A 245,957-nucleotide genomic window follows, 5' to 3' on the forward strand; every position below is an offset into this window, starting at 1 on the left:
ATTAGGTGGTATAATGGATAAAGCACCAAGCCTGGTCAGAAAAACCAGTCAAAATACTGCCTCAGACACTTAAAAAGCTTAGTGATCCTGGGCAAGTCACTTAACTCAGTTTGTTTCATTTTCTTAATTTGTAAAATGAACTGGAGAAGAAAACGGCAAACCACTCCAAGTATCTTTGCTAAGAAAACCCTGAATGAAGAATCTGAAACAACTGAAAAACATATCTCTGAGACTTTTTGGGAGGTGAACTAGATGTTTCTGAGGGAATGAAAGATTAAATCCTCATCTCAAATGTTGCCAGAAATACTTTTTGACAAGTCTGGTTCACTTTTATGACATATTACTCTTAAAAGGACTTTACTGAGCCAGTCTCTAACCTGAGAATGACAAAACAGCAGGATAGACAGTGCCAGTAATCAAGTATTGGTTTCATTCACTAGCTTCATTATGAGAAACAGATTTGCACACTGGGAATTGTGATAGGAATTCCCCCTTGCCACAGTGAAGGGAGTGGGGGGAGGGGGGCTACTTGGTGAGTCAAGGACCAGACCTGTGCCATGGGAGCAGGTTCTGCCATCTTTGATTGGACTGGCATTTCCAGCTGCATGGTAAGTTTCTAACTTGCAAGCTGGAAGCTGCAATTCCGAAAAATCTAAGTAATAAAAATAGTGTAAAAATCTAAATCTATCATATAGATTAATATGAAAATCCCAATTCCCTTTCACATTACTGAGTGGGATAGGTTTAGTGAAGACTTCTCAGATTGTAGTTCTTCTCCCAGGGGTGAGGTAAGACTGAGAGGCTCAAGGTTACTATATTTTTAGAACAGAATAATTCCATATAAGGATATAAAACTGTGTAGTACATTAGGGTCTCAATGATTGGATAAAGTTTACCTAATTCTTCAATGTCTTCATTTCAAAAGGGATTGGTTAGATTTCGTGTCTAGAAGGTAAGATCATATTCTCAGCTAATGAGAATAATGGTCAGTGGGGGGGGAGGGACTTGCGTTAGAGTCTATATAAATCACTGCCCTTTCTTTGTCTTCGGCTTTCCTACTCCAGGTGAACTGCTCTAGGACTGTCCAGATTCTCGAGAATCGAATAAATCTCTTTTCTGTCATCACTTTGAGAGGCCTCTGAGTCATTGATTTTTGTAGGGACCTGAGCCATCCCACATGTTACCAAACGCCCAGGAAAGAAGGCCGGCCTCTGAAAGATGCCAAGGAAACCTGCCGTGCCCCAATCCCTGCCGGGCTCCCCTGTCTTTGTTTGCCCTTTGCCGTATTTACTATCGGACTCCTGCTGGTCATCTCCTTTTCCTTTCACCCACTGGTGACCCTGTTTCTGACCCTGGCAGCGGCGTGGCCAAGTTTTCCTTTCAATCTACACCTAAGGGAAGTGTGTCCGCCTCCCTCCACTTTCGGGGTCCGGACAAAGGCGGCTCCGGGGCCCCAGAGGCTACGACGCCACCAGCGGCTCGAGGTCTTCGCGCCCCTTCTCCCAGACTCGTGAGAAACGCTTCCCCCGTCCCCTCCCCCATCTTCTTTAGGACCCTCGTACGCATCTCTCGGTGTTTTTCCAACGCAAAGGGTCCATCCTTTTCATTCCAGGGCAGGTGCCAAGGCCAAGCGGAGGAGCATGGGAGGCAGGGCCCCGTGCGAGGCTTGGGAGCGGCAGTGCGCCTGCTCGGCACCCTGAAGGGGGCGGGGGAGCAAGGCGGCGCCCGGGTGGTTGTGGGAGGAAGGACGCAGGCTCCTGGGCGCTCTCGCGCTGAGAGGTTGGGCAAACAAGGGAGAGCCAGGGGGCCTGGGTTCAGGGCGGGAGCACGGAGGTGTAGGAATGAGGAAGGCACGAGGCGGAGGAGAGCCAGCCTGTTCCCTCCGCCGCTCTTGCGCAGTATCGGGGTGGGCGTGCCCCGAGGCGGGGCGGGGGGGGGAGGGCAGAGGCACACTTCCGCCGGGGTTGGGGTGAAGGTGTCTGGAGGCTGGACGCGGTTCCCAGGCTCTCGCGCCAGGGGTGGGGGTGGAGCAGCCTCACTCGGAGGGGGTGCGCAGGCGCGGCACGAGGCAGGCCAGGCCGCTCCGCGGGGAGGGCGGGGCCCGGAGGCCCAGCGGTTCAAAAGGCACCGGAAACCACCCCACCGCCACCAGATGCTGCCATGGCCAGGGTGAAATCCTTTAAAGCCAAGAGGCGGCATTTCGAAGTCACCGGTGAGAAAGGGACTCTCCGAAGTTTGGGCCCCGCGTCCCCGTGACCATGGGGGCTTTGGGCTCCTTAGTTTGTTCAAGCCCTTGGTAGACCCCGCTGTGAGGTGGGGCCGCGCGCCTCCCTCGGCACTCCTCCCGTAGGATTTAAGTAATAAACGTAACATTAGGCCAGCATGTGGACCGTTAGCTAACAAGCGTTTATGAAGGCGTTATGGTAAGCGCGGGGCCCTGCCCTCTAGGAGCTGTGTCTGTGCCGGCCACCGTGGCCAGACTAGACAGAAACGGGATAAAGTGGAGATGATCGCGGAGGGAAGAAGGTGGGATCAGGGGCGGGACAGGAAGGGAGCCGGGAGCTCCCCCTCCAGCGCCTTCCCCTTGGATCTCCCTCCCTGCCGGAAGTTTAATGTTCCTTTGGGGATTAGGGTCGAAGCCTTGCCTTGCTTGGCTTCCCCGAGAGGTTGCTAAAATAAAAAAGCAGCAGTTGGTTTGGGTAACACCTTAACAAGCCAAGAGAGTCATCAACACTGTTCCCCAAAATTAGAATTTGGCTCCCCTCTCCCAGGAACACCAGCCCCCTCCAATCTTTTCTAGCCCTCCACGGTCATCTATTTACCACTCTTAAGTGGCCCCAGAAGAGAGAAAAGAAAGAAGCGTTTTCCAGGGGCACCCTGACCGCATGATTCTTTATAGAAAGGCACCCAGCTGCCACACATCCTATCCTTAAACTGATTCAGCTTCCCTTCACCCATTAAAACAGCTAGTTGACCAAAAAAAGCAGATGTGAAAACCCTTGCCCAATTTCCAGTCGTGACCAGGCTCAATCCAGCGATTAGTGTAAGATCGCCATCAGTTTGCTGAAAGGCCTTAGACAGCTTTGCATTTGCCACATCTGTAAAATGAAACAATAAACCCTCAGAGATATGAGGAATAAAATATCACAACTTATGCCTCATGGACATAAGAAATAAAATACCAAAATGCAGCTGAATTTTTTGGTTAGTAGTGGAATAAGTTGTAATGTTTGTTAATGCTTCTTATTAAATTATTTAAATAGAGAAAAACCTGTTTTATGCTTTATAGTGTCAACGAAATCTAAACTGACCTATAAAAAAGAACTAGAAATTAGATCTACTCTTCAGGAGCTGCTTATCTACATTATTTTTCTAATAGACCTATGTATATGTAAGTACACAGGTAGTGGGATTAATTATGACTGGGTTAATATTGTAAATTTGGAGGTGAGTTAAAATTGTGTCATCTAACTCATATGTTTACTACTTAGTACAAGTATTCATAGTGCTGAGCACATGGGTTTAACCTGCTTGTTAGCTTTGCTTTGTTTTATGGTATGCAGAAAATTGCTGCTCTTGGCTACCAAGAAGGATGAGACAACAGAAGATGAAAGGGTACACATTCACCACCATTAATGTCTTGAAAGTGTATATTCTACTGATGGTGGGCCAACTGACTTTTTAGATAGTGTTGGCTTTGTGCATAGTATTTAAATTCTTAAAGGGACTAATAGGCTATGTGAAGTATCTGGACTGATGGTTGGGCATTGCTTGCTAGAATTTATGGATCACCAACAATGTGTTAGTCACTACGATTACCCTAGGAGGCTTGTATCTCCTGGCAAGATTTGCCACATAGGTATAAACATAGGCAGCATTCCTATAAGGAACTCAAAGAATACATAACTGTCAACTGAACAGGTTTTATTCAAGCTGAATTGAGGGGGGTAGGGTGGGGGAGTGGGAGGAACCTGTATTCAAAATATATGGCATTTTGCCCAATTTAAAGGAAGTTAAATGGCCGTGTATAAGTAGGTATAATTGAACCTGGATTAAACATAAAATGTTGAAATTGGCTAACCACATAAAGCTGAGGTATCATTTCACAGGAAGCTGGATTTTAATTTTTTTAAAAAACAAAATTCTTTCTCTCTAGTGACTTTTGGGATGGTAAGCTCAAATATGTATTACTTGAACAAGATTATAGCAACTCTCTTTTTGGAAATTTCTATACCAGGGGAAGACAGAACCAACTTTAAGTCTATTAGCACCATAACTCAGTTTTGGAAGGTAAGAGTTCATTTGACCACTAGCAGGGAAGGGGAAATGGTAGAAGCATTTATATAGCAAATATTATGTGCCAAGCACTATGCTAAACACTTAATAAATATTATTTGATCCTCACAACAACTGTGATGTAAGTTATCCCTATTTTACAGTTGAGGAAACTGAGGCAAACAGATGTCAAATAATTTGCCCAGGGTCATACAGCTAGTGTCTGAAGCTAGATTTGAACTCAGGTCTTCTTGACTCCAGGCCCAGCAACTGCCCCAACCACTGCAACACCTGGTATCATGGAATATGAATATATATATGAAACTTCCCTATCTTCTTTTAAACTACTAGTTTCCTAACCTCATCAGGTTCCTTTAAAATGAAGCTATTTTTTTTTTATTCTCATTTTATCTGGAAAAGAAGGATGTTTTGACTGCATGCAGGGATGTATATGGTATACCTGGAACCTGGAAAGTATTTCTCTATGGAGATCATTAATGAAACTAGCTACCAATCTGGGTCAAGTAAATAGTTATGGAAGAAACTTCTCTCTGAGTTCATGTGGTATATAACTGCTGCCAAAAATATATTTACCACAACGCAAAAATTATAGTGGTTTTATTATTATTATTTTATTATTATTATGCTCAAGCATAGGTATGGGTCTCAGAGAAAACCTATGCAATCATTAGGATTCTAAGAAGACCTCTTATAGGCAAAATTAAGTCAGAGTGACAGGGAATAGTTGTCTTCCATATTGCAATCTTATACATTCCTCTTAGGCCATAAAAGTTTAAAAAAAAGATAAATTCATAATCCCAATGCTTTCTTCAGTGTCACAAAAGTTGAACAAACTCAGTTAAACAGTCAGAATCTCATACATTCCCTAAGGAAACAATATTCATCAAACAAACTCTGTGGGTAAACTAAATCAGGTTACATTTAGAGTGTTTACAAATAGGCTGATTGAGTGGGAAGATTTACTCAAAACAAAGCAGTGAGACAGTTGAGATTCTTCTTCAGACTTCTTATCTAAAAGTATGTTTAAAGTTTTAAAGAAATTTTCACATCCCATGGGAAAGGTTTTGGTCAGTGAAGTCAATATTAACAGAAAGCAGACTTTTAATTAACCAAAATTTTCAGGAGGAATGGCCCTGAGTCCCAGATAATAAAAAGAAATAAAAGATCAAAAATTCTCATTACAATAGGAAAGAATTATGTGAATCTTAGGAGTCTTAGTTACAGTAAGCCAGAAATTACTGCCTTTGCTGACTCAAAGTACTTAAAATTTAGAGATGTCTTCAGCAGCCATCTAGTGCAATCCCTTTGTTGCCCCGCCCTACAACATGTACCAATCAGTTGATGAAGAAAGTGACATACCTACTGTAGTCAGCACTAATGCATGTGTATTCAGGACCAAATGGTATTGTGACCCACCATACAAACAGTGATGAGATGAATAGTGGCTTGATCAGCAGTCATAATTTCATTTTGGCTAATGACAAATGACATTTCTATAGCAGTTTTGAGGTTTACATAGTGTTTTCATAATGTTAGGAGAACAGACAGTGTTATTAAGTTGACAGTAAAACTATTTACATTTCTTTTACTGTGCATAGTTTATGGAGGGACCTCTTTTGGAAGGTCTGTACTGTGATTCATGGTATAATGCAGAGGTTTTGTATCAACTGAAAAACAGCAGCCGCATCTACTATGAGAACGTACTTCTAGGAGTCCCTCGAATTCGACAGCTTAAAGTCCGAAACAACTCATGTATTGTCTATCCAAAATTTCAGTCTTTGATGGATGAATGTTTTGACAGATATACTATAGGAAATGAAGATCGATTTGATTTTGGCCCTAGACAGGTACCTGAGTAAGTGTTATAAAATCACACAGTGGATATTATTATCCTGCGTAAATTCTCTAAAGAAATTTATGTTGTTTCTAGAGTAAACATGACTTAATACCAAAAAAAAACAGCTGCTTTTCAATACTCGCTAAAAAAAAAAACTTTGAGGGTGGTAGGCTCTCTAAATTAATGTAACATAATTGCTATATTAACAAATCAAGCACCATACTTAGTACAATCAATGCTGAATAAATAATAACTGCCATAAATCTGAAAATCAATTTGGAAGAGAGATTAGAGCCAAAGGACACACACACACACACACACACACACACACACACACACACACACACATATATATATATATATATATATATATATATATATATGTATGTATGTATGTATGTATGTATGTATGTATGTATGTATGTAGGTAATCTTCAAAAGCTATAAACATTAATCACTCAGTGACCCAGGCTATTTTCTTAACACTTAGGTCTAGAACAATTACTGATTTACTTCCTCAGTTGGGGTAAAGAAATGCTTTTTTAATAAAAGCCTACTGTGTGCTAAGATATCTTGGTGGTACAGTAGACAGAGCACCAGGCCTGAAATCAGGAAGACTCCTCTTCTTGAATTGAAATCCAGTCTCAGAATTAGCTGCGTGACCCTGGGCAAGTCACTTAACCCTGTCTGCCTCAGTTTCTTCATCTGCAAAATGAGCTGGAGAAGGAAATGGCAAACCCTTTCAGTATCGTTGCTAAGAAAACTCTAAGTGGAGTCACCAAGAATTGGACACAACTGAAACACAACTAAACAACAAAAACCACATGCTAAGCACTGTGAGAAAGCAGCTTACATATGTTATCTCATTTGATCCTTACAACAGCCTGTCATGTAAGTGATATTATTATCACCATTTTACAGTTGAGAGAACTGAGAGGCAAAGGTTAAGCAACTTGCCTAAAGTCAAGGTAGTAAGGTGCCTGAGGCTGGATTTTGAACTCAGGTCATCCTAACTTCAAGCCCAGCAATCTATCTGCTTCACCACTTAGCTGAGAGTTCCTTTTTACTAGAATTAAACATCTAGACCAAACTCCTCCCCTAAAAAAAATAACGGTAAAGATAATCTATGTTAAAGTTATTGACAAGGTTTCAGGGAAAACTAAAGGATTTGAGTACTGTACTTTAAGCAAATTATTTTACTTTTGGGGGTTATCTTAATGCTAGGCTGTGTACCAAAATTTTAATGATAAAATATTTTTAAATGCATGTTTAGGTTATCTTTTGAGTTAGTAATTTGAGGTTGAAGGGATACTCAAGCTCTTTTTCCTTTCCTGACTTCACACACAAACACAAAATCAGCATTCAGCAAAATAGTAAGAACAAATTAGCCCTTAAGGAATACTATTTTTAAAAGTTATACAGAAAGTTAGGTGCTATAAAAACTTTGTTAAATTTTATTTTTATTATTATTTATTACGAAAGCTCTAATTGTAAATGATGTAGTCACTCGTTATTCATTCTACTCTTCCCTATTAAAAATTATTTCAAAGTAAATATTACATGACCATTAGCAGGGTAGCTGTGAAATTTTTGTTTTTCTCTAACTGCTTAAGGAGGTCACTGACAAATATGAAGGCTCAATGTACACCAAAGTAGTTAGAGTAACAATTTTTGTGACAGTCAAGAACTGGAAACAAAGTAGATGTCCATCTGTTGGGAAATGGCTAAACAAATTGTGGTGTATGAAAGTCATGGAATATTGTTGGTGTTGTGTTCGTCCTTCGTTGCCGAAGAAGACCATGCTATCTGTAAAAATACATGGATATTATGAGTATATCGAAGCATGGAAAGATGTGAACTGAGATAGAGTAAAAATAGGAAGAACCAAAAAACAATATATACAATGACTAAAACTATGCAAGTGGAAAGAATAGTCATAAAGCAATCAAAAATGAATTTTGTGAAATTATAAAGAATAAACTTAGCCCCAAAGAAGACATATGAGAAGGTACCTTGCCTCACTCCTTTGCAGAGATCAGGAGTCAGGTGTTTTTTCTCTTTTCCTTTATTAAAAATACCCCTTATTATAAAGAAATATATCAATGAAATATTTTTAAAAGAAATATTTTTCAATCAGACTTTCTAAACTATGTAATATTATATTCTTCTAATAGATGGAAATATTCTCCTTCTACATCATTGTCTCTTCAGCACTGGGGAGTTTTTGGTGTTTATGATAACGGAGGCTATATGTTCACTTTACCCATATCAAAGACTGAGGCCAAAGAGAAGTTTACTTTCCTTAAATTGAACAGCTGGATCACTAGAGGGACCAGAGTTGTTTTTATTGATTTTTCAATATACAATGCTAATGTAAACCTTTTTTGCATCATCAGGTAAGTAAATCCAGTTCCCTTTATTAATATTATTTGCCTTTTAATATTGTTCATACCCTTCTTTAGAGTTGCTTTTAGAGTTGTACTGTATTAAAACCTATAAATCTTAGTTTTAAAAGACAAAATATAAACCAGAAGAACCAATTCTGGAAAAGCAAGTAAAATAACGTTATTGCTCATGAGATTTGTTTTTATATTAGTCTATATCCTCAAACAATTCCCAAGAACACTGAGGATTACACAAGTCATGAATTTTTCCTGTCATATATATGAGCATCTTGTCTTGCATTTTGGATCAACCCTGTGTTAACACAAATTAAACACTGTATCTTCATGGTTCCTTCCTTTAATCCATATCATTCGCATCTACAGGTTTCCACTGACCAGAAGCATTTACTTTTATGAAGTGGATCTCTTTTGAGAATAAACAACTATTATCCATCTAGATAGTAAATTGCAGCAAGGACATCCAGCAACAGCCACCTCTGAAATGCTGAAGGGATTAGTTTGGGTCTTAAATCTTGATCTCATGGGATTGTTGTAGATGTAGAGAGGATCTTAAAGACCACTAAGTCCAACATAGTTTACAGATGAGGAAAGTGACACCTAAAGAGGTTAAGTGACCATACTAAGGTTACACAACAATGTGTCTGGGGCTTGATTTTAACTCAGCATTTCCTGATTCCAAATCCAGTGCCTTATGCATGATACTGTGGTGCCTCTCAACTCAGTTTTCTTCTTTTTTTCTCCTAATGGCCATGTTACCTGTGTACTCCAAATGGAATATGAAACTGAAATCTACTTTGAGTACAGGCTTCTAACCTTGGATGGTGTGATTTGACTCTAAAGATATTATTATGGCTGTAAGGTTTTAAATCTAGTAAGAATGGCTATCAGAGATGACCCTTCCCAATCAAGATTGTAAATGGTATTTGTGTATTACTTTTCCATAAAGATTAGCATTTCTCACAGATCTAGACTAAATAACCATTACAATATGCCTTTCAGGGATAGGGATACAGGGTATATATCCAATATTTGTGTCACAGATGGGGAAATTAAGTCTATTTGGAGATTTAAAAGGAAGTTATGCTCCTAGGAATTAAAATTTATTGAGTGCATGTACTATTTATTGAGCCATGGTCCCATGTACCATATATAGCTACCCTTGTCCCTTTTGTCCTGATTCAAGTCATACCACACAATATTTGAAGGCTACCCAAGAGAAAAATCAGCTATTCTAGAACAGTAGACTGACCCAAATAGCATCAAAACCTTAAAGCTGACACTTTTATACTCAGAGGCTGCAGTTCCCAAAGTGTGATCTTTGGACCATACTTAGATAATGGACCATAGGGATCTGTAGTCCCTGAGTCCTTTTGAGGGGTTCAAGACTATTTAATAATATTAAGAAGTTGTTTATATAATCCACATAAACAAAAGTTCTTTGGAGCCTTCAATAATTTTTAAGAATGTAAAGGGGTTCTAAGACCAAAAAGTTTGAGAACCACCCCTCTGAAATAAATATTGCATTAACTATTAGACTCAGTTGATGTGTTGGTTAGTTTGTTGAACTGCTTTTTTCCCCTTTATATTTATTTTTTTTTCATTACAAAGCATAGCCCACTAAGGAGGGAAATTGGAGTATATATTCAGAAATACAGATAATACAAAAACAAAAGATAGAAATAAAAATTTCTAAAAGAACAAATGCACCAATCTAGGGTAAGCAAACACCAAAAGAATTTATGAATGCCCCAAGCAAAGACACACATAGAGATTGTGCTTAGTGGTTACATTAGAGCAGGCCCACACAACTTGGTGGGCCCTTACCACATGCCAGATGATTTCTGTGCCCAGGGAAAAATGTAGGGGAAAACATCCTTTGTATGTAGAGGAAATCCTTTGGCCTGCCATAAGCAGAACATGGGCCAAAGGCCTAAGGCGCCCACAGATCACAGGTTGTGCAGGCCTGCCCTAGAGGATTCAGAGTTACTCTGGTTATTTCTGCTGATATGGCTGGTCATCTCCACTGCTGCCCATGGGGATTAGCTTGACCAAAGTGACTCATGGATGTCCTGAGGTATATGGCCAAAGGTCACTTAGCTCATTTCTAAGTTTTTAGAAATACTATTCTAGTTATTTTTTAAAAGAAATTTTAACTTTTGATATTTAGTTAGAATATTAAATCAGTGGCTACTTAGAAGAACAGACAAACATTGTGCATCATTCTGTAATATGCCAAGTACTTACATGAAAACAGTATTCTCAGCACATTCATCATATGTTGTCTATTCCATGCCTCAAGTCCTAAAATAGTTTCATTCATTAAGTCATTCACTCTGAAGAGACTGATTGACTATCTGCTGTCTTCAAAGTTTTATGTTATTCAACTGTGTGGTAGGAGCATTTGTTCCACAACACTCCATTCCAGCACAATATGTCAGTACTTTCAAGTAGAGTGTAAGCAATTTAATATGCCTAAGAAATAGAGATGCTGATTCTTCAAATCAATGTCATCCACAGGGATAGAAAGGACTAGTAATCCTGAATATCTAAAATAAGGAAAAGAGCCACAATCTTTACATTTAGTTTTGTAATGAGTTTTTGTACTTCTATTTGCATATAGGTTTTCATATATCAGTATTTGCTGAGCTAGTGCGGTAGCTAGATGGTACAATAGTTAGACTGCTGGACTTGAGAGTCAGAAGACCTGAATTCTAATCCTACCTCAGATATTTACCAGGCTTGTGACGTTAGACAATTTATTTACTATTTACCTTAGTTTCCTCATCTGTAAAATAGGTATAATCATAGCACCTACCTCACTGGATCAAATGAGATAACACATCATAAAGCACTTTGCAAATTTTAAAGGACTATATAAATACTAGTTATTGTTATTACTCCTATTATTGTAAAGTAAACAGAAACCATATTTAAGCTAACTCTTAAACAGAGCAGGTTATGTTATGTTATGTTATGTTATGTTATGTTATGTTATGTTATGTTATGTTATGTTATGTTATGTTATGTTATGAAAAGCAAGAATGACACCCAGATAGGCCACAAAATGAGTACATCTCAGTCTTTTACAAAGAGTCTAAAGGTGACTATATAATTGGGGGAATCTTGATTAGTAGAGACAAAAATGGGGTTAAGGATAGTTTTGTTTGTCCTTAATGCATAACTTGTTCATATTACATCTGGCTAAAAACTACAATTAATCCATCACATCTGGAATCACAATGTTTACCTTCTTTGCCCTGCTTTTTGTTTAATATTTATGACATGACTTTCTTAAAACAAGAAAGAAGTTATATTATATACAACCATACTGGATCATGACCAAGTACAGCAGTCATCTATCAGGAAATGTGCTTGCCAGCTAATGGTAGTTCACATTCAAATAGCACTTTGAGATTTTTTTAAAGCCCTTTCCTCCTAACAATGAAGTATTATCATTCCCATTTTTGAGGAGGAAATGGGCTTGAAGAGATAAAGCAAATTGCCTAAGGTCAAACAGCTAATAAGTATTGGAGTCAGGATCTGAACCCAAGTCTCAACTCAACATTTAGTACTTTTTTCATTATACCATGCTGCTATGAGTGAGAGCAAATTTTTCCTGTTAGAGTCAATATAATTAATCATCTAGGCATATCCAAACACTGATCATCTTGGAGTTACTATTATAAATAAACCACACCAAAAATTTTGTACTTCTCTTATTTCACTAGTTATTTGTATCCCTGTCTTATACCTCATGCTAGACAGTACAATAACACAATGTAATAAATGTTAAACGCCTACTATGTGCCAGACATTGCTAAATTTTGAGGGCTGGGAAGGGGGATAGGTTGGGTGAAATGCTAAAATCCCCCAAAGAATGGAATACAGGGGCAGGAATACAGGGCCATTTGTTATGAATCAGTGGACTCAAGCATTCTTGAAGTCAAGGTAAAGATTTATTATGCTTTTCAGTGGGCAAGAGTTCTTAGGGAACCTGCAACCTTAGAGGGGTACAGTTAAAGTTTATATAGGATATTCTTTAGTAAGACATGTGCCAAACATGCTACCTAGATGATTCAGGGCAGGATTAGGGAGTGTTTAAGGAGTGGTTAGTTCTTAAAGGAACATGCACTTTTGGTAGCTACTGTGCAGGTATTTTACCCAGAATTTATCAAGAAATAGACCAAGAGGGAGGTTATGTGGAGGTGTGGTTTTAGGCCTGAAAAATCATTAAGTCAACTAACGGTCAGGACTGACTAAGTAATACCCAGGCTGCTGTCATCAATGTCTTGTTAGACAAGATAAATGTAAGGGAGTATACGTATGTCTAAGTCTAGGATACATATGATTGGTCAGTGAGTAGTAAATGTTGTTATGACCCAGTGCACAGCCAGTTCAGCCAGTACACAACTGGTTCAAACAAATAAATTCTACAGGTGCAGATAAAGGTTTTTGCTAGGGCAGGCTAGCTTGGACTGGGGAGAAACTGCCTGCAGTGATGCTTCCAGGTTAGGGAGAAATATGATTTTTAAAGAGAAATGAGATTTAGAATTAGGGTCCAAGCACTCCATCACTAAATACTGGGAATACAAAAAGAGGCAAAAATAATCTGTGCCCTCAAGAAGCTTAAATCTAATGGAAGCATTTTGAAGAAAGGGATATAGTCTTGGTCTTTGAATACTAAAGACAGTGTTTCATACATACTACATAGTATTTACTGACTCAAATTAGAAAAAATATATATATAAAGAAATTGCATGCAAAATTTAAAACTCAACCCTTAAGTATGTCCAGAGATAAGTATTTACAAAAATCACAGATTTGGAGTAGAAAGGAATTTTGAGTCATCTAGATCAGCCCCCTCATTTTAAAGATTAAGAAGCTAAGGCTCAGAGAGGCAAGGTGACTTGCTGGTAGTAATACTGGTAGTAACTGGAAATAACCCAGATATTCTGGTTCCAAATCCAGCACTCTTTTAACTAATCTAGTTTATTATTAAAATAAGTTATCTTTACTCATTGGATATTTCACTAACAATGATTTAAAGCCTGAAACTGATATACAATGCTTTGAACACACAGTTACTATTCCAAAACACAATTTTGCAGACTAGTGGCAGAGTTCCCTGCAACTGGAGGTGTGTTCACTTCGTGGAATTTTTACTCTGTGAAGCTACTCAGATATGTTACTTACTTTGACTACTTTATTGCTTCCTGTGAAATCATATTTTGTATTTTTATTATTAACTTCATTGTTCAAGAAATTAAAAAAATGAAAGAATATAAAAATGCCTATTTCAAGAGTTTTTGGAATTTACTAGAGTTGCTGCTTTTGTTGGTGAGTACTGAAACTGCCTATGAAATGGGTCATTTGCATCCAAGTAATGGGAAAGGTTGGAAATGAGCTTTTGTCTCTTCTACCCTTATTTAAGTGGGAAGGAAAGATTTTTAGATTCATCAATGTAAACAAACATAAAATGGTTACTGTGTATATAAAACAACTTCATGTATTGCCATCTAAAAAGAAGTCTATCCTTCCCATTGGTAACTGGTAGAGCAGACTTTGTAGTAAAAGGAATCACTATGGAGATCTGCCTTTGAAAGCAAAAGAGGGGCCCCCTTGTCAAAAACATTTCCTCCTTATATAATGAAATTCCAGCAGTGAGACTAAATTCATACTAAGATACTGCATCATGACATAGAAGTGACCCTGATTTCTTGAAAGCTATGTCAGAGGAGTCCAAGCTCTGGCAAGTCCTACATATGAAGTTTTTGCTAGGTTGTATGTGTGTGTGTGTGTGTGTGTGTGTGTGTGTGTGTGTGTGTGTGTGTGTGTGTGTGTGTGTGTGTGTATGCGCGCGCCAAAGACTGGACTAGATACATCAAAGAGGCTGGTCACTGGTTTGCCCACTGGGTGATGAATTTCTAGCCACAGCAACTCTATAAGATCATTCACTAATACTAGCTGAGTTGCAGTCCATAGTGGTGGAATCTACCTTAGAAAAGATATACGGAGATTAACAAAGTCTTCTTAAAATGTAGGTAGGAATGGATTTGTTTAATTACTTTTCTCCTAACACAGCAGTAGAGCAGGATACTGAAAGGCTGAGAAGAGATAATTTGGGGACTTATGAATTTGAAGGGTAGGGCAAGCTTGAGTGGGGCACTGAAGTGTGGGATAGCATGGAGGCACTGGGTGCCTGAACAATGAGAGGGGAGAGAAAGGACAAAGACAAATAGGAAAGGTTAAAAGAAATGGGAGAAGGGCACTGAAGACAGCTTTTCCTACAACCAGTGCTGGTCATCAGTGCTTACTGGAATGGAGGGGTAAAGAAGAGGAGAGAAAGTCTTTAATGGTTGTTGTTGGTCAGTTGTTTCAGTTGTGTCTGACTCCTCATGACCCCATTTGGGGGTTTTCTTGGTAAAAACACTGGAGTGGTTTGCCATTTCCTTTTCCAGCATTTTACAGATGGAGAACTGAGGCAAACAGTGACTTGCCCAGGGTCACACAGCTAGTATTTTAATTCTTCACAACATATGTATTCTACTGAATTAGACATAGACCAATTACAAATAGAGTTGGGCTAAGTCTAAATGCTATTTAACAGTGAAGAATTTAGTTTTAATCATTGACCCTCAGAAAGCAAGAGATTGGAGAGATGAAACATTCTGCTGGAGAAGATGGGAAGGACTGAGATCACTTATGTATGTAGAGGGGTTTCCCTTGGTAAGGAGAAGGGTCACTTCTTGTGAAGCAGGTTCAGGAGATGGTGACAGAAGCTATCTGAGTGGTGTGCAATAAAGAGGAGAAAAGACCAGTGAATGGTCTGTTTTTTTCATTGAAATAGGAGGCAAGGTTCTCAGCTGACAGGGTAGGAGAGGGGGCTATAAGTGTATGAGGAGAAATGAAAAGGTTTAGAAAAGCCACTATGGTGTGAATGTGATAATAACTCACTTAGTGGGGTGTAAAATGATTGCCTCGTCACAGTGAGGGCCCAGTTGAGATTAGGTAATATGAATTTTTAGTAGACCCAGTCAACACAATGTCATGATTTTCTTTAGTTTCATTCAGCATTATGTGAGTAAGAGTAAAGGCAGCAGATGATGGGAGTTATCCAAGACAGGTTTGGCAGAGGAAGATCTGGTGATGGGATATGAGAGCAAGGGACTTGAGAGAAAAGGACAGGGTAGAGTTGAACTGGTTCACCAAGGAGTCAAGATGGGAAAAGAATATAGCCAGTGCAGGGGTAATAATTTAGGAAAGAACTGAGGAGTCAAAGGATTGGAGCTCAGGGTGAGTACAAAGAATAGGCTTTGGAGTTGCAAGACAGAGGGAAAGGTAGAATAACAACAGATTGTGTCTTCCTTACTTCATCTATTCTTCCCCATTAACCATCGTTCTATATTCCTCTACAGTCTGACTTCTGCCCTCATCATTCAGTTGAAATTGCTCTCTCCAAAGTTACCAATTATTAATCACCAAATGTTAGTGGCCTTTTCCCAATCCTCATTCTTCTTGACCTCTGTAGCCTTTGATGCTATCAATCACCATCTTTTCTTTGATACTCCCTTCTAGGTTTTCATGACACTGCTCTCGACTCTTCCTATCTCTCTCTGCAGTCAGTCTCCACTTGGCTGTCAAATTGGTTTTCCTAAATCACAGATCCGACCATATACCCTCCCCCTTTCTCATTCAGTAACTTTAGCGACTCCTTATCACCTCCATTATCAAATATAAAATCTTATGTATGACTTTTGAAGACCTCCGTAAATTGGCCCCCTTATATGACTTTTGAACCACCCTTACCTTATGTGTACATTTCTGTGTGTATACACAAGTATATATGTATATATATAAAGCTTTAATAACAAAACTTTTTATATGATACATACATGTACATGTTTATGTTTATCGTGTGTATATGCATATGAGTATATGAGAACAGTTAAAGGGTCAAGAGAGAGAATGATGGACTTAAGTAGAGAGGAGTTAGCCTTACTAAAAAGAGGAGCCATCTCCTCTTCTACAGAAGAGAATGAGAGGACAATGTAGAAGAATTTTGAGACGAGGACTTGGGGACATAAGGGAGTTTATGACTGATGGTTCTCTTCTCAGTAATTAATTAGGAGGCAAAGGGATGAGGAATGATAATGGGAGCTGAAACATGGTGAGTAGAATGTAATAATTAAGAAAGGACTTCCATATAGCAATGAAGGACAGGTTTAGATAAATTTCTAGTAGATCCATAATACAGTTATGTCACTTTCTCCAGCAGCTTGAGTTTGGCAGTAGAAATTGAAAAAAAATGAATAGTGTAAGTAACTTAAAGATTAGCAAGGTGTGCACAGTAACAGGAGGGTAAGGAATTCAAAGGCACAGGACAGTGAATAGTTGAACTGGTTACAGCTAAAGGCACAGTATTGTGAAAGGAAGAAGATAAGGCCAGGGCAGAGGTAAGAAGCTGGTAGAATGAAGAGGGATAAAAGACCTGGAAGTCTTTGTGAGGACAAGAATAGATTTGGAAGTAATAAAGCAGAAAGATGGGAGATTATGATCAGAAGAGAATTTTCGTTTAGGTAATGGCGAAGCCTAGGGTATTGCTACTACTCCTATGGGTAGGTATGGGTTTTTATTTTCCTTCTTAGATTACCTTATTTAAACAATTGCTCCCTCTCATTCCTTCCCTTCCCTTTTAACGTTATTGAGCCATTCAGTTGTTTTTTATAGACACTTACAGAATTCATACTTAAAATGTGCACTGTTATGGATTTGAAGTTGGAGATTCTTATCTAATTATTTTTATCTTCCTATTTAGCTGTCCCTTTTGGCCATTTCAATCAATATATTCCGTACATCACAAGCATACCATTTACTTGGACAGCTACTAGAAAAAACTCAGGAATATCCAGACTTCTATTTTCTTGCATATTGGCAAATTCGTTACAATGATATGGTTGCTGTTAATATCTTCTTTGCGTGGATTAAGGTATCCTTATTTTATTCCACTAAAGTTTTTAAAGCATCATTAAATAACACAACTATAGTTTTATTGCCAAACAAGTCCTGAAGAAAACAAAATTTTCTTATGTTATACAATAAGTTTGAAGCAGGTTGGCCTCCAATTTAGCTTCAGTACAGTTTGGAAAAATTAGATCCTCATAACTAGCTTCTATCCAAAATTACAGAGCAAATTTCTCTTTTTTTCACCTAAAAAATTAAGATTGCCTCCCTTCTTTCTGGGACAATTTCAAGCATTAAAAGTTAGTGTTAGTAGAATGTTTGAAGCTCCCTCGTGTGGTGTAGTGGAAAGTTCATTGTATTAGAAATCAGGAACCTGGAGGTCTGGCATAGGTTCTGCCACTAGCTCTTTGTGTGAATGTCACTGGGTAAGTCACTTTTCCTACATGGATTTAAGTTTCCTCCTTGGTAAAATAGGAAGATTGAATCAGATGATCTCTAAGATCCCTTTCAGCTCTAACTATTGTCTAAACGTATCAGATGGTAACTGAGTACGGTTACTTTTTAGAGGCAACTCACTTAAGTAAAAGCATTTATATTCTACTGTCTTCCCTCTTCCTGTGTCAGTCATTTATTTCTTGAAATCTTTCTGTCTTCAAATAAAAAAAAATACCACCAAAGTAGCCCCTGCTTGCCTTGCCAGAGAGATAGGGAAGGAAGAAATGAAATAAACATGTTTCTTGTATGTGGAACTTGAGGTTAAGCATCACAGAAAAATAATGTCATGCCAAATAGAACTAGAAGAGAAAAACATGTAGACAATGTGTATTAATGGAAGAAAAATCCTGCTTTAAAGACAAATACCTTTGAAAACCAGGCATCATCTTTGAAAGAACGTGAAGATTCTAGGCCAGTTGTTTTCCTTGAGCTAAAGAGTTGTTTGACAGTATTTTGGGGGGTTTTTTAAAGGGTAAGAATCAGGAAGAAGCAGGAAAATTAACCCTTTCAGGAATAGCCTCTTATGCAGAAATTAAATACTTAAGGAGTACCTGTTTAAAATTATCTAAGTCACCTACTCCAGCACATAATGTACAGCAGCCTACCCTTCCTTGAAGCCACCACTTCTTTTAGCACTGTTTCTAATACAATACTGACAGCTCATTTTCAAATTGTTTTTCACAAAGAAATACTTTTGGCCAAACTCTGTAAACCTTTTCATACCAAGCTTCATTCCTGTAAGGTTCTCTTTATCTTACCAAAGACCTTGATGTTTGTTGCCAGGATAAGCACAGTTTGTCAAAAGAAAATGTATTGCTGAGTTGTAGACAAAGTATCATGAGCAGATATAAATGAAACAAAATATAGCCCAGTATTCACAAGGAATTTATAGACCTAGTGGGTAACACAACATAGAAGTATGAAATGTCACCAAAACATCCATTGTCTGCATCCTGATACTAGCAAGCCCTTGAGTCTCCTCTAGTTTCCTTTAAGCTCATCTCTTGATTTAAATATAAATTTCTTATAGAACTGAATAAACTTTTTTGTTAGGAGTTATATTCCTTGGTGCTCTCTCTCCCATTCCAAACTATTCTCTTCTCTTTCAGATATTCAAATTCATAAGCTTTAATAAGACAATGTCGCAGCTGTCAACAACTCTCTCCCGCTGTATCAAAGATATTATAGGATTTGCCATCATGTTTTTTATAATATTCTTTGCTTATGCCCAGTTAGGGTATCTTGTTTTCGGATCACAGGTTGACGACTTTTCCACTTTTCAAAATTCTATGTAAGCTCTTTTTAACAGAGTAAATATAATTCTAAATTTATTAATAATTTCTGGGAGGGTGGAAAGGCCTAAAAACTTTTGAGGGGTTTTTGTGGGAGGTGGTTGTATTTAACTTCAGTTTTATAACATTCAATGTCTTGCTAAATAGTCACTCAACTCAGAAACAGCAGGATCCGAGGACATAGTACTATTTCCAAAATTATTTTTAGATCAGGAATGTCAAATTATGTTTTCAAAAGTGACAGCTAGGTTTACTGGTATACCTATGTCTATAACAGTAAAATTTACCTCATACTTTTTCTCACAACTGGCCTTTGAGATAATATATTAGAAGAGACTGATCCTCAGAGCAAAAGCTGAAGCCCAGGTCTTATGACTTTAGTTCTTCTTATTTTAGGATTAAGTTAGGAACAATTCCAGGAGGGAAGGGATTATCTTATTTAAATTTTCTTTTCCAGTGCCTAGCCCAGTATTTTTATACAAAATGAATAAATTGTCAGAAGTAGTTTCTATGGCAACTTTCCCTAGGAAGCAGAACTAAATGAGATGTTTTCCTTGAAGTCCCCATTTTTGGAATCCTTACCCCCTGCTCATCTTGAGTTCAATTTTAAGAAACCAAATCAGTCAAGATCAGGTAATAGCTAGATAATGCCCAGAACTTTAAAGGCAATGAAATAGACTCTTTTGTATTCTAGGCAAACTAATCTGTTGGCTGTTGCCTCAACTCCACAATTTTCAGTCTCTCTGAATTTGCACAAATAAAATCGTTCCCCAAGCCTAGAAACATAACCCCTTCTCCCTGCTGCTTCTCATAATGCTGAGCTTCCTTACAAGCTCAGCTCATCTGCCACTTCCTATGTCAAATCTGCCATGATTCTGGTAGTCCTTAAGGATCTTAACTCTATTTTGTATTTGTGTAAATATTGCATGCCCCCTAGCAGAATTTTGTCTTGCACTTCCCACCACCTAAGTAATGTCTTCCTTAGTTAAGTATTCAATTAATTGAAATCCTTACAAAAGTATTAAATCCAGGGTTTTGTTAGATTCCTTAAAATGGGACCCAGTATATTTTTTTAAAAACTAATTCGCACACAATTTTTTTCCAGAAAATTGTTTATTGTTCAAAGTCTAACAGGTTAAGAAAATTCAGATAATATTGAAGGTCTTGGGACTATACTACTACCATACTCCTATTCCCCTACCCCATATCTTAAAAGTTACTGGGTAGCATAGAAATGGGTTCCTTATAGAAATCTTGAATAACTTTGTTCCTTTTTCTTTTATTGAATTACAGGCATACTTAACAGTGCCCCTAAACAATACTCTGACAATAATGTCATTAGGACGCAGCTGCATTCCTACTTAACTCTGTCCCTAGGCTACTCTGACTCTCTATATAAATATGGTTTTGCTTAAAGTAATAGTTTCATGAAACCAATTAACAATGTCAGGCAGAGTGTGCCTGTAGTAGCATGATGTAGTAGCAAAGGCACTAGACTGAGAGCCAGGCAACTGGGATTCAAGATTCATCTCAGCACTTGCTAGGAAGGTGTCCTTGGGCATTGCCTATACTCTGGGGTTCCATATTGGATTAGAATCTATCCATGGTCATTTCCATTATAATCAGTCATGTTGTATTTTTACTAGTCTTCTCTAGGGAGAGATGCTGTAATGGTCTGGATAAACCAGAGACCCAGAGAAGAGGAAGAGTTGCTGTTTTGATTCCCCAGATGCAATTCCTATGCAATTCCCTCATGGATTATCAATCAAACCCTCATTCTATTTGGTTTGGCTTTCTTCTGCATACAATTAGATTCTCACTTGAGGGGAGAGTAGTACTAGATAGTAGTTTCAGTTGAGAATAATTGGGGAAAGAATGAAGCCATGACTATCCCTCTTGTCCAAAAACCTGTATCCCAAAGGCAGGCGGAAACAGTAAGTCTTTTGCCTCCCTCGCCAAAGATCCTTTATTTGGAGGTTATTTCTCTGATTCTCTGATTCATCAAGCTCAGCATTTCTCTCCATTTTATATAGATGTATTAGTCAACAGTCTTAAAAATAGAATAAATCCCTCTGTCAAGGATAATTCATACCTAGAACATAGTAGATGTGTAATAAATGCTTATTGATTGATTCAAGACAAATCCAACTTAGAGACACAGGAAATTAAACTTCTATAAGCTCCAGGGAACTAGTGTTCTGTAACTTCAAATTTTCTAATGAGGTAGTAGTTTATTTCCTTTGTGTATATATTTTGTTCTTCCAGTGTTGTTCACCCTCAACTGTCTTACGTTCGACAAGAGAGAAAAACTTTTCCTCTTTGTTAACTGACAATATATCAAAATACCACTGAAAAACTTCTTCCTGCATTTCTTTCTAAAATTAAATATATATGCAATACACGTAACACAAATATATTGCATTCCTGATAGCATTAGGAAATTTGGCAACCACAAATGCAGATCCTCATCAATAAGTTCTTTACATAAACTGTAAGAAAAAAAGGGAACTGTGAGATCATCTAGTAGTCCAATTCTCTTGTCTTACAGGATTACAACATATATTTGGAGTAAATAGAAAATCGGATTAGTTCAGCTAGTCTTGTTAAGTAAAAATGAAGCAATGAAAAATGAAAAAGCATCTATTAAGTGTTATGTGCCAAGTGCTAGTGCTACAAATAGAAAAACCTCTCTGTACCTTTTCTGCCTATAGAATGGTCAGTTTAAATCCTTTTATAAAAGAAGTAGCTTCTGTAGTTTCTGGCCTTGTGTCCACACAAAGCATTTACTGCAAGGCAAATAGTTATAAATAGGTTATCAGTAGATGGTAAATATCTGTGATGCTCATTTTAACTAAGTTCTAGAAAAGGCAAAGAAACAAATGCAAGCACATACCAAGGAGACAAACAAACAAAAGGTTTAGCGCTCAGGAGCCCAAGAACACAGCAGGACTACTTGATGTAGAACATGGAGTGTTAGAAAACCTCACCACTGTCACAAGATTCAATCTTTTTAAGTCTTAAGAAGGGATTAGTGAGGAACGGGGTCACTGAGGCCTTGACTATAAATCAAATTCCTCCGAGTCCAAGGCTTCTAAGTTCCAGCACCATATTTCTACAGCAAATCGGTTGGATTTTCTTATGACTACCCTTTCAGGCATGCACTATTCCTTCCTGTTCTCTTCCCTACCCCTCCAGATCAATGATTGAGAGTTAACAGGTCATAAGTTCCAATTCCTTAAAACACTCCCCTTGAACACATTATCTTGTGCAACTAGAAAATTTTGAGATAGCAGTAGTCCCCACTCCCCGCCCCCCTCCTGCGAGATGCTTTGGATTCCTTTTTTTTCCTAACGTTTTTCTTTTTAAGATTTACACAGTTTCGAATTGTTCTGGGAGATTTTAATTTCGCCAACATCGAGAAGGCCAATTGGGTGCTGGGACCTATTTACTTCATCACTTTCATCTTCTTTGTATTCTTTGTCCTGCTGGTAAGAGTGCTAACTGTGCAGTCTGTCCTTGGCCCCAATAGCTTGCACTGAGAGAAAAATTATGAAATCTTTAATTTAAAAAAAATGTAGCAAACCTCTCATAATGAAAGCCTACTGGAGTCCACTGTCATTAAACTGTAGAATTTTCTCACAGCATTGTGGAATAGTAGGAATCCAGATTCCTTAATTCAAAGTCTACATTTATCAAGCCATGTGACCTGAGAAAATCAGATAACCTACCTAAGCCTGATACTTTGCCTAAAAAGGAAAGGAACAAGTGAAAATCTGTAAGCATCACTTGAGCTTTGGAGAAGAAAAGCAACGTTAGTTAATCTTACAGAATCTTTAGGTATTCTTTCTGGCTTTTGTGAAAGACTCTAGAACTTCTAAGTTAGCGGATACAATAATGACATAAGCTGAGCTCATCACATTTCAAATAATCAAGGACCTAAAGGACCATTATGAAAGAGCAAAGGTCTTACAAATGTCCAAGACCACAAAAACCTCCAGAGAGGGAAGCATTTCCTTAACTGTGCCAGAAATCATTCATTTCAGTGAGGCTTGTACCATGCATATTTATGGCATAGCTATGGAAAACCCTCTCTCCTTTGATAGCTACAGGCTTCTCTTTTCACCACTGTTCCCTCTAAAATTAAGATGCTAAGAAAATTTTGGGTTGTTCTTTCAACTTACTAAAATTAGCACCTGTCAAGTTCACTCAGATAAAAATTTATCAAAATAATTTCTTGGAATGCTTCTCCACAGAATATGTTCCTGGCAATTATTAACGACACCTATTCTGAAGTGAAAGCAGACTATTCCATTGGTGGGGGCCCAGAATCTGAGTTAGCAAACCAAATCAAAGCAGTGAGTAAAATTAACTTCTTTAATAAAGTAAGGAGCTTATCCTGTGGTCTTATTTAAATTTTGTTCCTTAAACAGCAGTTTGGTTTTTTATTTTTCCTTTGTAATGTTGTTTGTGCTATTTCACTAAACAGTGAAATCTGCTTAATTCTCACAGGGACACAAAGTTCATAGCAATCAATAACAGGCAAGCAGTTAGGGTCAATGAAAGAAGAAATCTTAACTCCTTGTATTTTTCTTGCATCAGATGTGCTTTATCAGTTGTAACATGTGGTCTAAATGTACCCATTGGTACAGTTACTAACTACAAAACTGCTGGTGTTGGATTATGGACTGGAGAAGACCCTACCCAGAAGACTCCTGGCCCCAATTTCCCTGCATTAGAAAATAGTGAGATGTCCATAAGGAGATAATATGGTAGGGTGGAAAATGTGCTAGGTTGTCATTAAATGCTGGGTATTATTTGTTATTAGATACCACATTTGGACAGTTCAATATTGAAATAGAATTTTCTTTTTTTTGCTTCTGATCATGATAGGGACACTATCATGTGATAGGGTCACTATCATCAGATTCCACGGTACAATCTTAATAATGTGACTTTTTAAAATAATTTAAAGGTTTTTTTTTTAAATAAAAAATGTTCCTGTCCATTTATGCCCTTAATCCTTAACCACCACTCTTAGTATTTCATTGTGTGAGGCAAAAAAGAAAAAAACAACAGAAGGGAAGATTACTAGATAAAAGATAAGGATAGACAATGGTAGATGGCTATCCATTTTCCCCCATGAGGAGCCTTAACAGTAAAGCATTCTATATTTTTATTTAATTCTGTTACAACTGTCACTAGGCTTGTTTTTTTTTTTTTTTTAAACATCAAATTCTCTTATGTTCAGAGCTATTCCAGGACCATGGAGAAATTAAAACTAAAGAAACCCCAAACAGAAGGCCAAAATGAAGTGTAAGACTCTTCATATTGTTATCTTTTAGATGTTATTTTAACGTTTACCTTTTAAGTGCTATTATTGTTTAGTCAGTCACGTGACTGTGACACACCCCCATTTGATTTTTTTTTTTTTTTTTTTGGTAAAGAACTCGAGTGGTTTACCATTTCCTTCCCCAGCACATTTTACAGATGAGAAAACTGAGGCAAAGAGGGTTATTTGTTCAGGGTCACACAGCTAATAAGTGTCTGAGGACAGACTTGAATTCTGGTCTCAACCCACTATGCCACCTGTCTGCCTCAACTTTTAAGTGGTATGTAATAAGGATAAGCTTTTGACTGCTAGGATAAAGGACCTAAAAGCTTAGGATCAAGGACTCCAAATTACAGGCCTACATCTCCAGGTGTCTACTTCAAGGAGGGTCCTAAAATTCTCAAATTTAATTTACACATGTATATACATAAAATACATGTTGTACAAGTAACACATACACACACACAAGAAGGTATGTTAAGCTATAATCTCACCCACTGCAATGCAAGCTTCTTACAGGTAGGGAATTTTTTCTCTTTCTCTTTCAGCACAGTGTCTTGTAGGTAAGCACTTAATATATCCATGAGAGTACCTTAGTCCCTTAATTTCTAAATATTTAATTGAAAAGCTTAAATGCAAACACTTGAGGACTGGGGACAAGAGGTAGGTAGAAGTGGAACACACCACTGTAAAAACAACAAATTGTTTTCTAACTCTCAATCCTTTATTTTAGCAACCTATCCATTAACATATAAAAATGTTTCCTTCCCCTCCCCACCAAGCTCAAGGCCTCTGGCGTTATGTGTATGTACTAAATTGCTTGTAATGATATTTGCAGTGCTATTACCCCACGAACCATCCTATGCCTCATTTCCTAAAGAATTCATATTTATATACATCAGGACAAGTGAACATTCTCACTGTAAAACAATGTCTTTCTACCTAAGTGGTTGTGTGATTTGGCATTATTTGACCCTCTGTTTTCCATTTTGTATTAATTGTAGGAAAGAGAGAGATACGACTTCCCAGCCCAGAAGAGACTTTGATGAAAAAGTAGGAGTCATTTTTCATAAACAGTCTATCGTAGTTGTAATATAATTGAGTAGAAAAATAATTCTGCTTGAAAAGTTTCTGGAGCTAATGTTAACAAAAAAACATACTGCATTATCAATGTTTACATCCTATCATAAAATTTGTTTTCTAGATGCCTTCTAAGTACTATTACCTCTCAAACTTACATTCATGCCACACATATGAAAAAACTGGTTTTATGTACAAAAGTTTCAGCACGTATACTTTCCTTCTTTAACTTGACAAGGAAATTGAAAGTGCAAACCAGATGAAAAAGTGGAAAGAGAGGCTTGAGGAAAAGTATTATTCTTCAGAAATTCCAGATGCTTATTTGCCTGTCACACAACAAGAATTTCGAGAGTAAGTGAGCTCTTATACTTTGTAAAATTTCAGAAAACTAACAGATTTATCACATTGTGGCATAAAGATATGTTGGCAGTGAGTAGGGACCCCTAAATAGTTTTTTCTCTTCTTAAACTAATAATTAAGTTTTAATGGAATCCTAAATCTTTTGATATGTTTTTACCACAATCTCTAACCTCTCATTTTATAATTAGCTAAAGCAAAAATTACCCATGATTATATAAAGCAGCAAGGACTTGGCCATACCGTATTTTTAACTGAAGTCCCTAAGGATGCCATTCATTTTACATTACCTTTACAATAAAATTTTACACTCTACATTCTCCTCTCCACCAATTATCTTCCACAGGACTTGGCCAGTTATTTCTATTGAAAAGAGAACATATACCACCCTTCTACAGACTAACCTACAGTGAAAGTTTAGGCTCAAACCCCTAATCCTTTAGCATTATTAGGGTTGTAATCATCTCAGGAGGTGTCATTATGGTGATGCTGCCTGAGATACCAGGAAACCTGATTTCCTCATCCTAGCTTTGCCCCCTCTAACAATAGAGTGTAATTCTTAAACAGGATGCTTTTTCCTTTTTCTTGGCCTGTTCATATGTTAATGATTGGTCTTCGATGATCTCTTAAGCTTTCTTCCAGCTCTCAAAATGCTTTGGGTAATTTAGGAACTTTCAGAACCCAGTTGTCCTGCTTCCATTTTGGGTGGAGAAACTGTGAAGGCTATTTAGGGGAGCAGTATTCTTTTCTTCCAGAGAGGTTGTATCAGGTGTGGGCTTTCTTTCAGTAATGATTCAAGTCGCCTCACTTTAAAATTCTCTCTTTAAAATTCTATTTTAGACTCTTTTTATTTGCAGTAGAGCTAGAGAAGGAATTGCACTATGTCAGTACAAAATTAAACAGAGTGATGAAAAGGATTTCTGCTACAAAAACATGACAGATGTGCAAACAAAGGTGAGATCATACTATGCCATTACATCAGCTTTCTTCTACACCACTTTTATTTTATTCTTTTTACTGCATTCCCACCTTTAATCCCCTTCAATCTAAATTGTTTAAAGAATTCTATTAAAAATCTGATAGTCTGGCTGTTTCTGAAGTCCTTGTGCAATAACCAGGTCTTTCAGTAACACAACTGGGTAGGAACACCATTTGCCAAATCCTAGGGACAAGTAATCTTATGGCAAAGCTCTTAGAAATAGCTTGGGTTGAATTCTGCTTCATGTACAAGCTTTATGACTCTGGGCAAATCACTTAACGCCTCTCAGACTGAAGTTTCCTCATCTATAAGAAGGGATACCAACACCTACCTCACAGAGTTATTCTTAGGATCAAAAGTTATTGTTATTTTCCTATGAACAAAGTATTTTATTATCTTTAAAGGGATTGGTGTGAAAAAGAAGAGAAAGCAGAGTCCAGCTGATGAGACAGGAAGGACCAGCTGAATAAATGAGACCAGAAAGTTTAAGTTTTTCCCCCCCAGGCATAGCCACTAAGAGCCAATTCAATTCTCTTTTATATCATGGATTAATTTTTCTTATGCCACTAATCTCATATGTTTACTTCTTAATGCTCAGGACTCTAGAAAGCAACCAGATACTTCATATACAAGTGTCTCAGCCACATTTCAGTTTGATGATGCTCCAGGCAAATACAAGTGTAAAGCAGCATATCCTACATGGCAGTATAAATAGTTTGATAACACTTCAGTGCTCTTTCTCCAAAAAATATTAAATTGTATATATTTAATATATATATATCATATATATAAGACACTTGTGTGTGACAATGTTTAAAAAGCAGGTTTGATTACTCCAAAATTGTTCTGCTTTCCCACCCCCACCCCCAGTTTGTTACATAGTCCATATATTGCTCCATCTCCCATCAATCAGTATTTTTCGGTACTGACAGTATATTCCACAAACTCCCCTTCCCCTCTGGATCCAATGGCCAAATTAATTTGTAAAACATTAGTATTAAAATTCTCCCAAACCCAGAAACTCACTTGGCCAATTTATAAAAGATGATTTCTCAAAGTTCTTGGTTTGTCTGATACATGTTTGGTAAACTGTTTTCAAAGTTAAACACATACTGATTTTGTGGATAATGGTGATAAGAGTCTCAGGTCGTGGGTCACATTGGGACTGAATAGTTCTGTACCTTGTGGTGAGCAATCACAACTTTGCTAGGTGCAAAGTAGCAGTATAGTATTTCTACTCATAAGGAAACTTCTATTCCTACCCTGGAATTTTGTGACAAACCATAATATACAGCACATATGGGTAGGGCCCTCCCAAAACAATCACCAGCAAATGCTACAACCTGATTATACTGTAGTTATTTTTTTCCCCCAAAAGTAAATCTAACTTCTGAATTTCTACATACTAAAACTACTCACCACTTTCAAGTTATCATTTTTATAGCTGTTAAGTAACACTAGTCTAAAGCCTCCAATGAAAGTCAATTCTGTAACTACCATCAAACCTTCCTTTTTTGGCTAATTAAAGGGAGTTCTTTTGATCTTCCAAGTCAAAAATCTGTTTCTAAATTCTAACCTTCCAAAAAATTCACAGAGTAGAATTTTTTCTTTCCATACCTGTTGCCATCAACCTCATATTGCTTAAGACAACAATCCTACTATCACAGGGTTATAGGTCTGACTTACTCAACTAAGAATAAACTGAGCCAGAGCTTCATGAATGAGGACATTAAATGGCAAAGGAATTCCAGGGGCTGCCATTTTTTTTAAACACCTGTTGGAAAAATAGGAAGCCATTACAATGACTTGGGACAATAAAGATTAAGGTACTTTTATTACAAAAATCTACACAGTGAAGTGCCAGATATAGCAGTGTAATTATATCTAGTGGACATATCAATATATCTATATATTGCTGATATATAGATATATAGTTCTTACTTGTACCAAAGTAAAACTCTTAATTTATCACAAAATGCCTAATTCTACCATGTACTGCCCAAGAAGGATGGCACACAACACCTAAGAGCACAACCGCTGCCATGCTTATCTACTAAACTGAACAGCCAAATTCTCTGTACAACAAACAATACGAAGCAGCTGTTAATTCTAAAATGAAACCAGTCAGATCACTCACTTATAAAAATATTGGAATCATATAGTTTTAAGTATTATAAAGGAGGAATATATTATTTAAAACATTTAAATAGTGCATATTGACATTTTGCATGTGGCATATAAAACACAAACATTCATGTACAACAATATACAGTACATATAGTTTCAATGTTTGGATACACCCGTGTCTGCAGACTGATAGAAAAAAAAATAACTGAAATGTACATTGCACAATGGATCCAAATCAAATTGATAAATGGTCCTGGTTTTAGTTTTTAAAATGCCATTTCTCTAGATACTTTATGAATAGTTTCGCTATAGAAAGGGAAACCATCAGAACATAGCTAGTTTTAGTGCTTTTTTTGTTAAAATTCCCAAACTACAAGTTCACTATTCAATTACAAAAACAAAAGAGGCAATGCACACACAGATGATCTCTGAAGTACTATAAATGCTATTCATTGTCAACTGTGCGTTTAGTAAGTCCCCCAAGTCTATGAAGTTCATGCTTTCCACAGCTTCTAATGATGTTACTGCCCCCCCCCCCAAAGTATCTTTTGGTCTTTGATGACAAAGTGTGTTAATATTAGCTTGTCAGAAAACATGCATGTAAACTCACTGCATGCAAAACATAGCACTAGTCAAACTGATATACTTACCCATACAGAAAAGCACCAGTTAAAAATTAATACTTAAGTTTTGCCTGACCTGAATCTTTTTAATGACTGCTGTATCATATAGCCCAAGCAAGTGAATAATCATCTAACACAGTGAAAATGATCACCAGAATGACACCAAGAGGACATTTTTTTTTAAAGCTGAACCATGCACAGGAAAAAAAAAATCTGCTTACACTACAAGAGTACACTACTGCTTTCTGTTTCCTAGCTGCATCACACATATACAATGTGGTAACACAAAGTAATTTTTGGAAGGGGTGGGGGAGGGAGAGATATTGGCTTTTTGTAGTAGTTTTTTCCTTGTAATTTTTAAGACTTACACAACCCACCAATCCACCCTAAGGTGCATGTAAAATACAGTAATATTAGCCCTTGTTTAAACAGCTATAACAATCATTTTTACCGATTTAGGCCAGTTGGGATCTGCTGGCACTATTCAAGTCTAAGCACCATCAGATTTCCCACATGCTGACATGGGTAATAAGGTTCTCACATTATCACTTGGGGAAGGCAAATCATGTCATCACCAGTTGTTAAACAATAACCAAGAAAATGAATAGTAACTCAAGTCCTGTAGGCAGCATGTGATAATGAATCAGTTTTCCAAGTTGTTTTCTGTGTTTTTAAAATTACGTTAAGGAAGGTCACTTTCTGGTCTGTCCACTGCTTTCTTTGTCCAGGAGCTGTGACCACTGACTTGGGGATTAAAAAAAAAAAAATCCATGGATTGATAACATACTACCTGTGTGACACGTCTTTGTGGGATTTCAACAGAAAGTTGTTCCACAGCAGGACTCAGAAAGGAATTTCAGTTTGGTTTTGGTTTTCCAGGAAAACACAGAATACAGTTGCATATGTATGCGTTGTCATGTTTTACTCTCAATTTTTCTGTAAGAAAAAGGCAACTAGAGTAGTTCAGTGTGGTGTGAAGATCTACATCTTAATTTTCTTCAGTAATGCAAAAAGAAGTTGGTAATAACAAAAAGCTTGTAAATTTCTGAAGTTCTTTAAAGTTGAAAAGATAAAATTCTACAGTCTTTTGGGAAAAGGATGTATCTGTAATACAAAACACTGAATGAAACTGCATGTTTGCTAAAGGTAGAGAGAATAGTTTCCTGTTAATTTGGAACATTTTATTTGCTCCCTAAAAGGGGCCTAACTTGCCCTTCAATCATATTTTTGTAGTGGCACCACAATAAAGTTCACAAGAAATTCTTTGAATAGCACATGACAAAAAATGAACTCAAGCATCAGCCAGTACACACGATGGTAGCTTCAGGGAATACAACTGGTTTTTATGATGTTTTGAAGAAGCATTTTTATATGGATTTTGAAGAATCTTGTTTGCTGATAAGAACTTCAAGAAGCCTAAGTTTGGCTTTAATTTTCTTATACTCCCTGTACTCCTCAAGCATTGGAGTCCGATCCTCTTTCTGAGCATTCCTTTAAAAAAAGAAAAAGAAAAAAAGCATAATATTCAAGAAAACAACTATATTCCTTCCAACCTATAAATACACTGGCCAGAAAAGGAACATACTATTTCTAGCAAATGAAATACCCTGCGCAGTTATCACATATAAGTTCAAGTAAAGGGTGGCTTGGGGAGTGTGAAAAGAGTCAAGATGAAAGAAAGCATCAGAAAAAGACTATCAGAAAGGTAAATCTCAACCCCTACCAGAGGTAAATCATTATGATTTCAATCCATCTTTTTGCAGATAAATATATTGTAAAGAGAGCTGCACTTGTATAAATGTAAACCAATAAGCAATTCCCAGAATGTGTATCAAGAGGATATTTTTTAATGAATTACAACATCATCATTTGGGAGTGCTAGTAAAAAAGGATGAAGCTAATAAAAAGTTTCACATACAGCTAAAGTTACAACTTTACCTTGTAAAATTTGGCCCAAAATAACCACTCTAATCTGCAAGGAATCATGATAGCTTAAGGCAGGCCTGCACAACCTGCAGCTTGCTAAAGGCTTTTGGGCAGCCTATGAAAAACATAGAGGAAAACATCCTCTACATTTTTCTCAGGCCACCCAAAATCTTTTGGCATGCCTGTGGGCCACTTACAGCAAGCCTGGTTTAAGGGCATGACAATTTATTCATGTGTGAAAGAATATTCATTATGAGATGCTTTGAAAATCTGCTACATCACAGAAGACCTCTTCACCTGAACAGGGAGGTTTAATTGAAAGGCAATATTCCTTAAGCCAATACTCTCTTAATAATCATTAGCTGTCAAGACATCCCAATTCCTCATTTTTTTCAGGAGTCTGAAACAATGCATTTAAAGACCATTTAAGATTCATCATCTGAATTTCCAATCAATTAGCAGCAAGTTTTTTCTTAAGCAATCTAAAACACACCTGGAATTCAAATTCTGATTCATTTAGCTGGGAGACCCTGGGCAAGTCACTTCACTTCTCTCAACCTGTAAAACTTCACTTCATCTGTAAAATAAGGGAGTTGGACTCAATGGCCTCCCAAGGCCCTCCATTCTATGATTCTTTGATCCTAAGATGTCTGAAGCCACACACCTGATGGCTCCTGGCTCTAAGGTTTACTTCAAAGGGCCAATAATGTAAATGTAATACAGGCATAGCCAGCTTGACTTGATATGCTTTCTAAGCGCTTTCTGGACTAACAGAAGAAGGTCAATCCAAACTTGCAATGTACACAGACAGATACACACACTTTCTCTTTCTCTGACCAGACCTGTAACGTCAAGGATATAGGAAACTCCCTCTCCCAATGCAGACTCAGTCTCAGAGTTGCCTTGGGCACTTAGGACTGAAGTGACTTGGCCCATGGTTACATAATTATGTGTCAGAAATAGGATTTGAACCCATGTCCCCTGACTCCCTTACAGGAAAAGCAGGCTCTTTTAGGAACCTGCTCAAACAGAGACACCTAAAATTACTTTATCCTTTGGCTTCTTTCCTCCTCTTTGCTCTCAGGTGAATGAATTACCCCAGCCATGAAGCTGTTTTAAAAGGGGCAAAATCCACCTCTCCATAATCCTGTGGATATCTTATCAGATGTTCACCTACATATATACAGCACCTAACTGATATTTCCTCATTTTGTCAGAGTGGTTTTTAAACTATATTTCAAAGTCTGTAATAAGTTAAAATGTAGCATGACTGAGTGTAGAATTAGACCAATTTCTAATCACAAAAAATCACTTCATATATAACAGCAACCCTGAAAGTTTGTTAGAAAAGAGGAGGGACTAGCTCACTGTTTTAAAGGTTATTCTGGCAATAACAAACCTTCCATTTTGTTGATAAAATGCTTCTTCAAATTCCCGTAATGTTTTGCGTAGCTTCTTTTTTTCAGCTCTGGCTTTCCAAAGTTGCTCTAGTAATTCAGGCCTAACAGTAAAAATAAGGGGAAAAAAACATTTATCCAGTGAAGATATTCCTTATGAAAAAATTGGTTATTCAGTATGTTTCATTTCAAGCACTATTTCCTTGTATACAGCACTTTAAACTTTATGAAGTGTTTTCATATAGGTATATATGCACATTCATCAATCAACATTTATTAAACACTTACTTATATATGTGTATAAATAAACATATGTTCTATATTAATAGGTAATATGCACAACACATAGTTATATATGCATAGATGTGACAAAAAGTATTATTTCTTTTAGAAACTCAATCTGGTCATCTGTTCCTTTAAAGTAGTATATTTTACTTTTCCATCCATACTGGAAGAATAGCAAAGAATTTTTTTGGTACAGACTTGTGACTTCATTGGTATAGGGAAAAGCAAAGTCCTTCTACCAATGCAAATTGTGAATTTCAACTATGAGGCCAGCTCGCTATCTACTGTGCAACAACTGGCTCTCTAGTAAAGAATAACACTTCAGAAAACCTTTTCTTTGGGAAACAACATATATTGTGTACTATACATATGAATGTTTCCCCAATGTAATTAAACAGTGAATCTCTTGATCCAATATTTTATTATTTTCTACAACATGCGGAAATAATAGGCCAGAATACATACATGGAGGCTGCTCGAGTACTTGACAGACGGAGGTCCAGAGCCAGTTTTTCTTGACTTTCTTCAACATCAGATTCTGAATTTTCCAATGAGCTTGAAAAGGTCTGTGTTTGTGTAGCAGTTTTCAAGATATCATTTAACTCAGAAGACAAATTAACACCATCTTCTTCTTCTTCCTAAACAAATGCAAAGACGTAAGACAATGAAGCAAACAGACCATGAACTTCAGCTTTACTGAAGGTAAGGGACAGATAAAAGAATATTCTTTAAAGGAATACCTTAATTTCTTCAAAAAAATGGGCCGTTTCTCCTTCTATGATAGGCTGTAACATTTGACCTCGTCTCTTGGTAGATGGGGATCCCTAAAATAAATACCACACATGGTTTTGGATACTAAATCACTGGATATTCAGTACTACAAGCAAGACAAAGTTTAATAACTCTTTGGTATGATACAGAAAAAAATTTCCATTTTTAAGATATTATATTCAAGTCTTTTTATCTTTAAAATTCTGGAAAACAAACTCTTCATAACTCAGTGCCCAAAAGTAAAACTAGGGAGTTTTAAAAATAGTAATTTTAATGGTGCTTATCAATAATGGGCCATTAAGAAATGCTTGTTGTACATACAAGAATAGGAGTGATGCTTGCCCTCGTCAGCATCTGCTTCACAAGCCGGTATCTATCGTAGAGAGGTTTAACAATATGTCTCTCTTCTCTGGTTACCTGCAACAAAAGGAGATGATAAGGAGGCTAGCAAAATCACTAAGAAATCCAAATGTCTACAGATTTAAACAAGCCCCTCACAGGTGAATGCAAATTGTAATCTGAAGAATTTAAGAGATCATTACCAAGAGAGGGTGGGCAGCTAGTTAGCACAGTGAATAGAGTGCCAAGCCTAGAGTCAGGAAGACTGATATTCCTGAGTATAAATCTGGTTTCAGACACTTACCAGCTCTTTGGCCCTAGGCAAGTCATTTACTAACATAAAGTTTACCTCAGCTTCCTCATCTCTAAAATGAGATGGAGAAGGAATTAGCAAACCACTTCAGTATCTTTACCAAGAAAACCCCAAACAGGGTCACAAAGAGTTGGATACAACTGAAAAATGACTGAAATTCCCAAGAGAGGAATAAAAAAGAGACCTTAAAAAAAAAACTACTATATCCAGAGGGCAACCTGTATCAACATATGAAAGTATGGTCCAAATAATTATTAACAGAAATGTCTGGTGTTATGATGTTTTTAATCATAATCATCAGACTGACAAGATGGCCCTCAAAATGACCAACTATTAGAGCAACTGTCATAAGACAGACAACCTAATGCATTACTGGTAGAACTATGGCTTGATTCATATGATCTAGAAAGCACTTTGGGAATAAACTCATCCATATCACTAAATGATACATACTCTTGATCTAGCAATACCAGTAGTAGGCATACATCCCAGAGATTAAAAAAAAAAGCTCTATACAAAAATAGATATCGCAGCACTTTCTGGTATATCTTAAAACTAGAAATGAAGAAGGCGCTCATCAACTGGAGAATGGCTGTAACAATTATAAAAAAGATGTTTTGAGAGAAACTTGAAGATTTGTATGAACTGACAAAGTAAAATGAGCAGAACCACAGGAACAACTGATGTCCACAATACTGAAAAAAAAACTTTGAAAGACTTAACAATTTTGATCTATACGATGATTAACCATAATACTAGAAGACTGATGGAACATAATAATCCTCACCTCTTGAAAGAAGTGAGATGGACTAGAGGTAAAGAATGACACATTTTCAGACATGGACAAATAATGGATGTTCTGACTATACTTTTTGTTACAAAGGAAGTTTGAAAAGGGAGTTTGGGGGTGGGGGGAGTGGAGGTAAAGTATGTAACCCATCCCAAAAACTAAAGAAGTCAATTTTTTCTTTTTTAAAATGCACAAAAAAGGACAGAGAAGGTTCCAAGGGAGAAACAGGACAGGAAACACAGCTTTGGAACTAATACTGAGTTTTCTATACTTTGTATATAGAAAATATTCGTATTTCTTGGTTTGTCAAGTGCTGAATGACAAAAAAAATAAAATAAAAATTTGAATGTATTGGTAACTAAATGACTTATATTCAACACTACATTTCTTCTCCCCCTAGTAATAAATAACTAGGCCTTGTCCAATCTACAAAGTCCCTTCATCACTATTTCTCCCCTTTTTCTCTCATAACAGAAAAAGAGGTTATCTCAGCTCCTTGCTAAAGCTAATCCCATTTACCTAAACCCATCTGATCGTCTAAGGATCTTGTTTTATAGCCGTCATCCTATGTTACTATTATAACTGCCACTTTTACTAACATGTTCACGTGTTTCTTTGCACCGTGCCTAGTACAAAGTAATTAATAAATGCTTGTTCGCTGACAACATACAGGGCCATTAATAGAATTTTGGATTAAGAACTAGAAAATATGTTATAAGCCATCAAGTTCACTCCCTTTCCTTTTACAGATGAAAAACAATGTCCAAAGAGGAGTAAAGTAATATTTATATAGCACTTTTAAGATTTTTAAAGTAATTTATCCTTCCCATCATTTGACCCTAGAACCAACTCTGTGACAGGTCATCATTACCTCACGTTTACAAATGAAGAAACTAAAATACACAGTCCTAGACTTGGTATTCAAGGTAGTTGCTGAGCCCAGGTCTCTCTTGACTCCTGGTCCCACATACACGCTGCATGAGGCTGCTTCTCTCAACCACCCTGAAACCTTCTCTCCACTGGCTCTTTCCCATCTGCCAAATATATATTCAGCACCTACTATGTGTCAGGCCCTATACTGAGTGCTGGGCCCTGTAATGTAGGTGGTATACACCAAGATTCTATTCTTAACCTTTTCCTCTTTTCTCTATACTCTCTCCCCTTTGGCAATCTCATTCAGTCAACATATGATTCCAATTATAATTTTTATAAAGATGGCTCCCAAATCACTATTTCTATTGTTACCACTTCTGGGCTCCAGACCCTCTTCTCCAACTAGGTGTTCAACTTGCAGCTTAAACCCAGTATGTTACAAAGATTACCTCAACGTAGTGGAAAAAGAATGAGACTTGGAGTGAGATGACCTGGGTTTGAAATCCAGTTCTGCTACTTAATGTAACCTAAGTGACTACAGTGAGTCAAAACCACCCTGAGACTCTGTTTTGTTGTCTATAAAATAATTAGTTGAGATCTTTTTTGAAAAAGTTTTGGCTGACATTTTCCATTTCTTGCATTATCAAAGCATCCTATGTATGCCTTCCCCTCCTATTCCACCTGACAAATAGTCAAGGGATAGATTGGGGATCTCATCTCATATCTCTTCATTTGAGTGTCACTTGATCTTCACAATTTTGTTCTTTTTACTTCTAATTTTTGGCATGTCATTATTCTTTCCATTTATATTGTTATAATTATTGTGTTTATTTTTTTCTTGGCTGTGCTTACTTCACTCTGCATCAGTTCATATAGATTCTTCTAGGCTTCTCTGTATTCAACATACACATCATCTCTTACAATACAGAAAGTTCCAGGGGAGACAAAGGATAGGAGGGACAACTTTAAAACTAACTTATTGAATTTTCTATACCATTACATTCATGTACCACACAATGTGTTTATCCATTTCTCAAGTGACAGGAATTCTTAGCTTTCAAAAAAAATGGATTAGGTGAAATCTAATATCCTTTCTGTTTTTACATCCTATGACCTTTTCCACTAAGCCCCACTCTTCATTCTAACTTCACTATTTCTGTAAGTTGCAACAATCAATTTCAAACAATATTTACTAAGTATCTAAAATACGTTTGTGTGCACACACAGAATAAATACAAAGTAGTTAATGAAGTGTCCAGAACGACTTCATTTAGAAAGTTAGGCTCAAGTGCCTTTTTGAAGGAAGAAAGGCATACTATGAGGCAGAGATGAAGAGGAAGTGCATTCCAGGCAAGTGGGAACAGCCATTCCCCAAATGATAAATGGTCAAAGAATATCAACAGGCAGTTTTCAGAAGAAGAAAACAAAGCTATCTATAGTTAATTGAAAAAATACTCTAAATCATTATTGATTAGAGGCCTGCAAATTAAAACAACTCTCAGGTACCACCTCAGACCTATCAGAAAGGACAAATGCTAGAGGGAAATGAGTGAAAATAGGCACATTAATGAACTATTGGTACAATAGTGAACTGGTCCAACTATTGTGGAGAACAATCTGGAACTATGGCCAAAGGGATATAAAAATTGTACATACCCTTTGACCTACATTGTACCCAAAGACATCAAAGAAAAAGGAAAAGAATCTATTCATACAAAAATATTTATAGCAGCTCTTTTTGTGGTATCAAAGAATTGGAAATTGAGAGGATGCTCATCAATTGGGCAATGGCTGAACAAGTTGTGATACAAGATTGTGATAAAAGAAATGAGGAGGGTGGTTTCAGAAAAACATGGCAAGACTTATATGAACTAATGCAAAGGAGAATGACCAGAGATCCTTGAACACAGTAACAGCAAGAGAGAGGGGAAAGACATGGCAAAGATACAGCTACTCTGATCAATACAAAGATTTGAGACAATTCCAAAGCACTCATGATGAAAAAAGAACAACAACCTCTAGAGAAAGAACTGATCAACTTTGAGAGCATAATGAAGGATAATTTTCTCACTTATTTTGGCAATATGGCTAATTATGGTTTACATGATTTCACATGTATAATGGGTATTGTTTGCCTTCTCAGTGGGTAAGGAACAGGTGGGAAGAAGGGAAAGCATAAAAAATTTTAAACATGGGGGAGAAAAAGTTTGGGTTTGGAAAGAAAAATAACGAATTCAGTTTTGTATGTGGGGAGCTGCCATTGGGACATCTAGTTTGAAATGTCCAACAGATAATTGGTGATGAGAGACTGAAAGTCGGGAAAAGGTCTGGAGCTGGATATATAGATCTGTGTGTCATTTAAAAAGAGAAGATAGTTAAACCCTGGTAGATGATGAATATACCAGATAAAAATCTTAGAGCACACCTAAAGTTAGGGGGTATGATATGGATAATGAGCCTGCAAAGGGAGCTTGAGGAATAGTTAGACAAATTAGGAGAAGCAGGAGAGAATACTCCTAAAAACTCAGACTATCCATACAAATACAGCTGAGAGGTTGGGAAGAATTAAGACTAAAAAAAAAAACCATGAGCTTTTTAAGAGATGTTGTTATCCCTGGAAAAAGGATTTCAGTTGAGTGATGAGGGTCAAATGCCAGATTACTTGTATCCCAAAATTTGGTTAACTGACTTCATTCTGCCCTATTTGTAACCCATAGTTCATCAATTACTAAGCCCTGTTGTTTCTATTCAACAAACATTCATTAAGGACTTTCTATGTGCAAAGGGCTATAACAGATGCCTATACAAAAGGAATATGCAAATACAAAAAGGGAACATGTTCTCAGAGAGTTGTTCCCTCTATATTCCTAATATTACTACTCTACTATGGTATGTGTGCGTAGTTATTTTTTTTCTCAACACCACCTATGTGAACTTTTATAATAGTAAACTTAACTCCCTTATTTCCCTCCCCCTAGTCCAGCCTTAATACTGCTTCCAAATTTAATATTCCTTATGCCTAGATCTGGTCATGTCACTCTTCTGCTCAAAAATATTTAGTGGTTACCTACAGCCTCATGAGTAAGTTTCAGGTTCTTGCCTGGTACTCAAATTCACAATCTGCTTCCAGACTCACTTTGCAGTCATACGTATTACTGCTTGTCATATATGCTCTAACCCAAGTGGATTACAAGCATATCCTCTGTTCTTCAGCTCATGGTGTTCCCTTATGTTTGAAATCAATCAACAAGTATTTATTAAAAGCTACTCTCTCTTCTAAGTTCTAGGAACATAAAGAAAAAAATAAAAATATTCAAGTAGCATATATTCTACAGTGGAATACTACATTCATACTTATGGATCCATTCATGTACTTCAGTATATAAAGAAGACACAATAAATACAAAGTAATTTGGAGAAGAAGGATATTAGCAATTACAAAGATGGGCTGGGTTGCTATAAATGAGGAAAGAAGGTAGTACTTGAGGTTGGGTGACTCTTGAGGGAAGTAAGGAAATCTATGAGATAGAAAAAAGGAGGGTGTGTGCACTACAGGCTTGGCAAAGGGCCAGTGAAAAGGCATGGATTGCCATGCTTGAAAAACAGCAAGAAGACTAGTTTGGGGGGAGACCATGTCATCAAGGAAAGAGGAGTATGAAGAATAAGGCTCCAAAGGGCTTTGAAAGTCAAACAGGTATGTTTATAATTTATCCTAGCCCAGAGGTGATAAGGGCTTGAAATAAGGTGGCCATGTGAGCAGTGAAAACAGAGTAGATACGAGGAGATGTGGAGGTAGAAGCAACAGGATTTGGCCACTCATTTGGACATGTGCTAAAGAACAGTGAGGAGCTGCTCAAGCTGTGAAACTGAGCAATTCAAAGGACGGACGTGCCCTCAAAAGAAATGAGGAAGTTCAAAAGAAGAGTAAGTTTGAGGAGAAAGAAAATAAAATCTGTTTTGGACGTGCTGAATTTGAAATCCCCATGGATCATTCATTTCAAAATGTCCAACAGGTAGTTGTGATGCAGAATTGGAGCTCCAAAGGGAATGAACTGAAAAATATAAAGTTGGGAATTATCTGCACAGAAATAATAATTAAACCCATGGGAACGAGGAGATCACCAAGTGAGAAGAGGACCAGCTAGGGAATACGATATAATGATCAAGCAAAACAGACTGAGAAGAAGCTGAGTCGGGAAGATGATAAAATTAGGAAAGAGTAGTGTAACAAAAATCAAAGACTATCCAGGAGGAGAGAGAGTGGTGAAGAGTCAAATGCTACTATAGAGAGGTCAATGATGAAGAATGAGAAAATACCACCAGATTTGGCAACTGAGAGATTACTGGCAGACTACCAGTCCTTTTAAGTCCAAATCAAAAAAAAAGCTTTCCTAGCTCTACTCCCTACCTACTGATAAGAACTTTTCTCCACCTGATCTCAACACAGCAAGTGTACTTTTGGGATGCACTTAAGTATGCTACATTATCAGCATATGTTTCATTTCATTTGCATGTAAGCTCCTCAAGAGTGAGATGGTCACAATCTTTACATTTCTATCTCCACAATCTAGCACAGTGCCTGGCATATAAAAATAGATGCTACATAAATGTCTGTTGATTGACATCCTGTACTAGAATAGCCAACTATCTGGCTCAATTGATAAAGCAATGGGCCTGGAGTCATTAAGACCTCATTTCAAATTCAGCCTCACACACTTACTACCTATGTGACCCTGGAGAAGTCACCAGTTCAGTATCTCTGCAAAGAAAACCTCACGGACAATATGGCCCACAAACTCATGAAGAGTCAGACACAACTGAATGACAGAAAAACAGCAGCTAGAATAGAGGTGTCCAACTCACAGCCTGATGGAACCAGATTAAAATGTAACTAGGAAATAAAATAAAACAGAATGCAGATAATGTAATTATGTGGTTTTCTAAGTCAATATCTAGCATGCAGGGATCTTCATATACAGTTGAATGGTTCCCCATTTCTATTTGAATTTGGTATCAATGGACTAGATCATTAAGCATACATAAGAATTGAGACCACAGCTGAACTAAACTTTATTATATGTATTATATATTACACTTATGTAATATAAACATGATCCTCATTTTTATCGTATTATGCATATTATATACACATGCTTAAAAGTCCATCAAGGGAAATAGAACACACACATAAAAGTCAATACAGAATATATTCAAAGTAAAGCCATGGTAATTTTTTGTTTAAGGCAGATAAGTGGCGCAGTGGATAGAGTGCAGGGCCTGGAGTCAGGAAGACTCATCTTTCTGAGTTCAAATCTAGCCTCAGACACTTACTGGGTAACCCTGGGCAAGTAACTTAACCCTATTTGCCTCTGTTTCCTCAACTATAAAATGAGCTAGAGAAGGAAATGGCAAATCATTCCAGTATCATTGCCAAGAAAAACCTGAAATGGGGTGACAAAAAGTTAGATACAAGTGAACAATATTTTTTGTTTGAGGGAAGAGGAGATATTAAAAAAGGTCTCATGTAAGAGATGGCACTTGAGCTAAGCTTTGAATGAAGCAACTTCATTCAAAGTAAAGAAGGAAGGAGTGCATTGCAGGTATGGGAGACACCAGCTTGTGCAAAGGCACACACACACAAAAAAAAGGAGATGGAATTATTGTGTCTGAAAAATAGCAAGCAGGCCACTTTGGCTGGAACATAGACTAAAAGAAAGGGAGTAATGTGTAATAAGCCTGCAGAAGTAGGAGCCAGACTGTGAGGGGCTTTAGTCTATTTTTTCCTGGTAGCAATAAGGAAATTACAGCTTTTGGAATAGGAGAATGATACAGTCCGACGTGTGCAAATTTTTGTATATCACTTTGGTAACTGTATGAATATAACAGAGAAAGAAAGAATGGATAGAGGGAAAGCAGTTAGGAAACTATTCCAATAAGCCCAGGAAAAACTGAATTATGATGACAGCTACACGTGTTGAGAAAAGGAGATCTGTGTCATGCTGGAAAAGTAGCATCAACAAGGTTAGCACCTGACTGGAAATGGGTGCTGAAAGAGAATAACAAGTACCCAGTGACTCCCAGGTTCAGAACCTACATGACCAACATGATTGGAAGAAACAAGAAAGTGAGAAAGAGGAATGAGTTTTGGGAAAAATATAATGAACTTCACGTACTTTCCATTTGTTGAAAAGCTAAAATGCTACTGACTTTTTTACCTGGTAAAAGTTATGTGGTCTACTAGTTTTACTTCATACTATTTGGCTAAGGTATTATTTGAGCGAACTTAACCTTAATCTTTAATAGAAATCATCTCAAAGTGTAGGAAATAATGCTCTATGCCAGAGGTACCAAACATGCAGCTCATTACATATAGCCACAACACTCCCCAGGACAGTGAACCAAATTAAAATGTAATCAGGGAATAGCTAAAATAAATGTTAAAAAACACAATAAAGTATAGATAATATTATACTTTAAAACCAAGTCAGTAGGTGACCCACAGGGATCCTTATGTACAGATTAGTGTTCCTGTTTCTATTTGAGTTTGGCATCACTGCCCTAGGCAACAATTCAGAACAGAAGATAAACCATCATCACTGCAAGAATTACCTTTTTACAGTAAAACCAAACAAAAGAAAGACATTACCGGTCTTCCATGTTGACTTTCATAGTACAGAAGACTTTTCTGGAGAGAAGTTTTCTCTTCGGCCAAATGATCTTTTGTCATTTTCTATGAGAAAGAAACAATATTGTTATATTCATTCGTTTCTAAAGTTGAAGGGACTCTATCTCTAGCACATAACCAACCCAGTTCAGGTCGATAAGAATAGATCCTATACTTAAAAATATTTAGGGAACTGAATTCCAAAGCTTACTTGAATTTATTCTTCCAGTAAAGGAATTCTATTTTATGATTCACCTTAGTCTCTCCTGTTCTTTCTCTTTAAATAGGAGCTCAAAAGGCCTAAGCTATATATGATCTATATAAACTCAGGGGTTTTTTAAACTTTTTTTTGACATGGATCCCTTTGGCATTCTAGTGTGGTGAAAACCTATGAACCCATTCTCAGAATAACATTTTTAAATGCATAAAATAAAGGACATAAAATTACAAAAGAAATCAATTATACTGAAATGGTTATCAAAATATTTTTAAAACATTCTTAAGAAGCCCTGATCTGAACTGATGATTGTCCTTTCCTTATTTAAATGGCAAACAACTATGGAGAATAGCTATTACAATCATCACTGATAAACCATTCTAAATAAAAGATTGTCTAAGCCAACAACTTTTCACAATGTCATTATTAATGTATTTTAACTAAATCCCACTATAAACAACTATTTATAGCCAAGAGTCCACTTATTACACTATTGCTCTGAAACTATCCCCCATAATACTCTACAAAAATGTTTTCATAGTAACAATTAACAATAACAGGCAGAACATTTTCCTATTATCTCAGGTTATATTAGTTGGTGATTATAAAAATGACAATACCAAATGTGGTATTTTTAAATCTATCTGAATCTCTTGTTATCTTCAAGATTTATATCTACACATACACATTAATGTCTTATATATCACTACAATTTACATATAAAATATATTTTATTATATATGCACCTGCACATTCTATCAATAGTACATGTACATATAGGCGTACATGCACACACATACACATATGCATGTAGACGATATAGGTAAAATTACAGGTAAAGGTATAGGTATAGATCTATCAGGAGTCTTGATTCCTACTCCTGACTGCCCACTATGTAAGATCTTCCTCGTCATCTCTCTAACTTCTCAGTCTGTGAAGAAAGTTGAGTTAGGTTAAAGGTTCTCAAAACTTCTTTCCAGTTCTAAAGCTAAATTATAAATGTGATTCTATGACTCTGAAGCAACCAGCACAGGGACTAAAAACAAGCTAAGGTCCAAAACATAAATAATTAACAGTGAACTTTCAGCAAAGGTAAGTTTTTAGTACTTTGTACATTTGGGAGGTTTTATCAGGGTGGGGGAGGTAGGGAGAAGACAAGGTATGGCATCCCCCTTAAACAAATGTGAAAGGAAGGGATATGAAGATCACCTAGATTTAAAAAGCTTAGAAAAGCAAGTCTACACAGACAAATGATTCTATGAGATCTAAAACAACAAAGAGCAAATAGCTTAGAACTGGAAAGGACCCTTTATTTTACAGAAAAAGAAACAAGTTTCAGAAAAGTAAAGTTCTTTGACCAAGGCCAAAAGCCGGAATTCAATCCAGAGTGTGTGGCTCCACGTTCAGTGCCCCTTTCATTAGACCAGGCATTCTTAGTCAAATTCATCTTTATGGAGCTAGTACTATGCAGTGGACAGAATTACAAGAAAGGAAGGCTGCACCTTAACCCCACTTCTGCCTAACTAGTGCTTCACACTTACATTACTTCCCCTCTCTAGAGCCTCGGTTTCCTCTCCTGGATGCAGAGGTTTGAACGTGTACCTCCCAGTTCTACTATTCCACGACACAGCAAAACAAGGAGAGAACTGGTACCAATGGAATGACACTGAGCAGAATTAGGTAAGGCTGGTTTAGGAAGGCTTCCTCAGACAAGGAAAATATTCTTGTTTTGGGAAAGGAGAATATGAAAGACAGGAAGGAAAAAAAGGCAAAAAAGGTCAGGGTTTGCATTTTGAAGGAGAGGGACAGTGAGGATAAAAATAAAGGAGAGTGTGGGAGGCTAAAAGGAATAAAGTTGTATGTATGTTTGGGCAGGAGAAAGTACAAATAGGACGGGAGGGAAAAACTGAAAGGCCAACCTTAATTGAAAAGTACAAAATAAAGAACACTAAATACAGAGTCAGAAGGCCTGGATTCAAATCCCAATCCCAACTTGAAGCAAATCACTTAATCCCTCTAGGCCTCAATTTTCTCATGTGGAAAGAGAGAGTATCAGCCTAGATGATTTTTAAGGTTCCTTTCCAGTCTAAATCTATGGCCCTGTGAATAACACTATCACTCAAGGTTGACTTTTATTAAAGATTCCACATGTCATTTTGATTTAAAAATCACATTTTAGCTAGAGTGTAAGAAATGAAATCATGATTACTTTAATGTCTTCTGGAAGGCTTCTTTCCACGCGTTTCTCTTTCAATCTTTTCAGAATAAGTTCAAGTGTTGCCTCCTTGGTTGGCTTTTTCTCCTTCTGTATGACCCTGGATTCATCTTCGTTCTCTTCAACCTCATGGTCTAGAGAAGAACCAAAGCTTTTTGGAAGAGTGTTACTGCGTGGACGTGTTTGAGGTACAAATTCCCCATCAGAGCTTTTGTGCTTTGCATCTACAATTCAGAATTCAACAGGACAAATGATTGTCTATATATAAGAATGAGACAAGGAAGAGAACTGATGTACCAAAAGAACACTAATACATGAGCACATGATCTCCAGATGTTTATATCACACCAACAATACATAATAACCGGATTAGCCAGTTTAATTAGTGAAATGCCAAAAACATCCAGATAATCGATCTGCCATCAAGGAGTTGACATTCGTTATGTGTGATAAAATCCTGGAGTTCTGAGAACTGGTTTTGGAAAATTAAATAAAAAAGTTCTTTAAAAAATGAATATTTGGAGGATTCTTCCAGTAAACAGGTCACACTATACTTAGCACTATTTTCAGTGCAGTTATCAAATGATTAAAAACTCACATTCTTCCACCTCTTCCCCTTCTCCTTGCCCAGAAATTTTTACTTAGATACTACTAGTCAATAAGTATTTATTAAACATTTACATTTTGCTAGGCACTACTAAGTTCTAAGAATACAAAAACAGGCAAAATCATGGTTCCTTCTCTCAAGGAGTTCACATTCTAATGGAGGTGACAACACGCAAATGACTATGTATATATGATATATATGCAGTGTAAATGAAAGGTATTCTTAGAGGGAAAGGACTAGGAGTGGAAAGGGAAGGAAAGATTCCTACAGAAGGTTAAGGTGTGATCAATTGTAAAGGAAGCTAAGGGAGGTGAGGAGTTGGAGACTGCTACAGAGAAGAATTAAGTAGTCTGAAAAATCAAACTGATGCGTCAGCTTTTCATTTGGTATTTTCTATAAAGGTCAATTTAATCTACCAAAATTTTATTCTCTGAAACTCAGACCAAATGTACATCAAGAATTGCTTTGGAAATCCTGAAAGTGAACAGAAGTGAACTTCAAATAAAGCTTTTGCGTAGGTGCTTTTATCATGCTGAATACTACCAAAGAAAACAGAAAAGACTAAATTTTCATGTGTACTCTTCAGTGAGAAGAAAGCTGTCCATAAATTCTTAAGTTGCTATGTGCTATTTTACAAGTTCCAAATACTTGAAACTCAGGGAAAACCATAATTGCCCTGTTACTACCAAAGTCTTCTCAAATAGTATTCTTAAACTTCTGCAATGGGAATTGGAAAAACAGCAAATTTTCTTTTTCATAACCATTATCAAGATTAAAAAGGAACAAATTTCAAAGTATCAATTCCTTGGATGATGTTATGTAACACAAATGTTTATGTCTGAGTGGATATCAGTTTAAAACAAAGAAAGAGCACATTATATACCTTTAATTTGCTTCCTTAGTTTAGTAAGCTCTGTCATCCACTTTAAAACTTTGGGATTGGCTGCAATATCACTGTAGGAGGGCTGTAAATAAAAGGAGAAATTTTCAAATGAATCCTTTAAAAAGACTAACTTAAGACTTTAATATGTTCTCTTCCTATATAATATATATACATATATTCTCTTTACATGATAACAATACCACAAACTGTCAATGATAAACATCTGCCTCAAAAATGCAAAACTTGGTTCAATTCAATTATGCATTGTATGACAGGCATTAGTGGAATACTGGCTAAAGAGCTGGCCTAAGAGCCAGGAGGTTCAGGGTTCGAATCCCAATTCTGATATTTAATGGGCAAGTAAATTAACCTCTCTCAGTACTCAAGGCCAGTGTTATTAAACTCAAATACAATGGGTGACCATTAAACCACACATAAAGATCCCTGCTTCATTTTGCTAAATATTTCCCCATTACATTTCCCAATAACATCTTATTAAATTTAGACCTAATGAGACAAGCAGACCATGTTTTTTAAACTTCTGCTCTAGGCAATTCTCTAAGGATAGAGAAGTTGCAGAGAAGGTGACAACCTGAATTGATAGCAGAAAGCTTCCTCATCCAGAAGAAGTTCTTTATAACAATGAAATCATAGGTCGAGTCCTAATTCCATTTACTGTCTAATAAATAGTGCCTTGTAGACACTAGGGAAGACCCCCCAAAAAATTTAGGTATTTATCATTTCTATTTTCTTACAGCTTCCAATCACGTAGGGAGATACAGAGGTACAGATAATTGGCATACAATAATAAAGCAGTATAATGCAACATTAAGGACCAAGAATTCTTGGGAAAAGGTTGTCATCCACTAGGCAATCATGGAAGGATTTGAGAAGGAAATCAGCATTTGAGTTAGAATTCAAAACTGGGTCAGTAGAAAATTCAGTAAATGAAGAAAGAAGGAAAAGGAGATATTCCAAGCATAGGGTAAAACACGAACAGGCAAAGAGGCAAAATTGAGTAGAACTTATCTGGAGGAAAAAGGGCAATCAAGTTTGGCTGTACCACAGAATACTTGGATGTAAGCTAGAAAGTAGAGTGATAGCAGGTTTCTTGGCATTAGAGGTTTTCCTCAAAGGAGGTTTGCTTTGCTGCAGAAGTAATAGGGAAGCCACTGAAGATCTGTCAGCATAGGATTAATGTGAGAAGAGGGATGTAATGCAAACAAATCTATACATAAAAAAAGATTAGTTTGGCAACAGTCTCAAGGACATTGTAGCAGAGAGAGAAAACACATCTCTGATGAGGTGACTGCAACACAGTCCAGGTTGATGATGATGAGGATGACGAGGAGGAGGATGATAATCTACACAGAGTGAGCAGTGAGAACAGAAAGACTGAGAGATACTTCGGCTGGAGTTAGAGTTACTTTAGTTGAAATAGCAATGAACTGAGTCCTAGTCTAAGTTCAGCCACTAAAAGCCTGTATTACCTTAGGCAAGTCACTTCATTTCCCTGAGCCTCAGAGGTTGTCCATCTAATGCATAATAAAAGCTGACATTTTAGACAGTGCTTTAAGGTCAGCAGAGCACTTTATATGAACCATCTGAGTTTCAAAAACATTCTGTATGACAGATAAATGCCATTATCTTATTCTACAAATTAGGAAAGTAAGACAGAGAGAGGGCTAGTGTGTGATTACTTAGTAGGATTAGAACCCTTCCTAAATTCAGTGCTCTACTCAATATGGAAGCAACCTACCCCAATCTAAATGGTTTGTGACATCAAGAGTTTTTAGTTCTAAAATTCTTTTATTCTATTTGGATATTTGGCAAGCTACTAACTTACCTTACTGTTTTTCTCTTTTTCAAATTGCTCTTCAAATTGTCTGATTTTCTTCTGTAGTTTCTTTACCAACTGATACGGTGTTTTATCTTCCCTTTTGTCATCTTTTGAACTAAAGGATGCTCTTCGAGTCCTGATTTTAAAAGAGATACCCAAGGTATACATTTACAAAGACTTAAGAAACACCATTTAGCGTTATCAGCAAAGATCAAATAAACTAATCTACATTTTGAGGAATGCGGAAATCATTTTTAAGATGCTCCTTCCCCATAAAATACAAAAAAAATTGATGCTTCTCAAAGATACTAAGACCATGAAGCTGGTCTATAGTGTCAATCAGGTTTGCTAAAACCAAAAAGAGTAGAGGTTCATGTGCTATAGATTGTAAAGTAAGCTAACACAACTTGTACTTTTGTTTGAAATTGTTTAAAACTGGCTTAAATATTATTTTTCCAAACTGTTCTGACTAAATAAGGGATACTGATCCCTAAGAATATTTCAGGGAGAAAAAAATCTACCAAAGAAAATCAATTTGGGAGGAGAGAAGGAAGTAGAGTTAAGGTACAGAGAAGCAACTAAAAAGAGTAAAGAACAACAGACAACCTACAGAGGTTTTCTGCTCTTATCAGCATCACACCCATACACAGTCTCATCACTTAATCCTTCTGTACAGCTGCCACTGTACAGAACCTGAGGAACCTATGGGGATGACTTCAAGAGAGTTTTTTTAAAAAAACAAATGATTGTTTCAATTAAAGAAAACATCCACCCAGTATAAATTTCCTTTCACAGTTATCAGTTCTAGCATATTACAAAACTGTAAATGCATACCTGGCAAAAGAAAGTGCTTTAGATGAAGAATCCAAAGTTTCTGGATCATGCAGGAATCGCTGGCTTTGTCCAAAATCTAAACTACGATGTGACAATACTGGTGGACAATCTTCTTCAAGAGGATGATGAGTCATTCTCCCAGCTTGTGGGGAAAGTTGAGCTTCTCCAGATTCAGAATCCTCCTGCCAAGACTTAAAAGCAGGAAATGGCTCTGCAAAACAGAACACACAGAAATGGTACCATGGGTTTCTTATTTCCAAAAAGGATACAAGTTCTTCGTGTTAAAAGCAGTTACATATTCAGGGTTGAATATGTGTAATTTATGATCAAATGTAAAGGTCACTTAATTAAAACTATGTTCCCATTCAATCATATTGTACACTACTTCATACAATAATCTTTAAAATATTAAGGCTTTTGAATGTTAAAAAAGTCTATTATTATAGCTTTAAAACCTTAGCGAATTATCTAATAGTCCTCACATGAATCTGATTTTTACATAAGGGACTTCCTTATGTATATACACTTTTTAAAAACAAAATTAAAGAAATGAGAAGAGACACTGTCAAGTTGTTTGAATATTCAAGATTAGTTGGATACTCTTCTAACTTTTCACTTTAAAAAGAAATAAAAATGACTTTGATCAGAAAAAACACTTTGTATTTACAATAAGGAAGAAAAGAGCCAAATCTTGCCAAATATGAGTCAACTGGTTCCTGGTTGTCAACTAGAACTATTAGAAGATGCCAAGGCTCTTTCAGGATCAAGAGGCTCTATGTTATGATATAGAACTCATTTATCAACAGGAGCCCTTACAGAAGTCTACTAGAGTTCAGAAAGCTCTAAAAGTAACTGATCTATAGTCAGTAAACAGGCAATTTACCTGATAAGAGTACAACACTAAATTTAAAGTCTATTACTCTTTTATGCAATTTAAAAGTGTAACATATTTTAATAATTAAGCACCAAAAATATTAAGTCAAAGCCTGCGGTAATTATCTTATTATGTTTATTTTAGAGCAGTATACTGAACTGACAAGTTTTAATATACTTTAACAAAACAACTGTATATACAAGTCAATAAAACACAGCACACAGACAAGCACTCCACAAACACTCTAAATACAAAATCAACTTCACATACCATTTGAAACAAAGAAGTTTGACATTTATACATGAAGGGTGTTTTTTTTCCTCTAATAAGACAACAACAGTTTAACATGGGCATTACTGAGAACAATTTGTTTTAAATGTTTTTTAACTGTCTTTAATTCTCTGAGATTACTTGACAGTGTCAAAATTCATATATGCTTTTTCCCAAATCATGATAGGTAAAGATTGCCTAGTAGGTTATGTTTACATTTGTCTCTAGGTCTCTAGAACAGTTAATATTTTTTCAGAGTACAAATATACCTGAGTTTCATTCTGCCACCAAGATAAACCTGCTAACTTGAATTCAAAGCGTGCAACACAACAAAATCTAGCAATAGTGATTTTTCTTTTTAAAAACAACCCTTGTACCTGCTTCCCAGTGAATAAGAAATCAGTAGCAAATTTTTATAAGAACTCTCCTATTTGGGGAAAGAAAGGGGGAAATAACAAAAGCCATTTTCTCTGGGTAACATTTTTACCCACAAAGACATTCTCAGGAAAGGGGGCAGCAGGAGAAGGGCTAATTGTAAGGCAAACAAATCATAAACCATAAAAAGGCAGAAAACTAAACTATGGTGAACCATACTTACCCTCCCCATCTCTCTGCAGATGCATTGTTTTGAAATCAATGAGGGGGAAAGTGATAGGGCATGACGCTAATAAAATGGAAAAAAAATGGCAAAAATACTAAAGTGAACACACAGCACAGTCAGAACAAACCATACACATAACTAACACAAAGCCGAAAGATACAAAAAACATTTTCCTGGGCCAAGTTATTCATTCTACTCTTCAAAAAAGTTTACCTAACAAAATTAGTACTGACCAAAACTTTGAAAACAAACAAACACACATTTCCATTTAAGAAAGGAAAAAAAAAATTGTGGTGTTTTATTTTTATTTAAGCATAACATTGGAGGAAATGGAAGTACCTGATTGGATACTCTAAAAAAAAAAATCTTCCCTGCTCTTACATTGAGGATTGCACAAGAACATTAGCATGGATCCACTCCTGTTACATTTCATTCCAGACTTAGTTTATGAGTTCCTTTAAGAGGGGGATTCTTCGTTTCAAGATCTAAGACTCTTTTTTTAACAGCTACAAGTGATTCTTCTGGGCCTAGTCATATACTAAAAATCTCTCCTAAATTCCATTCTATTGATACTGCATTCAACCCTACAAAAAATGCAAGTCTCATACTTATGTGAGGGAGAAACAGGGGAAAACTCATTAGGAAATCACTCACTTCTTTGCTAACTAGCCATATGATCTAAGAGACTCCTATTATCTCAGGTCTCTGGATATCCTAACTTAGGTAGTTGATGAATTAACATAACACTGATCTCATCAAAGAAAGACATTATTAATTCAACTGTTAGTGAGAGAGTGACCAGCAAAGCTACATTTAGAAACAAACAGTATGCCAAATTGCATGTCTACTTTGAAATGATCAGAATATACTATGTCAGATGTAGTCAATAGCTATATCTCTGGATAACAACCTGACATCACTAGGGAGGAATTTTTTATAGGTTCCATGTTCTTCCACGAAATATCTCACTATCTGTCCTGAAACCTATTAACCCTATCTTGCAGTATGACAAAGCCTATAAGTACTCTTTCCCTTCTTACCCCAAAATAAAAGAACAATGTAAGCCAGGTGGTAGCATCAGAAGCAATTTCCCCACCCCTGGGGTAATTTCAAGCAGATATAAAAAGAATAAAGAGAATTTGTTTCCAAGTGCTCTATATGACACTCCTGTCACTAATTTCAAAATGTGTAGGTCTGGATGAGAAAAGAAAGGAGAGGGACTTATTCAGTTTCAGACTCCCAGCAATAAAGAATAATCGTTATTCCATGCTAATTAGCTAGCCTGAAACCAATGATTCCCAAGATGCTACTTTAATCACTGGCATTTTCTTACAAGACACAGATAAACACTATTCTGGCTTTATTCTCATCTCAGAGAAGTCAACTGCTCATTTAAAGAAGATTCCTTCTACATACACAAATAAGGGTCCTCTCCTATTAAAACTGATCCTTGGTGGTCTTCCGGGTGGGTCACCTGTTCAATTCAAAGGGTCTGCTGGATCACTTAGAGGTAAATACATTTGAGCTGCAATATTCTACTCCTGTCAATAAGATCTGTAAGAAGTTAACATGAACTCTAAATATTTTTATTTAGCAGAGCAGTTATTTTTAAGAGGAAAACAAATTGGCTCAAATTCAATCTATGTAAGACAAGAATGACATACTACTAGCATGTCAAGTATCTAAAACAATAAGAAAGGCAGCTAAAGACATTAACACGAGAAAGCCTTAAAGATTAAGGTTAGATGTAAAAATAAAAATGTAGATGGGTAAGAATTTTCATTAAAACTACATCTATAACCCATAATGTTAACACTAATTCTTCAGACTATACTCCCCTAGTCAATATCATCAGAGAGATATAGAAAGGGTTAGTTGTTTCCTTAGGATGATCCACTTAAAACCTGATTTAAGAATGGAACAAAGTAAATTAGGTTATTTCTGAGTGAGAAGGTATGCAACAATGAATTGTTTCTATGTTCGTAAGTGCTATGACTTTCCTTTTAAATTTATATTTAGCATAGACCTCTTTCCTTTTTTATGCAAATCTATGCCTTCACAAATGAGGTCACTGTATTATGTTCCCCTTAGAAATGTCCCTAAAAACTAGTTCTATGGGAATTTTTCTAGAACCTGGTAAACACAGATTGTAAAGTCCTATCATCAAAAAAATCATCTTCTTCACATTTTCTCATTCAGCTGAGAGCAGCTAGAACCCTTTCCTACCCAAAAGTTTCCCAAGAACTTCACACTCAAACATTATATCACAACAAAAATATAAACCTACCTGCCAACCCCAACCTGAGAGAAAAATAATAGAAATAATCTGGGGCTTGGTGAAGGGTAGTCATCTCCTTGTTTTTTGTCAATTCAATTACAATATTTGTTTTATGTCAATTCAATTACAATGTTAACTTAGGGAGGAGGGGATGGATAAAATTACCTTCCCATTTATCACCATCAGAAACACTCTTCAGCTCTAAATGGGGGATATGCAAACATGCTGCTTCTCCATGAACACCACCACCACTTTCACCTCCTGGCACTTCTGATTCAGTGTTGGCATTCAAATCACATATCTTGCTACTAGAATCCTATATTTAAAACAAGGACTACATTTAACAACAAAGCTATCCAGTTTTAAGTAACAAGAACATATCTATACTGTTCATTATAGCACATTTATGTATGTATGGCCAACTAACTTGTCCAAATTTTCACTAACTCATCATCAAAGTTTTCAGTTTTACATGACCTCTTGGTGGAAAATTAAATGCAAAGGCCTTCCTTAGACTCTAGAAAATTTTTGTCTGTAATCCAGATTCTACCAAAGTACCAACCCAAAACAGCCACGGTCATTTCAACATACTTGTTGTCAATAATGAAATTTAAATCCTCCATTCAAGCTCAATCAAGAAAAATGGCTGTGTGAACACAAAACATCAAACATTTGGGAGGGGGGAGGAAAAAGAAAGCTAAAGAAATGATATATGCTTTTTGAAATCATATAATAAAAAGAAATTCTTACCAGAGCCAACTGTGAAGATTTGCCACTGTCATCAAATGGCACACATTCATTTCTAAAAACACAAAACAGACTAATTACTCCTTTTAGTCTATAATGATATATGGATATATATATCTATATAGTCTATATTGATATATAGATATATATCAATTAGACATTTCTTAATTGAATTCTTTTCTTCCCCAATGCAATAAACATTTAGAATGTGAGAAAAGAAACTGGCAACTGGAGGTACGTACATTCTTTGGAGCCCTACATCTGGAGAACATCAGACTACCCAAAAAGATCCACAGAATCTCTTCAGACCTACAAACATTGAGTAACTCCTCCCTCCCAGCCCTGTAAAAAAAACCAATCCCCCCTCAAAATAAACTAGTTTTGAAAAGGAAAATTCACAACAAATGGAAACCAAGGTACACTGGAAAGAAATTTTCTGTACAAATGTCACTTGTTTCAAGTAGGTCTGAGGGATTTTTTTTTTCTTCTCAAGAACACTTACTTGCTAGGTGTAAATGGCAGTTTAAAAAAGTGGGAGTGTGGCTAAATGTGTTTTGTACAACTGTACAACCTGTGAGGAAAAGGAAGCTCTAGTTACAAATGATTTTTAAAAAATCATAGATCTTCTAAGACTATGATTCTTCTTAAGACTAAGATTCTTCTTCCCTCAAAATGCAGTGAGGGAAGATTTTTTTTTTTCAATTAAGTCATATCACCTTAAATTTTCACTAAAAGACTTCTTCCTTCTTACAAGGGCAGTATTGTAAGAAAATCTGTTCAAAGGTTTAATACTAGGCCTCTACCTATTTACTCAATCAAAAGTAGTCACATTCCAAACATAAACATAAGAACTGTGACCATTTATATATCACTACACATTTATGTTGCTTCCACCTGGCTATTCCTTTACCCAGAGAGGGTTCATGATCTTGTGACTAGGATTAAGAAACTACCATTTTCTCATTTTAGTTCTTGCTGGGTTTGTGTGAATTGAACTGAGTACAGTTATATTTTTATAGGCCCTACGGGCTCCATTTTATGTACTACTGTATGCTAAGTAGTATAAGAGGTGATCTTGGCACCTAACTCTTAGCAGCTTAGGTATTAAACATGCAGATCTTAATCCACCTAACCAATGTGCTCCTTGGTTCCAGAAACAAGTTTGCTAACCTACACACAAGTTGAAGAGGAAAGAGGTTTTCCAAAAAGATTGAGTCCTCACTAAATGGATCCTTATTGCTCTACCAGATCCAGATGTCATCATTCTGGGGATGCCTGTTAATGATGTTAATCTTACATCTTCAGCTCATAGCTTCAACACTCCCTGGGCTGGAATGGGGATCATTCCTGCCTCCTGAAAGGAAGCAAAAGGAACTACTGTGAGCAGGGAGTCTGTGGACCTTAAGAGTTTGGGGATCCTCCAGAAACATGACTCCAAAGAATTTACTTACTCTCAGAGAACAGGTTCCCTACTCACAATTATGTGATGCATTGAGGAAGTGAGACAATGGCATTAAAGCAACTTTGGAAGTGGCAACTGACTATTATCAGTTTGGCAAGGAAGCTCTGTATTTCCCAAGTTTCACAAAATTGACTACTATTTTATTTGCAATATATTCTTTCAAATAAATGTAGGTAACCCAAAGCGCTAAATAAACCCATGATTTCCTAAGAAAAAAGTCTCTTTTTTCAAAGCAGTAAAACAAAGCATGTAACAAGAAATTGTCATGTGACCTTAAATGTGCAACAGACACAAGTTTTGCTTGGTATATTTAAAAGCACTTTGTGAAACCTGCATTCCCCAAAGGGTACCAAAATTCTACAGTCATTAATTAGAATACTCGTTTAGTCAAATAACTCCCTCTTTTATATGCCACCCAGGAAGATATACAGATAACACTGGTGTAAAGTATTAGGTGAGTTCAAAAGGGAATGGAAAAACTCTATACTCTATACATATTTGTAGAAACAGATATTACCCCAATCTATTAGTTATCCAAACTTCAGATGCCAAGAATTAACTAACTGGAAAAATCATTCAAGGTGCTAATAAGCAGCAAAGCACATTGTGAAGTTTTGACTTTCTCTGATAATAACTCAAAAGTTTTAGGGCAAACTGTTGGTGTTTTCCTGAATACTTTCCGAGAAGGAGTTGTCGAGTCTTCCTGAACCACCCTACCAAGACAGAAATGTATACTTGCAAAGAACAAACAGTCTTTGCCACTAGAATTAGCAAGATGCTTGATTTTTATTGTGTCCTAACAACTGGTGAATATAGACACATTCATTCAAATTTCATACCAAAAACTGAAGAGTTACAATTCCCCAAATAAATCAAGAAAAAGTAATAAGATAATATGTACCTCTGAACATCTTCATCTTCATCATCACTACGTTCAACACATGGCTCTAACAGTATACCTATAGACTGATGACAAAAACAGAATCATTACAATTTTTAATTAATGAAGCTAACATTAATTAATGCAGGAACAAATATACTTTAGAGAAAGAATTTTAAAGTTATCAAATACTTGTAGTAGGGTAAATGGACAGTCAAATGTCCAACTCCTTTACTCTTTTATCATATCATCTGAATGGTGAATAGGACACTGATATCCTTTAATATTGAGAAGAATATCAATACCAGTTTCCCCTTAAAACTAGAATGTTATTAAAGCCAAGTCAGGGGGTCATGCATTGGCCATTCCCACACATGACAAAATGTCAGTCCCACTGAAAGCAATCCTCTTCTGCCACAATCACAGAGCCTACCTCCAAAAAAGAAGTCTCCCTATATTACTTCTCTTTGCTTTTTCTCCCTAGCTGTTAGCACACGTGCAGATGGGATCCCAGGAAGAATATCAGTAATAGTACCTAGAGATTTTAAAGCAAAATTTCATAGATTCTCTCATGTCAATTTTTAATTTCCTCATCCGTCAAAAGAGGGTTGAATTAAATTTCCTTCATTTGGAGACCACCAGCTAAGATTAGACATTACAAATATAAACTGAATACATTTCTCTTTGACTTAAATTGTGTAATATTTCACTATGCTTTCTCAGTGGCTGTACCCTTGCTCCTTAGCTATTAACAACCACAGATAAAAACAATGCAAGACTCTAGATACAGATGTCGATATACTTGTACAAGATTTGCTATTTGCACATTAATGTTATTTTTGGAAAATGCTGGCATCTCCTTATAACTGTGTGGCTGGCTCTATTCTCCTGTTTTTAAATCTACTAGAGTATTTAATGACCTAATGGCCTACATTCAATTTTTGAGCTATAATGGCCCAACTTTTGGATATTACTATATGCTTGCAGCCAGGGGAGGGAAAAGGGGATAGAAGAGAGAGGGTTTACTTCTGTCTTCAACCCATATTCACAGAACCACTGAGTCATAAAGGCCCTCCTCCAAAAGCCAACTCCATACCTGTCTCAGAATCTTCTAACAATCCCAGTAAATACTTATCAAAGCTTTGAAGGAACTTAATACCTTTCCAGGCACATTTCACTTTTGCATAGCCCTAATTATTAAGAATTCTTCCTTACACTGAGACCAAGTCTCAATCCAATTTCTACCCACTGTTCCTAGTTTTGCCTTCTAGGTCTAAGAAGAAGAATGCAAATCTCTCTTCAAAAAACAACAATAGCTTTTCAAATACTTTAAGACAACTTAAATCCTCATCTCCCAACCCTTCAGAGTCTTCTCTTCTTCAGGCTAAACATCCTTGATCACTTCAACCAATCTTTACATGACAAGATCTCAAAGCTCATTCTAGACCTGGACCCTCTCCAACATATCTATATTCTTCCAAAAATGAGGTGTTCAGAACAGAATACAATACTCCAGAAGGGGTCAGGCTAAAGCAAAGCAGAGCTGAATTATCAAACCCCTTGTGATATTTTTATCCTAAAGAAACAATCTTAAATGAATACAAAGAGTGCAGCTCAGGATGCTGTACTCTGAGTACTGTTACCAGAAGACAAATGATAGAAATGACAAGTTTACTACCACAAAGGTGCTAAGCACTTTTGAGAATCTAGTGCCTATAATATAGTAAAGCCTCAGCATGATAGTATAATTGAAGATTCCTTCTATTTAAATTAATTGTTTCTACTTAAATAGTTGTTTCTAAAGTATTTAAGAGTAGTTTAGTCTATTAAACAGGCTAACTATCCCTCCCCATTATGATTTGTAAAGATTTACTGAGAAAATTTCTTTAAGCCTTCCCTATACACTTAAGGCATTCTTCCTGTGTTAGCTACTTATGAATGTCTTCTCTATTAGACTGATACTTCCTATGACTGGGGATGAAGTCTAATTTCTCTTTGTAAACCTAGCAGAATGTTTAATATAAAATAAAGGCACATTAAATCTTTGCTGAAGTATACTGTTTAAAGAGCATTATTAGACCTCAGAACGTGGACTTAAACCCAAGTTTACTGATTCCTATTACTTCTTAATTTTAAGTATACAAAAGTCATTGGACCTCTTGTGATTCCACTTTGCTCAATATAAAACAAGTGGGATGATGCCCATACTACCTACATCACAAAGTTCTGTGAGGAAAACAATTTGTAAAACTTAGCAATATAAATGTAAGCTACTAAATTTCTTAATTTCGTCAGCATACCCTTACCATATAATGTACACACACAGAGAATTTGGTAGAATCAAAATATTTAAAGCTAATAGGAATCTTAGACATCATTAGTGCAGTCCTCTCATTTCACAAATAAAACATGATGCCAAGAGAGGAGAATAGACTTTTCCAGGGTCATACTATCATCTTGGATATATCTAAATGATCCTATATTCCAAATTAGTAAGACAGGGGATAAATGGGAATCATTCACAATCTGGTGCAATCTATTTTTACAGGCTGATTACACATTCTCATCCATTTATGCTCCAGCTAAACCAACCTACTTGTTTTCCCTTGTACGTGATGATCGATCTCCTTCCTACCTCTATACCTTTGCACAGATTACACCTATTATCAGGAACACTCTCCCTCTTCTCTTCCATTTCTTGAACCATTTCTTATAACTCTTGGATCCCTTCAAGACACAGCTCAAGTGACAAGAATACCTTCTTGATTCACCCATTTGTTATTTGCCCTAAATCTGTGAACGTGTATCTCTCCCTAGTAGAATATATACACCTCAAAGACAGAGGCAGTCACACTTTTGTACATGTCCCTAGTGCCTAGTACACAGTATAAGCTCAATGGCTGACTGATGAAACGTATTAAAATAATGTCATTAAATGAGAACATGAAAATATGGTAATCCTAAAAAGGTTCCCAAATCCCCTTCCTAAATGATTATAGGCATACCCTAATCTCACATAGTTACTGAAGCAGTTAATTCTTTCAGATCAATGTGGGTGGCTATCCCAAAGACTGGTAAAGTTGAATTTTTAACAAGAGTTCACTATATTGGGAATTGGTTATGATGTATATCTGTTGATTTCCCTTGAAAAATTTGGCTAACCCTACTACCAATAGTTGAAAGAATATCTATTTTTAAAAGAAGGGGATAAGAAGATATGCAAATGAAGTCTCTCCTTTCAACTGTCAGCTGCTTATAGACTTGAGAGACCCCCAGAAGAGGACTGATTATCTTCCTTGGGATACGAACACAATATCTTGTAAAAATTGTTAGGAAAATTAAAAAGTAGTCTCGCAGAAACTGGATATAGATCAGTATCCTACACTATTTACCAAATTAGATACATAGATATAAAAGGAGATACCACAAGAAAACTAGAAGAACATGGAATACATTACCTATCAGATTTAAAACAAGAGAAAGGTTTATAAATAAACAAGAGATAAACAGCATTATGAGATGTGAAAAGCATAATTTTGATTAAATTTAAAAAGTCTTATACAAATAAAACCAATGTGGCCAAGATTAAAAGGTAAACAGAAAATGGGGGTGGGTAGGGCTTATAGACAGCTTCTCAAATAAAGGTCTCATATCTGAAAACTTTCTCAAATTTATAAGAATATGAGTCACTCCCCAATTGATAAATGGTCAAAGGATATGAATAGGCAGTTTTTCAATGAAGAAATCAAAACTATATGTAGTTCATATGGAAAAAAGCTCTATATCATAATTGATTAAAGAAATGCACATCTAAACAACTTTGAGATATCTCACATCTAACAAATTGGATAAAATGACAGAAGGGGAAAACTGACAAATGTTAGAAGGGGATGTGGAAAAATTAGGACATTAATTCACTGTTGGTGGGACAGTGAGCTGATCCAACCATTTTAGAGAGAAATCTGGAATTACGCCCAAAAAGTTACAAAACCCTCCACACCCTTTAACCCAGTAATACCCCTATTAGGTCTGTTTCCCAAGGTGAACATGGCAAAAGGAAAAGAAAGTACATGTTCTAAATATTTATGGCAGCTCTCTTTGTGGTGGCAAGGAACTAGAAATTGAGGTGACATCTATCAATTAGAGAATGGTCAAACAAGTTGTGGTATATGATTGTGATGGAATATTACTGTGCTTTAAGAAATGATGAGCTTGGGGGTTTTTTTGGGAGGGGGAGCAAAGATAGAAATGGAATAATGAAGAGTACAGAGAAAAGAACCAAGAAAACATTGTATACACCAACAGCAATATTGTTCAAAGAGTAAATGTGAATGACTAAGCTGTTCTGAGTTATATGAATATTCAAATAAACTTCCAAGGAGCTATGAAGGAACATGCTAGCTACCTCCAGAGAAAGAACTGATGAAAAGAAGTACATGCAGTATGGTTTCACATATATTTACAAATATGCATCAAACAGTAGCCTTCTTCAGTGCAGGCTGGGGAGGAACAGAGGAAGGCAGTTTGAAACTTAAAATGTAACGAAGAGCAATTAAATTTTTAAGTAAAAATTAAAGGGAGGGGCAGGTAGATGGCACACTGAATAGAGCACCAGCCCTAGAGTCAGGAGGACCTGAGTTCAAATTCATCTTCAGATACTTGACACTTACTAGCTGTGTTACCTTGGGCAAGTCACTTAAACCCCCTCAATTACCTCACCTCTCCTCTCCAAAAAAAAAAAAAAAAGATTGAAGAGGAAAATGAAGAAATGAAAACTTGGTACATTAGTGGACTTCAACATGGGACTGATTACTAACAAGTTTATCAATAACACCAGGTACTATTATTATGAGTTTTGAAAATTAAGTAACAGTAATGTATACTTCTTTTCATCATACGCTTTGAAGACTAACCACCGTTCTTACTGCCAAAGTAGTCCAGACAGATTTATCTTATTACTTGACTATTATTACCAAGGTCACCTCTATAATACATATATGTACACATGTATAGTGTATACATGCACAATATGTATATACACACGCACATATTTGCTTACATACACACATTTAAAATCTACAAAATAATACGCAATTACATATGCACTTCAAGGAGAAAACACCCTTTATATATGATTCAAAAAGGTCTGAAAAAAAACAAAGGACTGTTAGGCCACCAGCATTAGAGGTAATAAAAACAGTTTTGATTTCCTTATATTCCAAGTTACTTTCAGACCACTACAATTCAAAACTTTTTTGCAATATTTTAGCTTTGATTCCTGTAAGTAATAAAAGTAAAAACTCAGCACTTGAGCTAAAAAATGTAAATGAAAATAACAGCTATAAAAAATCTAGAACTCTAGCTACCTTTGTCAAGAACAGATAAAAGATATACTAACCTATCTGGATAATTTGTAATTCTGAAATATGTTAGTGTTTTTATATATATAGACAAATTCATTTTAAAAATTTGGCTTCATTCAGGTTGAATCTTCTATCTCTCAGCTATCTCAACGTATTCACAAAACCTATTATTCCATCCCATTTCCCATTAAGTGGAAAACAATATAGGAGAGAAAGTCCTAGTGCACTACGGCTCAAATGGACAACAACAACAAAAGCACGTACCACTTTCTCCAATGAAATTTCAATTAAAGGAAAAAGAAACATCATTATAATAACTTTTAGCATTTGAAAAGCTCAAAAATAATTCCTCTGTTAAGGACTATATGAAGAGAGATCTCATTCTTCAAATACCCCAAAATGAGTCACAACCTCCAAGCCTCCATTTCCCTAAACAATAAAATGGGCAAGAAGATGTTCAGCTGTACAGTTACCTTCAAATAAGTACAACTTTTTGAAAAGCTGGACATTCAATATAATTATATACCCAAGGAACCCAAAAGACCAAATCCTTAGGACAAAACATAAAAGTCATTATACTTCACATCAAAACTTGATCAAAAGATACACAAATATTTAAATCTGAGAAGGAATATAGTATATAATGGATAGAGCTGGCCTCACAGGGGACAGGGGAGAGGGAAGGAGCAAGTTCTTTTAACAGACCAGGAGACTATCAATTACAAAGTTATTTTAAGGGCCAAGATGTAGTTCTTCGGTATGCTGTAGTCAGCCTTCTTAGTTGTTTATCTGGACATCTTTTTATAGAAATGAAAGGAAGGGATATCACTGGTATCAAATGAAATTACATAGATCACATGGCTAGGACTACCCCTCTTCTCTACTCAGTCTTTCCACTTCACCTCAAACCTTTGTTTCCAGCATGTAGGATTGGATATTTCTTACATACCAACTTTATCAGTACAAATCCTTTTAAGCGTTTTCTTTCAGGACAACTACAAGTGCCTGCCTTATGCAATATGCTACACTACTACAATAAGTTACAAGAAATAGTACATTATTACTATTACAAGAAAACAGTAACCAAAGAAATATTTCCAAACGTTCCAGAGATTTCTGCATTAGATACACACAATTTTTAATTTAAATGGAAATGAAGAAGCTATTCTAATCTAGCTTATAATGAAGAACTTTGAATAAAATACTAAAAAATCCCTTAACTGAATATTAGAAACCTAAAATATGAAACTTCTGAGCAAAACTGCACTTCAAATTCAACAGTAAATGGATTAGAAATGCTCTCAGTAATCTCATTTAGAAGAACTTCTAAAGACTTTCAAAATATTATTTTATGTCTACTTCTCCATTTAAGTTTATTGGCAATAGTTTTCTTTGACATCTACTTAGGAAATCTGATTGTCTTAATTTTTAAAAGGTTTTATTGAGTGTGTTTTTCTTTTACATTACACATATTTACAAATTATTCATACTGTGAGATATCTCTTGCAACAAGTAAAACAGGTAAGTAATACTACTAATGTAATTACCACTAAGTAATCTCACCTTAAAGTACATTCAACATGTGCAGCACCTATTTTTTTAAATTATGTGTTGTCGAGGAAAACAAATCCCCTCAATGGCTGTGTTTCTCTCTCTCCACCCATTCCCACCCATATGTATAAGTTTCTGCACCCTAAACCCATCATCCTTCTGCAAGGAAAAGCATCATCAAACATCTGTAATCAAGAATGGAATGAATGAACCTTTTCTTAAATGATAAATAGTATATATCTAAAACCAAGGTCCTATTCAAAAACAAATTAGAAAAACATGGAAAAAAATTACTTATAAAATTTAAGGATAGGAGGACAGTTTGTGACCAAACAAAAAAACAGAATATCAGAAGACAAAATGGATCATTTTGAATACATAAAGATTTTAAATGCAGAAATCTAATGTTATAAAAGGGAAATAAGTAGCTGCAGGAAAAAAAATTTTTACGGTAAGTTTCTCTGATAAAGATCATTTTTCCAACATATATAAAGAATTTATTCAAATTTATAAGAAATGGATAGATGGTCTAAAAATATGAATAGATAGTTCTTAAGGAAAGAAATCAGGCTATCTTTAGCCATATGGAAAAATGCTTCATATCATTACTAATTAGGGAAAGGCAAATTGAAGCAATTAGGAGACTGCATCTCATTCCCATCAGAATGGCAAATATGACAAAAAAGAAAATAATAAATATTGGAGAGATTATGGGAAAGCAGGTACACTGGAAAGTGTACCTATGAATGAGTACAACCAGTGGTGTGCCAATAAATGTTTTGGGAAAGAAAAATATACCATGATACACTTTTAAAGTTTAATCTGCATTATTAACATTTTCTCCATCTTTTTCTTAAGTCTAGACAATCAAAAAAATAAGAAACCAAGCCCTAATTTGTAGCATTTGTCTGATTTCCAAGGCATAAATGCTCACTGAAATTTTTAACAAATTGCCTACCGTTGAGGGGAGAGAGGGAAAGAATTTGGAACTCAAAATTTTTAAAAATGAAATGCTAAATGTTAAAAAATGCTTTTACATATAATTGGGGAAAATAAAATATTTTTTAAAAATGAGGAATAGCTGAATAAATGGTGGTATATGAATATGATGTGATGAAGTTTTATTGTGTTGTAAGAAATGAGGAATTAATGAGGAATTAAGATAATTTAAAATATTTATGGAAAAACTTAAATAAATTGATACAAAGTGAGGTGGACACAACCAAAAGAATAATATATGCTACCACGTAAATATTACAAAAATGAACATTTTTGAGAATTTTTACAAATTGATGAAGGAAATGAGCAGAAAAAGGAGAACAATTTATACAATAAAAACAATGTGAAAACAAACTGCTTAAGAGCTGCAATTTCTAGGCAACACTAATCTGTTAATGAAGATACTAAACTGTAACATTTCTCAAGAAAAAATATGAGAAAATGATGAAAGTGAAACAGCATATGACATAGAATATCAAAACAGCTTGCTTGTTTTTTGGGGTCTTACCTGGTCATTTTCTTCATTCTCAAAAGCACAATCAGGTTGAATTGCTTCATATTCTAAATTTGTGCTATCCAGTATTTCAGAGCAGTCTCTGTTACTCTCACTACCATTAGTATCACCAGCAATAACATCCCTAGTAACAAAAATGATAAAAGACTATTAGGTAACATGGAAAATAAATACAAAAAAAATGCGTGTGTGTATACACATGAATATTTGCATGTGTGTGTATATATATATATATGCATATATGTATATGTATACATTTTCTAATTAGATATCAAATTCTTATATTCTTAACATACCCCTCTCTTACTTAGGCTAAGAAAGCACACAGTATGTTAAATCACTTGGAAATATTTTGAAGATTATTTAGAAGCTATTTTATCTCAAATAGTCAATAACTAAGGGTCAAAAATTATTCTGATTTTGCATTCATAGGTCACAGTATGGAATACAGACCTTACAACAATTATAAGTCACTGACCTTGACAGAAAAGTATACATCAGTATATTGCAAAAATTTATATTATATTCCTCTATGAAATTATAGAGAATGGTTACTTACTACAGACTTGACTTTATTTAGCAAGGCGGCACAGTGAAGAGAGTACCAGACCTAGAGTCACCGAGATCTGAGTTCAAATCCTGTCATTTACTAAGCGTGTAACCCTAGACAAATCATTGTCTGCCTTAGTTTCCTCATCGATAAAATGGGGATAATAATAGCAGTTACCTCCCAGGATGTTTTGGGGATAAAATAAGATAATATGTATACAGCTCTTTGGGAACTACAAAGAATGATATAAATTCCATTTATAATTATTACTGTTATTATTTCAGTGGTTTAGGAATATCTCAAGAAAATATGCCAGTCTTTTTTTTGTATGCAAAGATAACAGTACTAAAATGCCACCAAGAGTACATGTAATTTGCTTAATCAAATGATGGACCCAACAACGAGAGGCATGTTGTACACATAAATGTGCATGGTAACTATCTAGAACAAAGAAAACACTGTGACCATGGAACAAAACAAAATGTCCTAAGAAATTTGTTTTTATTGTACCCTTTGAAAGATAATTTCCACAAGTAAACTCTCATATTCAAACTATGTTATCAAAAATTTAATTTGAACTGTTCTTTTTATGTCCTTCAAATATTTCTCAGCTTCACCTCACATTTAAATTGTTGCTCTACTGTATAATCTGTATTTAACCCTGGAAATAATTCCTCAAGGAATTAACCAGTTTTTTTCACCATAGAACCATAAATTTAGAGCCAGAAGGGAGCTCAAGGGCCTTTAAGCCTAGGTGAATTTCTCCCAGTCTTCTCAATTGGTATACAATTTTCTGAATTGTTCCAAATTGAAAGATTATGTACCAGAGAGGACAAATACTATCCTGCTCCACAGTAAAATACTACATGGGACTTCTCCTGTACAAGAGATAGCAATGACAAGACAGTAGAAAAGCTTTTAAAGAAAATAGGTTAAGTATGGTAAATTTAAGCAGAAAGTTTACTTAAAAATAAAAACCAAATTTCCTATTAAAGATAAACTTTACATTCCTGCATTAGTAAAATATAAGCATTCTCTTACTGGTTATTAGATCCTTCTCCATCACAATTTATATTTTTTGCTTCATTATTATGCCCCACACCATGCTGCTGTAAATGCTTTAGATCATGATCTATGCTGCTCTGCAGATCAAAAAGGTGCTGTTCCACAGCTGCTCTAATTGTTCTTTCTAAAATGCTACAAAAGAGAATGTGTTTAAGAAAAAATTGCCACAAGGTTAACATTAAAACATATCCAATCCTTTAAGTATTTTTAAATGTAAAGATATAAATTATTTAAATTTTAAAACTTTTTATAGGATTATTTATTTACTTCAGCATTAAACACCTCTGGGGAAGATACCAAGTTTATGAGTTACTGTCTCTGCCTTCATTTAATTCAATTCAACAAGCATTATATTAACCCACACAGTTACTGTGCAAGGCCTTGTGGATAAAGTCTACCAAGATAACAACATGCATCAGGTAAGCAAACAGAAGTATTTAAAAAGCAATTTCAAGATTGGGAGAATAGAAAGGGGAAAAAAGAATAAGCAAGAAGAGAATCAAGAAAGACATATGAGGTGAGCCTGGAAGGAATCAAGTACTTGAAGGAATTTTTGAGAAAAAGACAGAATGCTACACCACCCAGGAATAGGGAACATCCTTTGCGAAGGTATAGAGATCAGAGATGGTTTGCAGTGCATAAGGAAAACAAAGTAAGCCAATTTGAACGTAGAGAATATAATATGAAATGAAAGAAGAAATCAGAGCCAGACTGTGAAGTTTTAAATAACAAATGGAAGAATCTATATTTTAACCTTAGAGACAATAGGGAAATAATAAAGCTTCCTGACTTGTGCTTCAAGAGTTATCAATTTAACAGTTCTAAGGAAGATGTCCTGGGGAAGAGAGACTGGGTAGGAGGTTGCCTGCACAGTCTAAGAAAGAAGCGATTAAAGAAAGATTTAGAATAGCAATCTTATGGGCAGTAAAAAGGGGATAGAAGTGAGAAAGGCCAGTGTTGGGGTGTAAGCTCAGTTTCACGTGGACAGTCTCGGGCAGGTAAAGGTGAGGACTTCTAAACCTCAGAGTTCTCATAAGGCCCCCCAGGGAACAACTGGGAATTGAGGTGTGAGACACGGGCTATCTCGTGCATTTCCGCCTCTTCTCCGTGGGAAACTTGCTGGGGAGAGCATCCCACCCTTGAGATTGGCCCATGGTCTGAGCGCACCTGTTGTTGACTAGTTAAGGGCTGAGAGCAGGCACGGTATTCACGTGCAAACTATGCAGCAGGAGAGCTTAAGTAGGGACAGGAAAGCCTGAAGGCGCTCTTCGAGCTGAGGGGCCCTTAGAGGGCAGAGGGTCCCTCCCCTCTCCTGCTCCCACTCCCATCCTCTTGCTGTATGATCTTTGCCCCCTGGGAGGAGGAGGATTCCTCTCTCCTGAGGAAGAATTCACCCTGCAGATGTAACTAAGATCCTGAATAATGCCTAACCCTTGCTTGACTCTGGAAAGTCTCTTCTCTCAACACGTTTATCCGGCTGATCCCCGAAGACCTGGACAACAGGTAAGAAAAGGCTCGGGTAGCCCTTCGGCCATAAGGCTGAACAGGCCAGAATCAATAGGCCTTGGCAACCTACTGGATTGGGGAAGGGGAATAAGTGTGAAGAGCCAAGGGTCACTCCAAGTTTGTGAACCTGAGTGACAGGAAGAATGATGGTACCAAGAATGAATATGCTCTTGACAAAAATAAGCAAATTAGGAGGAATGGATTTGGCAGGGAAAGATAACAAATTCTATTTCAGACATGATAAACTGAGATACCTATGGGACACCCAAATGATGATTTCCCAAAAAAAAGTAAAGGCTATCAAACTAGAGCTCAGGAGAGAGAAGAAAGCTGAATTTTGGATTTAGGATTCTTCTGTATAGAAATAACAATTAGATCTATGGCAGGTGATGAGATTACTGAGAAAATAAAAAGAAGTATGGAAATATGACATAAATGCAGATAACTATAAAAAGACAATACTACATAAGTGAAAAGATTATAAACTAGAAAGAAGAGAAGAACAATCAGTAAAATATACTGCCTTTGAAAAAAAATTTTAGCTCCGTTACCTCTGAATCCAGATAACATAGTATTACAGAGGGAACAATGGAATTGAGAATCTTGAAAGACCCAAATTCCACCTCAGACACTTACTTGTGTGACTGTAGGTTAGTTATTTAACTCCTGAGCCCCAGTTTCCTCATTTGTTAAACAGCAATGAAAATACCCACAGCACTTATTTCTCAAGGTTTTTGTAAAAGTAAAATACGATAATGTGTATAAAGTGCTTTGCAAACCTAAGAGTACTACATGTCAGCTATTATTATCATGAAAGTCATGAGGTCTGGTCAAATAGCTAAAAATACCAATACTACTGTGACAGTCATCCTAATTCATTTCTTACTCATTTAGGAAATTCAGTTAAAGCTACAATGAACCAACAGGATTTACCCATATCCCACAGACATCTTCTTAAAAGTAGGCATGTCCAAAATTGAACTCATTGCTTGTGTCCCCCCCATGTTTCCATTCTTTTTCCAAATTGCCAAATTTCTGTTGAAGGTACCACCTTCCTTTCAGTGTTTTGGGTTCATAATCTAGAATCTAGACACTATATATGATTCCTCACTCTCCTTCACTCCATATATCTCATCGGCTGCTAAATCTGGCTGTTTCTACCTTCACATCTCTTGAATCTAGTCCTCTCCACTCACACAACTACCACCTTAGTTGTTCAGTTCCTTATTACTTCTCATTATTCTAACAACTTCTTAATTGGTCTCCCTGCCTCAAGTCTCTCAAAGCTCCAGTCAATTCTATATACTGCATGCTGCCCAAACTAACTCCATTAACTCTAAGATAAAATATAAACTCCTCTATTTAGCTTGTAAAGTTCTATATAATCGGGTCCCAACCTAACTTTCCAGTCTCGCTAAATATTACTCCTCCTCCTACATTCTGCAATCCAGACAAATGACCTGTTTTTCACTGAAAATTCTCTATCTTTTCACCGAACATCCTCCATACCCGGATTATATTCCTCTTCATATACAAGGCAGTTCAGATATTATTTTCTGCATAAAACCTTTCTTGATCCCTCCAACTTTTAGTTCCTGCACTCCCATAGTACCTAGTATTTAAACTAGTTTGTGAGTGTGTACGTATATGCATTTATTTACTTTATATTTATGCTGTGTTGATATGTTATGCATTTGTTCTTTCCCCCATTATAATAAGCTCATTGCTAGGGATCCTTCCATTTGTTGTTCATTGTCTGCCTGGTGCCATAGTAGGTAAGTGCTAAATAAATACCTGATGACTAATTGGGGTTTGTCAAGGCATGCTGCCTTATGAAAGGGCCAGAAGATAAAGGATTCAAGGGTAGAAGATAAATGGACTATTGATTAAAATTGCAAATGTTGGAAAAGTAAGCCAAAGCAAGGGTGTTAGACTAGGAAAATAATGGAAGCTAGAAGAACTGGAGCTCAAAGTAAAGACAAATAACTTTAGGAAAAATGAGGCAGAGGAGAACTGTAAGAGATCACGAACAGAAAAACTATATTAAATAGTTGAAAAGAAAACCTATTGCAGAAAGCAATGCATACATACTTCATAAACTGACAAAAATTTCGTATTAGCAATGTAAAAGCATCCAGAAGAAATTATGCATCTTATAATTAATCTTTTTTTAATTATCCAGCATTATGTCACAAGTACTATAAAGCTTTATAAAATGTTTTGACATAAAGGCAATAATTAAGCCACTTAATGCATTACCCTCAGTTTCTAAGGAGAAAACACTGATATAAAGAATTTGCATTCTAACAACATAAGTACTCTACTTACTCTGCAGAGGCTGGCAAGATGTTGATGGGAGATATATGAGCACTGTAATCAAAAAAAGAAACAATCTTTTAAAAATTAAAATACTAACAGTATTAATAAACTAAGGCACACACATCTTCACCAATTAGGAAAATACATGAAATGAAGTTTATTTTCAAAAAAAGTACTATACTGTTTTTTCAGCAGAATCTTATTGGCTAAGGACATGCAACAGCAAATAGATGAATGGACGGATGAATGGATGAATGGATGGATGGATGGATGGATGGATGGATGGATGGATGGATAGATGGACCTGCCTCTTAAATCTGTGAAATGAATTTACCCCAACCTATACTTGCACACTGGTTACATGAGTACATAACCCAGAGAAGCAAATAGCTTGATTAGTGACCGTACTTAGGAAAAATTTATTAAGATGACAAAAACAGGTATGATTGACTATAGATTTTTGAAAATAATGTCTAGAATCTGATTCTATCTTACTAGCTGCTTCTTTTCTCAACCACCATAAGCAGTTCCTTCAGAAGAAGGCAGCACAATTACACAGCTCAACTTCACTTGCTATGCCAAAAGATTACACATAGGTGACAAGATAACTATATTCCATGTGCCACTTAAAGAGGCACAGGAGACCTCAGTTAACTGCTGAGTCCAATCCAGAACATTTATCCACATTAATGTCAACATAGGTTCTACACTGCAAGCTGCTTTCTACCTTCACCTTCACCATCACCACCTTTCCCAAACACCACAGTTGGATGTAGCATGGCTCTGCCACTGTTAGGCAATCAATAAAATATTTATTAAGCATACCCAATATATATCAGGCCTGGAAAAAAAATTGTAAAGCAATTTAAGAGAAATAAGGTTTAGATCAACATCTCATAAAATATAGCACAATGAGTTTCAAATGGGTATACAACTTAGATATAAAAGATGATATCATGAACAAATCAAAGGAGAAAGGGAAAGACACCTTTTGCAACTATGGATAGGGGAAGAGAGCCTAATCAAATAAGGGAAGGAGATGATCCCAGCAAATGTGAAAATAAACACTTCTCCCTATAAAATTGAAAAGGTTTTACACAATCAGTGAAGTAGGAATAAAAAGGAAAACAGTTACTACTTACTAGAAAAGGGAAACAGAGGGGGAGAAAAATCTTTGCTGTAATTTTTTTTAAATAAAGGTCTGATATCTTACACACACACACACACACACACACACACACTCTCGCACACTCTCACACCATTCTACAGCAGATAGTCAAAGAATATAAACAGATACTTCAAAGGTAGAGATCCAAGCTATCAACAACCATATGAAAAAATGCTCTAAAATCACGAATAATTAAAATACAAATCAAAACAATTCTGAGATTCTACCTCACACACATTAGAGATTGGCAAAGATGATTTTAAAAAAAGGAATATGGCAATTGTTGGAATGACTATGGGAGGACAAGCAAAATGGATGTGAATCAGTCTTCATTCTGGAAAGCTTTAAAATTTGGCCCCATCAGAGAATTGGAAATTGAGGTAACGCCCATCAACTGCAGAATGGTTAAACAAGTTGCAATATATGAATGTAAAGGAATACTACTGTGCTATAAGAAATGATGAGCAGGCACATTTCAGAAAAACTTAAATGAACTGAGACTGAGTAAAGTGAGCAAAACCAGAACACTGTACACAGTAACAGCAACATTGTTCAAAAATAAACTATAATACACTTAGCTTTTCTCAGCAATACAATAATCCAAGACAATTCCAAAAGATTCATAATGGAAAATGCCGTTCACATCCAGAGAAAGAACTATGGCATCTGAATGCAGATTTTCACTTTTTTTTTACTTTTTGTAACTTTTTACCCTTTTGTTCTACTTATTCTTTCAAAACATAACTAATGTATAAATATGTTTAATGTGATTGCACAAACATAACCTATATCAATCTGCCTACCATCTAGGGGAAAGGAGTGGTGAGGGAAGGAGGGAGAGAGAAAAATTTGGAACTCAAATCTTATTAAAAATGAATGTTGAAAATTATCTTTACATGTAATTGGAAAAAAATAAAATACTATTTATAAAAAAAAATTAACTCAGCCCCCAAAAAGTCACTAGGCTATGCATACACTGACCAACGAGGCTACTAGTAGGCATATTTACCTAATAAGAAGATCAAAAAAATTTTAAAAGGGCTGATATGTACAAAAAAATTTACAGCAGTACTTTTTGTTAGGACAAAAAACTGCAAACTAAGGGAATATCCATTGGTGGGGAATGACTGAACAAGTTATGGTATGTGAGTGTAATGTAGTATTACATGTCATAAGAAATGACAAAAAGAGAACTTCAGAGAAATCTTGAAAGTCTTGTATGAACTGATAAAGAGTGAAGTAAGCAGAAACTAAACACACATTATACCGTAATAACAAGACTTAAGATCTTTGATCAATGCAATGACCAACTACAACTCCAGAAGCAGATGATAGATTCAAAACGTAGAATGAGAAATCTTTTTAGACATGAGCAACGTAGGGGGATTTATCCTGACTACAAAAATTTGTTGCAAAAGTTTTGGTTATCTTTTTCTTCTCTATTTTTGAAATGGTGGGAGGTGGGAATAAGGTGAAAGACAAGGAAGTGGTTGCCAAAAATAATTAAAAAAAGGGTTCTTGAAATGTTTTCAAATGCCCACGGAGAAGCAGAATAGCTTTGAAAGTTTTGTGTTGAATTTATTAACTATTTAAAAGGAAAAGTATATGCAGTAAGAGATTCACATACAATCAATCCTCTTTTCCTGTTCTACTTTGTATATAGAAATGCTAGTTTTATATGGTGTTTGTTAAATTCAAAACGACAATAAAAAAGAAACTAAGGAAGTGACTATCAACTATGAAATAGCTAAACAAATTATAGCATATGAATACAATGGAATATTATTGCAGTATGAGAAATGACAAAAGGAATGGATTCAGAAAAACCTGAAGGTCTCGTATGAGCTAGTAACAGTGAAGTGAAATGAACTAGAAGAGAATACAACATTAACTTTATAAATAAAATAGCTCAAAAAAACTTAAGAACTCTAATCAGTGCAATGAGCAATTACAACTCCAAAAGACTGATGAAGCAGTATTTTCCACCTCTTGGTGGAAATATGATGGACTATAAATACAGAATAAGACATACTTATTCAGCCATGGCTAAGAATATTTTCTTTTGTCCCAATTATATTTATTTTTTACAAGAAGGTTTATACTCTAGAACAGTTCTAGTGGTGGGGTATATTAGCCTCACAACAAAAAAAGACTATAAATGAAATATTTAAAAACTACAAAGAAAGTGGAAGCAAGTTTAGAAGGGGATACAGTCAAGCAGAGTAATGTTGATACTACCATTTTACACTTAAGATATACTTTCTTAAATGATGTATGTAATAGATTCACTTCATATACAATCTTTTTCCTGGTCTTTATTAATGGAAAGTTCATATTTATTGATGATTTTTTAATTCACAAAAATTTTTTTAATTAAAAAAAAAAGAACTAATGGCTTCAATGATTTATAATGGCTTACATGTGTCTCCCCACATGGGCAAGACCATTCCTTTTGTAGGTGGCCATTTAGCTGGCAATATGCAAGACATATTTGAAAAGTAAAATAACAAAGACAATAGACTAATATTAAACAGCTTAATTGCAAGTAATCTTGTAAAAGTACACTAACTATAGGAGTAGCTTGTTTTTCACTTTCAATTTTAAGCAATTTTGGTCAATGGTTTTGCAAAACAATATCAGTTTTTAAAAAATTTAAAACATAAACAAATACCTAAGCCGTATCACAAATGGGGGAAAAAATATCCATGTCAAATTAGCTTACAAATTTAACACTTTATACTACAGCTGTCTAGGTAAAAAAAGTGTTCCAGTCATTAGAGAAGATAAATAGAATAAAGCACGTTTAAATCTATTTTAGGCCCAATGACATACTGCTTATGCTACATAAGTTAACCCCTACTTGTCTTACTCCCTAAGATGCACAAAACAAGCTACATTTTCTGAATGATTTATAGTTAAGAGGTCACTAGGAGTCAGAAGACCTGGGTCCTAAGGCCCTGCTCAAGTTCTACGTGTATAACTGGGCAAATCACTTCACCTCTGTGTCTCAATTTCATCACCTGTTGAGTGGGAATAAGACCACCTGCCCAACCTACTTGACAGGAATGCTAAGATCAAATGAAATAAGATAGGTGAGGGCACAGTGCTATAAATAAACCTCTTATGCATGAGTAAGGTATTGTTATTATTACTATTTCAGGGTGTTGTGAAATTAAAGTAAAATCATAGATCTTCAAGTGAAACATGTCAAAGGAGAAATTATTCTGATTACTAATACCACTAATTCTATGTAATCAGACACTGAGAATCTTAACATTTACATGCCCTGTTTGGACAATTTACATTTGTACTTTCTTGAGACTCTCTAAACTAGAATTAAAGAAATGTGCAGAACTATGAAACTGACCAGCATGAGTGCACTGCATTACTATTCAAAAAACATTTGTAAATGTTGTACCTGATACAAATTGACTAATTTAAATACAGTTTTCCTCCTTCCTGCTCTCACAGAAACCACTAGCTACACTTCAACCATAAACAAAGGCTAACATTTTAAACTTAACTTTCGTTCAATTGTTTCAAGTATTCCCAAGAAACAAAGTCAATTTTAAAGCCAACCAAAATGTATTTAAGGCAATCCCATTTAAGATAATAAGGATAGTACGGAGAAGTCTTGAGGAAAGAGTCAAAAAGTGCTGGGTTCAAACGCTACCTCAGATACTTACTAGCACTATGACTCTAGGGAAGTCACTCAACTACTGGTGACTGACTTCATTTGTAAAATTGAGATAACAACAGTACCTACTTCATGGTGTTTTTTTAAAGATAAAACAAATAAAATGTATATAATCTAAACGTGAGCTATTATTATTGGAGCAGAAGTAATTCTACAAGTCTTGTTTGCACAGCTGAAACAATACTGATCCCATGAAAATCAAATTAAGGCATGTGAAAACACTGTATAAAAAATAAATATTATTCTCATGCAATCAATGCTGACCAGACTACCTTTAAAAAAGGAATTTAGGAAATCAAATGAATATTATTATCCTTCACCCACAATGTTATTCTTCATGCCCCCCTCCAAACCTTCCCTCCTAGTCAGTAGCAATTCACAGCCCAGGCAGAGTTCACATTCCTTCCAACTGGCCAAACCAAACCCACTAAAAAAAAATCTGTCCATATTTATTAACATTAAATAACGAATAGGTCTTGACTACCTCAAGCCTAAACTTTTTAAGGTAAGTTCTTAAAAGGTTCTTTATTTAAACTGATAAAGGCTCATAAAAATCATCTCCTCCCTCCTCTCTACCACCCATACATACAAAGGTGATATTAATGTGCAGCATTTTGCCCATTTCTAGCAGGTGTACATAAGCTAAATATGAATTAAGCATTTGGTACCTTGTGCAGAGACATATAGGCTATCCCACAATTCAAGAGGGCTCTCAGTAATCCCAAGATCAAAAAGGACAGCCTGTCATGTCATAATGCTTCAAACAAAATCTGAACCCCAAGACCTTCTTGTTATTCTAAGATAGCAAAATCCCTGCTACATCTTGAAGAAACCAGGCTACAGGCTATTTTCCAACTTAAGCAACCAATTCCTGGAGTTCAGACAATTTTTATTTCCTAACTTTACAGCTGGAAGTACTGCTTTTTAGTCACACATCCTAAAAATGAAACTGTAAATTCCCCTTCAACAGCTAAAGAAGTACTATGTTTATTCACTATTTCTGGATAAATATAATTTTAGGAAGGACACCTCTAAGTATCTAGAAGAGAGAGAACAACAGGGATGGAAAGGATTCCGAAGTTTGTATTTTAAATATGCAATCTTTTTTTTATCTTGTTTACTTAAATATTTGTTGATAACTAAGTTCAGAATTTTAAAAAAAAAAACAACACATTAAACCCCTCCAATCTATTTTCTTGATAATCTCCTTCCTTTTGGCTGAGTTACCTTCTTCAAAGATCTCTTTGAAATTGACATTGGCCTACAGGCTTGATAAGTAATTTTAAGGAGTAAGTCTTAGAAAGAGGTTAGAAGGACAAAATGAGAGATTAGAATAATTGTTGAGTCCAGTGAAAGATTCAAAGGCACATTAAAAACTTGGTCTGTCATAATTGGGGATTTTTTTGGCAACATTCATAAGGAAGATTGCTACACAAAAAGTTTTCAGTGAAATATCAGAAAATTCATAATCAAAATACTTACTTCCCCTCTTCTGAAAAATTCCAAGGAAGAAAAGTTTTCTAAAGCTACATTCTTCTATTCCTTTACTCCCCATTCACCATATAATTTAATTTGCCAAATAAGAGAAGATGGTACAGAAATATCACTGTTCTTTGATCTATGCAGTTGGACAAGGAACTTTATTTAGGCTTTACTGCTTTCTTTCCTCTAAATTATATAAAAATATATTACATAAAATTCCAATCAACTGGCTTATCAAAACCCCATTAAAAAGTTTTTAAGAAAAACTATCAGTAAAGACATTAAATATACTCAAAAGATGATGAAAAGTTGCTACAAAGAGGCAGATAAATAGTTCAAAGATATCTATACTCCAGGTAAAAACAAAAGGCATAAAACTGAATGTCCATAGAGAATAAACCAAACTAGGGGTTTTGTTGGAGGAAGAGGAGGGTATGAGGTAAGATGGGATTTCATCTCTAAGATCACATACAAACTGAACTACATACATCATTCAGCTTATCCTTGTGACTACTGAAGGACAAAGGGCTGGTTAATTACATGAGACAAACCCAGAGTATAAAATACACTTTAATATAATCTTTTTAAAGTTGTTTTTTCAGTTTAAACCAGTTTCTCAGGGCCTTACTCTACTTACTGTGTTAGCAAAGCTAACAAAAATCCTCAAATATACTGAAAAGGCCTTAAAAAAACATGTGCATTCATCAGTACAACTCTGTCAACAGCCACTACATATGGCTAAAAACAGGGCATGAATTCTGATGAGCACAGACACAGGATAGATAGAATCCTAACACATTTTTCAGTCAAACTACTTATAAATTCTGCAGACAGATGCTACACACAGACTGTTAGTCCAAAAATGTTAATCATATGTTATTTAAACCATGACTGTATTCATTAGCAATAGTACCAAATGACAAAGCAAGAGAGACACATACTAAATCACAAGGGACATATATTTCTTCAATCTTTAGTCAAGTGTTTTGCAGTTCTAACTGATTAATGAATCCCTGCCTGTTGTTCTCTTCTGCTGTTAACTACTTTAAAAGATCAGCTTATACAACCAATAATTTTTTGCAAACCATAAATAATTTTAGATTTATCTATCCTACCTATTAGAATTTAGAACTCACATATCATCAAGTTATCATAAGGTCAACAGTTTGCTCAAAGAAATACATAATCGTAATAAACAACACTTCCTCTATATATCCTAGCTACACCAAAATTATTCTTATCAACTCACCTGTGTAACAGAACCTTGCAGGCCATTCTGAATATTGTAGCTATTCCCACTGAACATTTCTGATAAAGGGACTTCATTTGAAAAATCATAAAGGCGAGTTGATAAATGCTTATGAATATTACTAGGTTTGATTTCAGTGACTGCCTTCCAAAGGCTGGGTACTTCTAGACAGTGCTGTGCTAAACCCTGCAGTCTAAATAGCAGACTGCAACATGAGGTCACTACTGACAAGAAGCTACCCAATCAACACTCCAAAAATGTCCTCCCAAGCACTTTACTGCTTTTTAGGTGGAGCAAAATCAGGAATCTGGGTGAGATGCCACACACAATAACATGTAAGCCTGATCAAATAAAAAACAAGCCAATCACAGATCTAAGGGCCCTCCAAGCTCTGATTAGATAGTCTCTTAGGAACCATAATTTCATCCATTCATATCAAGGACATAAATGTCAAGTTGATTTTTGACTTAAACATAGCAAACAACTAAGTAGAAAACAAGTATATAAACAAGCACAAAATGGCCAATCTGTTAACAGTTCACGCAAAAAAAATTAAAAATAAAAAGATCAGGGTAGAGGGGTGTGTTAATGAACTGAAAACACAAAAATTAATATTCTAGAATAAATAACATGATCTTAGGGTACATTAGGACAGCCATAGTTTCCAAAACATGGGATGCAACAAATTCAGTTATCCCACACTGCAACTGTTTACTCACCTGCAAAATAAGATTAGACTGAACTACCTTTTACTTTTATATTATTTATTTTTAGTTTTCAATAAGATTCCACAAGATTTTGAATTCCAAATTTTCTCCCCATCTCCACACCCTTAGGGCAGTGTGCACCCCAACTATCCCTTTCCCCAATCTGCCCTCCCTTCTCTCACTCCACCCCTCTATTTTCCTGCAGGGCAAGATAGATTTCTATGCCCCATTGCTGGTACAACTTATTTCCCAGTTGCATGCAAAAACAATTTTTAACATTCATTTTTAAAGCTTTCGAGTTCCATATTCTCTCCTTTCCTTCCTCCTCACCTACCCTTATTAAAAAAAACAAATTGATATAGGTCATACATGTAAGCCATGCAAAACACTTTCATAACTGTCATGCTGCAAAAGACTAACGGCATTTCACTCTGTCTTGTCCTGCTCTCCATTTATTTCATTCTCTCCCTTAACCTGTCCTCCCACAGTAGTGTTTGCTTCTGATTACCCCTTCCCCCAATCTGCTGTCCCTTATATTATCCTCCCTCTCCTATCCCCTTCACCACTGCCTTCCTGCAGGGTAAGATAGATTTCCATACCCAACTGCATATGTGTTATTCCCTCCTTAAGCCAAATCCGATGAGAGTAAGGCTCACTTATTCTCTCTCACCTCCCCTCTCTCCCCCTCTATTATAAATGTTCTTTCTTGCCTCACAAAAAAGTATGATGATTTACTACATTCTACCTCTCCCTTTCTCCCAGTACATTCCTTGCAACACTTGATTTATTTTTTAGATATCCTCCCTTCAGCTCACCCTGTGCCCCGTCCATAGATACAGACACACACACACACACACACACACACACACACACACACACACACACACACACACACACATACATTTCCTCTAACTAGATTAATACTGAGAAAGGTCTCATGACCTTTCCATGTAGGGATGTAAACAGTTCAACTTTAAGGAGTCCCTTATGGCTTTTCCTTCCTGTTTATCTGTTCATTTTTCTCTTGATTCTTGTATTTGAAAGTCAAATTTTTTATTCACCTCTAGTCTTTTTAACAATACTACTTGGAAGTCCTCTATTTCATTGAAATCCCATTTTTCCCCTGAAGTGTTATACTCAGTTTTGCTGAGCAGTTGATTCTTGGTTTTAATCCTAGCTCCTTTGACCTCTAGACTATTATATTCCAAGTCCTCCAATCTCTTAGCGTAGAGGCTGCTAGATCTTGTGTCATTCTGATTGTATTTCCCAGTACTTGAATTCTTTCTTTCTGGCTGCTTGTAATATTTTCTCCACCTGGGAACTCTGGAATTTCGTTTTCAGATCTCTTATCTCTTTCAAGAAGTGAGTGATAGATTCTTTCAATTCCTATTTTACCCTCTAGTTCTTTAATATCAGGGCAGTTTTCCCTGATAACTTCTCGAAAGATGATTTCTAGGCTCTTTTTTTGATCATAGTTTTCAGGCAGACAAATAATTTTTAAATTATTTCCCCAAGATCTAAGTTCCAGGTCAGTTTTTTTCCCAATGGGATATTTCACATTGTCTTCTATTTTTTCATTCTTTTGATTTTGTTTTATAATTTCTTGATGTCTCATAAAGTCATTAGCTTCCATTTGCTCCATTTTAATTTACAAGGAATTATTTTATTCAGTGAGCTTTTAGACCTCTTTTTCCATTTGGTCAATTCTGCTTAGCATTCTTTTTTACCTTGACTTTTTGGATCTCTTTTGCCATTTGGGTTGGTCTATTTGTTCAGCAATTTTTGGGTTTCCTTTAGCATGCTGTTGACTAGTTTTTCATGATTTTCTTGCATCACTCTCATTTCTTTTCCCAATTTTTCCTCACTTCTCTTACTTGATTTTCAAAATCCTTTTTGAACTCTTCCATGGCCTGAAACCAATTCTTGGAGGCTTTGGATGGAGGAGCCTTGACCTTGCTATCTTCCTCCAGTTGTATGGTTTGATCTTCCTCCTTGTCAGAAAATACCTTTTCACCAAGATACTCTTATTTCACCTTCTATAGTCTTATTTTTTCCCCTTTTCAGTCATTTTCTCAGCCAATTACTTGACTTTTTAGCTCTTTGTTAAGTGGAGGATGTAGTGCCCCAAGTTTCAGGGGTTTTGTTCTCCTGTTTTCAGAGATATCTCTAGGGACCTGTAAATTCTCAGTTCCTCCAAAGTGGTACGATCAAAGGAGAGGTATTTATTCCTCTCCTGGTCTGCACTCTGGTCTATAAGCAACCACAAGCATTCTTTTCTGCCCTGGAACTGCAAGGAGGATTCCCTATCCACAGGTGCCACCAGCTCTGCCACAGCAGCGCTTCTCCTTGCCTAGGACCGCCACCCAGGACTGTGACCCAGAACAGTCACTCGATTCCCCCACTGTCCGTAGGCTAAGAACTCCAGACAGTCATTGCTATAGCAATGGCTGCAGTTGCCAAGAGGCTGGGGCTGAGGCTGGGCCATGTTCTTCTCTCACCCAGGCGAGAGAGCTTTCCCACTGACCTTTGAAGCTGTCTTTGGAGTTTGTGGGTTGACAAGTCTGGAAATTGCTACAGCTGCTAGTGATACAGCACCGTGAGGCCTACTCACAGCTCATGGTGGGCTGCACTCCATACTGACATAGTGCAAGATATTCTTCCTGTCAGTCTTCCAGATTGTCTTGGGCTGAAAATCTGTTTCACTCTGTCATTCTGTGGCTTCTGTTGCTCTAGAATTTGTTTAGAGTTATTTTTTACAAATATTTTCAGGGGTTTAGGAGGAGAGCTCAGGCAGGTCCCTGCTTCTACTCTGACATCTTGGCTCCACCCCCAGCTCTGAATTACTTTTAAAAGCTATGTCCCAGAAAACAAATTTTCATTCTATTTGCTTACTGCAAAAACTTCAATTTTTAGGATTTCCTAAATGCAATTGTTATTCTTTCTCAGCTTAGGAAACATAAATCAATATGCTTGCCACAGAACATATACTTTACATCATTATCATCATCATAATTAACAACAATAATAATAATAATAATAGCTAGCAGTATGCAAAGACTTTAAAGTTTCTAAAGCACCTTATAAAAACTACTTCATCCCTTTCTTAAAATAACTCTGGGAGCCAAGATGGCGGAGTAGAAAGACGCACGTACACATAGCTCCGAACCCACAACACATAGAACGGCTACAAGGAAGTAACTCATGGCAAATTCCGCACCCAGAGGCCACGGAACATTGGAGCGAGAGAGATTTCTGTTCCGGAGAGACCTGCAAATCTCTCGCGGGGGGTCCTTCGCGCTGCGGACTGGGCGCCGGGACTGGGAGCTGAGTGCAGCCCTGCCACGGCTGCGGCACCGAGAGAAACAGATCCGAGCAGGCTTCAGGGACGGGATCTCCAGCGGCCGCACAAGTCCCTCCACCCACAGGTGACGGGGGTTGGTGAGAGAGTCTCTTTGGCGGGTCGAGAGGGGAGTGGGGTGCCCCCATAATTCAGGCCCCCCCCGGGAGGTAGAAGCTGAGAGGCGGTTGCAGACAGGGGCTCCCCAGCGGGCGGGAGCCTGAATCCATTGTGGAAGGTCTGTGCATAAACCCCCTGAGGGAACTGAGCCTGAGAGGCAGCCCTGCCCCGACCTCAGCACCTGAACTTAATCTTACACTGAATAGCAGCCCTGCCCCCGCCAAAAGCCCTAAGGCTGGAAGCAGCATTTGAATCTCAGTCCCCAAATGCTGGCTGGGAGGATCAGGAGGCGAGGTGGGTGTGAGGAGAATATTCAGAGGTCAAGTCACTGGCTGGGAAAATGCCCAGAAAAGGGAAAAGAAATAAGACAATAGAAGGTTACTTTCTTGGAGAACAGACATTTCCTCCCTTCCTTTCTGATGAGGAAGAACAATGCTTACCATCAGACAAAGACACAGAAATCAAGGATTCTGTGTCCCAGCCCACCCAATGAGCTCAGGCCATGGAAGAGCTCAAAAAGAATTTTGAAAATCAAGTTAGAGAGGTAGAGGAAAAACTGGGAAGAGAAATGAGAGAGATGAAAGAAAAGCATGAAAAGCAGATCAGCTCCCTGCTAAAGGAGACCCAAAAAAATGTTGAAGAAATTAACACCTTGAAAACTAGCCTAACTCAATTGGCAAAAGAGGTTCAAAAAGCCAATGAGGAGAAGAATGCTTTCAAAAGCAGAATTAGCCAAATGGAAAAGGAAATTCAAAAGCTCACTGAAGAAAATAGTTCTTTCAAAATTAAAATGGCACAGATGGAGGCTAATGACTTTTTGAGAAAGCAAGATATCACAGAACAAAGAGAGAAGAATGGAAAAATGGAAGATAATGTGAAATATCTTATTGGAAAAACAACTGACCTGGAAAATAGATCCAGGAGAGACAATTTAAAAATTATGGGACTACCTGAAAGCCATGATCAAAAGAAGAGCCTAGACATCATCTTTCATGAAATTATCAAGGAAAACTGCCCTGAGATTCTAGAACCAGAGGGCAAAATAAATATTCAAGGAATCCACAGAACACCACCTGAAAGAGATCCAAAAAGAGAAACTCCTAGGAACATTGTGGCCAAATTCCAGAGTTCCCAGGGCAAGGAGAAAATATTGCAAGCAGCTAGAAAGAAACAATTCAAGTATTGTGGAAATACAATCAGGATAACACAAGATCTAGCAGCCTCTACATTAAGGAATCGAAGGGCATGGAATAGGATATTCCAGAAGTCAAAGGAACTAGGACTAAAACCAAGAATCACCTACCCAGCAAAACTGAGTATAATACTTCAGGGGAAAAATTGATCTTTCAATGAAATAGAGGATTTTCAAATTTTCTTGATGAAAAGACCAGAGCTGAAAAGAAAATTTGACTTTCAAACACAAGAATGAAGAGAACCATGAAAAGGTGAACAGCAAAGAGAAGTCATAAGGGACTTACTAAAATTGAACTGTTTACATTCCTACATGGAAAGACAATATTTGTAACTCTTGAAACTTTTCAGTATCTGGGTACTGGGTGGGATTACACACACACACATGCACACACGCACACATACATAGAGACAGAGTGCACAGAGTGAATTGAAGAGGATGGGATCATATCTTAAAAAAAAATGAAATCAAGCAGTGAGAGAGAAATATATTGGGAGGAGAAAGGGAGAAAATGAATGGGGCAAATTATCTCTCATAAAAGAGGCAAGCAAAAGACTCATTAGTGGAGGGATAAAGAGGGGAGGTGAGAGAAAAACATGAAGTCTACTCTCATCACATTCCACTAAAGGAAAGAATAAAATGCACACTCATTTTGGTAGGAAAACCTATCTCACAATACAGGAAAGTGGGGGATAAGAGGACAAGCAGGGTGGGGGGGATGATAGAAGGGAGGGTATGGGGAGGAGAGTGCAATTCGAGGTCGACACTCATGGGGAGGGATAGGATTAAAAGAGAATAGAAGTAATGGGGGACAGGATAGGATGGAGGGAAATACAGTTAGTCCTATACAACACAACTATTATGGAAGTCATTTGCAAAACTACACAGATTTGGCCTATATTGAATTGCTTGCTTTCCAAAGGGAAGGGGTGGAGAGGGAGGGAGGTAAAAAAGGTGGAACTCAAAGTGTTAGGATCAACTGTTGAGTAATGTTCTTGCCACTAGGAAATAAGAAATACAGGTAAAGGGGTATAGAAAGCTATCTGGCCCTACAGGACAAAAGAGAAGACGGAGACAAGGGCAGAGAGGGATGATAGAAGAGAGAGCAGATTGGTCATAGGGGCAATTAGAATGCTTGGTGTTTGGGGGGGGGGGAGGGGAGAAAAGGGGAGAAAATTTGTAACCCAAAATTTTGTGAAAATGAATGTTAAAAGTTAAATAAATACATTTAATAAAGTCATCAAAAAAAATAACTCTGGGAGGTAGGTGCTATTATCATTTCCATTTTAGAAATGGGGAAACCGAGGCAGACAGATGTTAATTTGTTTGCTATTATTAAGTTCCTGAGGCAAGTTCTGAACTCAGATCTTATAAATAGCAATAAGTCCTTCTTAGGATCTTTGTATAGTGGAAGTTTATTGCCCCCCCCCCCTTCCCAATGGAGAGTATTTGCACTCATATTTAGAAACCCAAGTGATAAAGTCATAAGCACCTCCACAAGACTTCTGATCCTTACTTAAGGGAAGACCCTAATGCCATTATCCTGTCACTGCTTCCGAAATACCTGGGAACATTCATGTCCATATTAATTGGCTAGCATCCTGTGTTATTTCCTTTCTTTCTTTTGCTTTCACCCATAAAACCACCATGAAAGTCTCCCCCTCTTTTCCCAATATCTTCCATCTGGGCTAAAAGAATCCCAAAGTGCCAGCATCATAGATAGAACCCTCTACCATCTAGAAAATCAAAAAACTCATACTCATTCCCTTCAACCAGTTACTACACTCAAAAGATCTCAAAGCACAGACTGGAAAAGGAGAAAACAAATAATACACCTTGCTCACCACCTATCACCATCCTGGAATCCCCTAAAATCAAAGAGCAGTTCTAACACATATCTAAGATAAGACTTTTCTCATATAAAAAAAGGCGAAGTGAATCCCAATGTTCATCAAATTACTTTTGGACACATAAGTTACATACAGATTTCTTCTCCCACCTCTAATTAGGATACTGGAATATCACATAATTACTCATTTGGAGAGGTATTTGTTGCCAAAAGAAAAGAAAAAGAAACTGATGAATTCTCCTCACTTTTAAACTCTGAACTAAAGAGCCCTCACATTCCTTTTGTTGCAATGGAGGATTTTAATTCAGTGGCACATAAAGAAAAAGCATTGACTTATAGTCAGGTGTAATGATTTCAAGTCATGGGCCTTTCAATTACTAGTTGCTATGACCTTAGAAAAGAGTTATTTTACTGCTCTCAATGATAGGTCTCAGTTTAAAATGAAGGGAGTATACTAAACTAACTCTGAAAGTCCCTTACAATTTTCTTCTTTAAAAATCATAAAATGATACCTTTTTGAAGCATGCTTTATAGCAAATATAAAGATTCAAGGCTGACAAACCATACAGATATACTAATTAGCTGTGTGATTCTGGGTACATCATTTAAATTCTCTCTAAGCTTCAGTTTTCCAATGTCTAAAATAAGAATAACTTTTTTAAAAAATCATAGCATTGGAGAACATTAACACACTAGCTTCCAGAGACCTTACGTATACTAACAAAATAAATAACATTTGTGTATGTCAGGCTAAGGGTATATGTTAGAGTCTCCTCTCAATCTATCTTACAGAATTTGTACCTTAAAGAAACACACTTGTCTTCAAGATCACAAATGTTCATGAGCAATGTACTACATAAAATTCCATTTTAACAAATGTAATTTCCAGAATGATGTCATTGCATTCCAATTATAAACACAAGGAATATTTATATCCATAAAGACAGGACTATTACTTGGAGGATCTGTTTAAATAAACTAAATGATTCACCACTATATTTGGCAACCATAGAAATTTCTTAGGGGTTTTGTATACTGAAGAGATTGTTTGACTTCGAGCTAGGCCCCAGGAACAGTCAAAAAGCAGGCAAAAAAAACTGTCTTCACCTCTGATCTTCTCTACCTAGAAAACTCTGTGCATGCTTCCCCAAAACATACACCTGATATCGTGGCAAATAAATAGAGTTAAAAGCAAAAAAAAAAAAGTCAATTCTAATACATTACCTCCCCCTCCTACTTTTCATTAGGTGAATTGTTTTTCATTTAAATTTTTTTTGCACTATTTTAAACCATAATGCTACCTCAAGGCTTTTTCACAGGCTCACTGAACTAATAATACATTCACAGTTGCATTGTCCTTCAAGGTATTCAAAGCACTTTCCTATGACACACCTGAGATGCAAATAATACAAATTCCACTCCTAGCTGAAGTACAAATGCCCTTTAAAATACTCACAAAAAAATCATTATCTAGCCACCAAATGGAAACCTTCAGTGGCAGAGTGAAGTGAAAGGTTCACTTCCATAGTTGAACCATTCCTCTTTTCCATCAGCACTGTTAAGAAAATTTTCCTCTTAGGCTTCCTTATACTTTCCTAAGGGTTTTAGTTCTGCCTTCTAGGACCAAGCAGAATCAATTTAATCTTTATTCTGTCACAATCTTTCAAATACGTGAAATTAGGCAGTATGCATTCTTTTTGATTCTTCTTCTGTCCCAGCCCTGCCCCCATTCTCACCCTCCTTCTCAATAACCAAGCCAAGTTTTGTCCTCTCTAGAGCAAACATCCCCATTTCCTTCAAATGATCTTTGCATGGTAGGATTTCCTTTAGGAATAGGTGGTGTTCAAGTTTTTTAAAAGCACAATTCCTGAGTCAAAAGAATGTTTTCCCTAGAGAGACTGATTTTCTGGCAAAGACTTCAGAATATGTTTCTATGGAGTTTTTCATTGTGCAGAATCTTTAGGAATCAATTAGATAAGTAAGGTATTATTACTTATGTTCCATCTACTGGAAAACGAAAATACCTTCGCTAGAAAAAACACTGTGTAAAAACTGCTTTTTGTTTCTCATTTCCCCGCAGCAATGAATAGGAAGGTCACATGAGTAAGGAGAAATGGAAAAAAACCCTTTTACAAAAGTACAACAGCTACAACTACTGAATAGTTTACATACCTATGTCACAGCCCCATGCAAGACTGCAAGTGCTCTATGAACCTTAAAATGCAATGGAACTAATTGTTAAAGCACTAAGGGTAGTTTCCATGTCTTAATTATTTCCTTATTCATTTAACAACCAAGCTACATATTATACGCAAAACTCTACATTATATTTTCCTGTGTTTTTCACACAGTAAACTACTAATTGAATTAAGAACAGCAAAGGAATCCTTAGATGACACAGAACAGAAAAAGGTACCAGAAAGAAATCATGAAGAAAGGGGAAAAAAATCAACTGCAACTCAATATAGAATATATATAATCATTATAATGTATATAACCAATATAGACAGAGATAGTATTTTCCAAAATATATGCCATGGGATTGTTGAAAGTGGATTTGAGGGAGGACATAACTGAAAAATGCACTTTTAATAGGATGAATATATCCAGAATAAAAAGCAACTGACATGAAGTAGCAATGATATACATACACAAACAAAAAGACACTGCTGTAAAACATTTTAAAAGGATTCATTTTATTCACCATCACAAATAGAAAGTAAACAGGACTAAATGTTCAACCTAGCTATCAAACACTTAACCATACTTAAGAAAGTAAAATCCTCATTTTGCCTAAAATTTTAAATGTTTCTCAAGCTACTTCAGCAGCAGGTAACAAAGCCTTCTATAGAATACAATACCTAGGTACTAAAAATGTACATCAAAATGGATAAATAATTTCTATGTTCAGTCAAGGAACAAGCAGTCTAAACAAATAATGGTATCAAATAAAATAAAAGTACCAAAACTATAGCCTAGTATTATACTCAAACTAAAAGACAGTGCAGTGTGATGATTTTGAAAACAGAAAAGCATGGTTTTGAGTCCTGCCTTTTTCACTTGCTAGCCATTGAGACCTTGGATTTGTCATTTCCCCCACCTAGGCCTCAGGTTCTTCAACTATAAAACGAGAAGGGTAGATGAGGTTCTCTTTAATGTGTCTTTTCCAACATTCTCTTCTCAAACGTTGCTGCATCTAAAAAATCAGATCTTACATTATCACCAGAGCCCCCAAATATGAAAAAAAGTAATATTTTCAAATGAACAGAGTTCTGTGAAGTGCTTATAAACTAAGCGAGGGAAATAACTTGCCCAAGATCAGAAATAGAAACTGGCTCAATTACAAACTTTTCAGATGTTAAAACCCTTAAGCCTACTTATTTTCTAAGAAGTCATTGAGAAGTATTTATTTGAACTCTTATTAAGACTCCCCACTGGAGAAAGAAATGGCAAACCACACCTTGGCAATGATTCTACACTCCCAAAAGCCATTCAAGAAGAGGCCATGCCCTGGTAGGTCCTACCAAGCTGGAAACACTTCTTGTGGACCTAGTGACAAGCTGGTTAAGTATCACCTGAGACTGAGAGATAATCAAGCTAAGTTAAGTTTCTCTAATCAATAGGGTAATAACTGCATAATGAATATTGCAGTCCATAGCAATTTTTGAATATGAGCTACTAAGTAGTAATAGCAATATCCATTGCAGGATTATAATCAGCAATGGTGAATAGAGCACCCATGCACATCAAGGAAGTTATAGAGTTCTCATGTACAGAACATGCTTCAGATATCATTCCATTTGAGGGGTTACTTTATGCAGAAGTGATGCATACGCAATAAATTTTTGGCTCTTTAGATATCTTATTCTTTACTCCTTTCTTCACTACTCATGACAATGACTTTCAAAGAGAAGATTTTAATGCAAGTTTCTTTAATAAGAGAAATTGGTAGGGTGATAGTTTTCAGAAAATAAAATGCTTCTAAATCTTCTGCAAGTCACAATAACTATTATTCTTTTAAAGAAAAGTAGAACACTTTCTCCTTTGGGAAATAAATAGCACTTTAAAATTATACTTTACTTCCATTTATCAGAGATATATATATTACTACGTATTATGCCAAAGTCATTTGGTTTCAGTACCTGACTAAATTGGTTCCCATAAATTTCTAATCACAAATAGTAAGTCAGATATGTAGCTGTGCCACCTCTTTAATCTGAAACACATTGAAAGTCACGTTATCTTGCAGAAAACAGGATAGTATGGTGTAAAAATAGAGAATATATATTTTTTGATTCTGAGTCCCAGCTCCATGACACTGCATAAGTTGCTTAACTTCTTTAACACTGTATTTTCATCTGTAAAATTATACTTTACTATTTCACTTATTGCAAGGAAAGTACTCAGTAAATTAAAAACACTATGTGTATTTTTAATTACTTCACATAAGAACAATGTGGTTGCCTCGCTCTCTCTCTCTCTCTCTCTATTCATCTTGGAACAGGCATGCACCAAGGAGGTTCTAGAGTAACTCCTCTCCCCTCCAAGACTTCCAAAAATTTATCTGTGTCTACTTAGCTCAGTTTCCAGACAGCAGAGGCTAAAGCTTTAACAAATGGATAGGAAGTACTGGCCCTAAACTATCCTGAAGGGTGAGATATGTCATCTGCCAGAATATTACAAATGGTTTTATGACTGAAAATTTTCTTCATTTCTTTCAATTAAAAAACAATCACTTCTTTTTCTTCCTTTACTCAACTGGTACAATGTCAGAGCCAGATGGAATTTCGATGCATATTTCAAGAGTTGAAAATCAAGGTTTAATAACTGAATCCTTACCTTGTTGATGCTTTAACACTATTAGATTCCAGGATGTTCTCGGTCATCCTCAAGTGTACCACCTCTGGCATTTCTTTAGATTTCTCTGCACAATCTTCTGGAAGTTCTTCTGACTGCTCTAGCTTTTCATCTTCTTCCTCTTCCTCGAAGAGTTCATTAATCTATTAAAAAACAATTTTTAAAGATTGACAAGACTGACAACTCAAATTTTAATAAAATTAGTTGATTTATAGGCCAAAGAAAAGTTATTATAAAAGGACATTTTGACACTGAAATTTAAACAACTTCCTAAATCCAAGTCTCACTTAAAAGAATGTTGTTGATACTTGCTCTACAGGTTTGAAGAAAAGAAAAGTGTGCAAAGGAAAAACAAACAACATTTCAAAGAATGATGAAATAACAATACACTGGAATCCCACTGAGAATATGACTAGGACTTTCAACTACCAAAGACAATTTAAGCATCATGATTAACATTAGGGCAAGCTCATTCTCTGCCGAATTTTTGTTAACATAGAAGATAAGTAAAGGCTTCTTAATCACTCTCTACTTTCCAGGTGCATAAAATGAGTTTATTTTAATTCAGCAGGCATAAAAATCCACAAAGAGCGCACACATACACATGCAAAAACAAACTTACTAAAATTTCTAAAACTAAATCAACCTCATTTAGAATGAGCCTGCTAAACCTGAAAAGGTCAAATCTGTTACTTTTCATGGAGAAGGGGCACTACCAGGACAGGATTTATTCTGTTTATAAAGAGTTGTCTCAACATACTAATTCACTTTTTTTTTCTTAAATGGGAAGAAGAAAATAAATCTGGTGTTTGCTCCCTCAAAGTGACTATTTCAGGAAATAAGTCTTATAAAATAGGCAATGGATGCTAAAATTTGAGAGAGTTTAAAAAAGTAATGAAAAATTGAGGAAAAAAAATACAAATGAACCTGTTTCAATGATCAAATCTAACTTCTTAAAATGCCCCAAAGGTGGAATATGTTGCAAATGGTCTTTTGATAAATTTTTAGAAACTGAACACTAGGTATTTAAGGACGTAAGAACAATGAAAGCACACCGAACTCAAAACATTTCTGAGTATACTGGAAGTGCTAAGAATACACTTGGCTTTACAATCATGGATAATGGCAGTGCTGTCTCTAAGTCCAAATGTGGTTTCTAAACTCCATGTTAATACTGCAGTTCTGAAAAGGAAAACCCACCATTCCATAAAAAGCATCCTATCATGGTTTGGCATCCTGCTTATCAACTAAGAGAGGATGACAGAATTAGAGCTCAAAGGGATCTCAGGGCTCAATTAGTCCAACCCTCCTCATTTTAATTAATAATGTGTTGTCCAGAGAGGTTAAGCAACTTACCCAAGGTCATATAGGTAGTAAAACACAGAAGCCAATATTCAAAACCCACCCTCTGGCTACAAATTCAAAACTTATATAGCACCAAGTTAACAAGTGTTGAAATTGTATAATTGGAAATTTTAATCATTCTTGATGGAAGTGGAAATGCATTGCCAACATCACTGTTACCGGGGTTTTTTGTTTTTGTTTTTTTGAGGCAGTTAGGTGGTACAGGAGATAAGAGTACCAGGCTTGGAGTCAAAAAGACCCAAGTTCAAATTCAGTCTCAGACACTTAATAGTTGTGTGACCCTGGGCAAGTCATTCGACTTCTGATGCCCTCAGTTTCCTCAACTGTAAAATAGGAATAATAATAGTGCTTACCTAAATTAAATTAATTTAATTGTTGTGAGACTCAAATATTTGTAAAGCACTTAGTACAGAGCCTACAACATAGTAGATGCTTAATAAATGCCTATTCAGTTCCCTTGTCCTTTTTTGGTGGGACTCAGTTTATAACAAGGCAGGCATATGAGTGAATGTCCTGAGCTGTAGCACAGAAAGGTCTCAGGGGCTACCACTGAGGCATATGGGGCTGACTGTTCTGCACTGAACAGTCCCAGACTATTGGGCATTAGGAGTCTGCTTTTTAATAACTTCTCCCTAGCTCTTTCTCTTGCTATCAGACTGTCATTTCATTGCCTGCCTCTAGCAACCTTTCCTTTCTTCCCACATTGTCATTTCTGTTAACTAAGAAACCAAATAGTTAGATTTGCTAGAAAATGTGTCTAATGAAAAAGCAAGAATGAGAGTGAGAGTGATCAAGACACAAGTAAAGTTCTGAAGGGCTCCCCTGAGGTAAAGCAAATTCAATTTGATAAACTTATTAAGTATCTACTCTGTACACAGAACTTTTCTAGGCACTGAAGTAGGTACAAAATTTAATTAAGACAGATCTCTGCCCTCAGTTAAGCCTACAGTCTGAGGATATGTGACACAATGCAAATAATTACCACATATGACAAGTGTTTGAGGGGGGCATAAAATACAAAAGGGACAGGCATTACTAATTTGGGGGATGAAGGAAGGTCAGAAGGAAGAAGCAGCATTTGAACTGAGCTCAAAGGAATGGGTAAATGCAATATGGTCCAATGGAAAGAAGAGACCATCTAGGTGGGTTCAGTGGATAGAGAGCTGGACCTGGAGTCAGGAAGACCTGAGTTCAAATCCAGCCTCAGACAGTTGTGTGTGACCCTGGACAAGTCACTTAACCTCTATTTGCCTTAATCCATTGGAAAAGGAAAGGGCACTCTAGTATCCTTGTCAAGAAAACCCCATGAACAATATTGTTCATGGAGTAACAAGAGAGTTGGATGCAAATGAACAACGAATAACAACAACAATGGAAAGCAAAATATTATCAGAGGGGCAAGGGGGAACGACATTTGATCATTGTGTGGTAGGATCTATAAAGAGTACCAGATTTGGAAAGAGAGGACCCAAGTTTGAGTCTTGCTACTTACTATGTGTGATACCATGGAAAAGTCATCTGAGCTCCCTGAGCCTCAAATCTCTCCCCTTCAATCCTAAATCTATGATCCCAGAATTAGAAGCTTGACTCTAACAATTTAACCTCTCTGAACATCATATTCTTCATCTATAAAATGAAGGTGATATCTGTGGTACCTACATCACAAGCTCACAGGATTACTGCTGACAAAATTAAAATAATGCAAATTTAAACATAAGATAGATAAATCACTTTATAAACTTTAAAATGCTAAACAATGTCAGTTTTTTGTTATTAAATTGTCTGATGGAAACAGGGAAGGCACTTAAGGAAAAAAAGAACAGGGTCCAGCAAAGAGTGAGGCCTTGTACAGTAAATGGAATTAGTCCAATTTAGGGGAAGCATAAAGGAGAAGTTATCTGTTTGAGAAAAGAAGAGTTAGAATACTAAATGTTTAAGTGCTATATTCACATACAAATCTGGGTCTTTAGCTACAAAAATGCTACCCAAGGTATTATTAGTATCACTTGAGTTATAAGGATATATTTACATAAGCACCAATCTGTGTAAATTTTTAAATTGTATCAGATCACAAATAACTTTCCTTTTCATATATTACATAGGGTTAATATAGGAATAAATACAGAGAAATATGTTTGGTAACTATCTGGCAAGAAAATGGTTTACCAATTTAAAACAAAAGTCACAAGAGAAATAAAATCAGAAATGTAAACTATTAACTACTCTACCTAATTTGTGAAGGCATCTGAGCACACAAGAAGGTTTAAAAGAAAAAATAAACAAGACAGTTTTTTAATTGAGCAAGAATTTACATGCATTCACTCTCTCAAATTTTAGGTTGAGATGATTACAGGAATATGGATTTGCTACAAGTTTTTATGCTTGGCAACAATAGAGATACAGGAGTGCACACATATTCAATAAAATATATTTGAAATAGATAAAATCAGTGGTCCATAGAACATGCAAATTCTCACACTTCAAATTAATTCAAATAAACTTTTACTTTCCCCTACTAGCATCACATCTAGAAAGTAATCTGGTAAGACAACAGAGCCAGAAAGTTAAAAAATAGCCATTACTTTCTACCCCAAAATAATGATCATACATAAAGATTAGTTTTTCTAAAGTGATAGAGTGAATTTTAGACATTTCATTTAAATAAATGTGCCCTAACTCCATCCCCATGAAGCTCTTCAAGAAAAGAATGCTTGTCAATGGGCTTAAATGGGAGCAGTTCATTTATTATGTGCATAAATGGGAGATGGATCAGTTCAATTTAATAAATATTTATTAAATGCTTAAGAAAAAAAAGAATGAATGCTAGGCTCTCAATTTCTCAATAGCTCTTTAGCATCCAATTCATTTCAGATGCTACTTAAAAGTGTTCTGTGTATGCTTCTGCCTCAACTCTACTTCTGGTGGATCCTTATCCATACTTACATCTCTTCTTTCTTTCATTGCTGTAATTCCCTTCTCTAGGGCCTCGTGAAATGCCTGCTCTCCAGACTCCAGCTTGTGGAGAACGCTGCTGCCTGCCTTCTCAAATGTATAAAGAAACATAATTATATCACCTCCATCCTTAGATAAATTAAGGACTCCATACTAAAGAGATTGTTCACCTTCTTAACTTGTCTCAAACATGGTCTCTACTTGTCTTCTACCAACCATGTGCTACTTTCTATAGTCACAGCTATCACTAAGAGTATCTCCTGATGAATTCAATAAGGCTTATAATAGCCAAGTCACTGCATCAATAGTAACAAGACTGTAAATGAAGAAAACAAGTGGGTGGACAAATCTGATTTCACAAAACATGAAATTCAAAGTAAAACAGCATTACTATAGGGAGTAGGTCAGGCCCAACTATATATTTAAAAGTCTTTAGGGTCCTGGAATTCTCCATTAATGGATGAGAAAGCAGCAACAGTTATATTCATTCAAAGTTGAAATAAAACAGGATTATGTTGAATTTAAGGAATGTTCATTTCACTCAAATACCATTATCTCATAAACCAAATAAAGTCTGTCAAAATTACTTGAGAAAGATAAAATGCAAAATTTAAGAAATCTGTTCCCTTCACTCGCATCCTAGTATATTTCCTAGTATAAGAAAACATATAGCCTTTTAAGCAATCAAATATAATATACCTTATATATCACAATAAAAACACAGATTTTGGTAATTAGCTGGCCCAAAGAGAATAACTACCAATATACAAATATCCTAGGACTGATCACTCTACCCAACCCTACATTACCATAATTTTCTTCCCAACAAGCAAATTTCCTTTTCTCTACATATATAGACAAATGTGTACAGTTTTACTAAACACTTCTTAATTTAGCTATTTTCACTTTTCAGAGCTTAGTTCATTTTGCCCATACCATTTTGCCACTGTCTATTGAAAAACAACACAAAATGCACATTCAACACAAGTAGATTAAGAGATTTCAGGGAATACAGCCAAATCCTAATAAACAAGAATGCCAGAGTAGTCTAATACAATCCAAAAACTTTCACAAAGGTGCATCCTACAATATATTGCAGCAGTTGTGATACAAATGCTTTATCAAGTCCATGTAATGAATCCCCTAAAAATCAAACCTTAATCTAGTTGAATGATTCAAACAGCAAATTTATTTTACCCCATCCTGAATAGACCTAAGTTTACAAATGTAAGTAAAAAAAAAAAAATCACAAATGCAAATGAGCCAAAATTCTCAAACAAAAGGATATATTTTAGCAATTAAAACATAAACAAAGAGAAATTTCTGCAAATGTGTCTACGCTCTTACCTCTACTTTCATTTCAAACAGACACAATTCTTTTAAAGAAGGTACTTCATAATTTTCATTTAGTCTTACTATGTTTCTTAAGTTGAGATCCACATATGGTAGCTGTCAACTTCAAAACTGCACCAAAATGTCCATGTGTCACCTACTCAGGCTACAAAGCCCACCCATACTTTTTATTCCCATATGCACACATTTTCATCCTTCATTCACACAGCAAAAATGAATTTGGCATTTGCTGGTGTGTTATTTCTTAAAAGTTCAAGCTACTTAAAAAAAAAAAAAGATACTCGCTATCCCTGTTTATGTTTTAAAAACAGGAGCAAAGCACAGACAGAAATATTTCAAAAGGAAGTCCATACAGAACATGGCAGACAGTATCAAAAAAAGGCCCTTCTCAAACATTGCTAAGCATTAAAGAAACTTCCATTTATCTAGAGTTCAGGTTATACACAGAGTAATACCACTCTTAATTCAAATAAAATAAAATGTCACTGAACTAAGATTATTGTCCAAGAAATGTTTTTATTACCTGCAAGTAAATACAGTAACTAACCATTACCAAAGTGTTTCCAAGTCCAGCCTAGGTCTATTTTAATGACTAGGTGAAGCTGGTTTATAATCAAAAATTTACATTCGTTGACAAATGTATTAAAATCTTTTTAAAAATTTGTTTTTCAACCAGTTTAAAATATCAACTACAATTACATAAATTATTTAGTTTGGTAAAACCATTTTTCACCAAAATATAATAATTTCAATCCAAATCAAAGTCACAAAACTCTCACTGGACTCAAAATTAATGGATTTCTACTAAAACTATCACACTAAAAAGTTATTTTTCTAAGGGTGAGAAACTATGATCCTGAACTATTTAAATTATGAAGGAATACCAAATAATTTTTTTAAACTACTATGTACCCAAAGAAAGAGAATTTAATCTCGAAAAGAGAAATTAAATGTGCAGCCTCATTTCAAGGCAGGTTCAAGGCATTTCACTACTTTAACTACATTTCTACACTACAGACGTTTAAAAACATTAAGTACCAAAATTTTAACACCTTGGCACTAGGACAGTGTTCTTGACCTTCATTTCTCCATTTATCAAAAATTTAAAACAACAAAGTAAATTCTAAATTTTTTACTTATCTTCTAGGTTTCATTTCTAAACTCATGTATCTCTAATACACCTTTGCAAATAATAAATGTATAACTAATCTTGGGCAGAAAATACAAAAATTTTTTCACAGTGATTGGCCTAAGATTTCCATTAATTTTACTTTCTCATCCAAATAATAGACCAAATGTTTCATACACCATAAATATTTTTTGATTCAAATTTTTAAAAATCATGTACTATCTATGGACAATATATGGCAACTACAAGAGTAAGGATCAATATTTACATTTCACAGAAGGTAGTTATAAATACATAGTTTTGATTTGTTTTTAGCCTTAATTTTAATTAGCCTTCAAAACAGGACAGACTTGGATACTCACCTGTTCAGTTAGTGAACTCAAATCATTAGTAGATGAAAAATCTTCCTCTTCATTCTCAAAGAACTCATAGTAGTTTTCCAGAAGTCCAGCCATTATTCTGCTTACTATTTCTTGCTCTTTCAAATCTTCCACATCTGTATAAATGCTAAAAACACAAATTCTAAATTTAGTTGAGGAATCATCATCAACACAGTTGGCAAAAGGAGCCTTTTCTTCCCCTGTAAAAAATGAAAACTACTTCTGTCCATACTTCAACCACCTCCAAGATAATTTGCTAACAGTGTAGCACATTTTAAGTCAAGGGGCAGGCACCCTTTTATTCTGAACTCTTCAGAGGATCTGATTTATCACCTTGGAGCCTCAGTTTTTCCCATCTGTAAAATGGCATTGTATATTCTTCCTAAGCAAGCTGGGAGGATTAAATATATCTATCATAAAAATAATAGCTCATAAAAGTCTGAATTCTCTAAAAGGTACTACATTTCATAAATAATGATACTTCATAGATTTAAAACTTTTTCCCTTTGGGTTAAATGTATACATTTACCAAATAACTTACTGGAAGACATCTGGACCGAAGACGGCAGCCAAAGAATTTGCAGACCAAATTTCTTCATGATGTGATGCTACGTTGGCTAAAAATCTACACAGAAACTTCAACAAACTGTAATTAACAGGTGGAAGCTGTTGCAAGAGGAACCTCAACTTTCTTCCAAATTCATCTTCATTATTATAATCTGTAAAGTGTAATGACAGGTTTTTAAATGAAGTAAAAACAAAGCTCAGATATTCTGCCAAGTTCACATTACTCTATCCCCATCATCTTTTGACTTCCTGTAGTTAACAGCCTTTGGCTTTTTGCTTCATTTAAGGAGGAAGGGGAAAGTTATGAATGGGTGAGATAGAGGTAGGGAGAGTGAGGAGGAGAATTAATTCATGCTTTCAAAAAGTTAGAAATGTTTTTCCCCTTCTACCTCTCACTAAGAGCATTTTTTTCCTTCTTTCTTCCCATTTCAATTTGCTGTCTGATACATCAGCATAATTGCACTATTCAACCAGTGCCAGCAGCAAGATGCTAACTACACTAGGCCAATATAAATAAGTCAGTACCAACTCCCAGGAAGACAAATGCATAGAAGTAATTCCATCACTAATATGTCAGCAATACTTTTCTACTTGAGTAAATGGTAAAATAACTTTTCATAACCATATTCTATGTTTTCCCATTCACTCAAGCATAAAAGTATTACTGACCTATTAGTGAAGGAATTGCAAGGTCTTAATAGAGAGAAATTAACTCCATTTTTTCTGTAATACCAACAGAAGCAAAAATAGGTGGATTAACACTGCAAGATTAAGGGGGAAGGAAAAACTGCTAACATTTCACATTAGGTAAAAAACTTGGGTGTTTGTCCAGACAAAAATATTTTCAAATTACTAATTTTTTTTAAAAATGTAACAATGGAGTTCCACAATACTGTATCAGAAGAATGATCAAAAACAAGTACTAGAAACATCTGCAATCAAGGCAAAAAGAATTATACATAAAGAAAATAGATTAGGTCAGTAATATAGTTACTTGAATGCCCCCTCACCTGTCACTGCAAAAAAAAAAGAAATAAAGTGATTCATCAATCAAAGGGCCATATCATTTTTGCAAATCTCTAAGCACTCCACAAGTATATGTTAAAATGAGGATCTGAAAATGAAAAGTTCCATCTATTACTTCAAAAAAAAAAATTCATTATGTCAAGATAACATCTGATGTTGTCTAACGCAGACAAATATAATAACTGGAATGACTGTAGTTAGTGCTTTAAGGCATCTAAAATGCTTTACTAATATTATTTTATTTTATCCTCACAACCACCCTTGGAGGTAGGTGCTACTATTTATCCTCAATTTACAGATGAGAGAAGTGAGACAGAAGTTAAATGACTTCCTAGAATCAAAAGGCTTAAAGTGTCTGGGCCCAAATGTGAACTTGGTTTTTCTTGATTTCAACATTTTTTTTCTATTGTACCACCTAGCTGCCTTGCCAAACACATGTGACAATTCAAACCAGAAGAGAGGTATAAAACCCTGGTGAAAGCAAATCATACATTCTTCACTAAACATCTCACTTACTATAAACTTATCCAAGATGTACATACCAACTCATCATAAAGAAAGAATACTAACAGGGATCTGGTTGGCTCAAGAATAAACCGAGGCTTCTTTCCTCTAGGGGATCAGTACTAAACTTTATATAATTCAAAATATGCAAGCAAATGTACCTTAATACACACATAAAAAAATACTAGAAACAAAAAAGGAACAGATCTAGAATCTTTTTTAAAAGATCATTATTATTAGAAAAGCATGAAAAAAGACAATAAAGCCTCATAAAAATAAAACCGGCAATGAAGATTCATTTTGAAGGCCATTAAACAACTGAAGAGGTACAACAGAGAACACTGTATTTTGCTCGTCATTTCACAACATTAAGTTCAAATGAGCTCAGTCACCAGAATGTATGAGACAAAAGAGAGATACAAATTATCTCCACTGGCCTCTAAACATAAACCAGAGATTCCAATGGACAAATATAAAAACTGATACTCCTACTACTTCCAAATAAAGTTACTCAATATTATTAAAGGTTTTTTCAAGAACCTCCTAGTTTTTTTCTGATTGTTTTCTCCTGATCACTTCATATATGATGCCCTCTTTCCAAAATCACCTTGTAGCTAATTTGGCATTTCTTTTGTACATACTACCATACCAATTCATGTATCTGTTGTCCCTACTCAAGTAGACTGTAAGGTCCTGGGGTGTAGAGTTATTTTCACTTTTGTCTTTGCTTCCCTGGCACTTAGTACGTATGAAGTGCTTAATTAACATTTGTTTATTGATTCATGTATATGCATGTAATTTTTTAACCCACTGCTACACTGCCCAGGTAGAGACATGAATGGAATAGCTATAATAGAGTAATATAAATATTATGTCAAGTACTCAGAATTTCCCCATTTTTTTCTTAAGAGTTAGTGATAAAACACGAGTCCTTTGAGGAAATTTGGCAAGTGGACTTACAGAACACTATAGAATCACTCCCATAAAATATCTCACATCAATCCCAATATACTATGAAAACAAATTTACAGCTCTCAAACTCTCTACACTTCCATATTCCCATTTGAAAGGCTATCCAAAAAATAAAAACTGGATTCATTTAATTTATTTTAGAATTGTCTGATTGTCCTTTAGAGTGCTGTTTCATATCCTTCTAGATGGTATTCAGGGATTATCATGAGGCATGGATGTCTATTTCCATGTTCTGCTAATCAGAGTACAAATCCTATGATAGTGGACCACTAACTGGCACCTGAAGATAACTGTTGGTGATAACTCTGTTATACATACTCAATATCCTCTACATTTTCCTTTACTCCCACACTGTTTTCCTTTTTTCCTCTTCCTATCCTATGCCTAGGCCTATCAAGATCATTCATGAGAACAACTGTGTCCTACTGGCCCTTACACTAAGGCCATGCTTACTCCAAGAAAGTCCATCAAGAAGACAAATTAATCATACACCTATAATGACCACTTAACTCAAGATGCTCCCTTCAAAAAATTGATGGATAATGGTACTTAGTAACTAGACCTTAGTCATCTATCATGTTACCTTGAGAAAGTTGCATCAAGTGAATATGCAAGCTACCAGGGATGACAGGTTCTGGAAGTTCTTGAAGGAAAAACCTAAGAAGACTAATAGCTGAGGGAACATCTGCTTCCTTAACCAGATCCACATCTTCTCCATTGTCATATCTCTGCCTAAGCCACTCCACCGTCTCAGCATTTCCATTGACTTGAAAAAGTCCTTCTTGCTCCAGACCTCCTGTATTAGTACAAGAAAGGAAAAAATTTCAAAGCTACATTTTAAACCAGATAAGTATACATAACCTCCAAATGTTTAAAAAATTTGATTAATGTAAAACAACCCTGGCTTATACTGTTCAACTCATTATACACCTGAATATGGTTTCTATACCTACATCCCTAACCTAATCTTTCCCCCTCCTCCTTTTATTACCCCCCTCCAATAAAAAATACTCATATCTCTACAAAAATACTATAGGTTCACTGATAAATATTTTTAACTTGGCAATCCTTTTGAAGAAGCATATGTTCAAATTAAAGAATTAAGAAGGCTACCAAAACAAAGTTTTCTACTCTATTTCGTCCCTGTGTCTGAGAGGTCAATGGGAAGAGGACTTGTGCTGATTAAAACAAAGGCTAAAGAATGTCTAGAATAGCCCTTTAAAATAGAAAGGAAATATATACCATGTTCCTCAATATAGTCCACCACATGGCGAACTATGAATGGAACCTCATTGTCTGGATGTCCTCCCTGCTGCAGCTCATCAAGTGGAATTCCAAATATTTTGTTAGCAAGTACGGAGTTGCAGTTACTCAAGGAAGGGGAGGAGCTCTTCCTCATATCTTTTTGCAGCCAGAAATCAAAGCTGTCTTTTCTGTCAAATGAAAGACAAAAAAAAGACTACAATGATTAACAGGTAGCAATATGACTAAATAAACACCAGAGATGCCTTATATATCTGAATATGCTCTTACGGATCCAAGTTAATTCCCAAATTTCTGACCCATGAAAAGAAACATCTCCTATGTTCACTAATTAAATTTCAATACAATTATCTAAAGTATTCTGTTATTATGGATTCTGTTTTACTGTCTCATGAGTATTCATGAATCAAAACACCTATAATACTTAGACTGAGATCCTGAAATTTAGTACCATGGTCTACTATATATTTCAGAAAGCAATTTGAGACAATGAATTTGCCTCCTAGAGGTTAAACTAGTCTTTCCCAAGCTTAACCACGAACTATGACTAAATTAACTAGATTTCTGGACCTTGATGGACAGAGCTGGACTTAATTAGCAAATTATATGTGTCCATATCGCTTAACGTAACACAGAAAGGTCCAGATGATTGCCTCCATTCTACAGTTAGAGACAATCTTCTGGCCCTACTATTTCTATAGGAGAACCAAGTAAAGAGTAAGTAAAGTAAAGTAGTAAGTAAAGAGACTGGTTACCAGTAGAACAGGCCCTACATGAACAATTCTTGGACAACTAAAATCAGGAAACATAAGAAAATACAAAAGTCCCATCAGCCTGGTTCTATCATGATGATGACAATAGTGGTGATGGTAAGAATGGGGCCAGGGATCCTATCAGACCATTAATAAACATTAATTTAACAGTGCTCTAAAAGAGAGGCTTTAATTTAATACCAAATTAATATATTCATGGAGGAACACAGGATTTAGCACCAGAAAAGACCAGTCAATAAGATATCGGCAACCATTGACCCAAACATCTAATTTTTCATATCTCTATTTTTTACGAGACTGAAAACTATTCATGTATCAAGATTATCACTGGTAAAAATTAAAAGAAATGGAAAGGCTTTCATAATTTATATTCATTAGTAGCCCATACAACCATCACATTCATCCAAACTTCTAGAAATACAAAATCAAAATGAAACAAAACAAAACCCTCTGACAGAGCAAGACACATCTTAAATGATACAAGTTTCCTTGATAGAAGCAACAGCAGGGGATTATATGTAATAATCCTCTGCTTATCAAGATCAAGCAAGTATAAATGCCAAAGGTATTGCCACTGCTATGGAAACTGTCCTACCCAGAATCCAAAAAGAAAAAGGATTCCCTATAAATGGCATGGACCCTAGATCCTCCTATTTGTAAATAATACTGCAATGACTACATCAAGTCCCATTATGTCACAGAGCCTTCTTAATGAGATCCGCAGCCAGTCAAAGAATCACACAGACACAGACACACACACAGACACACAGACACACACACAGAGACACACAGACACACAGACAGACACACACACACACACACACACACCCCTCCATGGGTAAAAACTGCCTACTATTCAGATGATGATGTACAATTGGTTAGATAATCCACTAAATTGACTTATTACTAGATCGTAGACAGAAAATTGATAGCAAACTGATCTCAGAATCAAAGAGCGAATTTGGGAAAAATCTAAAAATTTGGAGAAACTGCAAAATTTTTTAAATGATCCCAAATTCCAATATTCTTCTAGTGATGTTGCTTGCATATGAATTATGGAGCACCCCAATAAGTTAAAAAAAAGCCCAAAATATGAAGTGCTTATCATATGCAAAGCATTTTGCTGAACTCTAGGGATATAAATAGAAAGAGGATTCCTTGTTCTCAAACACCTTGCATTCTTTGTTCGTTTGTCCTTCATTCCTGAAGATGACCAATGACATTGGAAGGTGATGTTCTTGACTTGTATTTCAATAGGATTTAAGAGAGACAGGAGTGCACAAAGTCATTAGCCTCACTCTCTTCCAGAGTCATCAATGTCCAATGGTAAGACAAAAATCAGGACTACTGGCTACTGCCCAGGACACAGTGGATATCAAGCTTTAATCATTCTACAGTGCCTGCTTCAGCCACTTTCATGGCTGTTGGAACAAATTGTTCTCATCTACCCATTTCTCTGGGCTGAAATCTTCACATGCTTGGGGTAGACACCACCCCTACCTCACAGATGGGTTTAACACCTGTTGGTCTGGTTTAGCTCATCTGCAAAGATGGTTTTACCACGGTGCAGACTCTGTGTATGCTACAGCTTCTTTTAGCCACAGTTAAAGTGTTAAATGACACCTGGACACCAAAGGAGGATGAGCACCCCTGAAAAGGACTCAGCAAGCCTTTACGCTACAGGTGCTAGACCTCCCTGAAGAGCCCATATATATAGAATGTTTGTGCTCTAATGGAGGAGAAAACAAGAGGTTTCATAAACAAGCCCCATATCCATTTCTGACGCTAAACTGAGAATATGAAGGACTTTGGTAGCAAGAACTTTCTTTTCCAGGTCTTCAGTAGTTGTAAAAAGAAAAGCAGTACAGCAACTGCAGAAGTAGGTGCAAGGTTGCACCTCCACAAGAGTTGATTCCCTGGATGATGACTGAGGGCACATGACTGGAAGCAGATCAGGTAGGTGTGAGAAAAAGGAGTGCTACTATTCCCTGGGATCTTTCCTGGGCTTTCTCCATCCAAGTCTGAGGATGGCAATCCTGTGGATGACAATTTGCTGAGTTGGTTGACACCTTTTCTACAGAGGTTGTTCCCTGGGATCATGGCTATAGGGGCTAGTTTGGAAGCAGGGCCAAAAATCTCAACAGTACCAGTAGCCACAGGGCTTTAGAGCTCAGGGTGCTGATCTATCTCCATTGGGTTCTGAGAGAAGCTGATGTTCAAGGTAGTAGTTAAGACTAGCCTGGCATATGCCACTTCTTGTCTCTCACTAAGGGTGCCTTGCTGATTGAGCTTTGAAGAAGCAAAACTACAGATGACTCAAAAAACGATGAAGACAACAGGACAGGTCACAGTATATTACAAAAACAACTTGCACTTATGATCCTAAGTGTGGTAAAAAATAACATCCAGGGGATGCATGCTAAAAAATAAAAAAAGAGGTGGGACTATCATGCAATGAAAAATAAAAAAAATAGTCATTCAAGTACTTGCATCAGTACCTAGAGAACAATAAGATTTAAGGGAAAGCCACAAGTGCATTGAGTACATACTTAGTGGAGAATTTTGGGAGGGCTATGAATAAGAATTGCCCAAAATAAGAAAACTTGGATGGGCAGCAATGTGCATGGATGAAAGGAATACTTACGTCAAAAAGATCATACATCTATTCAAATACTGAACTGTAAGTATTTCTACATGACAAAGAAGTCAATAACTATAGTTTCTTTAAGTAGGGTAGCTTTTTTTTTTTTAAATCAGATTTTAGAGACACAATATCCTTCCATTTCCACTACCAAAAATTTATTTATATTGTCTGTTAAAGAGAATATGCAAGTCTAAGTTCAAATATCAAGATTTTGCCTGAGCTCTTATGATTTTATCTGCTGCAAAAATAACAGAAAAAGGCAATGTTTCACATTGCCTTCTCCAATCCATGTAATCCACACATGATCACAAAAGACTGATATCCATACAACTTTTAAGTTTAAACTAGAATTTTTCCAAGTCTCCAATGGTGCATATATGCGAGTGCATAGTATGCTACATATATCAAGGTACAATGTGTTCAGCTGGGGTTGATCAATCCAATACAAGTTCGGAAGGCTACATTTACATGTCTTTGGATTTGCAGTTTACAGTTTTTGTACTAATGAGATTCTGCTTTACTCATGGAGAACAGCACATTCTTTAATATAGGCACACCATGCTGGGCAGTCCTGTGCAAGCATCACCCACATCTAACAATCAATACTAAAGTTCTTCAGAGAGACCTTGAAAGTATCCTTATACATACTTCTGGACCACTGTGTTGAGTGTTTGCCTTATGTAAGTACTCTGTAAAATAAGCTTTTATCTAAGCATTCAAGCTATGTAGTAGCCAGCTCCATCAGAGCTGTACTCTCTGCAGCAGCATTTGAATGCTTGGCAGTTCAGCTTAAGAGAGGACCTCAGTGTCTGGTACCTTATCTTGACCAGTAATCCTCAGAATCTAAAACAATTCAAGTAAAATCAGTTCTTTTCTGGCATGGTTTTCTGGCATGGTGCTAACTGTCCAAGTTTCATAGGCATGATATTATTGTACCATAAAAGGAAAGGGAGAGTTTCAGAGAAACCTGGGAAGAGTTTGATGAATAATAAGAGTGAAGTAAGCAAAACCAGGCTAACAATTAATATAATTATTTCAACAGTGTAAAGAAAAAAACTTTGAAAGATTTACAAACTCTAATCAATGAAATAAGAAATCATGACCCCAGAAGACTGATAAGTTATGTCCCTCACCCCTCTTGGTGAAGAGATGATGGAATTGTAGTTGTAGAATGACATGCATTTTCAGACATGGTCAACATGGAAGTTTGTTTTGCTTAAATAATGTATATTTACTGAAAGGGTTTTTGCTTTTTTTCCGATTAGAGAGGAGCAAGGGCCAAGCAAAAGGGTTAACTCTCTCCCCCACCCCGCCCCCCCAAAAAAGAAGAGGATAAGGAATTTATTAAAATGTTTTTTCAAAGGCACAAAGGAGATCAGAAAGAATTACAGACAGGCAGGACAGCTTTGAAAGTTACATGCTGAAAAGCTGTACATAAAAAAGATTTATAGTTTAATGTACAATCCTCTTTTTCTGTGCTCTTGTATATACGTAAGAAAGTACTTGTTCTATTTGGTGTTCTAAATTCAGGGTAAAAAAAAAACACTTTAAAAACAAAACTCCCTCTTTTACCCCCTTCAACCACACTTCATTTGTGGCTCTTTGTAAGAAGTTTTTATAATTTGTAAGAATTTGAGATAAAATTACATTGCACAAAAATTTCTTTTAAGAAGGATTTATTGAACATACCAAATGTTTTCAAATAAAGAATATGTTTTTAAAGGTCCATTAAGAATATGCAAACAAAGGGTTGGAACATTAGAGTAAGTCTAGTAAGTCTTGGGAATAGTGAAAATAAGTTCAAGGGAACATTTTAGTCACAAAGGCTAAAAAACATAGGTATTTCTCAGCAAGTAACTATATAGGCTGCTAGTTGCCATATTTGTGTGCGTGTGCATATGTGTGTGTATATTCATATATCAGTTCTGAAAAAAGATTCAAACAAAACAGATTCTATGTTATTAGTCAAATCACCAAAAACTAAAAGAAGTCACTTTTTTAGAAAGGGACTATTTACCATTTTAGAAAACTTACCTTTGAGTACTTAAACACCTAAGTTTAAAAAATGGTTTCTGCACCAGCTACCCTCACTGAGCAAGCATCCTTTTGTCATTTATGGCTGTTTGAGATTATGGCAGAAGATGAGCCTGTAGTTCCTCATTGAAGAAACGCAGAACTCGATCAGTACTTCAGCAGTTAATCTAGGATAAGAAAAAGCAAATTATTTCGATTTTTAGATCACTTTTCATTTTCAAAAAAAAGGTAAAACAAACAAAAATCTATCCACAAAGCTACTTTTAGACAATGCTGAATGATTAGTCTATTTGTGCCCCTTAAGAAATGGGTAAAGCAAATTCCAAGTTCATGTTGTAAGCTGAATGCTTTTTACCACTAAAAAGCATCAGAATTTACTGACAGAAGTAATAGATAAAAACAGTTTATACACAGCAAAATACAGCCTAAGGAATAATTCCACTTAAAAATTCTTTTCTTGTTCCATGTATGTCCCATATTCTTCTAACATTCATTCCCTCAAGTACTGCAGAAGACACAAAGGTAAATGTGACCTAGAACTATCTTCAAGCAACTTATAGCCTAGAGGAAGAAGACCTATATTAAAATAAATATAAATTATTCCTTCTTCCTAGCCTATACTAGTAATTAATACGGTTTCCAGTGTTTTCCAAAGAGAAAGTAATGGAATAGGCTTCATATCATTAAAAGTGGAACTACATTTCTACATTCTATACATATGTATATACAGGTGTGTGTATATGTGCGCACGCACACACACACCGGCACAGCTTTGATTATGCTGCCTAAACTGCTATTAGAAGACAAAGGTCAATCTGTCACACACGTACTTTATTTCTAACAGTCCAGAAATCAAGTTTTTAAAAATAATAGCAAGCTACACTGTAGCACTCAAGAGTTCAGGTAAGCAAGAAGCATCACATGGTGTGGCTTTCAAAAGTCTATTATACTCACAATTTATAACCCCCAGGAGGAACATTAAAATTGTGGGGAAGTAAAGCCATGTTCATAAACATGTCTTTCAACAGATAATTATTTCCCAAACATCCTGAACTGCCTGTTTAAACATGTGGACTATTAAACTGAAAAAAAAACAACTTCAAAGCATAAAATTATTTTTAAAGGCCTTTTAAAGCACTTAGTTTTTGGTTTAAGATTTTTAATGGAATTCTATTAAGACTCAGAAAAACACTGCTTCAACATACAGGAAATTAAAGTGAAAAAATAGTTAAAAGCCTCTAAGCTTATTCCAATAAATGAGGATTTCTAAGACATGTTTGTCACTGTCAACTTAGGAAATCTCACAAATCTGGTTAGCTCAAATGGCTAGGGAGTGATGGTAATTAACGAGGCTCTTCGCCAGTCGGCTCAGTTCTATAGTGGGCAAATCTAGCATCCCAAACCTGACTAAATGCATGCTGGTGAACAAGTGCTAGCGATAGACCTCATGTTCATTGCTGTGGTACCTAACAGCTACAACTGTTGGTAAATGTGTAGAAATAGATACATCGCCTTAAATTTAATCAGAATACATAACTCTTAACTCTGTAGGAGGAATAGTCTTAGGAGGCTACATGCTCTCTTCAGCAAAAGAAACTAAAAACAAGTTCTTCTGCAGTAGCCCCAATTGCCACTTGCAATAAACACTAATAAACAACTATTTCTTGAAAACTATCTGAGGAAAAATAGTTTTGGATAATCAGAGATTCTCCTCTGAGGTAAAGGAAAAAGGCCCTTTGAAAGTGAAACAATTTAAACTGAGGACTAACCTTTCAAAATAAATAACTCTAATCAAAGATTTTTTTCTTCCCTATCTTGAAAAGTTAAACTAAAAATTATTAAAATTAGCATATTTCATCTTATTTTTACAAAATTTAAGACATGACAATGAGCTGATTCTTAGAAGAATAAATCAAGTTGATTTTTGGAAGGCATTTTTCCAACAAAATTATATGGTATCACAACAGGACATATCCTTCACATCAAAAGTTTGACCAAGGTCATAAAAAGGGTTACTGTTATGAAAATATTCAATTAATTCATCTTAATCTTTTGATATTCAAATAATTTTCTTTTGAAACTCCTATGGATAGTGACAGGAAGGGACTGGAGCTAATGTCAATCAGCCAACCCTGATGCATTTTTTTAAAATAATATGAGTTTTACAAGAAGGAGTCACAGAGAACTGGACAGAACTTCAGTCAGAAAGACCTAAATTCACAATGTCCACCTCTGACATATTGGCCATGTGACTCTGGACAAGTGATTTAATCTCTCAGGGCTCCCAGAACTACTACCACAGGCAAAGAAAAGTCAATGAAGATTTTTTTTAAGCACAGGAGAAATATGCCCAGATCTGTGCCTTGGGAAGATAATCCTGGAATCTGTGTAGAAGACACACAGGAGAAATAGAAAAGGAGGAAAACTTAGAAGCACTTTAAGAGGATAACAGATCAGGCAAGAGGTAATAAAAGCCTGCAGTAAGATGATGGCTATATGAAAAAAGACTTTAGAAATGTTGAAATAAAATGAGCAAGATTTGGCAACTAATTTGATTGGGGGGAGAAGGGGAAGAGAAAAATGAGAGAAAGGGAAGAATAAAAGATATCTCCTAATTTAGGAATCAAACGACTGGGGCCATAGTGGTATCCTCAGAAACAGATACGTCAGAAGTTTGTTGAGTCTGACAGACCAACACACCAACACAGGACAGTCACAGGTTAAAGCAGGAGGATAATGGAATAAAGAGAGATGTAGAATTCTAAAGGGGACTTCTCAGCCCTTGCAAAAGCTTTAGGGACCAGAAGGTACATATTCTTTATTATGGTTTGTTGCACTCCAAATTTATAGTTTTCCTTAATCTTGGTACAAGGTTTATTGATAGCACTATTATTGAAAGTCATGAGTAGCATAATATTTTAGCTAACAAAACAGAGAGAGCCTTCCTATCTTGACTTTAAGTACAAAGGAATACCTAATAAGTCTAAGAGGTGCAGTGAATACAGTGCTGGGCCTGGAGTCAGGAAAACTCATCTTCCCGAGCTGAAATCTGGCCTCAGACACTTACTAGGCTACACAACCCCAGGCAAGTCACACTTAACGCTGTTTGCTTAAGTTTCCTCATCGGTAAAATGAGCTGAAGAAGAAATGGCAAAAAAAGAAGAAATGGCAAACCGCTCCAGTATCTTTGCCAAGAAAACCCCAAATGGTGTCACGAATAGTAGAATGAGACTAAAAAGGACTGAACAACAATGTAGCACACTACTTTACATATAGTGGGTACTCAAATAGTCACAGAAAGACAAGGAAGAGCCTGGCACATGCACTGGGGGAACTTAAAGGGAATAGGGGAGTGGTATGGGGCAGCGCCATACTCTAGTAATTTCTACATGTTAGGCAAAATAGACGAAGATTCCTTTAGTTAGGGGAGAGAAATAGAGGAGGGAAGAAATAGAGATCCCAGGACACCAATCTAAGGGACAATAAGCAAGAGCTCACTCTTATGAAAAACATGGTAGCTTCCAATTTTAACTAAGTTAGCCCATAGTTGGTCTAGGAGCTAAGAATGGGGAAGCTTGCAGAGAGAAAGGAAGAGAATATAATATCTTTCTGCACATACCTCTTTCTTCCTTCCATCCCATCTCCACCACCATTCCTGTCCACAAACAAGTATGACTCCAGATAGCTCTCCTTTACACCATGATGGGTGAGGCCTAGTCCAAGGACTAGGACTCACAACAAACAAGCAAAGACAATGAGAATTAATGCCTACCCAGCAACATAAGCTGTGTATGTCAGAAGAACACTATCACAATACCTTTGGGAAGGAGAAACTATCAAATACTGAGGGAGAAGAGAAGAAACACTATTGTTCCCATAATCCCTTCACCTATCTCCCCTTCTTCTGATCTTCATAAGGGCCTAAATATAAGACGAAAGGATCAAGTCAGAGTGGAAGTTTATGTGATGTGAATTAGATGTTTCCTACTACCACACCGCACCATGATTAGGAGTCAAAGTAGTGAACCCTTCATACCTGGATAAACAGGATGACAAAACCCCCTGAATGGAAGTTGTCCAGGCCCAAGCCTGCACCCACCCCTGTGCCCAGGTATCTAAAGTATCCTCATTACCAGTGTTTCAAGATTTAGCTCCTGTCTCCATAACCCTGTTCCTAATCTTGGCATTAGTGGGCAGTGCCCAAACAGGGGACAAAAGATTTCTGGCTTTACTTTCCCCATTCCTATGTGGAATACAAGCAATAAGCAGCAGTACAGCTGGCATTTACCACAGGAGCTAAAAGTCTTGGCAGTGCTATTTCTACTATTATCCTCCCCCATAGGTATACTGGTAACAGCTCTACCTAAATTGTTCCCCCCACACCTATAAGGAAAAAGGGAGTGCTGAGAGGCAGAACAGAAAAATGGCTTTTATGGAGAATCTTCTAAATTTGGCAGTCACTAAATTTGGCAATCTACTTGCTCTGGGTCTCATGAAGGGTCAACCAGTAGAAAGGAGCTAGTACCAGGTTGCTGTCTAGAAATTTCAGAAGGTTTACAATCCCTGCTTGAAGACAGTACCTTTTTTAAAAAAAGACAGGAAAAGCGTAGAAAGAATGTGTAATATATCAAGGCTACACAACACCAATCACCATCAGGAACATATAAAAAGATTACAAAACAAGAACATACTTCTTGCACTAATTTTAGTTACAACATAGTCCCTTATGTATCCATTGCTTATCTTTACCTTGGAAGTCAAGGAAGATCAAAGCATCCTAATTGGGGTCTCTTCCTCTAAAGTTAAGCCACTTCTGGCACTTACCTACAAGTATTTATTAAGTACAGCATCAATACTATGTTATACATTGTGGGTAATATAAATATGACATAGCCCCTGTCCACAAGAATCTTACAATCTATTTAGCTTGGAAGACAAAACTAGTGAACATAAAATAAATTAGCAAGCTATATAAGACCATTAATAAATAAGCATAAAATTGTTTGGTACTGTTGCATAAAATAGATCACTATAAGCTAAAGTTGTATTAAGTCTTCCTGTAAGAGATTAAAAATTAAGTCTGACCATAAAGAATAAGTAAGTAATCCAGATTAAAAAGGAACATCAGAAACAAAGGAAGAGAGAAAGGAATATACAAATGTGAGGCACTGAAGAGGACAGACTGACTAGAGTGGAAATTGTGAGAGAATTTTGTCTTCTAAGTAAATTAAATTGAACAAATAGGATAAGGATAGATTATGGAAGATCTTAAAAGACAGGAAGCAAGAATTTTGACAATACAGTACAAACCTGGTAATCACTGGTTTTTAACAGAGAAGCACTAATTAATATAGTATTTTAAAAGGATTATCATACAGAAAGAATTTGAGGAGAAAAAAATCAGGAAGACTGACTAGGTTTACTGAAGCAATTTCTTCATCTCTATGTAAAACATATATATATATATGCCTAAAAATCAAATAAGTATGGCATAGTGACTAGAGGTGGCTGCCCTTGGCATCAGAAGATATGTGTGGCTTCAGTTCTGCCTCTGCTAACATCCTGAGTGACCATGGGCAAGTCACTTGGCATTGAGACATAATATAAGACTATAAAAATTAGAAAGAAGCTGTTGACATTTTCCATCACTGATAAGATTACCCATCTGGACTAAATATGTTCAGAATGAAGAAGTGGTACTGGAAAATTCTCAAGCTGCCTTCCCAAAAGAAAATGCGATAATCTTTTATCTGATCCTTTAGAATTCAACATTCCCATATGTTCACTTATCTCTGGCGTATGACTGCTTCATTTTCCTCCACTACAATTAAAATTTCTTTATCACTTCAAGGTCTACACAGCTCTTTCCTCAAAACAAAAAACAAACAAACAAACAAAAACAGGAGCTAGTCAACTGAAGTATTATCTTATTTTACAGATAAGGAAATAGAGTGGCAAAGTGACTTGTCCATAGTCATAAACAAAGCTAGAAAGTCCTACTCTGCTGACTCACTTGCATGGGGGAGATAATCAGGCTTAAATTTGCAGAATGTGTGTTCATCCTTTGTTGCCGAAGAAGACCATGCCATCAGAGAAATAATGACATGACTTGCATTTGACTTTTGTTTTTGAGTGAGGAACGGCTGTGCAGGTCGGCAGAAAAAAAGATCTTGAAGGTCCAATATCAATCTGGGAACACTGTGAGTAGTACGGTACAAAGACAAGCAGGGTATTTTGGTAAATGCAGCATAAAATGTAACATAGACTTATTTTTCAAAACTATAGTTTCCTCATATGCAACCTTTTCTGGGTTTCTGCATATTGAAATGTTAGTGTTTGCTGACATTTAACCTTTTAATGCTTTGAATACAAGACTACAATTTATAATACAATATAATTTACTGTCTTCAGAGGTCCAGAATAGCTAAATTTTTTTTAAAAGTCTATCACCAGAAAGTTAACTATAGGCAATAAATTGTTTTGGCACAACTCATGAAACTAGCTAGGCAGAGAAGAGTTTAATTTGCATCTGAAGATTTAACCATACAAATGAAATAATGTAACCTAATTTAAGCACTAAAGATTTCACTTTAACCAAGTTGATTAATGACTTTTCATGAAGAATTTCCTAGCTATGGATAAACTCATATTTGATAATCTTCCAGTGTTAGTCATCAGTAAGCAGTTCTATCTCCCTTTTTGCCGTAATATTTCTCTCTTTCTCCCCCCCCCCCCCAAAAATGCTTCACTCCTTTTGCAGTCATACCAGACTCTTTGTGAACCTATTTGGGGTTTTCTTGGCAGTGATACTGAGGTGTTTTGCCATTTCCTTCTCCAGCTCATTTTAAAGATAAGGAAACTGAGACAAACAGGATTAAGTGACTTGCCCAGGGTTACACAGAGCTAGTAGGTGTCTAAAGTCAAATTTAAATTCATCCTGAATCCAGGTCTGGCACTCTATCGACTTCATACCTAGATGCCCTAAAAGTTAGGCTAGGTTTTCCTTAATAGGTAATAAAGCCATCCTCAAGACTTGATTGCCTCAGAGAACTAAAGGCTAAGGCTAATATCTAATCCTTGTACTGGGGTACAAAAGAGCCAAGAGGAATTCCAGGCACATTCTGATACTTGGATAGAGGACCACAATAGGCAACTCAGAGGCAAGGGAGGAGCTTGGGTCAGCTAAAACAACTTGGAGTCCTCAATGCATTTATTTGTTGAATAGCCTTTTGCTATGGCTAAGTAAATAGCCTTTTGTTAACTACTGAATGCCCTATGAGTGTCTCATTTCATTCCAATATCAAACATAAACTGCCAAGGAACTAGCCTGAGTCAGGGCCAGCTCAGAATACAAGGGTATCAATGAAGTACTTTGGTTATTTAACTGTTATCTCTGAGCCTTTCTACAGGCCTTTCCCCCATCTTATATCCTAGCTATCTCTTGCATTCAAGTCTTCATCAGAACTTACTATGCTATAGCCTAATTTTACCCACCAATCATATCTCTATTGTCTTCTGGATCACCAATAAATTTTGGTTCTTTGGAGAATGTGATGCTATGTCATTCACTATTATATACTAGAACTAAAAAAGAAAGGTTTTCCATCAGATTTGTCAAAAAACGGCCATTAAAAAGGAAAATTACACCTGTTAGAGAAGACAGGCCAGCTCAACGCTTAGTAGAACTGCGAACATTCATGATTCCAGCCACACTGGAAAGCAATTTGGAATTAGTTTTAAAAAATCACTAAACTATAAAACTCTTTGACTCAGTGATACCACTACTAGTCTTAGTATCCTGGGTAGGCTTCCCTACCATGGTAAGGAATAGCTTGGGATGGCTAGACTTCTACATCAAAGAAAGAAAAGACATATATGCCTAAAAATATTTACAGCAGTATTTTTTGTTATAGCGAAGAACTGGAAATGGGGTATCCATCGACTGGGAAAATCACTGAAAAAAATTATGAAATATGGATGGAATAGGATATTATTGCCACTTAAGAAATTACTAAAGGCAGGGATTCAGAGAACCCTATGAAGATTGTATGATAAGCAGAGTCAGAAGGAAAGTTTATACACTGACAATAATGTAAAGGAAAACTTCTGAAAGATAAGACCAGTCACAACTCCAGAGGACAGATAATGAAGATGTTTCCAGAAGAGGGGAGGGAAGAAGAAGAGAGGGAAAGACACAAGAAGCAAGTTGAAAAGAGCACACAGACAGGAAGGGCTGTATTGGTACTTCTGTGTTAAAGCTTTTGTACTTTAAAAAACAAGGTGTACATAGCAGATTCATCATTCAAAATGTAATCCTCTTTTTCTGTCCTTTATAATATGAAAATATTCAACTATGTTAATGACTTTTAAGCTCATGATAAAAAAAAGTTTAAAAGAGCTGAGTTTTTCTGTTAGGGAATAGCTTGGCAATAGCTGGAAGCACTGTAGATTCCAAGATATAACTTAAACCACTTTCTTTCTCCAATTCAGTCATGATCCATCCATCTGAAGTGTTTGTCCAAGATAAGTGTATGACTCGGCTAACTTAATGGGTTGTTCATCCAATTATATATAATTTGGATAACAGATATCCTTCATCCACTTGAATTTTCTTATTTATGTTGGGCTAAACTCTTTCCTGTGTTTGTTTATCTCATCAAAGAGACTCTATTTGGGGGCTTAATACAATCAATACAATGTCATCCCTCCTTCCCCGTGAACCCCTGTGGTTCCATGACAGTAGCAAACATCTTTGGTGTGTTTGATGCCTTAAAATACTGTTAATCAGAGGATTACTGAACAGTTTTCCATAGCTACACCTACATCAAAGAATCCCGTATGATCTTAAGATATACGTGGAAAATATGTAATGGAACCTTTAAGATGTCAAATGCCTTGCTATAATCAACAAAACCATAAATCAAGTTTATTTGTATTCTCTAAATCCTCCAGTTAAATGTGACCATGAGGAAATCTACTCCAGAAAATTGTTTATAAACACCTGCATTTTCCCTTATACAGGAAATCCCAAAACTCTTGGTGCACTTTTAAGCTTTAATAGTTTTGGTTTTTATCAAGTGAATACAGAAAAGAATGGAAAGACTTTCACTAAATGATGCATTTTTTTTAAAGAAGGAAAACAATATATACTATGGCCAAAACAACATAAGTAACCCCAAAGCAATCAAAAAATGTTGTAAAATTATAAAGCACAAGCTTGGCCCCAAAGAGGAAATATGAGAAGACACAACCCCATTTCTTTGAAGAGACAAGGGTCCACAAGTGTAGAATATGGCATGTCTGATTCTTTTAGGTATTAATTTCACTGAATTTTTTTCTCATCTTCCTTTTTCATTTTTAAAAAATTCTCTGATATAGGGAAGATACTCTGGGAGGCAAAGGGACAGAAAAATGGGGGAAATCTATATGACACAAGAGAAAAGATGTTAATAAGAATCTGTTAAACATCTTGTATTAAGGATGCTCTCCAGAGGTATATAAATTACACCCATTCAAACTGAGATGAGAAAGTACACAAATGGTACCTGTGATTTTTTTTTTCCTAGAAAAACTGAAGAGGAGCTTATAGATTCTCTTTAGAGACACAAAAAAAGGAATTCAGTGTTGGTTTCATTGCATGCAAGACCATTTTTGCCTTTCACAGATCTTGAAAATGGATCTTTGCTTTCAAAACCAGTGCCTTCAGCATGGATTTCTTAAGGCTGCTCCAGCAGTATTTTTCTGATTTTCAGTGTCATTTCTATTTCATAAAGCATATTGTGAACTAAGAGTACAAATGTGATTATCTCTACTGTCACTGACAAAAAATATTTTGTTATGAAGAAATTTGTCCTATTTTCCGTTAGTTGTCCTTCCAGTTTCACATTTAAATGTTACTGTGATACTGTGATGACCTGGCTTAAATGAATCTCACACACAATTTTTGCAAACTCATTCTTCCCCTCCATTGCTAATCTCTGTTTCATGAGATTCTTCAATCTTCCAACATGCTCCTGAACATCAAAATTAAGTGGAGTTATGTTTCTGGAGGAATATACTTCAGGGAATCTGAATGTTTGTTAGGAACTCTGCTTTGTCTAAGTGAAACACACAAAATAGCACTAGAAACACTATGTAAATGAATTTATATTCTAACCTAGGGTTGTTGCCTTTAGCTGTACTCTTACACTTCTTGGCAAATGTGTGATGGCTAAAACAGTTTCTCAGTTTCAGTGTAGTTATTGCTTTATAAAAGTTAACCTTCTTTAGGAAAGGATAATAGTCAAGTCAGTCTTGTCTTCCTTCATCCATTTCCTATTTTTGTGTCAACAACTTATTTAAATGTAATTATTTCCTCTTTATCCTTTCTTCTAATTTGATGTTGATTCTGATGTAACAAGATCTTTTTCCAGCTCTAAATCTATGATCCTATGAGTCAAGTTATTCTGGCTATACAGACAACAGATTTTAAATTGTTATCTCAATAATAATTACCCTTTTCCCTGCCTAAGATACAGAGTATAGGGGTGGGGAACCTGCAGCCTCAAGGCCACATGTGGCCCCTCTAGTTCCTCAAGTGTAGCCCTCTGACTGAATCCAAACTTCATAGAACAAATCCTATTATTGAGGAGATTTAGTCTGTGAAGTTTGGATTCAGTCAAAGAGCAGTACATATGGCCTCAAGGCCACAGGTTTCCCAACCCTGAATTATAATCATTCATTTTGGGAACTGGGGATAAAGAGGAATGATGTTCACTGCATCTTTTGACCCTTCTTAAAGAAAATCATCTTTTCCAATATTTTTCTCAGTAAACTCCAGGGTCGACCTTTGCTCTGAATTCACTGAATATCAAGGTATATAAAATACTTAGTAAGTTTTCACCAAGTTCTCCACAGAATTTCTTCTTGTGTATCACATACTGACACAAACTGCAATCACCTTTGATAAGCATCTACTACACAAGGCATTTTGCCAGGTGCTAGGTATAAAGCCACATAAAAAGTCCCTGCCTTCAAGGAGCTAACATTCAATGGAGTGGTTTTCTTTTTGCTTATATTCCTCATAAGCACTGTAATGAAAGAGCCCATGCAAAGCAAAGAGCTCATTCATGATGGTTCTTCTTGCCTTTGGAGGCACATAATAGAATCATCTCTACAAACTGCTTTGTTTTCTGAGAAACTGCAAGCTATCTTTCCATTTAGCAGCAACCTCCTTCAGGGTTTCATTAAAAGGGAGAATGACACATAATAAAAGACTTAAGAGCCAGAGGGGACCTTGGTTCAAAACTCTCTTATTTTACAGATGAGGAAAGAGATTCAGAAAGGTTAAATAACTAGTCCTAGGCAGGGAGCCAACTTGTACCAGTTTTCACTGACTTTTAAATTTTCAATCTAAACAATTACAATTCAAATCAGCAAATACTACAAATTAGGGTTTTATGCACTGTATTGTCTAGATTTTTTTAAAACGTCAGAGAAAATGTTAGTAACATAGATAAAACTTTAAAAATCCTCGTAAAGTGACTTCTATTATAGCAAAGCGGATTCTGAGGATGAACTGTATAGGTTTTCTATCCAATTGCACAGTTCAATGATCAAAAGACATTCTACATTCTCTACCCACCTCCTTTTTCCCTTTCTGGTTAGGCCAAACTCTCAAATGTTTATGCATCTCAAACTTCATGTTACTATAGTATTTAGCCCATAATCAACAGAAGAATACTACATGAAATAATGAAGTGACTGTCAAACTCTGAGTTAAGGAGAAGTAAAGTCCAAATACCTTCTCTGATACTAAGCTAGCTATGTAACTATTGTGAGCCTCAAGCAACACTAAGATTGTAAGTTATATACTAAATGCAGTCTGAGCTAGACTTGTATGATATCCAAAAAGCAATTACAACTACATTACAAAATAATACAGAAAAGATATAAAAATCAACTGTTTTAATCACTTTACATGTTAAAAACTCTAAAGAGTCTAAATTTTAATCAAACCTTTTTTTCTACTTTAAAACAGTGGCAGAAGCTTTGTATTTGTAGTGCAGTTCCTAACCTAATTTTTCCCCACAGCTTACGGCTATCTGTTCAATAAATTATATAGTCAAGCTATCATGTAAAGGCTACGGCTAGGTTAAGGAAAAAGAGTAAGAATCTCTTTCTCAGTGGTAAAAGGTATGAATTAGCTATAAGGCATCACAATTTAGTGGTAATTATTTACACTGCAAAAGAACATTGCATTATATGAATCATATCAGGGCATTTTAACTGGAATGTTCTGTCCTCTCCTGGAGCATGTGAAATTAACTGATAGAAACAAATTTCAATCAATGTTCTAAGGACACATATATTGTCTAAAAGAAAGCATTTGTGTATTGTCCCACCGTCACATTACTGAAGTCCATAAAAATTAAGTTTTTAAGCATTAAACATAGGACTCTTAAATAGCTGACCAAATGAAAGGTTCAAAAAAGATGTAGGCAAAACACCAGTCAAAACAAAATTGAGCTCTAGACATAACTGGTCTGCTACTCAACAAATGTATAGAATATGTTTACTATATGAATCCTTTGCCCACTTGTCCTACCACCAGTCATGCTTAGTCAATTTCACAACTCTAAACTGTATGAATGATCCAGAGCATTTTATAAAACTAAGTTAGCTAAATTAATCCAAAATTAACATGGTACCTACATTTCAACAAAATGTAACAGATGACTTTAAAAAATTAATTTTATGGGAGCCTCATTTTATAAGACATATTTGGGCTTTCCCATTCTTCTTCAATGTTAAGGCAAAAATTGTATATTCCTAGAGATAACCTATTTCTATTTGCAAACATCTTTCCTAGTTGTGAAAATTTACAACGGCATTAAATCCTTTTACAATTTGTTTTCACCCCTCTCTCCCCTCCAACTTCTTTCCACCCAGTCAAAAACAATAAATGAAGTATAGTATCAAGCTTTTACTATGTAAGACATAAGAGTGTTAGGGATATAAATATAAAAGTGAAGACACTGGTCTTCAGGAAATTACATTCTAAGGGCTGAAGAATATAAGAGGGGGAGACATATAGGAGAATGGAGGGATATTTTGTTTTGAAAAGTAAAGAGATAATAAGTGGAATCACCCTTTACAGTAACAGTGGCAGAAGTGATCCGATTATGACTTCAGAATTGGAAGAGGTGGAGATTGTGCATATAATTACAGCAAGGAAGTCAAGTATGGCTGAAGACAGGACTGAAAATAGTAAACAAATGGAAGTAACCATTAATCAGGACAGGGGGCCCCAAGGTAGGAGTTCCAACATGAAAATGTTTTGAGTCCTCTAGGACATAGTAGCTGGGCATAATTTCTGGTTATGGTGGCACAATAGCTGCTGAGGAAACTGTTGGAGAACCATGGAGATGGATCAGCCAGGGCATGTGTTCCAAAGGTGAATGCATTACCTGCATGATTTCTGGAGGGCTAGTTCAAAGGACGCTGTTCCAGGAGGGGAGAAGGGAGAAAGCATCTGAGCAAATGGCAAGATAACACAGCTAAATGGCTGGATATATAATTAAAATTATACATTTGGTCTTTTTCCATACTTATTGATAATACAATCAAGCAGCAAGTTCATCTTTGCAATATGGTCAGACTGGCAAACAAATCAAGAGAGATGTAAATTAACTAATTATCAGTGGCTTCTTCCTAGGTGGAAAAAAGTGTAGTTACCAAATATACTTATCAGCAATAATGGCTACCATCTCTACTTCACAAGCATCCAAGTCAAAATCCAATAAAAAGAAACAACTATTTTGGAAGCAAATTCAGAACAAGTACAGCTGTTTCAGCAAGGAAAAAATATTAATTTTTACTTCTACTTCAGTAACACTCACAGAATTTTAAAGCTGAAAGATGCCTCAGACATTATGTGGTACAACCCATACCTGAAAAGGCCTCTGAACTAAATAATATCTGAGAAGTGATTATCCAATCTCTGCTTGAAAACAGTTTTCATTCCAATGACAGAGAACCTACCAACTACTTAGGCAGCTTTTTCCACTTTAGTACCAATTGATGGGAAATTTTTCCGTTCATTTTCTTCCTTCCAAGTTCTACCCACTTCCCCATGTTCTGTTTGGGACAGAATAGAATATCTATTCCCTCTTCCATGTGACAGATACTTATAGACAGCTCTCATTCTCCCTACCAACACCCCTTCCTTTGGCTTAAAATCTCCAATTCTTTCAGCCTATTTTCAGCTCGTATTAAGCCTTGTCAAAATATTAGATGGCCTACTCTAGACACCCTGCTTACCAACATCCTTCCTAAACTGTGGAACTGAAAAATTAAATATGTTCTGACCAGGACAGTATAAAAAGGAACTATCAACTCCTCATTCCTAGAAACCGTATCTCTCAGTTTAATTCAAGATCACTTTTTTTTTTTTTTTTGGAGGGAGGAAGAGAGGCGTACACATCATAATGTTGATTCAGGACTTGTAGCCACTAAAACTCCCAAATCTTTTATAGACAAAGATTGAGATTTTAAATTCATTATCCCCAACAAACTACATAGTATTAGATTTGGCCCAAAATTCTAGTCAAGAGCTTTTGCTGTGATCTGCAAATTTCATAAGAGTTTCATCTATGCCATTATCCAAGTCAGTGATTAAAAAAAAAAATGATATAGAGCACAAAGCCAAATACATACATCCCTGAGGCATTCCCCTGGAGACCTCCTGCCAAGCTGACATCAAACTGTTAATGACTACTCTGAGTTTAGCCATTCAACTAGTTCCAAATCCATCTATCTATACTATTATATAGCCCACATCTCTTCTACAAAAGCATGAGATATTATATCAAACACTTTGCTCAAACTAGATAGACCTCCCTTACTTGCAAGTTTAAAAATCAAAAAAAAAAAGAAATAGGTTAATCTGGTATGCATGACCTGCTCTTGATGATGCCATGAATGTTCTTTATAATCAATCCCTTCCTTTTCTAGATGTTCACTAAACATCACTTTAATAATGCACTTTAGAATTTTCCCAGAAAGCTAAGTCAAATTCACTATAGTTTACAGATTCTGTTCTCTTCTTAAAATAAAAAAATTGAAAGATTTGCCTTCTAGACCTGCCTCTTCCATCCTCCACAATCTTTCTGACAAAAGATCCTTAATCACATTGCCCAGCCCTTTCAGTACCTAAGGATGTAACTTACCTGAGCCAGATAACTTGATTTAAAAGCAGCTTGGTGCTATGTTACTATCTCCTGGTATCAAATGCCTATTAGCCATTTTTATTCTGTCTTGCAAAAGGTCATCCTCCTAATCAAATAGATGCAAAAGAATTTAGCAGCTCTTTTTTCTCTAACTTTAATTATTTCATCCACCCCTAGCAAAAGTGCTGGTTCCTTTTTAGACTTTCCTTCTTCCTCCTATATAACTTAAACTTCTTTGTTGTCCTTGGCTTTCCTCAACCAACTCACCTCACTTAAGGAACATTCTGACGCTATTCTTAAAGTGCCATGCTTTAGTATTCACCTTCCATTTCTTGCTCTAGCTTCCATCTTCTATTTTTCTTAAAAACTTGAGTTTATGTGAATAATCTACATATCCACATCAGTGTCTTCAGACAACTCCCATATTTATCACAAATACTTCCCCTTTGTGTCTTCAGAATTTCATTTTGAGAGCTTCACGTCTCTGCAGGGCTGACTTCCCCTACACAATTTTAATCTTTAGGATCCTACTTGTGTGTTCGTCCTTCATTGCTGGAGAAAACCATGCCATCAGAGAAATAATGACATGACTTGTACCTGACTTTGGTTTTTTGGGGTTTTTTTGAGTGAGGGAGAGCTGTGCAAGGCACCAGCCTCACTTCTCCTCCAGAGCCATCTGAATCTAGTGACCAGATACTTATCAGTATGACTGGAGATGACCCAGGATGAGGCAATTGGGGTTAAGTGACTTGCCCAAGGTAAGGTCACACAGCTAGTGAGTGTCAAGTATCTGAGGTGAAATTTGAACTCAGGTCCTTCTGACTCCTGCACTGGTGCTCTTTCCACTGCACCACCTAGCTGCCCCTGGATCCTACTAACCCTTTCTTTGAACCCTCTGAAATTTGTTCTTCCTGTAGCTCCATGGTTTTTAGTTTCTTGCCTAAGAATTTGAAATCTTTGGTAATACTGCCAGAAGAGCCTATAAAACAAAATTTGGCTCATGAAAAAAATCAGACTATATATATATATATGTATACTCAATCAAAAACATGGGAACCAAGGTTTAATTTCCATTTAGCAGGTGCTCCCTTCAGGTATCCTACAGTAAAATATCCTATAATCTGACATGGTAGTATCAATCAGCAGATGATAAAATGAAGGGAATAGGGAACAAGGTGCCTTCTTCCCATTTAGACAACATACTAAAAACAGTTCTGACAAGACAATTCACTTCAGAGTGACAATCTTCTTTATATTTCTCATACTCCCAAAATCTTTCAGGGTTATATAAGCCCAACATATATCAGCAAACACATTTTGTCACATTACTGTACCTACACTCACAAACACAAGCAGTCCTGCAGCTGCAACAAGAACTTAGGTTGAGTGTGGTCTAAGTACAATGCAAAGCCAGAATTTAGGGATGTGATCTTACAAATAAAGTAAATAAGTCGTGATTTTTCTTGCCATGAATGTATTCAATTAAAGAATAAAATTTTTCTTCATGACAAAGGCAGCAGCATAATTTCGTTCATATTCAGAATTTTTAAAGACTTTTCAAATCAAAGTTTACACATGAAAAACTCATCTCCTTAATTAATAAGCCTATGATTTAAGCAGCATGGTTCCAAATGGAATTTGCTTCCCACAAACTTAAATGTGAGTGTAACACATTTATTCTCCAAGTAACTTCTTAGTTAAGGAAGTCAAAGTAGAGCACTAGTGTATGAGCTCTTTCCATTCAATGTCAGCCAAGTATTAAGTCTTTTCCTTAAAAGAAATTCAAGTATTTTGAATGCTGAAGCATAATGGCTAAGTTACCATTACCATGCCTGAGAAGTAAAATTTAATTTCCTTAGAAATTTATTGGACTATGCAGAGAATAACAAAAAGTTCTGAGCTCAAAATCAACACAACTAAAAAATACTGAACACCAGAATTCACCTGCTCTCTACTAGAACATTTTTTTCCCCACATATTAGTTGTTTCAGGTGCTGTTAGCCCACAAGACCCCATCGTATTAGTCTGGTACCCTCCCTTGTGAAAAAGTAATATCACATTTGACTCTAAATCTATCCTGCTCACATAGAACTCCTTTTCTTTTCCAGATTTTCAATCCACTATGTTTAGTATTTGAGAATGAGAAGTAAGGTAGTAACACTGAATGAGTAAGTGACTTTCACTTTTAAAATCCAATGAACAGTTTCATTTTTTACTTTTTGATGCTTATGTAGGGCTGAGCTAATAGCAGTTATCAGATTGACTTACAAAAGTAAAATGACAAAGAAATCTAGGAAAATGTGAGAAACGAAACAGTACTTTTAGCAAAGGAAATGTGAGGGAGAGGTAGTACCTGAGTTGAGCCTTGAAAGAAAAGAGAGTAATTTAGAGAGAAATGTGGAGGGAATTCATGGGAGAGAAAAATATCTATTAAGACTAGGAAACTCTAAGTAGTACAATTTGTATAGAAAGTAAAAGGGTAGAAGACTGGGTAGAAGAAAAGAAATATAATGAAACAAAGCCTGGAAAATAGGTTCAAAGAGCAATGTGGTATAGTAGCTGGCCTCACACAGTTAGGAAAACCTGAGTTCCTGACACATACTGTGTGAACCTTGGCAAGTCATTTAAACTCTCAGTGCCTTGGGCAACTCTCTAGTACTATAAATTACAGAGGAGGAGCTGATCCGGAGCTCCCTGGTGTAAAACTACTGAAATCATCCTGCTGATCGATGAGGCTGAAGCCCAGTTTTCAAGGACCTGAGAAGTTTGTATTTTACCCTATAAGAGCCACTAAATGCCCTCAAGCAAAAAAGAGATGGTTCCCCCACTATATTATTCTGGCAACTGGGCAAAGGAAGTAAAAATCAGAGGATATTGAAGACTGAGGAGGGAGGGAGAAAGAAGAGGCAAAGATAGGGTGAAACACACCTCTCAGGGCAGAGGTGGCATGCTGCATACTAACAGGGCAAAATGAGATATATAGATATATTCGCTTCCCACAAACTTAAATATACATATACATAGTCACGCATAAGCAATGCACTGTTTATTGTTACTTAAAATGTATTTCTTTGTTGACAGGTTCTATGGAGTGATAGGGAATGATAGTCATTTACAGAAAGTATCAGTAAAATTAGATTTTAAAGATTATGAGATTGGATTTTATCTATTTTCCTTTCCTATTTCTTAGAGAAAGGAAAGAGCAACAATACACTAGTGTACCTAAAAGAATGTTTAAGACCAAAAGCTAGGGTTAGCAAGCACATTAAAGTTAAGTACAGTGAGAAGAAACAGGAAAAGTACAACTTGGAAATAAGTCAGAAGAAAAAAATGTGAAGTCTTCACTTTGAAGATCCTAAAATTAAAAAAAATTAGTAAATTAGATAATTATATTCTTAATAATAACTATCTCTTAAATGCTCTATGTGAAATGACATCAACTTTTTAGAACTAAACCTAAAAGGCCCCAAATTAAGGTGTCCCAATTAAGTTTCTGTCAGTTGTGCTGACCCTGTAAATACAGTAACAAAAATAATAGCTAACATTTTGCATCTCTTCAAAGTTTTTAAATCACTTAACAAATATTGCCTCGTTCTATCACCACAACAACACTGGGATGTACATACTATCCCTATTTTACAGATGAAGAAACCAGGGCATACAGAAGCTAAGCGAATTGCCCAAGGTCACACAATTATTAAGTTTGTTGAGGCCAAATCTGAATTTAGGTCCTATTGACTCAAGATTCTATCCACTGTGCCACCTAGCAAAGCTGTTTGACTTCAATTCTTTGATTCGAAGAGGGCTAATACAAAGGGCCTTTTAAAGTGCAGTAAAGTTAAATTTAACTACAATGACATCAAATCATATTTCCTATCGTACTCATTTATCCCATCCACGAGCTTAATCAATAAGTTCTTTTTAAATGATAAGACCTTAGGTTCACCAACTATATTTATCCTTTTTTTCCCTTCAAATTAACTACTCCTACAATCAGAAATAAACTAAAACAATGTGCTCTAGGACTACACTCGAAAGCTAGGACCATAGGTGTTAATTTTCAGTTGTCACCCAGTATGTACAATAAAAAGATTTTCTTTGCCTATTTTATTCATCAGAAAAATGTTAAATTTTCTCCTTACCAGCAAAGGCATTTATTTTCTGAACATGTAAGGTTCAGACAAAAGGTTAAAAAAAGTGGCATTATTTCTGAAGAGTATAACCATCTCCAGGAATTTACAATTCAGGAATATTCTTTAAATGTTAATTTTCATTCACTGAGGTAGAGATATCTATATCTGATTCTGAGGTTACCAATACAACGTGTAGATATATGTATATAACAGATAAATAGCCTTCATTTTTATTAATGCAAACTCACAAAAGTCATTATAACAGTAAATCCATTTCAGCCATTTTCGGTTTTTAAAAAATGACATGGCCTCTTAAAAAAATTAACACACAATTTTCATTCCAAGAAACATTTCATGGAACAAATACCATCTTAAGCCCCTACCTTATTCCTAACTCCAAGAACTTACATCATTTCACATAAATCCTTAAAGTTATGAGAAATATTGCCCAAATTTTAAGTTACAGAAACTGGAACATAGGTCAGAAGTTAAAGCTCTCCAGAATGCAATTGAAATACTCCCTTTTCTTTTGTAAGTCTAAGTGTGAAGAGTCAGTATCTCAAATATACTGAGGATTTCAACTACAAATGGTAAACATATCACAAGCATTAATGCTTGTCGTCTACCATTTATTTCCCATAAGCCAGCTCCTCCACCTTACCCAGTATGCTTCCAGAAGACAGGGTCATCATTTTTCTTCACATAAGTATGTAGGGGGGCATCATATAAACACACACAAATTATCTTGATGAAATTCTAATATATGAAGTCTATTTCGTAAGGCAACTAGGAAGCCTATTTTTTTCTTAAATCAGATTTGTAAATAAAATGGCGTTTGCTAATTTTCCTCACAGAACTATAATGCCTCCTGAATCACACTTTCTTTTCTCCAAAGAATGGATTCTTGACATTCTAACCAAAATATGTGATTTCCATTTATCTAACCTAAATGTGCTCGAAAGCCCAATTCAGGCTCCATTTAGTATGAGATTTAAACAAGTTTGCCATCACGAATACTTTGTGACATTAAGAGGGATACGATGTTTAAAAGGGGGGAAGGGTTTTCAACACAGCTAAGCTCCAGCAAATAACCACGTTTTTTGCCCTCTTTTCCCCCCAAACAGGAGGCAAAGACCCCAATCCCCATCGATACACGGCCCACGGAGAAGGAAGCGAAAAGGAAGAAAGATGGGGCAGAAAAGAAGAAGTGCAGGCAGCCTAGCCGGGGGCTCACCAAGAACTTGCCAACAAACGCAGGCACTTCGGGCTGGTTCGAGGGTGAGGGACACCCACGCAACGCCGCGCAGGACAGGACTCCCACGGCTTCACTCCACGCGCAGCCCCTCTCCCCCCACCTGGCCTTTCCTTCGCTCATCCCCCTCCCTCCCCAGGGCCACCCCCACCTGTCAACCTCCTGCCTCATTTCCTTTTCTCCTTCCCCCCGCAGACATACACCCACTTCTTCCAAGAGCTGCCCCGCACAGACGTGCCCCACTCCCCGCTCCTCCCCAGGCCACGCTAACCCACTACCCAGCAGACGGGTGGGACCAGGGGACATGGCGCAGGGATGGGGGATGGGCAAGTGGAAAGCGGCGGGGTAGTAAGAGGGGAAGGGGAAACGGAGAGACACACGAAGAGAGAGATGGAGGGGCGAGAGACACAGACGCGGGGAGGACGAGGGGCTCGCGCATGCGCAGGCCCGGGCAAACGCCCGTTGACTTACCGTTGGAAGCGCGACTCCCCCTTCCCCGGCCGCGGCCGCTTCTCCAGGACCCGCCGCGGCAGCTGCCTCAGCCTCAGCACCGCCCCGCACAGCGGCAGCGGCAGGAGGGCCAAGGCTCCGGCTCAGCGGCGGCTGAGTCTTGGGGCTTCTCCCGAGGAGGTCGCGGGCGGGCGAGCCGCTGAGGCGGTGGTGGCAGCAGGGGAAGCGGCGGAGGCAGCGAGGGGGCTGTGGGTCCAGGCGGGTGTGAGCCCCTTCGCGGATTCACCCCCCCGGGGGAAGAAAACGGCGCCGAAAAACGGGGGAGGGGAAGGGAGGGCAACGGCTGAAGCAGCCAAGGCAGCGGCTGAGGCGCGGACCCTCCCTAACGGCGAGGGGGAGGGAAGAGGGAGGGGCGGAGGCCGGGCCGGACGTGACGTCGAGAGGGGCGGGGCCGTGGAGAGGAGATCAAAAGAGCCCGACGTGGGGGCGGGGGGGAGGGGAGGGAATCCGACTAGAAGGTGAAGGGAAGGGGTTCCGCAGGTTAAAATGGGGGAGGAGGCGGAGGCGGTCCAAAATCAGTAGCCCATCCCGCACTGACCCATCTCTACAATGCCGGCAATTGAAGCGGAACCACACACAGCTCGCACTTTGTACGGCAATTGCTAGGGCGATTTCCTCGAAACAGCCCCGGAGGTAGGTAGTGCAAGGATTCTTATTGCCAACTTTTACATTTGAGGAAACTGAGGCCCGGAGAGGCAAGGTCACACAGCACGAGGAGAGGCACCACGCATGGGCTCAACAAGACTCGATCCACAATCCAGCGCCAAAGTTAGGTGAAATTCCAGAACAAAGATTTTTTTAAAAGGACCACATCCTAACCCACCAAGAGCGTGTTTTCTCATCTAGTAGCTCCCCGTTTGGAGTACCCCCTCACAACCGCCCTGTGAAACCCCGTTATTCCAGTATTATTATCCCTACCTTATAGGTAAAGAAACTGAGGCCCAGAGCGGTTGAAATAGCTTGCCTGGTGTTTCACAGCACAGGAACTAGAACCCAGGTCTTCCAACCCCCAGACCAGGGCTTTCCCACGACGCGTGTGACCAGACACGTACCCACAAAACATTTGCAAGCTTTTTTTTTTTTTTAAGTAAGGGGAGGAGAAGAGGAAGGAGTAAGGAAAATAGACAAGAGTGAGAAGTCAGAGTGAGGAGAAAGGGATGAGGGAGAAGCAGCTATGGAGGGGAAAAGAATACAAAAGGTGCTCTTTATAACCAAGACAAAGCTGAAGGTGTGTGGGGAGGGAGATACGGTAGCCCCCTCTCAGAAGGTTCCAAACTCCAGGGCCCACTGTGTATTAAATTCCTGATAGGGAACCAGAGCAATAATCCAAAAGTCCCAGCCAGGAAGTTAGAATTTAAGACAGCTAAGCCATGGTTACTCACATCGCATTCACATGAGAATTAGGTCAGAGTCAGGACATCAGAGATCCACCTGCAATCCCTCCTCCTCCAGACATGCTTACAAACTGACAGCTGCCTTATATACAAAATGCCTCGGGCTCTGAAAGAGTCAGGGAATGGGAAAGTCAACGAGCCTGCTAGGCTTCAGAACGACATTCCAACACAGAGGTTGATCTGGGCAGAGGAAGAAGGGAGGGGCCTCATGTAACCTATCGGTTGTTTGCCTAGCAACCCAGACCAACCCAGAGAGAGTCCTCTAGCGTCTCTCTGGCTCTCAAGATTCATTGTATCACATTGTCAATCACCTCAGTGTTCCTACTTTCCAACCTTGTGAAAATGGGAGCGAGAATATGTTGATCTATTAGATGTTTTAGAATCTAATAGTGAGTGCTCAAGGTCTCCCTTATAAGGAGATGGCACAGGACAAGTCTGCCACCTGCACAAAAAACTCTGAAGTTGTAAATACACAAACCAACATACATAGTCAAATACCAAACACTGAACAAGTGACACGTAGTAGTATCTTCCATTTGCCTATGCTGCAGGTTTGACCCAGGAAATTAAAAATCAAATCAACCCTTTTTACAATTGCTATGATGGTCTTACTTGGATGTTCTACTTTGAAATTCAAGTAAAAAAAATAACAAATAGTGATTTCAAAGTGGCAGGATATAAAATAAATCTACAAAACCAGTCTTCATATTACCAACAAAACCCAGAGATAGAAAAATTCCATGCAAAATAACCACAAAATGTATTACATATTTGGGAGTCCACTTATCAAGAGGCAAACAGTAATTATATGAATCCAACTATAAAACACTTCACAAACATGCAGACAAACAATTAGATTAAATTCTCTTTGTTAGACTGTTAGAAATTTTTTTTAATGGAAGGGGTCTTTGCAGTAGGAGATATAAATTTACACTACAAAGCAGTAAAATTAAAACTTATTTGATTAGGCTAGGTAGAGCTGAGGATTATAAGCAGAGAGATAGTAATTAAATCCATGGGAGCTGATGAGAACACCAATTAAAGCAATATAGAGGGAGAAGAGAAAGGGCTCGAGACAGAATTCTTTGGGACACCTACAGTTAGTTAAAGGATATGATGTGGAAGAGGATTCAGCAGTGGAGAATGAAAAGGAACTGATTGATAGATAAAAGGAGAACCAGGAGAGAATGGTGGTGTCCCAATAACCTAGAGAGAAAAGAGTATCAAGAAGAAGGTGGTCAACAGTGTCAAATACTGCAGAGTAGTCGTGAACAGGAATTGAGAAAAGACCATTGGATCCGGCAACTCGGAGATCATTGGCAGAAAAAGAGAAAAAAATTATAGACCAATTTCACTAATAAATATGGATGCAAAAATCCTAAATAAAATGATAGCTAGGAGATTATAACAATATATCACAAAGATTTTACATTGTAACCAAGTGGGATTTATATACCAGGTATGCAGGGATGGTTTGATGAAAGGAAAATTTTTAACATAATAAAGTCAGATTTAAGTAATTAGAGAAATAGTAATTGTTCATGGGTGGGCAGAGTCAATATAATAAAAATGACAGTTATATCTAATCTATTGATTCATTGCCATCCCCATTAAAAAATTACCAAAAAAAAATCCTATTAGGCTAAGAAAAAATATTAAGAATATCAAAGAAATTAATGAAAAAATATATAAAGGAAGGAGGTTTAGCAGTGCCAAATCTTAAATTGTATTATAAGGTGGTAATTATCAAAACTATCTGGTGCTGGTTAAGAAATAGAAAGGTGAATTGGTGGGACAGAGCAAACATACAATACACAGTAGTGAATGATTTTAGTAACCTGGTGTTTGACAAAAGCTCATAGGATAAAAATTTACTATTTGGTAAAAATTGTTGGGAAAACCTGAAAGCAGTCTAGCAGAAATTGAGTTTAGACCAATATCTTAACACCATTTACTAAGATAAGGTCAAGAATGGATACATAACCTAGATATAAAGGGAGATAACAATAAACAAAAGATAGAGAGCATTGAAAGATGTAAAAATAGACAATTTTTATTACATTAGATTAAAAAGGGGTTATACAAATAAAACCAAAGTAGCCAAGATTAGAAGGAAAAGAGAAAACTGGGGAGAGAGGGGAATTTATAAATAGTTCCTCCAATAAAGGTCTCATATCTCAAATACAGCGAGAACTCTGTCAAATTTATAAAAATGTGAGTCATTCCCCAATCAATAAATGGTCAAAGGATATGAACAGACAATTTTTGGATGAAGAAATCAAAATTATATATAGTTATGTGAAAAAATGCTATAAATCATTATTGATTAGAGAAATGCAAATTAAAACAATTTTGATATATCTCACACCTATCAGATTGGCTAAAATAATAGAAGAGGAAAATGTTGGGGAGGATGTGGAAAAAATGGGACACTAGCATACTATCCTAGATTGGAGGGTGGGAAGAGATGGGGAGAAAATTTGGAATTTAAATTCTTGTGGAAGTGAATGTTGAATACTGAAAAATATATATATATTTTTTAATGGGACACATATACTGTTGGTAGAATGTGAACTAATCCAACCATTTTAGAGAGTAATCTGGAATTATGCCTAAAGAGTTATAAAACTAGGTATACCCTTTGAGCAGATGTAATTTAGATCTGTTTCCCAAAGGTGATCAGGGAAAAAGGGAAAGAACCTATAACTTCCTATATATCTATAGCAGCTCTCTTTGAGGTCCCAAAGCCATGTCTGACTCTTTGTGACCCTATTTGGGGTTTTCTCATCAAACATACTGGAGTAGTTTGCCATTTCCTTCTCCTGCTCATTTTTACAGATGAGGAAACTGAAGCAAACACAGTTAAATGACTTGCACTGGATCACATAGCTAGTTAGTTTCTGAGGCCAGGTTTGAACTCATCAATATTAGTTTTCCTGATTCCAAGCCCAGTGGTCTATCCACTATGTCACCTGGCTGCCCACCCATCAACTGGAGAATAGCTAAAGAAGCTGTGGTATATGATGGTGATGGAATACTACTATGCTGTAAGAAATGATGAGCAGGTTGATTTTAGAAGAGTGAAATGAGCAGAATCAAGAGAATGTTGTACAAGGTAACAGCAGTACTGTTTAAAGAATAAATGTGAACAACTAAGTTATTCTGAGTATTATAAATACTCAAATCAACTACAGAGAACCTGTGAAGGAAGATGCCATCAAGCTCCAGAGAAAGAACTGATAAATAGAAGCATGCATAGTATGGTTTTATATGTAGATATACACATACACATCTGTGTCAGATGGTGGCCTCTATGGGTTTGGGAAGAAAGGAACTAGTTTGGAATTTAAAATGTAATCAAAAAAATGAAATGAATTTTTTTTGAAAAAAGAACTCATCGGTGACTTTGGAGAGAGCATCAAATGAATGACCAATGTATAGATGGCCTAGACATGAAAGATCATATCATAAACAAATTAGAGTAGAATGAAAGGAGATACTGTTTACAACTATCGTTAGGGGAAATGCCTTTGTCAAAACAAGATTAAGTAATCACAGAAATTAAAATGGACAGTTTGATTACATAAAATTGAAAAAGTCTTGCACAAGCAAAATCAATGCAGATAAAATCAAAACCAAACAGCTAACTGTGCAAAAAAAGAAAATCTTTGCAGCAAGTTTCTCTGATGAAGGTCCAAGAAATACATTCACATATACAAAAAAGAACTGTTCCCCAATAAATAAGCAGGTAAAGGATAATCAGGCAATTATTGAACGTAAAAAAAACAAAAGCAAACTATCAATAACCATGCAAAAATGCTTCAAATGATTCCTCCTTAAGAGACATGCACATTAAAACAGCTCTGGGGTTCCATCTTTCATCCATCAGATTGGCAAGGATGACAAACAAGGAAAATGACAATAGTTGGAGGCTTTTAGAGTCCAGGCACATGCATTAACTATTGCTAGAGCTGTGAACAGGTCCAGCCATTCAGGAAAGCATTTTAGAATTAGGCCTTAAAAAGTAACTGAATAGAGGCAGGTAGGTGGTACAGTGAATGAAGCACCAGCCCTAGAGTCAGGAGCACCTGAGTTCAAATCCGACTTCAGACACTTACTAGCTGTGTGACTTTGGGCAAGTCACTTAACCCCAATTGACTTGCCTTTCCCCTCCCCTCCAAAAAAAATAGTCGCTAAATCATCTACTAGGTATATACTCTGCACTCTCACAATGATATCAAAGAAAGTAAGAGTATGGAATAAAAGATAGAGCCCAGGGCTTGGGAATTAGAGGATATAAGTTCAAGTCCTAGCACTGCTACTTACTACCTTTGTGACCTTGGACAAGTCACTGAATGCCTCTGGGCCTCAGATGAAATAAAATGACCAGCTGGGACTCCAGAAGACTAATGACAAAGCATGTTTTCCATCTCTCAATAGAATGGTGGTGGACTAGCAGTACTGGATGAGTCAAATATTTTCAGATAGTCAACATGTGATTCTTTTTCATGTGACTTTGCTAACTTGACACAAGCGAGTTTGTTTTTAAGTTTTATATGTGGTAGGGATAAGGGTTTATTGATAGTTATACCAAAAAAGCATCAAGGAACTTTTTTTTTTTAAATGTACAGAAGAGAAGGAGGTTTAGAGGGAAATAGACAAGCAAGACAGCTTTTGGAACTAACATATTGAATTTGGGATATGCTTTAAAAAACCTATATATAATGAGATTTGTTTGTTTCATGTAAAATACTCCTATTCTTTGTAAATGGATATATTCATATTTGTTGATGTTTGTCAAGGTCAGAATAACAAGAACATTTTTAAAGTATATTTTTAAAAATCAGTGAACATATTAGTGTATAGGATACAAATCCCAAAATAGAATGTAGCCCCAGAATTTATAGATGTAGTTTTTAAAAAGCCACCTTCTAAGATTTGTAAATATGTTACTGTTGAAACTATTTCCCAGATCTCAAGGAAATAAAAATCTAACTAATGGAAAGACAAGTTATGATGTAGTTTATAAAAATAGGTAAAGAATCCTCACATTGACCCTGTAAGATAAGGACTATACAGAATATCCCTATTTAACAGAGGAGGAAACCAAGCACCAAGAAGTGAAGTGATTTGCCCGTGATAATATAAATACTGCCAGACCTGGAATATGAAGTCCAGGGATGAAAAAAAAACAAAAACCAAGACACTCACTGCCCTCAAGGATTTCACAATCTAATGGAAGAGACAGCAAGCAAACAAATAGGTACAAACAAGCTATATACAGGGTAAATGGGAAATCTATTTTAAAAAAAAAAAAAAAGGAAAGGCACTAAAATTAAGAGGGGTTAAGAAAGGTTTCCTGTAGAAGATGGAAGAGCATCAGGTATATACATTTAATGCTTGTTCTCTAACATACTACTGGAGTCAGAAATTGATCTTTTCTAAAAGTCACTTAGCCAGGACAAGAAATAATTACTCTCAGGCAAGCACTACAGATGAGCAATTTCATTTATTTTCTTTCTCGAGTCTCACTGCAGGAGTTTTTAACCTGGGGCCCCATGGATTTAAAAAAATTTTTTTTTAACTATTTTAATATCATTGGTCTCCTCTGTGGTCCTACATTTCAATTTATGCATTTAAAAACATTCTGAGAAAGGGTCCATAGGCATGATACAAAAAAAGGTTTAGAACCCTTGCTTTGATTAGAATAGACCAAAAAGAAACTTCATTTGGGCTTGAAACTAATTGTATAGAGACTTAGATGCTGAACAGTAGCAATATTCCTACCTAACTTCTTAATAAATAATTGTTCTACTGATATGAAAAGTGAGTGTTTGCTACAGCTTATAAGCATTCTTCAAAATGGCCATGTGCCAGACAAAGCCAGAGCATGTCTTAACCAGCCCCTGTATTTGTTTCCTGCTACCTCCAGACTCAGCTCTCATTCCTTCTCCCCATGGTGACTAGTGTCCTGGGGGTGGGATTTGGGGACTAGGAGATCTGAAACACTTCATGCTCTTGCCAGTCACTGCTCCCTGGCTCTCCGAGAAATTCAGTTATAATGATATGCTCAAAGCCCTTGACCTGGTGAAAAGATGGGGCAATCACTAACAAGCCAAGAAGTTACTATAACATCTCTGGGTAGGTATAATATTAACCTATGAAAATCCTCACCATCTTGCAATGGTTTTTACTCTTAACTTTGGAGTGAAGACAGATTTCCTGTGGCCAGTTACTTCCTCATTGATTTACAGAAACTCAAATGGATTTCTTCCAAATTCCTAGATATTCTAGAAATCACCATGATGCTTCCGTTTCTTATCACAAAATTTAAAAAGCTTTCATAAAGCTGGAACATCCACCGTCTTTTGAATTGAGGTAGTCAAGATTGCCTGAAGACAATGTTCCTTTATTTCTGACATCTTACTTTAATACCTAGCAGGTCATTTAGATGCCATTATATTCTGAGGACATAAACTTACAGGTTATGAGTATTCCCACAAATACTGGCAGCTGATCTGCCCAACAACCCTTGGATGGCAAGCATTATCATTCTCATTTTATAAAAGAGAATTTGAGACCCAAGAAGGTTAAGTTTCTTTCCTAAGATTCACAAAGCAGGTTAGCGGGTAGCAAGCAAAATAGGTATTTTCTAACTGTGGTCTTAACTCCTACTTCCATAGTAATCTTCTAGTATACTCCATTACAGACATTTCCTTCCTTGCTTAGGAAAACACAAGAAAAGTCTTTCAAGTAGTTTTGAGATCACTCATTATTAGTGGAAAAAAAATTGGAAAGAAAATTCCATATCAGAACTTTTATTGACATAGCTTACTACATAGTTACCTATTTAAAACCAAATGTACTGAGCAAAAGGTCCAAAATCCTTAGTACCATTTCAACATCTCATTTCAAGCCTATCTGCTAGGCTAGTAAACACATGCATGTAAATGTACAAGAAAGTACATTTACTTTTATTGGCTGTAGCTTTATATTCTCAGAATAAAAGCCTGACTGTAAGCAAATATAGAAAAATACATATGAACCTCCTCAGAAAATAAAACTGCGTGAGGCAGACTGACATTTTACTATTCTGGCTCCAGTGAGAGGACTGCTGTTAAATTCTATTAAACTGTTCCAATTAATTTTTAGCTTCTTAAATACTTACCCCCACTGGGAAAAAAAAAGAAAAGCCTAAAAAATTAAAATTAAAATCTTTAGCTGTAGGAGAGATTTAGATGCTGAGTGCTGCTAGCCTTTTTAAGAAGTCTAAGAAAATTTTGTCTGGGACATATCTTCTTGGACCAGCATCACTCCATACAAGAATGTGTCTTTTTAAAGAGGTAGTATGATGTGAGAGAAAAGATATAAACCTTGAAGACAAAAGACCTGGGTTTGCGTAATTTCATTTCTCTCCCATAGCCTCCTCACCTATAAAATGAATGCATGGAAATAGATGATCTCTGCTTCTATTCTAGTAATCACATCATTCTAAACTGGGACATATTATTTTAACAAAAAATAGGAGAAAATCTAATGTATGTAAAATTCATACCATTTCCACAAGGGCTATATAATAAGTGCAAAACACTGTTTTGGTCTCAACTACTCAGAAAACCCTCCTTTTCCATAATAATCTTCATTGTACAAATATATGGAATATAAATTTGTCAGAACAGAAACAAATTCACTATGATCACAGTTTCAAGAATGTCATTACCATCTTAACTCACACAAAAACCCCTATCTAATTTAGAATTGGGAACTGTAATATTTTACTCTTACCCCCTTGAATCTTTGCCTTGTCCCCAGTTGAAATAGAAATTATGTGAATAAAATGGTCAAATAATAAACTGAGATATTTAAGCTTTATGATTAAAATGTTCTAACCCTATGTACATTTCCCCTCCTAACTCAGAACTTTAATGGTTAGAAGTTTAATGATAGCAGTTGATATTTCCCTGTCCCTCCATCCTATCTTACCATAAACCCAGCTCTGAAAGCCTGTAAGACCTAATTTGCCCATTGCCATGGTCTTCATTTGACCCCTGTAGCCAGAAATCCAAGCCACAAGGACCATGCCGTTCTATAAACTTTCCATATGTTTTTGCTTCCTAACTAAGCATTTGATTTAATCTTCTCCAAGACATTTTTAACTGAGATAATCTACCCTAGTCAGTTACTAAGAAATATTCCTTTAAGTTCAAATATAAAATTTAGTGAACAGTAAGTACATACTATATTCAAAGCATTGTCTTAGCTGATAAGAATGCAAAGACAAAAACAGCCTTCTCTCAAGGAGCTTATATTCTGGGCAGACTCAAATAGATATGTATTTCAATGTTTTATTAAAGTATTGATAGACTGATTTGTAAAGAATTTAGTCTTGCAGTACTTCCGAAGCCTCAATAAGCTATGGAATATTGGGAGATCAGGCTCACCTTCTAGGTTTCTGCATATTAATGAGAGACACTATACCTCACTTTATATATGAAGGATAGATTTTGAAGTTTGTCTTGTAGCTATTTGTGTTCAGAACTGTCTTCCAATAGATTATGAACTCTGAGAAGAAAACACCCTTGTCTTAACTACATTTGAAATCTCCTAGTACCTAGCACATTGTAGACATTCGATATTTCTTGAATAGATAGCCAAATCTGTAATAACAATGGACTTCAAAATAAGGTATTTAGTGTATTTACTTTGCCAAAATGATTACTCATATAAGTGTTTTTGAAATGGAATACAAAACAAATTTTTTCAATCAACAAAAGAAAGTTGTCAATAATATTCTTTGTAATGATTGCGTTTCTTAGAAAATAATGACCAAGTAGGCTGAAATTGAGCATCACAAGACCTTACCTTCCTGGTGATATCCTCAGCCCCACCTCACGCTTCCACTTGAAGATGGTAATGCTCACAAAATGTGACAAATGCACAGATGAATTAAGAGCACAGACTGTATAAGTCCACAGACCAAAATACCTACTGACATTGTTACGATTTATATTCTCTTCCAGAGTTTAAATAGTTCAGATTTTATGACATAAGCTGGGGTTCAGTTATATGTTTTTGTTCAAGGTGTAAGTTTGTAATTTTCTAAAATGTTTAAATGAAAACCTCCTCTCTTCAGCAGAGGTTTACTGATTCCAAATGAGTTCCCATAATAAATCAATAAGGAATCAGTCCCACTGGGAAAGTATTTACATCTGTTATCTTGCTCCTCAATGTGTTCAGGTGCTGGCTGCTAGGCATGTAAAAGACCCTAGGGATTTTAAAGGATGGCATTTTCCAGAGATTTTGCAGAGTGAAAAACACTCATGTCTCAGAAATGAGTCCAAATAGTTTCACATAATCTCTGTTCCATTTTTTACATGCATTTATAATCTATTCCTCCTACAGCAACCTCTCTCACCCTCTCTTGGCCATGTATAAAAGGAAGGGGTGGGGGGGAGGAGAGGGGGGAGAGGGAGAGAGGGAGAGAGGGAGAGAGAGAGGGAGAGAGAGAGGGAGAGGGAGAGAGAAAGAGAGAGAACAAAATCCCCTATTGGTCATGCCAGAAAAATAAATATACATCTCTCTGTATCATTAATTTCATCACCTTCCTGGCAGGAGGTGAGTGACAACCTCTTCATTTTACAAATTGGCAAACTGAAATTCAGAAGCAGGAAATGATTGCTCATACAACTATATGGTGATGGTGATGGCCGAAACTAGAATTCAAATCTTCTGATTCCTCAGAAGAATTTGGTATTCTAATATTAAAGCTCATCACAAGGTAGAAGTGACACAGACTAGGAGCAAAATCTCATGTGTGGAAGGAATTTTTTGAGTTAATTTAATTCTTTCATTTTTAAATTTTATCCTTTAATTCTGAATTTAATGAGCATGCACTAAAGACACTCAAAAACAACAAAACCCCAACCTATCTCCACATATGAAGTAAAACATAAAGAGATTATATGAAACTACAAATCCAAACATCTTTTGTCTTCAGTCAACATTTGAACTCCTTTCTGCAAAGGTGTTTTCTACTCTCCAAGATCCCTGGGAAATGTCATCCTGTAAGATCCCTAGGGTCTTCTACATGCCTAGCAGCCATTGTCTGAATATAGTGAGAATCTTTCAGATGATCTTTCCACTCTGCCATTCTGCCCTGCTTACTGGTCTGTTCTACGCCCCATCCTTAGTCTTGTCAATCAGCTCTTCCCTAGAAAATACGTTTGGAATCTTTATCCTGAAAGTACTTCTGGGCAAGCCCCAACACACATGACATATATCCTCAAAGATAAATGGCTTCCAAGGAGAACAAAGGTCAAAAAAAAAACAAATAAGAAAGGAAAAATCGAGAAACAGTACAAGCTTGGCCAGGGTACACTCTCCCATTACAGAAGAGATGACTGTCAGGGCTGACGATGAGTCAGCACCAGTGAGCTTATTTCTGGCAGAATTGAAGCACCTGCGCACACAGCTGTAATTAAAGAGAAACTTTGAAGCAGTGTAGACTTCTAATCACATTCTAAATGGTGAACAGTCATTTTAGGGTTGTCTTCTGATTAAATCCAGATGTTTACTTTTATTATCCCATCATTAAAAAACTTAGAGGGAAAAGAACAGCAGCTGTTATTTCTACATGTATTCTTTTTGGATGTAAATAAACAGTTTTAATGGAAGGTGGGGGGAAATGAAATCCATTGTCTACTCCCCCTGCTACACTTACACTAAGGTCTTATTGTCCCATCTTCCTTTAAAGAGTGTGAGAACCTGCCAGGCCCTATCTAGTGTCAATTCTATAAACCTGTGTTACGAATGAAAATCCAGTTTTGAAACCCTTTTTGCCTTTAACTCAGAGCCAAAAGCATCAGTGAATAGGGCTATTTAGCTCACAGTGTGTGATTTTAATTTTTCTTGCCTATTGTTTCAAATAGGGCTATTTAACTCACAAAGTGTGATTTTTATTTTTCTTGACTGTTGTTTCTAGTGGTAGCATTTAATCTAAAATTTGCCTGGAGGCAAATATAGCTGAAGGAAAAGAAGGGAAATAATTCCAGTGCTGCTCATGTCCCATCAATCACTGGAATGAGGTACAAGGCAGTTAGCTAGAAGATGGGATTGTACAATTGGGAGAATCTTTAGCATTAAAAAATTACCTAGATCTTCCACTGGACTTCATGGATGATGAGAAGTCTTTTATCCTTAAATCTTTCCTGTGAATTCAGGAGAAAACAATCATGATGCCTCCTATTTCATAGATGGATAAGATAAGGTAGAGAAAGGCATAACTTTCCCATAGTCACACTATGAAACTGAAGTGTCCTAGCTTCATTTGGAGGAGGAGAAGGAGGAGGAGCATTTACACAAGTGCCAAGTCACAGAGCATCATAATACACCTTGCAACCAGACTGGCCACATTTATATCTGGCATGCCAGCTCTTAACAACAATAGATGCGCTACTGAATCTGTAACAGTTCAATGCCCTACTAATGTCCAATTTTCCTCATGTAACACATTAAATAATTGTGTTTCACATGTGTCCATAAGTTTTCACTTTCCTTCTAAGAGGTTCTCTTTGTTTTCAATAGTTGGTTCTTTGATTAACATCTTTCAAGGGTAAACATAGCCATATTATCCTCTCTTTCCACACTTCTCTTTCCTCTCTTTGTATCCAGTCTTTATCTCTCCTGAGTTCCAGTCCCACATCACAAATTGCCTTATGGACATCGCCACCTGTGTACCTCATAGGTATCTCAAATTCAGCGTCACCAAAACAGAACTCTGCTTTTTCTTTCTCCCAAATCCACCCATCTTCCTAATTTCCCTGTTTTCAAAAAGAGCTCGACCATTATTCCAGCCACCTACGGGTCTTCCTTAACTCTTCACTCTCATCCTCCACGTCCAGTCTATTGTCAAACAGTGCCAATTCAGCCTTCACAACATTTCTCCGTCTCCTTTTCTCACAGTGCTGGGCCATCTCCAGTTGTCCTGATCTGTATCTGGCCACTGGACTCAGATGGCTCCAGAGGACAAAGTGAGGCCGGTAACTTTGCTCCTCCCTCACTAATCCAATTCACTTGCATGTCATGTCATCATCTTCCTGATGTCATGGTTCACTTTGAGGACAAAGGACAAACCACAATGACAACCTCAACTTACCCTGATTTCAGGTCCTTTTCACCGCTCACCTAAACCATTGCACTAGCCCTGTATCTAACCCTTCCTTTCTCCTCACTGTCCTCCACATAGCTGGCATGTTGATATTCTTAAAGTCTAGATCTGACCATGTCACTCCGCATCTCAATAAGCCTGAGTGGCTCCCTGTTGTCTCTAGGATAAAATACAGACTCTTCTGGTTGACATTTAAAGCATGTCACAATATGGCTTCAATCTATCTTTTCACATGATTCCTCCTTATGCACTCTATATTCTAAGCCAAAGTAGCCTTCTGTTTGCCATGCATGACATTCTGTTCCCGGCCTCTGTTCCTTTGCATAGGCTGTCATTCATACCTGGAATGCTTTTCCTTCTCACATCTGCCTCTTAGCATCCTAGGTTCCCTTCAAGGCTCAGCTTAAGTTTCCTCCTACAAAAGGCCTTTCCAGACTCCCTTAGTTGATAGTATTCCCCCCAAGTTGTATCTTATTTATTTTCTATTTAATCTTATGTACATGTTGTTTCCCCTCAATAGAACTCCTTGAGGACAGAAACTTTCATTTTTGTTTTTATATTCCTTGTATAATCCCTATTCATTGAAATGAGTCCAATCCTACATCTGGAGCAGAGATTCTTAATCTTTTGTGTGTGTTATGGACTCTTCTGAAAATCTGATGATATCTATATAGACTGCTTCTCAGAATGTTTATAAATGCATAAAATACGTAGAATTACAAAGGAAACCTATATTGAAATGCAGCCACATAATGAAATATAGTTAAATTGTTTTTAAGTGAATGGACCCCAGGTTAAGAACTCTTGCTCTAAGAATATTCAGTTTGAATCCATAAGACCTGAGTTCAAATCTCAACTCTAGATTTTGTACCTGTAGAACCTTAAACCAGCCAATCACTTTCCTTTTTTGGACTTCAATTTCAATATAAAGTGAAGGGTTTAAAATCTAAAGTCCCTTCCATCATTTTGATCCTTCTAACTAATAAAGTTTTGAAAGGCAATATAGACTAATAGTAAAAGGTTCATAGATTTAGAAATGGGAGGGATCTCACAGATCCTAATCCATCCCCCTCATTTTGCAGGAAAAGATAAGGCACATAAATAGGCACTGATTTGGCCAGAGCACCCAGGTAGAATGTGGCAGGGCCAAGATTTGAATACAGGTGCGCTTGACTTCATATCCTCTTCCATCACACCAACAACAAAGCAATCACCCTGTGACTTTAGGAATTGTACAAAATCCCTCAATTTCCTCATGTCAAATTCCCCTGAGCCTTTTATTTTATTGTTTTGAGGCAATGAGGTAAAGTGATTTGCTCAGGATCATGCAGCTAGTAAATGTCTGAGGTCACATTTGAATTCAGATCCTCCTGACTCCAGGGCCGTTGCTCTATCCACTGTGCCACCTACCTGCCTCTCCCTGATCCTTTTCCAGGGAAAGGAAAGTTTCTCCACAAAGCAATCAAAGATGTAACCAGGGATAATAAGGACAAAGTAGATAAGTCATTAGAAATTTCTGTTTTAGCATCTGTTTTTACCTCCTCTCCTCCACTGCAACATTCTAGGAGCAGCTAAGGAGCAGGTTGAATCACCTGGTGTTGTGACTGTCTCTCCCTTTTGCACAGCACCCAGGTCTAGAATGCAGGGATGCAGAGATACTCCCTGGTTGAAGGGTGCAGCCAGAGAAATGGAGAGAAGACCCGGAAGTAACAGAACCATGTGCATATGCCACCCAGAGATCCTAAGCATAATACCACTCTACCCAAAAAGGGGAAATAGACATGGAGCAGACCATCCTCAGTCTCTATTACACACTAACAAAACTTGCCAATTGAGATAAGTAAAAATCAAGGTGTAGAGTGAAAATTTCCCTGTATTCCCCAAAACTGAACTCTCCCTCCCCAGTCTCCTAGAGAGAATAAAGCCAACCAATGAAGTATGTGATAATAGCATTACCTCATCAGTACAGCATCCCATTGGCTGAACTATTCTTAGTGAAGTAAGCATATCAGCCAGTTAACCCTTGCCTGAAAGAGATATTTGGGCATCCTTTTCTCAAGGACAAGCCCAACTCTCCACCCCTTTGCAGTTGGGGGCTGCAGAGCATTTCTCATAAGGAGAAGATGTAGAAAAAGCCAGGAATACCTTTGATGCAGTCATCCCTTTCACAGAGAAAGCTTCTCCAATTAACTGTAAGACCTTTGCACCAAAAATCTCTTGTAGTAGGCTAATAAATATGACTAGAGAAAGGCCTGGTGAAGTGAGGGAGGAAGAGAGAGAAGGGGGAAGGAAAAAGAGGAGGTTTTTTCTTTTCTTCTAAACCTAAAGGGAAAATAGCAAGACAAAATAGCAACTTTCCTACAAATAAACAGTGGTTTTGTATGTTTCTTTCTAGACACTGCTTTCTTTTTTGTTGTTGGGGTCTTTTTCAAGTTATCCTGAAATAACAACAGTTATTTCCAACAATGCCATTTTTATTTTTAAAAAAACCAGTCATTAGTCAAAAGATTTGGAGTTAATTTTTTAAGCCTACGAATGGTAACTAATCTAAAATGCTAGTCTATGACTTGAATACAAAAGAGTTTCCATAATGAATGAACAAAGCATTCAGTGAGCCTGTGCTACTATTGAAACTCCTTTTTTTGTTTCAATTAAGTCCAAAAGATTGTTTTAAATATGCTTCAGAAAAAGAAACCATTTGCACTTGTGATTAAAGTCCAGAAGGAAAGCTTATCTCTGAAGACTTATTTGTTCCAGTCAGATGTTGTGATTTATTGCTTAATAAATCCTTTCAACTAGCTGCCCTCAATGCTCATTGTGAGTGAGGGTCAGTTTCCAGCTCAAAGAATAAACCTTTGACTGCAGATATTTTCTTCATATCAGATTATAATCACATGTCCTACATGCAAGCTTGAAAACTCCAGAAGATGTCTATTTTTTACAGAGGATCTTAAAAATATATATACTTGACAGAATAAGGGGATAGTTTAGCTTTACCCTAAACCCCAAATGTCATCTAGTTTGTACCTAGAAATATTTATTGTGTCTTCCTGTCACCTTTCCAGGAAAAATTTCTCCCCAAAGCCCACTAAATCAGATTTTGCAAAACAGAACTCCAACAAGAAGTTAGAAAAGACTAAAACCTATTTCCATCTAGAGAAAGTAATTGGGTCTCTGGTTTGGAGAAAACGTCTGAAAAAAAGGTGGATAGTACAAACTGTGAGAAGGCTGACAGGGAGAGAGACATAGGAAGCCACTCAACCTAGAAATGTTCTCCAATGCCCTGCCCCATGTTGGCTTGGTCCCTATTTTGATTAATTTAAGCATAGTTCAGAGTCTGGGATCAAAGCCTGGGTAGGTTGTTCAGAGAGATTAAGGATATTAAAGGCAAAGGCCCATTCATGGGAATGGCATTCCCCTACAGACAGCCACTAGCTTTTCTACATTCTGCGTAGATACCCTTATCTTTGTGAGCCACAATAAATATCAACAGGATAAGAAAGAATCATTGCATTGCCTCATCTGTGCTCAAAGTGCATAACGTTTCAGCTCAAAGAACATTTGAGTTCCAGTGAAATCTTGAAATAGGACATAAAAGGACACCATATCCTTCCAGTAGTTACTGTTTGATATCTTCCTTACCATCTAGCCACTACCACTCCTGAAGGAAGGAGGTAAAATCTGCCTGTTCTCTTTTCCTGCAACATGGTTTTGGAGAAGGTCCAAATTCAGTTTCTCTTCTGTGACAACACAAAACTGTTCATCAGATAGCATTATTCCTCTTTCCCAAGTTCCCAGTCCCTGACGAGCACACAATTCCCATTTTATAGAATTAGAAGTAGAAATCTGAGGCAACTTATTGAAGTCAGTGAAGACATGGGCCTCCTTCCTTCTTCAGCTCTCCCTTGATTGACTTTTAAATAAATGCTACCAAGAATAAACACTGAGAGAAGACAAGAAAACAGAAGTGAAGAAGAAATATAACAAATTATATTTCAGATTAGTCAACTTACCCCTGACAGAGGTAAACTGACTGATGAATAAACACTATCCGTAGTAGCCTGTAAGAAATAGACAGTTATCCTGAATATAGATTGAGTGTGTTTAAGAGGTCTGATTAGATAAAGTGGGGACAGCCTCTACTAGGGGAAAAAACCCACATCTTGAAAATCTAAGGTCCTTGCACAACTCTTTGTTGACAGTTACTTGGTTTTTCATTTTACCCTTTATTTCAATAATCAAAGAAGATGGAGACAATGATGAATCAATAACAACATTACAATTCTTGTTCCCATTCATTCAATAGTTTCCAAGCTGCAAAAGGTAAGACACATTATGCTGGGTGCAAATGTACATAGAGCAGATACAAAAATGAATAAGACACAGTCCCTGCCCTCAGTATGTTTATAGTCTAGTAGGGAAAACGACAGGATACACAGACAAATACACTCTAAACTACAATGTGGGGAATTCATGAGAGAAGAGAGAAAAGTACCACCATCTCAAATGAGATGACATGTGATCCTTTAATCATTCTGTATTGAGTAATGTGAAATCTAGCAGTGGTATTATTCAGCTGATTTCCATGCATGATAGGCCTTGGCTTTTTGCTTAAGTTTCTGTTTACCAAGTTTCTCTTGGCTCCAGCTGCCCGCTTCCAAAGATAAGATAAACCCTGTCCTTCCAATCACAAGTTCCTCCTAGCCCCCTGCCTCCTCTTGAGGTGCCTTGCACAAGACTAACCCCATGACTAGGATATCATAAGGGCTCTGCTAACATTCTTATACTCTTTTAGAGTATAAACACTCCCCACTTTTTCCTCAAGGATTCCAACTTAGCAGATGGGATGGAGGTTCCAACAGTCAGTCTGTGAATTTCACTGCATAGTTATGGGAGGCCATGATCCCAAGAATCAATCAAGAGGGTAAACTAGGGGTAAACTATGGCTGATTGGTTTGTAGAGTCAAGGTCTGGTATATGTTTGCTTCTACTAACACAAGAGGTTGCCTAATAACATCAGCCCCTATATCCTTTCCAATAAACCTCAACTCATGCTTTAACTATAAATCTTTGTAGTTAGCTACTTCTTGTATCTCATAATTCAAGCCTCCTTTGGTTTGTCCACTGGCCTAACTCATGTAGGTAAAAATTACTAAATTGCAACATATTCAATGCTTAGTCCAAATTTTCTATAGCTGGCCATGCTAGTAACATGAAAATGACTAATTTGGTCATTGGGGGAATTCTGCAGAGGCACTTTTCTTCCCCCTAGATGATTGGACAAGTTTTACCAACAGCTTACCGACCAGTCTGTTGCCCTAATAAGGATATTCTACAAGCACTGGATGAACTGTGCTAAATCAGTAGACTGAAATGTTTGAAAAAATCAACTTACTATTGCTACAACCTCCAGGAAACCTATAAAAATGCAGCTGCCCAGCCCCATGGTGAATCAGTGATTCTTCAATCAGTGATCATCAGCCCCCATGTGAGGTCTGGCCTAGAATTCTGATCAATCCAAAACTGACTCCATCTTAAGAATCAGAAGAGTCACAGTCTAGGATACATATGCCAAGCATTCTCAGCTGAGGACTGTCCAAGGAGAGAAAGCACCACCCAGTTCCCCAGTCTCCAATCCTATGGGAGCATTATTTTCATTGTACTGCTGTAACCCATCTTTGTAATACTGATAAGCCACTTCCACAACAAGTATATTTACTTATATGCCTTTCTGATTCGCTAATACATACTTTTAGGTATTCAAAGATAAGTCTATTCCTTACTTTCAGAAACCTAAATAAAAATTAATGAACTAAGACATTTCAGAGGAAAGGGGGAATAGAAGAAGTGTTGAAAAGGAGATATTGTTTGAGTTCAGCCTTGGAAAGGCTAGACAGGATGGTAACATATAGAGAGATGCAAAGATGATGACATTTCTAGCACACACACACACACACACACACACACACACCTAAGATATTGTTCTAGCCCCCGTTAACAGGGCCACCTTGAGATTTTCTTGCCAGAAATTACTAGATTGTGAGTTGGAAGAGAAATCTATTTTCAAACCAAGTATGTGCTTCTCAAAAAAAGACAACCTAGATAAGATTTGTTCTGACAGTCAAAAGAAATAATAATAAGGAAAAAATTGTAAAAAAAAAAAAAAAGTGATCAAGTGCTATACAAGTGTAAAGCAGTATTATATTAATTTGAAATTAACAGATAAAAGGTCTTTGCTATAATAGTAGAATGATCAGCACATACTATCCCAGTGTAAGGTTCAGGAGAAGGCTTCTTTACATGTTCTTTCAACCAGTAAGCATTGTTAATGCTTCTGGACAAGCATTATGCTAAAGACAAAAACTAAATAGTCCAAGCTTGCCCTCAAGGAGCTGATACTCTTCTTTTTAAAGTTATTTAAAATAACTTGGTTTTTTCTCTTCCCTTTGGATCTCTAGCATGTTATTGGATTGGGGTTCAGTACTTGATGATAGAAAGAGCAGTAGCTTGAGAATTAGGAGATCTTGGTTATAGTCTCAGCTCTTTCCTTCTTGGGCAAATCACTTCCCTATTCTGGGTCTCAGTCTGTTTCCTCACCTACAAAAGGAAGGAGTTAGGCTTGCTTGCTAAGTCTCTTTCTGCTGTAATACTCTATACCACCTTGAGAGTTGTGTGGAGCTTTGACTCTCATATAGTATCGTCTACTTTAACTCTACACAGTCCTAAAAATTGTTGTGGAAAGGAATCCATGAATTCTCTTTGCCAATGAGGATCTGTCCTTAGCTCTTTCTTTACTTTCTCCACACTCTCCCTTGACAGCTTCAATTACCACTTTTATGCCCATAACTCCTGTCTATATCTTGAACCTTGACCTCTTTCCCAAACTCCATACTCCTATTTCCCAATTCCCTACAACAGTGGTACCAAACTCAAATACAAATGGATCCCTGTAAAACATTTGACTTAGAAAATCCAAAATTAACATTATCTGTGTTGTATTCTTATTTACTGTATGTTGTGAAACATTTCCCAGTTACATTTTAATCTAGTTCATGTCTAACTAAAAAGTTTTGCCAGCTGCTTGCAGTCCCCGAGTTTGATGCTTCTACCCTCCAGGACGTCTTCATCTCTATATCCCACTAGTCATTCATTCACTCATTCACGTATTCAACATAGGCTGTGGACCAGACACTGTGCCCTATAATTTCTGGGAATATAAAGACAAAAGGGAAATCTCTGCCTTCCTGGAGTTCACATTTTATTAGAACGTGCACACTGAAAATTAAACACAAAATATAGAAAAGCAGTCATTTTTAGGAATAAAAAATTAGCAGCTAGGAGAGGAGGATATCAGAATAAGCTTCCTGTGGAGGTGGCACTAAAGCTGAGCCTTGAATGAAGCTTGGGCTTCTCCAAGGTAGAGGTGAAAAGAATATTCTAGAATGGATGTGGAAAGGCATAGAGATGGAATATCATGGACAGGGAACAGCAAATGGGCCAGTAGAACTGAACCATACAGTATACAAAGGAAAGTAATGTCATATAACTTGGAAAAGTAGTTTGTAGCCTTATTATAAAGGGCTTTAGAAGCCAAGGAGCTTGCATTTTAATTACAGAGGCAATAAGGAGCCACTGAACTTCTTGAGCAAGAGAATGATCAGTCTTGTGTTTCAACAGCTCTGTGGAAGATAGCTCAGAGAGGATGCAAGGAGACAAATCGGGAGACTGTTGAAATAGTCTAGGCAAGAAGTGATTAAAGCCTGTCTGAATTAGGGTGGTAGCCAGTCTTGCTATTAGAAAGGAGGGGAATAGACACAAGACACTGTAGAGGCAGAACTGGTAAGATTTGGCGACTGATAGGATATGTGAGAAGAGTCAAGACTGACTCTAGTTTCTGAAACTGGATGATTGGAAGGATGAATCAACAGAAATAGGGAAGTTATTGTGATGGAATACTACTGTGCTATAAGAAATGACAATCTGGATGGTTTCAGAACAACTTGGAAAGATTTACATGAACTGATGCAAAGTGAAGTGAACAGGAACAGTAAAACATTGTACATAGTAATAGCAATATTATATGATGATCAGCTCTAAACGACTTAGCTATTCTCAGCAATACAAGGATCCAAGGCCAATCCCAAAGGACTTACAATGAAAAATGCTGTCTACCTCCAGATAAAGAAACGATGGAACCTGAATGCAGATCAAAGCATATTGTTTTTACTTTTTTTTCTTGGATTCTGGGGGAGGGCTGCATTTTCTTTTGCAACATGGCTAATATAGAAATATATTTTGCATGACTACTCATGTGTATAATCTATATCAACATGCTTGCCTACTCTAGGAGGGGGGAAGGAAAGGAGAGGATTTGAAACTCAAAATTTTTAAAAATTATGTTAAAAATGCTTCTATGTGGAACTGAAATTTTTTTTAAATTTAATAAAAAAAGAAATAGAAAAGTCACAAAAAGAAAAAGTTTTTTTGAGGGGGAGAGAGAAAAGTTGTTTGGGACATATATTGAATTTGAAATGTCTATGGAGTGCTTCTCCAGGTAGTGATTTGAGTTCAAAGTACAGGAGAGACTGGGGCTGAATATATGGATTTGGGAATCATTTACTTAGAGATGATAGTTAGATTCATAGGAGTTGGTGGGATAACTAAGAAAGGGAGTAATGATGCAACTTCTTGTCACATTGTGGTCCTGAGACTCGTGAAATGAGTATACTTATACGATGTGATGAAACAGATATCAAAACTGAAGCGCCTCTGATGTAATCCATAAAATCCTTACTTAACCATACTCACAGTGGAACACAGAACATGCATTTAGTCAGACGTTTCAATAATGACAGGCAATTGTCACAAAAACGTACAAATCAACTTTAGTGAATTTGACAGAAGAATCTGACTGAGAAGATTCACTTAGTGATATTCTGTGTGAAAAACTAAAGGATTAAGAGAAAAATGAAAATTCCCCTTCCAAAAATCTGTGAGATTTTTGTCAACATTAAAACTTCTGAGATTTTCAGGGCTTCATTTCCAGAGAAAGGCCCAGAGAAGGATCTATGTTTTTTCATTCTTTAACAGGAGAACCAAAGATTAACACTCATCATGAAAAAACAGAAGCTTAACATTAGATTTTATTTATGGATACCCTTTCCTCATGTTAGTCTTTGACTACAGCAAGAGAATAAACAGCTATTAGAGAATCTTTTGATTTTGCCTCTTCTTGAATCACCCTACTTTGTCCAGAACATCAGATCTACCTTATCATTCAAAAAAAAATAGTACTTTTTGGTAACTCACAATTTCCTGGAAACCGGGGTCTGCTTTACCAAAAAGGAAAAAGGAGGATTATGAGAAAAGCTTTCTTCACCAGGAAGTTAAATGTAGGCATTTGTAATAAGTGAACAAAAAAACATAGTAACTACGACCTAAGCAAGGGCAACTGGCTTTTAGTAGAGACAGCAGGAATTTTGTCTGTCTACATTAAATCTTATGTCTACTTATTTAGTATTTTAAAAGTAATTTTCAAAATAAAACCTTATCTAGGGAAAAAAAAGACATGTTACAGAGAGGCCAAGAAGGTTGAAAAATGAGAAAAGGTGATTAGATTTGGCAATTAAGAAATCTTTAGTAACCTTGGAGCAAGCAGTTTCATTTAAATGATGAGGCTGGAAACCAGATTACAAAGGGCAAAAGGAGAGGAAGTTAAGACAAGGGGCATAGGAAATTATTTTTGCCAAATATTTTGCCTATGAAAGAGAAGAGAGATATAGGATGATAGGTTTCAGGGATGGAAAGATCAAGTGCAGACATTTCTTTTTTAAGGATGGGGGAGATTGAGGCATGTTTGTAAGTAGTAAGGAAGTAGTACAAACTGAAAATCAGTGAGACGGACAGAGACACAGACATGGAGAAAGGATGATCAACAGAAGAGCCCCTAGAAACATAGAATTTGTTTGGAATGATACTGGGGTGATTTGAAGGAAGAGTTGGGGAGAAGTGGGAACTTGTGAAGGATATCCTCTATTATACATCCTAGTTAGGTATAAGGGGAGATCTTCTAGTGAGAGAGAGTAGGGGGATGCCTAGAAAGGGGTGAAAGGACAGGGAAAGGAAAGATTCAAGAATAAATAATGGTGTGAAGTTGTATGGAGCCAAGACTTTGAAGGAAAGAAGTGAGGCCAGAGTAGAGGTGAAAGCCTAGGAAAGCAGAGAAGGTGTAGTAACTGGAGATTGCAAGGAAGATGAAGAATGTGTTTAAGGAGAGCGGAGGAACATAAAAAGATAAAAGGATAGGAAGGTCCAGGAAAAATTCAAAACTCAGCTTACTATCGTTTTTCCTAAGCCCATATTCTTTTTTATAAATTCACTCTGAGGGGGCAGAGCCAAGATGGCAGAGTAGAAGGATGGACCTGTAAAAGCTCTCCCACATAGCCCATAAAATACCTGTAAAAAATGACTCTAGAGGAGCAGAAGTCACAAAACGACAGAGTGAAAGAGATTTCCAGCCCAAGACAGCCTGGAAGGCCAACAGGAAAGATCTATTGCACTGGGCTTAGAGCGGAATGCAGCCCAGCCCAGCCCAGCCCAGCATGGGCCTTGCAGCATGGCAGGGCCCAGATCAGAGCAGGCCTCAGGGGGCAAAGTCCTCAGCAGCAGCTATGGTTCCCAGATTGCTCAATCCACAAACACCAAAGGCAGCTTCAAAGGTCAGTGAGAAAGCTCTTTCACCTGGGTGAGAAGGGAATGCAGGTCTGGCAACAGCCACTGCCTCAGCAACATCTGTTTTTGGAACCTTCCACCTAAAGACCCTGGGGGAATAGCTCAGCTGATATGGATCTTAGCCCTGACTGGTGACCCTAAGGTGAGGAGGAGTGCTGGCTGTGTGGAGCCAAAGGCGGTTGTGGAGAGGGAACCCTACTCTCAGATCCTGGGCAGAAAAGTTTTTGTTTGCTCCCAAACCAATGTGTCTGCCAAGAGAGGAATAAACTCCTCTCCCTTGATTGTGCCACGCTGGAGGAACTGAGAACTTACAGGTCCCTAGAGTATACCCTCCTCTTGACAAATGACTCAAAAGTCAAGTAACTGACTGGGAAAATGCCTAAAAATGTGAAAAAAAAAAATGAGACTATAGAAGGTTACTTTCTTGGTGAACAGGTATTTTCTTCCACCCTTTCAGATGAGGAAGAATAATGCATATCATCAGAGAAAGACATAAAAGTCAAGGCTTCTGCATCCAAAACCTCCAAAATAAATATGCAATGGTCTCAGGCCATGGAAGAGCTCAAAAAGGATTTTGAAAATCAGGTAAGAGAGGTGGAGAAAAAATTGGGAAGAGAAATGAGAGCAATACAAGAAAATCATGAAAAGCAAGTCAACAGCTTGCTAAAGGAGACCCAAAAAAATGCTGAAGAAAATAACAGCCTTAAAAATAGACTAACTCAAAAGGCAAAAGAGGTCCAAAAAGCCAGTGAGGAGAAGAATGCTTTAAAAAGGAGAATTATCCAAATGGAAAAGGAAGTTCAAAAGCTCACTGAAGAAAATAGTTCTTTCAAAATTAGAATGGAGCAGATGGAAGCTAATGACTTTATGAGAAACCAAGAAATTACCAAACAAAACCAAAAGAATGAAAAAAATAGAAGACAATGTGAAATATCTCATTGGAAAAACAACTGACCTGGAAAATAGATCCAGGAGAGACAATTTAAAAATTATGGGACTATTTGAAAGCCATGATCAAAAAAAGAGCCTAGACATCACTTTTCATGAAATTATCAAGGAAAATTGCCCTGATATTCTAGAATCAGAGGGTAAAATAAATATTGAAAGAATCTACCTATCACCTCCTGAAAGAGATCTCTAAAGAAAAACTCCTAAGACTATTATAGCCAAATTCCAGAGTTCCCAGGTCAAGGTGAAAATATTGCAAGCAGCTAGAAAGAAACAATTCTAGTATTGTGGAAATATAATCAGGATAACAGAAAATCTAGCAACTTCTACATTAAGGGATCAAAGGGCTTGGAATACAATATTCCAGAAGTCAAAGGCATTAAGATTAAAACCAAGAATCACCTACCCAGCAAAACTGAGTATAATACTTCAGGGGAAAAAATGGTCATTCAATGAAATAGAGGACTTTCAAGCGTTCTTGTTGAAAAGATCAGAGCTGAAGAGAAAATTTGACTTTCAAACACAAGAGTCAAGAGAAGCATGAAAGGTAAACAAGAAAGAGAAATCATACGGAACTTACTAAAGTTGAACTGTTTACATTCCTACATGGAAAGATATTTGTAACTCTTGAAACTTTTCTCAGTATTTGGCTAGTTGGAAGGACTATACACATATATATATATATATATATATATATATATATATATATATATATATATATAGACAGAGGGCCTAGGGTGAGTTGAATAGGAAGGGATGATATCTTAAAAAATAAAATTAAGGGGTGGAAAAGGAATATATTGGGAGGAAAAAGGGAGAAATGGAATGGGGAAAACTATCTCTCATAAAAGAGGCAAGAAAAAGTTTTTTCAATGGAGGGGAAAAGGGGAAAGGTGAGAGGGAAAAAGTGAAGCTTACTCTCATCACATTTGGCTTAAGGGGGGAACAACATGGATACTCAATTTGGTATGAAAATCTATCTTACGCTACAGGAAAGTAAGGAAGAAAGGGATAAGTGGAGAGGGCAAATGAGAGGAGGGAGTAATTAGAAGTAAACATTTTTGGGGATGGATAAGGTCAAAAGACATAATAGAATAAATGGGGAGCAGGATAGGATGGAGGGAAATATAGTTAGTCTTACACAACATGACTATTATGGAAGTCTTTTGCAAAACTACACATATGTAGCCTATATTGAATTACTTTCCTTCTCAGTGGGGATAAGTGGGGAGGGAAGAAGGGAGAGAAGTTGAAACTCAAAAGTTTTAGGAACAAATGTTGAGAATTGTTTTTGCAAGCAACTGGGAAATAAGAAATACAGGTAATGGGGTATAGAAATCTATCTTGCCCTACAAGAAAAGAGAGAAGATGGGGATAAGGGAAGGGAGGGGTGTGATAGAAGAGAGGGCAGATTAGGGGAAGGGGTAATCAGAATGGACAGTGTTTTGGGGTGGGGGGAGGGGAGAGATGGGGGAAAATTTGGAACTCAAAACTTTGTGGAAATGAATATTGAAAACTAAAAATAAATAAACATTTTTAAAAAATAAAAAAAAATTCACTCTGAAACATTAGTATTTTCTCAGGCTTTAAAGTTCTAGAAACCTTAGCATGATCTTTAACAATTTTTCCCTTTTTTTCCTTCAGTATTTTATTTTTCCCCAATTATATTTAGCATATCTTTTTCCCACACATCTTATATTCGATTAGTTACTAAGTTCCATCCATTCTAGCTCCACATCTTCAGGCATATTCATCCCCCTCTTCTCAACTCCCACTGCCACCATTTTGGTAAGGGCCTTATTACCACTGCTTTAGACTACTGAGACCTTCTATTCACACTCCTTTTCTGCCTCCAAACCATCATTCATACCACTGCTAGAATAATGTATTTCATGCTGTATGTAGAGGTGGTCTTATCATTCTTCAGTTCAAAAATGTTTAATAGTTCCTTATTAACTATCAAATGAGTTCAAATTTCTTTGCCTAGCACTCACAACCCTTCACACAATGGCCTTATTCTTATCTAATATTACTCCTCTGCACAAACTCTTGTCTAAGCCAAACTTGTCTACCTGCTGTCCCTTCCAAGTCTAGATCTCTAATCCTATTTTCCCTTCCTCCCACAGAACATTCCATCTCCCATCTCCATGCCTTTGAACAGGCCATCTTTCTTAGACATCACTTCTGCCTCTTGAAGTCCCTAGCTTTCTTCAAAGCTCAGCTCAACATTATGTCCTATACGAAACCTTTCCTGATCTTAATAAATTTTCCTCCCACCCCATATTACTTTATATTTGTTCTATATACTTTGCACTTACTTATCCATGCATGTGTGTATCACCAAGTAGAATATTGGTTCTTTGAGTGCAGAGACCCTTTTCTTTTTGTCTTCATATCCCCAGCACCTGGTATAATGACTTGAATAGGAAGACTTGTATTAAATTGACTCTTCTCTATTGCCCTAACACTTTTTGTGTTTCTCATCTCCAAGATTTTTCTCACCCTTTTCCTCGTGCATGGAACATCTTCCTTTCCTGTCACCTGTTAAGTTTTTACCCCTACTTTAAAACTCAGCTCAGATGTCATTGTCCCTAATGCTGCTGGTAACAACGCACATGAGGTGCGCATTTTGATGTACTTACCATGTAACTGTGTATTATGAGTGTCAGGTATCTGAGGTGAGTCTGAGATTTGAAGTCAGATATTACCTCAGACACTTGACACTCACTAGCTGTGTGACCTTGGGTAAGTCACTTAACCCCAATTGCCTCATCCTGGGTCATCTCCAGTCATCTTAATGAATATCTGGTCACTGGATTCAGATGGCTCTGGAGGAGAAGTGAGGCTGGTGACCTGCACAGCCCTCCCTCACTCAAAACAAAGTCAAGTGCAAGTCATGTCATTATTTCTCTGATGGCATGGTCTTCTTCAGCAATGAAGGATGACCACTCATGTAACTGTGTATTATAATTATCTATTTGTTTTTTGTCCCTTATCTCATACCAAAACTTTATACTGTACCTCTCCTAATTAGGTGGTGCTCTGGCCATCGTAGACATTTAACAGATATTTACTAAAAAAAAGAAGAATTGGAGAAAGGAACATCCAATTACCTTACCCCTTTTCCTAGAAGTTTAAATTTTATTGGACTGTGATTTCCCTAAGATGAAATGAGTTTGCCACTTCTCAAACCAGGGAGGCAGAAAGTTTATCACTTCTCCAATCCTCAGGCAGAAACCTGGGAAACAGAGCCAGTTGGAGGGTTCTTTCCCCTACAACACTCAGCTCAGATCATAGAGGAATTTTTCATACCAATCATTACATGGTCTCTTTGCCCCATGCTCACACTTCGAGGGACATTTCAAGTTCACTTACCTCATTCCCATGTGGCTAAGCAGTCTGACCTCAATTCCACATCAGCATTCTTAATTCTTGGTAGGATAACCTTGATATCAACTAATAAAGCCCACCACACTCACACTGATACCACACCACTTGATTTTACCTGACCCTCAGGTGTGGTTGTCTCCTACTTAAAGTAAATCCTCCTTCAGAATTCAAGCACATTCTGCTGGATTCTAGCCTTCTAATCAGTGAGGATAATCTATGCCTTCACCTAGCCCTGCTACCTACCTTCTCTTCAAATCTGTCCAGAAGAGATAGTAACTTCTTCCCCTGCAGTAATACTCTCTAGCTTTCCACTAAGGCTACCCCTCCCACTTTGTTAAACACCAAGAAGCCAGATGGCATGTTAGGCAGATACACACACCACACACACACACACACACACACACACACACACACACACACACACGGAAAAAAAATAAAACCAGCCCAACTTACCTGTTCCTACAAGCCTCACAAACAATATACGTATTTAAAGGAGGCATTCCTACATCTCTTCAGTGAAGAATGTTTTTAGGAAAATCCTAGTGCCCTGCAGAAGCCAGTTCTTCAAAAGAAGAGACAGCTTTAGCCCCTTGCCTCTGCCTCAGTTGGAGTTTTTGCTTCCTTTTCCCTGGCACAGTTGCAGCAATAATAATAACTACTACTTATCTAGTGTTTTATATATATTACAGATTATATATCTCCCCTATACAAGGTAACTCCTTAATGGCGGAGAATGTTTCTTTTTGTCTCTGTATTCCTAGGTGCTTAATAATTGACTTATTGATCAATTTATTGAATGCTACTTTCTCCATCTTTTTTTTTTCTCAGATCTCTGAAAAAGCAGACTTTACGGTGAAGAGGGGGGGGGTCAAAGGAACAGTCATTTGGCAAGTCTTTATTCAACAAGGCAAACTATCCCAAATTGAAGGGGAAGTGACTTTATTGGCTTTCATGCCCATAGTCCCTTAGAAGGATACAACTGATGAAAAGAGATGAGTCCCTGCCCAATGTCATTTCTGGGGCATAATAGCATCCATTCATCTGTTTCTATAGGCATGCATCTGAGCATGTAGGCAACCCTGTTCCAAGAAGACTATTTTTGTACTTTACCAAGAATGAGATGGAGGAGGAGGTTGGTAGGAGAAGGTAAGAGTCCATGTTGATAAGGTTTAGGGAGGGGTAGAAAGTTTCAACTGGTTGATGCTATGAACTCTGTATTGAATTTAGGAAAGCTGGGACATGAAGAAAGAGAGAAAAAGCTAAAGGGAAGTAAATGACTGACTGGGTGAGTAAGAGAAAAAGAACTGGAACCTGTGATCTTGACTCTTCTCCTCTAACCTACTGTAACAGCCTCCTGGGACTCAGAAGTCCTGGGTTCTAGTCTTTGATTTAATGAGTTCTATCACTGACTGACCTCAGGTAAGTCACTCTCTAAGTCTCAGTTTCCTCATATGCAAAAAACTAGGATATCTATCTCATAGGACTGCACAAGTGAAATAATGAAAGGTAGGTCAGTGTCAGGAAATCCAAATGCCCTTACTAGACTTAGTCCTGGATCCAAGTCCCTGGTTCCATGTGGTATGTATAGTAGAAATACTGAGAAACAGAGGTCCTGGGTTGAGAATCCCTACTCTATGACTGATTTCCTTAATCACTCAGGGCCCAAGTTTTCTCATCTGTAAAAATGAAGCTTTTTTTTTTTTTTTACTTCATGACTGCTAAGTTACTTCCAGCTCTAAATCTAATAACCTATGACAGGGGTGGGACATCTGCAGCATCAGGGCCACATGTGGCCCTCTAAGTCCTCGAGTGCAGCCTCTTGACTGAGTTCAAGTTTTACAGAACAAATCCTTCTATTAAGGGGATTTGTTCTATGAAGTTTGGATTCAGTCAAAGGGCTGCACTTGAGGACCCACAGGGCTACATGTGGCCTCGAAGCTGCTGGTTCCCTATCCTTAACCTAATCTCTAAGAATCATTCCAACCCTTCTGCATTTTCCCCAACCCAGAAAGACTAAATACTTCCCTCCTTTAGAGGTACACAAAGAAGGAGGTGTTTTAACCCTGATGGCTCATATTTTGCTCTCTCACGAAATTCTTCTGTTGATTCCTAGGTCAGTCAGATGGAATTCTAGTCCCTTCTCACTGGGGATCAGGAGAGGGCCAGACTCTAAAATGTTTTTCTGTTGAGTGGCTATCTATCTCTTTCCAGTTTGTTATACAGGATGATCTCATTGGATCATGTACCTAGGACCATAGGATTGAAGGCTGGAAAGAATTTTAGAGCTCTTCTAATCTAGTCCAGTTATTAAAGTTAAGAAAATTGAGGCCCCGGGTGACGAAGTTCAATTCATAATCACCCAAACCTCAAGACCCATGTGGACTGGATTTGAATTTGAGACCTGACCTAAAAAGGTCATTTTCTTCCTCTTTGACTCATTACATTCTCACCCTTGACTTTACTCTGAGGCAGGCTCCAAAATAAAGCTTACATAAAGCTTGTGTCTAGGCTTCCTTAAATGTGGTTGAAAAAATTTCCAGCTCCCATGCATGTACTCAGAATAATAGATGCAAATCAGGTGTAGGACAGCTATTTTTTCATCCCACAGAAAAAGCAGAAGATGAAAAGGATTTACAGAAGCCCACAGGCATATACAGAAAATACATAAAGGATTCAAATAACCCATAAACTCCCCCTGGAAGGGAATGAAACTTAGACTTGTAATTAGTGCCTTTGACATTCCTGGGAGTTCTTTCCAACAAGATCCTCTACTGTCTCTCCATCCCTTCCTTCTTCCCTACACCCCCCTGTTCCTAGTACCATAATATGGTTTAGAACACCCCTTCAAGGGTAAATAAAATGTTTCAGTTGCTCAACATGAACTTCCTTTCCCATCAGACCTTCACTGTTTGAATTACTCATTAAAATGGCAAAGATTGGCAAAGTTCCCAAGTGACAATTACTCTTTTCTGGGACCACATGGATGCTTCTCTTCTTTTACCAAGGCAAAAATCTCAGGAAATCTTCCTTTCTCTGTGAAAGATCCAATCTCTAAACTGTAGAACTTGGCAACTCTAGAACTTTTGGAGTTACCCATAAGGCTGTCTGTGCAGGAAATTTGGTAACCTCTTCAAATTGATCAAGACTCTGCTGAACAACTCCCACTTATGTCAACAACCAGTTAGTATCTTTATGTACAAAGTGCTGGGCAGTCCAAAAGAAAAAACGCAAACATTTTCTGGCCTGATTACGTACTACTGCAGGAATGCAAGCGCACACAGATAAGTAAATGCAAGATAACTTGAGAAAAGAGAGAACACTAAAGAGGATGGGGCGGGGGGGAGGTCATGTAAAATTTCAGTGACAAGGTGACATTTCAACTAGGCCTTGAAATAAGATAGGAGGCAGAGCTACAGTTCAAAACCCCAGGGCTCTGACTCCAAATGGAGCATTCTTTCCAGTTCAGCTCAAATAAACATATGAGCATTATTCTGCATTTCTTATCTCCTTTAAGCCTTATTAGCATCTTGAATATAGTATAGTGGTGCACCAGTTACTTGGGGCAAAATAAAATAATTGCATTTACTCACATACAATAAACCTTACAACTTTTTACATCTTTAAAATACATTCAATATATATTATATCCAAAAACAAAAACTACAGTTGTTGGAGAGATTGTGTTTTCCTTTTTTCACTTGAGGAAGGAGTTTGGGGGAAGAAAGAGAGATAGTGGTGTTGTCAAAAGAAAAGAAACAAAAGAATATCATTAAAACCGTTTTAATATACAGAAGAAAACAAAAGGAACTTCAGAAGGAAACAGACAAGCAGGCCAGCCTTAAAAGTAATTTATTGAATTACACACTGTTTAAAAAAGAAAGCTACACATAATGGAGATTTATGGACATCTAATCCTGTCCTTTTTGTATATGGAATTTTTTGTGTTTTTCTGTTCTCTTTGTATATGGAATTTTCTTGTGTTTGTTAAATTAGTATTTTTTTTTTAAAAATGTAATCTATCCTTTTACTATAGTAACTTGTTTTACAATTTGACATTAAGTTCATAAGATTTCTACACATATCCTTTAATGCTTCATCATGAAACCAGGCTTTCATCACATTGAATTGAATTGTATGCATTCCTTGGATGAACAGTCAATTGTTGTGAATTAAGTCTTGATTAATGTCCATAACTTATGAATGCAGTTTAAATCACAAGAGTTTTTATGCCCAAAGGGCTATAAATTTTTGATCAAAGAATTCTACTAGTAGGTCTGTATCCCAAAGAGAGATAAAAAAGGGTGGGGGGAGGGGAAAAAGGGGAAGGACGTATTTGTACAAAAATGTTTATCATAACTCTTTTTGTGGTGGCAAAGAATTGGAAATTGAGGGGATGCCCATCAATTGGGATGAACAAGTTATGATATATGATTATGATGGAATATTATTGTACTAAAAGAAATGATAAACAAGTGGATTTCAGAAAAACCTAGAAAGACCTATGTAAACTAATACAAAGTAAAGTGAGCAGAAGCAGTAAAACATCGTACACAATAACAGCAAGACTGTACAATGACCAACTATAAATAACTTAGCTGTTCTCAGCAACCCAATGATCCAAGACAATTCCAAAGGACTCATGATGAAAAATGTTATCTCCAGAGAAAGAACTAATGAAGTCTGAATGCAGATCAAAGCAGACTGTTTTTCACTTTCTGTATTTTTGTGTGTGTAATTATTTTTTTCCTATAGGTCTGTGCCTTCTTTCACAACATGACTAATATGGTAATATGTTTTGCATGACTAGACATATATAACCCATATCAACTTGCTTACTGTCTCAGGGTGGGGAGAGGGAGAAGGGAAGGAGAAAATTTAGAACTCAAAAATTTTTTAAATGAATGTTAAAAATTGTCTTTACATGTAACTGGGGAAAAATAAAATATTCTTTTTTAAATCCCATGATTTCTTAGACCAATGAAATATATATTTCCATCTCATATAAATTTTTTAACTTTCTGTGTCATGTAGCATAATTAAAGGTCATGTTTTAGAATTCCATTTGGGAATTTCTGCAATTTTGGAATAATTCTATTTCTTAGTCTATCAGTATATTTACCACAATTCATCAATCCCTCAATGAAGAGAAAATTTCCAGGCCCACTGGAAGTTTAAAAGTTCCCAAAACATTTTTAGGGGAATATTTTACAATCTGATGGAGATGCTCAGATCTCACAGGCTTACTCAATCATCTTCTCAACAAAGAAGAACTTGACAAAGATTTTGGTATTGCCTTGAATGAAAAAGTGAGTTTCATCAGTAGAATTAACTATTTCCCCATCTTCAGTCTCCAGTCTTTACGCTGTTTTATCCATGACAGGATTTTCTTTTTCTTCATAGCAATGGTTACCAGTTGCAGTGGTAGTGATGGTGGTGGTGGTGGTGATGGTGGGGTGTGTGTGTGTGTGTGTGTGTGTGTGTGTGTGTGTGTGTGTGTGTGTGTGTGTGTGTGTGTTTAACTGATTGACCTTACCACTAAATTCTGTTTTTCTAATTTCAAGAATCTTACACTACACTGTACCCTCTGAAGGTTTTTGCTTTTTTCTGAGGATTAATTAGGGTGCAAGATTCTATTGCTCAGTTCTTGGTGTTGCTTTTCATTTTCAACAAGTACTTTCTTTTGTGCCTCAGTGGAACTGATCATGTTTTATTATGGGCTCAGTGATCCTTGAAGTGGCACAGCATACCAATAGTGATTGAAGAGAGTGCGTTAAAAACTACAACTTTTGCACATTTCCTTTGAGTAACATTCATTCTTTAAAGCCACAACATTATAATATGATTGTATATGTATATCCTATATCAGATTGCATGCTGTCTTGGGGAGGGCAGAGGGGAAGGAAGTGGGGGGGGGGGGATTTAGAACTTAAAATCTTATAAAAGTGAATGTTGAAAACTAAAAATAAATAAATTTAATTAAAACTAATAAAATCACAACATTAAAAGCTCAAACAAAAGAGAACAATGAAATAGTTGTATAGGGCAGAAATCCAGCACTCAGCTGACAAGAGGACTAACTAAAGGTGGGGAGAACAGCTCAATTGAGTTTCATCATGTCAAGATCAGAGGTTCTGAGGCAGTCTGGCGTAGTAGAAGTACACATATAAAACCATTTCTGTCACAAAATGGAACCATGTCAAAATTATGATCCTAATCAACTGGCACACCAATCTAAGTACTTGGTAAATTGAATGTTTACTGACTGAGGTTTGGGGGATGTAGTGGGGTGTAATAAGGAAGACAATAGGCTGGGTTGATAAAATTTTTAACTCCAAGCCTTCTCTTCTGCTTATCCCAAGGGCATTTTCTCTAAAGGGAAGTCTTTAGCTGTTATAAATAACATTCCCTAGTTTGGGAATAGGAACACTGGCTCTTCCGCTAATTGACCATGTAACCTTGGGGAACTCATTTCCCTTCACTGGACCTTAGTTTCCTTGTGTATAAAATGAAGTGACTAGTCTAGGGGGTACCTGAAGTCCCTCCCAACTCTATGCACTATTGTGTATTATGATTCTAAAGGCTAGTTTATCCAGTCCTTCCTGTTTAAATCCTCTACTACCATGGAGTTTATGGACAAGGACATTATCCACTCATTGCACTCATCCATTTATTCAGTATATGTTTGTTAAACTCCTATTATGTTCAACGGACTGTGCTAGGCTGAATAAGAAATAAAGATAAATAAGACATAGTCCCTGGATTAGAATGGAAGTTCCTGTTTCCAAGTCACATGAACAAAAGATTCCTCACAATCTCTCAAAACTCTCCAAAGCAGCAGTTAATCATGAAAGATAAAGCAACGACTATGTCCATGGTCTAGAATACTCAGATTCCAAAAGGTTTAAAACAAAGTGAACTGATGCTCACGGCCTCTGAGTTCATTCAGTCCTCCTCTCCCACCCCCAGCAGGAAGGCTGCCCGAGCAGACTTAGGACATGATACGAAGTTAGTATAAAACCTACTCCCACACTCTGGTACCCACTCCCTCTTTCCAGTGCTGTGGAGACCCCAGCTCCAGGCTACAGAAGCTTGCTTGGAACTTGACAGTCAGCTTGGTCACAGCCATTCAGTAACAAAAACCTGCTAGAGGCTACAACCCTGTAGCCCCAGTGCTACAAAGCTCTTAACTACCAGTACCAAGCTAGAGAACTAAGGAACAGAAGGGGTGGATTAGGCCAGTGTGTGTGTAAGGAGGGGAAGTGTGTGTGGAACAGGGGTGGGGGTTGCTGTGCATTCTACCAAGTCTGAGGAAAAGATCACAGCCTCTAGATGGACCAATTCTGACTACACAAAAGTCAGTTAGGGCAGAGATCCAGGCTGGTGAACCATGAATTGCCCAGCCTGGGAGAAGGCTGAGACACTTTGAGATAGAGTTCCTACAGAAACTACAATCAGAGGGCACAGAGTTAGAAGTAAGAGTTAAGGAAAATAAGAGGGAAAAAGAATAAAATTGCGAAGGATTCCAAGAAGAAAAAAACTCAAAGACCTTGAACATAAACAAAGGAATCAAGAGAAAAAAACAATAACAGCTAAAGGAAATATGGCCTGCAGATCTGGTAAATGAGTTCTGATATCTATGAATAGGTACTACAAACCAAAATGATCCAACACTTGACAAAACAGAGGACTCTGTGGAATTGGAGGAGAATACACTGTTCTTGAGTGGTTCAAAAGAGAAATGAGAATTATGAAAATAGAATTTATGTCCTGCACAGCAAAAATAATAAGCAAAATAGAAAAACTGGAATATGCAATGGCAAGCCTCACCAAAGAAACAAAAAAAGAGAACAATAGATTGCAAATACATAGAAGTGAAGGTCAGTCTAGAAGAAGAGAAGCAAAAAACAATAACATTTAAAGAAAATATGCTCACTCTGCAAGCAAAACATACTGATCTCAAAGACAGGCTATATAGAGACAATTTGAGGATCATAAGCTTCGCAGAAGAACACTACAGGACAAAAAAACCTTTACACCATACTGAAGGAAATAATAAAAGGGAACTACCTAAAACTTCTGAACTTAGAGAAGAAAATTTCAATCAAAAGAATTCACAGATTGCCTCCAGGAAACAAAACAAAATAAACCCCAAGATTGCAAATTCCAAGACTTATAGTGGTTAAATTTAACAATTAAATTCCTAAATAACAAATTCTAAAAACAGTCAGGAGAAAGACCTTCAAATGCAAAGGAAGAGAATTCAAATAACACAAGACTATTCCACACCCACTAGGAAGCACAGGAAGGAATGGAATAATATGTTCTGAAGAGCAATGGAGCTCAGGATGTAGCCCAAGGTGACCTTCACTGCAAATCTGAGCTTAACCACACATGTAAAAGGTAGATATTCAATAATAAAGAAGAGTTTGAAATATTTTTTGGAAAGAGAACCAGAGCTGAAGAGATTATTTGTTTCTCAAATGCTCCAAATAATAGAAATACAGGAAAAGTGAATAAATGCAATAGTCAAACAACAGCAGGGTAACACCAAAGATACAAGTAAGAGAATTCTTTCGGGGGGGGGGGGGGGGCAGAGCCAAGATGGCAGAGTAGAAAGACACACATACACTAGCTTTTACCCCACAGCCCATGAAATACCTGCAAAGAAGAACTCTCAACAAATTCTAGAGCAGCAGAAGCTACAGAACAATAGAGTGGAGGAGATTTCTAGCCCAGAGCAACCTGAAAGACCAATGGGAAAAGTCTGTCCCACAGGGATGCAGAGCAGAGCCCAGCCCAGTCTTAGCCAAGTGGCACCAGGGGAGGAACAGAACCGAGCAGGCTTCTGGGACGGAATCTCCAGCAGCAGCACGGATCCCTCAACCCACAGGCGCTAAAGGTCAGTGAAAGGGTTTTTTTGGCTGGCTGAGAAGGGAGCAGAGTGTCCCCATTATTCAGGCCTCCTCAGGTGGCAGCAGTAGAGGCAGCAGGGGCTCCCAAGGCAGGCAGTAGCCTGCATCCATTGTTGAAGTTCTCATTGTAAAGCCCCTGAGGGAATTGAGCCCTTTGTGGTGGCCCTGCCCCCACCTGAGCAGCTGATCTTAATCTCACACTGAACAGTGGCCTGGCCCCCACCTAAAGCCCCTGAAGGATTGGAGCAGCTCATCTGAATCTCAGTCTCCAGTGCTGGCTTGGTGGAACCGGAGGTGAGGTGGTTGTGGAGAAGAAACTCAGAAGTCAAGTAACTGGCTGGGAAAATGCCCCCAAAAGGGGAAAAAGATAAGACCATAGAAGGTTACTTTCTTGGGGAACAATTGTCTCCTTCCATCCTTTCAGATGAGGAAGAACAAGGCATACTGTCAGAGGAAGTCAAGGTCCCTGCTTCCAGGGCTTCCAAAGGGAACTTAAATTGGGATCAGGCAATAGAATGGCTTAAAAAACGAGTTGGCAGCTTACTAAAGGAGAACCAAAAAAAAAAAAATGCTGAGGAAAATAACTGCTTTAAAAAGAGGGTAACTCAATTGGAAAAAGAGGTCCAAAAAGTTAATGAGGAGAAGGAGGCTTTAAAAAGCATAATTAGCCAAATGGAGAAGAAGGTTCAAAAGCTCAATGAACAAAATAATTTGTTGAAAGAGAGAATTGAGTTCAGGGAAATGAATGACTATGAGATAAACCAAGCAGTTAGGAAACAAAACCAAAAGTCTGAAAATAGAAGATAATGTGAAACATCTCATTGGAAAAACAACTGACCTGGAAAATAGATCCAGGAGAAATAATTTAAAAATTATGGGACTACCTGAAAGCCATGATTAAAAAAAGAGCCTAGACATTTTCTTCCGTGAAATTATCAAGGAAAACTGCCCTGATATTCTAGAATCAGAGGGCAAAATAAACATTGAAAGACTCCACTGATCACCTCCTGAAAGAGACCCGAACAGAGAAACTCCTAGGAATGTTGTGACCAAATTTCAGAGTTCCCAGATCAAGAAGAAAATACTGCAAGCAGCTAGAAAGAAACAATTGAGTACTGTGGAAATACAATCAGGATAACACAGGATCTGGCAGCTTCAACATTAAGGGCTTGGAATGGAATATTCCAGAGGTCAAAGGAACTGGGACTAAAACCAAGAATCACCTACCCAGCAAATCTGAGTAGAATACTTCAAGGGAATAAATGGTCATTCAATGATATAGAGGACTTTCAATCATTCATATTGAGGGAAAGACCAGATCTGTATAGAAAATTTGACTTTCCAATACAAGAATCAAGAGAAGTATGAAAAGGTAAACTGGAAAGAAAAATCATAAAAGACTTTCTAAAGCTGAACTGTTTACATTACTACATGGAAAGAAAATATTTATAACTCTTTAATCTTTTCTCAGTGTTTGGGTAGATGGAGAGATTGTACATACACACACCCACACATATACATACACATATATAGATAGAGAGTACAGGGTGTGTTAAGTCAGAAGAGCTGATATCCACACAAAAAAAATAAAATAAAAATTAAGGGGTGAGGGAGGAAAATATCAGGAGGAGAAAGGGAGAAATGGAATGGGGCAGGCTATAACTCATAAAAGAGAAAAGAAAAATCTTGTTCAATGGAGGAGAAAAGGGAGAAGGGGAGAGGGAAAAAGTGAAGCTACTCTCTCCACATATGATTGAAGGAAGGAATAACATGCTCACTAAATTTGATATGAAAATCTATCTTACACCACAGGAAAGTAGGAGAGGAGGCGACAAGTGGGGTGAGGAGAATGATAGAAGGGAGGGCAAATGGGAGAAGGGAGTTACTAGAAATAAACACTTTCGGGAAGGGAAAAGGTCAATTGAGGGGGGAAAAATAAGAGGGGATAGAGTAGGACAGAGGGCAAAATAGTATTACACAACATTATTATGGAAGTCTTTTGCAAAACGACACATATTTAGTCTGTATTGAATTACTTGCCTTCTCAGTGGGGTTGGGGAGGGAGAGAAGTTGGAATTCAAAGTATTAGCAATGAATGATGAGAATTTTTATTGTATATAATCGGGAAATAAGAAATACAGGGAATGGGGTATAGAAATTTATCTTGCCCTACAAGAAAAGATAGAAGATGGGGATAAGGGAAGGGTGGGGTGTGATAGAAGGGAGGGTACATTGGGGGAAGGAGTAATCAGAATGCAAGGTATTAGGAAGCGGGGGGAGGGGAGTGATGGGGAGAAAAATTAGACATGTTACAAAACGAGGTAAAAGCAAGTAGTATTAAAACAATTGACTGAATTAATTACTGAGAATAAATCAATGACATTTTTAGTTTGGGGAAAAGAATTTTAGTCTAAATTTCCTAGAGGAAGGCAACCTCAGGTAAAATTTGGCATTGATGGAAAAGTTAAGGTTTTAATGGTAAATTTGATTTTATGATTGCTATTTAATCAGGAAGTAGAACACGTGTAGAAAGGCATGTAAGCCACTTAAGGCTTGCCTCAAAAGATGTTCCTTAGCCAAAGTGAAATTATAATCATATTTGAACCCTGGTTATTGGAACTTGCTATGTTTAGATGCTATGGGACTACTAAGTGACTGTTCTTCTGAGTTTAACTCCAGATATGGATAGCAAGAAAGGTGGTCTGAGCTTCCACACTATGAGGCCAGTAAGCCTGTGAGATGCTGGTATGAACTGCAAAAGCTGATCTCATGGGAAGGGTGGGAGAGTGGCTATTCAGCCTGGGCTGAGGTAGGATTCTCCTGACTCAATTTCCCCATGGATACCTGGCAGCCTTTAAGCCTGACTGAATGTAAGTTGACAATCTACTCTTGCCTGAAATTGACATGAAGTTGAGGAGATATTGTTTCCCTGAAATGTCCCTACTCTTGGTGGCAATTTCCTATACTCAAAAGGTTTGTAAGTTTAATACCAGATCTATTAAATTACATATTTTTGGTAGGGGAACATCAGAGGTTAAGTCTAAAATTAAGCTATTAGGCTTAGGACTTTAGACCAACAACAATAAGTCATTTAATTCTAGTAATACTGTGGAGACAATTAGGTCAAGAGCTTGTGAAGTTAGCAAACATAAATATTATTTGTGTCTCAGCTGGTTAATGTTTAAAAAAAATTCTTTTGTGGTCCATATTGTAAATGCTTTAAAAAGAAATATCACCTGACCAAAAGTCTGAATTGTTTTATCTGTTATAAATTGTGTTAAAAATGAAAAATAAAATTTAAAAAAAAGACCTTTCTAAATGAAAATCAGGGTGAAGATGGTAATCTGGTAGAGATAACAGTAAAGAGATGGACAGAAGTCATTATGGGCAGCAACACCCTGCCTATAGGTGAATCTTGGGGGGGACTATATTACAGCATGAGTACATGAAAGGGGAAGGGATCAGGAATGTATGGTGCACTATGTCAGATTGAGGGTTAACAATAAACGGAAGGTGATCTTGACAGCCTCAGAAAGATAAGAGTCTATGGGGGAGTTGGTGAGGAGGAGAGAGGAAAGATTGAAAAGGAGAAAAGAATGAGACAGTTCCAGTGATGAATGCTCCCATGGATGAAGAGAGATGGTCAGTGAAGGGAGATGACTTTACACTAGAGAAGGACTGGAGGGTTTGGTGCTTGAAAAGTCTACTTGTCTTAAATTGGGAGGAGGGGGAAGCTGAAACCCTGGGAGGCAACTGACACCTGAAGAAACAACAGAGCATGGACATAGGAAGGAGATTGTTGAGGCAAATGTAGAAAAAGGGTACTCAGGGGAAGGTAGAGATCAGTGGTGAGCTGCAGGATCATGCATGTATGGGGAGGGGGCCTATCATGGGGCAGTGTCCTCTCTGATAACCTGAAATCACTGGCATTGTTTGGGAGTGAGGCATAATGGGAAAATGAGAAATGACCAAGTCCTACAAGACAGGGGCATAAAGCACCTATAGGGAGAGCCTAAAATGGATACCTTGGAAGTTTTGATTGCATGAAGAATACAGAGGAAAGAGAGAGACCAGATTATTATAGGGATCACAAATCAGAGAATGAGGATCTAGAGTAAACCAAAAGAGGATGGATAATGAAGAGAGTGAGAGAATTTCATTTGGGAAAGGGGCACCAAAAAAAAAAAAAAATTAAAACTAGTGAACATGATTAGTTGAAGGGGAGAAGAAGGAGGAATCTACTTGACTAACTGAGAAGAAAAAAAAATAGGTGCGAGGGAAGGAATATATAACCAGATAAAGGCAAGAGAGAAAAAATGAAGTAATAAACAAAACCCTAATGGGAAAGGGCTAAGACCTGAAAAGTTGGGTTCAGGGGTAAGAGGAAGAAAACCAGTGGGAACATGGCAACCTTAAAATAAGTAAAGTAACCAAAGGAATATAATACTGTGTTTATAGCAGAAGAAAGATAAAAATCATAATTTGGAAAAAATTTAGAGACAGATGGAGGAAAATAAAAACCTAATTCTTTTAACTCTAAATGTGAATGGATAAAACAATACAATGAAACTAAAAGGAATGACATATTGGATAAGAAAACAAAGCCCTACAATCTGCTGCTTACAAGAAAAACATTTAAAAACAAAGACATAATAAAACTGAGAGAGGATGGGGAAAAGTTTGCTATGCATCAAGTGAATCCAAAAGAGCAGGAGTTGTAGTCATTTTATCTGACAAAACAAAAACAAACATTCCAAAAAGGTCCCCCCAAATTACACTATGCTAAAAGGAATCATAGATAACAAATCAACATCAGTAATAAACTTATATACTACAAATGCCTTAGTGTCCAAATTCATAAAGGAAACATCATCTGAGCTCCAAGAAGAAATAAACAGTAACATAACAGTGACAGGAGATTTGAATATCATTTTATCAGTTTTGGATAAATCTAACAAAAAAGATAAACAAAAGGGATACACTGAACAAATTTCAGGAGAAACTAAAGTAAAAGAACTATTGGTGTCTTCTCAATGGGACAGTAAAAGAATGCACATAATTCTCTGTATCATATGGAACTTTTACAAAAATTAATCATTACTAGGACTCAGAGGTATTTCAAATACATGTAAAGGAGGCAGAATTTATTACATATGCTTTATAGAGAATAAGGCAATATAGAAATTTGTTCAAAGAACACACACACAAAAAAAGATGCAGCCCAAAATGGAGATTTAACAATGAAATCTTAAATGAGTGGGTCAAAGAACAAATCATAGAAGAAATTAATAACTTAATATGTAAAATAAAAATAATGATAATGAAGCATCAAACCAAACTTTCTGGGATCCAGTTAGAGTAGTCTGGGGGGTGGGATGGGGGAAATTATTGACTTGCAACATGCATTAACAGAATAGAAAAAAAGAAGAATTAATTATCTGAATACACATTTTTAAAAATTATAAAATTAACAAATAAACAAACCAAAAATAAAGAAAAAAGAGAAGATATTAAAAATTATAAAGGAAATAAACTATAAACCAAATGAACATTAGGAAAAGAATTAACATAATTAATTATATTAAAAACCAAAACATTCAAAATCATATGATCTCAATAGATGCAAAAAAAATCCTTCGACAAAATATAACACTTTTATATTAAAAACCCTACAAAGTATAAGTCTAGAGGGACTTTTTTCTAATATCATAAAAAATCTGTGAAGGCAATCAAAATAGAATCTTTTGCTGTTTTTATTTTAGTATCATCAAGTGCCTCTGATTGAATCTTGCCTTTATCAATCAAGAGTCTTTACAAAGAGTAAAGTACAAAAACAAGAGTTTCTTTAACTAGAAACAGTATATGTACTTGTATTGTTAATTATCTTAATGTGATTAAAGATCTTCTCCAACACTTAATGGGCCTGCTCATTAAGGGGAGTTTGATTAGGAAAGATTTGTGGAAAGGCCCACCCCTTTCTTTAATGAGGCACTGGTTCTCAAGGGTTGTGATGCCCTCTGTCTCTAAAACGGATATAAATACTCTGAGTTGAGGTTTTACTTTGGGGTTCAGTTTTTGGTAAGAAGGTTTGAGTACCAGACAAGGACTCTGGGAAGCCGCTAAGGAGCCCCCCAGCTTTGAAAATCCAGATGTCATGCTTCCCTCTCTGGTAACTATGATCAGACAGTTGGGGTCCAATTGTCTATGGAATTCAGGCAGAGGAAGTCGTGTCTATTGTTTTGATTTCACTGTATTTTCTTTGAAGTTCAGGGTGCTGACTCCCCTGAATTAGATGAATGATATGTGTGCTTGGTTAAAGGAATGACACATGTGCTTCATTAAAGTGGCTGTTAACTCCTTGAAAGTTGTTTTCCATTTATGAATGCATATCTAAGAACCTGTGATAGCAGGCCCCCCCTGTGTATATTGGGGTGCTTACTGATACAATATCTATCTAAAACCAAAAGTAAGCATCATATATGATAGGGATACACTCAAACCTTTTCCAATACATATAAGAGTGAAGCAATTATGCCCACTCTCCCCACTATTATTTGATATAGTTCTGAAAATGCTAGCAATTATAAAAAGGCAAAAGAAAAGAATTCAAGGAATAATGATAGGTAAAGTGGAGATAAAACTATTCCTGTTTACTGACAATATCATGGCTTACCTGGAGAATTCTAGGGCATCAGCAAAGATACTAATTGAATAATTACTAGTTTCAGCAAAGTTACAAAAATAACTACAAAAAGCTACAAAATAAATCCTTAAACATCAGTAGCATTTCTGTGTAATAACAACAAATCACAAGAAGCAATGATAGAAAGGGAAATCCAGTTCTAAATAACTACAAAAATACATAAAATATCTAGGGATCAATCTTCTATAACATTCCTTATAAAGTATTCTTTAAAGAAAATTACAAAGTACTCCTTAGAGAAATATAGAACAACTTAAATAGTGGAAGGAATAGTCAGTGCTCATGGCTAAACCACGTAAATATAATAAAAATTACAATATTGCTAAAATTAACTCCTACTGTTAACGTTATAACAATAAAATTACCAAAGACATACTTTTGTTTTGGTTGTTGTTCAGTCACTGCAGTCCTAACCCCATCTGGGGCTTTCTTGGCAAAGATACTGGAGTGGTTTCCCATTTCCTTCTCCAGATCATTTTACATAGGTGGAAACTAAGGCAAACAGGGTTAAGTGACTTGCCCAGAGTCACACAAATAATAAGGGTCTGAGGCCAGATTTGAATCCAGGAAGATGAGTCTTCCTGACTTCAGGTCAAGTACTCTATCCACCTAGATGTATTCTTTATCAAAATAGATAAGAGGCAGTTACAAAAGATAAAATAAATAATTGTAATACACTACTCTACTAAGTGATAGAAAGAATTACTTCTAGAGTTCCCTAACCAAATCAGGAATTCACAGAGGGACCCCCAGATTCCTGCAGAGATCTTAGTATGGACAAGCTGTAGAATAGGTTAAGAGTGGTGTATAAAGAAGGAGAATACCCCCCTAGAGGCTTTAGAGCAGTTCCAGCACTCCCTGACTGAGCTCAGTAGCACCCAAGTTCAGCCAGCCTAGCCACAGGGATTCCAGGGACTACCCAACTAAAGGAAATAAAACAAGAGCTATAAAAGAAATAAAAGTCTTAGTCCTGTGGTAAGCTATTAAAGCTTAAACTTCACTTAAACCTGAGTCAAGAACTGAATGCCCAGAAAATTAGAATGACTCAATAATGCAAGAAATATCAAAACAAAAACAATAAAGTAAAAAATACCTTCTACAAAATCTTGAAGGACTGCATTTGGTGATCTGCATAATTTAAGGATGAAGTGCAATGATTAAAAGGTGAAGTGACCACTGACTACATCAATAATGCCAGCCCAGCCCAAGGGCTTTTAGAGGAATTCCAGATCACAAGTTGTCTTTTAGGCAGTCATAGATGCCTAGGCAGGTAGAACAGCTCCCCAGTTGTTCATACCTGAGCAGGCTACTTAAGGAGGAGATAAGGTTCATGATTAAAAATAAGCCAAAAGATTAGTTCAAATATTCTGAAAAGAAATTCAGAATTATATTTTAAAAGCACCTGAAATGGCCAGAATCTTTAACACAGAAATACTGTCGCTTTTCATACATATACCAATAGGGTCAAAGTGAGAAAGATCTAATATAAACCTGAATATTCAATATAGCACTTTTCTTTTTATGACAGCAAAGAGAAGAAACAAAGTAGATACCCTTTGACTGGAGAACAGCCAAACAAATTGTAGTAAATGTAAATTACATTTACATTGTAGCAAATTACAGCACCAACAGAAGAAACTAGCATGCCAGGATCAGAGAAATAGGGGAAGACTTGTATGAACTGATGCAGTTTGAAGTAAATAAAACCAGAGAAAAACAATATCTGCAATAATTACAACAATATAAACAGAAAGAACTGAACACTATGAAATTATAATTATCAAGCTATGGCCTGGAGAAGCAGTGAGAAAATCTACCTCCTTCCTTTCCATGGAAGATCTGAATGTGGGTACAGAATATTGCATTTACCATCAGACGTAGTATATGCATTGGTTGATTTTGTTGAATTACTTTCTTTTGTAATATTTTTTTACAAGGGAAGGGTGGATAGATAGAAGAGGAAGAGGGATGCATTTGAAATGAATGTGATATAAAAATAAAATCAATTAAAAAATCACAACACGATTGGATCCCTAAGAAATCCACACAAATGTGAGCAACAGAGACCAACATCAAGTCAGACTAAAACTGGTAACGCAGTGGCTAGGTTTTGAGGAAACGAAAATAAGCTGTAGTTAGTCACTATGAAGCAACATAGACACAGGAAGAGAAACTAGATAATTGTCTAGCAAACATGACCGGGCAAATTTCAGCCCTTTCTCAAATGTGACAGGATCTCTTTTCTATCAGCCTGACCTTCCCTGCCCCCCTACTCCATCCCATAAGGAATAGGGGAAGGATGCCAGGAGTTCAGAGGGTGGGGTGATCAGATGGCCAGATGGGGCACTGTGGCACCCTGGGGCAAGGTCCCTGCTGATGGTGTATGACGAAGCATCTCAACAGAACAAAGAGTAGGCTCCTACTGACATAAATCAGCTATCTCAGTGGGTTGTGGAGGAAACTGGAGGATAAAGAAAGTGCCAGGCCCAGCATAATAGCATGATTGTTGTTGATCATCATGAAACTTTTAACAAGTAAACTGGAAGGGGGACTTGACAATCCTATTAATTTCCCCCAGTCCTGGGCTGGCCTTCCTCGGCCTGTGATTTTTGCCTTCGAAGTGCATGTTTTGCAAGAATTTTTCCTCTCCAGACCCCCAGTCCTCTTTTCAGAATGCCATCCCTCTCTCCCAAGGAGTTGGTTACATCTTCCCTCTGTTCGCAATCTACCTCTGAACACATTTTGTTGATTTTCTTTTTTAAACAATTTTGTTCTTACATTCTATGGTTTCCAGACTCAGCCATGAAGTTCTGTTGGTTCTCATGTTCACCTGCCTTCTACCCTTCCTCCATCCACCCTGCTCATCCTCCTCAAATCATCACAAAGGAGAGCTCGGGGAGATAGTGGACACCAGGCTAGTTTACTAAGTGATATCGTCTGGGGAGGTGGGCCCCAGGGGAGCTGCCCATCCCCATTTCTATCAGTCCCTCCTTTGGTAAATCTTCAAGTTGGAAGGGTTAAGGGAAGTAAGTCCAGTCAAAGTAGGGGAAGGGGTAGTCCCAGAATGTCATGAGGTCCCCCACTCTGGTTTCCTATTTGTAGTTACTTGAATAAAAATCAACTCCTTTTTTCTGGAAAAAAAAAAAAAGTAAGCAAAGCCAGTGCATTTATCAACTAGAGACAAAGCTCTTGCTTTCAAAGACTGTGCAATGTATGAAAGCTAATGGAGCTTATAACAGCATAAATAAAAAGTTCTCTGCTAGTGGAGGTAGAGCTCAACAGGCTACATCTCAGACCATACCTAGGAACAGACAGGAATCCATCTGGCAATAAGGTCTCTCAGCAAAACACAAAAGTTTTGTTGCCTTTTTGTTGTAACAAACGTTTATTAAGAGCCTCATGTGCTGGGCCTTGTAGTCAATGTTTTACAAAAATGATCTCATTTGATTTTCACAGCAATCCTGGAGGTAAGTATGATTATCCCCATTTTACAGATGAGAAGACCAAGGCAAAGGTTAAGTGACTTGCCCATGGTCACTCAGCTAATACCCAAGATTTGAATTCAGGTCTATCCTAATCTAAATCCAAGGCTTTCATCAACATGCCACCTACCTGCTTCGCATCTTGCTGAGATCATAGTCCTGAGAAGAATGAGAGCAGGAGTCACACGAAGACTTGGGAACCCACTGTAAAAAATCCCCAAGCTAATCTGGGCTCTCGAGGATGGGGGCGATTTCTTCCACAGAGGAAACTGGAGGTGAGTGGGCTTTTGCCACCAAGGAAATGGAAAGGTTGTAAGAGAGGTTCAAAGAACAAGCTGATGAGTCACTGGAGCAATGTCTGCTGAAGGTGTGGCCTAATGGAGCCAATGTAGAGACTCCATCTGTAGCAGAATTCCATAGAGTTAAGGAGAGCTCAGAGAATCATTAGTTAAATCATTAACTATATGAACATCCTCCTTTGTTCCTTTTTAGATGGATAGTGGGGAGTTATATGTGCCTGGTTCCATAAAGATAAATTTTCATTGCAACCTCAATGGAGGTCTGCAAGGGAGAGTTTGAAGTCCCTAAAGGAAAGAGGTTTGATACATTGGGTCTCTGCTGCTTCTCCATCCATGGCTTGAACCATCCTATAATGAGGCTGCCTCTGGGGCAATTAGATCCCACTTGCTGGGTGGAACACCACTGAAATAGCTTTAGTCTTTAGCTATGGAACACACACAAAATGACACAGATGTAGGGGATCAACTGGTGAAATCTGAGTGGGATATCAGGACAGTGGTGGCAAATACTATCAGTGCAACTAGGAACTCTGGGAAATGGAAGAGGAGGTACAAAGCCTTCTGTCACACTACAGAGGCAGAGGGCAATGACTCCCTGTTCTGGGGGGAGCTTTGGGCATGATTCCTGAAACATGGGGTTGATAAGAAAGCAATTGATGAGCAGCCTGTGGGGGTGCTATTAAAACTGCACTATAGAATCCAGAATCAGATCAATAGATGTTCTTTTTCCCTACCCCTAAAATATCCACCTATTTTGTATCATTCATAGAGGATTGAGTATAGACCATGGAGGGAAGGGGTATCGTGAGCTCATGGGAGTCAGTGTTACAATGAGCCCTTTTGGTTACCTCTATATAGGATATTATGAGTTTGTTGCTGTTGTCATCCTTCTTTGGTCACTTTTCAGTCCTGCCCCACTCTTTGTGACCTTATTTTGCTTTTTCTTGGCAAAGATACTGGAGTAGTTTGCCATTTCCTTCTCCAATTCATTTTACAAATAAAGAAAATGAGACAAATAGGGCTAAATGACTTGCCCAGGATCATACAGCTAGTCCGTGTTTAAGGTCAGATTTGAACTTTTTTTTAGTTCAAGAGTCTTCCTGACTGTAGGCCCAGCACTGAATCCACTGTACCACCTAGCTACCAAGTTATTGTGGATAGGGGCAAATAGAAATCCTTGGAGTTGTCTAGAACACCCTGTGTGGTTAACATGACACAAAATTGAGTCCTCAGAAGAGTGAAAAGCATTCTGCTAGTGTTGGAGATGGGGCAAGCTGGAGTGTTTGGTTTTACTATCTCCCCTTACAACAATCCTATGCCTCCCAAGAGGAAAGTAAAAAGCACCTAATAGTGTTCAGAGGACTATTGGGAACTGAACAAAGTTGTCATGCCCATCCCTCTGGCTGCTCCAGACTTAATCGGCATCATAGACCAAGTGACTGAGGCCCTGGATGAGTGGTATGAGGGTTTTGACCTCCCTAAGGCTTTTTGTTCCTATTCTTGTAACTAAGGCTAGTCAGAAGCAGCTTAATTTCATCTGAGACAATACTTTCACTGTTCTTCCCAGGGGTTAACTGGACTGTCTCATAGTACCACATTCTGGTAGGCAGAGACCTGAAAAATGGCTTTCCTTCCTGAAGATATTGATGTACTCCACCACACTGACTAAGTTAATTCTTCATAAGACCAAGTAGATAGTTCTAATAAATCAAAATAATTTTGAATATTTTCACTGTTGAGTTTTTTTCCAGAAAAACATTGGTTCATATGTTGAAGTATACTTTCTAACAAGATATTCTTTGGAAGAGCATTAAATTCATTATTTTTATTAAATGGAATGTCTTTAAACATATCTGACTTAATCAAATAGTCAACTTGACACTCATACTTTCCAGTACCAACTTTAAATTTTGCAGTGCTGTTACAGGCATTTGTACTTTCCTGGATATAGATAGAGGCTTTGAAAGAAAGTGAGGGAGAGAAGAAGCTGCCCAAAATGCTAATGAGGAAAAGAAAGCCCTAAAAAGCAGAATTGGCCATATGGAAAAGGAATTCCAAAAGCTCACTGAAGAAAATAATTCCTTAAAGATTAGAATGGAGCACATGGAAGCTAATAACCTTATCAAAAAAATCAAGAAATTATAAAACAAAACCAAAGGAATGAAATAATAGCAATGTGAAATATCTCATTGGAAAAGCAACTGACCTGGAAAATAGATCCACGAGAGACAATTTAAAAATTATGGGACGACCTGAAAGCCATGATCAAAAAACAAGCCTAGACATTATCTTTCAGGAAATTATCAAGGAAAAGTGCCCTGATATTCTAGAACCAGAGGGTAAAATAAATATTGAAAGAATCCACCTATCACCTCCTGAAAGAGATTCCAAAAGAAAAACTCCTAGGAATATTGTAGCCAAATTCCAGAGTTCCCAGGTCAAGGAGAAAATAGTGCAAGTAGCCAGAAAGACACAATTTGAGTATTGTGAAAATATAATCAGGATAACACAAGATCTAGCAGCTTCTGCATTAAGGTATCAAAGGGCTTGGAATACGATATTCCAGAAGTCAAAGGAGCTAGGATTAAAACCAAGAATCACCTATCCAGCAAAACTGAGTATAATACTTCAGGGGAAAAATGGTCATTCAATGAAATAGAGGACTTTCAAGCATTCTTGATGAAAAGACCAGAGCTGAATAGAAAATCTGACTTTGAAACAAAAGAATCAAGAGAAGCATGAAAAGGTAAACAGGAAAGGCACAGGGTGAGTTGAATAGGAAGGAATGATATCTAAAAAAATAAAATTAAGATGTGAGAGAGGAATATATTGGGAGAAGAAAGGGAAAAATGGAATGGGGCAAATTATCTCATAAAAGAGGCAAGAAAAATTTTTTCAATGGAGAGGAAAAGGGGGGAGGTGAAAAGGAAAAAGTGAAGCTTACTCTCATCACATTTGCTTTAAGGAGGGAATAACATGCACACTCAATTTGGTATGGAAATCTATCTTACACTACAGGGAAGTAGGGGAGAAGGGGATAAGTAGGGTGTGGGGGGGGATGATAGAAGGGAGCACAAATGGGAGGAGGGAATAATTAGAAGGAAACACTTTCAGGGAGAGACAAGTTCAAAAGAGGGAATAAAATAAATGGGGAGCAGGATATGAATGGAGGAAAATATAGTTAGTCTTTCACAACATCACTTTTATGTAAGTCTTTTGCATAACTACACATGTATAACCTATATTGAATTGTTTGTCTTTTCAGTGGGCATAAGTGGGGAGGGAGGAAGGGAGAGAGGTTGGAACTCAAAGTTTTAGAAATGAATGTTAAAAATTATTTTTACATGCAACTGGGAAATAAGAAATACAGTAATGGGGTATAGAAATCTATCTTGTCCTACAAGAAAATAGAGAGATGGGGATAAGGGAAGCAAAGGGTATGATAGAAGGGAGGGCAGATTGGGGGAAGGGGTAATTAGAATGCTTGATGTCTTGGGGTGGAGGGAGGGGAGAGGGGGGAGAAAATTTAGAACTCAAAATCTTGTGAAAATGAATATTGAAAACCAAAAATAAATAAATAAATAAATTTTTAAAAGAAAGAAGAAGAAAAGATAAAAAAGATACCTCCACTCTCAATTCTTGCAGAGGTTTGGAGGAATGGGGAGGGGAGATCCACAGATACAAAATGTTGCATATAATATTTTTTCCAGTGTATTAGTTGGTCTTACTGATTCTTCCTTCCTCCTTCCTTTAAAACTTATTTGTTGTAAGGCCTATCTGGGGGTGAGAGAAGGTTACAGGGAGAAATTTAATGATGCAAAAATAAAAGGTAGCAGTAAAAAACTGTATGTTTTTTAAAAGAATGATGGAATGTTAGAGTTGGATTGAACCTAGAGATCTTCCTGAAAAGGTAAGATAAGGAAAGATAAAGAAACTAAAATACAGGGATATGAAGAAACTTATTTGCCCAAGGTCACATAGTTAACGACAGAACACAGATCTCCAAATTGTCATTAAAGTGTTTTTTTCTTTAAAAATCAATTTTGTTGATTGCTTTCTTTTATTTTACATCACATTTTCATAAATATACTGTTATGCCTCCTCTATTTGCCCCAGATTGAAACTTTCCTTTTAATAAAAAAAAAAAACAAAACACCTGATTCAGTGAAAAAAAAGAAGTTTGGTATAGATTGTGAGATTTTGGAGACATTGGCACAGGATTGGCCCACAAGCTGTGCCCCCATCAAAGGTCTATGAGCAAAGCAGAATTGCAATAGCTCAAAAGAAATTTGAGATGTGCAAATTGAGACATCTCCATCTCAAATGTTCATACAGAGTACTTGTGCCCAACTTGTGGTCGAGCCTTCTGAGCTCATAGTGGTCTGATCAACCACACACAGTCAGACCCTCTGCATGTTGACCCCAACATCATGATGTCACTTTGGTCCTTTTTGAGTATGAAGGACAACAGCTACAAATAAAGTTCATTTTACTGTAAAGTAGTTGAAAGTAATGAAAATTCTTCAAGATTGTCAATTAAAGCAATATCTTGTAAGAAATTACTTTGAGAAAATGCATATACTATTCAGGATATGTGTGTCGTATAGCAGTAGCAGCTTGTAAACTATATGCCAACCATCTTAGTCCTAGGGATCACTTTTAATAATTTCAATTTCAAGTTCTTTAGCCACAGTTTTTAACAGGATTTTGGGGGTTTGTGTGTGGGCGATGGTGCAAAATACAAAATAATTTATCCAGAAATATTTTAAACAGTTAACTCATTTTATTTCAGATACTGAACAAAGTGATAATTTCAACTGATGACTTAAGCAATACCAAATGATGATTTTAGGAAAATTTTCTAAAAACTTCACAGCTACTCCAAACTTTCTTCTGAATATAGTATTAGCACCATGAAAACAAAATGCAATCAAGTTTGCTTTCAGTTACTCATTATTAAAGTCACAATTATTTAAAGTAGATAATAATATATTGAAACCACACTCTGCTATGGTTAATAACAATCCTTTTAAAGCTACAAATAACGTTACCCATGGAGGAGTTAATTGAACTGTGTTGTTGCTGTTGTTGTCAGGTCATTCCTTGTTGGCTCTTTGTGACCCCATCTGGGATTTTCTTGGTACAGATTCTAGTATGTTTGCCATTTCCTTCTCCAGCTCATTTTACAGATGAGGAACTGAGGAAAACAGGATTAAGTGACTTGCCCAGGGTCACCCAGCAAGGAAGAGTCTGAACTCATGAAAATGAGTCTTCTTGACTCCAGGTCAGTACTCTATCCGCTACACCTCCTAGCTGCCGATTGAACTATTCACTAACTATTTAACAATCAACTTGCAAAAAATTCTTGAACATTTAACAATTAGTTCCCAAGAGCCGGCACAAGCCAACTCCAGCATACTATTGAGACCTAGGTCCTGAGGAACACCATTTTGCTTGGCTTACATAGCTCCATTCACCACCTGAGAAGCTTACCCAACTGGACTTCAGTGATCACTAATCAAAAAGAACAACAAAATATCTAAATACCAACAAAAATCCAGTAACAAGGAATATTCTAGGGAATGGGAGTCCTGGCAAGTCTTCCCAGTTGGCTAATATCCAGGCTGTGTGGTCAGCATGTGAGAGTTCTGAGGAATGGGGCAGAGATATCTTCATCAACACTAATTCCTGGATAATGACCATGGGACTGGCCAAATGGCCTAGGGCCTAGAGAGAGCATTTTGTAATACAGCACAGGAGGGCTGCTAGCACAGATTGACTCTTGATCTGGTCAGACAGCAAAGACACTAAGAAGGGATTAATAATCTTACTTTATTCTAGTCTATTTTTCTCAGAAGAGGTTGGTGATAATGGGAGCACAAACTCCTACAGTATTCCCTAATCATCCTTCTCACAGGGGTTGGTGAGAAGCAGGGGGGGCAACTACTCCTACATCTCCATGGGGTCAATCGAGACAGACACAATTTGTGCTTCTCCTAAATCCCCCTAACCCTCAATGGGGGTTAGTTGAGGTACACACAGCATTTGTGCATTCAGCCCTAAGGGTTCCCTCTTCACTGACCAGTGACCACCTGCTTTATAGGACAATAGATAAAGAAGGCATATGGTCAGCAATAGCCTCACAAGTTTATATCACCTCATCCCTGTTATCTCACTGTGCAGCTGCAGTGGATGTTTACATAACTCTGCAAAAGTGTGGTGGAGATGTTTTGAATCATAACCATGGGAACTCATATCTAATACCTGGGAACAGGAGATTGTTATGGCTATGGATACTGGGAAACTGAACTCTAAGAAATAATAACAAAAATTCACTTTTCACACACTAAAATTCACCTTACTAACACTAAAATTCACCTTACATACACATGCCTAAAGGAATTTTGCAGATGCCTCCCATTCTATACAGCATTGTTCCAGGGCACATTAGTCCCATCTGAGACATATGCTCTCCACTAAATTAAACAGCCAGGATGGAGACATTATAAGGACAAGGGAAGTTAGAGAGAGGGTCCATTGCCTATCTGTATACTGTTGTGCTGAGTACTGGACCATATAATCCCCTAACTAAATACAAGCAAGTCATTCCTGTCCAGTGGGCCTCCTTGTACCTGTTTGGAGCACCCACATGACCTAAATGGCCCTCAACCTGTCTCCAGCTGAAAAAGTGACCCTCTTACACTATCTCAGGACAAAATGTTTGCCCACCTAAACAACAGCTGCGCCTGACTGCCCCACATAGGTAGATGTCCACCCTTTCAGAAGCTGTGTCTGTGACAGATCAATAACACCTTGGAAAAGGCATGTTCTCAATCCTGCTCCTTCTCATGTCATCACCTTACAACCACTGTGAACTGCAAAAATTTACTATCACCCATCACAGTGAGACCTGGAATTTGGTTCTTTTGAAGGAGGTATAGAAAAACCCAGAATTTCTGTTCTTTATTCTCTCCTAGATTTCTTGACCATTCCTTTAAGGAAATATTAATCTGTTGTTGTCGCATGTTTTGTTTTTGCTATCTTTTTAGGGTTTTTTTCCCCTAGTCTTGCCTAAACCAGGCTCCTCAGATTCACAAGATTAGGATTGCCTAGGAAAAGACCTGAAGGCATTTAAATGGGAGAAGGTCCTCTAGAACAGGGGTGACAAATATTTGGCCCAAAGGTCACATGCAGCCCACAACACTTCTAAATGTGGCCCAGACCAGATTGTAACGTAATTGGGAAATATTTAACAGATAAATTTAAAAACGATAAAACAGATAATATTATATTTTAAAACATTTAAAACCTGTGGCCTACAGGGATCGTATGTACATATTAGTGGCCTCCGTTTCAATTTAGCTTGACACCATTGCTCTAGAAGATCCTTAGGACATTACCACTAAGGGGTGATATATGATAGAGTTACTACTTACCAGGGGTCTTCCCTACCTCCTGCAATATGGATTAGGTTAATTTTTCTCTAAGAGAGACAAAGCTGTGCCCAGGACTTGATTGGTCCAAGTAGCCAAGGTTCAAATTATGACTTTCTTGACCCAGTTTCCTGGTCATATTGAGATGCCTTTTTTAAAGGCATAAAAGGCCCATCTATATGAGTTGGGTCCTTCAGATTTGGTGAATGTCCCAAAACTATGGCAGTCACTATATCCTACCCTCTCAGAAAGGTTATCCATGTGGAGATAAAAGGTGCCACATATACCCAAGGCTTAAGTGTTGGAATATTCTTGTTAGTGTCCTTTCTATTCAATGGATAAGTAAACCTCCTTTCATTATCTGCCAAATAATCTGCGAGTGCTTCATTTCTTTCAAACATTATGCCTGAATGAACAGAGTACCAAACTGAGTCAGGCCCACTCCTAATACCAAGAAAAAGAGGGTTGAGGAGGCGGAATGGTATCCAAAGAGTATACATGGAAGGGTTGGGCTATAACTGTAGAGAAGATAAACACATATACAGAACCATTGTCAAGAAATGGCAAGGAAATCAGAGACAGGGGACATTCTAGGCCGTAAACACCATGTATTGCAATGATAGTGAAGAGGGCAGGTTTAAACTGAAGGTCTTAATGTTTGGTTTTGGTTTTTGTTTTTTTGTGTCATCTGGTGAAGCTTATGGGCCCATTCAAAGAATGCTGCTTTTAAATGCATAGAATACAACACAAGCAAAACCAATTATACAGAAATCAAGCTATCAAAAATTTTTTTAAGCAAATTTCCTTTTCCTCCCCTCAGATTAAGAACCTCTGGCAAACAGAAAGGCTAGACAGTGAATTTCATAAAACAGTTACCTTTAAGTAATTTTTAAAAAATGTGTACATAATTTGAAGCCTCTGAGAGTATTGGGTCAACGTGACTTTAGCAGAAAAAATTGCTCATGCCAGTGTTATATCATAGGCCATCTATAGTTTCCAAAGGAAAGTCTGAGCATAAGCAAAGATATATACAGAATAGCCCCAGTAAGTCCAGATGCAACCAATATTTTCAGAGTTCCTGCTTTAAAGGGAATGGGAAAAGGGAATAAGCATTTATTAAGCTCCTACTATGTGCCAGACACTGTGCTAATTACTTTACAAATATTATCTCACTTAATCCTAACAACAACCCTGGGAGGTAAATGCTATTATTAACCCCATTTTATAGTTGAGAATACTGAGGCAGGCAGAGGTTAAGTAACTTGTTCAGGGTCACACAAATAGTAAGTGTCTAAAGCTGAATTTTAACTCAGGTCTTCCTGACTTCAGACCAAAGACTCTACCATTTGAGCAACTCAACTTCCTTATGCACCTTTGATTGGTTCTAACTCCATTTTATTCAGAGTTTTCATGGAGTTATATAGGTAGTAAGCTGAGACCCACTACTCGAACATTCTGACCATCTATCCTTCTTCTATAGAAGTCTATAAGAATGTTATGGAGATACAAGATAGTTGCGTCAGGAACCACAAAGGCCTTGTGTAACCCAGCACTTACAAGATGCTCTCGACCCCTTCCAACTTAAGATTTGCTAGCAAGCATCTGTCAAATAAATGACTCACACATTATTCCAAAAGCGAGTGAGCACTGACCCTAAGAAGAGAGAAGCCCTGTTACTTGGCCACATCCACAGAATTTTCATTAGGGGGTTTGTTGGTAATCATCAATAAGAACTATAAAAGAAATATGCAGTCTTTACAAAGTCCCTCAGTGATCTCCCCTATACATATATCATTAGGCACAAACAGAAAGGCAGGAGAGAAACTCAGAAATAGTTTCCCAATTAGAAGATATAGCCCAGACTTTATCCCTTGGTGTCCTTTGGATGTCACTGGGATTAGGAATATGGCCAAGCAAGACAGTGGGGCATGGTAGATAAGGAGGCAGCCTCAGCTTCAGGAAGGCCTGAACACAAGACCTGCTTCTGATATATACTACCTGTTTGAACTTGGCCAAGTGTTACATACAGCTATCCAAACTATAAACTTCATAGCAACTATTCAGGCAGCTAGTGGCACAATGGATAAAGTACTAGGTCTAGAATTAGGAAAACTCACCTTCCTGAGTTCAAATCTGGCCTCAGATACTTATTAGCTGTGTGACCCTGGGCAAGTCACTTAACCCTGTTTGCCTCAGTTTCCTCCCCTATAAAATGAGTTGGAGAAGGAAATGGCAAACCACTCCAGTTTCTTTACCAAGGAAACCCCAAAGAGGGTCACAAACAGTCTGACATGACTTGAACAAAAAGAAGGTACTATCTGCATTAATAGAGGAACTTTCCTCATTGGGAATTCTCTACATGAATGAAATCACAGGTCTGGTCCAAAAACAAACATAAAAGAAAATATGACTAAGCCCTTTTGGACCTAATTCAATCCATATGTGTGCTTCACATGTGTGCCAGTATTGACTGCTACAGATCTACACAAGCTTTTCATGTTAACATGCTGATGCCAGCTTCGATGACTTGGGGGCAGTCTTGTATCACAAACAGGACACCAGACACCATGTTTGACAGTTGGAGTTTAACCGTGAATCCTCTTATCTCATGCACTGCTTAGCATTCTATCTCTGAAAAGTACATGGACAGACAGAAACCCATTGATCTATGTTCTGATGAATGCTACCAATGTGAGGTAGACAGTTGCTCTGGGTGTGTATATACTATAATACAGGAACAGTACTCTGAGTGCACATGCCCCATCCCCAAGACCCCCTGCATCAGAAACCAGTGATTCCCACGGTGAAGATGAAGGTGACCTGTGACTCAAAAGGAATAGGACCCCTGGCATAAGGAAAGGCAAGAGGGAGGGTGCCATAGGTGAAAATATATCTTCTATTTAATCTTCCATCCCCCTCCTTCCAGATATGACCGACAAAACGACCATATGCAAAATGAGAGCATCTAAGTTGTGATGCTATCCAAGAGGACATGTCAAGACCAAAGCATTAGGCCTGCCTCTCCTGAAGTCAGATGACTGTTCTAGGAGAGGAGCACAATGTTGGGTTGTAAGTGATCTCATCGCACAAGGTATAAGAAAGCAATTAGTGCAATCCCAAAGTTGCTAAGCCATGAAAGGCATCCATAAGAATTTGGTAGAACTAGGCCAAGAAAAAACTCTAGCCCAGATATGAAGCATATTCTACCAATCCTGAATGGGAGTTAATGTGTATAAGAAGTGTGAGACTTGTGCCAGGTGTGCCCACAGGAAATTACTGCCAACTCAAGCTGCTTCCCTGAAGAACACAAGCAGTTGTCAAACCTCTGGAATTCAGATGTAGGCTTGGGGAAAAGAGCTGGAGGAACAAGAGCGACATCCAAGTGATACCTATCATGTTACTCAGCATACAGAGACCTACCTTGACAGCATTTACTTAATAAATAATTAAATGAATTGGATTGGATTAATGAATCTGCTGTGTCAAATAGTCCCAGGAGAGGGAGCATTTCTACCAGAAGTTTGCATGTCTCCACTTCTCCTTCCAGGGCTTCTACAGTAATAAAAATATTTAAATAATTCTTTAAAGTTTGTAAAAGACTTTACCAACATCTCATTTGATCTTCACAACAACCCTAGGAGATAGGTGCTATTATTATCCCTGTTTTGCTGAGACAGAGGTTTGCCCACTAGTATCAGAGGCTAGCTTTGAACAGAGATCTTTCTGAGGCCAAGTCTAGTGCGTTATCCATCGTGCTACCTAACTGCCCCAAGATTTACCTGCCCCATGGCCAAATAAAGAAATCTCTGTCTCCCAAAGTGACTGGTCAGTGATAATGTACGTAGAAACAGTATCACCAGGGGCATCTCTGGTCACTCAGCATCAGGAGAGAGAATAGCAGAGGAAGTAGAAGAAAGAGTTAAGAAATACCACTGTCCATCCAAAAAGAGAGCAATTAATTGTGCTGCACGTATGCCCGTACATGCCAAAAAAGCAAAACAGAGATGGAAAATCTACATCTTCATTTCAGGATCTGTTTCAAGGTATAACAGTTCTTTACTTATGCATAAATTCTTCCTTATGATTATCTCACCTCCTTCATACTATTTCAATTCAATGAATTATCCTACTAGGCACCTAGACGTCTATATCGGGTACTAAGGAAGAGACAAAATGGCAGGGTCTTATTAAAAGTACCCTGAGTCTGGAGTCAGAAGACCTGGGCTTAAATCCTGCTGCTCCCATTTACTACCTGTGTCACCTAAGGTAAATCCCTTAACCTCTCTGAGCTTCAAATAAAAAAAATTTATGAATTTTCTTCTGTGTTCAGGATGCTATTCGGCCATTGGGATTCAAGTTTTTTTTTTTGTTGTTTTTTTTATTCCTGCCCTTGAGGAGAAGCAACTGGGTCATTTTTTTTTTAATTTCAAATTTTGCTGTCACAAAAAAATGGAGAAGTAGGTTTTTAGATGGGGGAGGATTAGGAGATAGTACCTGAGCCTTAGGGGAAGAAAGGTGTTGGAAGGGCAAAAAATAGAGAGAAAGCACATTCCAGAGATGGGAGTCAATACTGGACTATTCAAATCCACCAAAGCATTGAGTGGCATGGTCATTTTAGGGAACAGTTAGCAGCCAGGTCTATGTAGGACATAGAATGCTTAAGAAGAGTGATATGAAATAAGACTGGAAATAAATGTGAGCTGGATGATGGGACCGTTTCTATTTTATCGCAAGGGAAATAAATCCATCACCTGGCTCCCATGGATCTTTCTAGCTTCTCTTTGCCTTTATTTTGTTAGCTGCATGAAGAAAGGATTTGAGAGGGGAGAAACTGGAAGCAGGAAGACCCGCTAGGAAGCAATTACAATAGTCCAGGAAGGAAATGATGAGAAGTATAACTAAGGTCAAAACAAAGGAAAGAACATCAATGTGAAACATATTGTGAGGATAAAATCTACAAGACTTAGCAACTGATTGGAATTAAGGAAAGGACGAGAGAAGAGTCAGATGACTCTGAGGTTTCTACCATAGGTGACTAGGAGGATAAGGGTGCCATTCATAAAGAGAGGGAAGTTGGAAGAAGGGAGAAATTTAAGGGAGAAGAGAGCAAGTTCAGTTTGGAACATGCTGAGTTTGAGGAGCTAGTAGGACATAGATGAAGAGACTTCCAGCTGGCAGGTAGGAGTGAAGATAGGGGAGAGATGAGTATTATTAGCATAATTCGAGATTATAGATTTAGGAGTCACCTGCATAATTGAACACACAGGTATAACCTCAGTTTCGTCTTAAAGGGGTTAAACTAGATAATCTCTATGGTCTCTCCCAACACTAACATCTTGTCATCTAAGAATGATCTCTTCACTCCAGGTACTAGGAGCTTATACTCTAGTTGGGGATATCAGAGTTACATACCAGAAACAGAGAACAGGACAAAGTGGCTTACAATCAGATGTGAGGTTGTATAGTAGGGACCCATATCCTCTGCTTCTGTCCCCTGGAAAGTTGGGAAGTGGTTGCATGTTTAGATCTGGTCACTGAATTTTCCCTTAGTCTTCTTTTCTCAAGCTTGAATCATCTGTTTCTTTAGGTTCTTCTCATAGGTCCTATATCCCATGCTTTTAGACTCAGGAAAGAATTTGGACTACCAGTTCTGAGCAGAGACAGAGTGGTATCATGGAAAGGACACTAACCTAGAAGTCAGAAATGCTGAATTCTAATACAGCTCACACTGTGTGACCTTAGGCAAAACACTTCCCTTTTCTATTACCTCAACTGCAAAAAATGAGGGGGAGGGGTTGGAGTAGAATGTAGAGGTGTCAAACACCCTGGCTACAACTGTTCCAAATGGGCCCAAACTAGGTTGGAATGTAGTTGGGAAAAATTAAAAAATAGACAAAAATACAATAGAACATAGATAATGTTAACATGTGATTTTCTAAGTCAATATGCAGGGATCCTTATCTATGTTTTAGTGGAACCTTTTTCTATCCAAGTTTAAGTCCTCAGGAGTCAGGGAAGAAGAATGCTAAGAGAATAGAGTAGACAGAGGAGAGAGAAGAGAATTTTGTAGTAAACTGCTTAAGATAAGAACCATGTCCTATGCATACAATTATAGATTTAGAGCTGGATCAAAAGACTGAAAAAAATAAAAGAAAATATGAAATATCTGATAAGAAAAAAGCTGACCTGGAAAATAGATTGAGGAGAGACAATTTAAGAATCATTGGTCTACTTGAAAGTCATGAACAACAATAATAAAAGATCGTAGAAACATATTTCAAGAAATTATGAAGGAAAACTGCCCAGATGTCTTAGAAACAGAGAGAAAAGTAGAAATTATAAAAATCTGCCAGTCACCTCCTGAAAGAAAGCTCAAAATAAAAATTCCCAGGAATATTGTAGTCAAAATCCAGAAATCTGAGGTCAAGGAAAAAAAGTTTGCAAGTTGCCAGAAAGAAAAAAAAGGCATTCAAGTACTATGGTCCCATACTCATAATTAGACAAGATTTAGCAGCCACCACTTAAAAGAAACAGAGGACTTGGAATATGATATTCTGAAAGGCAAAGGATCTAGGATTACAACCAAAAATAACCTACCCAGTAAAACTGAGCATAAACCTATATGGGAAAAAATGGATATTTAGAAAAATTGAAGACTTTCAACCATTCCTGGCCAAAGCTGAATACAAAATTTGACATTCCAACATAAGACTCAAGAAAATCATAAAAAGGTATACGTAAGTAAGAAATCATAAATCCATGCAAATCATCAGCATTTCTGTATGTTACCAACAAAATCTAATAAGAAGAGATAGAAAGAGAAATCCCATTTAAAATAACTACAGACAGTATACAATACTTGGAAATCTCCCTGCCAAAACAGGCATATGTTTATATAAACATAATTACAAACACACTTCATGCAAATAAAGACAGATCTAAATAACTGAAGAAATCTAATGCTCTTCAGTAGGCCAAGTTAATATAATAAAAATGACAATCTACCTAAACTAATTTATTTATTCAATGTCACACCAATCATACTACAAAAGAATTACTTTCTAGAACTAGAAAAAAATCATAAAATTCATCTGGAAGAACAAAAGTTCAGAAATATCAGGGGAATCAACGAAAAAAATAGGAAGGAAGAAAGACTAACAAAATTAAATCTCAAACTGTCCTAATCTGTAATTGTCTAAATAATTTGGCACTATGTAAGAACCAGAGAGGTTGATCAGTGGAACAGATTAGGTACTTAATATACAGAAACAAATGAGCACAGGAACCTAGCATTTGATAAACCTAAAGCTTCTAGCCATTGGGTCATTATTTGACCAAAACTGTTGGGAAAACTGGAAAGTAGTCTAGCAGAAACTAGAATATACTAACATCTCACACCATATACCAAGAGAAGTTCAAAATGATCCCATGATTTAGACAAAAGATGTTATTATAAGCAAACTAGGGGGGCATAGAAGAAATTACCTTCAAATCTATGGATAGGGGAAAAAAAGAGTTCATGATCAAATAGTGATGAAGAGGTTCACAGGAAGTAAAATGGATAATTTTGACTATATAAAACTTAAAAATTTTTACACAAACAAAACTAATGCAGCTAAAGTTAGAAGAAAAGTAAGAACTTCGAAGCAAGTTTCTATAAAGGTCTCATTTCTAAAATATATAGGGAACAGGATCAGATTTACAAAAATAAGAGCCATTCCCAATTGAGAAATGGTCAAAGGGTATGAATATGCAGTTTTCAGAGGAAGAAATTCAAGCTATCAACAGCCATAGGGAGGGAAATGCTCTAAATCACTAAAAATTAGAGAAATGAAAATTAAAAAAAACAAAATTGAACTTAGAAGTATTTAGAGTTGGAAGGGACCTTAGTGTCAAATCCAATCTCCTTGTTTTACAGATGAGGAAATAATGGCCCAAAGAGGTTGTGACTTGCCCATGTTTACACAGATAATAAATAACAAAGGGAAGTCCTCTCATTTCAAATCAAATGCTGTGACCACTGCACAATACTATCTTTGTGTCCCCACCTCTACCTCTCTGCACCAGTGTAGGTGCACATAGTAGAATTTCTATAAATATTTGTTAGAGTGGATTTTGGGGATAAAGGATGTTTAAGGATTTGTAGAGAGTGAAATGGGAGACAATGGAATCATATGAGCATGTCTCTCCTTCTAGAGCTAGTTGGAAAATCTCCAGATCTGAAACAGCACTTTTTTGTGGAGGTCCTACAGTTCTACAGAACTGTGGTCCTCTTTCCAAAGAAATTCTTAGTCACAGTGTCATCTACACAGAAATTTCACGTGAAGAACAGAATTGGGGTGTTTTGTTGGATGGACCCTTGGGACAAACCATTTCTTTTCTAGGATACAGCCCCACCCCTTTAGTGCAGGAGGAACCAAAGACTGAATATCTTCTCTCCCTTCCCTGCTATACGGGAAGGTCTTAATGAATGCTTGTGCACTGACTGACTGCTCAGTTCTCCACTCTCACCTTCACCACACAAAATACCTTAAGGACAGCTATCCAAAGGATTATCTGACCAGTTGATTATTGATGAACACTTTTCCACCTAGATGACCTATAGTCACTCTAAATTTAACATATTCAAAACCAAACTCAATACTTTTTCCTCCTCCCATGATCAGATTTCCTTTCTTACACAACTATTTCCAATTCTTTTTTTGCCCTTTGACCTCCTTTTTGCCCTTGTCCCCCATATTCAGTTTGTCAAATCACTAAAAGAAGTCTCATATCTACCCCCTTCTTTTCTATTCTCATTGCCACCACTGGGTTCAAGCCTGGAGTTTTCCCTTCTCACATTTTCCTAGATCACTTTATCTGGAGCTCTCCTTTTTCTCTATCACATTCTACCCTGCATAGGGTGTCCCAAAAATCTTATTGCAGTTTTCAGCTTTATTAACTTTGGAAGTATATGGCTACAAACTTATAAAAATATTTCATTTGCAAGTTTAACCATTTCCATTTCCTTTTCAATTATTTAATTTTGTGAATTTTGAACAATACATTTTAATTTTAACAAGATAGGGCTACCTGTCATTATGCACTGTGTGTGCAACATTTCTGGATGACACTTTTTGGTGGAAGAGATTATCTTTCTAGGCCATGTGGGTTCACTAATCATTTTTCTTGTGGGTCCATGTTAAAACTGTTGTCTATACATCAAAACCTCAGTCTTTGGTTGATCTTAAAGTTAGGATTACGAACACAATTTTTCAGTTACTGAGCAGCAGCTGATAAAAATTTTTACAAAGTTTGAAAATCAACTAGAGCAATATAGCACAAGCACTGATTATGTTAATTTTAATAAGCAACATCAATAGTTTTTAAAATTAGATAATTAATCTTTCTTTTTTTTGGTAAGTTTATAGCATTTATACTTCTGAAGTTATTAAGAAGACCTTTGGGACAGCCTGCATTTTCCTGTTTTAGGTTCCTATTGTAGTTCCCCCACTCTCACTGGATTATAAATTCCTTAGAGGGCAGAGACTGTACCGTTTTTCATCTTGGTAAACATCTCAGCACCTCCCATAGCACCTGGCACAAAACAGATAATAAACGCGTGTCAAATTTGAGTTGATGACAAGGAAGCTGGACTCTTTTCTAATAAATAAACAACTGAGTCATCTCCTTCCGAGCAGAGACTCCTGATTTGCCCCAAACTTTGGGGAGGGACAGACGCCCCTGGTTTCTGTGACTTTCCACCGCTCTCCCCCAGAGAGAGTGAGCAGGATTGGGGTGGGAGTAAAGAGAGAGGGAATGAATGCTAGAGACACCTCTGTTCAGTGTCACATTCTCTTTATCTAGTTAGCAGAGATGTGTTAAAAAGCCAGGTCTCCCTCTTTCCCTGCTCTCCTCCTTCCCCACTCCCAACACACCCAGGCAGCAACACTTTGGTGTGACCGCAAGACACTCACAATTACTGTCTAAGCGGCACCTGCTGCGTTCAGTCCGCACCCCCGCGGGAGGAGCCCAAGCCTCCCAAAGAACGGGGAGAGGCATTTGGAGGACGTTGGAGAACTCGGAGACTTGAGCATTTGGAGTTTGGAGACTCAGACTTACCTTTAAATAGGAAGGTCCAAATGATTACAACTCCTGGAGCCAGGAGTTCACACAGTGTGACTGGAGACAGGGTCTGTGGAACCTTCCCCCGCTGCCTAGAGCCTCCAGTGTTTCTCTTGGGCAAAGTCCGGGGCCCTCTTAGAATCTTAGACTCGTAGAATGTAGAATCATAGAATAATAGAATATCAGAGCTGGAAAGGAGCTTTGAGCGAGAGACCCACTCGTCTGACCTCCACCCTCATTGTCCCGACGTCAGTCAGTCAGTCAGTCAGTCAGTTTCTGTTCGAATATCTCCAGCGAGAAGTATTCAATCCTCGCCCCGAAACAACCCGGCCCATTGTAGGATGCTCTTTCTTATATTGGGTGAAAATCTTCTTTTCTGCAGTTTCCACCCACTAGTCGGTCCTCTGGAGCTACACAAAACAACTCTGATTGACTCTTCCTCTTTCTATCTCCCAGTGGGCAGGAATCCAGGTCCAAGGTCAAGAGGCTCTAAGAAGCATCCCAAGTGTCTGTTGACTGCTCTCATCCTGCCTCCACTCTCATACAACCCTCCCTGATTCTATCTCCTTTCCACACTTACTGGGAAACAAGATCTTCACTCATTATTTGCCAGATAGTTTATGGTAAGGGATAAGACATACACATTAGATGAGGACAGTATGCAAATTCATAAACAGGAACCAGTCTCTCCTGTTTTCATAGCCTTGGCTGTGGTCCTATGCCTTGTCTACGCACCATCTGTCATGGCTCTGAAGCAGTCCACCAGTTCACTACTTCCCTAGAACCCAGCCAGCCATCTCCCTCTTCCATCCCAATCTGACTGATGGAAGGAAGGAAGGAAGGAAGGAAGGAAGGAAGGAAGGAAGGAAGGAAGGAAGGAAGGAAGGAAAAAGGGAAAGAGAAAATCTAAATAATAATACAAGGCCATAGCGTATCTGTACAGAAGAATCAGTACAAATAGTAAGTGAATTCCTGTGGGCTCAGAAAAGAGACCACTGGGAAATCCACTTTCCTTATTAGACATTTATGGTTGTCATTCATAAATTCATAACTGGGATCCATTTATGTTACTACCAGTAATGTCTCCTAGATTAATGAGTTTTGTAAATTAATTGCCTGCTCTGCAAAGTAAGACTTCAGTAACCCTCCAGATCACCTAGTCCCACTCATGAATTTTGCTGATAAGGAAACTCAAGCCCTGCTCTGCCCTCTAGGTCACACAGCTAGTTAGTGGTGAGACCAGGATATGAACCCAAGTCTCCTAACTCCCATCCCAGGGCTCCTTCCATCAGGCAGTCTTCCTCTTGTAAAAACTGTCCCCAAGAAAAGATGAAGAAATAGCCTGAGGTTTACCCTTGAATCAACACCACAATTAAACAGTCAATAAAAGAACATTTTATTCAACATCTATTTTGTTCCAGGTGCCAGAGACAGCAAGACAGAAGTGAAACAGTTTCTGCTCTGTCCTCAAGAAGCTTCCATTAAACATTGTCTTAGGTGCCTATTTTGCAGAAGGCAGGTTTCTGGGGGTGGGTGAAATGGACTGTGCTCAAATGAATATTCCAGAAAATCATAGACTTTTACAAATTTAAAGAACCTCAGAGATAGGTTTAATCTTCCCAACCCCCCCACCCCCAAACCTCTTCTTTTATACTTGAGGGGTGAGTCTGTGGAGAGGAAATGCCCCACGACGTGTGGCAGATCATGATATAGGATCCAAGTTTCTAGCCCAGCTCAGTATGTACTTATGTAATTGAATTGAAATGAAGGCACCATAAGACACATCAGATCATCCTGTATAGGAACCCAGGAGAATGACAAAGACAATCTCCCAAACTCTGCCCAGGGAAGCCATTTTAAGACCTGATCCAATCCAGAAGCCCACTGAGAAGGGGTTAGATGTCCATTCTGCTAATCTAGGAGTTGAAAATTAGATACCCAATAGAACTTCCAGACAGGGCAAAATGGGAGCATGACTAGGGCTGAAGCTGATCTCTCTCCCTGAGGACCTCTAGGATCTGTCTGGATTGTGGGGAGAGGGAAGGAAAAGAGTCCTGCTCTGACGCAGTGGGGAGGCTACATGGACCCTAGGAGGTCCTTCCTAGACAGCTGAAGGAATGTGTGAACCCTATCCTCCCAGCAGGGGCTGGGGACTGGGAGACAAGGCTGAGTGCATTAGGAACATTTAGCATTCATGACATTCTTACCCACCTGATGAGCTTGGCTCCAGCAGCCTTCCCTGGGTCCCTGGGTGCTAACTACTCTCCAAACCTTACTAATAAACTAGGAGGCAAGAGAGAGATGTGACCCTTTGGGGAGCTTGAGATAGTCAGTATTGGAAGGAACACTGAAAAGATTTGAAAATTGAAAAGGGGAGGGAAAAGGAAGTAAGGGAATAAGCATTTATTAAGTGCCTACTATGTACTAGGCACTATACCAAATGCTTTTAGAAATATTACCTCATTTGATTTGAAACCCCACGCACCAGCTGGGAGTGCTTTGATTATCTCCACCATTTCCCAGGTGAGGGAAATTATTTGGAATACAGTGATCTTAAACATTTATTGGGTACCTTATATTTTTCCAAACACTCTTCTATCCGTTATTCCACTTGTGCTTCATAAAAAACCCAAGGCACACATCATTCTTCTCATTTTTAAAGGAGGAAATAGAGCCTCTGAGAACTTAAGAGACCCCATTGTCACACCATGACTTCCCAAGACTCCTCTGCGAGATCATAATGAACTCTTCAGAACTGGGACTAGAACCCAGGTCTCCTGACTCCCAGGAGGCTGTTATAGTAGGTCAGAAGATGATGAATCAGGACCCCAGCTTCCAGTTCCTTCTTCTCCCTGACTCATTCAGAGTCCTCTAGTCACCTCCAGCTTTCCCTCCCCCACCCTGTGCCCTAGTTCATGTCACCATCAGGTGAAAACCTCCTTCCCTCCCCAAACTTTATCAGTGTGCACCCTCCAATTTCACACTCAAGGAAGCACAGAAACAGAAGAATGGATGCTTTGTGCCCTAGAAGTGACCATAAGGTTTCTGCATTTCATCAGGTCACATTTTTCTGAGGTTGGAATGAATGCCATCCCTCCTTACCCCATTCCTAGGGCCACATTAGGCAGCTTCACAGGACCAACTGCGCTTGGACAGTCCCAGATTCTCCTTAGAACTATCTCCCTTCTTTCGTTAACACTTGACAAAATACTGCCCCTGTGGCATACTACTTCCTCTCATGGAATAATAAAATCTCAGAGTTGAAAGAGACCCTAGAGGTCATCTATTTTAATCCATATTCAAATCACAGATTCCATCTCAGAGTCATTCCTGAACGTCTGAGAATATAGTCAATGGAACCTGCCACTATGACGGGAAAAGCAGAAGTCTCTTGCTGCAATTTGAGCAGCTGGAATTCAAGCAAACTGGAAAGAATGCTATTGGGAAATCTGGGTATGAAGCCAGTGCCAAGAGTAGTGCAAAATAATCTAGTGATGGGGGCAGAGGATTTGTGTTCACATGTATACTCCTATATGTTCTGCTCCTGTGTACAGGAGAAAACCAATGATAAGACACTGGGGACTTGATCTATGGTGTCATTGATATAGGGGACTTCTGGGAGAGGAAACTCCCTCTATCAAAAGCACCGTTTCTGCTATTTGTGTTTTTGAAGAGCCTTCCACAGAACTGAGACTTAATTGACTCACCCAGGGTCATACAAGCAGTAAATGCCAGAGATGGGACTTTAGCTTAGGTCTTCTTGACTTCTGGGCTCCTACAAGATAAATTGCCTCTGACTCAGAATGGTAGTAATTATAATGACATACATTGGTTCCACTTTTTAAGTACTAACTTAAAGTCTACCAACTGTTAATAGTCCTTGGAGTCAGGACAAGGACTATTATCCTTTATTTGACAGATAGAGAAACTGAGGCATTGAGTTTGTAAGTAATTTGTCAGACTAGAATTCATAAAACCTGAATTCCAATCCTAGCAATCAATCTTGCCCATCTCACAACCCAGGCTGAACAAATCAAGGGGGTTAAGGAATGCAAAACCACCTTGTTAACTGTCATGTTTTTGTGAAAATGTGAGATTATTTTAATTAATTGATTATGACTATTAATTAGATTAATAATGCTAGTAATTGGCACTCGAATCAGACACAGAGCCCTGGTCTCCTGACCCTCCAACCAGTCCAAACGCTGATTCTCAATCCACAGTTTTCTCTGTCTCAAGATTCCTTTTCAGACAATAGCTCGTATTTATACTGTAGCTTAAGATCGGCAAAGCGCTTTGGATTTGTTATCTCGTTTGATCCACACAACTACTCTGTTAAGTAGGTGCTGTTACTGTAGGGGAGAACATTGATACTAGGAGAGGTGCGGTAACTTGCCCAGGGTCACACAGCTACTAAGTGTCTGAGGCTGAAGGAACCTCGGGTCTCCCAAACGCGAAATTCTGCCTGAGTTCTACCCAGATGAGTCCATGGGAAGAGCCAAAACTCCGAGTAACATGAGTCCCAGTTTCTACCCCACCCCCACACCAACCCTTGGAGGGGACTTGTCACTGGACAAATATGAATCTTATCCTAATACATCATATGAAAACCTCAAAGCGAACAGGGCCATGGGGCAGAGTTTGGGAAAAGTTAGATCAGACGGGGACCTGCTCTGGTCACGGGCCAGCCTTCCTCTGTAAACCCGAGAAAATCCAGACCCAAGAAGCGGAGGGGGTGGCTTCTAGGCTACCAGGCAGGGCAGGGCAGGCAGGCGGAGCTACTGGCTACTCCCTCCTCTCACCTTTTGAAGTGCCGAGCTCAATGAGTGCGCTATTGGACCACTGTCTCCTCTAACCGCATCATTGGAGAACAAATGAGATGGGTCACTGGGCTAGCTGGCGTGGTTTTTTTTTTTTCTCCCCTTTGGTTGTTTAGAACTTTCCCCTATAAATACCAAGATCTCCATTTCGTCCTGCTCCCTGAGGCCCAGTGGGCAGTGCCTTCATCCTTCATCCTCTGGGCTGGCGCTCCTTTGGGGATCCCAGGGGCAGAGGTCCAAACAGGACCCGGGAGGGCAGAGCCATGAATGAGCGCCTCATCCTTCTGGCGGCTGTGGGCATTTGCTATGCCACCCTCAGGACCTCTGCCTGGTAAGTCCCCTCCCTCCCCAGCTCCTGCCTCAGAGGTACCTCCTCACAAGGTGTTCAATTCATTCACATTCACCGCTTATTTCCCTCCCTTTGCTATAGGTCAGTGAACAATTTCCTGATGACAGGGCCCAAGGTAGGACCTTCTTTTTGTCAGTATCTATATGTCGTGGTGTTTGTGCCCATGCATGCAAATGTACAGTACACATCTGTGAGCATGTGTGTACCCTTTCACTGATGTGTGTGCCCTGTGTTAGATTATGTTTGCCTAAAGCAAATTCAGGGAGAAGGCTTGATATTTAGGGGTCTTGGGGAAAGGGTGCAATGACCAAAAAGTGCCCACCCACAACCCCTTCCCCTAGGGTGAGGAATGGGCAAATGTATTTAGTAAATGGAGATGCTCTGAAGAAAACCGAAGTTCACCCCTTTCCTCCAACTGCCACTCCCCCCCTCCCCCCCAGATTTTTGCTTTTGTTTCTTGTGGGGAGAGGGAGAAGGAGGACTGTTAGGAAAGAAAAGGAGGCAATGGCTATCCCTGGAGGTGGTCATTCCCATGGTTATTCCCAAAGAAAGAATATTGTGGTCAGAGCCCCTTGCCCCTGGAGGTGGTCAGTTTCAGCTCCTGCTTGCCTATCCCCACCCCATCCTCACCCTCAGGAGCTGGGAGCTGGGGACTCCCAGAGCAAGTTTTAGAAACTCTAAGTGCTTCCTCTCCACCACCAGGCCTATCTGACTTATACAACCAGTGTAGCTCTGGGTGCCCAGAGTGGCATCGAGGAATGTAAGTTCCAGTTTGCCTGGGAGCGCTGGAATTGCCCGGAGAGTGCCCTGCAGATCTCAACACACAACCGACTGAGGAGTGGTAAGTGTTTTCCTGCCAGTGTGGGCACCTGTTTCATTGTGCCAGTCCACTTAGTTCTGTATGGGTGGCTTCCCCATGCATATCTGTGGGTGTGCAAGTGTATTTTTATGTAGATGGTGTCCTACCTTATGTTGGCATATTAAAGTGGAATGGAAAAGGAAGAATGAATGCCTCCCCCTTAGAGTTTAAGGCAAAGGGTAGGGGTTGAGGTGTAATTATGTTTAGTAAGTGGGGAGATGTGCTGGAAAGAACTGTCTTCTGTTTCCTGAGTTCTGTGATGTCTAATCATCATAATAATAACTCATTTATATAGAACAGTAAGATTCTTGGCATGCATTATCTTATCCACCCCTCACAGCAACCCTAAGAGGGAGGTATTGCTACTATCCCCATTTTTTGGATGAGGAAACTGAAACTGAGAGAGTGACTTGTCAAGGGTCATAAAACTGGTAAATGTTGGGGGTGAAATTTGTGCACAGGTTTTCCTGAATCAAAGTCCAGCTTTCTTAATTACTGTGCCAAAAATATTCAACAGTAATCAGACATGGGGTCAGAGGCCCATAGATACAGAGCTGAAAGGGAATCTAGAGGTCTTGTAGTCTAACTCCCCTCATTTGGTATTTCCAAAGTCATAGAAGCAGTAAATGGCGAAGTGGGGATTTAAATCTGGATCCTTGAATCCAAATCCAGTGGGTTTTTGGTTTTTGGGGGGTTTTTTTGGTGTGTGCATTTTTCCCTCTGTACCATTTCAGCACTGCAGGGTTTCTTATTTCTCCTGAGTCACATTATGCTTTTATGGGCCTCAGTTTCCCCTTTATAATCATCATACCCTGGGGTTGGATGAAATAGCAGCAAATATGCTTTGACTCCTGGGTCTGAAAAGCACCTCCCAGGCATTTGATTTCAGGTCTGCAGGATTAATGTTCCTAAGCCAGGCCATTGGTCACCTTGTTGAGGTGGGGGCTCCAGTAACATACCCTTTGTAATGTCCTTGTTCCAAAGCTACTAGGGAGACGTCTTTCATCCATGCCATCAGCTCTGCAGGGGTTATGTATACCATCACCAAGAACTGCAGCATGGGGGATTTTGAGAACTGCAGCTGTGATGAGTCTAACAATGGAAAAACTGGTGAGTCTGGGATGTGTGTGTATGTGTGTGTGTGTGTGTGTGTGTGTGTGTATGTGTGTGTGACAGAGAGAGAGAGAGAGAGAGAGAGAGAGAGAGAGAGAGAGAGAGAGAGAACACAGGAGCAGGGAATGGGGGGGGGGGCAGGCAAAAAGAGGTGGATGGAACACCTCCCCATTCCTGCTCTACCTTAAATACATAGATCTGGAAAGCTGAATGAGGTAGTTTGGGATAAATGGGGCTAAAAGTAAACCAGAAGACCTGCAATTCTGGGCCATGTTGGTTCTCTAGCCAAAGCCAGTGCCCATTCTGCTGAGCTTTTGGAAGACTGTGAGTAGAGAAGATCCTTAACCTCTCCCTCACCCCCAGTCCATGGCTTCTGCATCTGTTTTTATTCATAAGGGATAAAAGATATCTAGTGGCTCTTTAGGAAAGTCATCAGCCTCCTTCCAGACTCAGGGTCATTTTTTCCACTCTCTGTTGTCCTTTTTCTCCTTTGACTGTGGCTGTCTCCTTCCCCCCAGATTGGACTATGGTTTTCCATAATAAAAGGAGAAAGCTAATTTTCAACTGAATACAAGGGAACATTTTATTAAATGCTTACTGTGTGCTAGGCACTGGGAATAAAGGGGGAAAACTGAAAATAGTCTTTGCCCTAATTTCTTGACTGACCATGGACCTTATGGGTGCAATATCCTCCTCATTCTCCTCTTGCATACCAGGTGGCCACGGATGGATCTGGGGAGGATGCAGTGACAATGTGGAATTTGGGGAGAGAATCTCCAAACTCTTTGTGGATGGCCTGGAGAAAGGGAAGGATGCCAGAGCTTTGATGAATCTGCACAACAACAAGGCAGGCAGGCTGGTGTGTACCTGAACTAAATGACCAGCCTCCTGGGCTCACCATCTTCTCTTAGGCCTAGGGGCAGAGCAGGGTTTTCTGGTGGGAGCTGAGGGCAGAATGGAGCTCCTACAACAAGGTAATGGTAGGGGCTGGGAACCTATAGAATTCGAATGACCTGAATAGAAGAGTCTCAAACCTTCACCCAAATGAGATTGGAGGTAGTCCAGAGGAAGGGAGGGGAAGGAGTGGGAGCCGACAATGGAGAAGCTTCCCTAGACTTAAAAACCTACTTCAGTAGATTGGGATATTCTGTGGCCCAGTCTCAGAATGTCAAGGCAAATCTACTTGGACCATATAGACCACAGGCTCTGAGGCAAAGTGCCCAGTTAATCTGAATGTGAATGGGGATGCCCCAGATTGTCTGTGCAACACTGATTCCCTCAACCTCAATTTACTATTCTCATTGCCTCAATTTACCACGACTAATTCCAATCTACTGTCCTAATTTTAATTGACAGTTGATTATAGTAGGAGGAACCAAGCTAACTTGAATCTAGTAAACTAAGACTGAGACCATGAATGGTATATATAATGACTCATCTTTGTTCCTTGAATTGTCACCTTGGCTCCACCTACCATGATCAATTAGTTTCTATGAAACTGGAAAGACTTCGAAACAGGAAGGACAATCACTATCCTGTAGTACCTCTATATGACTCCATAATCATATGTCCATTTAACAGATGAGTAAACCAAGTTCCCGTAAGGTTGAGTGAATTGCCCAGGGTCTAGAGCCTAGGTTTCTTGACTTCTGATCAGATGTCTTTCTTCTGTCAAAGTGCATTTTATTCTTGAGACTCTCTGCCTCAGTTTAAGTTCCCTTCCAAGGTCTCCCTCTAACCAGAGCTATTCTCTAACTAGGCTGTAAGGGCCACCATGAAGAGGACTTGTAAATGCCATGGCATTTCTGGTAGCTGCAGCATCCAGACTTGTTGGCTGCAGTTAGCTGACTTCCGGGAGATGGGGGATTACCTGAAGGCCAAATATAACCAGGCCTTGAAGATGGAGATGGACAAGCGTAGGTTGCGGTCTGGGAACAGCGCTGAAAGCCGGTGGGTCCTGGCAGAGGCCTTCTATCCCAGTGCCGAGGCCGAGCTGATCTTCCTGGAGGAATCTCCTGACTACTGTATCCGCAACTCCAGCCTGGGCATCTACGGAACCGAGGGCAGGGAATGCCTGCAGAGCGACCGTAACCTATCTCAGTGGGAGCGACGTAACTGTGGGCGCCTATGCATGGACTGTGGACTTCTGGTGGAAGAGAGGAGGACAGAAGCTGTCAACAGCTGCAACTGCAAGTTTCAGTGGTGCTGCACAGTCAGGTGTGACCAGTGCTGGCAAGTAGTGACCAAGTACTACTGCACCCGTGCTCCTGGCGGCTCTCGAGCTCAGGCCAAGGGCAGCCCTAGTGCCAGCTAACCTACCTCTCCTCACCGTGTGGGAGCTGATAGCCAGAAGGGGAATGGTAATCCCCCTCTTGGGGAAGGGGGACAGATAGGTAATGGTAGCCAGGGCAAAGATCAGAGATCAGGGGTCAGGGATAGTTTGTCCAGGGAAGAGAGTGAAGGTCAAGGACTGTCTTCCTGCTAAGTGAATCAACTCCTGCTATACTTTTGAAGCCTTTAATGGTAAGAAAGTCTCTGTCTTTGTGCAGCCTAAGGTATTTCCTTTATTAGGACCACAGGCTAGGATCAAATCCCCTGTCCAGTGATCCAGACTCACCCGAATCCAGATCATACTCTACCCTGGTGTTAGACTAAGTATCCTTGGACCAGTTTCCCCACTTGCTGTACCCCATGATGTCTGCCCCTTGTCTCTGCCCTTTACTCATGTGGCTCTGGCTAAGGTGAGGATCCAGGCAGATTTTCAAAGGGGTAACTTTCCCAAGGCCCAGGGTCCCTCTCACCTCTGCAAGGGGAAGGGGGTGCTATACGGATCACTGAAGCCACCTGGGCTTGTCACCTAAGTTGTTACAGATAATAGTATTGAGACCAAGCACAATGTTGGGAAGTTTTCTGTCTTTGGGGGATTTTATTTTGTTAATAGGAGCTTATACTTTATGATGAGAAAGGGCTACACAAACAATTCTTGGGGGCCTGGTGTTAAAGGTGGACCAAGGCAGAAGTGGCCCTGCCCCAGTTCTCCCCAGCCCAATCCATCACTCACCTGGATTATCCCAGACCTTGGCAGTGAGCATCAGTGGGTCACAGGTGGAGAACTAGTGGCCACAATGTGCTTTCTCATCTAGGATACCTCCTGGGACCAGCATATTTCTTGGGGTGCTGGGCACCCTTTCTGTTTGTTCTTTCTCTAGATGAAAATGTCAGAACTTGTTTTCCAATAAATGTTTTAAGTAAATCAGTTCAGTCAGGTGCTTTTTTTTCCCTTCCTTTGAGGGCTTATGAACAGAGAGAGCAACCCTGTCCCTGTTTCCTTATGATCCACATAGGTAATGGAGGAAAGTGGAGATAGTAATCTCTTCTATTTCTGTATCATCACCCATTTCATCCAGATGTGAAAACTCATGTCTCTGGGTAACAAGAAGCAGAAACAAGGGCTCCATTGAGGAGAATGGGATTTGTTCCCATTGGGGAGGATCATAGATATATAACTAGAAAGGAGCTCAAAGGTCATTGAAGTCCCAGCCCTGTCTCATTTTACAAATAGGGAAACTGAGGCTCAGAGAGATTTCATGACTTTCATAGGTCACATAAAACTTTTGAATCTGAAGCATGTTTGACCTCCCGAGGTGGAAGAGGTTGATTCTTGGGTCCCAAGTAGGGAGATCCTAATGGCTGTGGATTTGATATGCCTCTTTTTTGCACCCCTGTCTTCATACAATGTGGGATCACTGGATGGTGGTGAGAGAAGAGAGAGATTTTGGTTTTTCTTTTCCTGAAAAGAATGGCATCTGGTGAAGTAACTCCCCTGCCTAAGTAGATCCTAGGGTCTAAGCAAGGATCTTCAAAGCTTATAGCAAGAACTCAGTAAATACTGGATGGATGAGTGAGAAATTCATCAAGTTTAGGAAATGCCTCAAAATTGTCCCATGGAGAGTACAACCAATCCAGATTGACTTCTTAGGGGAGAAGGAAAAAGCAACTTATCAGGATGTCCTCTCCAAAAAAAGGCCAGCACAGAATTGGCATGATGCTTTTTAGTATCAAACCTAGAGTCCTGAGAAAGCAGGGATTCTGAGCCACTCCAGGGGTCAGATTTAGCAAGAAAATTATAATATGTCATTTATTTCATATTACCATAGACTAGGGGAGGTCATAGGGTGACAATAGAAGAATGCTAATTCCTACTAAATGGGAAAAGTATAAAGAAGCTGGGGGGATGGAGGGAAAGAACATAAAAACAAAAAACTCATCAGCAACATACAAGGATAACTTATTTGTTTAATATTTTATTTTTTCCCAATTACATGTAAATATATTTTTTAACATTTGTTTTTTAAAATTTCAAGTTCCAAATTCTCTCCCTCTCTCTCCTCCCCACCTCATTGAGAAGGCAAGCAATTTTATAAGGGTTATACATGTCAATCATGCAAAACATTTCTGTATTAGTCATGATGTGAAAGAAAACACAGACCAAAAACAAACAAACAAGAAAGAAAAAGGAAGTTTAAAAAAGTATGATTCCATCTGCATTCAGACTCATCAGTTCTTTCTCTAGAGGTGGATAGCATGTTTCATCATAAGTCCTTCAGAATTGTCTTGGATCATTGTATTGCTAAGAAAAGCTAAGACAAAGATAATTTATGATAAATTCCCTTCATGCAAGTAATGTATAAGGACAAAACAGCATGTATACAAATAACATACAAGGATAATTTATAATAAATATTCCTTGTATAATATTCAAGTAACATATAAAAACAAAACAGAATGTGCACATAAGTAACATGCAAGGACAACTTAATAATATATTAGTTGTATACATGCCAATTAGCTCTAGTGGAAAGTAATCTTATGGTTAAGAAGACTGTTGAGTTTTTTGTTTTTACATTCTCTGTCCTAACAAAGTACTTAACATTTAGTAGGTACTGAATCAATGTTCATGTAATTAAACTAAATGGTGATAAATGCTTAAGGACTGGGGGTAAGGGGATGGCATATATCTGTATGGACCATCCTTGGACCACTAAGCAACACTGGATAGTTGAGATTCATTCCTCCCCAACCCCTCAATTTCTGGCTTTGCTTCCCAATGATCCACAGGGTTAAGTGGGAAACTGGAAATAACAGTTTCTGTAGCCTCATCCATTTCACAAATGAGAAAACTGAGACCCAAACTGACAAAGAAAAGGAATGCTTTTTGGAGGGAATGGGATCTGTTCCAGTTGGAGATGGTCTCATGAAGACTCCATTCAGGTGTATACACCAGCCTGGTTCTTGGGGTCCAACAAACCTTATCATCAACCCAGACATTAAGCTCCAAATTCTCAATAAATGTTTATTGGATAATTGAGCTCCACAGTAAGCGCTTAAGGACTAACTTCATGAAAACTTGCTAGACTTTCTCTTCCAGTGCTTTAATACTCTTCACTGAGCAAAGAACTGGGCGCTTGTTCTAAGCAGATCATTTCTCCCCTGTGTTCTCCCTCCAAGGGGCTGTTTCAGGATTGCTTATTCATCACCACCACCCTATCCAGTGCTCTGCAAAGAGCCATCTGAGGGGAACCTAAATACTCCCTAAGGCTTATTTCTGAGAGTTCAGCTCTTTAAAAAAATAGGCCCAGAGACCCTGAGAAATCCCTAAATCGGCTGCAAAACTTCCAATGAAATAGGAAGATTCAGAGTTGTCTTTCCTTCCGAGGCAATATCTCTTCTTCCTCATCCATCTTGTTTCTTGCATGCAATCAATCACATTAGTCGGTCTCTTCCAGATTAACTCTGGGCCAGGCAACAAAAGAAATTCTGATTTCTCTCCATCCATCACTTCTATGTCAGGGATTCATTCCATCACATCCAAGCATTATTCAAATTCATCAGTGGTTCCCCTTCCCACTCTACTCCAACCCCCCCTCTCCTGTTGGGTTATTTTTAACAAGTTGATCCTCTATAATGTCCCAGAACAGTAAAACTCCAGCATATCTGTATATCACATTCTGTAATCTGAGTGGAAATAGTGAGATTTTCACACCTTGTCCTCCCCTCTCCCCATTCCCCTCACCTTTTTGTCCCAATGAATACTTGTTGGGAAGGAGATCAAGAGGTAAACAAAAATATTCACAACAGAATTCTTCCTGTAATCAAAGAATTGAAAACAAAGTAGATGCCCACTGATTGGAGGAGAGCTAAGAAAACTATTGTATATGAATGGCAGATTACACTAAGAAATGACCAACATGAGGAATTCAGAAAAGATGGGGATAATATTTATAAACTGGTAGAATATAAGCTCTTTGAAGGCAGGAATCATTTCTTTTTTCTCTTTAAATTCCCAGAACCTAATAGAGTGACTGTATCTGGAAATAGGCAATAAGTGCTTATTGATTTTTCTTTTCTGTAAATTCAGGAGGTTGGACTTAATAACAGCTAGCATTGAGAAAGTTCTTTAGCAAGTGCTTTACAAATAAAACCGCATTTGATCCTCACAACAACCCTGTAAGTAGGTGCTAATCCTTATTTTACAGATGAGGACGTTGAGGCAGGCAGTGGTTAAGTGATTTGCCCCAAGGTCATATAGTTAATAAGTGTCTGAGACTGGATTTGAACTCAGGTCATCCTGATTCCATGTTTAACTCTCTATTCTCTGCAAATTCCCTCCCAACTCTAAATCTGTGAGCTTGTTAAACTATGATTGCTTGAATGAACTGATGCAGAACCAAATAAATAGAGCACAAACCACAGTATAGAAAATGAAAGCAACTATGTAAATGAAAATCTCACTAAAAGGAGGTGGACTTTGAGTAACTGGAAAACCAATAAAGATCCCAGAAAATAGATGATGACACCTACACTTCCTTTCCCATAACATTGAAGGGAAACTACTAGGACAGAACATTGTGTACATTATGAGAGGTATTCACTGCTTCTGATGGTTTTGCTTAATAGTTTCTTTGCCACAAGGGAGGGTTTGATCTGGGGAGGAGTTCCCCCTTTCCCTGAAAATGACAGTGATGTAAAAACCAAAATGCATCAATAAAATGTATTTTAAAAGAAGAGAAAAGGAGACCAAGAGGTCAGAGGTGGCAGTTCTATCCCTGTTCCTCTCCTCCCAATGACCTCCTTTGAACTCAACTCATCTCCTTCTCAGTAAAGGAAAGTCCTTCTGCTTTTTCTGGAGAGAACACCTTGGTCTGTCTGTCTGGACTTGAGGAGGAAGAGAAGAGTTTTCACAAAGAGCCAAGGAATGAGCTGCCCCTGAAGCAGTCTTCAAATGGCAAACATCATAACATTAACAAATAACATCCTTCAAAGGATGGTCCTGCCTACGTAGAAGGCAGAAATAGAATCCCCTCAATTTGTCCAGAGTCTATTTTCTCATAGATTTTTTACTAATTCACCCATTTATTTTTAATGGTGTTTTATTTTTTCCAATTCCATGTAGATACAATTTTTACATTCATTTTTAATAAGATTTTATAATTCTCCCATTTTGAACAAGTAGGTAATGATGGAAGGTTTTTGTGTTTTTTCTCCCCATTATTCACTGACCTCTTAGGGGATAGGTGGAGAAGGCAGGAGAAGAGATTTAAAGCTTTATTGAAGTCTTTGGAGTAACAAGGCTAGCTGCATTAAGCAATCCAGTCTTTGGCTTCATCTTTCCCCTCTGACCTGCTCACTAAAACTGCTTTTCATATGCAGTTAAAGGTGCTGTCACCCAGCTACTAGGGGTGGGAAAACTCATTTCCCAGCTCTGTCCCAAAAAGGAAAATCAGCCTTTTGACTTGCAAAGGCTTCCTTTAGCATGACAAAGTGCATGCTTTGGTCCTGTTTTCAACAGTTCAGTTGTGTGTGTGTGTGTGTGTGTGTGTGTGTGTGTGTGTGTTTGTGTGTTGGGGAGTGGGTAGTGGATATTAAGGACCAGATTCTCTGAAGAATTGTTGGGGAGGCAGTGGTTTTAGTTTATGGTCTGCCGTAGAACTCTAAGCTTTGGGAATGAAAGCCCAAGTAGGGGATATATGTAGGTAAATTCTGGGGGAGCTAGATGGAACAGGTAAGGCACAGTGGGATCTTAAGAATTGGCTAAATTTTCAATTCCAGACCCAAACCGTTAATTCTTGATTGTAAATAAAGATCATTGTCCTGAATTCTTGGGGTGAAAAATGACAAATTGAAAACAAGAACAGGAAAATCTGACTGCTAGTGGGATGGTATGGGATTCTAGAGCTGAAAGGCACTTGGGGTATCATCAAGAGCTGGAAGAAACTTTAGGTATTATCGATTTCAAGACTCCTATTTTACAGAGGTGAAAACCAGAACTGGCCAAGGAGAGATATGAGATGGCTTTGTCCAGGGTTTGTTCATTCTAGAGGTAGGAACAGAATTTAAGTGTCTTGACTTTCAAGCCATCCTTTTCTCACTTATACCAAGTGCTTTTCATTTTGGAAGAGACAAGGGATTTCCCTGTAGTCTCTCCATTCCATTGTACAGGGTATTCCATAAATCTTAGTACAGTTTTAAGCTTTAGTAAAGTTAAGTGGCACAGCAGATGGAGTGCAGAGCCTGGGATCAGAAAAACTTGTTTTCTTGAGTTCAAATCTGGTCTAAAGACACTTACTAGCTGTGTGACCCTGGGCAAGTCACTTAACCCTGTTTGCCTCATTTTCCTCATTTGTAAAATGATCTGGAGAAGGAATGGCAAACTGTTCCAGTATCTTTGCCCAGAAAAACTCAAACAGGGTCACAAAGAGTCTGAAACAACTAAACAACTTAAAATTACACTAAGATTTTTGAGATATTGTGTGTATGTATGTATATGTGTGCATATAGATATATAGATATTACAGAGAGATTTACAGCATGTAATCTGGAATGCTAAAATATCTAAATCAGGTCTAGCAGGAGTCAGATCTAGCAGGAAAACTGGAATATGATATTTATTCCCAGACTCCCAGGGAAAAACAGAGGCTGTTGCAGGAGGGAAGTTGGGGAGGGGGAAGAGAATGTTCATTTCCACCTAAATGGAAAAAAATATGAAGAAGTTAGCAAGGGAAAGATTTATCTCCTTAAAAAGACTATTTTCATCATGTTATTTCCCCTTGTCAAAGGCCAAAGTCATATACTGCAGAATTAGATGAGTGGGTTCAAATCTTGGCGTGGCCACTTTGTGCCTGTATGGTCTTGAAGAGGTTATTTAACCTCTTTGGGTCTTGGTTTCCGCATCTATAAAACAAGGGGAGTGGAGAAAAGGGAATCACTAAGGTCTCTTCCAGCTCTAAACTGATGTGTCTATCATCAAAAGTCCAAACTCTTTAGTATCATATTCAAAGCCTTCACATCTCAACCCAGCTCGAGACCTACTTCCTCTCTTGTCTCACTGTCCTCTTCATTGTGTTACAACCTATGACAAGGTCTTCCCTGCCCTTTTTCACTATGGGGAAGGGGTAGGGAACTTTGGGCCTCAAGGTCACATGCTGCCTTCTATGTCCTTGGGTGTGGCCTTTTGACTAAGTCCAAGTTCTACAGAACAAATCCTTTGATTAAGGGTATTTGTTCTGTGAAGTTTGGATTCAAAGGGCGGCACCTGTGGCCTTGAGGCCCACAGTTCCCTACCTCTGCTTTAGGGGCCTCTATCTAATCTTTCCTAACCCCTAAATGCTTTCAAAGATCAGCCTGAGCTTCACCTCCTCCAAGAAGTCTTTCCTGATCCCTCTTCCCATGGTGTTCTTGGAGTCTCAGAATAAATATTGGGCCCTTTGCATTTTGTAGAAATGTCGCTGGTTCTTCCCATTGGAAGAAGACCAATGACATTATGATGTTGGGGCCAAGGTACAGCATGCTTGACTTTCGAGTATGGAAGACAGGAACAGTGGAGACATACTACACCTGATGCTCTAATTTGAGTATCTACTAGAGAAAAATTAGCTATTTTTTTTCTCTTTGTTGCTTTAGCGTGCAAATATACAGCCAATTTTTCTATTGTTTGTCCTTTACAAGTCAAATCAATCCCTTTTGAGATGACTTGGGCATATTTAGACATTTAAGTATCCATAACCTGCTATATTATTGACTCCTTTACAAAACTGCCATCTTAAAATACTGGTGCCTATCTGAATATCCATAGGATAAAGTTTTCCTGCTGACCTAAAAACCTTAAATTTTGAGTTATTCCGTTGTTTGATTATGTCTGACTCTTCATAGCCCCATGCACCATACTGTTCATGGGGTTTTCTTGGCAAAGATACTGGAGTAGTTTGTCATTTCCTTCTCCAGTGGATTAAGGCAAACAGAGGTTAAGTGACTTGCCCAGGGTCACACAGCTAGTAAGTATCTGAGACCAGATTTGAATACAAGCCTTTCTGACTCCAGCCTCTATCCACTGAACCATCTAGCTACTCCCAAAATTTTAAATATTTAATCACTTAGGAATTGGTGCTTAGTTGATCTTATTATCTTTAGTTTTAGGCTTAAACTCATTTGTTCCATTGTTGGTGAGTTTTGAATTCTATCAGAATTGCCCTTTCAATGGCAGGAATGCATTTAAAAAAATGTCATTTGGTATAGAGACACAGAGAAAATATGCTTGTATCCCCATGGTACAATGACCCCTGGAAAAAAGCTTGTGTGCCCTACATAGAAAGGGACATGTAAAAATTTTGTTTATACACTATTATACACTGAGTAAATCATAGAAGAAGTCATCCAGAACAGTTTTACTTCTTACCTGAGGGTGGAGGGATGGTGGTGACTTCCAGTCTACCCCAGGTCCCTAATCCGTACTAGGAGAGAGCCACACACATAGTCTGGGAAGCTCATTAGGCACTAGATTTCCTTCTAAGATAGAAGGCTATATTTCTTTTTCTTTTTCAAGCATGAAAAAGCAAACAGGATTTTATTAAAAACACTTTTTGGAGTAGCGAGAAGGTACAATGGATAGAGTACCAGCTCTGGTGTCAGTAGGACCTGAGTGCAAATCTAGCCTTAGACATTCACTAGCTGTGTGACCCTGGGCAAATCATCCAAGCCTGATTGCCTCCATTAAAAAACAAACAAACAACTTTTCAACTTATTTCCCATTATTGAAGACCAAAGCCTTTTACTGAAGAATAGAAAATGTAGGTTCAAATTTTGACTTGGCCACTTTATTTCTCTATCACCCTGAATAGAACAGATCATACAACCTCTTTAGAGCTCAGTTTTTTCATTTTTAAAATGAGGGTGGGGGTGTGGTAGTTGATCACCAAGGTAATCTTCCAGTTCTAAATCTATGTTCCTATGAGCCTGAGGCAGCTAGGTAGAACTGTGGAGTCAGGAAAACTCATATTCATGAGTTCAAGTCCAGACTCAGATACTTAGTAGCTGTGTGACTCTGTTTGCCTCAGTTTTCTTACCCACAAAATGAACTGAAGAAGGATATGGCAAACCACTCTCGTACCTTTGCAAGATGATCCCAAGCAGGATCATGAAGAGTTGGACGTGACTAAAATGAATGAATAACAGAAATGATCCTTAATCCAAATTCCTTAGTCTTTGGTTCTAGGTCCTCTAACCCCAGCCTACGTAGTGTGGTCTCATATTTCTTTATTGTCTTTGAGTTGGGGAAGGCCATTTCAAGCTTCAAGGAAGAGCTTTGTCAAGTGCTAAACAATCAATAATCTCTGACAAACCTTGTAAAATGCCCCTTGTTTGATGGATCTGCATAATTCTCTATTTGAGGAACTTGTGATAGCTACTCCTATCTATGGCATTGTAGAAAGATCTGTCTGTGCCACAGAACATTTTCCTGCATATAAGTGGGGAAACAAGCAAAGGGACAATACTTATGACTTCCTTGGGACACAGAGACCTATGCTGTATTGTGGAAATAGACAAACATGTTCAAAATGCTCTTTGGGCAATTTGCTGAACTTAGAAAATTTTTCAACAGGAAGGTAACTGTAACAGGAGTCTGGCTTTGAAATGTGTACCATTCTTGCTGCTTAATCTCAGGGGGAGACTCGGGGTATCTTTTTCTAGAAATGCCTTGATGATGGGGAACAAAGCACTAGGATTCCATGACTCTGCTCCACTAATCATGTGGTAAAGAAATGGTCTTCTGCTCTGCTCAGAAGCTGAGCTGGAATGGGGCCTGCATTCAATAGGCCCTAACTAGTCAGAGGGAACCTTCCTTTTTCTACCATGCTAAAAGTGATCAAGTAAGGCAAGGACAATTCAAAGTATCTGGGTGGGGAACAGAAAGAATGAGCCCAGAGACTTATTTCCCCACCCAAGTAGACATAAAAGCTACAAGCACTATTGGGCCCTGGTGTTAGTTCCTTCTGCCTCTGTTCTATTTTTTTCTTATCCTAGGTGGAGTATTGGAGACTATGGATACTGTATTGTGACCTGATCAGTTTCAAATGATTAGATGAAGTGATCAGTGATCCAATAAGAGTCTGTTGCCAGAGTTCTAGGGAGTCAGTGAGAACTGAAGCCTCCAGCAATCTATTGGACTCAACATTGCGTGATTTGTCCTTCTTTCTTGAAGAAGAACATGACATCAAGGAGGTGATGAGATGACTTGCAAATGAATTTGATTTGAGTGAGAAGGACTGTGCAAAGTCACCAGCCTCATTTTCTCCTCCAGGGCCATCTGAGTCCAGTGGTCAGATACGGATCCAGATGACTGGAGATGGCCCTGGATACAGTGGGAGACCTTAGCTTTTTTAAGCTAAGGTCTTATAGCTTTTTTAAGCTAAGGTCTTTTCAAGTTCTCACTTTGAGTGAGGTAAAACCCATTCAGTCAATAGGCCTCTTAAAGAAGTGAGTCAAGGAATAGCCCCTTTAATTGAAAAGAAAAAAAATCAAACTGGGAGAGGAAGACCCTCAGGATTGCTGGCCAAAAGAGAAACAGTTACTATTTACATTCACTCTGAGCCAGGAGGGCCCAAAAGATAACCATTAAGTGGTCCTTGGGCTCAACAGAAAAATGGGTCAAAGGCAGATCAGAGAGACCCACTGATTCAATACTGCATTTAGAAGTGAATTTAGTGGCAATAAATACTAGATAAGAACCCCTGTAAGTCTGAGCCCACTCTCCCCAGGGACCAAGGTGGCATTGGGAAGAGTGCACCTGGGTGCTGAGGGGGAAATATTTGTCCTCTGTTCTTGCTTTGTCTTCTTAGTAAATATTCGTTTGTAAAAAGCCAATTAATTACAATGATCCAGGACAATTCAAACGATTGAATGATGAAAAGTTCTATCCATCTCCAGAGAGAAAAGCAATGAACTCTAAGTTGAATCAGCAAGCACCCTGACATACACAGGAGGGCCTGCTATCACAAGTTCTTAGATCTTCATTTCTAAAAGGAAAGGTAACTTCTGAGGGGTCAACAATCACTTAAATCAAGCACATGCATCATTCACTTAGTTCAGGGGAAAAAGTCAGCACCCTGAACTTCAGAGAAAATACAGAGAAATCAAAAGTCAACAGATATGCTTCCAAATGTCTGACCATAGTTACCAGAGAGGGAAGAACCAACATCTGGATTTTCAAAGTGGCAGGGGGAGGGGGGGGGCGCTGCTCCTTAGCGGCTTCCCAGAGTCTCATCTGGCCAAACAAACATTTCCAATGAGTAAGCCCCAAAGTAAAACCTCACCCTCAGAGTATTTATATATTTTTTAGAGCCAGAGGGCATCACAACCCTTGAGACCCAGTGCTTCCTTAACAAAAGGTGTAGGCCTTCCTACAAATCTTCCCAAGCCCATTAATGGGTGAGGAAGATCTTTAATCACATTAAAATAATTAACAGTACAAATATATATACTGTTTCTAGTTAAAGAAACTCTTGTTTCTGTACTTTACTCCTAGTAAAGACTCTTGGTTGATAAAGGCAAGATTTAATCAGAGCCACTTTATGATACTAAGACAAAAACAGCAAAAAATCGTGCTTTGCTTGCCATCACATAACTACAGATTGAAGCATATTTTCTTTCACTTTCTTGATTTTTCTTGCTTTTCCCACCCCCTGTAATATGACTAATATGGAAATATTTTTGCATGACTCCATATGTATAATGGGTATCATATTTCTTGACTTCTCAGTGGGTGGGGGAAGAGCTGAAGGAAGGGAGAGAATTCAGAATTGAAAATAAACTTTTTCTTAAAAAAATTTATTTATTTTTGTTTTCAGCATTCACTTTGATAAGATTTTGAGTTCTAAATTTTCCCCTCTCCCCTACCCCCTCTTCTTTCCCCAAGATGCTTTGCAATCTGATATGGGTTATACATGTACAATCATATTAAACATATTTCTACATTAGTCATATTATGAAAGAAGAATCAAAACAAAAGGAAAAAAACACAAGAAGAAAGAACAAAAAAAGGGGAAAAAATAACATGCTTCTATCTGCATTCAGACTCCTTAATTCTTTCTCTGGATGTGATTAGCATTTCTCATCATTAGTCTTTTGGAATTGTCTTAGATCATGACACTGTTGGGGAGAGCTAAGTCTATCAAAGTAGGTCATTCCACAATGTTACTGTTATGGTATACAATGTTCTCCTGGTTCTGCTCACTTCACTCAGTATCAGTTCATGTAAGTCTTTCCAGGTTCTTCTGAAATCTGTCTGCTCATCATTTCTTACACAACAATAGTATTCCATTACATTCATGTACCACAACTTGTCTAGTCATTCCCCAATTGATGGGCATCTCCTCAATGAAATAAAAATTTTCAAAATTAAATTAAAAAGCCAATTGACGATAATATGTTAAATGATACTGGGGTGCTAATTCCCGGTGGTTGATATTGGGGAGAACATAACAGAGTGGGGGCTTGAGCCAAGAAATCTTAGAGAACTCCAGGGTTTCCTTAGATCTCTGAGGGGGAGATGGATGTAGTCTAGCTCTGGGGAACAAAACTTTCAGTGTGAGTAGGAATTGTGATAAAGAACTTTTAAGGTGTATATATGTATTTTGCATTTACTTATCAATCAGTAAACATTAAGTGCCTACCATGCCAGGCATTGTGTCAAGTGCTGGGGATACAAAAAGAGGCAAAAGACAGTCCCTCTTACAATCTAATTCATAAACATGTTTCATCCTGCAGGAATATAAGCTCAAGAGTAGATACATGTATCCTCTTATTTTCAACTTTGTATTCCAAGAGTAGTACAATGACAGACTCAAAGCAGGAATTTAATAATAGTTTATTGAAATGAATTCCAACCTAACAGTAGGTTCCTTAACGACAGGAATTATCATTCAAACAAGGAAGTAAGCATTAATTAAGCTTAATTAATATACCCACTAGGTACTATGTAGCACTCGGGGTATAAAGTCAGTAGTAAAACAGTCTCCATCCTCAGGGATATAACATTCTATACAGAAGAACAACATACAGATATCAGTCCCAGATATTCATACTGTTGGACCAGCTCTATAGTGTCCGTTCAGATGCAGGTTGAAAATTGGGAAGTGGACATTCTTCATCCCTGGCATCTTTCCTGTGAAGATGGACAGGTCAAATTCCTTTATGGGATTACAAATTCCAGAAGGCTTTTCCATGTTGGGAACTGATGTAAACAAAACCATGTCATCTATCCACAAGCAGAAGGATCTGGAGGACCTCATCACCCATAGAAAATCCCTCCTTGATATGGATTTTGTGCTGGATTCTTCCATCCCAGTGGAAAATACGTTTGGTGAACATACATTTCCACCAGTTATTCCTTTCCTGATGTTTATCATCAGAGGGTCATTGAATGCGGTTATAATTACATCTTCCAAGGAATTTAAATGATCTTGATATAAGGATGGAAGCTACCATGTTGTGAAAGAGTCTGAAGATCATTTTGTTTTATCAATTCAAACGTTTTTTTCATAATCAACAAACTACAAACACAGCAGAATCTCATATCCTGTTCATCTTTCAGTCAATCGTTAAGTGGCAAAGATATTGACTGTTGTTGAATGTCTTTTTTGTGAAATCCTGCTTGTTCCCTATTAATGAGGATGCCCTCAATTCATGTATAAATGACCATTATGAAAAATTTGTATAAATGGGTAAGTAGGCATGTAGGTCAGTAGCTGTTCTCCCAGTCACCTTATTTTGAGGGTCTGTGGGGTATGAGATCTATCAATATAAATAAGATTAAAAACTAAAAACAATTGTAAAGATGGTGATTCTCCACCACTTGGAAGCAATCAGGATCTTCTTCCCTATCTTGGTTTGGTGGAGATAGGTGGCATGAATGTGACCTCTGTGGGGTCCTTCAACCCAAGGAGATGGGATACAAAGCTCATACAGGCTGTGAAAGGAGCAGATGCTCCCTCTCCCTGCCCCTCCCCCAGACACTTGGAAAAAAAACTTCTAGCTCAGAGTGGGGAGGAAGTAGGGCTTATAAGAATAATATTAATTTACAAAGCAACCTTTGGGTGTTTTTATGGGATGCTGATAAACTGTGATAGGCTAGTTGGGGTAGAGAGGGTGACTTCAGAGCATCTGTAATTCTTTACAGAAAATGTCATGTAATTTGACCTGTTCCAGTGTCTTTTCACTCACCAGGTTGAGGGGTGGCGGAGCTGGGTAGGAAGGGCTTTATTACAGCTCACAAAACAGCAATAAAATACTTTGACTCTGAGAAGCTTAGGGTCATAATCAGTATGATAAGGCAGCATTTATTTAAGGCAAGGAGGAAATTGAAGTTTCATTTCCTTGGCCTTTGTGGGCCCCTAGAATTGAGCTGATGGCACCATTCAGCCAGTCAGCAGGAGGCCTGCTTACCAATTTTGTTTTGCAAAACAAAGCCAGTCATGGTCAAACTCAGTTGGTCAATTCCATCGATTTACATGAGAGGCCCTGGGACAAACAGGAATGTGAGAACACTCTGGCAGGGAAATGACAGGTTAATGACAGGCTGGCATTGCAGGGAACTTTACCTGATATATCACACCCTCAGAGGTCCTCCCCCTTCTGCCCTCCCACCTCCTCACACTTACTTGTCAGTGGTCTGGGGCTTGCTGGAGATGCAAAGCTAAAACAGAAGGCCAGATCAAAACAATGGGTACAATTTTCCATTTTTTTAATCTGTTTTCTTTTTTTTTTTAAGTGTGGGCTAAGCAGCAAGGCCTGGTGAAAACACATTGGACTGGGAGCCAGGAGAATTGATTTTTGGTTCTGCCTCTGCTTCTAGCTGTGTGACCTTGGGCAAGTCACTCTCCCACTCTCCCTCCATGGACTTCAGCTCCTTGAGCTAGAGGCCATGAACTTTAAACATATATATATATGAAACTGTATTTCTATATAATTAGTAACTAGATTTTGTAGCCCTATGTATTTTATTCTATAGACTTAAAACCATTATTCCGAGAAGGGGTCCAAAGGTTTCACCAGACTGTCAAAGAGGGCTATGACATAAAAAAAGATCAAGAACCTTTGAATTAGATGGTCTTTAAGGTCATTTGGAACTTTAACATAAAAGTATTGTGATCCTGATTTCTTCCTGTAATTTTTAATAGCCTGTTAAGAAAGAAAAGAGGGCAGTGAATGGAAAAAGAGAATTGAATCTGTATTGAGAACTGAGGGACATGGTATTTGAATATAATTTTCTATTATGGCTCATTATTTATCCCCAAGTTGTGACCTATGGAAAATTTAAGAGCGATTGTGGAAAACTTGCTCACACCTTCCTGGAGGTGACCAGATGGAATTTTCAAGATTGCAAAGGTCAGTCTGTGCTCTGATGTATTCCATCCCTATCTTAGTTTGGCTACAGCTTTAGAAAAGAAAATAATCCTTAATTACCTTAAGAGATTGTGCTATTATTTTTAAGTTTAAGGCTCATTTCTTTTTCTTCTTTTATCATAAACATAATAATCACCCATAAAAGTAAGTTATCAAGTTAATTACACACAAACAAAGGAATTCTACATATTATGCAGACCATTTTATCATGTAGGACCAAGCAAATGAAAAAACAAAAAACACATTTGCTGTGTCTTCACACCCTCTAAATTTCTTTAGCTGTATTCTTTTTTTTTTTTAATTTATGGAATAAAACAAGCATCTCCATAACATAGTATAATAAAAAAAATAGTTGCACATGAAACTGTAAATTTAGTATGTTCAAGTTGCTAGCAGTTTTCTTTTTTAAAAAACAGTTTAGTAATATTAATGTGAATGCCTTTCTGCTTCTGTTGGTCTCAGTTTGCATTGCTTCCAATACATGCACATTTTCTTATATTCTTTGTTTTTTTATGAGGCATAAGGTAGCACAGTGGAGGGAGTGGTGGACCTGGAGTCAGGAAGATGGGAGTTCAGTCCGGCCTTCGATACTTGCTACCTGTGTGACACAGGACAAAGCACTTATCTTCTGTCTGCCTCAGTCTCCTCACATGTAAAATGAGGATAATAACAACATCCACCTTGCAGGATTATTGTGAGGATCAAATGAGATAGTATTTGTAATATGCTAAGCACAGTGTCTGATGTATATAGTAGGTGCTTAATAAATGCCTTCTTCCTTCCTCCCTTTTTACAACATCATTATATTCAATAATTTTAATACACTGTAATGGTCATTCCCCAATTATTGAACATAGAAGTTATTTCCAATTTTTCTGCCATAAAGAAAGTATCTGTGAATATTTTCCTACATATAGGTTCTTTTCCCCTTTTATTAGACCTTTTTCTAAAAGGTGATAACTTTTGATTTTATGTCACTGTTATTTCTAGATATTCTTCTTCCCTCATCCCCAGATCCTGTAGCATTGAACCTTCTTCTAAAACAAAGAAGAATGGTTAAGCAAAAGCAGGCAGTGATCCATTCTGATTGTGTACTCAGTACTCTGCCCCTTTTGTCTCTCACCTTTCACAGGAGCAGTGAGGCACATTCATTCCCTGTGCTCTGGAACCAGGGCTGCTCAGGGCTGGACATCAATCTTAGCATTCCTTTTCATTTATACTATTTTAGGCATTGTGTATATGGTTCCCTGATTCTGCATACTTTGTTCTGCATCCCTATATACATATATTCTCAGGTTTCTAGGAATTCCTCACATTTGTAATTTCTTTCTATCCAATAATATTTCTTTATATTCACATTCCTTAGTTTTTCAGCTGTTCCCCGGTCAATGGTCACTTACTTTGTTTCTACAGGTATCAGACTGACTACCAAATTGAAGGTCTACAGAGCTGTTGTGCTGACCTCATTGTTACATGCTTGTGAAACATGGACAGTCTACCAGCGCCATGCCAGGAAACTGAATTGCTTCCATTTGAGCTGTCTTAGGAAGATTCTGAGGATCACCTGGCAGGATAGGGTCTAGACACTGAAGTCCTTGCTCAAATTGAACTGACAAACATTCAAACTATGCTTCAGAGACTGCAATTCTGATGGGTTGGTCATGTTGTTTGAATGCAAAATTTACGCTTGCCAAAAAGAGAATTTTATGGAGAACTCACATGGGGCAGGTGATCACATGGTGGCCAGATGAAACAATACAAGAACACTCTCAAGGTCTTTCTCAAGAACTTTGGATCTGACTGTGCAGTATGGGAGACACTGGAACAGGATCGCTAAGCATGGCGTGCCCACATCAGAAAAGGAACTGTGCTCTTTGAGCAAAGCAGAATTGAGACAGCACAAAGTAAATGCAGGATGCGCAAATTTGGAGTATCCACCCCAAATATTCACATGGACTATCTGTGCCCAACCTGTGGTAGAACATTCTGAGCTCCTATTGGTCTGATCAGCCACAGTCTGACACACTGAAATTTCACTTTATAATTGTGATGTCATTTTGGTCCTCTTCAAGAATGAAAGACAACAACCAACCAACTTGTTAACTACACAAAAAGTGCTGTTATTAATATTTTGGTAAAAATGGACCTTTTTTTTCCCCATCTCTGAACTACTTGAGAGCTTTCATTATAGCTTTAGGATCAAATCTTGAGAATAAAATTGCTTAGTTGAAGTATAGGAGCAGTTTTGTGAGTAAATGACAAGCCACTTCAGTATCTTTGCCAAGAAAACTCCAATTAAGTTCATGAAGAGTTAGATGTGATTGGAAACGACTGAACAACAAAAACTTACTAGCTGCGTGACCCTGAGCAAGTCACTTAACCCTGTTTGCCTTAATTCCTCATCAGTTGTGTTATTATTGTGTTTGCCCTTCGTTGCCAAAGAAGACCATGCCATCAGAGAAATGATGACCTAACTTGCACTTGACTTTGTTGTAAGGCAGGGCTGTGTAGGTCACCAGCCTCACTTTTCCTCCAGAGCCATCTGAATTCAGTGACCAGATATTCATCAGGATGACTGGAGATGGCCCAGGATGCACAATAAGAAAAATATTGCCCAAGGCCCATTTTGGGTTATCCTAGTTCGGTCATTCAGTCTCATCTGGCACTTTGTGACCCCATGGACCATAGCACACCAGGCCCTTCTATGCTCCACTATCTTTCGAAGTCTGTCTGACTTTATGTTCATTGTTTCCATGACACTATCTATCCATCTCATCCTCTTCTGTCCCCTTTTCTATTTGCCTTCAGTCTTTCCCAATATCAGTTTTTCCCAATGAGTCCTGTCATCTCATTATGTGGCCAAAGTATTTAAACTTCAGCTTTAGTATTTGACCTTCTATGAATAACCTGAACTAATTTAAGTATTGACTAGTTTGGGTTAAAATAGATCACAATCCAGAGAATCATTCTCATTTAGCTGAGAAAGATTCTACTGAAATAAAATTCCACAGCCTCAGCTCATGTATGTGGTGTCATGTATATTGTATACTGATGCATATTGATGTTTCAGTTGAAAAATAATGAACTCTAACAATGAGGCACAAGATCTACTGAAAAGCCACAGTAAGAAACATAGTCTATCAACTACAGGAATATAATGGAAATCATATTTCAGAAGGAAAATAAGTTATTTAAATTTTGGTTCAGTTAGGCTCAACTTGTATTACCCAAATAAGAGTCATTTTTGTAAGATTATGATTGCTGCTTGTCCTTCATTTGAAAAGGACTAGACATCATGGGGTCTAGATTTGATTGTGCGTTGGATTTAAGTGAGGTAGAGTTAAATAAATTCATCAGCCTCACTCTCTTCCAGAGTCATTGAAGTTCAGTGACAAGACAAAAAGTCAAGATAGCCAGCCATGGCTAGGGATGTCGTAGCTGACTTTGGTGTCTTTGATGCCTACCCAAGCTCTAAGCATTCCACAGTTCCTGCTTCAGTCACCCTCAAGGCGATTGAAACAAATTATTCTCATCCACACATTCTGCTGTGCTTGGGTTGACATCCTCCTAACTCTCCAATAGGTTTGAGGCCTGTTGCTTACCCTTAAATTGCTTTAGCCTGTCTGCCAAGATGGTTTTTACTGGAGTATGACCCATTGCACATGCTACAGGTTTTTAAAGCCACAGGCGAGAATTGGGTGAAGGTGGATACCAAAGGTGATTGAGCAGCCCTGAAAATGGCTCAGCAAGCCCTCATACTAGAGGCGCCAATCCTCCCTGAACATCCCATACACACCAATGTTATAGTAAGTGAAAGTCAGAATCTAGAGAGGCAGTGAAGTTTAGGAAAAGATTAATGACATGAGAGGAAATTTTTTTGGCCCACAGAAAAATACTTTTCATTAAAGGAAAGCATAAATACAGGTGACAAAACTTACAAATGAAATATAATTATAAAGTGCTTAGCATCATGCCTGGTACATAGTAAATGCTATATAAATGTTTGTTATAATTAGTTAAGAGGGGAAAACTCAAAAGTAGTTTCTTAATAAAACCATTTAAATGAAAGTTTCTGAAAATGTAAGAAATCATCTTATTCTATATAAACTGACTTGAAATGTTCAAGTCAACAATATTCACTTTCTGTTGACAGATTTTTATACTTCTTATGGTAGATCAAATGAACTTGTGGTCTCTTCAAGTTTGGAAGCTGTCTCCAGTGATGAAAATTGCAGTCCAGCTATGATTTCCCTTCTCTTCAGTACCCTCTTGTCCACATCATCCAGTGGGGGAGTGTTCACCCAACATGCTGGAGGTCTTCTCTGTTTCCTTCTGATATCACAAGGGTATAAGTGGAACGCTATTGAGCTACAAGGTAAATGTACCATTTGTATTTTCTCTGTGTTTTCAGTGCATATAATAGAGCTAGACATGGTGTGGAGATGTGAACATAGCATGTATCATATCATTAATGTGTTGTGTTTCTAAATGAATTTTAGAAATTCACTGAATTCCTAAAAAACTTTGGAATTCATATATGTGTGACACATGTATGTCATAATTCATTGTCCTCAGTTTAACGCATCTAAGACATAAATAACACAACTTAATAGTGGTTTGGGGATCTTTCAGAGATAGGACATGTTGGCTTGAGACTCACTGAATATCCTTGCTGGACACTTTAGTGTTTCTGGTATTAGCTAAGTACACAAATGCTCAATTAATATTAAAACCATAGGGACATAGTACTAGGAATAGTGAGGCAATTATCAGCGAATGAAGACTTATTTCCAAATGTCTTAATAATGGAAAAGAGAAGATAAATATATGACAAATATCCTTTAGAAAAAAGTTTCTTAGCTATAATATGCAATATATGACATGTATATAAACAATATACATCCTGGGTCATCTCCAGTCATCCTGATGAATATCTGGTCACTGGATTCAGATGACTCTGGAAGAGAAGTGAGGCTGGTGACCTTGCGCAGCCCTCCCTCATTCAAAACAAAGTCAAGGGCAAGTCATGTTATTATTTCTCTGATGGCATGGTCTTCTTCTGCAACGAAGAACGAACACACACACATAAACAATATTTAACATCATAGTTCTCCTCTTGGTTATTCTACTATCTGATCTATCATTCATTCTCAGTCTTCTTTCCTGGATCATCATCATCCATGTCATCGCTCTTACTATAGGATACCCCCAAGTTCTCTTCTGGGTTCTTTTCTCTTAAAAAAAAAATAATAGTTCATGTGGTCATTTTCTCTTTTATTGATTTTTGTAAAATATCTAAAACATTTGCCAATTACTCCCACTTTGTGAGAAGTCTCAATAAAACTAGTAATGTAGCGACCATCTGAAATTACATCATTTCTCTCATTTATTTAGTATTTATTTTAGCATTCCACTCCTCCACTTTTTTAATTAAAAAATCTATTTTCCTTCCCTCCTGCACCCCACCCTATTGAAAAGAAAAAAAAGTTCTTTCATAAATATGCATCTTTAACCAAAACTAATTTTCCCATTGGTTAAATACAAATTTATACATAGTTCATACTGCAGCCTAAATCCATCACCCCTCCATGATGGATTACGTCTCATCATCACTCCTCTGGAATCATCAACGGTCATTATATTGATCACAGTTCTTACAGATTTAAAAGTTGTTTGTTTTGGGGTGTTGTTATTGTATAAATTGTTCTCCTGGTTTGGCTCACTTCATTGTTCATCAGTTTATACAAGTCCTCAAAACTGTTCACTGTTATAATATTGATGTTATTATGCTATTAATTATTCTGGTTCTTCTCACTTAACTCTGCATTAGTTCCTATAGGTTTCTCAATGTCTTTTGGAAATCATCTATCTCCTTATTTTTTATAGCACGATAATATTCTAAAAACGTTCACATGCCACAACTTATTCATCCATTCCTCAGTTGTTGGATATCTTAAGTTTCCAGTTATTTGCTACCACAAAAAGAATTGTTTAAATATTTTTGCCCACAAAAGACTTTTTGCTTTTTTTTTCTTTCTGATCCTTTTTGGGCACAGTCTGGGCAGTGGTATATCTGGGTCAAAGGGCATGCGCTATTTAGTTAACTTTTTGTAGGCAATTACAACAGTACTACCCTCATTGCATCAATGTGTCTGTTTTCCCACAGTCCCTACAACATTTATCATTTTTCTTTTTTTTTTAATCTGTCATTCTGAGATGTATGAGGTGAAATCTCAGAAATCTGTGGGAGTTTTACTCTACTTAGTAATAATTTGAAGCATTTTTTCATATGACCAAAGATAGCCTGGGTTTCTTCCCTTGAGAACTGTCTGTTCATGTCCTCAGACCACTTATCTCTTGGGTAATGGCTTTTTTTCTTATGAATATAAGGGACTTCCTAGCATATGTTAGAAACAAGACTTTTATCAGAGAAACTTCCAAAGATTCTTCCATCTTTTAATCTTAGTTTCATTAGATTTGTTTGTGCAAAACCTTTTTAATTTTATGTCATCAAAATAATCCATTTTATGTAGCAGACCATGTTTGTGTATGTGTATGTTTGTGTATCATGTTCTGATTTGTTATACGATTTCTTTCATTTATTTTAGTCTGACTACATAGCATGACTATAGTGAAAATATACTCAATAGGAAAGTATATGTAGAATCTATACAGAATTGTATGCAGTCGTGGGGAGGGAGGGGGGTAATGGGGAGTAGGTGGGGGGGGATAAAATCTCAATTGTATGGCAGTGATTGTTAAACATTAAAAAATTTAAAAAAAATAATCCATTTTAATTGCTATGCTTCTTTCCATTTTTTGTTTGGCCTTGAAATTTTCTCCTATCCATACATCTGATAGGTAATTTTTTCCAGGTTTTTAAAAATTGGTTAATGATATGACTTTTTATATCAAGGTCATGTGGAGCTTATCATTCTATAAAGTGTGAGGTATTGGTTTAAATCTAATTTCTTCCATAGTGCTATCCAATTTTCTCAGTATTTTTTATTAGTGAGTTCTTATTTCAATAGCTTTCTTGGTGCATTAATGTGACTGGCCTAGCCATTTTGGAAAGCAATTTGGAACTATGCTCCATGACTGTTCAACTCAACAATACTGTCCATACCTGAAAGAGATCAAAGAAAAGAAAAATATCCATATGAACAAAAATATTTATATCAACTATTTTTGTGATGGCAAAGAATTAGAAGCTGAGGAGGTGTTCATCAACTGTTGCTGCTTTGCTGAGCTGTTTCAGTCATGTATGACTCTCCATGAATTCATTTGGGGTTTTCTTGGCAAAGATACTGCAGTGCTTTGCCATTTCCTTCTCCAGCTCATTTTACTGATTGAGTAACTGAGGCAAACATGGTTAAGTCACTTGCCCAAGGTCACTCAGCTAGCAAGTGTCTGAGGTCAGATTTGAACTCACGAAGATGAATCTTTCTCATTCTAAGCCCAGTACTTCTTCTGCTGCATCACTGGCTAAACAAGTTATAGCATATTAATGTGATGGAATGCTTTTGTGCTGTAAAAAATGATGCATTATAAACTAACGCAGAGTGAGGTGAGCAGAGTAAGGAGAACAATTTACACAATAACAACAGTTTTATGAAGACAGAAAACTTTGAAAGATTTGGGTCCTCTGATAGATACAATGATCAGCCAACAATTCCAGAGAACTCATGATAAAACATGCTGCCCACCTCCTGATAGAGGTGATTGACTTAGAGTGAAGACTGAGACATTTTTTGGACATGGCCAATTTTGGAATTTATTTGTTTGACTATTCATTTTTGTTAATGAAGTTTTGGTTTTTGTGTTTTCTCAATGGATTGGGGGAGAAATATAGAAGAGAGAGAAGGCAGGTCTTCACTTGAAAATAAAATTTAATTAAAGAAAAAGAAAAATAAGATGGTCCCTGCTTTCAAGGATCTCACATTCTAATAAGGGAAATAACACATATAGAAAGTTTCAGGTGCAAGTCAGATGGATAGATTCAGTCACCCTTAGGGTACGGTGGCAAAACAGATGGTAATGCCTCTTCTTTTAAAAAAATTTATTTCCTTAACTATTGTTCAATTACATTAATTTTTTAAAATATTCATCTTTCAAAATGTTGAGTTCCAAATTCTCTCCCTCCTTCTTGTCCCTCCCTACCCCTTGAGAAGGCAAGCAGTATGATATAAACTATATATGTGAAATCATGCAAAACATATTTCCTTATTAGTCATGTTGCAAAAGAAAACGTACACACAGAGAGTGAAAAATTTAAAAAGTTAAGTCCTCCAAATATGTCTAGAAAATGCACCAGACTAAATCCTAATGAGGAAATCTTAAAAAAAAAAGTAACAGTGAGCCATTTTTCCAGCCCAGGTCAGCATAGGGAAACAGAGAGTGAGTCTATGGACACTAGCTACATGCTAGTGAATAAGGACTAAAAGAAGAGGGAGACTGGGCATAGGAGGAAGACTGGATCTCAGACTCAGACTAAGGTAGGACACAGGATATGGGAACAGGTGCCAACTGGCAGCTTTGTCACTCACTACCTACTTCCAGGTCACAAAACCTGAGAAGAGTAGGGAGGAGACAGTTATGCCAGACCTTAAGTTGTGTATTGATTGAGGAACAAATTCAGAAGCAAGCAGCAGATATGTAACTGGGACCCCAGGAGCAGAGCCAGTCAATCAATAAACAGGTATTAAAGGCTGCCTCTGTCCTGGCCTCTGTGCTAATCACTGGGAAACAAATAAAGGCAAAAGACAGTCCCTGCCTTCAAGGAATTCACAATCTAATTGAGGGGACAATACAAACAACTATCCAAACAAGCTGTTATTTGTCCTTCAGTTTTGTTGTTATTCTTTTGTTTCTAAAGAGGACCAAGGACACACACAGGTGATGTCTAGACTTGCCCGTGGATTGGATTTAAGTGAGACAGAGATGCACAAAGCTCTCAGCCTTATTCTCTCTTCCAGAATCATTGAAGTCCAATGGCAAGAGAAAAATCAAGACCACCAGGCATGGCCAGGGAAGCAATAGATGACCTTGGCATGCTCAATGTCTGACCAAGTTCTAAGCACTCCTCAGTGCCTGCTTCATTCTCTGTCATGGCCATTGGAACAAACTGTTCACATCTACTCATTCTTTGTAGAGGGAAGTCTTGATATGCTTGGGGTAGACATCCTCCTAACTCTTCAGTGAGTTTGAGGCCTATTGGCTACCCTCAACCCTCTGCCAAGATGGTTTTACTGGCATGTGTCCACTATGCATCCTGGTAGTTGTTGTCCTTTGTTCTCAAAGAGGACCAAAATGACACCACCATGATAAAGTGGTTTCAGTGTGTCCAGCTGTGGCTGATCAGATCAATACAAGCTTGGAATGCTCTACCACAGATTGGGCACAGAGAATCCATGTGAATTTTTGGGGTGGATACTCCAAATTTGTGCATCCTATATTTACTTTGTGCTGTCTCAATTCTGCTTTGCTCATAGAGCACAGCATCCTTTCTGATATGGGCATGCCATACTGAGTGGTCCTGTGCCAGTGTCTCCCATGTTGCACAGTCAAATTAAAGGTTCTTGAGAGAGACCTTGAGAGTGTCCTTGTATTACTTCTTCTGACCACCATGTGATCACCTGCCCCATGTGAGTTCTCCATAAAACAGTCTTTTTGGTAAGTGCACATTTTGCATTTGAACAACATGACCAGCCCATTGGAATTGTGCTCTCTGAAGCACAGTTTGAATGCTTGGCAGTTCAGCTGGAGCAAGGACTTCAGTGCCTGGTACCTTATCCTGTCAGGTGATCCTCAGAATCTTCCTAAGACAGTTCAAATGGAAGCAATTCAGTTTCCTGGCATGGCGCTGGTAGACTGTCCATGTTTCTCATACATACAACAATGAGGTCAGCACAACAGTTCTGTAGACCTTCAGTTTGGTAGTCAATCTAATACCTCTTCTCTCCCATACTTTTCTTTGGAGCCTCCCAAACACTGAGCTAGCTCTGGCAATGCATGCATCAACCTCATTGTCAATGTGTACATCCCTGGAAAGTACACTACCAAGGTAAGTGAACTTATTCACAGCATTCAAAACGTCTCCATTTTTTGTAATTGATGGTTCCATGTATGGATGGTGTGGTGGTGGCTGATGAAGCACCTGTGTTTTCTTGGTGTTAATTATTAGGCCAAAATTAGCACAGGCAGAAGAGAATTGATCCATACTTTGTTGCATTTCAGCTTCAGAGGCTGCACTGAGTGCACAATCATCTGCAAACAGAAAATCATGCACCAACACTCCCTCCACTTTGATCTTGGCTTGTAGTCTTTTCAAATTGAAGAACTTACTATCAGTATGGTAGTTAACCTTAATGCTATGTTCATATTCATTGAAAGCATTTGACAACATGGCTGAACACATCATGCTAAAAAGCATGGGAGCAAGCACACAGCCCTGTTTCACTCCATTGGTGACTGGGAAGGCACAAGAGCATTGTCCACTATCCAAAACCCGGGCAAACATGCCATCTTGAAATTGACGTATGATACTGATGAACTTCTCCAGGCAGTCAAATTTTGACATAATTTTCCATAAACCCTCATGACTAATAATGTCAAAGGCCTTGGTGAGATCTACAAACATTGGTTAAGAGTTGGGTGAAGGTGGACACCAAAAGTGGATGAGCAGCCCTGAAAAAGCCTTGGCAGCCCTCACATCAGAGGAGCTAGTCCTTCACACAGAAACAAGCTATAGGCAGAATGAATAGGAACTAGTCAACAGAGGGAAGGTTCTAGAAGCAAGAGGGATTGGGAAAGATTTCCTGGAATTTTAGATGGGACTTGAAAGAAACCAGTAAAGGCAAAGGCAGAAATGAGGAAGAAGAATATTCAAGTATGGAGGACAGCTTATAAAAATGTCTAGAGTTGGAAGATGTGATATTTGTTAGGGGAGGTTGGGTGTAAGGTGTAAGCAGTCTGGAAAGGTATTGGCAGGGGTGCTTTGATTATCAAATGGAGGATTTTACATTTGATCCTGGAGGTATTACATTGTAGTTTATTGAATATGTGATGTGGCGGGGCGGGGGGGAGCAAGGGGAATATTGTCAGATTTGTACTTTAGGAAAATCACTTTGTTGGCTAAATGGAAGATGGATTGGAGTGAGGAGAGGTGTGGGAAGCAAACCAACCAGCAACCAGACTATTGCAATAATACAAGTGCAAGGAAATGAGGGCCTGCACAAGGTGGTTTCAGTTTTAACTTCTAACTTAGTCTGAAGTCAGCAGAAGAAAAACCAAGATAGGAATCCCTGGTCAAATGGAAGCCCAGAGTTCTGTCACTCTGAACTAACAGTGTTCTAGCTGGCTGATTATGAGTGAGCCCAACAACAGTCCGCTGAAACTCCAAAGGTGGTAAACCCACCAGCCAGTTTCTCAGACCTAAACCCAGGTCAGGAACTTGAAGAGCTCAGACCAGAGTGGAAAGTGACTAGACTTTGCCCTGCATCAGACCACTTTGGGATCACTGAAAGTTTGAAAGTCCCTAGCCTAAGCTGTTTCTGAGATCCTGGAATAACACAACATAACAGCCCAAGAAAGCAACAGCAAGGCTAGCCCAGACTTTCCCAACAGATGTGTGTGGAGACCAGCCTAATTTAAAGCCCAAAGACAGAAATCAAGCTGGAATATGAGCAAACAAACAAAAAGATCCCATCATAAAATAATATTGTAGTGACAAGGATGCTCAAGAAATAAGCCCAGAAGAAGAGAATGACTTCAAAATATCAATAAGCAAAGCCTCAAAGAAAAACACACCTTACACATGAATTCAATTTGAATTTCCAGAAGAGATGAAGCAAGAATTTTCCAAAAAAAAAAATGTAAATGTTTTTATCAACTACATTAGGGCACTAGAGAAAAAAAGTAAAAAAGAAATTAAAGCTATGGAGGAAAGAATTAGAAAGGAAATTAGCAACTTGACAAAAGAATTACAAAACCTTGTCCAAGCAACTAACTCCCTGAAAATCAGAATAGACCAAATAGAAGTCAATGACTCCATGAAACAACCAGACATATTAAAACAGACAAACGACAGAAAAGAAAATATAAGACATCTCATGGCAAAAATAACTGATCTAGAAAACAGATTAAAGGGGAAAAAAATTTAATAAACTTGGGCTTCCTGAAATCTGTGATCAAATAAAGTACCTAGTCACTGTATTTTAAGAATTTTAAAAGAAAACTACCCAGATCTCTAAGAATCTGATGGCAAAGTAAAAATAGAAAGAATCCCCTCGTCACCTCCTGAAAGAAACTCCAAAATTAAAACTCCCAGGAACATTATAGTAAAATCCAGAGCTTCAATGCCAGGCCTAGAGGCCTGTGGGCTACCTGAGTCTTCCCTTACCTCTATCGGAGGTCTTCGGTTGGCCAAACTGGATGCTCGTATGAGAGAAAGGATGTTCCAGAGTCGAACAAGGGTTGAGCTTTATTTCAGGGTCTAGTTACAAGTGCAGGGAAATTCTTCCTTAGGAGGGAGCGAAGAATCTCCCAAGGAGGCAAAGATCTTACAATAAGAGATTGGAAGTAGAAGTATAAGTGGGGAGAGAGGGGGAGGGGAGAGAGGAGAGAGGAAAAGCAGAGCCTTGTTGTCCTCACACGTGGCCCCTCCGCCCAAGAGAGCTTTCAGGCTTTCCTGATCCTACTTAAGCTCTCCAGCCGCATAGTTTGCATCTGAATACCGTGCTGTTAGATAACAATAGTGTGCCCAGATCCGGGACAATCTCGAGGGTGGGGAGAGCTCTCTCCCATCACGTTTCTCACGGGAAGAGGCGGAAATACACGAGATAGCTCGGTTCACCTCGATTCCCAGTCGTTTCCTGGGGGGTCTCGTGAGAACTCTAAGATTTAGAAGTTCCCACCTTTACCCGCCGGAGACTGTCCACATGGAATTGAGCTTCCATCCCCAGCACTTCAAGATCAAAATCAAAATATTGCAAGCATCCAGAAAAAAGAATTCAAGTACCAAGAAGTCATAGTCAGGATCACTCATGGTTTAGCAGCCACAATAAAGGAGTGGAGAGCTTGGAATACAATATTCTAGAACACAAAGGATATAGGCTTCCAACCAAAAATAAATAAATTGCCAGATAAAAGTGGTCTGAAATGGTTTGGAAAGACTTGGAAATTCTGTTTGTCCTTTGTTCTTGAAGAGGAACAAGGACATCAGAAGGGTGATGTCTTGACTTGCAAGTGAATTGGATTTAAGTGAGGCAGAGATATGCATCCCTCAGCCTCCCTCCTCCAAGGTTATCTGAGTCCAGTGGTAAGATATAGGTCAGGACAAGTGGAGGTGACCCCAGATGTGGTGGGAGACCTCGGCCTTTTTAAACTGAAGTCTTTCCCAGGTCTCAGTTTGCCTGAGGCAACACCCATTCTGTAATTTAAGTCTAGGTAAGTAACAAGACAAGAGAAGTCCTCATTTGCCAATAGGATTTCTGGACAGAACAGAAACAAGGGTCATCTCCAGTTGTCCTGACCTATGTCTTGCCACTGGAATCAGATGATCCTGGAGGAGACAGTGAAGCTGATGACTTTGTACAGTTCTGCCTCACTTAAATCCAATTCACTTTCAAGACCCTCCTGATGTCATTGGTCCTCTTTGAGAAAGAAGGACAAAAGATCTGTAAGGAGAAGTAGCTACCCCACTGGAGATCCAACTAACTAGTACTAGTTGAGCAATGCTCCTTCCTTCCTTCTTCCTTCCTTCTTTTCTTCCTTCCTCCTCTTCCTCTGTCCACATGAGGAATCATTCCCTTACATGTGGGTGCTCTTCCCAAAAGAATATAAATTTTGATTGCTGAAACCATGCAAGATATCTTGGGGTTTGGAGGGGTTAGATTTTTTTTCTTTTTCTCTTCCCTACTGATTTATTCTATCATTTTTTTAAAAAAAACTAGGACAATTAACTTTTTTGTCCCATGTAGTTTCAGTTATGATTTCTTGAAATAGCGCTCTGGAAAACCAGACTTTGATAAAGCCCACTGGGAAACTACTTGACTATGGTTTAAACCCAAATCATTCTGGTTCTCACTGATTGGCCAATAATGGACCCCAGCCCAAGCCTCACTTGATCATTGTTTGAGTTTTGATGGCTCAGAGTGAGTGTAAATAATATTTGTTTCTGTTATGGGGAACTCTGATCAGTATGGTGACTGTAACGATGATTTCAGATCACTAACGATGAAACATGCTATCCACTTCCTGATAAAAAGTCCCAAAATGCAAAATGAGACATTTTAGGGGGATACAGTCAATGAAAACTGTAGGTGTTTTAAAGAGGGCTTTGTTTTTCTTCTTTCTCAGCTGGGGGTGAGGGTAAGAGGAAGAGTAGAAGATTTTTGCCTATTAATTTTTTTTTTTTTAATTCTACAGAGGGAGTCAGCACAAGAAGGCTAACAAGCTACCAAGAATAAAATTCTTAGGACACAAACATTTCTGATGAGGAGGAAAATATAGAACTTTAGAATTCCAAAGTACACCAGTGTAAATGCATGGAAAATTCACTGACCAACACAGATTTTTAAGACATATACAGATGATGAAAACAAGATCCAGAACCAGATAAAACAAATGCCCACATTTATGCTACAGTTCTGTACGAATACTCCCAGGATTACTAAAGCTCAGAGTGGACAGGCTAAGAATGAATGTTTAGGACAACAAAAAGAGCTTTTTAAAGCTTTCTTATGAACAAAAGTGAGAACAATGAAGAAATGCGATGAATGGTTGCAATCAGTGGTTGGATAGGAATGGATGACATGAAGAAGACCAAACTATTTCACAGTATTACACATAAATTTTTGCTGCTAAGGAGGATGATCTTCAAACTAAGGATAGAACATTAAGGGTTAGCAGGAAGTTGAAACCCAAGATAAATAAATAAGGAGATAGTAATAAAAATCCACCAGTATTCGGTAAATTTAAATCAGCAGACTCAGTAGATCAACTACATTCCAGGCTACTAAAAGAATTGACAACATTATTGCTGAATCACTGTTAATTATCTTTGACAAATCCTGGAAAACAGAGGCAGATGTGACTGGACTGGAGCAAATGTTCCAATTTTCAAAAAAGGGAAGAGGAAAAAGTCTTCTAACTACAGACTGATCAGTTTGACTTCATTTATTGACAAAATTTCAAGACATATTACTAAATAGATGATTTGTGAGTATAAAGGAGTTGGTTTTTCACTGTTCTAATCACAATGAAGAGATCAAATAAAATAGTGCTAAACTAGATGTAAAACTATTGGCAAGCCAGGCAATATTCTTATGAAGTGAGAATTAGAAAGAAGGTTGGAATGAAGATTGATAGACTATGCCTCCCTATCCAGATGACCTTTAAAAGTAAGTTCACTTAAAAAGTCAGTTTCTCTCTTTAAGGAACCTTTTTCTCTGGGCGTAGGGAAGCCTGTTTCTATTTCCTGTGTATAGCTTATTTGAATATTTTCGTTTGCACACTGTCTCTCTCTTTAGGTTACGAGCTCTTTGGGAACAGGGACTCTCTTTTACCTCTTTCTGTATCCCCAGCACTTAGCATAGTACCTGACACATAGTAGGTGTTCATTAATAATTTTGTATTGGATAACTGACTCTCCCTTGCTGTTCACAATGCCAGCATTGCTCTAGCTACCCAGACTCAGCATCACAGTATATAGAGAACACCTAGTTCATTCAATAACCAGATTCTCACCTACATCATATCTGATAAGTGGACCTCCAGTCTTTGCTTCCCCTTTAAGGGGAAGGGAAATTACTCTTGTCTTTGAGACAGCACAAACACTTACCTCCTCTGGTGCCATGGGCAAGCCACTTGACCTCCACATTCCTCAGTTGCTTCATCTTTAAAATAATTATAACGATAGTTAATATTCATATAGTGCTTTTAGTATCTTCAAAATGTTATATATGCATATATATAATCTCATTTGACAATCATCAATTAACAATACCAGCTTATTAGATCAGGTCCCTTTAATCACAGGGAGCTTGGGATGAGGGATGTATAGCTAGAGATAGCTTGAGTGACGGATTACTATACATATATGAGTGTTGCTACTGAGTCCAAAGGAATTTTGTCAATACCTGTATTTAGCCTGAAAACCTGAAGACTGGTGCTTATGTGGAAGGCTCTTTTTGTCTGCTTTGGTATAAAACTCTACAGATTCTTAACACCTCTGTGTCATCCAGAACCAGTTGACTGCTTGAGTGAATTTCCTGGGATTCAGCTCCTGTATACTCTGGTGTGAGGACTTGCAAACCATTTTCAGAGCTGCTCATCCACCTTTTTAGTGTCTACCTTCACCCAGCTCTCACCTGTGGCTCCAAGAAGTTGTAGCACTCACAGTGACTACACCCTGATTAAACTCATTAGGTAGAGGGAACAAACCAGGTTAAAGGTAACCAGTAGGTCTCAAACTCATTGGTGAGTTAAAGGGATGTCTGCCTCAACTATGTGAAGACTTCCCTTGACAGAATGAGTAGATGAGAACAATTTGTTCCAAATGCCATGAAGTTGACTAAAGAGGGCCCTGTGGAGTGCTAAGGACTTGGTCAGACATCAAAGATGCCAAGGTCATCTATTTTATCCTTGGCCATCTCCAGTCTTCCTGACTTTTGTCTCACCATTGGATTTGGATGACTGGAAGAGAGAGTGAGACTGGCAACTTTGTACAACTCTGCCTCACTTAAATCCAATTCATGTGCAAGTCAAGACATCACCCTCTTAAAAAATGAGGGACAAAGAACAATAATTCTCTTAGTCATCTGCCCAGAGATGACCATTGAACCCATGGAAGCTGGTAAAGTCACAGAAAGAAAAGAAAAGAGTAGAAAAAAGCTTTTGAATATATTCATACTTAGGGGGCATGATTTGAATAAAAAAAAATTGAGGATGGTCAGTAGGTAGGAGGAGAACTAAGAGAGAGCAGTGTTATGAAAAAAAAAGCAAAAAGGATATAGTACTTAGAAGGAGAGGGTCCTTCATAGAGTCAAATGCAGCAGTGAGCTCTAGAAGAATGAAGGCTGGCACAAGATCACCAGACATGGCAATCAGCTTTGATAAGTTTGGAGAAAGCAGTTTCAGTTGAGTGATGAAGTTGGAAGCCAGATTGTAAAAAGCTGAGGGGCTAGAGGTAAGGAAGTGAAGGCAATGAGTGTAGATAGCTTTTTTCTTTTTTAGGAAACATCATAGAAATCTGAAATAATTATTTTTATTTTTCATTAAATAGTGCGTTTTAAGTAATGGTCTTTCTAAAAAATATTTTATTTTATTTTATGGAATAAAACAAGCATTTTTATAACATAGTATAGTAAGATGATTGCATATGATATTGCAAATATACTATGTATAACTTGATATTCCTTTTAAATATACAACAAAGCAAAATTATTATATGATTTTTCCCTTGTTTTCTTCCCTTCCCCACACCATCTTGAGAGCACCATAAGAAACAAATATATATGTATACATTATATGTATATACACATACACATATATTATATTGTAAAATTATTCTATAAATACTTCTATTTATCAGTTCTTTCTCTGGATACAGATGGTATCTTTCTTCATATGCCCTTTATAGTGAATTTGGGTATTTATAATACTAAAAATGATTTATTGACTCAAAGTCATTCTTAAAACAATATTGCTATTATTGTATACAATGTTCTCTTGCTTCTGCTCATTTCACTCTTTATTATTTCAAGCAAGGTCTTTCCAGGTTTTTTTGAGGGCATTCTGTTCATTATTTCTTATAGCACAATGGTCTTCCAACACAATCATATACAACAACTTGTTCAGTCATTCCCCAATTGATGGACATCCCTGCAACTTCCAGTTCTTTGCCACCACAAAGAGAGCTGCTGTAAACATTTTAGAACATATAGGTTCTTTCCTTTTTTCCTAATCATCTTTGGAAAGAGACCTAGTAATGGTATTGCTGGGTCAAACGGTATAGGCATAATTACAGACTGCTCTCCAAACCAGTTGGATCAGCTCATTATTCTACCACAATGAATTAGTGTCCCAATTTTTCCACAACCCCCCCCCCCCCCGCAATATCTGTTGCTTCTCCCTTCAATAGTTTTAGCCAATGCACTAAGGTGTAAAGTGATATCTCAAGGTTGTTTTAATTTGCACTTCTCTAATCAATAGTGATTTATAACATTTTTTCATATGATTATAACTTGTTTTGATTTCTTCATTGGAAAACTGCCTGTTCATATCCTTTGACCATCTATCAATTGGGGAATGACTCATATTCTTACAGATTTGACAAAGTTCTTTATATATTTGAGATATGAGACCTTTATCAGAGAAATTATCTATAAAATTTTCCCCCCAATTTTCTGCTTTTCTTTTTTCCCTTCTGATCTTGGCTATATTTGTTTACTTATACAAAACCTTTTTAATTTAAAATAATTGAAATTATTCATTTTATGCCTAACTTTGCTCTCCATCTCTTAATTATTCATAAACTGTTTGCCTATCCATGATAAGTAATATGTTCTAATTTTCTTGTAATCTCTCTTTGTACCTATTGTATTATATTTATTGTATTTGTATCCATTTTCATCTTAACTTGATAAATAATATAAGATATTGGTCTATGCCTACTTTCTACCACATTGCTTTCCAACAATTTTTACCAAATAATGAATTCTCATCCCCAAAACTTAACTCTTTACCCTTGTCAAATATTTTATTACATTTAATTTACATTTTTCTTTTGTTTAATTTTTTCTTTTTGTTACAAACTTGACAAATACTTTTAACATGAATGTTTTCTTATGCAAAGAAAATTTTAAAAAACAGTTTGTATGTGAAACTGTAAATCTTGATTATATGCAGAGGTATCAAACTCCAGGCTTTCTGGCCCCCAAAACTCCCCAGTGCCTTGGAACCAGATTAAAAAGTAACCAGGAAATGTTTAACAAAATAGATAAAAATCCAATCCAACACAGATAATGTTAATTTGTGGTTTTCTAAATCAACATGGGCCCCACCAGAGATCCATTTTTTAAAAATACATATTAAATTTAACATGGTAGTCTGTGTCCACATCTCAATATCTTTTGGCTCTCTTGTTTCCCTGACATACTTTTCTTTTTAAAAGAAAATTTGTAAAGAAAAAAACTTTTTTACCTTCCCAACAAGTCTCCAAAGCCATGTTAAAAAAAATCACCAAACTGCTAAACTCTTGGACAGATTCTCATCACCATTCCCAGAGTCTGATGCCTCTATGCCAGTGCTCTTAGTCCAGGAGCTAAGGATTAATTACATTTATGAACGTACAGGTTGTCTTCTCTGATAGGATATGAGAGTTGTATCATAGATCTAGAGTTGATAGAATAGAAATTCCTTGAAAACTTGGTGTGAGATCAGTCAGCCAATTACTACTTATTAAACACCTACTGTGTTCTAGGTACTGTGTTAGGTGCTCCTTAAGAATAGAAACTTTCATTTTTGTCTTGTGTCCTAGGACCTAAAGTAGTACTTGGCACATAGTAAACACTTTGGTTGATTGATTGAGTCTCACGTTAAGCTTTCTATAAATTAATTTTCTCTCCACTGTTTCTTGCAAGTTTTATGGTACTGTTTATAATACTTTATGGTACTGTTTATAATACTTTATGGTACTGTTCATAATCTTCCACCATCTTCCTCTATAAGATTTTATAAATGAGCTTCTATTCTAAACCAGTGTTTCCTTTGGCTTCTATATCTCTCTGATTGCCAGAAGAGCAGAGGTGTGCTTGATTTATCATGCAAATAAGAAAACTGATGTTTGAAAGGGTATGAGTGAAAAGGGAAGTGGGGGAACTTCTTGGAGTTCTCTGAATGATGGGAAGGAGAAAGCACTAACTCTATTGCCCCTGCAAGATATTAAATAAATGTGCAACCTGCTCAGTACAAGAGCAGAAACTGGAAATTTTGAGTCACTTCTCTTGTGCCTGCTTTCAACTCCACAGAACAAGATGGCACTCCCAGGTTAAGCTCATCATCTCTAATCTCATCACCATTCTGGTAATTCAATCATTGACTGATACTACCTCTGAGAACTGGAGGACTGGAGGGCTGGAGGGTAGAGTACCAAACTCCTTGAGGGCCATTTCCAAGTCATTATGATCTATATTTCACCACTGGACCCAGATAGCTCCAGAGGAGAAAGTGAGGCTGGTGACCTTGCACAGCCCTGCTTCACTTAAATCCAATTCACTTGCATGTCATAGCATCACCTCCATGATGTCATAGTCCTCTTTGAGAAGGAAGGATAAACAGCAACCAAACTCTTCCCAATGCCTTCCTATATAGAAGGCAAAAACTGGACTTTTTGGCTCCCTCCACTCTACATCTGCTTTTCCATCTGGTTTTAACTCCATAGAACAAGAGAACAAGATACCCCTAGTCCCTTACCTTTTTCTGCCTCATTTTGTGTGCTGTCTCTTCCTCCCCATTAGAATGTAAGCAGCTTGAGGGCAGAGACAGTCTTTCTTTCTATTAATCGTATCCCCAGTGTTTAACATAGTGCTTCGAACAAAGTAAACACTTAATAAACGTTTATTGAATACTACATCATTCAACAACTATCTCCTGAGTACTGGCTATTGCACATAGCACCTTCCTGTGTGACATGGGGGGATACAAAGTATGGAAACTAGCACATTGATTAGTACTCCCCAGGAAGAAATCATACATTTACGTAGGATAAGTTACAGTAAGAGTTACCACAATTGACGATATTATAATACAGGGTGTTCTAAATATCCTAGTACAGTTTAAGTTTTAATAGCTAGATGGTTCAGTGAGTTCAAATCCAGCCTCAGACAAACCTACTAGCTGCGTGATCCTGGACAAGTCACTTCACCTCTGTTTGCCTTAATCCACTGAAGAAGGATATGGCAGACCACTCTAGTCTCCTTGCCAAGAAAAACCCATGGGAAGTACTGGCACACTGAGGTCCACAGGGTCACAAAGAGTCAGACACAACTGAATAACAACAATAAAAGGAAGAAATCATAAGTCTACATATGAAAAGCTACAGTCAAAGTGACCCTTGTCAGAGACATAATACTGCGTATTCCAAATGTCTTAGTGCAATTTTAAGCTTTAATGGCTTAACTAGCTTTAATACTTTAATAGATTAAAATTGCACAGACTTTTGACAAAGGAGAATAAATAATTAATGTTCACTCACAAAAAGAAGCATAGCTATACTTTGGAATGATCAAGGAGTCATGAAAGAGTCAGGAGATGTCTTTGGGACTGAAGTAGGGGCAGAAAAGAGCTGCAAAAAAACCTTCCATATGGGCAAATGAAGAATGAGGAATGAGAAAGGCATATTTAAGGGAAGCAAATAAACCAACATGGCTGGAGTTTGGGAGGTGAGTAAGTGAGCAGTGAAAGATGGGGCTGGGAAGTTAAGTGCAGGCCAGAGCATGAAGGGCTTTGATGGTCAGGCAGGGTAGTTTAATATATTTTTATTCATTTTGTTAAATATTTCTCATTTACATGTAAAAAATTTAACATTCATTTTTAAAATTTTGAGTTTCAAATTCTTTCTTTCCCTTCCTCCTGCCCCATCCCTGTCTCTTAAGAAGACAAGCGATATGATATCATTTATACATGTGAAGTCATATGAAATATAAGGCAAGGTAGTTTAAAATATTTCTTATTGTGCTAGATATATCTTAGGTACATGTAAAATATTTGCCAATTAATTCTCAAAAGACACAGTTAAAATCATTTCAAATGGGTGTTGTTTGCACCCATTTGGGCAGCTTGAGCAGCAAGTTAGGTTAGGTCATTATTTCCCAACCTTCTTTCTTCCATGACTAACTTTAATAATTCAAAAATTCAAGATTTTCATCAATATATTTACTTGGCACACTGGCACAAATCACAACTCACACCTTAACCATCAACTGGTGGTGAATCTTCTGGTGATGAATCTTTCTCAAATGAGAACAGTTTAATGCACAATTTCATAATTTGGGGGGCATAGTTTCAAATTACTTCCCAGAAAGGCTTTAATGAATCTGTTTTCCAAAGTCCCTCCAATATTTGTTATTTTTCCTTTTGTGTCAACTTTGCCCATCTGATGAACTACACCACTGGAGTTCCTCTCATTCGCATTTCTCTTCATTATTACTGATTTCAAGCACTTTTTCATATGGCTTTCATTTGGATTTTTTTCTCTTAAAAATTGCCTGACTGTATCCTTTGACCATTTATGAATCAGAGAATGACTTCTATTATCATAAATCTGAATTGGTTCCTTAAATAGTTTGGAAATGAGACCTTCCTTGTTTGGAAATGAGATCAATGAGACCTTGGTAGTCAGAGAAACTGACTATCAAGACTTTTTCCTTAGTAAATGGTTTTTGTTTGTGCAAAAGCTTTAAAATTTCATATAATCAAAATTGTCCATTTTACCTTCTGTGATCATATCCTTTGGTTGGTCATGAACTCTTCCCCATCCACAAATCCAAAGGTAATTTCTTCCTTACTCTTCTAATTTGTTTATATATGTCATATATTAATTTGGAGATTATCTTAGTATATGGCATTATATGTTGGTCTAAACTTTATTTCCACCAATCTGCTTTCTACTTTTTCCACCAATTTTTGGCAAATAGAGTCTTTATTAGGCTCTTTTGGGTTTATCACATACTAGGCACTTTTGTATGCTGCATACCTAATCAACCTATTTTTTTTTTTAAATCAGTACCAAACCATTTTACTAATTACTGCTTTGTAATATAATTTGAGATATGGCACTGCTTCCTTTCCATTTTTTCATTGTTTTCCTTGGGATTCTTGATCTTTTATTCTTCTAGATGAATTTCTTTTTTTTAGCTCCATAAAATAATATTTTGGCAGTTTGATTGGCATGGCATTGAATAAGTAAATTCACTTAAGAAGTATTGCCATTTTGATTATATTGGCTTGATCTACCCATGAGCAAGTAATATTTCAATGGGAAGACTTTTTAAAAAAATGAAATTAACTATGATAATTAAGGGGGAGAGAAATTAAGGAAGAACAAGACTTAACAATAATGGCAGCTCAGATTAAGCAGCAAAAACTGACCTGGCAAAACCCTAAAACATACGTGAGGTTAACAACTTGGTATGTGGAAGGAGATTGATACAGGAAAACATGGGGGGCTAAACTACATGGGAAAGTAATGTCCAAATGGAGTAGTCATACAGATGCCCTGCATGTCATTCTACTAATGGAAGCTTTGTAGTAAAGGCATATCCCATCACATTATTTGGGAAATAATGCATTTGGTATGATGGAAGAGACTGGCAGGGATACATGGTCATTTACATCAAGCTGAGAATTATCACTGTCAAAATTTTTTTTTGCCAATACAACACATTTATATTGTGTATTATCTCTGAGGAGAATGGAATGCATTCAGAGGGATTAAGCTGCTGACTCTCAAACATCCCAATGAAGCATGAAGAGTGATAATACCTCCAGTTGGATGTTCAGACAGTGTCATTCTAGAGGTTAAATAACTTGCCTAAGTTTCCAGAGCAAATAAGGGATGAACTCAGGACTGTAATGCTCATCTCCTAGAGGAGTAAGATTGAAGGCTTAAAGTAAAAAAAAAAGTCTAATCTGTGGTGTTTAGTCTGTGTGTACTCATGGTATTTTTAGGGACCTTGTCATAGCTGATTTTTCACAGTTCATTTTTTCTAAATAACACATAATAAAATGAAGAAAGTGCTGTTGAAAACAATGTGTTCATTTTAATAGCTTTGACTTTATTGTCAAAGCTTTATATTAGTCCTTGGCTAACCATTTTATGGCATCATGGGGATGTAGCCACATGTATATGCTAAAGGCTCCTTGAAATGTTCACACATTGCCAAGAACCAGAAACACAAGATAAAGTCATTAGAACTGTCATTTAGGCCCCAGGACAAATGCCACCCAGATGGAGAAGGATTTTACAACCACAAATGAGATAAAGCATGATAACCCCTTAGATATAGGCTCCCTGACTGTCCATCTCCCCCAAATAGGCAGCATCTACAGACAAAATGGCCCCACTTTTCCAACTCCAAATAACTATTTTGAGGAAGTAAATGGAAATCCAACTTTAAGGGACCCAAGGCTTTCAGACCAATGACTATGCATTCAAAGTGGGAACCAAATGATTACAAGGAGGTCCCAGAAGAACTGCCTGGGCTAAAAAGACTTGGGTTGGGAGAACACTGTGTTTTTATATATTTCTGAGGCTCCTTGAATGGAATGTAAAAGTCTTCACTTCCCTTCTCTCTTGGGCAAGAAAGTGGTTGTAAACAGAAAAAACAAAAAACACAGGAATTTTGTTTATGGTTCTAGTGTTGGAGGGTGTTCGTCTTATTATCTGCCCATTTGTCTGCAAGTTGTTTTCCCCTCCTATTTCTTGCTCCCAGTCATCACAATGCTTCTGCTGGCCAAGAAGGGACTCCCTCCTGAGCAGATGTCAGTGACGCTTTCCCAAATCCTAGCAGGGGGCTAGAAGGGGATGGCTGTAAAAAACCAATTTGGTCAGGGGACAAAAGGAATCCATCACAATGTGTCATCAACATTTGATTGGAACTGAAACAGACCTGGAGTGGAGAACCCTTGAGTCAGACTAAGAGTGAAACAAAAAAGAAAGATGTTCATCTTAAAAAAAAAAAAATCTTTCTATGTCAAACCACCAAAGGCTGTTGGTGTCAGGATCACACAGGTTGCTTCCTGCTTCTCCTTCATTCTCAAAGGGGACCATGACTTAGTAGGATAGGCTCTGACAAGATAAGGGAAAATGTCTACCATTTGTACCCTCTGGAAGGTCGGTGGTTATAGGCAAATCACTCAAACCCCTGTCTAAAGTCTAAAGGACTCCATTGATGCCGAGAGTTACTGAGTCTTTATTAATATCTGGAAGGCAGTTAGGGATCTAAGATGAAAAGTAGGATGGGAAGTTTCTTAGGGGAACTAATAAAAATAAGGTAGCAAAAAACTGTGGCACTGGATCAACAGCACTTAAAGGTTAAATCGTGGAAAGGTCATATATTTAGAGGATTAAGAGATCATCTTGTCCAGCCTCCTCATTTTACAGATGAGAAAATCGGGTCTCAGAAAGGTTAAATGATAATTCCATATAGTCACACAGGTTAAGTAGCAGGGTCAGGATCCGAATCTGGAATCTCAGATTTCAAATGCAGGTTGTAATATGCAAAAACAAAAAAACCTGCACCACAGGCTAAACTGGTTATATTTCTGAGTTGGAATGCGCTCCTGTCCAAGGTGATCCATATGTTTTGCAGATTTCTAATCAGATGAAATGAGATCATTGTTGAGGTGTTTAGCATAGTGCCTGGTATGGAGTGAGAGCTATAAAAGCATTAGCTAGCATTATTATTATCTCACACTAAATATACTTGAGTGGGCAAGGCATTTGCTTAGGGTTCTATGCTCTGTGAACCTCTCAGCTCTCCTCGTTTTCCAAATCCTATGTCAGTGTTTTCTAAACAAGAACTCGAAGACAAGGTTTGAACAAGTCTCTTGATTGAGCATATTAGCTGACATGATGTGAATCACAAACAAACTCAGGTACCTGCAAATACTCACCCTTCCCTGTAGGGGCATAAAGATAATCTACTTGGGCACAAGGGAGAGATCAATGTTCTTGCACTTTCCCAAATCCCCAGGGGACTCTGAACATAGGAGGGCATACTAGGGAATCCATAATCACCTTCAGGATTTTTGGCGGGCGAGACAATTGAGGTTAAGTGACTTGCCTAGGGTCACACAGTTGGTGTCTAGCTAGGTTAGATTGGAACTCAGGTCCTCCTGACTTCAGGGCCAGTACTCTATTTAGTTGTCTTTAAGCTTTGAGAGACCTCATCAACTTTTCTTCTTCTTTGGCCACCTTCATTTTTCTGAGCTCAGACTGTTGGCAGAAAGGACTTTTAATATCCTAGACTCCTCTCTGCAGATGTCACCATTCTCAATACTGGCACTTAAGGCTATACCAAAAAACCCACTCATACTTTGTCATGATTGAGAAGGCAAATGTTTTCTTTTCCTGGTCAGTGGCCTTCAGTGCCAGGAGGTTGCCAGGCTTCCTCCACAGTTCCTGCATCTCTGACCTTGCTCTCTGTAGTCTATTCCCTAGGCCTTGGGGTAGATTATGCCCACCAGCATTCTCATCAGCTCTGACCCTTCTCCCTGCTAAGTAAAAAGAATCTTTCTTTCCACATGAGAAGCATCAAATCCTAGAAACAAATGGTCTCCTGAAGATGTTGTCATGCATTTCTGTTGCAGACACACTGCCTGCTTTTCTGTTTTCTTACGGATGTTGCTCAAAGGACAGAAATGTACATATTAACCTGGCTGGTGGGGCCACACAAGTTTAAATAAAGCAGCAGGAAGCAGTGAAAAGCCTTGGATGGAGCAGAGTTCAATTCCCAGTTATGACCTTGGGCAGGTCACTTGATCTCTAGAAATGGGTTTCCTCATCCAGTAATGAAGGGATTAGCCAAAAGGACCTCTAAGAGCTCTTCCAGCTTAAAACCTGTGATTTTAGGCAGGGCTCTATCCAAATACACAGCTTACTTGGCCCAAGGCAAGGATTAGTCATGTATCCATTATGTTAAAAAAAATTCTCCTTGAATGTATAGAGACTGTTTTGATCCTTGTATTTGTAATTCAGTAAATTCTTTTCTTATTGTGAATTGATACATTCAAACTATAGGTGTTTGTAAGTCAAAATCTTTCAATGTCAATTACTTTTTAAAATTAAATTTTGCTTTTTAATTAACCAAAATCCCTCTTTCTTTCCCACCTCCTTCCCCTCCCCCCCCCAAAATGAAAAAGTCCTTGTAACAAATATGTATAGTTAAGCAAGAAAAATTCCCACCTTGGTTGTGTCCTAAAACTATAGATGTGTCAGTCCGTACTAAGTCAGTCACTTCTGTCAGGAGGACGAGAGTGCACTTCCTCCTGAGTCTTCTAGAAATGGGAATTAGCTC

At 37.6% G+C, this 245,957-nt stretch overlaps 3 protein-coding genes across 13 annotated transcripts; 2 read left to right on the top strand and 1 right to left on the bottom strand.

Moving 5' to 3' along the window:
• The first annotated feature begins 2,001 nt into the window (after positions 1-2,001).
• Positions 2,002-29,694, top strand: PKD2L2 (polycystin 2 like 2, transient receptor potential cation channel). The gene is given in 16 exon segments (XM_072630349.1): positions 2,002-2,156; positions 2,159-2,212; positions 3,290-3,391; positions 4,157-4,290; positions 5,895-6,151; positions 8,308-8,529; positions 13,647-13,875; positions 17,354-17,524; positions 19,104-19,285; positions 22,654-22,774; positions 23,540-23,641; positions 24,535-24,599; positions 25,620-25,668; positions 25,934-26,046; positions 26,893-27,006; positions 27,436-29,694. Coding segments are annotated over 15 exon segments (1,902 nt in total). The 5' UTR covers positions 2,002-2,152; the 3' UTR covers positions 26,990-27,006; positions 27,436-29,694.
• FAM13B (family with sequence similarity 13 member B) lies at positions 17,353-194,105 on the bottom strand. 11 transcript variants are annotated; one of them, XM_072630340.1, is made up of 25 exons: positions 193,998-194,105; positions 107,335-107,501; positions 101,863-102,053; positions 101,204-101,416; positions 98,093-98,270; positions 97,534-97,678; positions 94,681-94,776; positions 90,355-90,515; positions 70,724-70,765; positions 66,866-67,021; positions 65,269-65,398; positions 56,869-56,933; positions 54,509-54,560; positions 53,924-54,074; positions 51,478-51,543; positions 49,736-49,946; positions 48,908-49,037; positions 47,062-47,143; positions 45,566-45,795; positions 43,122-43,205; positions 34,482-34,577; positions 34,130-34,213; positions 33,855-34,027; positions 33,107-33,208; positions 17,353-31,272 (listed from the first exon to the last, which is right to left on the bottom strand). In XM_072630340.1, exons 3-25 carry the CDS (start codon positions 102,017-102,019, stop codon positions 31,149-31,151), a joined length of 2,928 nt encoding a protein of 975 aa, XP_072486441.1. In that variant the 5' UTR covers positions 102,020-102,053; positions 107,335-107,501; positions 193,998-194,105; the 3' UTR covers positions 17,353-31,148. The 11 variants fall into 11 exon arrangements, with proteins under 11 accessions (XP_072486441.1, XP_072486440.1, XP_072486439.1 ...); XM_072630339.1 differs by lacking the exon at positions 193,998-194,105 and adding an exon at positions 129,821-129,981; XM_072630338.1 differs by lacking the exon at positions 193,998-194,105 and adding an exon at positions 128,400-128,785.
• Positions 194,106-198,872: 4,767 nt separating this feature from the next.
• WNT8A (Wnt family member 8A) lies at positions 198,873-204,397 on the top strand. The gene is made up of 6 exons (XM_072630351.1): positions 198,873-199,151; positions 199,251-199,284; positions 199,872-200,010; positions 201,013-201,138; positions 201,858-202,000; positions 202,901-204,397. The coding sequence occupies exons 1-6, from the start codon at positions 199,084-199,086 to the stop codon at positions 203,453-203,455; spliced, it is 1,065 nt and encodes a 354-aa protein (XP_072486452.1). The 5' UTR covers positions 198,873-199,083; the 3' UTR covers positions 203,456-204,397.
• The last annotated feature ends 41,560 nt before the right edge of the window (positions 204,398-245,957 follow it).

This window comes from Notamacropus eugenii, chromosome 1, assembly GCF_028372415.1.
Source record: "Notamacropus eugenii isolate mMacEug1 chromosome 1, mMacEug1.pri_v2, whole genome shotgun sequence".
In the NCBI taxonomy this organism is placed as follows: Eukaryota; Metazoa; Chordata; class Mammalia; order Diprotodontia; family Macropodidae; genus Notamacropus; species Notamacropus eugenii.

Excerpts from the sequence above, each read along its gene's own strand:
- FAM13B (XM_072630340.1), bottom strand. The coding sequence starts at position 102,019 with ATGAGGAAGAGCTCCTCCCCTTCCTTGAGTAACTGCAACTCCGTACTT. Across the intron at positions 54,075-54,508 it reads AATCTTCACAGTTGGCTCTG|GATTCTAGTAGCAAGATATG; the intron begins GTAAGAATTTCT and ends TTTTAAATATAG. Across the intron at positions 49,947-51,477 it reads TCTGCAGAGAGATGGGGAGG|AGCCATTTCCTGCTTTTAAG; the intron begins GTAAGTATGGTT and ends TCTGTTTTGCAG.
- WNT8A (XM_072630351.1), top strand. The coding sequence starts at position 199,084 with ATGAATGAGCGCCTCATCCTTCTGGCGGCTGTGGGCATTTGCTATGCC. Across the intron at positions 201,139-201,857 it reads GTCTAACAATGGAAAAACTG|GTGGCCACGGATGGATCTGG; the intron begins GTGAGTCTGGGA and ends CTTGCATACCAG. Across the intron at positions 202,001-202,900 it reads ACAACAAGGCAGGCAGGCTG|GCTGTAAGGGCCACCATGAA; the intron begins GTGTGTACCTGA and ends TTCTCTAACTAG.